Source organism: Myiozetetes cayanensis, unplaced genomic scaffold, assembly GCF_022539395.1.
Source record: "Myiozetetes cayanensis isolate MyiCay16 unplaced genomic scaffold, myiCay2020 scf12, whole genome shotgun sequence".
NCBI classification, from domain to species: Eukaryota; Metazoa; Chordata; class Aves; order Passeriformes; family Tyrannidae; genus Myiozetetes; species Myiozetetes cayanensis.
Genome location: NW_026086826.1, coordinates 22567571 through 22854533, shown reverse-complemented (window position 1 = coordinate 22854533; position 286963 = coordinate 22567571). Strand labels below are relative to the sequence as shown.

Below are 286963 nucleotides of genomic sequence, written 5' to 3'. Positions count from 1 at the left end.
CTTTCTGAAAATGCTTCTAGAGCAAGCAAGAAGTTAATCCTCTCATGTGCATTGGAATAGATTGTACAGGAAAAGTATGGCTGCCAACAGGGATATAATTGTGTAGCTAAATGGCAGACGTCTTTTTTTTTTTTTTTTTTTAAAGATATATTCAAATTACCATGCTGTAGATTTGGGGGATTCCTTCAAACTGTCTTCAGGAAAGATTAGGCAATGATAGACGTTTTCAGAAATGGTAACAGCTGCCATTCTGTACAGAGCTGTAGTATGAAGATGAAAATCTGTAGTAGAAGCTTTGAATAAATTACTTACCTTATTAGTCAGTAGAATTAGATTACTTGAGTAGCATTGCATTGAGATACTCAGTATTCAGAGTACAGTATTGGGTGTTCAGTATTCAGGAGGCAGTTGTGCCTGCATTTTGGCAAGGTTGAGTAGTTTTCCATGGATAAGTATTATTTACAGGTTACAGTAGAAACACCTTCTGTTAGCACATATGCTGATAGTTCTTCACAATACTTGTCTGGGGAGCACGTACAAAACTGAATGGCTATGAGTCACTACTGTTCTCTAATGTGCAAATCACCCCTAATCCTGATGTTTTAGACTTTAATTTCAATTTTAAAATTGATTTTGATCAGTACTGTGGGAGTTATAATTGTAAACTTCCTGATCGGCTGAAGGATATGGACAAAGTTCCTCAGACAAAGCCCAAAGTTTTACAGCTAGAATGGAGCAGCAGCACGGAATGAGCCTGCTGAGTGCTTACATAGTGTAGAGTTCCACAGTGAAATGCATCTTGCAGGCATTATAAATCAATTTGTGTAATGGAAAACAAACTACAGGCAGCTGCTACTTGGAATTTATGTACTTTTATTCTTTTGCTGCCGTCTTTCCAAACATAATGGGAAAGTCAGAAAAACACATTATGTCAAGTAAACAACATGGAGGGCCTGCAGGGCAGTCATAAAGGTGTTTAAATAACCATTCCAAATGTTTGTGATTAGTAGAAATAAGTTGAAAAGTGTTGTTCTTATTCTATAAGCACATTGAAATCAAACAAAACTTCTAATCAATCAATATGGCCATTAGTTTTCTGATTCTAATGTCATGAGTGTCAGTGAATTGGAAAAACTATTGACATGCTCTGTTTCTGACTTTACTCTGTGACATAGGCTGTGCCCTTTACTTATCATCTTTACCATCAGTCTGTGACCCAACTGAATTTTCTTCAGAATTTACAATGCCCAGGATGTTTGGTATTATTGCTTTGTTCTTGTTCGTATCACGTGAAAGAGAGCTGTGTGTAAACACACATTTTTATTTCATCTACCAACTTCAAATATTCAAGAAAAAAATTTGCTATTGCTGTAAAATTTAAAATTTAAATGTGAACTAGGTATCTGTAGATCTTAAGTTCTCTTTCTCAAGGAGAAATAAGCTACTGCATTACAACAGCTGTCTAAGTTACTGCATGATGAGAGGAGGCAAATCCTGCACAATTAAGTGGGAAATTCATGGAGGAAGAGGAAGGATGAAATCTTTTAGGGACCAGACCAGTAAGCTTAGGTTTATTTCTACTCTTAAATGGTTCTGAGCGTCTCTAAAATCATATATGTGAAGTTGTATTACTTTAACAGTAATTTCTGGATGAAGGCGCTTGATACAAAGAGCATGTGGTACAGGAGGGTCTACAATTTCAGGATTAAGTTTTAAATCCCACGTATCACAGGAAAAAAGGTAAAGGACATAGGTAATAAATAAGCAAACAGTGGAGTAGGAAATAGGAAAGAACATTTTTACCAGGTTTCAATTAGGGAAGGTAAGTGGGCATAAACTTCAGCACATTGTGTACTTGTGCATAAATGCTACACACCTGAAGACTGTTCTTGAATGACTGAACTTAACTGGGTGCATTTAAATGAGGATAGTGATAAAGAAGTCATTTTGATAAAATTATTCCAAAATAGATGTTATTGTACTTTTATGGTGGATTTTACGGTTTATGACAGGCATGATATATTGAAACATGGTGAGATCAGATAGTTAAGGTGACTGTTTCAGCAGGCCCACAGAGTCTCCATGGATTTAAATGTAGTATCCAATTTCAGAGAGAATTATGTCAAATTTGTACCTTCTACATGCAATGATGGCAAGTGACAAAGAACATGAAACACAAAAGAGTAAGAAGGCTGAAAAAATGAGAAGTTTCAACTAACTTCATAAATCTTGGATAAATGTCATACCAGGAGAGAATGCTTGCTTTTGTCATACTTGAAATTTGAGTCAGTCCTTTTTGGAGCAGTCGATCAGAAAATCTTCAAAAGGAGATGTAGCACTCAATTCAGATCCGATTCAGGATGTATTAGAGATCATAATGGACTAACATATAACATCTCCGTGGAAGGAAAGCAGCCAGAAATATTCATTCCTCAAACATTTTTAAAACAAGAAACTACTTAAAGGAAAATAAAAAGAAACAGACAAAAAGGTGAACCTGTTTAACCAGGGTGGTGATTCGACATGACAAAGAGCTTTGGTAGAGTCAATATATTTGATATTTTAGTGGAGTTAATGTGGACCACTATTTAGTAAATGCTAGAGGGGTGACAGGCCAGCAAAATTTATCCAGTGGCTTAGGTAGGAGAATTAAGGTCTTTTAAGATGAAGTTTAGAGAGGGAAAATAATTTCTGGAAAATAAGAACAGAAAACTTTATCAGGTCTAGCAAGCTCAGTTCTCAACAGAGACTTTACATTTAACAGTTATTTTGAGTTTGAATTTGTCGAAGTCAAAAATTTTTATAATAAGCTTTTCAAACATCAGGAGATCTGCTACAGATTTGTGTTGTACACACACATTCACGTTTAAATGTATAACATATGTAATTTTATAACCTATGTTATATATTATCATAGAAATGTTATAATTTAGATATTAATGTGTTCCAATTATGCTACAAATATGCTGTATATAACTATATATAGCATATTATAGTTATATATTGCATAGACATAAAATACCTAACACATGTACTGCATATAATTGTATATTTTGTACTACAATGCTAACGAGAGAAGCCTGTGGCAAATGCACGTTGTATTAGTAAGCTTAGTCTTGACTGAACTGTGTTGACCCATCAAGGGTCTTTCAGCTTCAAATCTCACCTATATCTTTTCGATGTCTATATTAATAATCTTCTTCTTTGGTGAGTAGATAATCATATTCTTTGTAAGGAAATGAACAGACTCCATTTCTGTAGGATAATCTAGAATTTTTCAATCTGTCTCTGTCAGAGGATTTTATAGTCTAAGCTAAAGAAAATCCCATTCCATGCTAGTATGTCCTTTGCTTTATAGGCAGAAGGACATATCTTTCCATTCTCTGTGTACTGTATAAACATAATGTTATGGGGAACAAATAAAATTCAGAGGAACAGATATGTACAATAATAAGGAAATAATATTTACAGTAATGGGGGAGATCACTTGGAGCTTCTTCAGAAAGCACTGTAGTCTTCAATTGTTCTTATAGACAAAAAAATATACTAGTGTTGAATGGTTTTGCTTCTCTTCAACAACCCCCATCAGCTTTTTTTTATGTATTACTAAGATTTTGAGACTTCTGCATTCAATGGCACCCAATGCAAGTAAATTGTTTGAAAAGAGATGTGCTGAAGGAGAGATGAGAAGGAAGAAAACCAAGAATTTTTATCTTAGAGAATGATTTATGAGGTTACATTAAGAAGATAAATACATGCAATCTGAGTAGTGATATCTGAGAAGGAGCAACAAGCTGAGAGCAAGGGTGAACACTTGCATGAAGATGAAATATATTCACAAGAAATGTAATGGCATAATGGAGTGACAGTAGGCAGTGAAATTTCAGTCTGGCTCTTACTGTATTTCTTTGCGCATGTGTTTGATAAAATAAGAAATGATGACTTGATTTAGCAATCTCAGGTAGTTTGAGTTGACAAAGTAATGACCTACCTTTGCTGGCAGTTGAATATGGAATAAATTCTCTAAATAGTTCCAGAACTTTGGTGGTTTTTTTTATTGTTTACTGCTATATTTCTTTTCAAATATTAAAAAAAAAAAACAAACAAAAACCAGACCAAAACACAAAAAACCCTCCTGTTGTATATTCTCCACTATGAAGAAAGAAGTTTTCAAAATTATTGGTTCATTAAAAATTAGCTTGAGTAATTTGAAAAGACTAGTATTTCAGGTTCATATTCCTTTAGAGTGAAGACGTTTGTGTAGACTGTTTGGACAGGAGACAGTGGTGGCAACTCAACTTTTTTTTTTCAAAAGATAAGTCCCCAAAAGAGTAAACCATTTTATTAAAAAAACCCAAACAAATGTAGACCTGTTAGAGCTGGTCCAGAAGAGGCCACAAAGATGCTCAGAGGGCTGGAGCACCTCTGCTATGAGGGCAGCCTGGAGAAGGGAAGGCTCTGGGGAGATCTCATTGCATCCTTCAAGCACTTAAAGGGGGTTTATAAAAAAGAGAGAAAGTGACTTTTTACATGGACATTTTACAGATATTTATAGGACAAGGGGGAATGGTTTTAAACTAAAAGAGGAGAGATTTAGATGCATATTTTTTGTCATTAAAATGAAGCTGGTACAAAAACGTTTTTTTGGAATATTTACCTTTAGCTTTTCAGCGAGATTGAGAACTATTATCTGGAGAATATCATTCCTCAAATGTTTTTCTTTGTAGTCAATTTACTTTTATTATGCTTAGACACACCCTCATAAGGCCACTGTAGAATTTAAGTCACTGTTTGCATATGCTGAGTGATATCTGAATGGGAATTAACATAGATACGCAAAGTAGTGGTGGCACCAGTCATTTCTTTCTTTTCTATCAGTTTTAGTCTAACTGTTCTAATACCCTTTGTCATTTACTTAAGAAGTGTTAGAATTTGAAATTATTATTGTAATTATTTTAAAGAAACAATCAGGTATGATGTTCATTGGCAGATTTGTAATTAGATCAAAGATGCTTCATTTAGTGTGTTTACATTATGGAGCACCGTGCACTGTTGAGGAAGTGTGGAGAAGAGTTGCTCATAATTTATTTTACATTTTATTTTAAACATAAAATACTAAACCAACTGAACCATCAGCCTTAGGTGAACAGATTTCTCTACTTGTGGTATTTACTGCTTGGGTAAATTAGGTGTACATAATAACCAGCTGTCGACCTCCAGATGTAGTACAGTCAAGCTGCATAAATTCTGCAGAGTCAGACACTATGACTTTCCCTGATGTAGGGCCTGGTGGGCTGCTGTAAATAATTTCATACTGTGTAACCTAATTTCATGCCAGCTTTGTTTTTATTTTTATTTTTCTAGTAATTTAATGAAAAGCATGTGTAAGTAGAAAAGTCTGATTGCAGTGAAACTGCCAGAGCTCTACTGTTTTAGAACGTGGGGGCGGAAGAAACCAGAGAACGCGACATTTCAACTCCAGTTCTTGCAGCAAATGACAGAAAATTAATGAGTGAGGAGTCCTCACTTCTAATAAAATGCTTAGCTGTAATTCAAATATTACAGTACCAGTAATACAGTCTGGGGTGTTCTTCTCCCTTTTTTAATTTTGTTGCTCAGGGTAATCGTAGAGTGAGTTCTTTTAAAAGCCTGAGCTGCTCGCTAATTTCAGTGAAGCTGCTGAATAAATTGGATAGTCTCACTGACCATGAAAACAGCTGTTATTCTCTAATGGGAAAGTTTCAACAGCCTTTTAGACGTTTGAAGGCTGTTGATCTGTAAAACGGAAGGAGAAAGGATGAGGGAAATGTGGCAGAAAAACCTTGAGCTCCCAGGAACTTTGTGAAAAAGCAACATGAGAAAATAAGCAAAATGTTTGATCACATCTTTGGGCTACTACCTTTTTTTTTTTTTTTCCCTTTAATAAAATTTTAACAGAAGGTGATCATATTACAAGAAAAGAGTTCTAGAGGTGTAGATCTTGCTAATTTAGGCATATCAGGGTGCACCTTACCCACTGCACAGGAAAAGGGCTGCAAACATTAAATGGGTTTTAATGTCCTCTGAGGCTTTACTACAGAAAATAAGGTCACCAGCTCAAATCCAAGACTTGAAATGGAAGACAAATTTCAAAAACTAGATGTGCATAGATGGTGGAACAGCAACTCGAAAACAGAAAAAAGATAAATAAACAAATTTTTCAAAATGTCATTAAATAGCAGCCCCAACCTGTGCAATCCTCTGAGAGAAAAAAAGGGTTTATATGTGCTGTTCTTAGAAAACTACCTGTAAATTGGAGGAGTGTAAACTGATTTGGATTCAGGATTCACTGGAATGTAAACAGATCATTTGAATACTTCAAGCAGCTTATTTACAGGCATAAATTTTCATGTTTTGGGATGGCTTTACTTTAATTTGTGTACCTGGAATGTGAAAACGTTGTTTAATAACAGAAAATGGCATGGAATTTTGGAACAAATAATAACTATGTAACAAAGTCCTTACCTCAGGTCCATAGCTTGTGTTGTTCTTTGTATTGTTTTATCAGTAACTTGAGACAAGGCTTCATGATTTACAGTCAGTTTAGATTTCTGAATTGGTCATTTTTATGCCAATTCAAAAAATAACCTGAAGTTGAAAATAAATTTCAACTTTGAACCCCACAAATATTTTCTTGAAGTAAAATAGGAATTAGATTCATGACACTATTAAAAAATGTGAGTTTGTTGATCAATATTTAATTAATTTTTTAGCACCTTTGATAGGTACATGACAAATCCAAGTATATTTTTGCACACTTTGGACTGAGTCAATTTTTTTTTTTCAATTACCACTTTTCAGTTATCTGAGAAATAAGAACTCCTAATGGAATATATAAATTGAGGTTTGAATGAATTGATTCCAAAGATTGCTACTGCAGTTTTTTCATGTGATAGCAAAAACTTACAATATGAATTACTAAACTTTTTTCAGTCTTACACTAAAACAGAAATATGGCTCTATAAAGAAAAATATTACAAAGACCTCAATCCTTTGTTATTTCAATTGTTTTACCCTGTGTAATTCCTTCTGAAAATCTAAGTTAAGCTGTTCCAGATAAAACACACTATTTCTGTTCTAATCAAAATAAATGAGAATCTGTAAGTCAGTGGGTGTTTCCAAATCCAAATCAGCAAGCATAAAACTTCTCCAGAGCTGTAGTAGAAAGCTATGCCACTTTTTGGTGTTTCATATTCTTCTCTGTTCTTAGGTATCCTTGTGTGAACTCATTTCATATCGATTAACAGATGTCACTGTTTCAATCTAAGGCATTATGTCTTCATGTAATAAGGGACTATTGATTCTTTTCCCCAGTCTAATGAAACAACACAGATGAAAAAATATCGTCCCTCTTCCACAATACTTAAAATTGTGTTAGAGATGGATTTCAGTAAGCAGCTGACCCAAAGCACTAGGCAAGTAATGAAAACCTACATTAAGAGGGAAATAACCCCTTTTTCAGAGACAAGATACACAGAAAATACTTGTAAGAAATCTTTAAACTGTGTGTATTATTAAAGCCAAAAATCCCTTTTAGCACAACTCTTTGTCTTACAGATTCTGATTAGCAGGTAGAGGTACTAGTAAAGGTGTCTTATGTGTCAGTTTAATTAAACTAGTGACAGGTATTGAGAGTACATAAAAAGTTGATTTTGATTTGAGAACTCAACAATATCCCTTGTATTTCTAAAGCCAAGCAAGAATTGACTGTCCTTTTGGTATTATGTATTTGATATAACAGGAGGAAATTTCCCTTCCTTTCAATCTGATAGGGGACAAGGCTGGAAAGTTCTTACCTATCTAATGTAGATTAATACCTTTGTACTTTATGAAATCAGTAGTCTTTTACTAGTGTAGCACAGCATTGTGTTCACTGCCAACTCTAAGTAGCAGTTCAACTACTGCTTGATCATGCCTTGTATGGATAAAAACAGGAAACATTTTTGTTTCCTGGACAATATGTCACATCAGATTATTTGTTGAAAGGGACCATCATTAAAACGAAAGACTTTGAAGAGCTCTCAAAAGTTTTGAGCAGAAACCTCAGCTGGCCCACGCTACGTTCATGTATGACTAAATGTTGGAAGTCAAACTAACGCTCTGCAAACTGTTAGACATAAAATAAAAAAACCCATGTATGTCTGTTGAAAACACAACCAAAACTTCTTTTCTCATCTGATTACAAAGAGCAAGATAGAGGAATTGCAGCCTGATGAGTGAAATTCTGTGACATGGTAAACAATTAAAAGCTGCATTATAATTCATTGCATTAAGACTGAAGTAAGAATTAACATTCTTTTTATAAGTGTTGTGTATATCTAGGCTTAAATTTCCTTTCAGTAATTTATATAAGAGGTGCATGAGTAACCCCTTCCCTTGAAGTTGAGGAAATATTTAATTATTTTGCTGAACTTGTCTGCAATGCTAAGTGTTGTGTGCCATAAGCGCAGGGCAGATATAATACAGTATCAACATTTAAATACACTTCAAAGTGAGAATTAGGCCTTAAGAGCAAACCTTATGCCAGGTGTGCACCACTGGTTTTATGTAGGTTTCTGGGTACTGTGGTGCAGAGTTGTGGGTTTTCACGTAACAGTGTCAGAAAGAGTTGTCTCTTAAACACCTTAAATGCATCAGCCCCAATCTGCACACAACCAGAATTTTCATGGTGCTCCAGCTGTTTTGCTTATCTAGCAATGCTCAGCAGATATAAAATCTGCCTAATTGGGCAGTTAACCAGATTAATGGTTGTATTGCAATGCCAGAATGATGTTGACTGTTCTGCAGTCCATGAATACATACTAAGAATTTACCTTTCCTGTTTTTGAAGATGTTTTAAATTTGGCTCCTAATCTTGTTTTGCATGGTTGCAAATCTGCATAGGAGCCTTGCAGTGACTACAGACCATTGGTATTTCTGGATTAATTTTATCCAATATTCTTCTTTTCCATGTATTTCAAAGACATTTCAACTTCAAATATAAGTGATTTTTGACCATTTAACTTGCTTTGGTTTCTACTCTGAAAGTCATGTGGGTAGGTCTCTGAGAGTAATTTTAAACCATTATTTGTAGCCCTGTTAAGCAGCAGGAAAGAGGAGAAAGAAGATTAGCAATTGGTCTCTGTCCAGCACAAACTGTTGAAATTGATTTGGCTTCAGGCTGAGAGTTAAAAGCAAGCCAATGCATTACAGACCATGGATCTATACTACATTGTGTTAATATACACCGGGGGCTCTTTTCCTTCCCTGTTTTGAACTCAGCTTTAAACCCCGTGGTCTGATTCTGATTCTTTTTTAGCATATTCCGTTGTATACCGGTAATGGTTCCACTGAATTCACACTGTTAACAGAGCCACGCTGTTTTAGTGATTGTGACTTGTCAATTAGGACAGATAAGTGGTGTCTTTGCCCCTTTTTTTACCTCTCCAAACAGAACGTGAAGTCCTCTTGGGTTTGCACTGATCAGTGAAGAATTCTGTGCTGTTAGTGGACTGTATTCATTACAGTGGTTGCAATAAAACAGACTGAATTTCCTCTCTAATAGAAAGGTGCCATTTAATTTTTTATGAAACATTTATTAACTTATGGCTGCTGGTCTTGCTCCAGTCAAACTGCTAAAGGTTTTTTAATTTGTATTTTAAAACCAGACAAGTCTATGTTAGTTTTCAAGGTTGGATCCTTGTGGTCTTTTATTGGTTTACGGTTGGATCTGGTCAAGCATCCTGTCTGATGTGTCTCCAGGTATCATTTTTAAGTTGCAAGTATTTTAAGCTTTTATCCTGAGTACACATGCGGCCATGATTGAACCCACACAAAATGTCTGGGTTTGATTCAAAGGTAAAGATGGCCTATATAGCAGTCCATTCTGAGAGCTAGAATTTGATGCAATTGCTTGTTTTGTACTCTGTCAGACTTCCCCTGTCAGACAAATGTTTACTAAAACCTCTCACAGAGTCTTGCTGAAGTTGAGAATTCTACCATACTGGATGGCCTGCAGCAGCAGCAGAACGAGCACGCAGACAGAATAAGAGCTGGCTAACAATCCCATCACACTTCAGCACAGCTCAGTTACCTCTAAATATGGTATTTTGAGTATTAGAGGCCATGTAGTCACTTTAATATAGTGTTTTCACCAAACTAATAGATTCAGTTTGTCACCTCAAATGAATGCCTCTATTGCTTGAGGTACAGCAGTTTATAACAAGGGATGGTTAGACAGCCTCTAAAGACTCTTCCAGTTCCCTGTAAGTCTTTCCTCACTCTTCACCATGTACTCCTTCCTTCCTCTTCCCTCCCTTTGTCTGGGCCTCATCTCTTGGTTCGTCTCCTTGATGAGCCAAACAAGAGCATTCAAATGGCAGAAGGCTCATGCAGAGAACAAAATAAATATGCTAAGAGAGAAAGAGAGAAGGAGGAGGGTATATGAGAGAAAAGGATTACTTCTTTCAAAGCGCAGGGATTATTAGATCAGTTCAGCTATTTAATCCTTATTAATGCTTATGACTTTAGCTTCAAATGTACAAACAGGTTTAAAAAAAAAAATTCAGCAAAATGGCTGTGTGGAGCATTTAAACCTTGCCATTTATTTTAAGGATTAGAACAGAAGCTACATGTCAATGAGCTTTGTGAATAGAGACTTCCTTAACTCCTGCAGTGCTCTTTCTGCCTTTATGAGATTAGATAATAATTTCCCAGCCTGTGGAGATAGTGAAAACCCTATCTCCATGGACAGGGTTAACTCTAACCCTATCTCCATTGCTTTTGATATATGGAGGTGCCCATTTGTTCAAGCTGTTGAAGAAGGCTAAAAAGAGTTTCCTCACTGATGAGCCTCCATCAACTATCACATACATTTTTCAGGTGACTTCATTGCCAGAATGACCTGAAAATGAGTCCTCAGTCCAAGTTCTTATGTTTTAGAATAATTTCATGCTCAATGGAACTGTACTTAAATCAGTGACCAGGGATTTTTCAACCTTACAACAGAAACTCTTAGGAATTGAAGTCTGAGACGGAATAAAGGGAATGATGATCAGCTTTCTACTGATGTTCCGATGATGTTTGCAGCCTTGAGTATATACACAGAGTTCATGGATTTTAAATGTTTTTTGAATGTAAATTCCACAGACAACCTCGCAGGCCCTCACAGGCCTATTGTGTAATTATACCTGTTTCCATAATCAACCTAAGCTTTTATAAGTACATTGTATTTCATAGAATGATAAAATGGTTTCAGTTGGAAGGAACCTTAAAGACCGTCTCATTCCAACCTCCTGCCATGGGCAGGGACAATTTCCATTAGACCAGGTTGCTCAGAGTCCATCCAACCTGGCCTTATACTTATTTGAATTTTAAAAGGGTGGGATTTTTTTGAAGGAAGCATGGAATCATTTTACGTGATTAGCTAAAACCCATCCTTAGGAGAAACCTCAGTGCCATTACTTTGTTAATCCTGGCATTACTATTATATTTGTTGCAAAGGACCCTCCTCACTCTAAGAACCTGGCATTAGGACAATGTGTTTTCCATTGCAATGACAAGTATATGTAAAACACAAATCCCACTTGAGAGTCTAAGCTGTTTGAAGGGTTTTAGTGTCAGACACTCATTTCTGGGAGGCTGGATTAAGCATTGGAAAAGATGTTTTTACTAGAGCGCTGTAGCTGGTACATTAATGTGTATCTGCATGTCAGGAATACAAAGTGTATTGAAAGGCCAACCTTTTCTATTGCATATGACAACTACATAGATTTCTTTTTACACTGAGACATTGATGTTTACTGCTTTGAAAAGGCATTTTTTCTGAACAAATCCCACAGGATTAATTCTTCTTTAAAAAATAAAATGCAGTACATAAAAATTATGCTATCTGACACTGAAGAGAAAGAAAAGCTGCCTTTTAGCTGTTTTTCCAAATCTGTATTTCTGGATGATGATTTTTTGCAATTGCTTCTCCTCTCATTTGCATGACTGTGAATCAGGACTATCTCAGAACTCAATGATACTACAGTACTGTAAATGTAATGCAAGAAATGCTTCCAGGTCCATGTGTTAATTCAGATATTATTTATTCTATATATTATTCATTCTATATATTTCACTGTTCAGGTTCTTTCATTTCCAGCTTTCTAGGTATTGATATAATGGTAATTAGAAAAGAATAAAGCAAAAGCTAATCAAATTATTCTTCATCTAATGACTTGTTTTGTGATGTTGATGAACAATACGATATTTTGCTTGAACCACCTTTAAACCTCTACTGGCTGAGGAAAAATACTTTTAAATCATGTAAATGCTGAATAAATTGCAATTAACTCAATGACAGCATTATATGATTACCACATTCTCTTCTGCCACCTGTGAGGATATCCTAATGGTAGCAGAAGAAAGAATGCTTCCAGTATCATTTGCTTAAAAAATTATCAAGTGCCATGGGAATATTGATGCCTACATGCAAATTAGAATGCTCAATTGTGATGACACAAACATCCCCCATTCTTGCCCCAGGAAACTCCAAACAGACCCATCCATTATTAAACAAACATACCAAAGTACTCTTTGATCACACCTAATATGTATAAAATTCATGAATATGGAGAGGAATTTTAAATGCCTGCTGATCTGGACTCAGCAGAATTTTTGCCACACTGTCTTCCTTACAGATGTGATACAAAGATGGTTGGGCTCTTCAGTCAAAACTTCTGCTGCTTTATTGCTTTCCCTCAGCAGTAAGGAGGACAAAACACAAAATTGCCTTTTAGCTCTCTCTTTTCTGTCCTCCTTTAACAGCCCTAAATCTTAGCTAGGAGTAGTGTCCACTAGGAGTTTAAAGTATGTGAGCAGAAATGTTTGTGTTCTTCCCTGTCAGCAGGTAAATCTCAGTGTGGTGCAAGCCATAGTACCCAGGGAACCTTTTCCAATGTCCTACTCAGTTCAGGATCAATGCTGAGGTCAGATTAGGAGAGTCTGGGCATGGCTTCCTTGAAGTCACTGTAGTCACACTGATTTACACACCACACTTCACTAAGAGGCAAAAGCTGTGGGGACAGGGATATTCTGCTGATGATGATTGTTACCTTTCTCATTTTACTGCAAGCCTTGCCTGTGTTTTGGATTCAGTCACCTCTGGTTCGTGTCATTCATAAGCAACTTAACCAAAACTCCCCATGAATTTTTAATGCTTTACCTTTGGGCAGTAAGATTGAGCAATCTGACAACAATTTGCTTTTCGTTGCAGCTTTCAGACATCAGTTTGCCGGTGTCACCTCCATGTTAGCCCTATTACTCAAGTTCTAATAATATTTAATTCATTATATATGCTTTTCAGATGTTGCCCAAAGACTTGCCTCTTAAAAATCTGTTCCTATGTATACATGGCTCTACAAACTCTTCTTAACCAACTCATCTGCCATTTTCTAATTAGATTCTAAAAACTTTTAATTCTTTTGCAAGGAGCTGATCCTCAGTTAGGCCAGTTGTGCTGATGAAGATTGGGTAGTTTTCTATCTGGCTTCTTTGTCCTTAAAGATGGACACAGAATCTGTATCCCAGAAACAGAAAATTCTATTATTGAAGCAGCAAGTAAACAGTAGAATTTAGAAAGATTTTCCTTCTTGAGATCAGGTTAGGAAAAACAGAAGATACCAGTTCTTGGTTTAGTTTTTGATCTCGAGCCATGTCTATTTTACAGATGCCTGAAGAAGAGTAAAAAAAAAAAAGTTATAAAAACATATTTTGCTGTTTGTGTTAGAACAAAGAGCTTCCTGTTTCTTTTCTGCTAAGAAAGTGCCAAATACGGCAACTGCATCTGAAAATCAAGTAACACAATGTCTCAATGGCTGGAGGGTTTGAAGCTGTAGGATTAAAGTTGCTAAAAGATTTGGCAGTCTTCATAAAGTTGCATGATTTTAGAGCAAGAAGCATGTTACCTTTAAAAAGCAATAGTAGCAATGTGAATGGAGGAAAGTAGAATAGAAAGCAGCAGAGATAATTCAAGTATAGCCACATCTGAAACAAATGAAATTTATTTGTGTTGGTATTATTTAATAAAATTTAACTGATAGAGCATACATTTGTTTTGAAATTTTGAGCATGTCAGACAATTGCAAATAGGAAATTAGAAATCTGATGATGGTTTTACTGTACCTGTGGACAAATGACATAGAAACTGCTAAGCATAATTGTGAATTGTATTATGGATCTCTCTAAATACAAATGAATTTAATGTTATACCATTGCCACTAGTTTAATATATGTTCCTCTGGATTTTTTTCACCTTTACACTTTATCAGATTGAATAAGGAAATTATTGCAAATAAAAAAATCATGCCTTGCTGTCAACGAAGTAGGTGAATTTGTTGATTATAAAATAAATCTGCAGAACAAAGTACAAATATGTAATAGAAGTGTTTCAATTTTGTCTACTAGTGTACTTATGTTTCCCCTTGATTTCACAGGGCCGGTAGAGGGAATAATTTTCAGTAAGACTGTTAATGTCAAATGTATTTCTAGAATACGCTGAAGTTGTGATTCAATTGCTTTGTCTATATAATAGCTTAGCTATTCTTAGTTTGCAGCATTAGGGCCAATTTTGATATGGCTACTTAAATTTCTAAATGCTCTTTTATTTTTCAGGGAGTGTCCATGTCAGCAGCTACAGTATTCCAAGGTCATTTCCTATTCCTGTACAAGTTATTAACCATGGCATAGATGAAAATATGATTCATAATTTGGTTTTTAGTTGAGCTTTCTTTAGGAATAACCTTTTAAGTCTTATACACAGGAGTTACCTCACTGTATCCCCTTTTCTTGATGAAAATGATTCAGAAAACCTTTTTTTCCTATCTTCGCAAGGTAGAATAAAATTTAGACCTTATTGTGGGAAAATAGTGAATAATTAAAATCCTACTGACCTCAAAATTATTGTGACTGACCACTTCATTTTAATCTCTGCATGTGAAGCACTAAATATCGTTGTTAAGGGAGGGGAATTATTATCTTAAAGGCATGTATTTATGTCATGTGTCTCATTCTTTGCCCTTATATTTCTTTTAAAAATGTATCAAAGAAACAGAGCACTGTTTGTCCAGTGTTCTGCTGTAACATGTTTTCTGCACTCAGCCAGGAATGCAGCTTTCCTTGTGACCTGCTTTAAATTTTGTCAGGGAAGGCGTTTCTGTTAGCAAAGCAGAGCTGAACAAATCTTAGAGAGCAATTATAGTATCAGCACAAAGTCATAATCTACCCAGTAAATTTGCCTGCCAGCCTCAAATACATAAAACATCATTGGCCGACACTTTGAAATATCTGACAGTTGTGTTTATGGGGTTGCTATTAGGATGCTGTGACAAATATATCACCATCTGAGATTTATGAGATATGTTTATTATGTGGAAGAACACATACTATTTGAAAAAATAAATATCTTATCAAACCCAGCTATAATAAATATGATGCAAAGTTCTTTAACTTCAAAACAAAGCAGAATAACAAATGTTAAAGATTTTCAGAACTGACTAGATTTAAAATACTAAAAGTGTAAATATTTGAAGGTGGTTTCAGGATAGTCTAGGAAACATTCTGTGGATAGGTAAGAATCAAAATGGGGCTGAAATTGAACAAGAAATAATATGAACAGATTATTTATTTTTAAATATTTTTAGTTGGTAGTGGACTGAAATTCTTAAATGATGAAGGAAAATTGCTGCTAGAGTACAAAACTTCTGATTGTCCATTACAGAAAGTGTAACTTGAATTTGAAGTGTTTTATTACTTTAAATATTTTACAAGTTGCTTATAGTTCTTTTCAGTAATGTCTGTGTAGTGTTACATAGAGATAGTTTTTTCTGGGTTGGTAAAAGACACTTCAGAATATATACTCAGAAATTTACTACTGAGAATAACTCTCCAAGACAATGAATGACAATGATTTGAGAATCACAAGACATGGTATTTATAAAGCAAAGTTTGTGTAAAACTCTCGAACCTGGCTTGCTTTGTCTTTTTTTGACATCTGCAGTAGACTCATAACAGATAGGTTAATCTTGGGTGACTCGGTGGCTGTAGCCTTTTGACAGCTTATAAAGCCCTTGGATAAGATACTGGATGAGTTAAAATCAATTACACCCATCCACATCACCAGATTTAATCGATAAGGTCATCTGAGTTGCTAATTCTGGCATGCTATGTGCTGTAAGTGCAGTAAAATCTGTCTAATTGAGCCCGAATGTGTCCCCATATAGGCACGTGACCATTCCCGAAACAGAATGGAACAAGGCCAAACCCTTAATCAACATGGCAAAGGGAAGCAAAGTATATGCCTTGTTTCTTGCCCAAATAAGGAAGGTTACAAAGAAAAGTTATTCAAGAAATTCACGAATTCCAGCCCTGCTCAAATATACAGTGAGTTGGTAATATGAAGTGTATTGCCACTGTTTAAGCTAAGCACGTTAGTGAAGCAACAATTTTCTCTTGGATCAACTTTGTTTTCCTAGTAGGAATGGTTCTGTGTGGAACTTTGTGATGTCAACTGCTCTGTATTCAGATGTTTTTATTTGTTGTTGTGTTTATTTTGGAATATCATGTTTGCCTTTGGGCATCAGTTTTCCCCATTCCCTCCCCTTTTTCTCTTAGAGAAGGTAGAACTCACTAAACTTTTCTATGCAGGCTATTTCTGATAAATATATTTCCTATTTAAACTGCAGTTTTAATAAGAATATCAGTTTACACCCTTGACATTCATTACATAAAATGAGCAGTAGATGAGAGTGGCATTATCAAAATTTAATTTTTCATTGCATATGAATGCATTCATCTTTATTTTACATTAACTTTAATTTAAATTATGTCAGAAAAAATATTTCCGTTATTCTTTGATGATTTAGGGTCACATTTGACTCAGTGAAGGGCACCTGTTCCTGAATGAATCAGGGAAGTTGCATATACGAATTTTGAAGGAAGTACTCAAGCAAAATCCAGTGTTTGCTCACAGTGTTCCTCCTCACTTAATCTGCTGCTGCTGGCTTGCTTTAACTGTGTACCAGTGGCTTTCTCACTGCTGACCTTAGCTTGTCTTTATTGATTTCCCTTTGCCTTGTCTGCTTGGTTAATTGTCACTCACTGCTGGAAAGAGGAGTGCTTTTTAGAAGCTTCTTTTTATCTTCAAAATAGTTACAATAGTAAATAAGTTACCACATCTACTGATTTAAAAAAAAAAAAAAAAAAATTGCAACAGAAGTCTTCCAGAGGGGTTAGCACTGCCTAAAGCTCCTCAAGATCACAGAAACATTGCTACATTGATGGAAATAAGATTTACCATTAATAAATGAAGGTTTTAGGGAGCTTTCAGTGTCCCCTTCCACATCCAGGACAGTTAGATTACCATCATTTGCTACGACACCCGAACATGCAATTTAGCAAAACAAAGTACAGTTTTAGAATAAATTCTTGTTAGGGAAAATTCTTTGATTCTTTGCTACTGGTTTGGTTTTTTGCTGCCTAAGGTTCAGAACAATGAAGACCCAGGATAACCTTGGTGAATTGAAATGAAATATAAATCCAGTTTTTGTTATGTGATATATTTAGTCTTGTTTCAACACATGTAACTCTTCTTTAGAACTTTTTTCTTTTGAATGAGATAAAATGGTTGAAAACTGTTAGAAATGTGTTTTGATTTATTACTACAAGAATGTTTGCTAAGAAAATTCTGCTAAATATAATCCTAGGTCTGTCAGGAGAGTTATAGAAATGTTAGGGTATTATATATTAGGAATATCAGTGCAGGCTCATCTGATAGAAATTTGTGTTCTGACAAATATAAAGACTCATACTTCAGTGTTTGCTTCTTAAATTTCACTCTGCCTTGTTTAATTTACCTGATATGATGTTCTTGACTGTAAATAAATGTCAGATATCTTATATCTGCTAAGTATATATATATATATATCAGATTATTACTGATAAAAAGTAGTGATTTTCATTATACATTAACTTGGTCCCCAGTAAAGCCACAGCATTTCCTAAACTGTGTAAAGATTACAAACTGCATTTATTTACAGTTTTCCTGTGCAAATTCCTTTCAAGATGGAGAAAGAAATTGGAAGCATCATGTAAGAACAGTGGCTTGTATGATGTGTGCCAACAGGGCTGCAAATGATTCAAGGAGTTAAAATACTGCTTGGTGTAGTGCTGACTGTCTCTTCTTTCCTCTTTGAATGGCTTTTGCTGAATTTAGAAAGGAAAAACTCCCAGGAGGTCTCTTATGAACAGGGATGTAGAATAATTTCTGACTTGAGATATCCCGAAAGAAGGGAATAAAACCCACAAGATTTTTATTTGGTAAAATCTAGCTAGGAAATAAATTTGAAATATAGTCAAATCCGGGACGAAATATGTATCTCTCTATATTCACATGCATATAGTTAAGGATTTTTTATAGTTCAGGGGATCCTGTTTGGTGTGTTTGGGGTTTTACATATATTGTAAAGTCATGAGAAAATATGTTTATGAAGTCTCTAGTGTGATAGAGCTAGAACTCTCAATCTCTACCACACTTGAATAAATAAATAATACTACAGAAACTTTTAGATGCTACCCAGTATTAGGGCATCTGATTTTGCCAGCTACAGCAGGTGGCCATAGCGTCAAGACAGAAAAACAATGCTAATAGAACAGATTATATTACCAAATTAAACAAACAAACAAACAAAAAAACCACCACCACCACCACAACAACAACAAACGAAAAGGAAAAGAAAACCAGCAATAAACTTTTCTTACGAAATTAATTATCGGATCAAAATTCTTACTTAAAATTAAATTCTTTCAGAGGATTTAAAAATGTACTTATGCTGCAGAAATAAAAATATTTGAAACAGTAAATAAATACATGAAACAGTTACGTAGGTGTATCTTATAGACAGTTACAAATATTCTGCCATTCAGTATTCCACAAAATACCCTAGCAAGGCACAAACATTAGCTACTTTGCTTGTTTATATTTAAAAAATAGATAAAGATATTGTCACTATTGTGGTCCTGTGGATACTTCAGCCCTTATAAAGTGCTGGATGTGTGTGTGTGTGTGTGTGTGTGCGTCTGTGTAGGAAGGTAAAAGAGAAAAAAATGTTTTGATATCCAGGGTGGAAAAGGACATAACAAAAAATGTGAAGACTAAGCTAAAATCTCTCACATTTTTTACAAAGAAGGAAAGAAGTAATAAAGTCTATGGAAAGGGAAGAAAATTATGGAGTATTCTATTAAGATTTTTTTAGAGATTATTACCTTTCTCTGCTTTTAGCAGAGCATAAGATTACGGAATGTTCAGAAATCATACATTTAGTAAAGTAAAATGCAATTTATATTTTTGGTGTCACGGTATCTCATCTGCCTACAGAAAAAAATGTGTCATTCTGAGGAGGATGCTGGTACATTTTTGAGCTTAAGCTTCTACAAACATTCTGAAAAAAAGAGACAGAACATACCCTGACCAGTCAAGACAAATGGAAGAAAAGTGAATCTGGTAATGACAGATACAGTGGTATCCAGAGTATATAAATAAGCACATTGCACCCAGGGATGTGAGCCTGACAGTAAAGATCATTAGAACAGCAATCATCTGGGTGCTGTCTGCTTTTGGTTCAAGTTCTCATTCTGGGAGGAATGGCTGAACTCTTGCAATGCCAAGGGAATTATCCTTTGTGAAGAAATGTCTGAGTAATTTTACAAAAGGCAACTACCACTGTGCAGGCAAGTGAGATACCTTGGCTCCACCTTTTCTCAGTTCTAAATTTCTTACTGTACAGTACTGGCCAGCTATAACCTCCATCTGGGATCCAAATTTTCCTCAAATCCTTTAGTCAGCTTACGTCACCCTTAATGTGGAAAATGGTTGGCAGGACTGCCTCTGCTTTCCTGCAGTGAATAAAGACCTGCTGACTTTGATAATTCCAGTGATTAGTTGAGTATCTGTTCTACCTATTTTTCAAAACCTTAAGGAGATTCCCTTCAGTGGTTACTTTCAGGGCTGTAGGGGATACATATTTTTGTTGTGGAGCACTAAGACAACTGGGTCTACATCTGCCTCTGTCTTTAGATGCACCAGTTCCATCATGTAGTACACTATTTCTGGGAGGACCTGTCCTGGTGCTGTCTTTTGAAATGAGGTTGTACCTGGCTGTGTAATCAGCTTCTTTAAGGAGTGCTTTATAGATTTTGCTCCATATGAAATACAACTTAAGAGAGTGCTTAGTTTTTCAAGTTTTCATTTATTAGATCATAATGAATGAATGAGCTGGGTAAATGCTGAAGAGACAAAAATAAGAGAAGCCTCCTTCCAGTATACGTGTATAATTTTAGTAGAGGTTGTCTATTAATAGTATTTCAGTAACTTGTTTACTTTAATTCATAAAGTTAGAGTTTATAGGGAAAAGTTGATGGGGTAGTACAAGAATTTGTGGAGATTTATTTTAGTAAATATTGATTCATCTAAAGATAGAAGTACAACATAACCTGATTTATAACTGGAAATCAACTAAAAATAGTAAATGTGAAAGAAATGTATATTAATATACTTGTCCTTTCTATCTATTTCTGAACAACAGCTCTATTTATACTGTCACCTGCTTTCCCCCTATCTGCTTTGGAGCTCCTTTTCTGTTTCCTTTGAAGTTAATAAAAATATTCCCATTGGACTAAAATAAATGCTACTAGTTTAAGAATCCTCTATACAAAATGAAGCATTTACTTGTCTAGATTTCTACTTAAAATCATAGAGAAGTCCCTTCTGTGGAATGCATATGTGTAAAATGCCATGGGATTACCCATACAGAGAGCTCTGTCGAATTCCCTTGTTTTCCTTCAGGGAAGGAAATATCTCATGTAAATACATCCATTTCAGAATTTCACTAAATTTCACAACCAGCTTGGAGAAAGTGCAGTGGGACTGTGGCTTTTGTTTTGATGCTTGTATGTACTACTGACACAATTACACTTTTCAGTTGTATTTCCTCTCTGAGAAATTCAATTTTTGTCTTCTGTCTGCACTGTGACACAGACCTGCACTGCCTTTGTTCCACGGTTCTACAGACAGGGGCAGAACATGCCTCCATCTGAAGGTGCATTTTCCTGATGTAATGCTTTGGCTTAAATTTTCTGGTTGTTAGCTGGTGGAAAAGCTGTAACATTCTTATCTCTCTGTATAGGAATAATAATTTACAACAGCCTCCATATCTTATCTGTATTTGGACTGCAAATCAACACTTCTGATCCACACTTACTAGTTTTCTAGAACCTGCCCAGAGACTTTTAATTGAATGAAAGGGCTCTTATAAACTGCCATAGGCTTTCTTTTAGGATTACTCTAGCAATAGAGGGATTTTTATTTCAATATGATGCACAGCAATGTAATTAGAGTGCCATACAGTATTCTTAATTCTACATCAGTCTGCCCAGAACTCCTTTTACCACAAAAAGATCAGCAAATCTCATTAATGGCCTGTTCATCATACTCATTCTACAAATAGTAGAGCCCCTTTATGGCACTGTAACAAAATGCAGAACAAAACAGGATCCAAAATCTCACCCATCCTCACTGGACATTATTTAATAATTAGCATTAGATCATGTGATTTTGACAGCCTAGATTTAAAGATTAATGAGTTAATGTATTATTTATGGGGTGGGAGTTATGGGGAGTGGTTTGGCTTGGTTTAGGTTTTTTTTTTTTTTTGCCATAGCATACCAAAATGAAGATATTCCTTAGTTTTATCTTCTCAATATAAATTAAAGGAAATATTTCAGAACAGTGGACAATTTTCAATCTATTGCTGTTACTATTATTTATATAACTTGGGAACATAGAAGCAAAGTTAGCTTGGAATACTCAGTTATCTTGCACCTGGACTTATGCTATAACCAGAAGAGAGGCACACAAACGTTGCATTTGAATGTAAATGAATATTAAAATAAAACCTTTTCTCTTCCCTTAACGAGTTTACACTAAGATGGTTATTCAAAGTGAAGTAAATGGCAGACATATCTCATTATTTACATGATCGTGCACAGCAGAAGAAACTGTAAAATGTTGTTTAGTTTTGCCTTTCTGGTTCTCTGTGTTTGCCTGCACAGATCTAGGAAGAGGAGTGAGTCCCAATAAAACTCTCCATTTCCACACCATAAAGTCAGGGGGCTAATGTGCTGCTGGTTGTAGAGACATTTGCAACAGGGACTTCTGCTGCTGAATCTGAAAAACAGAAACATCTGGAGTGTGACCAAAGCCAGTCCTCAGCATTCAAATGTAAAACAGCATATTTGCTTTTATTTTAGTGTAAAGCAAACACCAGCTTGCTTTCTTGTTCTGCTGTCTTTCTTCTTGCTGCCTACAGTGTCCTAACATTCTTTTCTTCATTTGAATATAGTTTGACAAACACTAGTCTTTTAAATTAGTTTTTCCTTACATACCAGTAGGTTTTTAGGATTAGAGCTAACATAGCAGCCTGTTGTGTGGAACTTCCTCATGGTCATGCTGTAGTTTGTTATAAATTGCTCCATGTTCCATACTGTACCCTGTCTAACATTATATCAAACTTAATCCTCTATAAGAAAACAGTTGCATTAAGTGCTTGAAATGCCTTCTTCTCTATTTGTTCGTGTTTGCACTGCAGATATCCGTGTTGTGCATGTGACACCTGATCTTTCACTTACTGAATTCAGTGGGAATCTTATAAGGTTCTCACTGCAAACTGCATTCTCCAGTAGGATATGGTGTAGGATAAGACTCCTTGGTCTTAATGCTGGAATCATATCTGAATTAATTTAGATTAAAATTATTGATATATATAATAGTATGGGAACTGTGAATTTTATATATATTTTCATTACTCCTCTCACTCTCCATATTGAAGGTCCTATAGAAATCGATGGACACATCTACCATAGGGTGCAGTATGTGATAGAGAGGTCCCTGAATCTGTGTTCATATAAAAACAAAATACGGAAATGTTTGTATTACAAACAAAAATGTTTGTACAAGTATAGTTAAATTAACCTAGTGAGATACCTTAGGTAATTAAGACTCCTAGTAATGCATTTCTATGGCTAGTTTGCTTACAGTTCATTGGAATTATACAGACAAGTCTGCTAGTTTCTCCTTGAAAGCAATCTAGAAGAAATCCAGACTGACTTTGCATCCTAGCTATGGCATTTGGAAGCTCCATGGCTGTTAATCATCTACAAGCCCTTTATTCTAAGAGATAAGGAAATATTATTTCCACTGCAGACATGTGATTAAGATATACAAAGTAGTGTCATGTAATTGATCAGGGAAAGGACAGAAAATTGAAAATGGGTTTCAAATTTATTATCAAAAATATTTTCATTGTATCAGTTTATCTGAAAGGACTGTGTCCTGAAATGTAGCTTGCTTTTGAAATCACAAACACTTCTAATTTGAACTTCTATTAACTACAACAATAAGGCTGGAAGGTAGAGAAACATAAATCTTCTGTTAATGTGTTGGATAAAATGGATATGAAAATAGGCTTTAATTTTACATTGGCTGCACAGATCTAGAAAAGATCTGAGTTTCTGAAAGACTTGCACAACATCGTCTCCTGTTAAATCACAGGTCAATGAAAAGTTGACTTCATCATAAAGTCAGTGCTGACTTAAGTTCTTTTCTTGTTATTCAGAAAAAAGTGGTTGTCTGTATATTTACCAGAAGCATGAAAACAGACATTATTGTCTCTCAGAAAAGGAAGTAGGGAGAGGTCTATGTCCCCATTCCCTCTGTTACTGCAATTAACAAATGAATAGCCTTAGCTAGACTCAGGGAGCAGAATAATAATACAAATGATAACCTTAGAAGTCATGCTTTCCCTTAACACACTAGATATGCACAAATGAATCTAAGCACAAACATGTAATTTTCTGAATTTAAGTGAAATTCTGGCTTTAGTTTAACACAGTGGAACCCTTGTTATTGCTTTCAGTTGGTCTAGAATGTTATTACCTATATTGTTTATAATCGCTTTGTGTACATACAGTATGAAAGTTCATGAGCAAATTTCAATGGCTTTTACAGTAGATTTAGTGCCATTCCTACCATCTTATACAATAGGAAACAGTTAAAGTAGCATGTCGAGGTTCAGCCAGGAGAGACAAAAAATAGTACTATGTCCCATCTTATCAAGTCCTTACTGCCTAGGTCAGTGTGCTAAACCTTCCTGCAGCTTGTTTCACAAAAATGAGGGAAATATTTTGCAGGGAAAAAATGTCTGAGTCTCTCTCAGATTGGGTTATTTTGAAATCCCCTTCTGGACAGCTAGAAAATAGTAGGTGTGTGATTTCCCAAAACACTACTTAAACATCTACAGTTAACAAACAAAGAAATAATGGCATTAGTGTGTTTATAGTTGAACTTGGAAATATTCACCCGATTTCTAAAGTACATTTTAATTAAAATATCACAGGTAAAATGGTTTTTAAATGCAATCGTAGTGGTTTATTTGGGATGCTTGTGTAAGTAATGACTTTACACTGCTGTTTAGTAAAGATCTGGTATGATCTTTTCCTTATAATTGTAAGTCAAGTTTTGCTTTTGATTCATGAACATAATTTTTATAACACAGAAGTTATGTTGCAAGAAGAAGATACATTCTCCCTTACTGTTAAAAACAAACAAAAAAGAGGAGACAAGTTTAACCACAGGTGGAAGTGTTTTCAGCCCTTGGGCCAACAAGTCAAGGCTGGGAGTTCATTAATAGGCCTTAATTGCCTTGAGGAGCCACACCTGGGCCACGCCCTCTGCTATTTAAGGTCGCACTTGCACATTTCCTTTCTTTTGCGCTCTTGGCATCTCCCTGGGATGCCCACCCTGCTCGGGCTCCATGGATTGTCTGTAGATCCTGACTCTGGCCCCTCTCATGGAGCAGCTCTGCCTTCCTGCTTCCAGACCTGGTAAGTCTTTTCATGTACATTTAAAAAATGCGTGAAAGAAAATGTGTTGTTACACTGTTAGAAGTTTCATCTAACATTTTGGTAATTCAGGACGGTCACTAAAGCAGGATTAAAATATCCATTAGTTTGGTAGAGAGACAACCACATGGAAAAGGCAAAGCTTTTGAGTGTTTGCAAGTGGCTGTGGTTAAAAACCAGCTTCTGATTTGCTGATTTATGTGCTAGAAATACAGCTGTTTGTGTCCAAATTCTTTTTTAGTTCTGCCTGTCTTCATTTAAAGCAAGGAAATAACAGATCTGAAGTATAACCACTGGGGAAGGTGCTGGGCATTGCATGTATTCTACATAAAAAAAAATAAAATCTGTTAAGTAGATTTTATTTAGGAACCATTTTTTTTCATTTATCTGCTGAGTACAAAGGAACAGGGATTATGCAGTCTGAGATTCTGAGCCTGGCATAAAATACAGCACAGTTGTGTTTTAGGAAAAGACTGATTTTTGATAGTTAGAAAAAAACAAGCACAATAACAGCAACGAAAGTCTCCCAAATTAAATAGCTCTTATTTGTTTTTTTCTTCTCAGAAGGAATGCAGTCTTCAGTGGGTTTTAGTGTTTTGGTTTTAGTTTTTTTCCACTCCTCAAAGACATAAGAAATACAGGGTTTAATATCTTCCATGCACAAGATGAGTGTGACTAGAGGAAGGGAACGCTAGAGAAACTGTTAAAATGAAAGCTTGACTGCATGTATTTTTACTGGTTTTCTCATTATTTTCTGTATCATTACTACATGCTTAAAAATATTTTAGTTATGTCTTTCTTGGTTCTGAACAAGCTAAAATCTTTGTATTTGACTTACGAAATCTATTTACTTCATATTTTATGTCCACAAAAACTCTTGAAACTTCGTAGAATACTTCAGATGTTTTACTTCAATATGTTTATAGAAGGAGCTACCATTTGGTATATTATCAAGGTCCGATTTATTTGAATGATTATACAAGAAGTTCAGTTATTTTGTAAAATTTCCTGAATTAACTTGTAATTCTGAGTTCATTCCAGTAGAAATGTAACTTTATTTTCTTAAACTTCAGGTGTCAGAATATAAAATGGATATAAATTTAGAAATAGCTGTTGACTCTTTTGTAGATAACAGCAGGAGTTAATTAGTTGCTGCTGAGGATAATTGTGACATAAATGATTCTGCAATATGAGATACCATGAGGGTAGTTTACAAGTGTTGCTCTGAGCAGCTAATCAAGATTATGAACTGCTGTACAAAGAACATCTCTGTGGTTCTATTTGTTTATGATTCCCTAAGCTATTTATTTCATATAAGATGTTACACTCAAAATCTAGTTTAGAGGCAAAGGGAAACATGTATTATATATGTGATATAATATATATATATAAAGATAAGTGCAAACAAAATTGGTGATAGACACCCACTCAATTAGAAAAATTGTTTACAGCTGAAGCAGGTGAAACAAAGCTGCAGGGGCAGCTGAGATAACGTTCAGACAAAGCACACGTGAAAAGCATCTGTTTGGAGAACTTGCAATCTCCATCCCAAACTTAAAATGATTAGGTTTGCACCTGGCCACACTTGGAGCTTCACTGGAGATCCTGGACAGTAAGACCTGGTCTCAGCTGGGGTGGGTCGATCACATCAACCAACCAGTGTTGTATTGCTCATAAATAAGACTAGGATTTCAGCCATGCTGTGATACTGCATTCACAAGTTCAATAGAAAGCAAATTCCTTCTGGTATTTTGCCATATTTTTATTCATTTAAACTAACAAATTTCTGTTCAGTTGCTTCACATATGGTTTTAGTGTGTTTGGAGGTATAGCACTGGTATTTTGCTATCAGTGGTGGCTTCTCATTCTTTTGGCTAAGAGCATGATCGACTGCAGAGGAAAAATACAGCCACTCACTGTCACATGACTTGAGTTGGCCAATGTGTTTGTCTGGAGGCTACCTTTCTCCAGAAGGAGTATTTAGCATGTACTAACTGGAATCTTGGGCAGAACAGGGCTGCTTTATAGTATAGTTTATACCCTGTCACAATAATAGGTGCAAGAGTTTTTTTGTCAGACAGACATATAATTACTTCCCTTCTTAGTCTACCAAGGTGCTTTTTCACTCTACCCTGATTTCTCTAGTAAATTGTAGATTTTGATGTAACATGAGGACATATTAATCCATTCTGTAAAGATGTCATCTTCCATATTTTTCTTTCTCATTCCTGCTCTCTCCTCTCTCCCCTCACTATTACATTTTCCTTTACTTTCCTTTTTCCTGCCTATTTTTCAGCCTGAACCAATGAGAACAAGTTAAAAATGCAGACACATCTAATGTGCATTAAAGCCCTTCATTTTAATTTTGAATTCTAGAATACCACTTTTTTGGTTGCTGCCGTGTTCCATTTTAATGTCAGTAGAGGAAACAATGTTCTAGGTTGTGTTGTTAAAAGTGAGCTCATCGTTACTGTTTGTGTGCTGCCTTTTCCTTCTTCCTCTTATGCATATAAGAAATGAAGGGTACAAGTTTATACGCCTCAGGAGCTTCCTGAGAGACGTGACAGCCACAAGAACTGTATTTATTATAAAGACAGATCCCTTTTTACATTTCTAGCCTAAAACAAAAGAAGCGTGTTTCTTCATAAACAAAGAAATGAAAGAGAATGAGGACTTAATTCTGTGGTGGAGGAAGAAATGTTTTCCCAGCCTTGTGCTGTGTTCAGTCTAGATTTTGATTCTAGCTCTGCTTACACAAAAGTACCCCCAATATCATGTTTTCTTCACGTGATTGTTGTTGAACTCAGGTTTTCTTAAACTTGCTGCCTAAAGTAATTTTGGGATATTTTTTGGAACTTGAGTATTAAGGAAATTTTGTCTGGCTGGAGTTATGTTTTGGTCTCTCTCCATGGGTTTGTATGATGACATCATTGCATCTCGTCTCCTATGCTCTGCTTCTTTGTGAGTAGTGTCGGTGGATAGCGTTGGGTTTGCTTTTTGGACATTACCAAGATCACTCTTTTTTCCCAGTAGGACTATGTATTCTGAGTCTCATTTTTGAGTGCTAATGTTCAAGCATCATTTTGTATAATAAATTGCAGTTACCTTTTCTACATATCCTTCCTTAATGATATTCAACTACAATCAATTTTGATTTCTGATTTTATTACCAAATCACTTGTTTTTGTGAAGATCATGCTTAGAAGCTTTTGTAAGGCCATTAGGTTACAAATCAAGAAACTGAGCCAAGAACAAAACAAATGAATAAGAGCAAACATCCTCTCCCCTTGTCTTGAACTTTCCATGTGTCAAGTGAGTTAATCATAATTTGCCTTTCAGTATAATCTGCTCTGTATCTCAGTGAACCTTCTTCAGTACTCTTAAAGTAGTGGTAACTATCTCTTGCCAAGTAAAATGATTGTGTGAGCTTGCATCATGCACTTCTCAACAGAATATCTTCTATCTCTCACTTGAATACCTAAAATCAAAGAAGTACAAGTCTTTTACCCCGTAGGTGAGTTTATATACCGTGCCTATCATTAAAAAATCAGATTCTTAAATGTTGTAGTTTGCTCTAATAGCCAACTGTTGGCTGAATGAAAGTGTTGAGGCAGACTAAGATCTGAAATTCTTTCTACTTGGCCATTAATTTAATAGAATTTTTATTTCCTTTTATACAGAATTAATATAAAATATCTATGTAAATATAGGTATCTTCAAGTATGACTCTGTCAGCTTTTTTATAAAGCCTGGTAACCTATAATAGGAAATAGCAGCATGGGTAATTATGTAAACCACTTGTCATCTGTCCATATTTATAAACACAGTTTTCATTTGCTGCAGTTTATTTACTCTTGGCACATACAAATGAAGTGTGACAGACACCCTGTGGCTTCTATTGATGAGAGGATTAATAAAGCTTGTACTTTCATTATGACATCCTAAGCCATCAAGCATGAAGACTTCAACAGTCATTATTGAACATTGACACATATTGCATCAGTAATCAGAAATGACAGAAGACAAGAGGCTGGCAGAAATGACTTTCAGCTCTCTCTTGAGAATGTGCAATTTAATACATCCTTAATATATAGCTGTGGGCTTTGTACACAGTTTTGGGCTCATTTTTAGCTATATTTGTTGTCCTTTAAAAGCATGGTAAAAAAAATAATATCTCTGTGTAGCTGTTTTACTGAGACAGAACTAATACTTAACACCATCAAGTTGCTACTTGATAATGCAAACCATCATGGCAGTGAATGCCAGAGCATCTTTTACAGGTTTATTTCAGTATGTGATCTTCATTAAATACCTTTTTCAGGCCTGCATCTTTTCCTGCATATCAACAATATGGTAACTTCAGACCAAGTCCTAAGTAACTCCTGGAGTGCTGCAACAGTAGCTGTGGGAAACAGTTCCTTGATTTCATGTTGGGAGATTGATTTCATGCTGGTGTGTCTTCTGTAGTCTATTGAATCATTCAGATGACCTCTCTGGGTCACAAGGAGGGAACCAAAGCTGCTGAAGTGTTTTGACATCTGGCCCAGGCCCTTTTCCTTATTTGTGCTACAGTGTACTCAGGGCTGAACTGCAGCTCTTCCTCTGAAGTGCTCATCATGGTGGTTTCAGTCGACTTACTGTGGTTTTAGAAGCAGATATTTAATATCATTGCAGGGAGGATATTAAACAATTTTTCAATATTGAAAATTTAGGAGTGGAATTCTGAATTGGAGCTCTACATTTAACTTCTAATCTCCTGCTAGGTAGTCTTGTCTGAACCAGTTCACCTCTCTGAGCATCAAGTCCATTTTGCTCTGAGAAAACCCTCTAAACTAAGAGTTTTAGAAGCAAATACATGGATCAATTACAAAGAAAATGAAGTTTAGAGGGTCAGCTGCTTCATTAGGGAAAAAAAAACCAGCCGTGTCTCTGTTTAACCCTGTGGAGCTTATGTTGCTTTATTCTGTGCTTTCTCCTGAAAAATTCAGATAAATGCAGTCTGTTGTAAGAATGTACAAATCTTTATCGTACTGAAAAATTATATCAAGACTTTGCAGGGTGTTATTTCTTACACCCTGTTATTTTGGAGGAAACCATGTAAAAGGTGAAAAGCCGCTTTTAAATAATTTCTTTTTCTACCCAAATCGACATAGCTGTTCTGAGGTACTGACTTTTCAGCTTGCAGCTATTCTTCAGTTTGAATTGATCTATTCTTGAGCAGTTTCTATTGCCAACCAGTTTTTCTTCTTGAACTTTTTTTTTGTGGTGTGTCTCCTTGCTGTAGAGGAACAGCCACTGGGATAAGTAGCTTCAGCCTATCTGTGGTTTTGACACTTAGGTTGCTGTGGTTTTTTTTCTTTGATAAGATTTTTTCCCCTTGTAATATTGACTTCTGCATCTGAGAACAATATCCATTCAATTTGTCCTGTTTTGTTGGCGTGGCAAGGTTTTTCACAGAAGCTGGTAATAAAGCAGCCACAGTAATCTCTCTTTGGTGGATACAGTTTAGAGAAGGAAAAACATTGCCTACAAATGCCAGTTGCAATTTAACCTGTATTGAGAGCAGGAAAGAGGATGGGAACCAGAGAAAGTTTACAGCCTTTTTCTGCCCTGTGAAGCCTCAAACAGATTATAAAAACATGGACACAGATATAGAGCTTCAAGAAATGGTCAAATCAATGACACTTCAGTGTTTTGCTGGAAGACTGAGGGTGCTTACTATGGAGTGTTTGCTGAGTGACGAGCTACCAAATTATAGCTGTGTGAAATAGTGTAAGCCTTGTGCTTAGAAGTGTTGTTTTAATGCGTGAGATGTTTTTGTCTCTCAACTGAGGTGTCTTCCATAAATACAACTACTCTTGGTTTACAAAGATTCTGTCTCTAAGTATCCAAGGTTTCTGAAACAAATTCACAAGCACTAGCTTAAAATAAGAATGAGTTTGTGTGGTACAGAGGGAAATCTCCCCTCAGCAGGGCAGGAGGAACAATAGGATGAGGAAGCTGTCCTATCCCAAACACACAAAAAACCCTCACCCAAAAAGAGGACAAAACACCTCTACTGCATTCTTGCACAAACTACATTGTATGCAAGTTATGTTAGACTATCCAGATCCTGAAATTTTTTGAGTACCTAGTGTTATACTTGCTGGATATTTAATGTATTTCCATTTAAGTACAACCCACTTTTCTGGGTGCTGCACGTACTTGCAGTATGATAGTAACAGGCCACAATATTAATCTACTTTCTTCCCAAAGATCATTCAAGAATACTTCATAATTTGGAAGTGTATCTGTATAGGTTGAAGCTTGATAACGAAGTGAGTTTTTATTTTGGCTTGCCTTTGTTAATGTTAGATATTTGACTTTTGGAAGCTTTATGAGAGGAACTGTCTCTTGTGTCTCAGCTGGAATGATTTGCTCAATGAAATACAAATGTATATGCAGTCTAATACTATAAATGAGTGCTTTTATGAAAATACAACAAACTACAGCTCAGAATTCATTTTACAAATAGTAAGTAGCCTGAACATATGGAGCTGTTTGTTGATATCATGCAGGAAATCATAGGAACCTCTCTATTCCCCAGCCCCTACTTCCCTCCCACACCGTTGGCCCTGGATTTTGAAAGAAATTAGTTCATTTCTATTCCTTGGCCAAATTGTGTTGTGAATAGGCTGAAGGGAGATAAACTGAATAAATTTATTAGGAAATCAGATTTCAGTCCAGAGCAGACTAGTGTTGCAATAAACTTGTTACTCGTTTTGATTTAATCAAAGAGGTTCCATAATCCTTGAGAAAAAGACATTTAGTACCTTGCCAGCTCATATCTCTGGTAGTTCTGCGCTATTATTTTTTAAAAGTTGAAAGTTTGAATGTGTTCAAACTGTTCTGTCCGTTCTTACTTTGCACTGGTCTCTGCCAACTCCTGTTCATCAGGGATGGGATCCATCTGACTGACTGGGGCAAAATCATCTCTACCAGTGTTCTTGTTAACCTGGTGAGAAGTCCTTTAAAATAAAAACATAAAGAAACTGTTGTCCTAGCCAGAAGAGAAATGAGGGCTGAGAGACAAAGTGGTGGAGGACGCTCTTTCTATGCCTTCTGTGTAAACAGTGCTACTGGAGTGCCTCTTCTTTCTATTGTTTCATTTGTTGCTGAAGAGGATCATTATTTGCCACTGGAATCTGAAATTGGTTCTCTGTTTCAGTAGTGTATTGTTTTCCAAAACTATGTCCATGCATACAATTATAAATGTAGATATACTAAATCTTGGTTTTAATCACACTAACATGGGTTTGTCACCAATGACTGATGAAAGTGAGGTCTCTATAATTGGGTCAAGTTATCCTTCAGTATCTAGTAAGTACGTAAGAAGGAGATTTGGTTCTAGTAACATGCAACAAAGAGTGAAGCTCCTTGCCCTGTAGGTAGTTAAAAGTTATCAAAATTATTCCTTGAAGTTCAGTGGAATTTATATGCAAAATTCTAATGAATGGCATATCCAGAAGATACCCTTTTCTGTGCATTATGTTCATAAATCTCCATCTGTTTGCTTTTTTTCATTATTGTTTATTCAATATCTTCTACGGTTCTGTCAGACAAGCACTGAACTTGACAAATGAGGAGAGAAGCCCTCACAGGGATCAGACAGGTTATTCCAGCATTCAAAACTGAATTAAGACCAAAATTCATATGAAAGGATAATGCAGGGTGCTATCAGATGCTCTTGTCTCTCTCTCATTCTTCTTAATTAAGGCCGAATCAATTGAAAATGGGCAGATTTGTTTGCTCCTACCCTGGCTAATCTCTTCCTGAGCAGTGGAAGAAATGCTCAGTTGGTGTCAGTCACTGCTGTTCTTGTTTAAGTTCACTGAAATCATCTGGGACTCACGTCAGGGATTTTGCCTTGTCTGAGTTGGAGCTGCAGAAATCCAGCAAAAGTTGAAGCGATATTATGGTTTACGTATTTTTGCTCTCTTTTGTCATGTTACTTGGGCAATAAAATTTCTATTACCCCTTTTGCTTTGAAGGGCTTGAATTTAAGTGTGAAAATCAGTGCACAACAGGAAGAATTAGGGAAGCTTTCAGCTGCCTCTCAATCAGTACAGTGCTGTTATGTGACAAGATGGCAGACTCTGGTGACTGACCCCGGCCCCTCTGTGTTGTTTTTCATCCCTAAGGCTCTCTTAAGAACCTTCTGTTATTCATTAGAAGTTAGTGACAACCATCAGCCTGAAATCACCCATTTGTGTCACTGAGTCTCCGCAAACAAAATTCAAAATGCTCTGGGGAAAGTAATAACACGGAAGAGTCTATGGAATATTATTCCAGAAATCATCGATGCAATTAGCACATAGCCCTAAAAATGTACTTCAGATCATTGACTAGATCTTGCCTTTTGCATACTTAGGAAAAGACAAAATGTTTAAAAGGAGGAAAACATCAGATGAAAACAGGTGATCTATTTCTGTGAGTGTTTGACTTGCACACGGACACAAAGGAGAGAGACAGAAAAAGAATCTGTTGGGGTATACTGTTATCATAGAGAATAAGCTGCACTGAAATATTTTAACATGGGATAAACAAAGGTGTTTCATCATACAAGAGAACTGGGTTTTAAAGATCTTACCTGTTCTTATCTGCATCTCAGATACAGAATTCTAGAAGTAGATCAGACTCCTGTATTTATGAAACATTTTTTCTGAAACAATAATAGTTTGGAAGTGAAACAAGGAACATGCCATGAGAATTGAAAGCCAATATGTATGTGATTGTAGCACGCCTGGGTTGGGTATCTTTAAACAGAGCAAACCTATTCACCACTGTGGTTATTTTATTCACTAAAACATCTTATTGGACTTACAATGGTGATAATTGATCTTATTTGCTGGACAAAATATCACTGACAGTGATTGGGGCAAGGACTGTGATTAACAGTATTCAGAGACTGTTTATCAAATAAGTTTTAGGAAGTAAACTTAGACTTCTGAGCTCAATCAAAGCTTTGCTGGGATTGCTATTTTTGTTGTTTATGAAGGACTGATATGTCTAATCATTTAATCCTTTAGTAATTGCAACTCCTGAAACAGTAATTTAGGACAACTCTGGTGGAGTTTGCATTGGAGAGTTATGTGGGAAATAAACTATTATGAGTTATAGTAATGTACTTTTCTTCTATACCTTGAGTAGTCTTGTCAAGTGTTTGAAAGAATTTCTCTTTTGGACACAAAAGACTAACCCAGGTAAGCTTATTGCTTAGCCAGAGATTGATAGCGCATTCTAGGCTGTGTGGAAGCCAGGTGGTGTTTTATTGTGGTGTCACTGATGGTAATTACTGAAGGGATCACAGTAGGTCTCAGGCAGCTCTTGGCGTTGTTTGTGTTGTGTTGTTTCGGTGATATTATCAAATTATTTGGATGGACGTAAACCATGTTCAGGGTATCACTAGAACTTTCAAGCTTCTTTCACAAACAGCCCTCATGACACTCCTGAACTTCCTTTTCTTCCAAAATATAGTTATAAATAGAAAGAATCTACAATAAATCATTTGTAATAAGAGTAGTTATTCTTTATAGTGCAGGCAGCTAAAGCTTTAGTTTGTGCCTTGGAGAAAAGGTTTAGGAGGTGGCAATTGCCACAGTTAACCTTGCAAGATTTACCTTTAGCTTACTTGTTGAAATCAAATGTGCAGAGAAAAAACGTAGTTGCCAGTTGTGCAGTCAACACATACGTTCTACCTTAGAGCTGCTAATTTCTCTTTATTTCAGTCCAAAAAGAAACACTTTAGCTACAGTCTATGACATCTGTGGCTCATTTCTATTTTTCAAAGACCTTCTATATTCTGGTGCTCTCTGTACTGTGTATCTTTTAGCCTTCACTTCTTTGTGAAGTATCAGATTTTTGAGGCATGAACATGATATCTGAGTTAAATCAGTTGTCCCCTAATATTGTTCTGTTTTGAATCCAGGTGAAGGATAGGATGATACAAGTTATCTGATAAACATTTTTGTTCTGATGCATCAAAGACTGAGTGTTTTGACAAGCATTTATTGAATGATTCTGAGAATAACCTTTAGGCTTGAATGACTGAAATTGATTTTATGCTACCGCAGTGCAATCCTACCAGGATGATCTTATGCATTATCCTGTGTTCTCTGTGTCTCTAGTTCCTGTCCATTTTGATTGTTTTAGTCTTTGGGTTTGTATTTTAACCGTGGTCAAAGTTTTGGCTGAACATTTAAGTGTGTAGGGGGAGCTGAGGTCATAAAAGCCTGCAGAACAAACATCCTGTTAAGTAATCTCTAATTTGAGAAGTATCTCTCAGCTAACAGCAAGTGAAATAACTTTGAATGGTGCCATTTCATTTCACCATAAGTCTGAATGGTCCTTTTTTTTCTGCAGCTTTACATTAAGTAAGTGACAAAAGTGCTATTACCAGCCCTGAATGAGTAATACAGCACTGCAGCAGCTCTTTGCAAGCCTTAATGAACCCCAGGAATGTTCACAGCAGTCCAACTGAAGTCCCAAGACTGCATTTACAGTACTTAGACAGTACAGATTGTTAAAGAGGAAGGTTTTGCTTCAATTCATTGTCAATCTTTCGTTGCAGGGGGACTGCATTGCAGTAGGGCCTTCTTGCTGGCAATGGAGGAAATTCACTGTTTTCAAACCTGCTCTGTGGATATGTTTTGTGCAGTCCATGGGGTATTTAAAAACAAACTTGAATGAGGTGATATAAAATGACAGGTCTGTAGCTTACTTAAGTTCTGTTGCTGACTATTGACTTGGAACTGCAAAATATAGTACTAAGATGCTGAGGCCCCGAGTTGCAGTGAACATTAAAAGTGTGATAGTTCAACAGTCTCTGTTCTGCAGAGTTAGACAAGACAGTAGGAAATAAAATTTGGGCCAGCTTATCCAATCAGTTACACCATTGTTTCTGGACTAACTTTATTGTCTTGCATATGTCTTAAACCAACATATTTGTGACCGTGACCAAATCTAAGAGGTTACATTGTCCAGATGCCCAGCTTGCCCCTTTGTTAGAGTTATTGCTGAAAGTGAAATTGCTGCATCTGAGCTTCTCTGATTAGCATATTAACTCACAATGTCACTAAAAGCACATACCTCTGTAGACTATGAAAAAAACACAAGTTCTAATTTGCAGATTGGGTAATGCAGCAGTAAAGAGGTAGGATCAATAATACCTTACATGACTACAGATATTATACCTGTGAATGCAAATCCAATTGCACAAATTCTGTTGCTATACAAAGCAATGTTACAGAAAAATGGAATTTGATAGATGTTTAAACATCACTGCAAAAAAGAAAATATGAATACTGAACAGTGCAGATGAGAAAAATACTGAGATTGGGAACAAAAGGGTGCATTAGATGACTGAAGAAACTAGTACTTGGAATAATAGTGCAAATGAGAGGAAGAGGGATTGGTAAACAATTACAGATATGGGATGATATAGGAGTACAGATTAGTATTTTCTATCTAAAAAGCAATAAACATTGAAATGATATACATGCCTTCAAGACAAATGTTCCACAATGGAAGTATTGCAATCATATAGCATCATGATGTGCTCTATTAGGGATCATTGGGATATTAATCCCATACATGAATTGAGATAATAAAATAATTTCTCTGAACAAGGGATTGCCAATTAAAAGAACAAAAAATATTATAGACCTTGAAAGCATGATAAATTGTTTGGAGTTTTCAGTGAAGAGAAGTAAATTTCTTCTGCCTGCCCCTAATCATAAGTTTAACTTTCATGTTAAACATCAGAACAATCCCTAAGGATTTCATACTATTTCATAAATCTAGAACAGAAAACCAGCATCTTAATTATCGTAACTGTTACTTGACAATTTTTTTCCACACCTGACTTCAAAACTGACAGTGGTAACTGTTCCAGAATGCAACCCTAAAAAGGGCTTGGGAGGCAGTACTGCTTTTGGGAGGGCTTCTAAGGAAAATGCAAACATGTAAGTTGTGAGCACCTGATGGAATAGATAAATGCCCTAGAGTATTTCTTCAGCCAGTACTGTGCTAAATACAAAATTACATCTTTGGCAGGCACAGTCAGTTCGTTTGAAATGCCAACCTCCCCAAAAGCTTGTGGGAATGATATTTCTTTGGGCTTGCATGTATTTTTGTGTTCTTCACTGTGAATGGAGAGGGTACTGAATATATGATCCTCTTTTTACCCTCTTAATAGTTTCATTCCTTGAAAATATCTGTTAACTTGAACTATGCTTTAAACAAACCAACCCTAATATAAATAATAGCACTTGTCTTTTGAAAGGTATCATTTCAGTGTCTCTAGGACTGACAGACTCGTCCCTACATTGCACCAGGGGGTACATAAGTGAAACCTGTGACTGAATACGAAGATAGACAAGTGGAGGACTAAGAGGAAAACTTGATGTGCAGTATGAGAAATAATCAGTTGAAAAAGATGGTTTTTAAAAAAAAAAACTGTGCTGTTTAGTTTATCTTTTACAAATACATACATGGAATGCTGATACAGGAAAGAAATTAGGATATCTATTCGTTTATGTACTGAGAATGCATAAAAGAGTAGCTTTAGTTTTAGGTTATTTCTTTCAAACTCATGTGTGAAACTCTGTAATATGAATTATTTTTATTGAATGATAAAACTTGTAAAATACATAAATATAGCAGAAGAGGATACAGAATAAGTAAGGGAGTTCATGCAAACCATTTGTTTTCCAGTTAACAGAATTTCCCTTAAACTTGTCTTCCTTTTAATGCACAATCTATATACTGCACAAATTTTTATTTTTATCTCTTAATTGATTCTAACCTTCCCATTATCTAGTCTTTCATTGCAACACTTCTGAAAAATTACTAAACCCTGTGAAGTACAGACCACACTCCTAGATCAGGTTATTTTATGTCTTTATTAGACAATCTCATTAGAACATCACCAGTGAGAGAGGAGGGAAACAAAATGCCATCAGCACCCTTGTAATGCTCTACTCTCCAGAAGTTACTGGCATTAGTAAACTCATCTTACTGCCAAAACCTTTTAAAGCAGTCTATAAGCTAATTTCATTGACTTGTAAAACTATTTGTACCAAGCAATTCATTTTAGGTTATGCACTGAGGAACAAATACTACCTCAGGTTTAAGTTGACTCTGTTGCTGAGAAACCACCCTGAGCTAACTTTCTATCTATTTTTATGTCCCTCAAGGATTTCATTAAGGTAGGAAAGCAGTCTCTATAAAATATTCATAACCTGTAGTAAACTGAAGTAATATCCTCCTATTCATTTCAGTTTGACACAGACACATGTTCATAGCTGGCATTACTTTCACAAATCCACAAATTGAGTTTTTGCCAGTTGGAGCTCTGCTCAATAATGCCTTATTGATATTGTTTTCTAAACTTTTGACTGATGCAAAGCTTCTGCTTCATAAAAATAAGCATTTTACCAGAGCAGCAGCATGCAATAATGTATATTCATATGTAACTTCTGCACTTTCTCGGGTTTTTTTTCTTTCTCCCATTTCAAGAGCTTTGTGAAAATGTAATGTCATATTACTTCACCTATAACTCAGGCTTACTCATCACATAGGTGGAAATCTACAATCTTCTGAGAGGTCCAGAAATGTGCAAATGAAGTGGTTATAAGAAATAACACAAAATAGTCATGCCGGGAATTTTAGTATAGGGTAGTACCTTGCCATTGTTTCACATGGACAGTAAAGTGTACGTAATTCAGTTATGAATTCAGGTGTGTTTCAGACTACAATTCTTCTAGGAACAGGCTCTTTGAAGTAGATGTATCTGATTCTCATTTGCCTTTTTTATATAAAGGTGACATAATGCAAATAAGTAGAGCTGTCCTACTTAGCTGTTTGAAGTTAGGCCTCTATTCCTGTCTCTTGCTGAATAAGATACTGACGCTGCAGTTCATTGACTTCAAAGCCCTCCTTTTGAATCACTGAGTTTTTCAGCTTTTGTCCTGTTTTCAGTCTGAGCTTTCAGTTATTCTTTTTTAACTGACCACCAGTTGTGAATAACAATAGGCTTTTTTTTTCTTATGTGTTTGACAGATTGTCTATGATGTTACTTCATTATTAATTTATGCCTAGTTAATTGGTAAAATTAATTGCAAGAGATATCTTTCAGAACAGGAGGAGCAAACCCCAGATTATAATGAATCATTGCTTTCATAGGAATTTTCCAACTCTCTCTCAAGAAGTAGAGAAGAACTTTCTAAAAAGTTAGATGTTTTGTGCTATTGTGCTGTTAATGATCCCTTGAAAATACTGCAAGGGATGACTGAAAACAACCTGAATTGGGGGTGAAAAAAGGAGAACTGTTTCCTCAGAGGTAAGACATTTTTTGGTTATGCTGTACAAGTTGGTAAAATAGGCAAGAGAAGAAATATTCATTTTGAAATATGCAGCCATGAGAGGACAAAAACTTTCTAAGTATCTTGTCAGAAGCATGGTTGTGTTGAATAAATAATACTGTTAACCTGTTAAGCTTTACCTGCATGACTCGATGTAAAAGAAGAAAACCATGCTGCATCATGATTATCTTACTGCAATGGCATATATTGGATATTGCCCTCCAATTCAAGGTGTTCAGATGAAGAGGCCTAACCAGACATGTCAACTGCTGGCTGAGAGAGCTTGCCAAAAGGACTGGCTAATGTGATTCCAGTAGTCCTGAAGGACCATCAAATTGAGCTAAACAAAGCTGACTTGATATTTAGGAAGGGAGGTAAGACCTCAGGAGCCCCTAGTGGAGCAGGTCTGGGTGGTAATGAATGCCAACAACTTTGTGGTGTGATGGGAAGTGCAGGCTCCTGCCTAAACTGGGACACTTGAGATGCCTGGAGCAGGGGTGAGTTTGTGTCCATGGTGGGAGGTTCCAGGTACCTCTGTTTCTAGAAACTCTGAGTGCTAGCTATGATAAGTATCTTAATGGTTTAGTTTCATAGTTCCTCAGTGTACCTTTACCATACTTTACAGATTGTGACTTTTGGCTATTAGGTGGTATTTCAGTTAATTAATGTTAATGTAAACCTTTAAGGCAGTTACAGAATCTCCTGCTGTTTCCCAGAGACTTCCAGTGAAGTCATAGCAAGTCTTAAATGCAGCATTCTTGACCCACAGTTGAATGCAAACGTTTATTTTGGCACAACTGTAGCTTAGGTAATTAGGAAAATATTGCTAAACACCTTTCAGAGAAGTAAGTCACGAGGCCCTTGATGAAGCTCAACTCCTCTTTGGGGGCTGTCTTACCAGCAGAATGAGCATGCAAATGAGCTGCTATTATCCCTTGTATAAGAAAATGCCCTGTGTAAGAGTGGGAGGGCAATTATCAAGAGGTGGGAGTGAGCCTTTGGTGTGTGCCTACCACACGTTCCACTTCACTTCCTCCTAGGCAAGCTTTTTCTTTTGAGGCTGTTTCCACTGATGTCTTCCTTGTGCATTTGAAGAAACTTAAGTCTCACAGGGTGTTCAATCAGCACATTTTCATTCTAGCTGTAGAATCTGTATGGAATTTTTTTGCAAACAGGTTAAATAGATGCATGATAATTCCTTGACTGCCTTCTTCAGACATCTTCACTCTGGGGGTTATACCAGAAAAGAACCTTGTTATTGCATAAAGAGTAAGCTGAATAAGCTTGTTCTATTGTCCTCTTCTAGTTTCAAACCCAGGATAGCTGCTAAAAATAGCTCAGTTAGTTAAAGGTGAATGTAGGAAAAAGTATATTCAACTATTACAAGACCAGTATGGATAATATATCTCCAAAAATGAACAGGAAGTTGTGGGATTGGACATTTTCTGAGCTACAGAGATTTTAATTTCATTTTGTGAGAGGCAGGAGAGAAAGATGGATAGATCTGACATGATTTTAAAGCACTAGAAATTACTGCCAAGTGTGTGACCTGCTGAACAAACAACTGTTGTATTTGAAAAACCAATCCAGATTCTGATTTCAGTTACTGTGATGAGAACTCACAAAAATTGCAGTGAGTGTGCTAGAACTGCTCTGGATTGAAAACTGAGTAAGAAAACAGTTATTTGGCCTGCTATGTATTTGTGAGGTGTGCTTTTTAAAGACACATGTTATTTTGAAAAATTGTGGAGGAAAAAAAGAGTCTTTCTCAGCTAGATGTTATATGCAATGCATGAAAATACTTTATGGTTAAGAGTTTTAAATAATAAGTAGTTCTTACTTTATTTGTAGAATCCCTGGAGGGAAAGGTGAGTTCAATCAACCTACCAACAAGCGAACAAAAGATAATTTAGTTCATAATTTGTAAGAATACAGAATCTTACTCTACTTAAGTGGCTAATAAATGCAGTCAGAAAGTCTTTCAAAAACTGACAGTACTGAAAATGCCACCATCCTTATGTTACCAGCTTCCTAAATTTGAATTAATATATATTTTCTGGTTTGAATGCAAACAATATTTGCCAAATGTGATCTGAGCTGTCATTATGTTCCATCAGGTTTATGTTGTGACTTAGCTCTAGGAGCTCCAAGTCATCCTAAGCACAGAAGTTGAGTAAGAAGGATGGATGCAGACCATGTATTGTATAAATAGCTGTTTTGAAGTGTTTTATACATCATAGCATGCATATTACAGAACTTAATGATGTTGCAAGTCATATGTACTGATGTTTCTTAAGAGCTTTTAGGCTCTTCAAAATTAAGACTGATGATTTCTTAAATGAGAGCTATGTTGCACCTCAGGCCAGAATCTTAGTGAGCTTGGTTTTGTTTGTTGAGGAGCTTTCTGTGGTGAAGGATAGGAAAACCAGCACCAAGATAATGTTTCTTGGAAGAGTTAATGAAGTAATTTACATCAGTTTTTATAGTTTTTAGGTCTCTCTATAACCTATTTACTATATCTATTCAAAACCCTGAAGTTGAAATGTAACTCTGGAAATTGTCCTATGAGAGTAGTTGTAAAAGTGGGACTAGTTGTAAAAGTGAAAAATAATCTAGGAAGAAGTATTCCATGTGTCATAAATCATAACAAGCACTGTAGTATCCAGAAAACCTAGGTGCTTTCTAATAAACAAGTACTTGTAAGTGGTGCTTGTCTTGAGACCAACTTGACAGCACGGAGACTGAATGAAGTTGATGTCAGAACATTTGAATCCCAGGTATATACACCGTAAAACATATTAAAAAAACAGACACAGGATGCTTCAGGGCTGCAAGGTCCATTCTTTTCCACTCAGGTACTCGAGGCCTCTCAGGTTCTCTTCTGGGTCTCTCCCAGAGATATCCCTGACCACAGTAATTACAGGATAAGGTAGTAAATACTGAATACTTTTGCATACTGTAACTCCTTAAGTCTGATTCAGCACCTTTGGATTGCAGACCTGAGACCTAAGTGATGGAGATGGTTGTAATGTTGACTGCTCAAGTGGCACATCTGTGCTAAAAACCTCAAGGCTACCAATGAAATCCTGAAACTGAGGGAGCATAATCAAATTATTATATTTGGCTTATTTCTGGCTGATTCACAGGGTCTGTTATCTTATTTCCTGCATTGTTATACACTTTAAAAAAACTGCTTTAAACCAGCACAGAATTCATATTTCCGAGTAAACAGTGGAGCCATTTTCAGAGTGCAGTTTTCTGTTTTGTGCTGAATTATGAGGTGCTTACCTGAGAAAATGCCTTTTATTTCTGTCACAAATCAATATTTGTGTAACTATCCAGAGGACAATGCTCTGCCCTGTTGGAAAGCACAGCTGAACAGCTGACATGGTTCTGATGTAGGTTCTGTCCCTCAGCAGAAGGAATGCTCCATCTTCACATCAGATAGTCCTTTTTGTGAACTGTAAAACACTTAAATGTTTTGTTGTTTGGGTTTTTTTCCTATCAGCTGTTACATATTTCAACATTTATTTTTATGATTGTTTTTAGAATATTTTTCTTCATTTCAACTTAATTTATTCATTCCTGATTTATACATTCTGGTCTTGATTGATGAACTTTACCTTACGTGGTTCACCCTCTGTTCGACAGGTTTGATTTGATGTATTTTTTTACTGTTTCTTCACTTCCCTGGATGAAGAAGAATATTTTTGTCTTTTCACTTAAGATCATTACTCTCAGTTCTATCTACCCTTGTCTTGAGCAGCTCATCTGTCTCTATTACTTTTTGGAGAAGCATTCATGGTTCCTGTTGCTGAAATACTTGTAAACGCCCTGAAATTAATATCTAATCTTTTTAGTTAAGATTTTCAAAGAAATCTGTTTTCAAGAGGGATTTTTGCTAGTAAAAGCTATAAAATATACTACTATGGGTCAGGGAAATGTTTTTTCTTGGAACTAGTTCCAAGTGGTCTCTGCCATCACTGCTTCATAAATGCGTAGTTCTTAAATCCAGAAGACAGGATTAACATGGTCATCTTAGTCTGAACACTGTTAGAAGCTCATTAGGGGGATTTCAACACCAATTCCATATGTTATATTTGAAATCTAGCATACAATTTCCTAAAGCATCCTCATAATTTTTATTATTTTAAAATCACAGTTATTTGGAATATCTGTTGCCCTAATTCTGGTAATCGTGATGTCTCATGGTGTTTATTAAACATACTGCATGTGTGAAGTAGATGCAACTGCACAACAAATTAAAAAATGTCCTGTGGTTTGGCAGCACACTCACTTAAGTACACAGCTTTGCCTGAAGGTGGAAGATGTGCTCTGGCCTTGACTCCCTGCACTAATAAGTCATCACATACATGTACAGAGCAGCTTAGAAGGCTTTCCACAATATCCTTATTTTGAGCTGGCATGTGGGAGAATAAGGAGCAGGTAGCAATGGATACAGCCACTTTTTCCTGGATGCAATAAGTATGAGTCATTGCAAAAAAAATACAGAAAGGCAGGATCAGTAACTTAATTGGGAAGTTGCAGTCAGTGCTTGGTTTGGCAGTGCATTGCTGCAGCAGCAGCTGTGAAATGGCTGTATTGCTGCCCCACTGCATATGAGAACACTGGAAGAAACAGGGATGGCTTGGTTATTTGGATATATGAAGACATAAGGTATGATATGTGCAGATAAGCAAGATAACTAGAACATCACCCACAGCATCAGAATTTTCACTGGCCTAATCTGTAGTACTTGGTCGTTCTCTGTCCTTTAAACACCCCAGATCAGTGGGAGGTTGTGCTGACCTAGGGTAAAACCCTGCAGCACTGTGTTATGGGCCATAATGCTGGGGTTTGTATGCTCTGTTTAAAACATACATGGAAACAACCTCTATTTGGTTTGAGATTTCCTTTCAGAAGGGTGCAGTCAAAAGTGTATTTTGTCCTGGGGTTGCTGTTAAAGATGGGCCACTGCATCTGGGATTACATCCTCACATTACTATGCTTGGAGGATGCTGGAGCTGTACCCATCCCATTGTCTGTGGTGTGCATCACACAGAGAAATCTCAAGTCAGCATCTTGATACGATGGATCAGTGTTTTGAATCCTTAAGTATAATTCAGCTGAAGATTCCTTTGCAACTTCAGCCTCTAATGAAATAAAAACATTATTTCTGCCTTTGTGGGTTTTTTCTGGTGTACTCTTTTTTTTTTTAATATTTATTTTTTGGTTCACATTCATCTTTATTTTTAGAAGGAATAAAACAATAGTAATTTTTAATCCTTTTTCCCCTTAATTTCCCCTATATCTACTTTTTATAATATAATTTACAAGAAGCTCCTTAACAAAGGAAGGTGGAGGAAACTCATGTGCAATGTAGATAAAGCATTTAAAAGAAAAGCAAATATTTAGTTATGATTTACTGAATTTGCATCTGGCTCTGTCAAGAGGTTTACTGCTATAATTTGGATTGATACTCTGTAAATGAAATATGTAATTTGACCCTCTCCCCAACTGTTTAATCCTTGTATAATTTCTTTCTCAAGCTCAGTGAAGAGGAATAGGAAGCACATTATTAAGTGACTTGAATACTCATAGATGTTTTAATTAGAATACTCACAGAGTTTCTTATTAGAAACATCTTTAGGAAAGAAGTTCTTATTACTTTCCATTTTTATTATTCCTTAATATTTCTTCTTATTTGAGATGGTAATATGGCTAGTTCAGTATTATTACACACATTTCTTATTCAAGTTTTGTTATACTCAAGAGTATTATTTTGCCAAATATTTTTAACAGAAAAAATTCAGATCCATTGTAGAGCTTTCCAAATGAAAACAGTTGGTTCTGTAACAACCCCTCATTAAATTACTTTTAAGGCACTGTTAAATCCACTAGTGAATGTACTAATGGGTGTGTGGGAGGAATGGCAGTATTTGTTAAAAAAAAAATTGCAGTTAAAATTAATTTTTTTCTGATTTAATATGACGTGGGATTGGGAAAGCATAAATATAACTTCATGTTTTGCCATATTTGCAAGGTGAAAAGATTAATATAATAATTATTTTTCGTGTCTAGCATACACATTACTGCACTGCTGTTTATGAAGCCACAAATTTAGTTCTCTGTTAATCAACATATTGGAAAAAAATGCAGGTAAAGAAAATATCACTGCTATGAATCATGAAATTTCAATATGGATATAATAGAAAGTGTTATAAAGGTTTTTGCATTTATAATATTTCTTAAATTGGCTACATCTGCGGCATTTAATTATGTTTACAAGTAGGAGAATTTTATTACAGTGCTGCGGAAAAACATTAAACCATAAAATCATACATGTTAAAATGGAAATTACTAAGTAGTAGGATTTAAATACGAGAAAGTAATTGTTGCTCACTTTAATAAAATTACAAACACAACTATTCTGGTAAATATTACCATTCCCCTGTTTGTAATCATATGAAACACTGAGTTTTTGGGGCTGTTCCCTCAGCCCTTGCTCAGGCTGTGGCTGACCCTGCTGGTGCAGAGTGGGTTGAAGAGGAGCAGCTCGTGGCTGGGATGAGCTGGCAGGTTATGAGTTAGGAAACCTTTTGACCTGAATGGGGAATAAGTGAATTCATGTGATAGGCTAGTCTGGATCAAAGGGGATTGAGCTCCTTTCTGTCATGTTGTATGTCTTAATGAATTCCTGAAACAAAGTTAAAGTCAGAAGGTACATTGTCATGTAAATTTGAAAGATCCAAATGGACTACAAATGCTTTTCCTGAAAAAGTAACCCAACCAAACAAAAAAAGGTGTATTTTTGGCATGTTGTCCTTACTGTCAAATTTATAATAAGACAGGATAATTAAACTCAGTAGGATTCATGTCCTAATTAAAATGGGGCAGGAATTTGTTCTGTTATCCCACGACACTTTCGTGAGATGCCTTTCAGTTTCATCTAGATTTTCATTTAAAAAAAACACCAACAGACGCCAAAAAACATTCCACTGAAGGAAGTTTAAATACCCCACAGTTTGAGACCTTCAGATGAGGTGGGGACACTGCAGATGGCATCCTAAATGGGGTTATGGAAGGAGTTGTTCTGATCCACTGTTCTTGTATTTTATACTGAATATGTTACAACTGTGTTGATTGGTAAAACAGGCAGCATTATTCCTAAGGTGCTGGCTAAAGCTGTGTGCTGCTGTGAGAGGGAGGCACTTGTTTGTAAGCAATGGAAAAGAAAGAGGATAGGAGGGCAGTTTACCCCCTTTTTTTTGCCTGGAAAAATTGTTTAATTATTTTGGCCAAGTTTCTTTCTTGCTCGTTTGAGATGGCAATAATACTTTTTCACCGACTTTGCATACCTAAAACTATATGTATTTAACTTTTTGCAAGGTGAGGAAAAAGGTTAATGGCCTTGATAATTTTAAAGGCCTTTTCCAACCTTAATGCTTCTATCCTTTCTTAACCAATTGTTCAGTGAGCTGTAAGGTTCTATACAGTGACAGAAATGCAGTGGAGTTCTGCTGTAAGAAAATGAATTTAAAAAAAAAAAAGCTAACGAGTTCTGGTGTAAGAATAATGACAGCAAGCACAGAACTGTATACTAAGCTTGTGGGATCTTACTAATAGAGGTATTCTACATACCTGTGCAAGTGAAGGACCTCAGGAACATGACACTGAAGAAAAATACTAAGTCTTGTAAATGTTGTGTGTATCAGTTGCATCAGCAGTGACACAGATGTGACTTGAATAGGACTGATGCATTTTCTAGTCTCTCTACTGAATAACTATTAAGAAAAACATACCTGAGTCTTCCTTTTGAAATGAAGCCAATAAAAAAGCCTGTCTGTATTTTGGGAACTGTATTTCATTCAGGAAATACAGCAGTGCAAGGCTTACACTTTGAGTCCCCAGAGTTTCAGCCTAGGAAATACACTCATCTGCTTATGCACAGCAGTGGTAGTGGGAGGAGACAGGGTAGTTTCATTGCTCCTTCAGTGTTCATTTCACCATCTTCCATTTAACCTTTTCCATGGTGTCTTTTATGTTTATTCCTGTCAGCTTTGACTGACATCAAAACTATAGTAACTCTTAAGTCCCTCTAAGAAATTAGAACTGACTTTATAAAAATATGCATCACTACTGCAAAAAAAATTCCTCCTAAGTTAGTTTCCAAGACCTGTGTTTGGAGCTACTTGTCTCTTCTGGGTCCCAAACAAGAACTGAGCTTGATGTGTACTTTCCCCCAGTCTTCCCTGCCATATCTCCCAGTGCTTGGAAATGGTTGGCTTCTTTGGGAAGGGGCATCAGAGTTCTACTTGTTCTTGTGGTGTAGACTGCTATTACTGCCTCAATTTCACTGGTAGTAACCGTAGCAACAACAGCTAACCCTTACTCCTCTCCATCTGCATCCTCCTGTGGAGAAACGAGACAAAAAGGGAAGAAAGGCAGCAGCATGAGAGCATGTGTCAGTTGTACTTAGCAAGTACTGTATGTGAAAGCCACCAGCTGTGAGGAGTTTTGTAGGATCTGGTGCTTTTTTCACTGTGTTTTATCAACACTTTATCATTTATAGCTACAAGTTATCCCAAAATGTTGTTTCAAAATTTTTTCTCAAAATCCCAAAATTGTTTCAAAATGCAGTTGCTGATTATGTAGATTGAATATGAGCATTTGGGTTTAATAATGCTAGAAATCTTTTTTTCCGTTCAGAACTTTGTGCTATGAATTTCAGAATTATCCAGGACAGTCACAGTGTGTTCTTCTTCAGTAGATTTTCTTCAACACAGTCCTGCAGAGTCTCCAGAGTCACTGGTTTGCCTGAAATCTTTTCCATCTGTGGTGGTCAGGTGTTTAACGAAGTTGTTTTGTTGGTAACCCTGCTGTGCTGTACCTTCAGGAATGACGTCTCCCAACCACATAAAATCCTATGCAGCCTGATGGGAGAACACATCAAAATTAACAGTGATGCAACACTTGCAAATTGCTTTGGTCTTAACCTTGTTTCAGGAAAGTGAAGTTAGATTTATTATCTGTAAGGAAAACAGACAAGCAGACAGTTCATGTGCTGCAGTGCCATCTAGAGATCCCAGGAGATTGTAAGGTATCTTGACACCTGTCTTGGAGATTGACTCTACTTCTGGAAAGTTGAAATCTATAATTTGGTAATTCCTATTCTATATCATGCTCTGTTCCCTTGAGGAGTAATCACCAGCATATGAATTCTTGTAGCTTAAAGTTTAAAAAAAGGAAGTACAAACCCCTCAATTTTCTTCCTGTTTCACAGGGTGCTCTGAACTTAATTTAGCAAATTGTTCTTCCAGGACATGCGAGTCTCCCGAAACCATCATCAGCTCTGGTTATTGCCATTTATTTTCCCTATATTTTCATGGAAATGTCCTTTTTTTACCGTTGTTATGGTTCCACCGTACACAGCTGCAAGGTTATGGTACTTGTCTCTCTCTCTGGACCGTGGCAATTGCCACTTCACAGCATTTAGTTTCAAGGAGACACTTGTGAGGGATCCAGCCACCTATGGCTACAGTCCACGTGCTTTGTCATTAAGAGTCTCAGGGCTCATTTGCAATGTAATAATAGCGAGGTCGCTGTGTGTGATGCACCTCATTGCTCCATGGGTGATTTTACCCCTACAAAAGGACTCATTATTATTTGTTGGTGTACAAATCTAAGAATACCAAGGTGTTTCAAAGGGATGTAAAGTTCATAATAATCCCTTTAATTATGGTATTCTGACAGAGATTAGGAATTTTTTAGGGGTGGGACTATCTAAGTACTTTGTGTATACAGAGACATCGTAGTAGACCCAGAAAGCATTTTAACAATACTTATAGTTTACCTTACGTATCACCTCTAGTGTCAGTATAATTCCCAGGATTTAAGTGTAGTTTTTCCAATTTTTTGTGAAGAACTAAAAAGGAACAAAAGTTTCTAACACATATATATAATTCATGGGAGTGTATAATATATTAATGAGCCTATGCTATTGGAAAGTGATGATATTCCCTTTACTGTTGCCTGATTATCTTTAGATAATTACACAGTCTATTACGAAATTATTTTCCTGTGGGAGCTTTTGGACACAAAAAAAACAATAAAAGACTAGAAGCTCAGGTTCTATACCCTGAGCATCTTTAGCATCAATTGTAGCTGCTGAAGATTATTCCAACTTGTACCCACTGGTGAAAAATACCAGCTTCCTTTTCCCTTTAACTTGTCTTACATGAAACCTTCATCAGCAGCAATTCTTTAAATCCCCTGAAAAATTGTTGCTCGATTGAACTGAACAGTTTTGCCCCCAACCACAGTAAACAGATTATAATTTTTTCCCCTGTATACTCCTACATAGTCAGTACAATCCTCACCTGCAGTACCTCTTGAGGTGCACTTAACACTTAGGATGTTATTGAGTGCTTGTAAAGCAATCTACGAATGAAATACAACTGTGTTGCAGTTATATGTATCTGCCATTATTAGCTACCACTGCCCATAGCAGTGGTAGCTAATAGTTCAAAAATGCCCAAACCAAATAGTCTGTTCTGGTTTTAACATTGAAGTATTTTTCAATAATAACAATAATAATGTATGTGTTACACAATAGATTCTGTGTCTTTATTGTAATTACTTAAAGAATGGTCTATATGTAATCTATACAGACTTGCTGAAATAAGTTGCTTGAGGCATACAAGCCTTTGCTGGGTAAGGCATCTCTGGAGGAAGATAAATGTCATTGATTTTTAAAAAGAAAAAGGTCAGGAAAAAGTCTTCTCGTGCCATACTATATTTTACTAACCTGGTATGAAAGGTATTTTTGGATCAAAATAGGACTGTAGTCTTCTCTGTCTGTGCAATAATTGATTTAATAATGCCAAGTTGCTCTTAGAACAGTTAAATTTTAAAGTTGAATATAAATAAGTTAGCAATAAAAGGAAATGCCTGTTTGTTCAGATAATTGTAGCATGTATTATATATATAGCCTGAGTTCTTCTGAACCCATCTATTGCAAATAAACTGGATTTATTTACTTTCTTTAGAGGTAAAGTGCTATATAAATAACCTTTAAAATGCTCACTGGTTAGACTATGTCTTAGGAGTCATGCTAATACTTTATTTTAAGTAGTGCTAATTTTGTCACTTCAATTAATCCACTGAAAAACAAATTTCCCTAGATGCTTCATGACTTTAGTGTAATTGCATCTCAGCCTTGAAAAGAAAGACTATAGTGCAGCAGGTGTCACAGAAAATACTTTAACTCAACTAGTTCTTCAATAAGTATTTTAATGTTTAAGTGGATTTGGACATCAAATTATCAGTAATAAATCTTGACTAAGAGGCTAAAAGCATAAGTTACTAATAATGACTAAGATCAAATTCTGTCTTGCATTACCTGTATAGCTTCACCGTATACAAAATATCTGTTTTTAATCAGTTCCATTAGTTTCATAACAATCAATATATTATTGGCAGAGGTAAGATTTGATTTGCATCAAGTTAGGATAACTAGTTTTATGTATTCAGTAACTTGGGTAGGCATACTTTTGAGCACAGGGCTGACATTAAAACCAGTGAGTGTTTACCAGATGCTCTGATGTCTGCAATGACTTCTGGGAAGTGGCCAGCCCTTGATTTCTGTGGATAATGGAGAAGCAAAAATGGCATTAAACTACTGTGTTCAGCCTGTCCCAGACCATTGGGTTGCCAGCTGGGCACATGAATGTGTGCACAGTACACAGGTTTTTGTGTGCTGCATCCATCCATGCACCCAAACATCCGTGTTATCCTGGTGGCTTTGTGCTTGACTCAGTGTCACTGACAGGCTGATGCTTTGGGTTTGCACATGTATGAACTTTTTGAAAACTTTTCTCTATCAAGAAGGTTTAGAAATTTTGATATAAAGCAAAAACAAACAGGCAAAACTGAGACCAAAAATACAATTCTTGTAGTATTAATCTAGGGTGTCATGCCTGGGCATTTCTGTATTAATGTTTCACTGTGTTCTGGAGTCAGATCCATGGATTAACTAGCCCCATTAACAGACCTAGATAGGCTGTTATTGCAGGTGATTTGCTCAGCCTTGCATCTGATCATCTGTTATTTTGTCATCTAACAGATACAGAAAGGTATCAGAGTGTGATTGGGCACCATTTGTACTCTGAGCTGATGTAAATGGCTTGGAAGAATCAATCAAACAGAGGAGGAGACTTAGTGTGTCCTAATCTTCCTTTGCTCTCTACTCTGTTCTGTAATACCTTTCTCTTCTTTAATCCCATTTGATCATTACTTGCATACGAAGAAAATTGCAGTTACAACATTATAGGAAATTACGTGAAACACTGAAAAACTTACAGAGAATAATTTCTTGCTCTTGACAGTGACAGCGAACACACCACCTCTCAATGCTTTATTGCAATGGATGTGAAATGTAACCAGTGAAACACAGCCCCAAACCCTTCCTCCTTCACTAGTGACCTCACTGGCTATAGGATTAAATCCAATGATTGTTAGACATGGGAAATGTTTTAATGAAACACAGTTTTACAATAAAGTACTTGACAAATAGAGCTGGCAGGAATGGAATATACAGTTATTCGGATTCCACTGTTTGTAAGCACTTCCTATGCTTCCCAGTTTGCTTTTGAGAGCAAATTTTTACTCAGACTGAACCAAAAACTACTAATCGACACTACTTTAGTTTCATAAAATTTAACTGATATTATTTTTATCCTATGTTTAGGAATGCCTTGTTGAGAAAGTGAAATGCTGAAAAAAAATTCAGTCAACTCGAATTTGACTTGTCTGTTTAAAAATTACTTGTGCATTTGTTTATCAAATTATGGTTTCTCAGGCAACCTATTCAAGCCTTTCTTGTAGCTTCTAATATTTTTTCCTACTATGAAATATAATTTTATAGCTATTTACATGCTGTTCTCAGTGAAACATTTAAATACTTGCAATAGATCCCTTACCAAATTGGTAAATAAATGTTATTAAATACACAGCTTGTTGCCTGACATGCCCCAAATGTTATACTTTCATGGATTAGAACTATATTTATATGAACACTAAAATATATCACATTTATAAAATCGAAGTTAATTTATAATCTCACAAATATTTTTCTGCAAACCACAGGCAGAACCATTTGCTATATTATTTTAATAAATCTTCCATGAACTAGAAAAATAAAGCTCTGTTCTGCTTATGAATCTAAATGTGAGTGTAGTTCAATACTTGATATGTTGAAAAACACCTGAGAATGGATTGTCATGTGTGCCATATACAGAAAAGGGCTGGAATTGCATGTTCAGATATATATATATATGTATAATGCAAGCTCTAATTTGGATAAATGATTTTTACAGGAGACTGCATATGGTTAAAACAAGTCAGAGGCATCTAGATGTATCTTGTAGATATCCATACTCTAGTTCATGCAACAACCATTTCAATCCTACTAGTTTGTGCTTTTTCTTTTAGGTCAATCTTGATCAAAAACAAAAAAACCCCATACCACATTTAGGACCAAAATACAGCACTTAATTTCTCCAACAGTTTTATTATTTTGTGGCTTGTCTTCAGGTCTGAAGAGACTAGTTAAAAAAAGAAGGGATTTGGAGATTTGGCTCGGGTGAGATGATTTATGTATTGCACTTGTATTAAATCTCAGCTTTCCCTTTACCTCAATCTCCCCAATTTTCTGTGCTGCCTTTGCTGGTTCCTATGTGGGCTGTATGTTTCAAAAGTAATGTCAAAAGCCTGTAATCCATCTGTTAAACTAATTAGTTCTTGTATGTTGATGAACAGGAGAGGTTTTCTCATTGTTTGAGTAGTTGAAAATGGGGGAAACACCTCTCTGGCTGTGATAATGGTAATTTGCTACCACTTCTTAGAATAGTCACGTCCCTAGTATACATTTCTAACTTACTAATGAGGGACAGAGAAATAACTGTGTGACTTTTGTTGCTGGTCACAGTCTCATCCAAGTTGTTCTTTGGCTCTTTTTTTTTTTTTTTTTTTTTAAACTGTTTCTAGACAGAATTATATATTTGGTGTCTTCAGTATCACACCTATTGTGCTTTTATACTTTATTTTACAGCCTGCCTTCTGGTCTACCTGAACAAATTTTTTGTACATGATTGTCATAATATTTGGTTTTAAGAGATACAGGTGTGACTTTAAATATTTTCAAACATGTGCTCCCTACAGTTCAAATTGGGTTCTTTCTATAGAGAATTTTATGAACATTCCCTGTTTAGTCTGCACATCTCAGTATGAAAGTTTTTATGGTTTTTTTTTCTCGGAAATGGTCTAATTTTCCTCCTTTTAGAGCAAGTTGGGAAGTGCAAAAGCTGTGCTGTTTAGCATGTCACAATATTCTCCAGCAGTAGAGAAACAATCTGTCATACAGACTTGTCAATATTCCCAGCTCTGAAGAAACGTATTATACATTCCCCGTGTTTGTGATTTTATTGATCTTTTGTCATTCCCACAGAGTGAAACTGATATTTTCTAACAAAATGTAATTTGCTGGAACAAACAAGCAGTCAAGTGCTGATGAAAAGAATTCTAGGAAATGGCCACTCTGTCTACAAAGGAGTTATGTGTGCTGATTCTGCTTTGCTGGTGTCTGCTTTGTATGCACTTTGTGATGCTCACGGTCCTTATTAGCACTGTGCCTTTTAATTAAAAATAACTACATTTTCAGTTATTAGCCTCAATGTTCCCAAGCTCATTAATTGGAATTTTCCAAAGTTCTGATAGGAATTAGTCATCTGACTTCCACTGAATTTTAATGACATTTTGATACATGCTTGCAGCCATAAAATAGTTCCGAAAAGGGACTGTTAGCTGAGGTAGCTCTTTGTATGCACGTCAAGTTTGTAAGTTTTGTGCTGCTCAGGGATGAACTGTGTTAAGGAAACTGGATTTTCAGAACTGAGAGTGGTCTCTTAGTCCACAAAAAATTTGTAGATTCCTGTTTTGTGGGAAAAATGAGGTCTTTATTAGAGTAACTGTGACTTTGACCTGTGCAGAACAGCCTTGTGAGAACAACACAAAGCCCACACAGGTTGTGTTAACAAACTGGCACAGATCATAGAAAATGTTCTGTTTGTTTGCATCAGTGTTTGCAATACTAAACTGTCCTGTGCACTTTTTTGATATTAATTTGTATGCACACTTAGAAGGAAGGCAAATTATGGAGCATCCTGCTTTGCTCCTCAGCAAACAGCTCTGAGAACAGGAGGGAGTGGCCAGGCTCAGTTCTAGACAAAGCTTTTTTTTTTTTTTTTTTTTTACAATAGTTTATACATATTTCAGAGAAAAAATTTAAAATTCGGTCTAGTACAAACTACCCTGAAAGAGCTCTATTCTGACAGTGTCAAACTGTTTATTACTGCTCACTTTCAAGGTGATTAATAGGAATAATGTTTCTGTAGCAAAAATGTTTTGCTTGACATATGAAAAAAGTTACTTATGTCTGTTCCCAGTTAAGAAAAAACTGGTTGAAATAATTCCAGTGGTTTCTGTAAAGCACTCTACACTGTGCTTACTCCTCTTAGTTTTTTTATGTAAAGAATATTGTACAAATTCTTTGCTCTCAACATGAAATCTAAACAAATATGAGAGAAGAACATTAATATAAAATTATTTTTGGTCCTTTAGGGCCTTTTCATTAATCGTATTACTGTGTTTTATTTCATCATTACTTCTATTTCAGTCTTTTTCAGGCCTCTGTGGCATTATTAGTTTTATTTGTGGTGACCCTTGTTTTATATGATATTCGTATTGCTTTTTTTGTTTTTTAGCATGAAACACACTGAATTATTAGAAATGGCAACTGAGTGGTTCCTCTACTAGTTTTTTTTCTTGGTTCTCTTCCATATCTAACAACATTCTCGTCTCTCTAAAAGATGTTAAGTGTCTGACAGCAGAAATAAGACCATTAAGCCTAATCTGTTTGTAACTGCTCGGCAGTCTGCTGTAATTGATTATAAGGTTTGACTTCATGTTAGTTACTCATTAATCTAAGTTTAAAGAAACCCATTTTACACAGGCAAATTCAAGACTCAGTCCACTCAATGAATTCACGAGCTGACTGCTGTTTTCATTTGTCACTGTTGAAATTATCTGTGATGTTAGAGGAAATCTTGTGTTGTTTCCTTTCCACAAAATTGCTGAGGGTAGAGGAGACCTCAGGGAGGTCATTTAGTCTCTTGTTTAAGCCCAGCCTCCAGCCATGTCGTCTTCCCTGTAGCTGTTGCTCTTACCTCTGTAAGGTCTAAGTATCTATGAAGATACTTAAAGCTGAATTCTAAGATCGGTTTGTCTGATGCCTTTGACTCAAGTCCTTCACTGCAGTCCTGTGTGTTTACAAAAAAAGAATGCAAAACATGGAGCTGTTGCTTGCACCATCCTAAACTGAAAGTTCATAAGATGGTATTATCCCATATAAAAAAAAAAAATGTCATTGGAGAATTCTGTGTTTTAATCTTACCTTTCTTTTTCAGTTTATGTTTACATAGTTCTGCAAATACATTTGCAAATACAGATGCAGTGTGTGAGCCTGAGTTCTTTTCTTATAGATAAGAGAACTGATTTAGAAGTAGGAGATAAAACCCTGACTAAAAGGAATTTACTGTTTTGTGGGGATAAGTACTCTGAAACGGTTTTTTTTTTTTTTTTTTTTTTTACCTGATCTTAAACATTTAGATTCTGTCTTACTTCACTGCATATAGCTGTTAATTTGATACAGTTAGAGTGTGCAGGTATTCCTTTAGGTTTCTCTGGGACCACAGGTATAATGGCAATGTACAAAAATGAACAGTCACTGCTCATTTGTCTTACTAATGTATTCCTACATTTCCTTAGTTAATATTTACATGTTGTTCCAAAGCAGATTATGAGTTTTGCTGGTATATTTCTGCAGATATCTCTGTTTGACATGTGAATTAAGCAGTATCACTTTAAATAAACAAACATGTTTGTCAGGCAAGCTGCAGCAGAAGAGAAAAATCAGCTATGACTTGATTAGATTTTGGTTTAAGCTAAAAGCTGAAATTTGATTGAGCCACAGCAGGGCCAACCTGAATCACACATGCAAGGAAAATATAAAGATTTGATCAGATTTTTTAAAATAAGTGTTATTCATGCAGAAGTGATTTTCATAATCTTCCTTTTCAGAGGTTAAAAGAGCTTTCCTTATAAACACACAGAGAACTCAGAAATAATGTGAATATGTACTGTAAAGCCTAATGTCATTCTCTGTGCCACGTGTGGCTAGTCCAGCCTTAAGTATTTTCCTCAGTGAGTTGTGAATTCCATGTATTGTAATGGTGCCACCATGGTTTTCAGTTTTCTTAGTAGTGCATTTTGTAGAATCCAGTCTTATTGCAGGTTGAACTTACGTACAGTATTGATATGTTTACTCAGATCTAAAATTAAAAATAAAATTAAACCAAAATAAAGACCAACCCCCTCAACAATTAACTCTAAAACCCATTTAACATTTTACTGTGTATCTTGTAAATAATAAGAATTCCAGGAAAGAAAACAACTATTTGATCTGACTTAGCAAATGAAGGCAGCAATTTGCCACAGTGATTGCACTGTGAAATTAAGTAAAACCTGAAAAATCCTACCCAAGAATCATATCACCAAGTCAGGGAAATGCAGTGGAAAGCCTTTGGTGTGAAATGAGGAGGAAATCGACCATAGTGCCTGTTTAATTGCATTCCTGGTGGTGTTTTAAGTTAGGATTCTTATTCTGATGTTGAAGTAATCAAAAGCTGAATAACAGATTTTTTTTTTTTAAAGAAGACTTTTTCAGTAAAGCCAAACTTGAGGGAACTGATCCAACTGGAGTTTCCTTTTGACTTCTGTGAAGCCATGAGTTCATTTTTAACCTTTTTTAGGAGGGACTCTACAAATATTCTCATGTAAACTCTCTTCCTAGGCTTGTTTTTTGTCCATTATCTTAAGTGTATAGAAGTGTGAAAAAAGTAGTCAGAAAGAGGGCCCGTCATCTGATTTAAGGATGTGGAAGGAGTATTTAATAGGAAGTGCCTGAAAGGAAATACTTAAAAATGAGAAGAGATGGATTTTTCTATCACTGCCCAGGTCAAAAAAGGACAGGGTTCAGTAAAAGCCATCTGAACTTCATGTTGTTGCAGCTTTTCTTGACCAGAGAGTTGTTGATGCAGTTGAGGATTTTTTTGATAGTATGGTCATTTTTGATAGCAAGGTTATTAAATGCTTTCCAAGAATTAAATCAAAAACTTAAATAGTTCAGTAATTTTTTTGTAATAATTACAGACTCTAGCTTATTATTTTTGTTGCTTTGTGCAAAATTGCTTTATTGGGTTATTCAGCCATCTGCTGTAGGACAACAATGTATAAAAAATGTCAGCAAAAAGAAGCAGCGTGTTGTTTTTGGCGTGTTTATGAATTGCAAACACGTGCTTGACTTCAAAGTGGTCAGAAGTCATCTTTTGCAAAGTTAATTAAAAAAAAAAAGCATGCTCCCTAATGAATATGACACAAACCATTAAAGCATTAAATTAGATTTGCATACTTTGTCACAGCTGGCATTCTCCATACAAGAAGGTGAAGAGCAGCATGTGTCTGAGAGGAAGATTCTGAATGATCTGTCAGCCTGCAAAAGAATAGTTTATGCTTTGCAACTTCTGCTGTTCCTGTGTGCAACACCACTAAACGCAGATAAATGAAGTAATTTGCATCAAATAGTTGGAGTTCAAGTCCAGAGTAGTCAGCTAAACTCTCTCCTCTTGTGGAAAGACAGAGGGTACTCTTGGAGCACAATCCATACCAGAGTTGGGATAATGTAGGGACTTACTGGAAATTTCATCGAAAGGCACTTTTTCCATTTTGACCTGAGAGAAGGAGCAGCTAATGTGAGCAGGAAAAAAAGCAAAAAGTTTTATTCAAATGTATTAAACAATATAGAAGAGAGAGTTTTGTGGAAAAGAAATCACTGTGCAGTACTTTACCATAAATCTCCAGTACAGATCATAATAATACACCTTCATATGCAATACATCCTAATTTTAGTAAACATCTCCAACTCTGACCATTTATGTAATTCTGGGCATTACTTTTTTATTGATGCATCTTTTTTACAGGTCAATGTTATATCTAATATTGTTGGTAGAATCCTTTTTTCAGTGGTTCAGTGCTTTCTCTATGAGCCATTATCTGTTCAGAGCTTAATCTATTTCACTTAAAATGTGTGTGGGGGGGAAACAAAAACACACAACCAAAGAAGACTGAAAATTCAGACTTTTCAGTATAGTTTTACAGCCCGAGGAAGGGCTAAGTCTCCTTAATAAAAAAATTGTTAGTTAATGCTTGAAATGGTACTTACTTAAAAGGCCGTAGATCATTTGGTTGTGTGAGAATGGCTTCTATCTGTATGAGCATACTCTGTGATATTTAGAAGAAAAAGGAAAGCAAAATTGATTACAAGAGGGTAAACAGAACAAATCTGTGATGAGGTGTGCATAAAGTTTGGCCCCTATAGAAATTTTGAATACAGTTGACTAGAAAAGGTTTTAAATACTGGAGACTCTAATACAGTACTTGTTTCTGTACTTTATATTAGAATAAGCAAGAGCAGCATTAGTATGAGGATTTCCTGGATAAGTTGCTGAATGGTTTCAAATCCAGCATGCAACAGAGGCACTCAAAACTGTGTGCATTTGACATGTTACAGCAATATTTTTGCTTTAAGCAGGATTAGTCAGGGAAACAGGAACAATGCACTGGTGAGTCAGAGCAGTTCCCTCCGTGTACCTACACAGGTGTGTCCAGGCAGCCGAGGCACCAGTCCAGATATAATTCATTTCAGTATAGATTCCTTCAGTAAAACTTGTAAATATCTGAGCAGTCCCACTGATGCTTTATTTTAACTGTCAAGAGATTGCTGCTCAGTGTAGTGACTTGGGTGTGTGTATAAACTACATAAACTGTAGTTTATACAGCTGTAGTTTAAAGCTTGTAACTCTTCAATTCAGAATACAAAGGAGCCCAGACACTGGAGCTGTTTAGTTGTTTGCCTAAATTATTTCCCTGTTGTTTTTTACTTTTTTTGCTCAAATTGGAGTTATGTTTACTTTAAAAAAAAAAAAAACACAAAGTCAATTTTTAGCTTTCTTAATACTGATTTGTCTGACAGTAGTTTTAAGGGAGCCTAAGTTTCAAAGCATTTTGTTAGTGTGTGCTTAATAGCTGATCTTTAGAAATTCTTCATAGAAATGTGAGACATTGAATATCCTTTTCAGAATTTGCATTATAATAATGATATTAGAAATCTATTTTTTTAATTGTCAAGAGATGTAATTTGTTCTCTATTTCTGACTGAAAAAACTCCACTCAAACAGCTTGAATAATTTTTTTCACACTATAGAAAGAGCTTCTAATGTATGATTGTGCACCTTACAATGAAAAAGATTTAATTATAAAAATCAGATTAAATGCACTTTTACAGCTTTTATAAAAGAATACCAAAAAATCCAAACTTATCTTTGAATAGGAAAGCTTTAGGTAAACCATTTCATCATCTATTGTCAAGTCTTTAATATTCCCTTTTGTTATCTGACTAGAAGAAATTTTCCATTTTTCTTTTCTCTTTGTGAGAGTCATGAGCCTTAATAAATGTCAGGTCACCAAAGGCAGAACCTTTTTGGCACTTTGAAATAAGAATATGAATCCTTTTTTCACTTGTAATATAGGTAATAATAAAGAGAGAGATGAATGCCAAAACCTGCAACCCTCCCTTCAGAAAAGAAGTGTACATTTTCTATAAAGTTGTGACTTTCAGCAAGATGTATTTCTATCATTAAACACTTCCCAAGCTGAAACTCCATCAAAATGTGCTACTGTTTGGGGGATTTTTAATGGTGCTGTACTGCAAAAGGTTTATACACTGATATAAAAAGTATCACAGTGATATAGAGTGTGTTTCTGGAAAAATACCTCAGCATTTATATTGTACCTTTAAAGTAATAAAAAGATCCTCAGGTGTTTTTAAGAAATCCACATTGCCCTTTGCATGACTGAGCTGTGTTTGTCATCCATTGTGTGAATACAGGTGCAATTACATTTGGGAAAAGCAGGTGATTGGAGTGTGGAAGTTACTGAGAAAATCTGTAACAGTTACATCTGACTTGCATATTGTGCTGGTATATCAAAGTATTAGTGTCTGGTTTCATTTGTAACTTAATCGTGAAGTGCTTTGGTCCCAAAAAAGAAAAAATACTATGAGTTTGACATTATTTTGACAACTGAAAATGTAATTTGAGTATTGAAATACCTTTTAAAAAGGAAGCGCTAGGAATTTTTCAACAACAATAAAACAATATTTTGAATTCATAGGTGAAAATACCCCAAGGCCCCTAGTTTCTATGAACACAAACAAAGAAACATAACTTAAAATTACTATTTCCCTATGAGATCCAGCAAAAATTATTGAAAACTCCTGGCTTCATGTTTGCTTAGCATTTCATCAACCACAAGAATAAGTTTATTGCACGATCTGCTTCAGAACCAGAAGCCTATCCTTTAGTTTATTGGTGATACTGGCATTTGACAAGGAAAGGTAAAATCTATTGGTTGCCCTGCAGCAAAAACTCTTGAAAAGGATCTGAGAACATAAATGTAATCTAAACAGTTCATCTCTCCACCAAAAGTTTAGATGTATGAGTGGCTCTGTATGTGACTAGTTTGTCTGACTACATTAATATTATCTATGTGAAAAAGTTACTAGGGTTGTTTAAAGACTCTTAATACCTGATGTAGTGAAACCATATTCCATTAAAAGTAAAGCATGAATTATTTTTTTTCTGTTTAAAATTACTCGATTTATACTTTTTTTGTAGTTCAGTGTAATTCAGTCCCCTCAAAAAAACAATGTTAATCTGTTTTTCTATTGATGACTTGGGTTTCAAATCAGCACTTGAATAAATGTATCTGTTGGGTTCAGCTGAGCATCACATCAGTTTGGTTGAAAGCAGAGCCAGGGTCAATGGAAATGTGGTTACCTAGGCCTAGAGGAATGAGTCCCCTGGAACAACTTGACTGAGGAAAGCAGGAGGAGTGATCAGGAATAGAGATATTTTTCTATAGCAAATATGTTTAACAAAATTACAAGTCAATAATATGTATATAAAGGCTTCTCTTCACAGATCCCTTTTGGTTTTGTGAAGGTCAAAATGTACAAAACATCATTTGTCTGTATTCATACACAGGTAAACTGGAAACGAAAAACTCTCAATTTTTTTAACCTATAGAGTGTACTTCTCATAATTTTATCCTTAATTTTGGGGGCAGAATATATGGTGTAAATCATCTTATTTCTGTTAATGCAATTAAGCTGTTGATTTCTCCAGTAATTAAAAGTGAAGGCTAGGGAAAGATTAGGATCATTTTACATGTAGAGAGAGATGAGATGGTGTTTAAGCTGCCAAGACATAAAGTAATTATAAAGTTTAGAGGTAAAACATCTTTCACAAGATGAACTTTTTGGTCTGGCAAAATGAGCAATACCATTTAATACCCAACTCTGTACCAAAGGTTAAGACATCACTTAAATGAGTACAGCCCAATGCTGAGATGGGGAATGCTGAGCAGCAAACAGCAGCTTGTATCATCTTTCTTCCTGTCCATGAGTCTGGTTCCCACCAAATAGGATACCCTGCAGATTAGACCATCTTTGCAGATGCTCTAAACTGTACCTGCTTGTGACAGCTGGAGGTGGCAGAACAGTGCCCTTAGTCTGTGTTCAAGCCTCTGATCTGAAGTTGGGGCTGGGAGCCAAACGGTGTTTCTGTGCAGACTTGGCATTTCTTTGTGCCAGGAATAGAACCAGCAGTTTGCAGTGGCTCGACATGCTGCTTGCACTGAAGTGACTCTGCAAAGAAGACTCAGTATGTCAGCAGGTCCAGCCTTTTAAAGTGTTAAAGTTGTCTTCATTGTGGGAATTTTAGGTGTATGAGTTCTTAAGCACCTCCTTACGCCGTGGAGTACCCCAAATACTGATCACTTGAGAAAGAATTGAATGTAACTCAGCTTCTGGCAGACTTGCATGCCTGCTTTGTATGTACTTTTTTATTAAGGTTTTTTAATTAAAGGCTGGTGGGGAGGGGAGCCTCTATCTACAGGAATTCATAAAACCACTTTTTATACAGCTTGGTACCATGAGCTTTGTCCTTGAGAGCAGCTGAGGCTTTTTGGACTGTAAAGACAAAATTATCTGTAACAAAGTACTTTTAAACACATGTTACTCCAAAGTAGGCAGCTGCTCACTGCATGAGTCTTCCACTCACTGCTGTGCTCAGCAGTTAACTTGCACATCTTGAGGGCGGCAGGGCATGGAAGGTAACTTCAACATGTTTTTGTGTTATTCTTTACTCTCCACTTAGTATTATCAAAGTGGATGGTATTTTAATAGCAGGAAAATTACAGAAACCCTACAGAGCGTAGCTGAGTCGGTGACACTTAATTTTTGAGAAAGCATTTAATTTTTAGATTAATGATAATACAAACCACCCTGAAATAAAACTTGGAGGGTATTATTTGGTATAAGAATGATCAATTATCTGGGATACAAAACATTTTCCTTTTTTAATTAGTGGTAACTTCTCTCCTTGAACTTTCTTTTTCAGTTCTGTGGAATGCCAGTGTGTTGTTGGAATAATAATCAGTAGATAATTATTTTTAGTAACATTCTAGCTAAAAGTGTCTTTGGTGTAACAATAATTTAGAAACTAAATATACTTTATAAATACCACATACTTTATTTATACTTTATAATACCTAAGCTACTATGCACTCCTGTTAAATACTGTGAAACTGCAGAGGGCAATAGTAATTTATTTTTGTTGCTCTAAAATCAGAGGATAAAAGTGAATTTAAAAAGTTATCTCAAGGCAGTGTTGTTCCCATCTGATCACCTTGCAACATCCTCCTTGGTATCATTCAAAAATCTTCTGTCATCTTGAGAAACCACTATAGACTTCTGTGCTCTTCAGCAAGCCTTACATTTGATCACCCAGTGATTAGCTTTAACAAAAACATATTTTTTTTAATATTTTGAAGTGCAAGTCTATTTCCCTTAAGAATATTAAATAGGTTTTTCAATACATAATTCTATAATCAGCATAGTATTCTAAAATTTACATAAACATTCATGTGGTATTCAAATTAAGAAGCATGAAAAATTTTCAAGAAACACATTCATCAAAATAATGAAGTCACGATTCAAAGTTTCAGGGAAATATTTCAATCATGTTGACAATCCAGAATAGAAATATATCCTTCATAAATAAGGATTTGTAGCATTATTTTATTAGGAAGTAGAATTGTCTCTTCAAGTTTGAGTGTTTTAAAAAGCAAGCTATTTTTTCTTATAAACTCTAAAAGACATTTTGTGTCTTAAAGAAAAAGAATAATTTTCTTTTTTATTTAAAAGAATAAATCAACATCTTTTAAGGTTTTTATTATGCCATCAACCCAACTTCTGAGATTCTTTCAAACACTTATGAGGAAATATTCTTTAGCAGTAATTTTTTGTTTAAACAGTGTAGTGTGTCCATAAATAGTGTGTGTCAATACAATGTTTTCAAGGGAAAGGTAAGTTCAGGAAGTATTTCCTTGCATTTTATGGTTTCTGTAGTGATTCCTATGTCTTATGTAACTGAGACAGTGTTAGTTTTGTCTAGTTTTCATATCTTTGCCTCTCCTCTGAATATTCCATCAGAAATAAACAGTTTTATTAGTCACATGGAATATTATCTACTAGACACCCATGCCCACAGAGGGTCCTGTGCAACCTGCTCTAAGAGGCCTTGCTTGAGAAGGAGATTTGGAAAGGGATGACCTTTAAAGGTCCCTTCCAACCTCAACTCTTCTCTGATTTTGTGATTCATTATGGAATCCTAGAATGGTTTGGGTTGGAAGGAGCTTTAAAGGTCATCTGGTTCAACCCCCATGCAATCAACAGGGGCATCTTCAACGAGATCATGTTGCTCAGACCCCTGTGTCTGACCTGACCTGACCTTTCATGTTTTCAGGGATGGGGCATCTACCACCTCTCTGGGAAATCTTTTCCAGTGTTTCACCACCCTCACAGTAAAAAATGTTCGGATTTTTTTAATATTTAGTCTGAATCTGTCACTACCCCCTGTCCTATTGCTACAGGCCTTACTAAAAAGTCTGTCTCCAAATTTGGTATAAGCCCCCTTTAAGTATTGAAAGGGTTGCATTGAGGTCTCCCTGGAGCCTTTTTTAGGCTGAACAAATCCCCAACTCTCTCAGCCTGTTCTCATAGGAGAGGTGCTCTACTCTTCTGATCGTCTTTGTGGTCTTCCTCTGCATCTGCTCTAACAGGTCCATGTCTTTGCCATACTGAGGATTTCAGAGCTGGGCACGGTACTCCAGGTGGGGTCTCACCAGAGTGGAGAAGAGGCTTTAGGGCAATTTCTGGTGTTACCCCTCTAGTAGAGAGGAATCGACCCTGGAGGAAGCAGCAGTTCTGTGACAGGGATTCTCCAGGGTTCTTGGTCACTTGGTGTGATGTTCCTGGTCCCATGTGTTCTGATGCAGCAAGTAGCTTGTTAGGGGTAAGATAGCCAGTCCTATGTATATGTGAGCATAAAGGTCATGTTCTTTTTTAGTAGGAGGATACCACATTTATTATAATGATAGCTATCTTTAGCTCAGCTTCTCACGATACAGAATTCTCTGTCTCCACAATATATTCCTCTGTTTCATCAATTTGTTTATCCCGATAAAACTATGAAGCTTTGAGAGTTTGAGCCATCTGTTTTGGACTATGGAACATGGTGGTATGCCAGAAGAAGATAGTGAGGATATAGCCAGAGATAATTATCCCTCCCTAAATTATAACCAGTTCTTTCCAACTCGTTTGATACAGATTGTTGACATCCTCTCCTCTCCTTTTCTATATCTCCTTCTCTAAATCAAAGGATAAGCTCTAGAGATTTACAGCATATACCTTCTTAGCAATGATTTAGTATCTTTATTGATGACCCTTGATGTCTAAAGAGAAAGGCAGCTAAATACCTGTTGGTATTATGTTTCCTACACTGACATCATTGTCAGCTGAATGTGCTTCACTTTTTCACTGTCATTTTGTCTTCAGGAAAAAACCAAACCCAAACTTGCTTAGCTTTACCCCTTTAAAAGGATGGTTTTTTCCCTATATGTTATTTATAAACTCTGGCTTTCACTGATAAAGTCACAAAGCATATTACCTGGTATCAAAAAAAAAAAAAAAAAAATTAAAAGAGCAAAAAAGACCAGGAGTATAGATAAGTGATGCTTATCTAGTGCAGGAATTTATGAAAACCTTGTTTATTGCAGTAACAGGGCTTTTCAAAACCTCGATCAGCATGTCTTTTTCAAATGCTGGGGTGTAGAGAGAGATTAATTCCCTGATGTCAAACACATAACACTCTTATGAAACCTGTGTTTTGATCCTTGCTTTCTCTCTTCCTGCATTCACTTGCTTAAACCCCTCACCTTTAAGGTGTTCCTTTCTTCTCCATTCTACTATTCAGACTTGCCCCTACCTTACCTTGTTCACGTCTTTGTAGGAGGTTCTCTTCTCTTAGACACTGGAATAATGAAATCTCTCATTCTTTATTATGTTCAGCCATTTGAGTTGAAGAGGAAAATGAAATTTCAGTGTTTCCAAAATTTCATCTTTACTTGTGAATTGTTTATTTGAAGATCAGTCTTTTAGAAGTGTTTTCTTTCTTTGTTGGGAAAGGTTGCATCTCTTCAGAAAATACATTAAAACTAAATAGCTTTTCCTTCTTAGCAAGCTCTAGCAAATAATATGTTTCTAAAGGTTAATTCCATGGAAATGGAAACTGGAGACTTCACTCTTTGCAATAGCTTCCTAGTGGATGAACAGAAATTAAAATTTGTTTAGTATTCCAGATTCTTCATGGATTAAAGCTGCAGGGTCTATACCTCTATGTTGACAGTAATATTTGTCCTATTCTGAAAAAAAACATGACTGATGAACTAGTGAAAAACCTAAGTCAAAACACTGAATTTTAAGCAATGAAAGAAAATAATGAATTTGTCTGGTTTTGTCTTTATTTGGTAATAAATCTTTACACTTGTTTTTTCTATAGGTTTTATTAATACTTAGATTAATGTTTTTGGTAAGGGACCTCATGCTCGAATATTTGGTGCTTACTTATCTTCAATTAAAGCACCAAAATCCCCCAAATAGGCATTATTATAACAAGTCTTTGAAGTTTAAGCACTTCTGAAGTGAAAAATGAGGTGTAAACTGTCCTCCACTTAACCTTCCTCCCTTCCCCAAACCAATATAACTCAAAACTTTTGCAGTGTGAAATACCTCCAGGCTTCTTTCAAACATCACAGAAAATAATACATTGAAAAGAGAACCCTTCTCTCACCTTGATCTATAATATAGTTTCCACTTTTGTAATTCACCTTGAAATAAATGTATCTTTTTTCTTTAATTTCCTTTTTTTTTGACCTGTCCCTGACTTTTGTAGACTCATGTCCCTATCGCATTCTATCACAATTTAACTTACTGTTTAGGGGTTTTTTTTAGTTTGTTTAGAGAGGTTAGCATTGACTTTGGGCTGGAAACTATATTCTGTCTCTGAATAATTTATTTCTGTGATATGGTGTAATACTTTTGTGCAGTGTTTTTTTTCTCCATTCTCCAGGCTTGAACAACATCAGCTTTTAAGAACTATATCTTTTTAGTAAAACCTGTATGAAATATTATTTTGTAGTTCTTTAGTACATTTTTATCATCTTGTTTTGTTCCAGTGTGTATAATTGAATTACTTTTCAGACCCTATATATATATTGACATATTTAGATGTTTTGCACATCATAAAAAGCTTTGTATTTTTTGCTACTCCAGCTCTCCATCAATGAATTTAATTATTAATGTGGAATAAGTCACATGACACAACTACTGTGGCTAAAACAATATATAAGAGTTTGAGGATACCCAGGAGAAACAAAAACTTTTCAAGGAGTGATTTCATTGAACTCACAGAGTGAGAGCTCGTTAAAATACGAAGCTCATTTAAATATTCTTATGGTCCTGGTATGATGGCTCGGGCTGGATTGAGTTAGACTCTCTGGCCAGTTTGTTGTTCTACTAAATTCTTATGTCTTAATCAAAATAGGACTAGTGGGGAGAAGAAACTGCTGTGTTACAGGAGTTACATAATCTGCTTCCGAGATGTTGAATGTAATCGTGATGAGAAAAGAGATTGTATAGAATGCAAATCTTTATTAGGTGTGTCTACCTGTAGGAAGTGGATTTACTCAATGCGAAAAATGGCACTTCAAACTCCATAATCTGAGTTTTTCATCTAATATGCCAAAAAAAAAAAAAAAAAAGTTATGTATTCCATGTAAAAACAGTTTTCTGGTTACATGAATTACCAGAATTCAATAATGCATTGAAAGTTTTAAAAAAAGCAAACAAAAGTGAACTAAAGAAATCATGCAAGCAGAAAAACGTTCAAAGCAAACCAAACAAAACTCAGAAAGGAGGTAGGAAAATTCAAAATATTTTGACATAAAGTTGTGTGAAGGTTTATTTGCAGTTGACTTAAAATTTAGTGGTTAAAAAAATGAGTTGAATAGCCTGAAGAGAAAATTAAACTTTTTTTCTTTTTTTCTTTTTTTGGTCAAAACAGAAGTGAGATGCTTCAGAACAAGCTGTTTAATTAATCTACCACGTCAGGAAACATGAAATATTGGTTGATTCTAAATGGTTTCCAGTCCTCAGTGGTTAGAGCACGGTGCTAGTAGCGCCAAGGTTGTGGGTTTGATCCCTTTATGGGCCATTCACTTCAGAGTTGGACTCAGTGATCCCTGGGTATCCCTTCCAGCTCAGAATGTTCTATGATTTGAAACTGTGATTCAGTCTGTGTTTCTGATTAAGTAAATTTCTTCAACATATTTCGCTCCCCCCCCCCTGCCAGGCACTAGATCTTTTGCAGTTCTCTTTGATCTTTAGGAGTTCCTGTTCGCCCCTTTCTCCAGATTGTTGAGGTCCCTATGAATGGCAGAGTAACAGTGGCAATACGCAACCATCTGGTGTGCTGATCATTCGTGCCAATTTTGTATCATTTGCAGACTTGCTGAGGGTGCCCTCAGTCCCACTGTGCAGGCTGTTAATGAAGGCATCAGCACTGGGCCCTGTATCACCCCCTGGCATACACCACTTGTGACTGCCTTGCAGCTGGACTTCACAGCTATCTTCCAGTCCCTCTCACTCCTATTTGGACCACAAATGGCAGTGTTTGTGGTGAAGCTGCGGTGATGCATTGTATGCGATTCCAAACTGATCATGTGTTCCCACATGACCAGGATCTCTCTTTGTTGTGGCTCTCCAGGGGTGCCTCCTGCCCCTCATCCAGCTGTGCACTCCAAGGGGCTGTAAACACTGAATGTTCTGCCTCTGCCTTGCCTGGGCTGCACCCAGTGATGGAATACTGCAATGCAGCTCCTCCAGCACGAGTCACAGGCAGGTTGCAGCCATAAGGCTGATTGTGTGTGTTTCACTGGTTTTTCCACGCTCACAGAGAATGCTGCGTAGTCACTTTTGTAACTGCGTAGATGTGCATCTTCTTTACATGGGAAGGGTGCCTGAAAGAGAAGGCAAACTGAACGAATTTCCTTCGTGCAGCTGTGTTTGTAGTTTGCAGTTTGGATGTGAATCAGAACATGCTGAGCTGCTGGGAATTCAGTTTTATTTTTTTTCTAGCGCTGATTGTAAGCTCATGATTTTAATTAATAACTTCTCTTTTGCTCATTATTAGTTCTTGCTTCTCCTTTTATCACCCATGAGTCTCATCCTCTATTTTTGGTTTCCCGTAATGCATATATAGCTGTATCATTTTTAGCGTGCATACGCAGCTTGTAATTTTGGTGCTGGTCCAAACCCTCAATTAGGTAAGCCATATGTTCAGTAAAGCAGCTTTGGAGTACAACAGATCAAGAAATCAGAACCCTGAACTAACACTCAACTTGTGCAGTTGTTGCTGCTTATCCTTCTCTTACTTGAATATGTTGAAGTCCAGAACATTTTGGATACGTGATAAATTGTTCTTCGCAGTCCCAAAACCTTTTAATTTTTTTTCACTAGGAAAACTGTTCACTAAGCCAGTAAGTATTTATTATTATTTATAATCTTGAAGGTTGTTACATATGTGTTACCAGCTACAGTTATTCTTGTCTTAGTGAAAACCTATTCATTGGAAATCAGTTCCTGCAATAGAGGTTTATGGACCACTGAAGTTATATTTTCATATTTTAGGTTCTTCGGTGTTCAGAAAAAGAAATGAAGAAATATTTATTTCCCTATCTACCTTTGAATAGTAATGTGTCAGGGGCTTGTATACTTGAAATATGTTTAAAATTTATTGATTAAATAAGATATTAAACTTCTGAGTAGGTTTCTAGTACTGATGTTTGTGTTGCAGCAGCTATAGGAACTCTTAATTCCAACCAAGATCTGGTATCAGTCTCTCAGGTTCCACATAAACTCAGAGTTATGATAATACACCCTGCTCTGATTGGCTAAAAATTAAAATAAAAGAATTGAGAAGCAGATGGTGAAAGGGAAGAACTTAATTCAGAAAGGAAATAGCTGTAACAGCAGGTGGGATCAATTGGAATCCAAGTCTGTGACTCCTGATCCAGCACCTGTTCATTAGCACATGCTTTCTTCCTTCTGAGATTGCTTAGCTTTTCCTACCCTTGCAGTTGTAATGTGGGTGCAGTGACACCAAACCATCTCCTCACTGTCAGTCTCTCATGTAATCTTGTTGCTCTGTGTTAAACAATCTGGTTCCTCCATTTTGAAATACCTCTTCTGAGTACCATCATATTTCTGATTTTCATGGGGCACGTGATCTTAATCTCACAAGAGCCAGGTAGAGGAGGAGAATCACTTCCCCCAACTTCTACTTTTCCATTATGGTTAATTTTAATATTAAACCAGGAAAGCGATCAAAGACCTAACATTAAAACCTAATGAACAAAACGTCTCTGTCAAGGATGTGCAACCGTAGAAGGTAATGCAGATTTTGATCCTAGACAGAGGAACTACGATCCTCAGCTTTAAAACCTTGTTAGCAATCCAAATTTAGTTAGGCTGAAGGCAGCTCGTACTACCTAAGTAGAACTTGACTTTCCCAGTCATTTCCAGATCCAAAAAAATTGAATGAATCCAACTCTGCTTCCTTGTGAATCAATTATAATAATGATCAACTGAATGTATGTTAAAAGCTGTTCAGTAATCTGCCCCTGCTTGAGCAACAACATTTCATCATATGCAGTTTCTCTAAAAGAACAGTAAACAAAAATTGGGCTACTCAGTGGAAATATCTAGATAATGGGTGATTTTTTAAACATCACAATTTTATAATTGCAGTTCTGGCATAGAGGCACACATGTCAGTAATCTAGAAAAGCTAGAAAGGCAGAAGGATAACTTCTTTGACATACAGAACATTTTAGATTAAAAACATTCTTTTAATTTCTCTAAATTATGAGCTTTAAATGATCTATCAAATGATTTATTTTCAGAAACAATATTTTATATGTCTGTTATAATTTGTACTTCTTTTAACCTCATTAAAATCCAAGAAGATATTTTTTTTATGACCAAGGGAATCGTGAAGGACAGAGTAGTGTCTGTCATTTTAATATGGGATAGCGAAGGAGTTCTTTAAGTCATTTCTATGGGAGATGTAATTGGTATGTAGTGAGTCTCATGAATTACCATTGCTATGAGAATTAAAGGACATTGGTTAGGCTAATTAGGCCTTAAACAAAAGTCTTTCTGATAGAGTAACCCCAAAAAATTAATTGGAAACAATATCTATGTGATAATGTTAGGCTGGCACATTCACAGGATTTCTAATTACTCCCTATTATTTTTTTCAGTTTTTCTTTTTTTACTTCCTTAGCAAAACTGTCAATTCCTATTTATTTGTGCAGTTTCTAAGAGCTGGTGAGGACATGTTACTGGAGGCATGGTTGTTGTATTTGTGGTGGGTACATTCTACTGTTAAATTTACCAAATGTTAACTTTTACTGTGAAATTATATTCATTGTTAGAGATGGTTTATCATTAAGTTACTTAAAATTCCCCTCTGTCCTGGTTTCAGTATAAATGTTTTTGAGGATTAAAGGTATGGGTACAAAGGAACTGTGTGTTATTTGGTTTAATTTTTATATCTGATCATATTATTGAAATTAAACTTCTAAAGTATTTCTACGGAATTCAGACTTTTCATATCTCTCCTATTTCTTTTTTTAAAAGAACCTGGTATGGATGAAAATAAAACTTAGAGACAGATAAAAGTTGCTAATTGAGAACAAGTCACTTATTTGTCACATAAGCATAAGCACTTAAGGGCAAGAAAACAAAAATATAAGGCAAATCCTAGTCTGCCACTTAAAGCATTTTTCTTATCAAGTATCTGGATGAATACTTTGACAGAGCATAGTAATTTTAACTTCAGTTTGCACTTTGCAGTAGTTACTTATAAAAATTTTAATACAAATGTGTGGTATTTTTTTTTATAAGTGTACTGTGTAGGATACAAAAAAAATCCATTATTCTGGGTTGGATTTTTTTTTGAAAACAAGTTTATAGCTTTTTTCAAGAAAATATATATGCAGTAATCAGTGTGTATAGCTTTATTAAGTGGGGGATAAATAGTATATTTAAAATTCCATTTGATGCATATCATTCTGTCACTAATGTGTACTTATAACATTTTTTATATTACTTTTTAGATGCCTTTTGTGCTGTCTATATAGCCTGTGATGACTAGTAAAAGAGCAGTACTTTATTGTACAGCTAAATTGCATTAATATTGTAAGAAATATGCATTTAAACGTTAGATTAGAGTGTTGGGTTTGTGTTTCTCATGTGGACAGTGAAGCATTTAGGATGTTAGTAATTTCTCATCTCCTTGCTTTTCATCATGCATGTTTTGATACTACTGTCACTTAGCAGCGTTAAACGATTTTTAAAGAAGGTGTTTTTTAAAATTTAGATTGTATTTTTGATTTAAAGTTCCATTGCATTGTATTACATTTTATTTTTTGTAGGGTTTGGTGGTGTTTGGTTTGTCTTTTGTGGTGGTTGGATTTTTTTATTATTTATTTTTATTGCTTATGTCTTTGGATTGGCAGAGTAGATAAACATCTGCTATTAATTAGTCTTGTAATAACTGATCAGCAAACAATATCTGAATCAACATATTTTAATTGATGTAGAAGAGAAAAAACAAGAAAGGATTTGCTTTATACATCTATAGGAAATACACAGCCACCTTTTTGAACTTAAAGAGGGGGATAGATTTTAAAGTTTCCTTTTGTAAATCAGTTTGATTTGATGTTATGACAAATGCTTGACACGTTACCATCTTAAAACCATCTAAAGACAAATTTGATGCAGAACTTTAGGTGCTTTCTGTCCACTAGATAAGACTAGGATTCTCAAAAGACCTTAGGAAATAGGGACTGGACCTCATAATGTTGTAAGGATCCTTTGAAAACCCCGTGCTGAGTATACAGTAATACTTAGGGGTTTTTCTAAACTTCTGGTCTGGATCTGGCTCTCCCCAGTGATCCTTGCCTGGCCCCAGCCTTGTCTCTTTATTGTTCTGCTGTTGTCCACGTAGGTATCAAGTTGCCAGTAGTGCCCACTCGAAGTTTGAAGAAATCTGTGGACAAACTAAACTCAAGTGTTTTGCTGCCACCAAGAAAAGCTTTTGAATAACGCAAATAGTGCAGGGTTAGCGATGACAGCAGTTGCTGACACTGAGATAGGAACTCTTGAAATAAATGGGAGAAGCTAATGGGAGAAATAAAATGAGAATGAATACAATGTGCCCTGCAGTTGGGCAGTTGTCATCACACCTTCCTTAAAAAAGCTTTAGCTTATTAACTGTTATGTCAGCTGTGATAGATTTGTTTACTGGGATTTTTATGCTGTGCTCTAAAAGGCTGTGTCTGGCTGACATACAGGGTGGGGACTGCCTGAGTGTTGTTCCCTGGGCCCACCTGGATCCCTGCAGACTGCAAAGCTCGTGGCAGGCACAGTGGGACTGGCTGAGCAAAGGCACAGGGAGAAGGGAATTCACAGTGCGAGCTGCATCGTTATGCCAGGAACAGAGAGACATTGGCAGTCACATCTCAGGTGTGGCTGAAACAAGGACTTTGCTAGGTTCTTGGACAGACTACACTGTTGTCCAATTCCAGTGGTAAATGAGAAATATGGAAGGAAAGTCCTGTCCCATTGTTGCAGCACCTTGAGGATAAGTCTCCCCTTCCCCACTTCTTTTGTTTTAAGATTCTTTCCCTGGTTCAAGAATTTCATGCCTCTAGTCTATCATCACAAAACTTCACCTTTAGATTTTCAGCTTTGGTGGATCTGGTGTTTTTAAGGAAAAAACTGAAGGCATAAAGTTAGGAATTACTTACTGTTGCATCAGAGAGACTTTTTTCCATATTTCAAGAAGATTGTGTGACAATCTGTCATACAGGGAGGTCTGGAAGCCCTCTCTGTTTGCATCACTCTGCATATCAACAAGCTCAAAAGTTTTCCCATTGACTGTGTCCACATGTAAGGTACTTGAGTTAACTTAAAACTTCCAGTGGTGTTGTTCAGTAATTGAGATTTAGTCCTTCAGGAAAATTTGGTAGGTATCAAGCCCGGATTCCAATCCTTTGTAGAGCTCTAACTAGAGAAAAAAGTGTTGGGTCCTGAACAGGAACTGAACTGTAGTCATATTTAGTTCCTATGGAAGTCAGACAAGTAAATTACTTCTGCCATTCTTTTCACTATCTGTGGCAAATTAAATTAGCTGCAAAATAACTTTGTCCATCTGTGATTAGGAAAATTGGTCCATAGCTATTTTTAAAAGTTTGTATAAGTACTAAAATATATTGGATAAACTAGTTTTAGGATATAAAGGAATTCTAAGCATTTGCACAACAGATTAAAATGTGCATTTGCTGTCAAATATTCCAGTGATAAGTGATAAGGAAATAAATGTCAGTATGACATTGGTTCAGAATAAGCAAGAAAATAAAGAGACAAGAACTGCTTTTAAAAAGCAGGTTGCTCAGCTTCCTACTGTATTATTTTCATGTTAGTGCCAAAAAGGCAAAGTTAATAGGTATTGCCACACATACTGTACTTTATCTTGTCAAACTGTTTAAGTTGGATCACCTTGTAAAATCAACTATTATACTATCAGTTTTGCCTGCCTACTCCAAAATGAATCACCTTTCAGGTATTTAAACAGTGTTGTTGACAAGGTTTTTTCTGTCACCAGCAGGCTCTGTGTTACAGCATGCTAATACAGTCTGTGGAGAGAAGCTGTGGTTAGAATTATGGACTCTTTTCCTCCCCTTCCCAGCTCCTAGAATGTAGTTGAAAAATCTCCAGGTCTCCTAGAGTGACATTTTAGTAATGTCAGAGAAACTGGAAAATTCACTGTTTGGTTGTAACTGGAAACAGGGACCATATGTAAATCATGATTTTTTACCTACTTCTCTACCAGAACTATTTTCCTGAAATACTCAAAAGACATAAGAACAAAGGGTGAGTAGTAGCAAAAGGAGGAACTCATGGTTTTTATTACGCAATGAATGTACGTTTCAGTTGTTATTAGTGCATATAAAGAGTCTTATCAGCTGCTGTAATAAGTAAATTAACTTTCTCTTGTTGTAGTCACAATAGCCTTTATTATAGATTCCAGAAGAGTCATTGTAACTTGCCAGTTGCTCTACCAGTATATTAAATTAATATTTTCATGTAGTATTTTTGAAGCATCATTTAGCTAACCATATATTTGCTTATAAATCTAATTATTATTTTATAAATGGATTAATCTCTTTTCAAAGTTACCTATAGTTGTTTTTTTCTGCCTCCCCTTGAAGAAAGGTTTTGTTTGGTACTGTTTTCTCTGTGTGTATTTACAGAATCAATCTTAGAGTGTTAAACTGTGACCTCAGTCCAGAAGTTTGGTTGTGCACTCCATTTTAACTGTGTAAGTACTTTTTTAGACTTCAGTGGCAATATATAGTTGCTTAAAGCACTCAGATAAGAATAATTTATATGGTGTTGTATAGTGATTAAGTCTGAGTCAGAAGCTTATAAATTTTATGAGTCTTGAATAAGCAAAAGGCAATTTAAAAAAAGCTCTAGTAGGGAAATTAATTTCTGAGTGGTCTTAGATGATATGTTAAAGCTGGTTTAAGGGAACCTAACACATTAAGAGGCTAGTACAGTCCAAAAGCATTGTGTGAATTAGTCTGATAGGTAGGGGAAAGAAAACAAAAGAAGACAAGACACCCTCTCCTCTCTATTCCCCTGGCTCTGAGCCAGTGGATTTAATGACCTGCTGCCCACAGCTTTCTCACTGGCTTCCTTATACCAAATCACAACCTGTGCTGTGGGATTGGTGTCTCTTTGAAGTGAAAGTTTACAGCCTGTTTTCTGTGCTGTCTTTGGACATTCTCTGCAATTGGAAGCTCCTTTCCAAGCTGTTGACTCTGTATCCCATTGAGCACTTAGTCCTTTGCGTGCAGAACTTTCTTTGGAATGTCCCTGCTTAGGATTGGTCTCTCCCACTTTGCACTGGGCTTCTGTCTCAGACCTTTGCTAGGTCTTGCTGTAGCTGCAGGGTTGGACTCTGCATTTAACAATGTGGTCCTGAGCCAAGGTGCAAGTCTGTGGTTCTCCCAACACCTGGTGCTAATGAACAATGGGGACACCCCAAATTTTCTTTGGGTGTTGTTTCGTAGCACAAAATATTTATTAGGCCATCCATCCTAATGTTCAGTTCCTTCCTGTTGTTTTAAAAAGATAAAAAAAGGGAAGGCATTTCTTGTACTCTAGAATTCCTGTTCTCCCCTTGGGAGGTAATTATTTCCTAAGAATCATCCATGCGTTTGATTTTGCACAGGACAAAAGGAGTCAATGATCATCTTGTTCAATGGTTGAGGAAATACAAAGCATGACAGCTTCAGAGACTTAAGAAAAGCCCTGTGTCAGAGAAACTGGTTTTTTCAGTTTTTGAGTAGGAGGCATAAAACTTTTCTTTTTTCTTTGCTCTTTGACATTGCCATGTGTTTGGACACTGCTAGAGAAGCTGTTTGGTATGTTCTGAAATGCACAGCAGTTTATGCAAGGCACCATAATGCAATGGATTTTTTTTGCAAAACTGAATTTCTGCCATCTCATTTATAATAGGAATCCTGTATGTTCTGTGTGCAGTGCATGCAGGCTGTCTGTGTTTACAGAATGCTCTAACAGATTCCAATATTTACTCTCTTGGCAGTACACTGCTCTATCACTTGGTGTCAGCTCAGGACCCATCTTGTGAACCTGTGACAATTTTATCTGTAATACTTCAGTTGGCAAGAAGTCTTGCTGGGCCACGTTATGATTCCCTTGTGTGTCACCTTGTCATCTTAGAGTATCACATAATAATGCAGCTCTCCGTGTTCTTTCCCCCTGACAGCTGAAAATGCCTTTCACCTCAAACATGACTTCTGCAGTACAAATGGTCAGTCTGTATTTCCTTCCACAACTCTTTTGTTTTAATTAATTTAGAAATTATTTTGTGATTAGACTAGGAAAAATAACCTGAATAACCCTCAGTGGTAAAATGTTTAAACCATTTCTATAGAGAACTGTATTTTAAGTAAATCCACCCATTTACGTTTGACTGTGCTAGAACAGTCTTGTTCAGTAATAGAAGCTGTTAATGCACTGCTTACAAAAAAAAAGGCAGATTCTCCAAGGGTTGGAGGCATCTCCAGGTGTCTGTGTACTTGTGTATAGCCTATGGACTGTGCTTCTAGACTCCTTGTATACAGAAGGGAAGGGGAAAAGGGATGGTGATGCAGTACAAATGGCTGTGCAGCGTGGCCTGGTGTGAAATCAGGGGCTTGAAACAACACTTCCATTTTCTCCTGCACAATAACTATTATCATGAGCAAGGATTTGCTGGATCAAAATTGAAAACTTCAGGTGTAGCTTTGTGGCTGGGGAACCTGTGTTATCCTCAAACTTAAATATGTTAATAATGCGGTTTGGTTTGTTTGGGCCTTTTTTTGTGTCAATGTATAAAGATGCCAGTGCGTAATTTGCGAGTAATATGTAACAGATGGTCTTGATCTTTTAAATTGCTTGAGGCTGGCACATCACTGTATTTTTATATATGGATTGTTAGCTAGGGAGAAAGGAGGCCCATTTGGTTAAGAAATGCATCTTCAGACAAAACCAAATTATGTTTCGAGTGGCTGCTTGAAAGGTAGTGACATATGAAACAAAAGACAACGATAATAGATTATTTATGCGTATGTTTTTGGTGGAAAAGAGAGAAGGAAACAGGCTTGGAATTGTTTTTCATTTACAGTGCTACTTTAGCTCAAAAGAAAGCAAAACGAGAGATGATTTTAAGAGAACCTTTGTACTTACCTGTAAAAGATTTATTGAAGGTGAGCAGGCAGAAAATACTCATACAGATAAGCACGTTTTTAGAGAAACATCTCATAGAATGATTGTATACTGAAGAGCCACTAATTAATTTATTGGGGTTTTTTGCATACCCCCTAAATAAATGCAATCCCAGGTACTGATAACATTGTCTACTAAGTTACCTTCTCTGTCCTAGATACAGGTTCTAGGAAAGCAATTTTTGTGATTTCCCAACCGAGAATTAGGACAGAGGGAGGGAAGAGAACAGTGGCTTCTATTCTCTCCCCTGCTGTGATCAGAAAGAAATAACTCCAAGTGTTTACCTGTCCATTATGTGAGTCTAGTCTGTTGAGACACAGAAGATATCTGGAAGAGAGGGGTGTATCTTTGACATCAGCTTCCTAATCTGCAGTCAGGAATCACCAGGACTAGTCTGACTCAAAATAGCCACTGGATCAGGAAAACAAACAAACAAAAATTTTATCAAGAACAAAAGTTCACCAAAGTCAACCTTAAGTTTTAGCTTTTTACATGATTTGATCACTTCTCAGTCCCAAAGAGTCATTCTTCTAACTCAATTGCTAGAGGAAAGAATATTTTTTTTAAATCTCATATTCCTGTATTTCAGTTCAAATTCTGCACTGCTGTCAGTGGTAGTTTGGTCATATGCTGTTTTTTTGAGCAGCACAAAGTAGTTACTATGTCTATACACATTTTTACAGTCTCTTAAGATTAAGAAGATACATCTATATATATTTATATAGATGTATGTATTTATTTCCAGCACTTATACTGTTAAATTACAGTTACACTGTCACTGAGCCCACTTTGGCTCAGTGCACTCCACATTCTTGCAACAGAAGGTATTTCAGAGCCACGTGGAGGTTTGGTTCTTCACAGGAGGGGAGTTACATCCTCACCACTTTTTATATTGTCGAGTTAGTGTTAACACAGAATTGTGTACTTCATAGATGCACAGATGAAAATACATTCTCACAGGTACACCAAGTGTCTAAATAAACACTGCCCTGCTAAAAAATGCCTACCAATCTGTGTCTTGGGAGGTGCAGTTATTTCACAAAATAAAGCATGCACAAGCTGGTGCCTGTTCAGCCCTAATCTGAATTGGGTGACTTAGGAAGTGATTGTTGTGATGAACAGTCTTCACTTTCCCAGAGTTCAGAGAGGATGCAGTGTGGTACACTGGGTACTTTCCTCAAAAACACAGGTAATGAACCCTGAAGGAGGAAGAAAATATAAGCAGATATTCAATGGTTAAGAATGCTCATAACAGTACTGATTTTGTAAAGTTGTATGGTAGCTTTGTTCCCTGCATTGCTGTGTACTTGACATTGAGAGGAAATAAAACATAATTTACTTGTTGCCTGAGGCAAATTCATCTAAGCACTATATCAAGTCTAAATTCAGTATAATATTGCCATTGTTGTTCATGTGTTTTAAATGTGGTGAAATATACTCAACCCTGAGAGTTCCCTTGTGACAGGCAAAGTCATTTCAATAATTTTTTTGAAGCCAGTGATGCACAGGTGTGAGAATTATTACATGAAACATATTCCCATATTGTTGGGGCTTTTTCATTTAATATTTACTTATATTCAGCATATGGATTTTCCTTGTTTGTGCCCAGGAGGGGAAAAATGCTTTCACAGTAACTAATGATCCCTCTTTTTTGTAAGTCTAGTTAAATTGATATTTTCTTCAACCTGAAGTAGCGACAAGGATAGATATTGACAGTAGATACTGGAAAATGGGACTATGGGAATGGCAGAAATATGAAGAGAAGTAGGAGCAGTGATCAAAAAAGGTCAGCTGTCTCTTTCAGTTTTAATGATAACTCAAAGAGCTGAATTCTAGGGAAAATGAAAGATGTACAGGAAACCTTCTGCTAAGATTACTGTGTGTACCCAAGAAGGCTGCAGGAAAATAGGGAGGCAGATGAGCTGGTTTGTTTTGGGGAAATAAACCCTCTGAAGCTCTAGAATTAGTGAGGAAGCTGGGGGTAAATCTGAGAAAACAAATAATTTTATAAAGTTTGAAAGTAGTTTTCTCACAGCCTTTGTCAGGCGTAGGACATGGTTTTGTAGTAATGAATAATATCATTACAACCAGAAGGATAATTTTCAATTTTCATTTCTGTTGAAATAAAGACACAACCTCAATTTGGTTAATATCCACACACAGAAAATGACAAAATGAGATAAGATTTTCCAGTCATATCGAGGTTGGCTGCTCCCTCCTAACGTTCATAGCTTCTCAGTTTTACTTTGGTCCTTTTACCACCTCTGGGATGATTCATTTATTTCACCAAATATGCTAACCTGCTCTATTGCTTTTTATGCCATAGCTGCTTTCAACCTAATTCAACAGAAGATTCATGAGAGGGTAACTATTATAATATCTATATTAGACAGCATCCAGTTGGAAAGCAGCAGTTGAAAAACTGAAGCAGATTTAACAAAGATGCAGTGAGTTAAAAATGCTGTGCCTTTTCTCCTGACAGAGCTTGACAGCTGATTAAATGTTGCAGTCCTTACCACAGGAAGCTCTGAGTCAGGCTAGAATTGGGAAAAGTCTTCAAAGCAGTCAAAACTTCAGAACTGTGCTTTGCAAATGGGAGGTGCTGGGTTTGAAATCCAAAAAGGGGGAAAAAAAGAAAGGAAAATGAATACATGACATAGATTCCAGATAAGCTTCCACACAGGAAGGCAACTTTGGCAGGCAAGAGATGCTCTTCCTGACTTATCCTTCAGTCGACATGTGGTTGCTGCCTTGCATCAGGAAGTTTTTCTACCTTGAGAGAAAGATCTTTTTAAGGAAGTTGGTCCACTTAGAGCTCACTGCCTAAATGACACCTAATAATTTTATGACTTAGGGAGGTGCAAGAAAACAGTGTAGAAACCAAGGTAAAGATGCAATTTTTTTTCTCCAGATGATTAATGTTCTTAAAGAGTTCAATGGAAAGTAAGTGAGGAACTAACTGATTAAAAATTGAGGGACAAAAGTGCTTAGTGGTACTCATAGAAAGAGCAAGGATGTCAGCACTATCATGCAGTTATTAAAAAAAAAAGCTGCCATTGACATCATAGAGTGTGGGAAAACACGTAGAGGTAGCACCCCAGGATATGTTCAGAATCTTAGGCATTTGGAGAGAAATATCCTGTTGTGGCATCAGGTTGATAATTCATTTTTTATTAGCCAAAGACAATACATTTTTCTCTTGCAAGGGAAAGTAAGACCTATTAGTATTGGAAAAACTAGGGATTATTGAAGTAATGAGAAAAAAATCCTTATTTTAATCAGAAAATCCTCATTCCTATCACAAAAACCCTTAATGCTGCACAGATTATAATACCTTTATCTCTGTTACCTGCATTGCTGGGTTAGATAGAACTTATTGTGGTCACTGGTTTTGGCTCTTAAATCTCAGAGGCAAATGTTCTTCAAATGATTAGGAACAAAAAATGAGTGGGAATTACTTCCCCCTCTCCCCCCCTTTTTAAATAATAATAAAGAAATAATGCTGAAAAATACTAATTTCTTGAATAGTTTTTATGTAGTTCTGAAGCAGTGCTGGAAATATTTTTATGGAATTCACTCATATTGTAAATTCTTTATTTTCTTTGCGATTTTAAAATTCCAGGATATTCCTGAGAAGCAGAAGCCAACATCTTGATAAACAAAGCACATCTTTGACCCAGAAATGAGGACATCAAAGAATCTCTAAGATTTAACAAGGATTTGACAAGATGCTTTGCTGGTGGACTTTCAGTAGGAATGATTCTGCTTTTCTGAAGCACAAAACTTTGTACTCAAGGACTCCACAGCAGCAAATTTCGGTAGCATCGAGAGTGTTACAGCCCTGGAAGGAGCAGAAGGGTAATGCTGTTGCCAAGTAAAGGTTGCTTTTTGGAGAAAGGTTTCTCTATGGATTTAGGGGGTAGCAAAGAAGAGAGACAGAAATGGCTCTAGGCCAATTCCAGGAAGTTGTCAGAAAGGTTTTGGAAAAACGCGGAGAAGTGTCTGTTATAGCCTTCAGGATACTGCAACCAGAGGGACAGATGGGACTGCAGAATGAATTGATGTTGCTCCCTCTGCAGTGGATAAAGGCAGATAGTCCAGTTTTCTCTCAAATTTTCAAGGCAGAGGCAGGAGGGAGATGGGACTTGCAGGATGTCTTGTGAACAGTAGGGTATATTGCACTGCAAGAAGTGCATCAAAACAAATGACTACCTTGCACGAAGCTGGGAGTGGAAGAGAGGTTTCCAGTAGGCTTCCTTTAAAGGAAGGGATTTTTTAGAGCTGAATTTTAAATAAATATTTATATATATTTGGGATTGAAGTCAGTAGTATAAGACAACATCTGACCAGGAAACTAATGCAAAATATCTTGGATATCCACCAGTGACAGAGAGATTCTTTGTCATTCTAAAGCAAACCCGTGTTCACCATAATTCAATTTGCTGCAATTTTAGTAATGGAAAATAGTAGTGTTTTATGATGAGTCGTAAGATTTTGCTGGCTGCAGTATCTGTGTGTCATCATAATCAGACAGAATAGTTATAGAATGGGCCTAAGCAGATGGAACACTAAAATAGATATGAGATTTAGTTGTACATTATGCTAGAAAAGAGGACTCAAACAAGCACAAAACCAGATGAGGCTCTAGGGTGTTCTGTATGGGACCGAACTTCTTTCTTGTACTGTTATCTCTGTAATCCCTTAGAGGATTTCAAATGAGATATATATCCAGTATTTTAACAGCTTAAAAATAGGTTCTTTCATTTTTATTTTTTTTAAAAAGGCTGATTTTTGTCAAAGCTGAATCTATCTCTATTTTTGAGCAGCTTTCTGCTACATTCCAGGACTGAATGCTTGCCTTCTCTAAGTTTCCTCAAAATATATTCTATTTAAAAACTTAAAATCCTGTAGTTTTGTTTAAGTTGATTACACTGGTGTTGGTATAAGCTCTATGCAGCCTGTCCAGTCACAGGTGTTTCATTTTTTGCTCATCTGTCTTGCTTGCTTGTAATATCTAGGGCTGTCACAGAGCTGTGTGCTCAGAAGCAGTTACGTTTTGAAGAGCTAGAGAAGGAAATTCAGTAACTTTTCCTGTTCTTACAAATTGCCGCTAGCATACAAGCTGTGTGAATGCATCATTACTGAAAGTAGGACAACCTGAAAACAACATTCAAGTCCAAGTTTGAAGAAACAGAGGTCCACTAGAAAAAAAAAAAAAAAAAAAAGCTAGATCAAAAGAATGTATCTGTATTCACCTTTTTTTTGGTTATATTGGAATCAGCTGAAAAAGACAAGCTTGTTGAATATGGAGATTATCAAGAATTTAATGTAGTGCCTAATTCATGATTCAAAACTAAACAACAGTAAGTGCACCATCTGGATAGCTAATGATTATGATCTTTTCTGAGTTCTGTGACATGCTTCCCAGAGTATATTTTTCTCATTATGCCCCTCTGTCAGTCAGTGTTAAAGCTGACCAGCCATGTGATTGGTGAGGAAAATTACCGATAATCCTGCTTGCTTGCAGGAAATTTGTCAGGTTGTGTCTCCTGCATGCGTTGTTAACATTTCAGTATGTACCACTCTAGGGTTTTTTCAAGATATTCCAAAAACTGTTGAAAAATGGAGATAATAGCTGGGCAGTTTATGAATCTCTGGTTGAAAGTTCTGGAAATGAGCCATGATGATTGTGTTACGTTCACTTAGTTCGATTGCAGTGATCTCTCTAGTCTTCCAGGGGGAGATAATAACACAGAGAGCACACCATGCAGAGCATGATGAGTCCTGACATATTTTCCTTGGCTGTAGGCAGGTTAAAATTGGTCTCTAACAGCAATGAGAAATAATGTAAGCAGGATACTGCCACTCTGCATAGATAGGAAATGCTGTACCACAGATGTCTGATGAAAATGTGGAATCTTTACCGGTGGCAGTGTCTTTTTGCACTTCATATGTAACAGCATAAAATAGATCTGCAAAAGGAGTTCTGTGACTTTTGGATGCTGAATTTATGGTTGTGTCGTTCACATTTAAAACTTTCCTAGAAACTCAACTATGAACATGCAAATAAATTGGATTTGTTGGAACCACGGGTAGAAATTAGTGTGAAGAGTTAGACTCAAGGATTGTTTGAAAGCATTGGTTTTTACTTTATTTTTGCATGGATAATTATGTTCAGAGTTGACCTATGTAAGCCACTGCATCTGACAGAATTATTTTGGATATATATTCTTTTAATTTTCCCCTGATCTTTATTCATGGCCTATTAGTGATCTGTTTGTGGGGTGTTTTGCTTGCCTATGCAAAGCCTAAGAATTGCTCACATACAGACTATTTAGTGCACATCATCTGCACATCTGGGGTTCTGTTGATCTCTGCTGGTTACTTGGTTGTGTGTATTACAAAAGAAGATTTCCTTCATTCTCTACATACAGCTGTCAATACTTTTTTCCTAATGTAGTGTATCAGTCTAATAATTCAGGGATTTATGCACCTGAGGATTAAAGAGAAATTAATAGAGAGAAAAGTCTGACAGTTTGCGTAATTTTAGTTGTTAGGAAAGGAGCTTGCTGTCATTTCAGACTATTAATTAAATTCAAGTGCCAACTCCTAAGGCACTCAGATTGTTGTTTGGCTCTGAAAGGTTATGAAAGAATAAAGGACTCTTTCTACCTACCAGCTGTAATTTTCTTAGTTTCAACTAAACAAACTTGGTGAAACATTTGATCTAACTTTTTATTGTGTGGAAAGATCACACATGACTAACGATGGGAGAACAGGAGTGATTAAATCGCAGTTTAAAAAAATAATTAAAATGGGAATTTTTCAAGCATGCTGGCATTTTACTGCTGCCTACAGAGGCAGAAAAGGTATATTTGTCACGAACATATAATTTTTACATGAGAGATTAAACCTGCATTCCCATGGCCTGTGTCTGTTTTTGCTAATAGTTTTTCACAGTGAAGCAGAAAAATTTGATAACTGTATCTCTTTAAGATATGTTTTTTGCTGAAACCTATGCATGTATTTAAAATAAGGTGTTGGAGGCTTCCTTTTTTCTTGTTTCTTTTTTTTTAAGGGTATTTACCACTATCTGGAGTAGTAAATCCTTGGCCACCAATCCTTTTAATAAGTGAATACCCTGAATTTGAAACATCTGAGTGTTTCTAGTACTTTCAGCTACTGTAATAATCTACAAGACAGTAGTTTTATTTCTCAGCAGTAACTGGAGTCTGAAATTGGTAAATATTTATGTATTTATGAACTTCAGTAAAAAGTTATGCAAAGTCATGAAGAGTTGAGTGTGTTGTTAAACAAGATCTTATTAGGTACTGGATTGTATATATATGTATGTGTTCTGAACTGTGCCACACTTCAGTGAAAATTCAGAATTAATGTGTGAAAGCCTGAAATGCTGTAGCATTTTATAGGTAGATGTAGAATCAGATATCTTCAGATGTGATCCTCTCTATTTTGGCTGAAAAAATTAAACTGGTTGGCTAACTGTACAAAAGAGGTGCTGATTGAGAGTGCCGGCCTTCGGTGAGGTGTAAACTCTTCAGTCATTTTTTATAGCCTGTGCACTTGGCCTTGCAGGCTTCTGTAAAGATTAGCTAAATTAAAGCCAGACTGAATGAAGTCTGAAAATATTCTCTTATTTCTACCTTCCCAGACTAATTGATAGTTTTACAGGCAGGCTTCCCCCCCCCACCCTCCTCGAGAGGCATTGTTCAAACCTGTGTGGATAACCTAACCTTTCCCACTGAAACTGGCTTTATGTTTGCTCCAAACCATTTCACAGCTGACTTGAGACTTCCACTGCTTTGAATGATCTTCCTACTAGTTCCAAAGACAACCCCTTTGCCTTTAATGCGAAAAGACCTGTCAGTGTCTGTTCAAAACAGTGAGTGCTCTTGGAATCACTTGTGTGGATTTCCCTCAACCTATAAGCACATGTGTTATACAGGCTTAAGCTTAAGTGAGGAGATTCCAAGTTGCCATGCATTAATGAAAATAAGAATTAGAAGCAGGGGTGGAGCCTGTCAGCAGAGGTAGCAGTAGCTTGTTAGTGTGGCTGACATACTGGGGTATGCTTGGCTGTGTATATGTGTGCGTGTATATATGCACATTATATATATGTGTGTATATATAAATGTGTATGTTTTTATATACATAAATTAATGACTACAGGATCTCCATTTTTTGTTTACATGCATGCTCCTGTGCTCCTTCTTTCCCTCATAGGAACCTCTCCTCCTGGTCAGGTGGCCTTACTACATTCAGGATTCAAAACTATCCCAGACAACTCCTCCTGGGCAGCTGCGGAGCAGCCAAGGGGAGAAGCGCAGTGTACACGTGGGGGAGAATGGCAAAGGTGGCTGAGTCACAACAAGGTAAGGAAGCCTTCCATCACATAACTATACAGCTGTATTCAGGGATGACTTCACCCTCTACCTTTTAATTTATTTGTGTAGCTGTGTATGCAGTTCCTCAGCCAAGTCTGGACTTAACTATTCATGTGTCTAATTCTCAACTCTGTTTTGATTAACAGATCAAATTTGCCAGTCATGATATGATTATACCATTACCTCTACATAACCTTGCACTTAACAACTAATAATCCTAACTAGTAGTTAAATACTTTAAATGAATGGACATATTGTCTTTGATTTTTTCTTTTTTTCTCACCAACACTTGTATATAGATTTCCTGTGAATTAGATCATTCTTATCTCTGAACACATCTGCAGTTTCTTTATTCAGAGCAAGCTTACATTTTCTGTGCTTACATTTCTGCAGAAACAAAAATCCAAATAGAGGCAAAAGAAAGCAAATAACTTGGCAAGTTGTAGAGATGCTAGATTTGGAAAGTGTGCCTAGCAAGGATTCAACCACTGTACTTCTTTACTCCTAAGTATATTCTGAATCCCCCCGTGGCTATATTTTGTGTCAGCAGTATGACTTTTCTTGTAAGAACTGCAACAGTCTAATTGTCAGTTCCTCATGTCACTGTCATCTGGGTATGCAACGTGATACGTAAACATAACTTACTATCTAGGTATGTAAACATGGCTTGAGGCCAAGAATATACGCAAGGCAGACTGCAGAAATAGCAGAGTTGGGTTCATGGGATAAATGTCACCCTAGAATTTGTCCAGATCCTTCACTGAACTGTTCTGACACCAACTAAATTTGAGGCAACAGCCAAAACTAATTGAAGCAAAGTGACACGCTGAAAAACTAAGGTAATCTAGTGATGCCAAAACACACAAATCAGATTTCTTCAAATGGTGGTGCTCTGATTGTGTGCAAACTGCCAGTACATTTTATTAATCATTTCTGTCATAATTCTGAGTTGCACTTTCCTTTTTGGTGTTGTCCTGATCCCTGAGGAAAATGCTGCAGAACTGAGGAGGAAAGGCTGCACAGAATGCAAAAGCTGTGTTGATAAAGGGTGACATGAGACAGGACTTCACTTCTGAATAAATCTTAGTAAAATTGCTCCATGGATCTTTGTACAAGTGTTCTTAATAGGCTGATTTAAATGAAATGTAAACCATTTGAAATGACTCCATGAAGTAACTAATGGATTCAATTGGTTGCACTCTTAGGGTGAATGGTGAAGTAAGTTTAATTTGCTGCTTTCTGTTAGATGTCTTGGAATGATCAGTGTAAAGATCTGAGTGAAGAAAAACTAACTCTAAGAGGTAGTCTAGAACATGTACTGAATTAATGAAATAAGCAGAATTTAGTAAACGGAATATTTCTTCTACTGTGAGATAGAGCTGACAGTTATTGGAACCACAAAGTAAAGCTATTCAGTTGGAAAAAAAAAATCATAAATAGTCTACTGTTGCCTCTAGCATGTTTTGCATTGGATTGAAATGGTTCCTCAGAAAATTATAAACTATATTAATGCATAGAAATGACCACACACAGAAACTATTTTTCTTGGCATGCTGTTTATAGCCTGAGCAAAAAAGAAAATAATGAGTTTGTTGCGCTAAGTGACATCTATACTTTAAATATTGCTGTTTCTGTATTTTTTTTTCCATTTGTCATTTTCCTTTGTCACTTAAGAGAAACTAGGAAGGAATACTAATTAGGAGCACAGTGAATATTTGGTCTATGCTGGTTTTTTCTTTTTAAGCCAGCTTCATAGGTTTTTCCTTCAGATGTGATACTTTCTCACAATGGCTTATATTGTTCATTATAACTAAATAAATATGTATTTTTTGACAATACCTGCCCTAAAACCATGACCTATATTGTCCTAATGAGCCTCATAAACCTTTTCACTTTTATTAGAAGGTATTTTATACCCAAGCAAAACATATATGGAAAACATAAGAAATTCAGTAGTGACAAAAAAGGGCAATCCACTTAGGTGAGAGTAATCAAGTTCACAAACACGGGATGGGGAAGAACAACATGGGTAGCTTTGGGGCCTTGGTTTAACCTCTGTGAAGGTTTTTACCTCTCCTATTATTAAGAAAATCCTGCAACACTAGCAATCCTAGCATCTATCACAATGAAAATGAGGATAACAGTTTTCATAATAATGTGATAGCTAAATTTTGTGTCAACATTTTCATAACAAAACCCTTTTGAGAGTTTTATTCAGCCATGGAAGTATTGTAAGATGATACTCTTACATGCTTTCAGCCTAGGAGTATTTTAAAAAATCTGTTTAGCAGCATTGCACGTTATTTTTTTCAAAAAAGCAACAACAGTAATCAGGAGCTCCATTGTAATATGCACTCAGTGATCTCACAACATCACTATGTTAAAAGGTTTAATATTCTGTGAAATAATATGCTGCTTGGAAAAAATGGGGTTTATACAATTATGTATTTCTGTGTGTTCCCATAGACAAGTGGAATTTGTTGTGCACACTGACTGCTGTATGAGACTCGTAGCATGACAGAGTGGGAGGGAAGCTGCTCTGCCTGTCTGCTAGATATGCTGAAATACAAAACTGGATTGCTGCTGGTCTTATTCTCTTTAACCTGGGAATTGTTAAATGAAAAAGGACCTAAAAATGGGTTTGAGAATTTGGGCCTTCTAATTTTGATAGTTGTGAAGTTGTTTGCTTTTCTTGATCCAACTTATGATGTATACCTAAAACAAGATCCACAACTCTTGTTCTGGTGGAATTCAAATATCAATTTTAAATCTGCTGCATTAAAACACAAATTTGTGTAGTGGTTCTTATGTTTAAAAGGGAGGTTTTTTTAAAAAGCAAAATAAGATTTCTTGCCTATGTTCAAGTGCCGTTTTTAACCTGAAAATGGAGCTTTGGGATGAACCTAAGGTAAGAGGTAGCAAATTGTCTGAGATGGTAGGTGCAGTTGCACCTTGAACGATGAAGTTTCACAGTTCTCAAAACCTTATCTTCTCAGCACAAGAAAGTTCAAATGATTGGTAGAGTTTGAAAAACACATTTCACAGTATTTTCATTAGCTTGCAAAAGCAAATTTGCAAAAGTACTAGATATGTCAAAAAAGCCTGTTTTGAATAGTGCACAGAAATATTTATTCATAGATTTAAATTTAGTCTTGGAGAAATTTTTACATCAAAGACCATATCTAGAACTTTTTATCACTGTAGTATGGGCTGTGCAACTAGAGAATGTTTTAAGCTGTTATATGCAGTGTATAATATCTTATTCTGACAAAAATCATTCTGCTGTTTAAAAAAAAGTACAGGAAAGGCAAGTGAATGGTCCTACTGATAAGATTGAACTGACAAAGTAAGAAATGCAATAATTTAAGTAGATGGTTAGTCCTTCAGTAGAAGGATATTCATAAACTTATCATATAGTCTTATCCTGTAATGTGCACAGTGTATGCTACAGAAAACCTAACAATACTCCCTGGAACGAAGTAGTACTTCTTGAATGATAATCCTGGAAATCATTTAAGATCTGGGGTGCTTTGGGATGAGGTTTTAAGGTGTTACAGTTAGTGGTATTTCATATTGCAAATTTATGTGTTTTCCACCTGTAGACAAAAAAAGTAAGCTTGAATAAGGCTGTTGGAATACACTTCTAAATCCTTAAGAGACATTAAAAGTCACCATGAAGACCTAAATAAGCATAGCCTGATTTTCTGTTACTATGAATAGGAGCTTTGATTTTCATCATAGGTGAAACCCAAGTTCTTTTATGTAAGTGTTTGTCAATATATATGTAGTTTCTGGTCTATAAATTCTCAAGAACCTCAGAAGAGGCAAGTGATGATGTGAGGAAAACTGAGCAGAGAGCAACCTTGCGTAGTCTGCTGTGGATCACTCTTTTATTACAGCACCTAATGATGAAGCAAGAATGTTTTGTAGGATCTGATGGTTTGGGTTTTTTTTCCTTTGTTATCACCCACTGGGTTACTGTGACTCCTCAGTGAGACTGAGGGCTTATGTTGGACACTGAATTTTCAAAGGTCTGATCCATGAATTGTCCGTCCTTGCAGGACAACAGCACTGAAAGAAAGCAAAATGTTCTGCAACTGATCTGTAAAACAAAGAGGAGCAGACCTTAGGTGCTGTTCAAGTGCTCCACCAGCCCTAGTGACAATAAACAGTTCAGGGTAGAATCAACTCTTCAGGACAAACTTGCAAAGCTATTGGCAATGCTCTGTTGCAGTTCCATATCATACTTTTCACTTAAACAAATGCTCATCGGTCGTTTGTCAGTTGTGTCACTACTAATTCTGCTGTGGTGCTGTAATTCATTGGCATGTGCAGCTTTGATAGAGCTGTCATTACTCTGGGCAAAATAACTTCTTATCCTGTGCATCTTCAGAGCCTTGTCCTTCATTTTGAGTGTAACCTTGTCCTCATGGAATGAAGATACTGCTTTTCTAATTACTTAGTAAACTGGCTACCTTGTATAATAGGCAGTATGTTCTCAAGTATTTTGTTCAATTGGTACTAAAGTCTTAATAGACAGGGTAAGACAGGAAGAAAAGGTTGTTCACAAGTAGCACTGACATTTTAAACTATTGAAAATAGAAAAAGTTAAAGCTACAGGCATTTGTTTTTAAGGTAGAAAAAACCCTATGTAAAACTGTATTAGTAGCTATGAAAAATCTGAAAATTTCTTTAGAATAATGGATTAATATTCATTTTTCAGAATTTGCAACAAATGCCAGGGAGAAAAGTAACACATAGATTTTCCAGACCAACCAGAAGTCTGTTTGGTCATCAGACTTCAAAAGAACCATTCCAAGGTTATCAGCTTCTTATCCTTGGCTCCATATTTTCCTCACTGTGAGAGGTGTCATTAGATTTTCCTCCCACCCCTCTGCTCCACAGTGACCCCTTAACAATGATGTTCCAAAGTGAGGATGATACTGTGAGGAATTATTAGCCAGGGTTCATTCATGGAGCCCTTTGAACATATGGAGCTTTATTTGCATTAGTGTAACTCTTCCAACTGGTCTCAGCCCAGTTCTCAGTGGGCAGGTGTCTGCAGTCTGTAAATAGCAGTGCTTAATAAACCATAACAATAGTGTCAGCAAGAAGACCTAATTTAAGACAGCAGATCTGTTGATCAGTTCATAGAAACTCAGATGCATACCTATGATTATGCTTGAACCAGATTTTTTTCTATTTTTTTTTTAATTCCATGTGGGTTTTTCTCATGCCACTGCACTAGTTTTCAAGTTTAACCTTTTAAATGGCAGCTGCTTTGCATTTTCAGAATTTGAGAAGGTTCAATTGCATAGTGTGTGAAACTTTAAGATCCCTTGTTTTCATGGCAAGTGTGAAAGTTAGCTTTTAAAACAATGCCTTTCCTTGAAATGAAATGGATTATATACTCCTCCCCTACGTACACAAAAGTTAAAATGTACCATAACCCATTTATGTGATCCCTTGTTTACTGCCTTTAACATATTGATGGAGAGGGAAAAAGCACAGGCACAGTAACTTGACAGGTTTTGTGTATATGCTTCTTCCCACTTCAGTAAGGCTAAATGTAAGTTAGCAGTGTACACTTGGAATTTTTTAACATGATGGTCTCTTCTACCCCTACATAATGAAATACCTCCATTGCCATCCTAGGCAGCTGATGTCTAGTCCCCTCTGGAGCTGAGTAGAGCAGTATGTAGGGCAGCTAAAAGCAAAGACAGATGAAGAATATACCTGGGCAGAATAAGGAATGTCTAGGACATTCAGTGCCCTGGCATGATTTAGTACATGTTTGGCTTGAACTACACCAGTTTCATTTGAAAAAGTGGCTGTAGGTTTGTGAGTTCTGATATTTATTTTTGCCTGTAATAATGTGATTCAGCACAGTGTCCCCAAATAGCTGCTGGGAATGTACAGTGCTTTGTGCATCATTTTATTATGTGTGTTTTCAGAAGTACATCTAAGTATTAGTCCCTGACTGATGTCCTTTACAAACAGAAATAGTTTTCTAATTTTTAAAGACCATCTGAAATTTACCTTTGAAATATTTTTGATTATTGCTATTATTGTCTATCACTCTCAATTTAGTTGTTCTGTGGTTTTCCTACCTCAGAAACTGAAGTGACTCATACCTTTACATAAATTTTCTTACTAAATCAGTGAGGCTTTTAACAGGAGTAATTTTAATGAGTAATCAGGTGTATGATTAAATGTTTAGAAGATGAAACATTGCAATGTAAAAAAGCTTATATAGGAAGGGTTGAAATAATGAGTTTTCCAAATAAAATGCATCATTTTCAAATCCTTTTTGTCATCCCCAAAAGCAGAATTCTTCCCTGAAGGCATTATCTAGATTCATGTTGAGTCTCCAGTTTTGGTGTTAGGTATTTGCTTTTAAGCAGTGCTTTGAAAGTTTGTCCCCTTAGAGTGAAATTGGAAAAAACCCAGACTTTGTACTGATCAGAAAACCACTGAGGAAGTCTTCACATTTTCATGCTTTTATTCTGAAATGCACTGTAAACCCAGCAGGATGGCATCTGTTTCCAGCCAAATTTTCAGAGACTTGCACTGTCACCTGAAGTTGACACCTAAAAGCAAGTTTGTTCTTTGAAGGGACTGTAGAAAAGTTACTCTCTTAAGGAATATGTTTGGAACTTCTCTATAAAGTTTGAGAGATCAGTTGAACTGCAGTTTTCATCTCTTATGGCTATATACCTTTGAAAAGGAAAAAAAAAATATTCTTTGAGATGAGGAGAAAGGAAATGTACAATTACAAGTTTAAATTTAGAGCTTAATGTTTAAAACCATTCCCCGAGAGAGATGTTGCAGGACTCTGCCCCACCCAACCTTATACTATGTTTTATATAGTGATTGTTTAATGTGAAATACATGTAAAAAAATAGTATCAGAGGAACCAAACCACAATGCTTGGTTTCTTGTTCTAGTGGAAAAAATAACTTGCTTAATTTTTATGGCTTTCCCCCCACCACCCCAACTGTATTCAATTTGTGGAAGCAGAAATCTTGATAATACAGGAATTTATATTCAGTATGTATGATTTAAAATCCAGAGAGGGGTCTTTTCATTTGACTTCTGCTGATTACCTTTGATCTGGTGCTACTCGTAGAAAATGCTGAAATTAATCAGGATTATATACTGGCAGCATTGAATTCGATAGGATTAGACTGGTAATCCTAAAACATAAACTGCCTGTTAAGAGATGCAATATAATGTACAGATTCTCAGCTGAGGGTGACTATATCAGTCCAACCACAGAGCACAGCAATATAAATTAGCTCATAATGAGTTTCGTGTTGTCCTGGCCAGTTTATTGTCAGTGCCTGAAATAAGTAATTGAAAATGTGCTTTCAGTTAAAGCTTCTCTCCAGTGTGCTTCAGTCATGCTGATATTATCTAGTATAGATTAAGCTGAATTTCTTTAAAAATGCATTTTAAAATACTCTCCCCAGAATACTTTGTGAGTGTATGTGTGTTCAGTTCTGAGCCATTTCTGTGATTCTAGAGGCTCAACAGTGTTATTTTCAGTAGTTGCCACATAAATGGCTATGGAAAGTAGTTGTTAAAATGCCCTGTCTCCCTCTTTTCTGCACTCTCCACTCTCAAAATAAACTCTTAAAGTCATTATGATTATGAAACATTTCTTTTTATTCTTTTCAGTGTTTGTTTCACTTGATATGTGATACTTGATGTACGATATTCTCACTCCTATTATGCTGCTTTTGGGGGGATAAAAGAATTACAAAAATCTCAGTCCTTGCACTGAATTTTTGGAACCATTTGTCCAATGTCTTTCCTTTCCCACTGCTCTTTTTGGCCCTTGGTGGTTACTCACAGTCTATAACACTTGCAATTACTGTAAGTGACAAAAGAAATGCTGCCTTGATAGCAAGGAGAAAGCACGTTTGCCGTTGCCACCACTGAAAAGTAATTATGTAGCTAAATCAGTGGAAATGAAAACTACAATGCAAAGAATTCTGAAAAATACGCAGGACGTTAACTGTTTGGAACGTTAATTATTTGGAAATGCCAGGTTTCGGCTCACAAAGGTACTCCCAGACTGTGATTGCAGTTTGATTAATAGCAGTGTAAATCAGGAGTAACTGTGATGTTGGAGTCAGTGGCATTACAGGAGTGTAAAACAAATGTAACTTGTATGCACGCTTTGCATTATTCCCACTTTTACCATTAGTCAAACAAGACTGTGAATCACACCAATAAAACCAGGATTCTTCTCTGCAGCTGGGTGTCAGAGCATTGTAGAAAGCAGCACTGACTGCCACAGCTGCAATTTCTGATGTGTCATAACACTGAAGGTGAGAGTCAAAGTGCTTCCAAATTTCTGCTATTAACAAGGTATGATCGGAAGAGTAAAGATGTAAAACCAAAGATACCAGCAAAGTATTGTTTTGAAAGAAAGCTACATTAGACATGAAGGAATAAATACTAAGGTGTTAAAAGAATCTGCTTGACATGGCACCTATTGGGATCTTATGGGCTTTTAAGCTTTAAGGGCTTACAATGAGGATCAAGCACAGGGGGCAGTGATTTAAATACTGTTAACATGAGTGCTTGTACCAGGCTTGGTAACATGACCTAGATGGGAAAAATGAAGGATAAAAGTAACAAGTGCACTCACATAGCAGTTAGGTAGAAAAATAGTTATCCAAAACTTAGGGAATCTTTCTTTATAATTCTTTTTTTTAGTCTGTGGCTCCTGGAGCTTAACCCAACTGAAACAGTACTTTTTCTTACTTTTCTCGTCGTGGTCATTGTCAATGTTTCTCGTCTTGACAGACATTTCTGACTTGTGCTGATTTTTGTGTATACCATCACTCTGTGGTGAAGTACGAGAGACTCCAGCTTGAATTAATGCAAGTGATTTGGAGCTGTCACTGAATTTAGATATCCATACTGCTGTCAAGTCTTGGAACTAAAAATATCTCGTTTATAGCAGTGACAGGCATTTGAGTTTCTGTTCGGTTCAATATTTTGGCGATTGGAGAAGCTTCCATTGGTTCACCTGTGTGGATTCACTGGGTACATAAACTTGCAAGTTACCACCACTTAAATAAAAAAGATGTGGGGAATAAAACAGTAAGAAACTGTGATATGTCTTCCTTTGAAAGTACCTATGACTGGATTTTTATGCTTCAGTGTAACTTTGTTTTCATTAAGATCATTAGCAACACTGAACTAATAACCAGCTTTCAGTACATACCTGGTGTGCTGTTGAATGCTCAGTTATAAAGACCGTAGGCCTCAGTAGTTGTTTTTGCCATAATTTATGACCTGAGGCATTTACAGCAACTGACTGTTGATGGCTCTGTTGCATAACATTCACTGTCCCAGTGTAGGCAAAGCAAGTTTAATGATTTACTGGAGCAAATACAAGAAGAGCAGTTTCACCACTGGTGTAGAAGCAGCTGATTAATTTCTGTTCTAGATATTTCTGGACTTTTTTTCTAAGCTCATTTTCAATATCATTTTGTATAAACAACTTATGGTCTTGACAAAATGCAGCAAAAGCCGTTCCTTTAACCTCAACCTACTGGCAAAATTTGTCTTTTAGGTTGAACCAATTCCCGAAATTGCTTATTCTGCCAGTTTATGAAGAGTGGCTTTTTGAAACTGGAGTAAAACTTTTGAGCTCATTCAGTCATGTCCAGTACTGTAGTAGTCATGCCTTCAAAAGCTTAACCTAATGAAATTTATGTTAGCAATTTAAAACCAGAAAAATGGAAAAATGGCTCTCCTAGTATTTGTCTTGAGCGATATGAACAGGGAAAAAGAACCTACCTGTGTTAAATTTCCTTCAACTTTTTATCTTCCTGTATCTATCAGATTGATTTCAGGAAGACAGATTAACTAATTCATGTCACAAAGTGCCATAAAGGGATAGCACTTGACCACAGAAATCAGAGAATTTTTCCAATTATCTCCATAAACAATATTGTCTGAAATATGCAATATTCAGGATATGGTGAAAGTATATCTCGTGTGCCTGTCTTTAAATACACTCCATTTATCATAGTTTTCAAAAAGTTTATGAGTTCCATCTGAAGTTATTATTATCATCTAAAAGCTATTTATTAAAGTTCTTATCTGTCATAGGGAGAAGGGAGACAGAAAAAAGGTTCTACAAAAGTGCTAGAATTCTAAAGCTGCTTGGGCTTCTAAGGTCATTTTTGTAAGTGTAATCGTTCCCATAATATTTCACATATGAGAAATAATTTTTAGATAATTTTTCCTTCTCATTCTCACGTAACCTGATTCTTTCTGAATGTTTTGTACATCTTCTGAATGGTAAAAATTGCCAGTAATTTTAGATACTGCCATGTATTTCAAAATATTATCATGCTCGATTTCATTTGGCATGGGACTTTTAATTTTTTTTTTTACTTTAAATAATAACCTAGAACATTTGATTTTTAAATTATGTTAATTCTGGAAGGTTACAGTGTTTTAATGAAGGCTTTGAAAGTTGTCTTTAGCATGCTTGTGAATTTACAAGTCACTGGTAAGGATTTTCTTCTTGATATTTTGAATGGTTCCAAAACAAATCGATGCAATTAATGAGTTAAAAATACCTTTTAACTGCAGAGCCTGTAAAGTCTTATTTTATATGAAAATGGAGCCCAATTCTCCACTTGCTGTAGCTTTCTCAAGAATTTAGAAAATCCCCACTACCTAGAATCACTGTGAATTTGTCCTAAAGATCTGCACTGGCAGCTCCTCTGTCTAGCAGAAAGTAGAGATTTTTACACAACACTAAAGACAGAGCTTCCCTTGACAGACCTCGTTGTGGAAGCAGCAAAGAAAGAAGCAGACATAAAAAGAAAATTCTGTTTACCGTTCTGTTAAAAAAAAAAGAAAACTTTGAGATGGAAACCATAGCTGCAAATCCTAGTTGTCTACTAGCATCACTCTGATTTGCTAAACCTGTTAATTCTCAATCTGTAACAATATCAGATTGCCGAGCAAACTTTTTTCTTGCCTTTTGTTTTTTTTTTTTTGTATTTCTGAGCCTGTGAAATGGTGGTGATGGGGGATTTGCCCAGTTTAAAAACTTGCTTATTTTGAGAACACTTTGGAAAGTCTCTCTTAGGCTTTAATTTTGTCGGATGGAATCAGTTCCTCTCTGATGTACTCTAGTGCTGCCTGCTGTTCCAAATGGTACATTAAGGCTTTTCTTTTGGTTTATGTTTTGATCTTTGCCAAAGAACTTAATGTTTAGTCTCTGTAAGAAGTAAGTGGGATTTTGGCCTGTTTACAAGAATGCAATAAAGAAAATCTGACAAGATGCATTTTCCGTGGCTTGGCCGGGGCACTCTCTGCTGGGTTGAGAACTGGCTGGATGGCTGTGCCCAGAGAGTGGTGTGTAACGGTGCTGAATCCAGTTGACATCCAGTCACCCAGTTGTGTTTCCCAGGGATCAGTGTTGGGCCCAGTTCTATTTAATATCTTTATTGATGATTTGGATCAGGGGATTGAGTTACCATTAGCAAATTTGCAGATGACACGAAGTTGGGGGGAGCGTGTTGATCTGCTGGAAGGCAGGAGGGCTCTTCAGTGGGACCTGGACAAGCTGGAGACTTGGGCTGATTCCAATGGGATGAGGTTCAACAAGGCCAAGTGCTGGTCCTGCCCTTTGGCCACAACAACTCCTGCAGCCTGGGGACAGAGTGGTTGGAGAGCAGCCAGGCAGAAAGGGACCTGGGAGTTTGGATTGATAGGAAAGCTGAACATGAGCCAGCAGTGTGCCCAGGTGACCAAGAAGGCCAATGGCATCCTGGCCTGCATCAGGAACAGTGTGGCCAGCAGGAGCAGGGAAGTGATCCTTCCCCTGTGCTCAGCACTGGTGAGGCCACACCTTGAGTATTGTGTTCAGCTCTGGGCCCCTCAGTTCAGGAAGGATATTGAGGTGCTGGAGCAGGTCCAGAGAAGAGCAACCAGGCTGGTGAAGGGACTGGAGCACAAGTCCTATGAGGAGAGGCTGAGGGAGCTGGGGTTGTTTAGCCTGGAGAAGAGGAGGCTCAGGGGAGACCTCATCACTCTCTAAAACTACCTGACAGGAGGTGGTAACCAGGTGGGGGTCAGGCTCTTCTCCAGGCAACCAGCAGTAGGACAAGAGGGCATGGTCTCCCACTGCCCAGGGGGTGGTGGATTCACTATCCCTGGAAGTTTTTAAGATGAGAGTGGTTGTGGCACTTAGTGCCATGGTCTGGTAACCACAGAAGGTTTGGATCAAGGACTGGACTTGATGATCCTGGAGGTCTTTTCCAACCTGGTTGATTCTGTGATTCTAAGATCATTAGCAACTAACTTCTTCATATGTAAACACATCACTAAATTCTTACTTACTGCAGCAACAGTGTTGGTCAAGTTCTTCACCTGACACTTTGGTTGGGGGTTGATGCAGTTGGTGTCTGTAGAAGGTAGAAATAGTGTAACAAAGCACTTATCCAGTGACACAGCTCACAGAGCTGTCATTTTTTGAGAAGTCCAATAGGAAAAAGCAGAAGACAGTTTTCAGTGTTTAGCTGTCCTATTTGTGCCAGTTCTCACTGTTTTGCAGACAAGTAGTTAGCTAATCAGATTCTGATGTGTCTGACCAGGAAACTTGCTTCCATATCGCTGGATTCACCTGCATGAGTGGAGGAAGCAGGACCACTGGGCAGCTATACAGTCTCTGTAGTTTGTAAAAAGAATTTTGTTGGAGAGTCTTCCTGAAGCTCTTTTATTGTGTGCTGGTGTCTTGTTTTTCATACAGTAACACTTTCAGAGTGTTTACTGACTGGCTAGAGGATTTCTATTAGGATGCACGTGCTTGTGATTTAGTACAGAAATATACTGATGCTAACTGCAGCTGGGAGGATATTGGGGAGATAATTTTGAGATAAGAAGGTGATTTAGTTGGCATTTCTGTGTCTTCAGGGTATTAAACATGAAATAAATAACATCATATGTTATTTTTGATTACTGGTTTTGGCAAAGTTGACAATGGGAGGCAGAAACAAAGTACAAATTGTGTACAAACACTGAGCCTTTGATTTTAAAATTCTTTCACTCTCTGCTGTGTGGACTGCTGTTGTCTCTACTCTTCAGGTACTTTTGCCTTTGTTTCTGTAATCGTGAGAGTCCTCCATGCTTTAATCCTCCCATTTCCCTGCAGCAACGTATGACGTGTCTGTCAAGCTCTTTATGAAGCTACTGACAAGGGGAGAAGTCACTGGGTCCCCCAGATTTTTCACACAGGTTTTAATTTGTTAAATGTTTAATTTTAAAAAATTGAAGAGAATGGAATGATGAACAGTCATCATAGTAACAAGAATCCTTTGGATAGAAAGCAGCTAAGATCTTGATTTCTGTTTCTTTTAAGATATCAGCTGTCTACGTTTCTAGGAAAATGAGATCTGATCTCAGAGCAGCAAGTTTTATCATTGTTAGAATGACAGATGTGCCAGAGAATGTAGTGTATTAGATCTGAGATTTTGAAGCTAGAAGTCAATTTTTTTTTTCTCTGAGACATTTAAAGCTAATGTGTGCAGTTCTTGCAGCCTGACAAAGGTAGATTTCTGGATCACACTGAAGCAAAAATGTTACCATGTTTAGACTTCACAAGACCCTCAAAGTTTAGCCTAAATTTATTTTTAGCTGAGTAATGGTTGCTTCCACATCACTCATCTCCTAGAATCTCAATGTTGTTTTTACCACTGACAGAGAGATACTGGTTTTTAAATATCAGTCACCAGGTCTACCAGTCTTTCTGAATGCATATGGATACACACACATTAAAAAATGGCTTTGGAAAATTGTACTGTGCTCACATCTTGGTGTTTGATGTCAGAAAATTTGGAAAATAACTTGAAGTGTTGAAATTTTTGAAAATTATATAAATTCAAACTAACTAACTAGTAAAAATGGCATTTAATCAAACACCAATATCTATACATTTCTTTTAGGATTTGTAATGTAATACCACTATAATTAACAGAAAGTAATGAAAATAATTTTGCTGCTGTTTTATAGTACTAAATTAATATTTGTAGTTAGTTCATTATTTCACATCTCTGGTGCAATGTGTTTGATTATATACCTCCAGAAAGTACCTGAAGAGGACAAAATGAAAAAGCTGAATAAACACTGATTATGCTGTTTTAAATGCCCTCAACAATTGTACATTCTGTGATGCAATAATATTTGATTTTAAGCAAAGGTTGCATGTTAGAAGAAATTCCAGGCTGTTATAGTCTGCAAGTTCTCTGATAAGTGTGTTGCTCTCCAATATTGTCATATATAGATTTTTTTTTCTTCCAGAAGTTCCTTTTTGGTTTTGAACATGACTGTTGTTCGGCCTTGAGTAACAAATGCTGAGATGTATGAAGAGCTGGACACACAGAGTTTGGTTCTCTTTGCTCTTCCTCTGAAGTCAGATGTGCTCTGCTGGGGGCAGTACGTGGTTAGACTAATACAATGGCAAATTATTTTTTTGCTAGTGAAATAGTAGGCAATTTACCTGTGAATGGACTAATGCTAAACTTATCCTGATATCAAGGTCTGACTTTGTATCCCCCTTCAACTTGCTCCTCTTGTCTGCTGCTGATTCTAGTTGCTGTCTCATTTGTGTTAAGTATATCATAGTTAATAATATTCCCGCTCCTGCCACTTTGGAGGGCATCTGCACTGGCAGTCAGACAAAAACTGCTTTAAAACTCTTTAATGCTAAGCCTGCAACATCTCTTATGCTCCTCTGGGCATGGTGCCTGACAGAAGCATCTAGTGCTGTTTTAGAAGTGCTAGGCTGTCTTGAAGCTACTGCAGGAAAAGGGCATGGTCTCGTCATGTCCATCAGCTGCATGCAGATGTCTTTGACACCCTAAGGCGACTCTCAGTGCTTACGTTGGAGCAACTGAACCTTGGCCTCTTCAGTATCAGATTTTATCTGACAGAACAGTGCCTGCTTAAGATATCTTTTGACTCATGTCTGGATACTTGAAAACAGCCCTGTGTTGCCCAGTTGAGCATCTGAGTAGCCCACAGACTTCATGACAGATGAAAATGTGTTGGGATGACACTTGCATTGGCGTGAAATTAGTATATTCACACCGATGGACTTATTGCATCCAAACCGGTAATCAGTTACCTGTGCAACGTGGTTATGAATTCTTTGGGTAACTCTTTTGCTACACAGTATAAAAATATACTCCCAGAAAACTCTGCTTGTGTTTGCTCTGATACATCTGGAAGCAATGAGGTGCATACGTGTCAGCTTCAGAGGAATACCCTAGCGTTCAGTAAGGCCTTCTTTTCTACAAGATAAGAGCAAAACTGTTGATGATTTTCAATTCCCATTTTTGGAGGGGGAGCTTTTTTTCAGATGTAAGTACTTTTCCTTTTTTTTTCTTTTTGAGTTTAGTATGATGGCATTATTTTTGACATATTTTGAGAATGTTGTGTCAAATTTGTGTACGTTAACTTCAATATTTAAGACTTTTTTTGTCGGGCGAAATCATATTTTGCTGTGTATTTTGTGATAGGTTTCTATTCATTTAGCCTAAAGACATTTTCTTTAAACAAAACCAATCAATTTTGTACACTGCATGACCAGTCTAAGGTTATCTTGTCCTTCGTAAAGATAGTATAGATCTTAGAGTTGCTCATTTCTATAGGGCATTCCAATGTCATGTAATTTAAGATTCTTTTGATTAACCTATTGATTTGGGAGGATAAAGGGTAAACTATTTTTCATTTCCTTGTCTTTTCTTCCAAGAGCTTGCTTTCTTCTCAAGAGTAAAAGAAGAATTAGAAATATCCAATACCATTTTTTCAGTTATTATTATTTTAATGGGGTTTTTTTGCTCATTAGTTAAAAATCCTTAGGTAATAAATTAGTGTTTCCTTAAAAAAACAGCCAATTAATTCCCAGGAAATGTTTTCCATAAATACTGAGAATATGGAATTATTATGCTATATCACATATTTTTAATGGTCTGTTACCAAAAATGATAGATTTTCCTCAGAAAGGGCCACTTATGGAGTTTTTTAACATGCTAATAGAAAGTCTCTAATGGAAATAACTTCTGTGTCACTTTAAGTTGAAGCTATATTTAGCATTTACAAATGCAAATTTTTGTTACAACATTTCAGTATTTAAAATAAATGTGTCAACACTTTTCATTTTCATCTCTTGGAATCCAAAAATTCATTTTTTCAGAACCGAAAATTTTAAGTGTTAATTTTTGAATCTCCACTCTAGCCCACTTTCTGTTTCATGTTCTAATTAAAAAAAAAAAAAAAAAGTTTTTCTTTCCATTATGAGTATTTTCATGTGAAATAATCTGAACTTTGGCACTCTTCTTTCTTGGAAAATTCCTGTGAAGAATACATTGTAATAAGTCATGTTCTACAACTGTGCAAGGTTCATCCTATTTGCAATTTCCTTTAAGTGTAGTTGCCCTGGTTTAAAAAATTAGTTTGTCAGCTGTTGTCAACATCTGCAGTTTGATAAGTAAAGAAGCACCTAAACTCCAGCCCTTAAAGAATCATGAAAGAGAGTGAGTCTTGATAGGTTTTTGTGTTGGTTTACAATATGTCTGTGTTGACTAGGAAGGGATGAGTAAATACTTTCGTGTCTAGAACCGAGATACAGACTGCCATGATTGCTGTTGGAATGCCTAGACAGGAGCTTGATTTGACTGAAAATACAGGATTGTCACAGGAGTAGTTGGAGTCACAGTGTGTTCAGTTCATAGGCAACTATAACTGGAGAGGAACTGCAGCAGAGTAGAGTGGACAGGCTGTCTAGCTCCAGGCCTCCATGACTTCCATGGAAGGCACCTCAGTAGATGGCACTACTGAACAGCAAGAAAGCACTTCAGAGACTGGAGGAAACTCTTGGTTCAAGACCTCGGCTCAGGATGGTACAGGATCTGCTGTATTCCCATTCAGTTTGTAGGATCCAGACACTTAGAAAATCTGTATGACCTATGATGGCAGCTCTGTGTTTTAAACACCATCTTCATGGTCTCTGAAGGTTGTAACTGCTGTAGAGTAGATAAATTGTATTAATTAAAAAACTACAAGAAACTTTGAGCTAGGCAACATTTTATTGTTAGTTGCTCAATCTGAAGATTTTTTCCAGGTTATTTTCCCCATACAGAAATTATGATTCAGAATACACCCAGAATACATCCCAGCTACAATGGAGTTATAGTAGAGTATGTATCCATAATGATTAGGAAGAAACAGAATTAATATTTCTTGAGGTTTACATTTGTAAAGTTTTGCCTGATTGTCAAGATAAACTGGTGTAATTCAATTATCAGTAACAACAAAAAACCATTGCATAAATGAATACAGAAAACAGACGGTTTGGTTTTGTTGGGTTGTTCTTTTTAACTAGGACAGAAGGATAAAACAGTTTGTCTAAGGGAGGTGGGAGCAGATGTAGGAATGGGCAGCAGTCATTTGTCAACATGAGACAACCATAATGGTAGCATTAAGAAGAAAATTATGCTAATAGAAAAGCCATGTCTCATGATACCATTATTAGTTGCTAGTGGTACATAAATGATAATGAGAAGTACATAACTTCTTGAATTTCTAAATTGCTTTACAACCTCATTGTTTATACGTTACATCCTGTTTCACAGTTGGCAGATTTTCATCACTTTCCAAAGATTATAGGTTGTAACGTTGCACATTCTTTGCCTTAATTATACATGCAGATATTGTTTCATGTGTCCATAAAACTTATGAACCTTTTCCCTGAGACTTGTACCCATTTGTTCAGCTACAGGAGCTAGGAATTTCTGGCACAGTAAGGCCAGACTGCCTTTCTGCTTACATGGAGCATTGTCTTTTCTGATCATACTGTTGTTGTGCTTTGGTTTTCATCCTGTGTGAGCCCTGAACTGGACATAGGCCCCACCTTTTCATTTATATGTAAATGTTATTTATTTGCAGGATTTGTAAACTTTTTTTTTCCTTTTTTTTTCCCCGAAAAGCATATTCTGATGCAGTTTAAGTTTGAAGGTGCCTATATAACACCACCTAATGTTACCAAATAGCAGTTTTCTTTCTTTTGGGTCACAGCAGAATTGACAAGAGGTATTTCAAGAACAACAGTTTCGCAGCCTTGTAACTGCACAAAAATGATTGTATTTAATCTGACCCTAGTATATATAAATTCCCCACAGCAGTTACTCTGAATTGTATCACGTAAGATCCAAGATGCTTTTGAAGATGAGTTGAACAAAACTAGCATTTGGAAAACTGAAATTAGGTAAAAATCTGTTTACTTTGATATTGGTAGTCATAAACCTTTAAATTGTTCTATGACCGAATAATTGAAATTAAACAACTTGACTAAAATCCTGTTAAATTTATTTTGAAACCTTTTTCCCGGTTTGATTAATCCCTTCCTTACCACTTACAGTGTGTACATAACTGGCATAATTGCAAGTGAGGCAATTCTAATGATTCACTTTAAATTTAGAATAGCTGATGTTCGCTTCTAACTTATGACATTCCTGGTAATTCCAGAATGAGAGTTTTGAAGTTTTATTCTTTCTTCAGAGAAACTGTTATTAGTGGGGTTTTTTAGTTTTTCTTCCAAGCTCTTACCTGGTAGTTTTAGTGCTCATTGTTGTTTTCTCATCCAAGCTGATTCTGGGATGGTAACTATCACTTGAAGTTAATCTGTTTCTGTAGTTCTACATGACTGTTAAATAATGTTTTTCTTTTTTGGTACTGCCTCTGAAAAATAACAATTTCTAATTGAATCAGTATCAGTGTTCTGTATTTATGGGGCTACATCTTGGAGGTCCTTGATTTTCCTCTTCTGTTGCTTGAGAATTTGGCCACCTGTCCCTTTCCTCTTTTATCATTTGAAATTATCTGTCTGACAGTCAATTTCAATGTATCCTAGTGAAGCAAAACCACTTCAGCTGCTAAAATTATAAATTATAATGTCCTGTCAAGAACATTTATAGGTTTTACCCAATTTCTAGAGTAGCTCACAATGGAAAGTGCAGAAGACTCAGACTATTTGGCAAGAAAGAAAGGGGTGCTGGGAAATAAAGCTACTTGGATAAGCTCTATTTATCCTTAAAAAATGTGTAAGATAAAAAATAGTGAAAAATTATTAATGACCTATCATCTCTTAGTAATTTTTTGCACCATACAAGACAGATTAAAGCTAGGTTTTAGCACTTCCTTTCCCTTTGTCTTATTTATGAATTAACTTTTCTGTAGTGTAAGAGGCGTGGAAAGCTCTCTTGGTTGAAGCAATCTGTTCTTCTCAAATCCTGACAAAACATATATTTTAATTAAAAACCTTTCACACTGAATCTGATCAACTGGTTTATTTAAACTGAATAGTTCATCTTACGTGTGTTTAACATATGCAAACCCCACCTCAAAATATATAAAGTATTGACTAAACCCAAAGCACTAAAATGGTCTTGGCGTAGCTAAGAAATGATATTAACAAATAAAGAGGTGACAAGGTAGATTCTTTCCCTGTGTGAATTGACACAGGTCCTTTTAAAGTCAGTACAGTTTGATTGTGGGTGTTTTATTACGTGAGCTTGTGAAAAGCCATGGATTTGAAACCCATGCAATGAAAAAAGATCCTCATTTTGAATCTACATTCCCTTACGTTTTTGAAACTAAACTTTATTCTTGCTAGGACACGCTGCAGGTCATGTGGTTCTGTTCTGAAGCACAAAGATGAAGTGAAGGCTTGTCTGTGAAGGAACTGTGCAAAGCCACCTGTGAATTTAGCATTCACTGCATGCTCCTCAGTAATGCATAGCAAATATTTTTACTTTCTACCAGGAGTGCATTCTTGTGCTGCAGCTATGCCTACATGAGTGAAATTAGTCACTGTGATACTAATTCATAGCCTGGCTTGTCATGTGCTGTCTTCCTCTGTACAAGTCCTGATTTTTTATTATTTCTTTAAAGAGCTCTCATCAGTTTCTGGAGTTTTAGAGGTCATACTACTGAACTCTCCTGCTAAACAGTTTGCAATAAGCAATATTCTTTACCAACCTGATTTATTAATTTTTACTGTTCGCCTCTGTACAGTGAAGCTGCTTCCATAAAACAAAAGATTTCTTCCGAGTTATCTCATTTTAACTGTAGCCCAAAAGTGCATTCAGAAAAAAGCTCCAATATTCACTGTGAGAGAGCTTGCCTGTCATTACAGTGCATATGAAAAGTCTTTTGGTAACATACAACAGTTCAGTTTCATTTAAATTATGAATAGCAAATTTATGTCATTACAGCTTTATAAATCCACAGTATCCTGTTAATTATGCTTTATGGGTCTCTTAGGTATTTCATAATCCTTGCTGTAGCACCATATATTTTTCTTTATTACAGTATGTTGCTTAGTAATGCACAAATCAAGCAGCTGCTTGCGTTTTTTAATGGTTGTCTGTCTTTGCTTAAAGGATGGCACCAGTAATACGCCTGCCCTCCCTCTCTCTGTGACGGCACTGAGGGTGCTGGTTTCATATCTTGCTTGTCAAAGCTGGACTCATTAAAAGGGTGATCGCTCTCATTAGATGTCTTTTCAGACACTGGAATTCATGAATCAAAAAAGCTCACAGACACAGGGGAGGGGGGAGGCAGTTCAAATGATCTAGGAAGCTACGGAAAGAAAAAGGAGGAGAGGAGAGGCAGAAGCAGAGAGCAATGCACGTTTGTCTTTAATGATCTGCACCTGGATTCAGGCGACCTTTCAACCCCAAAATCTGGCATTCCAGAATGCAGTTTCACAGCTGGAAGAAAGCACTGTTTCAGCAAACCAAACCCATTAGGGGTGTGAGAAAGGAGTGTTACCGTCATAGGGTTGAACTGTGCAGTTCATGGTAAGATTTCAATTCAAAAAAGTTCTATTAAGGAGGGTAACTGCAAATGAAAGCATGTGATTACATGATTGTGTTTTTTAAATGGGCCTCCGTGGAAAAAGTGAAGCAATATCATCCACATAGAAGCTACTTACAGGAATGACAGGTGATTTGCTTTTTCCTTAAAAATCAATCTCTCTTCCTCAGCAAGGTGCTTTGTCCAGACTTGAGCACTTCTCCTCTTAATGCCCCATTTTATTGTAATGAGCACCTGAATTGATGCTTTGTGAGAGGAACACAGTGCTCTTTGAGGTGCCTTCAAACCAACAGTTAATAGGTGAGTACCAGAAACCCAGCTTTTGTTGATGGGTTTGCATCACCATAAAAAGAACTAAATAACTTAGGTTTTAAGAATAATGTCCCTCTTTGTTCACCTGCTATTAAATGAGACTTGATACCTCAAAAAGAGGTGCTGAAAAATTACTCTACCCATTTGTTTCTACTAATATTTAGATGTAGAAATTTAGATTCTGACTGAAACAACTCTGTGTTCAGACCAATGGTAGAAACCTGTATTGTAGTTTGTTGCATGAAATAAAGCTTGATTCTGTTGATTTCTGATACAAACATGCTTGGTTGACTGCTGTCACCTCAGCCATGGCTTACTTCACTGTGAAAACTCAATTGCTACTACTATGGGTGTTTTCCACAGCAGTGCTGGTGTCCAGTATGCCACCAGCTTAAAACTTTCTGCTTTTTAAGCAAGTTTCTAGGAGAGAGGGAGAAGAAGGTATTAAATGATGGCAAGCTGTGGGAGGAGGGTTGCTAAGATTTGGGATTAGGACAGAACGTAAAGGGGAAGGTCTTCAGTTGTTGGAGTAGCTGAGACAACATGACTGATCTGTCATGGTGAGGAGAGTCACCATTCCCTACACCTCCTGACCTGATCCTGCAGTAACTGATGTACAAACTATTCAGGTCTGAGCAGTTTATGAGGAAAACAATACTTACAAGTTTACTTTTAGATTGTAAGAGAGTTTGAGACTGTTTATAGCCATGAGTGATTAGTAACTCAAAATTATAAGATGTTGGGCTAGTGAGAAACACCTTCTGACCTTGACAAAAGAGGTAACGTTTTTGTGTGTCTGATCAGCTGGCTCAACTAAAATAAAGAGCATGTAGTTTGAAAAGAATCTGTGGCTCTGCTCAGATTTTGGGTACGCAGTAAGATCCGTGAAGGTTTGGAGCATCAACTTTACAGTCCTGTAATGCTTTATTGTAGTTTTCTGGCTCCTGTACAGAGTCATGGAGCATCACAGTGCTCCATCAGCAAATACCCCTTTGCTGTCTGTTCGCAGAAATGTTCTTGGAACTCAAGCCCATGCAGCCCAGGGAATGCAGAAAGCCTTTCTAGGGTTAGTGGGGTTTTTTTATCTCCTTTCTACTCTTTCCAACTAGTCAACTTTGTTTATTGAGGGAGGGAAAAACTAAGTATTAAATTAAAATAATTAGATTAAAGCTCAGGATTTTTTTCTCTATTTTGCTTGCAAAATTGAGGGAATTGAGTTTGTTTATCCCAAAGAAGATAATAGCAAGAGGAAATCTTCAGTTTTGTATGTATTTCTGCAGTAGTTATCTGGGTTTGACAGTAATCTGTGCTTTTGTATGCATAGAAGGTCAGACAGGAAATTATAGGCTTAGTTGGATAAGGCAAAAAAGATCTAGATTAAAACAGTGGAAAACTTTCTAATTATAATGATATTGAAACACTGGAATAGAGAGCATGGCAGACTAGAATAGATTTCATTTCTGTAGCTTTTAAACATACATCAGATTACTAGTTAGAAGGAAATGTCTGAATTGTGTAGGCAGGAGAAATGTTCCCTCTATGATTCTCTGCATCTGAGTATTTTCTAAAAGTGCAGCCATTTAAAAATAAATTAAAATGACAAAATGTGCTCTATTTCAGGCTTTTGGACATGTAACAAATTTTTGTAAACAAAAAAAAGAATTTTAAAATTACCTTCCTGATAAAATATTTTTAAGGTAGCTTTTATCTTTAAATCACAATGTTCAGAAAAAGAAAAATCTCGAGGTTTTGTGTTAGAGGGCAGTAGAGTATTTGAGTGTGCATATGATGTGTAATCTGTGATTGTTAAGTGTTAGAGGTGAGATATTCATGTAAGCATAACTATCCTCAGAAAAAAATGAAACAATTATCTAGGACTTAGAAGACCTTATTGCATGTCCCATCATTTTTATCAAAATGGGTGCTTCCATGTAGTCTGTCAAACTACTTCAGATTTCTTTTTGGGCTAAAATGTTACTTAAAACCAATTACATGCACTGATTGGAATGTGTGTCAGGTGCCATATTTAATTTCAACCACATTAAAATTATATGTGATCGTGAATAATTAAAGTAACCAGTAGAAAAGCATTGGCTTTGAAGGTTGAAAAAGCATATTGTCTGCAAAAATTTTTGTGCTTCACTTTGAAATTATCTCCTGATGTAAGAAAGCACAAAATTAAATCCACCTTTTTTTCCCCTTTAACATTCAGAATAAAAAATATGCAAAATACTTTTAAATCATGTTTAGACAAATTCACTTTGTAGTTCAGTGCAGGCTACAGGCTAAATTGGTAGAACTGCATCAAGTTAATTGCTATCGAATGAAAGCTTGTTACCTGTTCTCAAAGCCTTTACATTTACCCAGTTGCAATTTGTGCATCTTTCATTAAATTTAAAAAGACATTACTGTAATTATTAATAATGTTTTCATTTTTTAGCAATTTTTTTTTTTTTTTAAGAAAACACATCTCTGGAGTTAAGTAACTCTCCCAAATTATGTAATGAAAATAGTTTCTCCTCATTCTCCATTATCGTAGTATATGGAAAGTGTTAATAGTTTGAGGAACAAATTCTGTCCTTTTCTGCCCTACTTGAATGTTTTCTTTATCTGTTGGTAAACCAAAATTCATTATGGACCTATTTATGCAGTAGTTTATGGATGTGAATCAGTGTTAATGCAGTTAATGGATCTAGTGCAAACATAAGAGATATCTCCACTAAATTTACATTTTCCCCCTCAAATATTAGGGTTTTTACTATCTACAAACAGATTTGCTAAAATATATTTTTTGTCGTTATGCAGTAGTTTTTTTGGTGTAGTTTTTGTTGGTTGGTTGGTTGGTTTTGTTTTGGGGGTTTTTTTGTTCTTTTAGTTGCCTAAAAACTTTCAGAATGATAAGTGCTGTCCTGTTCTCTATCATAGACTCTCATGTTACCTTCTGAACATGGTGGTGAGCTTAAAGTGCAGCTGAGGAAGAGAACGTGATCAGATTGTGCTGAGATACACTGACCTCAAATCATTCTTATAGTCTTTAGTTCTTTCTTCACGTTGCTCTTTGTTTATAAAGTAATGACCAAAAGTATCTGGCATAAAACCATGTGGTAGGCCTGGAAGGCAGCTCAAATTAGGATTATCTCACATTTTTTCCACGTGATAAGGAGAAGGTATCACATTTTTATACAATTAGAAGTGTCTGTCTTGTGACCATGAAGTTCTATTTCAAATTAGACTTTGGTAGAACTATTGTGATAGAAAGTTGCAGCTTTTTATAGATTAACAGACATAAAGTGAAGATTTCAGGAAGGAGAACATGGCAGCTTGTCAGTGATCTGGCTCACTGAACCGAGGACATATAAAGCATTTTATGATAAAAAAACACAGGTAGTGACTTCTTAAAAACAAATCAAAAAAGCTAACAAAAAAACCTCACCAGAAATATCTCTAAAAAGGGAAGTTTCCTCTCTCTGCTATGAGTTAATCCCCTGATGTTGGACTGTGTTCAAGCAGGACCTTCTAACACTTTGACTTTTGAATTTGAGAGAAATACCATATTTATATACTAAATGGTCAAGGTTCCTTATCTGTTCCTATTACTGTGCTTATTATGCTTTTTCTTAACAACATTAAACTTCCACAAATATATATATATATATATTTTTTTTACTGCGTTCATACCGAAACACAATATTTAAATATTTCTTTCAAACATCTGGAAATGAGTCTGCCTGTTAATGTCATGGACTGAAAGCATTCACAATAGTGCAAATGATGAATGTTCATCACGTGGTAAATTGCAGTAAATTATCAAAAGAGATTAATTATGGGAACAAATTACTCTTCTGATGCCTGAAAAACTCTAGCTTATTCTTATTTTATTAATGACTTGGAAGGAGGTGTATCTTGCGAGAAAGGTACTTCTTATCCTCTATTTGGCAATTTCCTTGGGGTTTTTGATAATTAAATACCTCCTTATCTTCCAGGTTACTTTGCATAATATCTAAACATACTTCTTTTAGAAGGGGATTATGTGCCAATCCCATGGTTAAGCAATAGACCTTATATTATGGTCAAATACTTGTTGCTTCTCTGGCACTTGTATATTGTAGTTCATGCTGAGTAATCCAAAGAATAGAACACTGACATTAATGAACACTTGTCTTCTTATTACAAATGTTGATCTGTAATAAAATGAGAGTCTTTTTTCTAAATAGTAGATACTTTGGGGTTTTGGCATGTCTTGCTTGAGCCAAACTGGTTTAGATTTAAATACAGCTGTTCAGATTTAGATACAGCTGATGTAAATCAAAATCTTGACAGTCAGTAGAATGAAACAAATTTAGAACAGGTGAAACTTTGCTCTTCTGTTGTGCACTACACCATATACAACTTTTTCCATTAAAAAGTGCCTACATGCTGCTGTGTACTACAGTTATTTACAGGAATGAATCTTTCTGCTCTTGTGAGATGAACAAAACAGCTTTTTCGAAGAGCAATTATGAAGGGAAGATTTGTGATTTGAGATTTTTTTACCTTTATTTTCATCTGTTCAAGAAACTCAGGTTGTCTCTCACTGCAACTACATCCACAAAGTGAAATTTTATCTTGTTAGCTTTCTACCAGTACAGTGTGTCTTTTATATTTGACTCCTGTGGCTTCTTCAGAATGTTGTATGTAAGGTGTTCCTTTCTTCCTATCTTAAATGGTCATGCAGCAGTGCTGTCACAATTGTTCTGCAGATAGATGTTCCAATTTTCCTTTGATGTTTTAGTCCATGACAACTTTGCTGCTTGGGAGAAGTGTTACATAAAGAGTGGGATGAGAGGAGACAGCTTCTGGAAGGAAAAAAAGTCATCCTTGAACTATTGAAAGACTTATTTGATAGGTTGATAAGGTACAGTCTCTATAGCCCTGCTGGTTGATTTTTATGTGCTTTTTTGATTTCAAATGCAGGAGGTTCAGTCAGTGATATATTTTGCAGCTCTTCCTACCTTGGAAAGCCTGAACAGTTTATGTTCTCCTTTGGCACTCCACAGGAGGATGATCTAGTCTGAAGTGCACAGGTCAAAATCCTTGGCGTGCCTCCAGTTCTTGTCTTGCAGTACAGGATCTCCTTACTAGTGCTTACCTAGACCTATAGAAAGAAAAGGAGGCAAGGATCCCCCATGAAGAGGATCAGCTTAGCTTTGGAATATATAAATATCATCTTTCTTATGACTTAACTTTTCTTATAGCAAGTCAGAACAGCAGGAGACTGAACTGTTGAAAATTACTTCTGATGAATTCTGGGGAAGGATAAAAAGTAAAAGGAATAGCACACGCACTCTCTTGCTTCCCCTTCCATTACAGTCTGTCTTATCCAATATTTTTGAATTTTTCAAAAAATGTTCAAAGTAAACCTGAGATCTTTCACATGACCCTTCAGGGAAAAGCGATTTGTTTTTAACAGGATTCAATATTTCTTATAATGTATTATTAATTTCTTTCAGGGATCATAACTTTTCAAAGTAGGCATAGAGAAATAATTTCAAAAGATATTGAAGCTACTTAGATCACATCAGAGGAGATGAGCAAATGGCTTTTAGCCTTTCTTCCCCTTATCCAGAGAGTAACTGTGACTGCCCTTCATCAGGTGAATCAAAACATAATTAGTTTCTATCAGAAATTTTCTTTGCAGCATTGTGATTTAGACTTAGTTTTCAATGAAAAGATAATTTTGAATGCTGCTCAGTTCTGTTTTTCCAAGCTCCAAAACACAAACCTTTGTCATATGTTCTCTACTGCCATAGCTCTCAATATAGAAAATGCATTAGATAAGTGGGAGAGTTGTAAGAACATCATTCAGATCTAAATGGATTTCAAAATTTTTTCCATCTTTCTTTAAAAATTTCTGAAGTGTTTGACTAGAAAGATTTAGGGCTTGCTCCAAAGCTGACTGAAATCCGGTGGGCAGTTTCTCATTGCTAACCTGCTTGAGAGGAGGGGAAGTTTCTTTCTTTCTTTCTTTCTTTCTTTTTTTTAACCTGAGAAGGGATCCAATTCTATAATTTCAGCTAATGATAAATTTCATAGCTATTGCCATCGAAGTTCACAGTGATTGATTCCAAACTTTTGAAATTGTTTCCAACAGCAACATCTGAATATTTCTATTGTTGGAAAAACAAACAAACAAAAACCAACAACAACAACAAAAACCCAAACCAAAACAAACAAAAAAACCCACAAAACCTTTGACTAGGTTTTCAGTATAAATTAGTTTGCCTTGGTAACTGAGATGATGCCAGAAGAAGATTCAGCAGCCATCCAAAAAAAAGGACAAACTTCTCTTTCTCCTCCATTTAAAATTTCATTTCCAGCTTTGAAAATAGAAAAGTTTTCAGCAGAAAAGGGTCAAGGATCTTGCCATAGTGTGGGGAAGCACAAACATTTTATCCTCATGCACTTATTTGTAATTGGAGTTCTTCACAGCCTCCTAGAAAATCCTTCAACTGGCTTATTCTGTTTCCTGTGCCTGGGATTCAGAGATGCCATGCTTGTTATGAAGCACATAAAACTGCAGTGATATGAACTTCTGGAGCCACAGGAATGTTTGTTTCTTTCCTAAAGTAGTGTGTGGCAGAATAGTGGAGAACAAATCATACCTGATATCCTAGAGCAGGAACATGATCTACTTGTATGTTTTTTCTCTTTACGCTTCAGTGAATTTCAAATCTTTTCACTTTGCTGCTCAGCTTTACCTCTGCTAATCTACAGTATTTGCAACAGGTGTTTTTATTTATCCATAGAAAGCAGAAAAACACAATGCCTCTCCAAAAAAAAAAAAAGGCAAGCAAATAAACTCTTGCTTTACCCAAAGTTACTGAACTTATATTTAATATTTAGCATATTTTGTACCATTTTTAGTGATTATATTTCTGAAATTATGAGTATTTACTCTGTGCAGCCATTCTGTGAATTCCTTGGAAGGTGCAATGGTGACTCGATGATTAGAAGACTGTTTGTCTTGAGCTATCCTTGATATTCACTTGCCAGGTACCGAATCTCCTTGTTTAGACCTGTTACAGCACAACTGAGTGCTTGAATATCTGAAGTTGGTGAAGCATATTATCATATGAAAGATCAAGTTAAGTAAAACTCAGTAACTTCTAAAGAAAAAATGCTTCTTGGTATCAGTGGCTAAAATGGGATAACGTTGTAGGATTATTTACTGTACTGACTGAGGATGATCTTTTTTTTTTTTTTTTTTTTTACTTTAAAGTATTTATGTTACAGATGAGATTTCCAGGTTCAGATCTCTGTATTCCACTTGTGTTAATCTAGATACATAAACATCTACCCTCCAAGGAAATGCATCTGAAACATACTCAGTAATGTGGCAAATAACAAAAGTCTTTGAAATTCAAAGTCACTATAGTGTAACCCAGTATTTGTTGAGAAATGCATATGTAAGTAGCTTTGTGAAATTGTTCATGAAGCTTTTAGACAGATAACCCCTCAGGTACTGTGAATTTCAGTAGAGTGTGTGATGATATTGTTTATTCAGGTAACATATTAGCATTCTGTACACCACAGCTTCTTTAGACATCTGGGACTTAGTATAATTGGTTCTGTAAATTTATTTCACTTGTCTGTAAACTTATTTCAGTTGCCTACCATGTTTCTCTTTAATATATTATCACATCTCACTATGGAACAAAGTAGAAGTTGCAGGATGACAGTTTCCTGCAGTTTCCTGAAGTTTACCTCTTGTCACCTGTCCTCTAATCCACTTGTAGTTACTAGCTCTGGAATGTTTTGGGGTTTTTCAATGATAAGTTTGGGATTTTTCTTAAGAGTAGTTTTGAACCTCTCAAAATTTTTGACCTCTGGAAAGAAATCCACATCTGACAGGCTCTTTATTAAGGACTACATATCCCACATAGTAACGCACCAGGAAAAAAAATTTAAAAAAATTACCAGTTTCCCTAGAATCAGGAAGTATCTCTTTTAATTTTGAGCATTTTATTTTGAATGAGACTAAATCTGGCACCAACTGGAATGATTATCATGAGGTAGTTGGGCCCAGGGGATTAGAAGCATTTGGCTACGGGTTGTACCTGTGACAACCCGGAATGTAAATTATCATGATTACTTCACAATGAAAGTTTGTATAACTGCACCTTATTTCCCAAGTAGCCTGAGGTTAGCAAAATGCTTTTGGATACTTTCAGCAATTTCATTTCCTTCTCACCCTAAGGTTGCTTCTATTTACATCCGCTTGATGAAGGAGTGAAATGAACAAATGCAAATATAACTGAATTCGGTTCTACAGCTTCAGTGCTGCTTTATAAAGGAAATGCTTATAGCCCAGTATTGTTTCATTATTTCTAATTCTTTTTCAGAATAAGTTCTTCAGATACCTCATGTGTTAAATAAATGTTCAGTGATTATTATCTGTATATATATTACACTGAGACTTTTGAGCAAGCCAAAGAATTTTGATAAATTACAGTCAGAAGCTGAGGAGGGTAGAAGGAATCTATGAGATCACTTTCAAGACTGAAGTCTTTTTCCCTGAACTTTACATATCTTGGATACTTTACTGCAGTTAATATTACTATGCTTGTCATACCTATGTAACCTCAACTGCTGACAGTGCCACTTCTTGACCTAGAAACTCCTTACATCACTTATACTGCAGATGTATAGTAGCCTGACAAGGGGAAGGGAGAAACCTCTAGGGTCATAAAAAATGAGAAGGGTGATTTATAGCTTGCATGTTGAAACAAGCAGTTCTAGCACTGCTTACATGTGATCTGGTAGAAAAAAAGGACACAGTAAAGTTTTGCATATGTTGTCTTTCTCTTCCATATATCAGAAGACCTTCTGTAGCAGTGAGTTAAGGAGAAAACGTCCTTAACTGTATTCAACCCATTGCTAAGAGGTAATTGGTAAGGACTGTGTATGTTCTCTGCATCTTCAGAGCCTAAAAATGGAATAACTTCAGCCCATCATTAAAAACAGTAAAGGATCTGTCTTTTGTCTTTCTAATATTTCTCTTGCAGAACTGAATTATCCGTTGGATAACACCACTACTGCAGCCCAGCCAAATCTGTGTTTCTGGAAGTCTTACAATAAAACTTCCCCTGTCTCCGTGAACTCCATAGTAAGAAACAGTAACTTACAACTTCAGAGAATTTCAATCCCATAATACTTTATCACCAGTGATGCAATAGTTACACACCATGCAACATTAGTGGGAGAAGGGCATAAATTTCCTTTAGTCACTTCCTTTACTTGCCTCATGGCACTGTCCTGGAGTGGTTTTGTGCACATTAGTCTAATATATTAGTACGTGTGTTAGACAGTGAATGTTTCACAGTATCACAATAGGGCTGGGAATGGACTTGGTTGCACTTAAGCAATACTAGAGGAGTCATAAGATCCTTCTTTCACCTATTTTCCATTAAAAGGCAAACTTTTAACTCTATGATCACTTTGAGTCAAAAATTAACAGGCTGCCTTCACATGGATTACATTACTTTGTAAACTGCAATTTGTCCTTTACTTTGTGTATCCCAAGCTTAGTTTATCCACAATTGGTTTGGTTTTCTTCTTTGATTATCAATTGAAGTGTTTCACTGGTTATGTAATTTGAAAAATTAGATGCCTGGATTCCTATTTAGATTTAAGGCTTTTGAGGAGCAAATGATGCTGCAACTTGGGGAGGTGGGGAAGGGGGGAAAAAAAATCCCAACATTTCTGTTTTGATCATTGTGTTTTCTCTTTCTTTTCGTACTTAAGAACAATTTCATCTGGTTAATCTACTTCACAAGGTGTTGTTCAACTCAGTAGATGACGTCACTGTTCTACAGGAGTAGCTGTGAGTGAATGCACTTCTCTACCTTAACCTTTTCTTAGAAATTAAATGCTTGTCTGACTGCCCTTCTTTGTGACTAAAGAAAAAATTGAATCTAAATTTTTTTAACAGATCTGAAAAACAGAATTTCTTTTCTGCCCCGGTATGAGGCCTGTGAATATGTAGGAATTTGAGTTACATTTTCTTTTTTTCTTTCTGAAAATACAGAATTGAGTTTGATTTACCCTCTTATATACATGTAAGAGCTCAACTGAACAGTGCTTGATAGTGCAGCAATGACCACAGTTGTGCAGTCATTAATTATTTCCATCACAGAAATGTATAATGCTATTAGAGTAAAAGCAGACTATCTTTACAACTCCAGGAAATCAAACATCAGCCACCCAAAACTAATAACCTGTCATTACATTTCTGTTTACCAGAGAACAAAATTTTGTTCTTGCTGATTTGAAAAGGGTCCCTGGAGTAAATGCTTCTATATCATACATAAATCATATTCTCCATCAAGTAACCTAATGATGCTTTGGGGGTGGCATCATTAGGCTTCTTGCCTGACAAGGGATGAAAACTGTCTTCTAATTATCAAAGAACTGAATACTAGGGACAAATAAATAATATTAAATCAGATTCTTTATTATCTTTTCCTGAAAAACAAGCAAATAAAACAAAGCACACCTTTCTAGAATCTGATTTTTACTAAAATCCCAGTCCCAAAGACTGTGCTCCTGTTTTCAGAAAAAAATAGAGTTAGGTTTTTTTTTTCCATTTTTTTGCTTGTCATTCTAATTTTCTGTTCTCATAGGTAGGGTGGATAAAATACTTGGTGTTTGTCATTGGGGGTAGTTTGCTGATTTGTCTTCATGCTTCGTGAAGCATGAACATTGATCAAAATCAGTTTGATTTTTGTGTGTGTGTGTACTGAGTCTGCAATATTGTTTCCTTGAAAACACACTTTCTTGTCTCATCTAGGTGGGTATGCAGTGACTTTCTTTTCAAGTAATGTAACAAGGGACATTGTTAGTATATTTTACTTTTATAGATCAAAGCACCAAGTGTTAAATGCTATTAAACCAACTAGAACTGCTAAGCTGATTAAAACTTATTAATTGCATTTATAATGACAAACTGGTATATAAGTACTATGATGAGAGAATGTAAACTAAATTCTGGATGTCAAAAGAATACAGTGCTTCAAGCTATGCCACAGAATTATGGTTGCCAGTCTTGCCATTTCTATTCTAGCGAGGGAGAACAGTGAAATGTCCCTTGATCAGTTTAAGGTGCCCCATCTCACTGGAGGGGAATATTTCCTTGTAGGAAGGATGACTAACTTATGCTGCCTCTTTTAAGACTGATTTCCATAGAATCTACCTGGAATTTGAATCCAGTATCCTCTGTAAATCATGACTGAAATGCCCATTTTAAGAAAATAAAATATACGAACAAATGCATGACAGATCGCTGTTTCTCTGACACCACTTTGTATAGGGCTGACTTCTGCACAGAGAAAATGGGGTTCAGATGGAAAGTTTGGACTACAGATATGAATCTCAGATCTGAATTAGTCATCTCTAATGTTAATGAATTAGGTTGTCATTTACAGTCTTCTAAGTTGAACCTGACTTTTCCATGGCTGAAACATATTTCTGCTTAACCATAGTTCCATTGTTATTTTCCTCGTCTCTTTAATAGTTTGAAATGCACGCTGTAACTCTATTCTTAGAGGTTGCACAAATTTAGAATTCTTATTTTTCTAAAGTAGATTTTGGATTAAAGCCCTGCTAAAAGCACAGTAGGCACTTGCATTGTCAGGATAAATCTTGCCATCCTATCTCTAACTGGTGCAGTTCAGGCAGTAGAGTCAATACTCACAACAACATGAATAATTTTTTGCAGTGTGCCTGACTGAGATGATTTGAGGACATTAGTAACTTGTATGTACACACTGCTATGTTTCTGTTTGTACCTCAACATCAACTAGTTTTACAGAATCAGAATCATCCTAATGCCCTATTAGCCCGTAATGACAGCCATTCATGGTTTGTTACCCTCTACTCTGCCAGTTCTCCATCTTGAGTTATAAAATTAATGAAATTGCTGACATTTAAATGTCTTCTCATCCATACTCCAGATAATTACCTGTATATACTTTAATGATTTCCTCACACACTTCATGCAATTAAAGACATAAGCTATTTGTCTTTCTTCTAGTACATTTTGAGGAAGCATACATCTTCGGGCTATTAGTGTCAAAATATTATTGCCCTCTATATTTTGGAAAGCTTCCTAATATTCTGTCTTTAGAATATCTGGGACTAGTTTAGCTATTTAAAAAAACAAATGGCTTAAATTTGCCTAAATTTTCTTTTGAATGCTGATCTTCATTAAAACTGCACAGCTATATCAGCATTGTAGCATATCTTATCAAGCCTAGAGGGAAAATTTTAGATGCTTGTTGAGAGGAAGTAGTTTGATTGATTTTTAGATACCACCATCTAGACTCTAATAATAAATAGAAGCTGTTTAGATATTTTGAGGACTGTAACTTAGGGTATGAGTGCCTTTGTTCTACCAGAAGGCATATTTTATGTGCAAGGCTCTCAGAGTATCATGGATTTTTTTTTTCTCTGCATAGTTTATATTATTGCTTTTTGTCTTGGTTGTTACTTGCCCACATCTCTGTCATGCACAAGTGCCCGGGCTGCAGAAATGTTTGGCATAGATGACCACATGGTTGAAATATGCACAAAGTTAGAATGAAATTTAACTCTATTGTGCTGTTTGTCCTTAGTACTTAATATAGTAGGTGCTGTTCTAGACTGTAGTTCATTACTTGGTAATAGTATTTCTGCAATAACACTATTTGTTTTGCATTTCTTCTGCAGATGTGAAAGATACTGTATCTAAGAGCCATTAAATCAGAGACTCATTTATTTCTTAGCATTTCTACTTTTAATAGACCAGTGTGACTAGGCAGCAAGCCAAGTAGATCACTTTTTTTTTTTGCTTCTCTTACAGAAGCATTCTATTCCTACAACTTGACAGAGCCACAGAATCACACAATACTCTGAGTTGGAAGGGACCCACAAGGATCATCAAGCCCAACTCTAAAGTGAATGGCCCATATGGGAATCAAACCCATGGCCTTGGTGTTATTAGCACTGTGCTGTTAAGACTAGTGGTTGATAATCAAAACTGTTAGAGATTTTTTTTTTTCCTGGTGAATGTAGTGTAGTAAATTTTGTTCTACTACTGCAAATTGAATATAGGAGTTCTTATTTAACAACTGTCTGTTACATTTTCAAGGCATGTAAATCAAACTATTGCACATGCTTATGTTTGGACTATTGTTGCTGTTGTTTTTTTAATTTCAAGTTTAAATCTCATTAAACCTGTGTACAGTTCTATTAAAAGTCATAACAGGACTAGTGATAACCAGGTTCTGATATTTAGTAGTGAGAACTGCCTCTTTTCCATTATAAATCAATAGCCAACACCTATTAATTTCACAGGGTCCATCAGAGAGCCCCTGCATGACTATAATGTTTTTCCCTATGAATTTTAAGCAGTGAGATGAACACTTTATATTCAAAATACCTTTACCAGGCCCAGCTTCCTTCCACAAAATAAGTTTTAGTGTCATCCTGTGTCTTGTTACCAATGTTTGACTGTTAGTTGACAAGCTTCTGAAGCTGATCAATCCTCTTCGATCCTTTCTATGGAAATAGGAAATGTTGGAGGGGTTTACTTACTCAGATTTTTGGCAGCAAAATCACCCCCTCCCCACTACCACTCAGTTGGCTCATGCAGTGAATTACCCTAAGGTTTCTAAGGTACTTTTAAGTTATAAAATATTCTACAAGTGTGTTCCATCAGGTGTCAAACAACAGACATTTTATACTGAGGGGCTGTTTCATATCTTGTTATAGGGAATATGAGGTACACAGGACAGGCTGGATTGATGGGTCAAAGTCAGCTGTGTGTAGTTCTACAAGGCCAAGTGCCAGGTCCTGCACTTGAGTCACAGCAACCCCATGGTTTGGTCTCTTCTCCCAGGTTTCTTCACCAAAAGGGTTGTCAAGCATTGGAACAGGGAAACTATGGAGTCACCATCCTGGAGATATTTAAAAGCTGTACAGATGTAGCACTGAGGGACATGGTTTAGTGGTGGGCTTGTCAGTGCTGGCTTAATGATTTGACTCAGTGATCTTAAAGGTTTTTGCAAGGCAAATGTTCCTGTGTTTCTATGATAGTCTGGGTAAATATCACACTATAACATGACTTTCACTCAGTGGGCAGAAAAGTGAATATTACGGGATTCCCCATAAAAATCTTTCTGTTAACGTAGGAAACAAGCAGATCCATATAATGCTGCACAGCTGGAGATACAGCTTTTCCTAGCCTGGAGACGTAATGAACCATTAGCATACTACAGTGTTTGGAATTTTTCTTTATACTTCAAAAGGAAAATGGACTTGAAAAAGCATAAAGATGAAACACAATTTCCCCCCGTTCCTTAGCTGTTGAAAACACAAAAGATCACAATTGAAAGCTAAACTGTAGTTTAGCTGGGAAAGAAAGGCTGTTTCATCCCTTTGGTCTTGAAGAGGCTTAGAGATATTTAGGAAGAAAGTCTGGTACCATCTGCAGCACCAAGTGGCTGAGTGGCAAGCTGTTAAGAAAAGATGTGGATTTCTGTGTTGGTGTAGGTACATCATTGTTAAAGGTCAGAGAGTCATCAAAAAGTTTATATCAAAAAGTATTTTGATATAAACATAATAGATTTTTTTTTTAACCATTACATCATGACTTAAAGACAAATTACCTAGACATTTGTATAATAAGGTTTATTTCTGAGTTTAGATCTAAACTTTTTAAATAGAGTTACTCAGCTTCCTGTTACTTATTCAGCGAACAGTTTGTTGAGGTGGGTTTAGATGAAGCCTGTTTGCAGGGATCCTAAAATCTTCACCAGGCTTACAAGTGCAGAGGTTTGCAGGATCAATCCTTTATCATATGTAAAGCACATAAGATTCAGTACGAAACCTGCTCCAAGTGACTCTGCTTGAGCAGGGTGTTGAAATCATCAGGTAAAATCATCTTCAGAGAGCTCTTCCAACCTCAACTGTTCTCCAATTCTGTGTCCTCGTTTTGAGCTTTATTTTTATTTTCTTATAATTCTGTGTAGCTAGTGAGAACAGGAGGTATCAGATTTTGTCAACCTCTGCATTTCTTTGATTTTGTTTTTTTCTGATTTCTGTAAACTTCATATATTAACCCATGGAATGTGCCTGGCTACTGAGGACAACTTTTCAAAATAGTGTCAAGCCACAGAGTTAGCTAAAGTAGAGGTGGTAAATGCTGAAGGAAAAGTCACTGCTTTCATTCTAGATCCTTTGTACCATGGAGAAAAGTGTGATTATCTACAAGGGGATTGTATTTGATGCTGTGCTGTTGAGAATGTCTGGCTGGAAGAGCCTCACATGATCCCTTAGAAAGTGATGGATTAACAGTGTATTGGAGATGTGCTGAGCTCTGAGTCTGTCATTTAACAGACTGTCCTTAAACAACAATGGGTCATGTGTGGAAAGGAAAAACACTGTGTTAAAACTGATTAAACTCATTGTAGCCTGAGGAAACTGTGACCCACCTGTTAGCAGTAAAGTAGAAAATCACAGAGTATCCCAAACAAAGCATTTACAGGCAAATTAACAGCCTGCAGAATTATGTAAGTTCATGATGCCATAAATACTAATGGCAGTGTGTATCACTTAGCTCAGTTATTAGGTCTAATTAACTTGATATAGACTATTTGGTAGTAATAAATTTAGTGTTATATTCCTTGGAATGACAACATTACACTCCTGTTGATAAAATGACAGAATTATATTCAATTACCTGTGTGGAGATATCTTCATTATTAAATCCTGCTATCTATGAAATGCAAACTCAAATGTGTCCTCAGAAATAAATTACTCCATCAATAAAAGCTTCACCCCCTTATTATAGCAAAGCTTTTGTGTATGCTGATGAGTTGGATTTTTGCCTTTCTTTTGCAGTGTAACAGATGTGCTGTCTTGCCTTACTGTACACTGAGAAAATCCAACAGCCACTTGATTTTTCTACAGATTTCTGTCTAATTTCCATGTTCCTACAATTTTAAGTGGACTGCTCAAAAGTCTTCCCATATATCTTTTTCTAAAGTTAGAAGAGATCAAGTTCATAACAAGTATTTGAAAAGAAAACTGTTCTTTGAAAATGCAGTGTTCAGAACATGGATTTGGTTGTGTTGAGTGCAGTGACACAGGCAGGATCACCCTGTTGATGACATTATTTGTATGTCTTAGACATGACTCCAGTTGTCACCAGCTATCTGGGCATGACAACTTAAACCAAGAAATTAGAAGTATTTGCATGTAGCACCTGCCCCTCTGTCTTTTTTTATCTCTTAGGAGCTTGTCTTTCCTGTCCTAGCACAGACTGCATATACAAACATGTGGACTCCTTTGAGACAAAGATAGACTAGAAATATAGGACATACACAAGCAACAGTTCATGAAGTTCTTCATGAAGAATTTATTTTGACTACTGATTCTTTTAAGAACTAATAGGAGCTTTAAAATATTTTCCTGTTTAATATTACATGCTTCTACCTCTAGTCAAGGTTTGATCCTACAAACCTCCACACTTGTAAACATGCTGAAGATTTCAGGATCTTTGTGGCAAACTTCAGCTGAGCTCATGTCATCCATTTCCTGAGTGAGATGCCTTATAACTCAAGTCAGCACTACGAACAAAAAATTACACCATTAATTATCGAAGGAGACAGAGCTATGTGAACCTTGCAGAAAAAAACCTGTTTCATATCTGTCTATCACACATGTTGATATTCTGAGGCCATACCATCACAAATGGATTAGAAAGAAGTGCTAGTAATTTTTTAGAACTCTTTTGGGAACCTGCAGTGATGGTAGTTTATCAACAGAGTAACTACATTGCCTGCTCCTAATAAATTTACAGAATAAATTTTGACAAATGTGAGTCTGTAGAGGCAAAGATTTAAGTGTCTTATAGTCTGCATATAGTTTGCCTTCTCAATGATAGCAGGTTTATTGTACACAGTAGAAATTATTATGGAAATCACACCTCACAAAATTATTGCCACTTTGCAACTGAGATCTAAAGTTTATAATCAATTCAGTTTTCCTGTTAATCACCTGCACTTGATAAAATTTACAGCAGTAAATTAAAATCACATTTGCAGTTGTCTGTTGCTGTATAAAGATAGCACTGGTAAAAATCAATTTCTTACCATCTTTAATTAGCCTTGCTCTATATTATAAATGTTATTAAAATGCCTTTAGTGACATATTTCTAAATAAATTAATTCTATTTATAAAGTATTTCTTACAGAAAAAACCCATGAATTCAAAAACACAAGCCAAAACAACAAAACAAGCCAAAAAAGTAACTACATAAGGTGGATTTTAGGAAGTTGTTTTAAAATGCAATCAAATTACTCCCATTTTTCTACTTTTTACTGTTAATTAAGAAATGTCAGAATGCCACCAGAACATCTGTTTGAATGCCCAATCAAAGTAGAGTTGAATTTCTACATTAAAAAAAAAAAAAAGGGTGCAAAATGGTTTTCATACTATCCTTTATCTTTTTCGCTAAATTCTTACTCCATGGCTAGTTGGACCTAATCTTTCAGGCTTCCAATGTAGGGCTGATTTTTTTGGTTTGATTTTTTTTTTTTTTTTAAATTGGGAGGATTTTGTAATACTAACACATATGGATTTTCCCATAGAAAAATATCCTCTGGTCAGCTGAACCAGAATAGACCTACCTATGCATGTAGAATTCCAATAATGTTAATGGAACTGCTCAAATAAAGGCTGCTCATGGGGCACCTGGGAGCACTAGGCTGTATTTTGTGGGGAAATTAAAAATATCACTTTGTTGGTATTGCTCAATATGTAAAACATGTTATGCAAACCCCAGTGCTCAGGGGAAGAGCATACATTTTGCTTTTATATTCCCTTTATGCCAGGAGCTTTGCCAGCTCATAAGCAGAAATACTATTTCCTCTGTTCTTGGAATATAAAACAGTCAGTAGACTCAAGAAAAAAATCATCTCTAGAGTTGTGTGACCTCTTGGGCTGAGTGTTAAATTTATGAAAGAATTTGTGAAAGGCAAAAGAATCCTCTGTTTCTCTTGAGTCTGGGGTCTTCATTAGAGTCTGGCATGGCTGGGAGTTTTTTTGCATTCTGAACTGGTGTTTCAGTTGGTTTTCCCTACCCACTCTGCATTTGTGATACTGCATTCAGAAATGAAATCTCATCAGAGAAAAATGAGGCGATATTGTCACAGTCAGAAACAGATCACTGGGAGCTGATTAGCGAGAGAAAATGAATGGGGAAAAAAATCTAGAAAGTAGCATTTCTCAGCTCTTTCGTCTTCTGAATGCAGAAAAATACAGATAAAAAAGATGCATATCTATGGAAATGCATGTAGAGAAGTGTATTATCAGCATATGTACTAAAGCCTGATTTACAGTTTGTTGAAACTGATGAGAATATTTTTCAATTATCTGTGGATCTTTGCTAGGACATTTATTGTTCTGAATCCAGATTTATGAACTTTGGCTTTTGTGTCATCATTTTAAAACATTCTTTAGATAAAGGCATGAAAATCAAGCTTTTTGTCTAATCTGAATAAAATTCCTGTTACATGTTACTTGTTTTCTTTCAACCCTATATTTTTTGGCACAAAATGAAGCATCCTCTGTGGATTAAGAAAGGCCCAGAGCATTTGTTTGGTTTCTCCTGGGATTTTCTAAGAATATGCAAGTCTACAGCTGGCCAGGTACGTGTCCACAGGACTAATCCTCCAATATTCAGTGACATACAATTTAAAATTCATTTACTAACTAGAATGAAAATAGTGATTCCTGCTTTGTGGCACTTGTAAATCACGCACATAGAGCAGTCTAGGTCTCAGTGTGGGCCATGGACCTGGGGATGGGGCATTGCTTGTCAGTGTCCTCCTGTCTCATGGCCAAGCCCCTGCTTGTGGTGGTTTCACATCAGGCTTCCCATAAGTTGTTCAACACCCAGGTAAGTATTCCACCACCCTCTTTAATTATCTATTTCTTTTATTACTACGTTAAAGTGCAAGAGAAGCTCTTAAAACAGAAAGTATAGCAAAGTTCATGAAGATTTAGCTGTGGTTTTCTAACAAAACAGGAATCTTATGACAGAATTTTTAGTATTACCATCAAAGTCTCTGTTCTCTCTGACCAGTTTCTTTCCAGAGCTGTTTGGGGTGCTGGATTTTTGTTGTTTGTTTGGTTTTTTTTGTTGGTTGGTTGGTTGGTTTGCTTGTTTTTGCAGAGGGATATGGTTTATTTGGTTGGTTTGATTTTGGTGGGAGGGTTTTGTGTGTGTGTGTGTGTTTTCTGTTTGGTTGGTTTTTGTTGTTGGTTTAGGTGTTGGTTTGTTTTTTGTTTGTTTTTTTTTTTATTATTTTTTTTTAAGAAATCCAAAGACACATTTGTAATTGTGTGAAACCAGTAGTTTCAGGACAGTCAGATGTGACAATTAACCTGTGTTTGGGATACTTAGGGCTGTAGTGCTTGTGAAATTGTCAGACTATATTTTGGTGCTAAGCTGACTAAATATGATAATTTAAAGGCACTTAGTGTTCATCTTATTGCAGAAAGAGGCTGCCAATACTAGGGCTGGCTACATCAGTCACATAGAGCAGGTTTTGATGCAGTCATTGCTTTTAAACTGTTTGGTCTCTCCTTTGTAAATTCCTTCCCACACTGGTCTAGTTCCATTTGTATCTCTTTAGCTGTCATTGGGGGTTAAGATAGTTTTATAACATGAAGTCATGTACAGAGTCAGCTAGGCATCACTGTGAAACACCCAACAGTGATACTCATGTTTAAAACATGAGCCTCGTAGTTCCTTTTGTAGTCCAAGATTTTCTTTGCTTTAATGTCTGGGGACAGGCAAGCTGTCACTCCTTGTCCTATATTGAATGTAATGTCTTGTAAGTATGCTGTGTCTTACTAAATAATTACGTGCAGTACCACCATTCCCTGAATAAAATAGAAAGTGGTGTCAGTTTTGGAATTGTTCTGGAGCAAGGAGAGTTATTGCATGGTAAGGCAAGAGATCATCAAACGTTAGAAGCAAATTGCAGCAGCATTTGACAGTATCTCCCAACTCCAGACAAGTTTCCTCAAGCAGGAAAACTGGTGACTAGTAGAGCAAAATGTGTTGGTAATCATCTGTCTGGTAATCAAAGGAGGGACCTGGTTAGAAGTTTACTTAATTTTTTAAAAATATCTGGGGACATGTTTTACAAGCTGAATGGAATGCCTGGAGTTCTGTAGTGAGCTAAATTTATTTGCCGGACTTATGTTCAAGAAGCTGATTCTTCTGTCACCTTAATAAATTTGGCTGAAATACTAGATCCAAAACAACATGCTTGTGTTATTTCCACAAATTATCTGCATACCTTAAATATAATAAAAAAGCATAAGTACTTTTTTTAAAAAAGTCATACAGTAATTATAGGCTGGTTTAATAAAGGGTAAATGAAACCAAAGAAAGTGAGACTTAGGCAAAAATGTTTTAAAGAGGTGAAATAGTGCATGATGTTGGTGTCAGCATGAGCCTTATTTCAGGGGAGATCTAATATTCTATCATTCACAAACTGTGACTTTTCATTTGTGAGTACCTGGATTTTCAAACTACCTTGCTTCTACGTCACCGATTTTTTTAGAAGCCTGGGAAAGGATCCTAGAAGGGAAGGAGTCTATAGGAGTCTGTTAGAAAACAAAGGCAGGTACACTGGTGCTTTGATTTGCTTTATTGTTGTTATTTTTTCCTTGTAAGTATTCCTAGAACAGATTTAGGCACTGAAAAGACAAACTTATTCCACAAGAGGATTTAATATCATAAGAAAATATTCTCGTCACCAGGAAGGTAATATGATAATGCCTGAAACATCAAAAGTTGCATAGCAGATACTGGAAATACAATAAAGCAGTTGTGGAATTCAGTTTTCTAAATAAGTTGGAATATACAAATTCAGCTGTGGGCACAGTCTTTGTTGTTTGTAAGTCAGAAGAAAGCATGAAATCTGAAAGCTTGATAGCTGTGTATTCTAAAGGATCCTCTTTGCTAGAGATTATTTTGAAGTTTTCAACTCCTGAACATCACATGGGGTTGAATTTGAGACTCTTGCCAAGGTCGCTAGCGTTCCTTCATCTCTTTAAGGATCAGCTGCATCTTTAGTAATGCAGTGTTTTTTATTATACGGTATAATGATTTCAGGATCAGATTATTAAAAAAGAAAAGCATATACATAAAGAACGTCTCTTCAATGAATAAATATTTTTTGATCCATACTATTTCTTTCTGTTGCAAAAAAACCCCGACAAACAATGACATTTTTCAGATGTTTAGCTAAAGATGGCTTTATACACTAATTCAGTGAGAAGTGGTACGTCACTTAGACCTTTGGAACATTTTGAATCCAAACTGCTAGAGGTTGCAAAACTAAAATTTAAATATACAAATCTCATAGATACAACCCAGGCCAAATGTGTATGTGCACCTTCACATGGAAATAATATGTAATTTAAATTATCCTGGTTTTTGTATTTTCTAAATTTATTGCTATTCAAGAACAACAAGATTAAAACATTCAAGATATAAACAAACTGCTTTTTTGAGCAGAAACACCACATATCACATCAATAAAAATCTGTAAATTTTTTAAACATCTGATGATTTATTTTCACTAGATATATTTCTTTTTAATAAATGTATTTAGAAAGAGACATGCTTTTCAGCATGTTATGCTTAATTAATTTTGTGTGTTGAAAAACTTAGCTCCTCATTGTCTTTGAGAGGTATCTGGTAATCTACATTTTTCAGGTTGAGATAAAACTGGAAAAGCAACCTGTAGCAAACTTTACTGCAAATGTTTGTGATTATATAGAACTGTATTTCTAAATATACATGTACCATTATGCTGTAAACCTTGTTCCTGCCCTGCATTGCAATTAGTTGAATCAAACTAATACTGTGTTTCCATTGAGATCAGGAATAGGAAAACACATTTGGATTGTTCCAGGTCCCACCTTCCATCCCAATTGACCCATGGAACAAGAACCATGAAATTCTTTAACCAACTAGCACTAGATAAGCAGAGGCAGATAAATCATTTCTGAACTTTGGCTGGAGGCTTGAGGGTGTTTTTGCTCTGTAGAGCAGGGTGGAACACAACTTTGCAGATTTCATCTGTAATAATTTCTTAAGGACTCCTTTCTGTTAAAGCCTGAACTTGATGATCTTAGAGGTCTTTTCCAGCCTTCATTATTCTATGGTTTTAGGATGAATAGAGGCTTGAAAGGAGTGGTTATCAAAAAAGCTTTATTTTGCTAGAGAGCTAGGATATTAGGCATTGATCTAAGACTATCAAAGCTTTACTGAATATAGAGTCTGGAAGAATTAGACGTTTGGGGAGGGTGGTGTATAAATAGAGAGAGACAATCCTCCCATAGTCTTGGTTTTGTGTCATACATTTGAAGACACAACGACTCTTTCAGACAATTCTTCTAAAAGAAATACTGAAATAGAAGCTGTTACATCAATAGATAAGTTGCCACTGAGGACAACAATAACTTTTTCTTTAAAAATAAGCTCCCTTTTCCTATAACTTGCACTTATATTTAGATAAGAAGCCAGCAATGACTTCATCACAAAGAGATATTCTTGGTAGTTCAGGCAGTCTGGAACAGATTATGAATTTCACCCAAAGCAAGTAACTTTGGCAGGCTTTGTTTTTGTACAGCAGTTGTACACATTGTTTGTTATCGGTCACAATACAAATTTCCAAATATAACCTCAAGTTAAAGTTATTGCCATTTAGAAAGTAACTTTGCAGGCTTGCAAGCTCTGAAAATAGCTGAGTGTTAATTGCATTGTCTGAACATACTCAATTTGGTGCACTGACAAATAGAGTTGACTTTAAATTCCTAGGACTGCCTTGTTGAAGTCAATCTTTGCAATCATGGAAGGTATGCTTAGATTAAGGCCTTGATCTTTTTCTTATAGTTGTATTTCCCTTAGAAGTGTGTTTGCAATTTGCATTTGTACTGTAAGGCAACTGTTTATCTGATTATTTTTGTAATTTTGAGATTTTTGTAACTGTACAATTAAGGCATGTTTGTTATGGCTATTGTGTCTTGAAAAAATTCAGGGATGATTTCCATTAATATTTCACCTGGTTAATTGCCTTCCTTACCAGTTCCATTACCTGCTTCAGCAGAGCGTCTTCTGAAAGATAGTGTGTAAAGGCTCACTGAACCTTTAATTACGGAATCAAATCCACTTCAATACATCAAAATATTGTCTAAATACCTTCTGGAAACTTCCTGCTCATTTCTTAAGCTGCAATCAGAGGCAGCCTTATTGTGCTGTCACACCCCTGTTATCATCATGGTCACACAAGTTTGTCTGGAAGTGGGCTCTGGCAGTGAACCTGCAAGCTACAGTACGTCTTGTTTCCCTGAGATCAAGACAATTGTGAGTATTCACATTTTTACCTGCGAACTGTAGGGTGTAGGCCTCTGATTGCATGATTTTCAAAGTGAGTATGACCACTTAATTACCTGAGTGTTACAGTCATATGAACTAAATTGAAAGAAAAATAATCAAGTGTAGGTTTTTCAACACAGCAATTATTGTTCCATTTAAGTTTATGACACATTGACTGACCTCTGGAAGGGCACATCAGAACCAAAGCTCTGTAATGCAGGGATCCTGTCACTCTGCATTTCTGGATTAACTGTTTCCGTTATAGAAGTTTGTCACAGGTAGAATTATTTCAAGGGTGTCCTGGTTTTCCTCCAGGAATTGTAGATGCCACCAGTTAATAAGAGCTCTGGAGAGCAGATGTTCATAACAATGATCTCCCTCACTAAATTTCTGTTTTCATTTATACTTCCAGCAGTTGGTTTTAAGTGACAGTTCATTTGAGCTGACAGCTGTCCATTCCAGTGATTGAAGATCCCAGGATTTGCACTTCCTCTATGATGTCTCCTTATGTTCTTACATGTGTCATGATCATGTGCCACAATTATCATAGGTTTCAACATGTTAATCTTAACTAAGAAATGAAAGCAGTTTGCTGCAAGTTTATACTAAGGGGAAAAAAAAAAGAATAAAAATAATCAAATTCAATTTAACCATTGAATTGTTAAAAACTCTCTCCCATTTGGAATGGTGGTACTTGGTTTTTTACTGATTCCCTGGAAGAGACATCTCATGCTGGGTAGATTTGGGATGGACTCCTCTGCTGTAACTTTGCTGCTCAGGTTAGAAGATACAGTGCTTATTATGAAAGGCAGCACTACCTTGTAAAACAGGCCTTGTTGCATAAAGGAGGTGGTAATCTCCACAGGGGTGTGCTGATGGTGCCTGTGTAGCCCTTACCTTCCTGGGCTTTTGGTCTATCTCCTCACTTGATCTGGTCTGCAACTTGCATGGGATTTTTATGACAGGGGCTTATCTTCTGCACACCATCAGCTCTGAGTAGTCTAAGCAGTACTGAAGCCATTGCTGCTTTGTACTCTAGAATATTTATAATGCAGAGAATGGAGTAAAAAGTCCCTGACTGGAAAAGAAGAGGGTTTTTCATGCCTTGCAACCTTAAATCATGAACTGTTGACAGGACTATTTTAATATGCTTTATGTCTGTTCATATAGTATCTGATAATGGCATAGTACTAGTTGTTAATATGCTTTCCAGTGCTTCTGGTAGTGAATGATGCTACATGGCAACTCATTCATCCCACCTCAGTTTATAGAAAGAAAGGAAGGTCTTTAGCCCAACTTAGATACTACTATGTACCAAATTACTTTCCCTACAAAAGAAGTCCATGATATTGTTGTAATTTATCCTCTTTTTGCTTACCAAGGCTATTAGGCACTTCTCTGGATTACACACTGAGTTTGCTTTTAAAAGCTATCACTGTTCTAGTGTATAAAAGTATTTTAGTCTCTCTTGTTGCAGTTTGAATGGGATGGCAGGTTGTTGAGCTCTCGTCTGCTTAGGTATTGAGGTCTTAGTGATTTCTTTGCCTTGTGAACGTAAGTTGCTGCTGTTCCTTTCTGTGCTACTTTTTTTCCTGTGGGTGGCATGTCTTCTTTCAGAGTAGCGTTTCCACTCAACTGTCTTTTGAAACACAGTCACACAACTAAATTATCAGAGAATCCAGTCCACTGCAAGCTAAAGGATCATGAAACAGTGGTGAATTTCTACCGTGTCATTGGCTCTTTCCAATTCTGCATTATATAATATGGTAAATGACAGAAGCTGTAATTTAGTACTGCATGATCCTGCAGAGAAAAAAACCCTTATGGTCTATAGCACTTCTCAAGAAAGGATCCTCAACTATTAATTGCATCTCAGAATAGTTAAGGTGGCTCAACTGTGACAGTTGTCCTACTTCACCCAGGGAAAATAATACTCCTTCACTTCTATAATTTCTAATTATGTATGATATTTGAATTAATTACATGAAACATTATTTTACAGATTTCAGATTAACTAAATCCGATGTACAATAGGAAAAAAAAATTGTAAAACCCAGGCTTTACTGAACACAGTTTTACATAATGCAACAGTTATTTTGAATTTTCTGTAGAAGGTGGTGATCAGGGAAGTAAACAACAAAATCATCTCCACTGCTACAAACAATTGACACTGTGCCCTTGTGATGTGCCAAATGTATCGCACAGCTTTTAGCTGTGGAAAATCTTTTTATATTAATGAATTGGTTTGACAGAAAGTTTGGGGTTTTTTTCAAAGTGAAAAGAAAAAGGGTTGATTTCTAAAGTGCTGCTTTTTGCAAGTATCTGGTATAACAGGAAATAGGGAGGGGAGATACCTTTTAATGTCTTTGGATCTTAGGCACTGGTTATTATTTGGGTATTTAGAAAATATTTCTAAGCTAAAAAGTAGGTCCTGCAGTTTTTGCATTTGTTTTCCAAGGCTTTTCAGTATGAGATCTAGTTCTGAAGTTCTGGTCAAGTTGATCCTCTTTTATGCAATTCATCCTTGATATTTTTCCATTTTTCAGGGACTAGTAAAATAATAAGCAGACATGATTATGCTGGTAACTGATGAGCACAACCTGCTTAAGGCCAAATTGATCTGTAGGGCATAGATGAAGTCTCTGCTTGCTAAATGAGGAGTACTGCAAGTGAAAGGGGGACCTACAGTATTTGACTTTGAATTTCAAACCTGCAGAATCCAGACTTTTTAGGGCAGCAGCTAGTTCTAGCTAATTTTTTTGTTTGAAGTCATGAATTAGGTAATGTCCCATGACTCTTAAACGAAGTGGTAGAAAATACAGTTTTTTCCACATAACTGGACATTTTTGGGAGGTGGGGGACAGAGAAAGAGTAAAAGATACAGGAAGTGTCTTTCTGTTGGAATCTACCTTGAATAGTCAGCAATTAATAATGCTGCATCATTCATCAGATACAACCTTTCCACATCCCTGCCTGGATGTGCTCTCTAATCTTAGGACATGTTACTCTTTATGTGTATTAGGTCAGAGGATAATGTTACACTCTAAATCAGTTTCTTCTCTAATCTTTCTAAACCTTTAATGCCTTCTCTCAGACAGAAATGCAGTTGTCAGCCATTCAGTGTCAGAATTGGTAGCAATGGACTGAACAGTATCTTTTCACACTTTTTTCTTATAATCATGAAAGAAGAAATGTTTGCTACCATTATTTTTTTAATCCTAATGGATTATTATACTCAGTAAGAAGTGAGAGGTTTATGTTGTGACCTCATTAGAACCACTTGCTATTGCTACCATCAGCTGCACATTTCTGAGCGCCAGTTCCTTAATGATAGAGTTTCATCTGTGGATCTTTGAGGTTTAATTACTCAGTAATAGTGGTACATTAAATTAATTAGTTAGGTCTTCTTATATACCTTCGTGAAAGAACCAAAATATTTTTAATCTTAGGGAGAAAAAAATGGCACAGAGATTACCTCTCATCTCATAAAGCATGCGTGATAAACTCGGGTATGGGCACTTCAGGTGATTGACCTGATTTTCATGGATGTTGCATATGTGAAATCTGAATTGGCTGGCTGATTTAATGAGTTAGGGAAGGCTGTTCTAAATTATTTGCCCACAGCTGCTCGATGACCCTGATGATTTACCTCTCAGTCCCTTGCTTTAATGACACAGAGTGCTTCACTCCAATGTGAAAAAATATGGTTTTCATTACCATTAAGACCTTTTTGCCACACAGAGAAGAACACAGCAGTTCTATTCATAGACGAGAACCTAGCATTATTTGGATGGAAAATCCAGTCTACCATGCTTCCCTGGTGAAAATTAATTAAAATAGGGAACAAATATAATGTAAATTTTAAAAAGTATGACTTCTCAACACCAGAAAACACATTGTTGGAAAAGAATAAGCCAAATGAGAAGAAAAGGACATGATTTTTTGCCAGTCTTTCTCAGTTAAAATATAGGTGAGGTTTGGCTGAAGTTTTTCCAGCAAAATTCGCTTAGGAATAAAAGCATTGCTACTGAAGCTGATGAAAACCCCCTCATTTTTTTTTTAACCAAAGCTAATGAAAAACCTTTTACTTAAGTCAATGTGCCCTCTATTTTATCTGCAGTTTTTGCACAGTGTAAAAAGGCTATGAAAATTAAGAAAAACAGAACTATGGTCATCAAGAGGTCTGATAATGCCCATCAGGGGAAAACAATCTCTCATTAAATGCTCTTTCAGTTGTTTAGTGTACTTTTCCTCATTAGACTTTTAAATTCTGTGAGCAGTAGGAGTCACATATTTTACAATTAACATTGGATTCTTGAAGTTGGGGATGGGTAATTTCATGTAAGGAACGGTGTGAGACCTTTCAGAATACTTTTTTTCCCTTCTGTAAAAGAAAGGGTTGACAAATGTGCCACACAAATAGCAGTACATAAACCTTTTCCATTAAACACTAACGGCGTGAATTGCACCCTCCCCTTCTTTTCTTTTAGAGATAAGAATAGATTCATTAAAGTAGTTTTAAATATTTTATCACCTTTAAGGTACTTGTACAGACAAGGCTGTGCAATACAGTCTCAGACATAATTCCTAAATGAGCTTTCTGCTTCATAAAAACTTATTAATCTGTCTAAAAGAAGATGTATGTCTGTCTGCTCAGTACAAGCATTTTCAAACCTGTGATGTGTTGGTTTATATGTAAGAAAAAGAAGTAGCCTAAATTATGTAGATAAAAAGATTAATGACACAGAACTAGAATTCCTGTAGCTAACTGAAAACTTGACTTGTTTTTTATAGAGAAATGGATTCGTGGGTTTTTGAGTTGATTACTACTTCTCATAATTAAGATGAGTGGCCATGGAGTGCACTAATTGCCTTTCTGAATTAGAAGTAAATTCAGAATGGTTTTAATAAGGTCCAGATTTTCAATACATGGGAAGAGAATTTCCCTCTAACTCCTAGGATGTAACTGAAGAGCCATTTCCTCTGGAGTGACTAATCTCTATTTAGATTATAGGTGCTACCTTGATAACTGTAAATTATCTTCACTTTGATATACTTTGTCACATTGTGGCATCTTGTGGAACAAATCAGTCCTAATACAGTTGGTTTCATCTTCTACCCAAAAAATGGTTGCTGATGTGTGACAGACACGAGGATGCCACAGAGAGAGACCTTTCGAAACCCTTTTTCAAAGGGTCATGATTATTCACTTTGGGACAGTAATATGATTTCAAGAATGTGTTCAAGGCATAACAGAACCCTTTACAAAAATCAGAGACAGTTCAGGCAGAATGCGGAACATTCCCAAAGTGCACAACAGTAACCAAATAAAAGAACAAACTATTTCTGGAGAAGTGCTAGCCAGTCATAAGAAGAAAATTATGTGGATGGATGGAAGTGCATTAGGTAGAAATAGCAATTTTAATGAAGAAAAATACTTTGTCTTGGAAGAACAGAGAAAGGGAATATGACCCTGCAACTAAAATGTTCATCTTTCTGTCAGGTACCTGTAGATGGAAACAAAGCATCCTCTATCCCTAGGTTGTTGTAGATAAAGAGGTAAACCTTAAAAAGCTACTGTGGGGAGCTATACCTTTATAGACTGTCTTTTCAGACTCTCTTTACTAGCCATTGTAAATCTTTATGTGAAGGGTTGTGAGGGAAAGAAAGATTTTCCTGATTTATAGTACAAACTGAGTATTTATTGTTTCAAGGATGGGTCTTATCCTCTCTTGGTGTAAAGATCTTGCTCTGAGAGAGCTGATAGTAACAAAGTTCCAATGGCTTGAGAGAAGACAAAGCAGTGAAATAATTAAACCAGGTTTTATGTTGGCAAACTGTGCGTGGCCAGCTGTAGACAGACCTGAAGGAGGACACTCTGGATTACTGCTTGCATTATGTATGATTTGGTGTGTGGAACTGAGGGAATCTTTGGAATATTCCCACATGCAGATTGCATGCACATAGTAAAGAGTTCCTGGAAGAAGAAGGATACTTAATCATCATTTGAGAAAAAACTTTTTGTTGTTGTTTTACTCCAAGTTTGTAACTTTTCCTAGTTTGCTTCATGTATATAATTCTAAAGCAGACAGATGAGTGTGTTAATTCGTGGAACATGCATTTTATTTTGCAATGTTGCTGGATAAGGGCTTGAGCTGGTGCCTTTGAATAGAACCAAGGTCTACTATACTGAATGCAGTGGTGATGGAGCACAGTAAATATAAGTGTGTGTACCTCACTGCCTGATGCTCCCAAAATAACAGAAGAATCCAAGATGTTTTTGAAGGGGTAACTCTAGATATTCTTATAATATATACTTTATACATAAAAACTGATAAGTACTATTAAACCTTTTAAAACTCCTTAAATACATGAAAATATCTTACTGAAAAGGCATTCCCACTCTCAATATCTTTGTACCAGTTATACTTTTGTATTAAGCCAAGCAAGCAGTGTTGTACAGGGAGAAAGACTTGTCACTCAGAAGAGTGTGGAGTGGGATGTTTGAAACATGAATGAATTTAAGTGATTTCAGGAGCGTAGGGAGCTGGGAACAACCAATTTAATAACAGCATTGCAGTGTGTGGAGCAGAAAAACATTTTTCTTGTGGTACCTCAATCTCCTTTAACGTTTATGCAATGATACTTCCAAAATATGTAAGGTCATGTGAAAGAACTAACAAACAGTAACTCTGCTCATATAAAACCTGTCAGGCTGGTTCTATAACTTGTCCAAAGTGAAAGCCTTTCCAGAGATCCCACACCTCTGAGTTCTTGGTGGATGTCTGAATCCAGCCAGAGGTTAGAACAAGCTTTAATTTTTTTTCATGTTTGTGTTTTAATACCAATATTCTATATTTCCTCTATGTTACATGTATGTATGTAACATATGTTACATGTATGTAATATATGTTACATATATGTAACATATTTTGTGTTATAATACCAAATATAAAGTTTAAAAAGCATCTGTTTGAAGCAAAACAAATTGTCTTCAGACAAGTGTATTTCCCTTGTGGAGTTTATGATGTTTCTGTTTAGAATCAGAGCAAAACAATGTTTTGAAATCTCAAAATCTTAGTTGAGAAAAGTTCTTCTCCAAATAGCCCTCCATTTTAAAATTAGACCTGAGGAAAAATCTGGAAATATGAACAGCATCTGGAGAGGAAGATGGGATAAAACTCAAGGTAGCTGTGAGAAAGACAGAGGTACTTCTCCAGAATAAAACAACCAAACAAAAAACAAAACAAAACAAATTTTATTCTGCTGTCAACAATTGAAAATTCTTAATCAAATGAAGGCTGAGGGTTTTTTAATCTTTATGTTGGTTTTGGGACTTTTGTATTTTTTTGGTTTATCTCTGAATGGCATTCAAGAAATAATTGTTGCAAATGTTTGGCAGAAGTGGCTGTTTCAGTGGTGCATTTGAGACTGAGTAATCTCACTGTTTCAAACCAAATGATGGGTGCTGAAGTGGGTTGTTGCATTTGCGAGACAGTAAAAGCTCTTCCTCATTAATTATGAGTAAGCTGAGAACAAAGTTGTATGCCAGGGCTAAATCTGCTCCTTAAATACCTTTTTTCCATAGATTTGTATTGACGAGTTTATAGAGCTGAACTGGCAAGTATTTTTGTCCCAGTTGAAGAAAAAAAGTGGAAAAAAACTTCCTCCGTATTTTCAAACTTTAAATTTCTAAAAATAAAGCTTTTAATGTCAGAGAGTTATTTATGATATTTTTATACTGAAGGAAGGGGTTTGTAAATCTTATGATATTATAAACTTAAACTTTAGTTTGAGCCGATAGTTTTAGTGATTGTTTTTCTGTTTTCTTCAGTTTTACATTTGAGCTGATAATTGTTACCTAACTGAAGCCCATTTGAACTGGTTTGTTTTGTTTATTTGTTTACTGTAGCGAACATAGAATATAAAAATAGCTAGATTAAAAACATTCCCTTCCACCTGGAAGCTGGACAGTACAGCAGCACATATTTCTCTTCTTAGGATTATTCTTTCTTTCTGTATATTTACATATCTTGTGTAAAAATTATTAAGTCCCAAGAGAGTGACATTGGAAGAGCTGATTTAAATCTCTAGTTTGGTGCAAAGACAGAGTAGATTTGGAAGGAAAAGGCATCATCAGTTCTGAGGAGGCTTTAATGTGTAAGACCTGTGATTGGAAGCTGTCAAGAACGTGACAAAGTTTATGTAGTGATGGCTTTTCCACAGATTTGGTAAACGTGGCCCAGGCATCACCATTAGTCAAGTAGACTGAAATCTATTTTGTAGTCCTGTAGCAGGCCATAGAAGACACTTTTTAAAAGATATTTCTTGAGGAAGGGGTCCAAATTGTATCCTTTTTCCCTTGATGGTGTTTCTTACAGCCACAACTAGAAGTTAATGCAGCCCAGGAGTGTTACTGAAGTTACTTCTAAGAGATACTCCCACCATTGGTTCTCACAGCAGCTGGGTTCTACCTTTTTTGCATTTAAAAAAACCCCAAACTAGTGCACCAGGGAATCAAACCCATTAACTTTTACAAGCAACAGTAACTTCTTGAAGTTACCCTCAAAACTGATCAGTGAACCAGGAAGGGATTTAATGGATCAGTGAGGAGATAAGCAGAGACTTCCACTTACATCCACAGCTTCCTGAAACAGAATCAGAAGCCCGAATAGGAACTCTGTTATCAGACCTCCTCTCCCCACCTTAAGACCTCTCGGTGACTCATCAAAAAACTCACACCTCTCTGATCCTGCTTCAGAGCATTGCTTTACTGTTGCAGCACATCTTTTCAAAGCCAGGTTTCCTCAAGAATGACAACAAGGTGTATTTCCCCCTCATTCTTGCCAAAGCAGTAATGAAATACCTTGAACAGGTTCTCTTACTAATGAATCTCAAAAAGAGAATTTCACTTTCCTGATCCCTGCACCTTACCTAGCTAGTTTCTTTTAAGGATGAATGGTTTTGTATAGAAATTCATCATTTTCTCTCTTTAGAAAAAAAAACCAGCACAGGGGAAAATTCAATCTCTAAGGATTTTTGAAGAACACGATTCCTATTGCGTGAAATCTTTATCAGACTATCTCATTAGATGGCTCAATCCACTGCAGAACCATCTTTAACCTGCTGCTGCACAGACTAAGTGAACCACTAGTTGCAGGATTTCAAACACTTTGCTTAATCATGTCTCATAATGAGTGCTTAATGATGGAAGAGGGAAGGAGAGAGGCATTCATATTCTTTCTATTTCCTCTTTGAAACAGTTTCAACTGACCTTTCCTAAATGACCCTCAGATTAGGTTCCTAATAATTTCTAATTAATATTTCCCACATGCTGCTCTACATGTGAAACCTGATGTCTTACTTCTTTCTAGTACCCAGCAATTATTGCATTCAGTCACAATTTTTATATGATCTTGACTTCACGGGTTCATGTGAGGTCATTTTTTAAGATGTACAATATAAGTGCAAAGTATGAAGAAAAAATGAATTTATAAATTGGTGTTAAATGTGCGAAGTGTATTTAAAATACTCTTTGCTGTGACAGAATAATTTCTACCAGAATTCTGTTAACGAGGTTGATGGTTATTACAAATGAGTCACACTGCAAAATCTGTAGAGATAGATCCTGTGCTGTCTTTCATAATCATTGCATGTTAAGTTTAAACAAAATGCATTTTTACGTTGGCAAAGCATTTATTGTTTATCTGTAGTAGTGTTGTTTATTGTACAATCATAATCATAACTTTCAGTGGATTTTACTTCTAAAAGTAGGTAACTGGAATAGCAAATTTCTTTTTCAAGATTAAGGAAGATATAGTTATATCTGGATATAAAATAGGCTTTTCCCTAAAATTATTCTTTGTGAGTACAAGAGTTCCCATTATTGACAGGAAAATCTATGATTTTATCTACTCCTAGCTTTAGCTGTTTCTGATGAATCTTTTATTCTAAAATACATTATATATGTAGGTAGCTGAGGACTGAGATGTAATGATATATCATTTTCTTGGAGTTCAGTCAGCAGTGACATGCAAAAGCCCTCTAAGCCTGAAATGGGGCTTTTGACAAAAAAAAAAACCCACCACATCCCAACAAGACTTAATAAATTTAAAAGTGTGAGCTGCAACAAATTGACACTCATAAAATGTGAATGGAGAAAGAGTTTGAAGAAGATAGGTAGAAACTTTACAGAAATTTCTTCCTACAGTTGAGGCATTAGGAGGTTATTCTACATGACCCAAGAAGCTGAGGAATTTCATGGGTTTGTGTTATTTCATAATAAATTGTGCTACAAAATGATGCTACTGTAGTTCAGAGACAGTTACAGTGAAGCAACTGTTACTTTCTTTTTTGCAATATTTGCAGGATGTATAATTCACCAAAGCACTAAAATTTCTACATGGAGCTACCAAGTAGGCTACTACACGTGCTGGAAAAATTTTTTTAATTTTTTTAATTTATTTTAGAACTGACTTCCCAGTTCTTACCCAAATGCAATATTACTTTGAGAGTTGAGAGATCCGCAGTGCTCACACCAACAGTAACATTTATAGCTAATTGGGGTATGACTGTAAAACTACTGAAATGCTTCCTTTTCTATTATAAAGTTATTAATATTTTAACAGTACTCTTAAGTGTATGTGTCAGGACTATCACTATTCATACCATTGTAGCAGGAAGCTTGTGTGCTTCCTGCATGACAGTAATTGAACAGATGCCGGACTTTGCAAAAAAAAAAAAAGCTTCCTTTAGACTTTGATCAAATAATTTCTTTTCACCGCCTGTCGATGGTGGGAATTTTTTGAATTCCGGCAATTGTGATCAGGGTGCTTTAGGAGATAAGTTGAGTCATTTAAACCTTCAACTAAGGCAAATGTGAAATATTTTGTTGTACTGTATCCTGTATTGCTACTTTCTTTTCTGAAATTGCAGAATGAATCTATTGGAGTCGGGACAAGAATATATGTATGTTCTCTTTATGTATGTATTCAGAAATTCAGTGACTTTAAAAATATAGAGCTCTCATATGAGCACACGCTGATTATCCAGGATAGCTTCTGTGCATATTTCAAACTTCCTATTCAAACAAAGATACAATTTACATTTTCTTTTCCCGGGACTTTTAAACCAAAAGTTGTGGGTTTAAGACCACCTGAGCAATTAAAACTGTCCTATAACAGTGACCTGTCATTCACATTTTTCCAATGTTACCAATCTCTGTGAAATTTGTTGCACCAAACATATCTCATTGGATATCTTCACTGCCTTTTCTGGGATTAGTAATACTTAATCTTGTGCTTCCTATAACAAAGTTTCTGTTCCCATAACTTCACAGAGGCTCTTCCTCCTCTTATTTCAAATACAGCACACAGAAAAAGTGACTATTTTTGCCATCACAATAGTACTATCCCTGCACTTATAATAAGTCTACACTTCATTGACTGACTTGATAAATACACTTTATCCCATACCTAAATACTTAAATATGATTTTTTTTTTCTCTTTTTTTCTGCACACATTGATTTGTTGGCTAAGTATTATTTTTTTAGCTGTTTTTTTGTTCTCCTGCTTCTGATTATTGTAGCTCCACATTTCATGCTGCTTCCTATGAATTCTTTGAGCAGTGGAATATGGTTTAATGACTGCCCCATTTGAAAATCTAAATATATTGACATTCTGTGTCTAGTTCCATTTTCTAGGCAGTATAAACTGGACTGGTACACTCTCCTCAATTCTTGCAGTCTGGGGAATAAACATCTGTGTAATTCTGCTGGGACACATGTGCATAGGTCAGGGGAAGAGCAGTAGATATTCTCTGTTTTCATGACAGCTGTTTAAGCTATGATAACATCCTTAAATGTCAAAACACCTATTGAAGCTATCGTAGCACTCAAATGTCTTCAAAACAATTCTGATAATCTTTTTTAAATATCAGCAAAATACATTTTTCTCTAACTGTATTTTGGGAATGGCTCATTAAATGCCAATGCGTACCTGTTAAGAGGATATACTAGAAATACTGCCATGGAATCATATTCACAGAATCTATATCCTAAGCAAAACAATTAATGCTTGGTGTACCTTTAGGTTTGATTAGACTGATCACTGCAAAAAAAAAAATCAGTTCCAAATAATAATGAAAATTTCCAAATTTTCAGGTAAAGCTGTTTATAATTTGTTGCTAAAGCAGGTCATTTGCAAAATCAAATCACAAGCATCAAGTTTAAGAAAAAATATGGCTGGGTCTGACTCACAGACAGAAAATCTGTGACCTTTGAAGTCTTCAATTACTTCCTAGAACCTGAATTTTCACCTCCGAATTTCTTTACTGAGCTTACTAAAGAACTTAGAGCAATCCCTCAGCTAAAGGTCACAGTGTTGTGTGGTGTTATCTGGGGTTTTATTATTTCCTCATAAACTATGACATTTATAAAATGTCAGCATCTGAAGAAATCAGGGCTATATGAACAAGGAGGAAGAGTTAAAAAAAAACAAACAAACCACAAACTGTTTACTTTAGCAATTCCATCAGTGATGGTTCAGAGCTATGAATGTAATCACAACAAATATTGTTTATGGGTATTAATTGTTGCCCTGGGTTGACCTGCACGTTGGGACACTTAAGAATGAAAATTGTCATATACTTTTTTTAGAGTGATTGTGCCATGTTCAGTGATTGCAGAAAGCTCGTTCTTGTCAGAACTAACAATACATTCCTCTTCCTAGTCCTAGCCTGGGGTGACCCACACCCAGATAACTCATTCTGGTGCCAGGGTTTTGAGAAAACTAGATCTTTCCCATACTCAGAAAACCCAGAGATTATTCTGGGGAGGAAGAATGGTAGTCATACTGACAGTCTAAGGCAGTGGAAGGTAGTACCTTAGGTGACAGAAAGGGACACCAGAGGAGCAAGAGTAAACAACATCCCTGACTGAAAGAAGCTGCTTGCTCTTGCTTCCTGCTGTCACCTGTTTCTCTTGTTGCTTTCTCACCCTGCTGCCCCTTCAGGCTTGATTGCCCATTGACCCTCCCTCTGAAATGACAATTGATGTTTCTGTGAGGTGAAACAAAATTCTTGTGTTTTCTAATCTCTATGAAGTGCTAACACACTCTCACACCAGTGAGGCGTGGGGTGCTTGAGACCACCAGTATAAAGCAATGGAAGTCCTCTGCCTTCAGTTTTATGCATTGTTTTGATGTTTGTTTGTTTGTTTGTTTTAATTTATAGCAAGATGGAGATCAGCTCAGGTGATCAGTCTGTAACTGTTTTTCCAACTTATTAATTTACACTAATCCTTCATTCCCCATCCTCTACACCCTGATAAATACTTACTGAAATCAGAGGGATAGAGTAAAAAACATCACTATCTTTCTTTTTAACTTTTATAATCAGTGTTTAGTCACTGCAGTGAGTCACACGGGGAAAGGAACAGCAGTTGTTATATCCATGCTCCTTATTTCTAGATTCTAGATACATGTGCTGTCTGCATACCTGGGGCAAGGCAGGAGGATAAAAGGTTTTGGTTAGAACCAGGCAGAGACCTCAGCACAGCTGAGGGGGACTCCTGACAAGAAAGATTTCCATCTCCTTCAAACTTCCCATTTTCTTGTTTTTCTACTGGAGTTACAAGTGAAATCCAGCAACCCTACTGTGAGAGCAGGTACATACCTTCCCTCGGGTGTGTTTCAAGTCAGGCAGGAGGAGAGACCATTCATGGGCACCTGATTGAAATTTGTGAGAGATTTGTAATCTCACTGAGAATAAAGAGTTTCTAGTAGCCTTTACCAGAGGCAGAAGCTGATTAGAAATTAAGAGATAGAGAAAAAAACCAAAAGTGGAAAAGGGACAAAAAGGTAGCTGGTAGTAGGGTTGGAGAAGTAAATTGAAAAGCAGAGAAGTGAAAGTAGGGGATTACAGGTATCCTGTGGGGCACTTGTGAAAACTGCCTGACAATGATTCAACTGGTAGAGATGTGGTAGTCAAAACAAACAAACAAACCAAACAAAAACCCCCAAACAACAAAACAAAACAGGGTTAGGCTTGCCCAGAGCATCTGAAGTCCATTGGCATGGGGGCTTCTGGTGGCCTTGGGAAATAGACCTCCATTGTGACAAGGACCCAGTTCTCACAAAATGAGAGAGTTAATCAGGGGTTAATGTCACAATATATAATAAATGTATGTTTGTGAACTGTCTTCCATGGTGTCTGCTAAGCACACTAGTTCTTTTAATATTACAGCGTTATCACTGTATCCATGAACTGATAAGACAACTTCACCTGCAGAGGAAGCAGATCCTGAAAGGAGTAACTTGGATTTTGAAAGGAACGTTGATTGTCAACCATTTCCTTACATCAGTGGATGTGTGTAGGAGAAGAAATAACTCTTTGGTTTCAATACAATAACAATGTTTAGAAATGTTTTCAATAGAAAAAGTGTGATCATTAAACATGGTGGAAATATTTCAGTATTTATTACTTGTATCTGTACTGGGAAAGGACCAAAAGTCTACTCTCAGCCTTTTTGATAGTGGTTGTGCTATTATTGAACTTTCATTTTATAAATCCTCTTTACATAGGGTCCAAAGTCACATATAATATATATATATATATGATAAAGTGATGATTTTGTGTTGTATAATTGATACTATACATCACATAGTGCTGTTTTTGCTCTCTACTTCAGAACTTTTAAAACTGGAAAATAACATAATATTCAGCAAGTCATGATACTTTGAAAACATAACTTATATCACTAGGTTTAAAGATTCATGGCTTGATTTCATAAGTCACACTAAAAAGATTGGTTCACTGAGTCAGTCCTTGTCAAATGTCCTTTGCACTAAAAGTAAAAAGTTAGAAAAATAAACCCTTCATGGCCTCAGAAAGAAATGAATTGATATCAGTTCTGTGCCTCCAGCTATACTGTCCCTTCATACCTGGGAAGGAAGTCAGTACACCTGCCCTCTGTCAGCACTTGTTCATTTATATCCCATGTGAGCTGAATACTCATAAGCACAGTCTTCTACTGCCACAACTGTCCTGATGCAAGAATAGAAGCTTTTTTGAAATCTGTTTGTCCAGCTTCTTTAAAAATACAAATAATTTTTAGCAGCTCCCCCTTTGGCAAGTGCACTGAAATAATTCACTCTTCCTTTCATTCATCTCAAGGCTGCTGGAATCTGCTGGAGAGAGAAAACCCTCCCAGATAAACACAATGTCACAGAAATGCTACAAAAAAAAGAAAAGGTAGTTTATGCTATGTTCATTCTTATTACTTCAATCCATGTTATGTTTTGTGGTTTTTTAAGACAAGGAACACATCCTATAATGAAGAATGTGAAAGTCAGTATAATAAGATAATCGTCTTCTCATGAAAGAAAAACCAAATACTGCTTGGCTGAATACCAGGATGCAACTAAGAAGATGAAACATAGAGTTTTTATAAGGTAAATCTCCATGAAGTTAGAAGATTTAGATAAGATGCAACTTTGGGAGACTTTGGGAAAGGAAGTAGTAGTTGGCAGCCTCCTGAACACTTTGTTAGATTCACTTTCTCCCATAACATCATAAGCATGATATGATTAAAGAAAATGAAAACTGAAGTTTGACTTTAGACAATGTGGAAAAAGAGGACCTGTATGAAAAGTTTGCTGCTTTGATTCTTACTGCTCTGTTTGGAACCTTTTATGCAGTCCTGGACTTCCCCCTGCCTTCCCCAAAAGTAATTTGGGAATATTTATTTGATTTTCATTTAGCAAGGACACAACCATCCATATACCTGTTTGCCTCTTGTTTTCCAGGCTGGTACTTGAATCATCCTGAGTGCCTTGCAGCTATGAAGGACTATTACCACAAGCTCAGAAGTGATGCAGAGACAGTCAGTCCAGATCAAGGTAATAATGGACCTGAATTCTCTTTCTCTCCCCTCTCCTGCCTCATTGTTCCTTGTAGCTCACCCCAAACCTGTGCTTCTGTTTTCTGGGTGTAGCCTCTGTGACCACAGCCTTGGATTTATAAAACTGTTTTCAACTTTTTTTTGCTGTTATATCAATTATTCATTATTATATTATTCATTTTATTGTTGATGTTGTTATATCAACTATTAATATTATCATAGAAATTATTTCAAATATGCATACCTGTTTTTCTTTTTCAAACTTCTGTAATAGAGACAAATAGAGTGCTTCTTTGAGACAAAGAAATCCCTCTTGACACCCTTTCTTATCTGTAACCCCATGCTGACCTCCAGCACACTTAAGCCTGTAAAGGACAAATAACAGCAGAGCACTGACCATTGTCCCCACAGCAAGGGAAAAGTAAACAGCTGCAGCAAAACTTCAAACCCAGTGACCTATTGTGAATTCAAGTGAAATTGTTTTAGAACTTACGATCCCTCTGTCCTTAGGTGTTGAGAGAGAGATGCCTTTGATATATAGCACTGATAAGAGGCTTATTCCATTAAGCTGTAGTGATTCTGGCTTTCATGCATCATTTGACAGAGAAAATGAGAATTTGCAGAAATAATAGCTAATGTAAAGTATACCAGGTCGCAATGCAGTTAGACAGGTAGGAAATAAAGTTAATGCATTAGGTTATAGAGTGGTTTGCACATTTTACTGTATAAGCACGAAAGAGATCTCTAAGGGTTGTTTTTTTCCATACCAAATTTAAAAACTGCTAAGAATGTTGGCTTTGGAGGAGGCTTTATCCTCTTAACAGAGAGTAGGATTTCAGTTTCAAATAAGTATTCTTACACGAGTCATAAAGGCTAAATTAAAATTGGTTAAAGAAAAGGAAAGCTCTAAGCAGAAACATGAGGAAAATAAAATGGTAGTCGACTCAAGTAAGAGTTTTACTAGTTCCATAGCCTGCAAAATATCTTCAGACATACACACAGACACCACCTTAATGCTTAAGTAATGCTTGTGTGACATTTTTTCGGGGCTATTTCAAGAGCTTGTCAAACTAGTTCTCACTCTGCTTGCTGAAGTTCACACTGAAGGGGGATTTCTTCACCATACGTTTCTACTTATGAGAGGATGGGAGGAAAGCATTGCATACATCAAGAAAGGCCATGCAATTGCATTTTAATTAATGCCTTTGATACCCAAGAATAGATTGGTAATTGTTAAATCATTTGTTGCACAGCGTGCTGTGAAAGTGACTTGCAGTGGGAAAATATTTCACAGCCTATTAAAATTTCCAAGATTTTTGGACACATCATAAGCTCTGAGGTGATAGATATTTCATTCCTGCTGCACTTTAATACATCTATAATTTGATGGCCCTTGTGAGCAATAATCTGAATTGCCTATCAGAAGAACCATTTACTATTATTCACAAAAAAGGGAATAAATAACTTAGGATATAACAATTTCTATAAGGAAATAGTGACTATGCCAACTTCTATAATGAAGGAAAACATAAGCACTATCTTAAATCATGGACTTTGCATAGCTGTGCATAAGAAGTTGGGTGTTTTGTGTTAGAAATTTGATTATTTGCCACACTTCAGAAACAAGGTATGGAGAAAAGGAGGGACAAAACCGCATTCCTTCATACAATGCTCTTAGAGGCAATTTGGCTTAACAGGATTTATGAACATGATGCCTCAATTATTTTTACTGGTGCTGACAGTCTCCTGGAAACTTTACCCACTATCAAAATGTTTCAACTGCACCAATAAACAATCAGAGCCTTTTAAATTGATTTGAAAATTATCTTTTCCCCTCTGCAACCCTAAAATAGAAGATGAAAAGGAGGAAAAAACCTGGAGTGTGTATGTATTGGTTCAGTAACTGAAGCAATACCCTGGGATGTGTGGAGCTCAGGTTCCTTCCGTTGGTGTTTGTTTTGGAGTGAAAAGTTCTTTCCTAAGACCGTGGAGACAGCACCAAAACAGACACATTAAGCAACTCTCCTACATGCATAGGCAAAGTGAACAGACAGTTCACAGCTTTTTTCATCAAAATTTAGAGAGAGAAGCTTCCAATTGATTCTTATCCTTGTCACATATGAAGCAATATAATACTTTATTACTTCCATAAGATTTTATATACCTCAATCCTAACCATAAAGAATAAACATGCTAAAATGTTGTCAGGTTTTCCAAAGGTCTTTGTTTAGAATGACCTGCTTAACTTTTATCTTAGCACACACTAGTGTTTCAGATCTCAGTTCTCCATCCCCCTTCTCACCACCACTGTATGTTGTATTTCAGATAGGAATGCAAAATCTGAAAATGTTTCATTGCTTGCAAACTAAGGAAGAAACTTGCAAGTGGTCACAGAGTTCTGGGCTTGGAGCATTTCCTTTTTAGATTACTTGGTCCTCTGAGGATAGCAGAGAATGTTGGCTCTTTATTCCTTTGAATGCTTTTGAGTATGAGAGAAATGCATAATAAAATACTGTTCCAAAACCTGGTAACTCTGTATGCAGTATTACTAATTTTACTTTCTACTGCTTTTGTTGCAGAGTGTAGCTTCCCTTTTGATGCAACATATATGCTATTCCCATTTTATGACAAAAAACTATTACAGTTGAAGACTATGATTCTATTTATATATGACAGACCAAGTTGCAGAAAGGTTCTGCAAAACTGATTTAAAAACCCATGTAAAAATAATATAGGAGCTCAAGGTATGGTAGCAAATGGAAGAACATTAGAACTCAGTGAAAAAAAGATTGTGCATGTCTAAATACTTCTTTCTGGAATTGCCTTGAGGCAATTTTCAACTAATTTTTTTTTCAGCTACTACATTGTTTGGTGAAGCAGAAATCAGTAGGAGAAACAGGGAGAGTATAACTGAAGAAGAATGCAATTTATCCCCAAAGTAATAGGTTTTTACCACTTTGTATACTAATTTTAGAACATTGTAGACATTATGGCTTTCCTAGGTCAGCTACATATATCAAATATGTTGTAATAAATTTTTCATATCTTCCAATTTCTGTACCTCATGTATTTTCCTAGTAGCCATTGTAATTTTGTCTTTCAAGCATAACAATGTGATGCAGTACTGTGATGAAAAAGTTCTGAGTATTTGACAAGGAAATAACAGTTCAACTTTATGTTTGAAAACCAGATATTTTTAGTGACTGAAGTAATCTTATCTTCTGCTTTTCTGTGTATTGTCTTCAGGACAAAAGTTTTCGTTTAAGGAGTCTACGTTGCTATTTATCTTGATTTCACAAGTTTTTTTCTATGTTTTGTGGTGCTGAAGTGTATCTGTTTTTCAGGACTGTGATTATTTGATATTTGGTTTGCTTTAGAAGCAGAGAACTCAAGACAATTATAGAGCATATAAACATCATCTTTCCTTCCAAAGGCATTGAATCTGTCTTCTAGACACAGAGTGATTTTTTGCAGTTACATGTCTTGTGCTTGAGAAAGCTGTGGATTAAACCCACTTCATTTGTTTACAAATGACATGAACTAACCACACTTTCGTAATACACAATTCCTGTGATGTGAATTCCAATCCATTCAAGAGGATCCCACGAAACAGTGTTCTAGGAGCCTTCTTCATTGCAAATACTATGACGTAAAGAGAAGTGTATCTTATCCTTCATTTCCAAATCCAGTCTGAGAAATGATCAAAGAGTTGAAAAATATCTCATTATATTAGGTACAATGTACTGTGGTAAGTGTCTTGATAAAGTTTCAGTCTATCTACTCTGGTATCCTTAATGAATAGAAAACTGCACTTTATTTAAGCTTTGTAGAAGTGATTTCAAAAATTTAGTTCCTTAACTCAGCAATTATTTTGAACGGGTTAAGTTTATTGGTAAACACTCCAAAAGTTCTTTGCTTTTCTCCTCCTGTTTAAAGTACTACAAAAATATGTAGTGAAAGGACTATGACACATTCTAAATCCTCTCAGAATTTGTTTTCCCACAAAACTACTTTTTAATGGATTGCTGACGTAAAAGTAATGTTTGTTTAGGTGCCGGACTAAAATGACAATTTTTTTCTTCTACAGGAACATAAAAACTTTACAGTGGAGTGTTTTTGCCCTGATCTGTTCTAGGGAATAAGAATGCAAACTCTGCTGTAAACCAGACAATTTTTCAATACAACCTGAACTGGTACTACTAGCCAGTTTTGTGGAGACTGATACCACATGGATTTTAGGACTACTTTGTGACATGAGCTGAGTATTGGCCAGTGATAAAAGTGAATATGCTCATTTTCCACTACAATACCTCCCCGATATTATTAGTGGTGTTACACTACCATCTAGAGGCCCAGCTAAGATTAAGCTGCTACACCTACAGAACAGTTATTAGTTCTCCTTTGAACTAATACATACTTTGAACTAGTTATGTATAACCACAGTACAACTTCTGGAGCATTTCAGCAAAGCTTTTCCATACCAGTGAAAACTGTTGTCTCTACTGTGTAACCTGAATATTTTCTGGCATACAAGTCCCAGAAGAGCAAATCCTGTTCATACTTATCCTTCAGTCAGTTATGATTAATATGATCATTTCAGTACATGCTTGTGTTTAGCCTAATGGAGGATTTAAGATACAGTGCATAATCTTGTATCCCCTTGAAACGTAAAGTCAAATCAAGAGAAAATCTTCTTTCCCAGAATTTCTTAAACAAATTGGCTCAGAAGGCATTTTGGTTTTAAGAAGTTACTGTTTCGAAGGACCTTTTGCATAACCAAAATTTTACGCTTTTAAGGCCCCAGTTCTCCAAGTGTGACAGTGCAGCTGCCTGACAGTGACAAATCTATGACAACTTGTTAAATAATCTTCTAAAGTAATCCTTCTTGACTGTCAGGACTGACAGTCAGTTCCTGGGGATCTAGCAGAGAGGTGAAGAGTTTGCCAGGAAGGGCATAATTTAGGTATTCTCACTCAGGAAAGTGAAGTTGCTTTAAAATTTTATTTAACCCTGCCGTTTGCATCTTCTCGTTATTTTAGAACTGAAAAATGATGATGTGGTTTTGAAACAATTACGCCAGAGGAACAAACACCCTCGAGTCTGGATTTACAGTTCTCTTTGGCCATGTTAGATGATGAGCAGTAAGTAGATCACTGTGCTGGTATTTCTTTGAAATTGTCTAAAAATCTGTGTGGAATTCGTGGCATAGTTTCCTTGGCATGACATAATTCTTTATACAGGCCAATTTTTCTTAACAAGCCCTGAATGAAGGTGATTTTCCCCCTCATTTAAGCCATCTTATCTGCCTTAAACCTTATAAGGTTTAGAAAAGAACCATAAACCTAAAAATATAGATCATAAAATCTTTGCCTGGATCAGATAGTCTCCAACAATCCTGCGAGCCCCAGCGCTCCAGTGGTCAACATCACCTTGGTCTCCTTGAAATACAATGTGACTTTAGATGGTGAAAGTGTTTTACCAAATGCAACAGAACATAGGCTGCATGAAGGAAGATTAATGTGAAATTCAGATGTATTTTGATTTCATCCTTTGAAGACTGATAGCATTCATTGCTTGTGCCTGATACATAAGAGTGACATTAAAAAATGTGGCAGCAGCCATAGGAGATGAAGAGATCACTCTCTCCAGGAGAGGAAAGAACTGATTCAGTGCCTTATTCAGCTGGAGGCAGTTCTGGGTTTCCTCTCCTGTGTTTTGACTCCCTGTGGTGAATCCATGTAGGAAAGAACATGAGACCCACACAGTTACATTGGTGAAGAAACAATCCTGATCCCTGCAGTGAACAAGGCCCTCGAATTACAGCCAGCAGCTGCTGAACAGAAACGCTCAGGACTTTCCCTATGCATAAACCCCTGTGGAGACAGAGTAAGGATCTTTATATAATAAAGCTTTATAAATGTCAGTTTTAGCTGAATTAAATTATACAGGTTCATGATGAACCAAGAGATGAGGGAAGAAAGACTTCAACATTCTGCAGCTCTTACAGGATTCCACATAAGAGACACTAATCTTGCAGACTAATTGTTTATGAACTACCCACACATTAACAACCCATAATTAAATTTATGTTAATTTTTGTTGTAATTGCTCTACGTAACTCCTTATTGTCAAAACTTTTAATTATAAAATATCAATTAGCCAAACATCTCTAATATAAATTGCTATTCCAATTTATTCTAATTCCTGTAAAACCCCAGCTAAGTGCTAAAGTTAATAAAGAAAACTGGTGTGGTTTTCATTCTTCTGCCAATGAAAAATTAAGTCTAAAATCCAGACACAATTGCAGCAAACAAGCAAATATTGAACCTTATGTGCTGTTTCCAACCTGTGTCTAAGCTACTTGTTTGTTTCAAAATATAAACTCTCTCTCTCTCTGCTGATTCCAGATCTTACACTGAATTTCTCACACTCCCCTATCTACATGTCTAGTTAATTACAGTAAAATTCAGATGCTTGAGGTGGTTGTGTGTAGTGAAGTAGTATCCTTGCAGAGACACAGTTTCTCTGTTAAAACGGTATCTTTAAGTTCAGAAATAAATCTGGTAAGAAGGTTCTATATGAGGTATAGTTTTTAAAGAAAATTCCAGTGGCAGTTCCAGCATGCAAATAAGTTTGTGGGTTTATTAATACTCATAAACTATGGGAAGTTGTGTTTAGCACCTTCTGTTTGGACTATCTGTTGAAGATCCAGACACCTGGTGAAAGTACCTACTGGCATCAGCTTGTTCCTGGCATTGCCTGTTCACTAATTTCCTGAGCCCAAAGTAGATAAAATGAAACATTGCTGTAGTTGTAGGCAGTGTCATTTTGGCCATGATCACAAGATGGCATCATTACAAAACCCTTCTCATCAAAAAACCAGAATTTTATATATAGGAAAATTTGAGCTGTTTTACCTTTGCTTAGACATATAAGAGTATTTATAGCTTAAGTACAAGTAACTCTGTTTGCCTTTGAATTATTAAATGAAATAATGTACTTATGTGATGTAGCATATAGATAAGAAATATTCACAGGGTGGTTAGTGCTCCATCTGCAGGTCTGACACAGTGATCACACAGGTTTCTAAGCCAAACTCAGAAAAGGGCCTGAAGTGACTACAATGGAAGCTACAACAGTTCCATAATTTATATAAATGCACTGCAAGCTCACTAAAGATACTGCTTTGTCAGAAATAACAGGCTCACAATCCCTGTGCTCACATTTTTGGGTAAGCAGCCAATGATCTAATGACAGGGTGCTTGTCACAACTGTTAGAGCGGGGCAGATGAAACTGCCGTGAGGGGATTGTATAAATGTCTAGAGAGCCAGTCTCAGAGACCACCTGGCAGTGGCTTCTTATGAACATGGAATTCTGTATTGACCAGGGTTTCACAAGGAGCTTGGAATCAGGTACGAAAAGAATGAGGTTGTGAATAGTAGGGTAAAGTGGACATTGTCTGAGATAATGAGAAACAAATGTAGCATGTTGGCTAAGCTGACCAGCTGTGTGCAAGTGGGTCCCAGCATGGAGCAGGTCACAAGCTATACCTGTTACTGCAAAAGCAGGTCATGTGGATCAACAATCTAATAGTTACAGAAAAAAAAAAAAAAAAAAAGTAATCCTTCTATTCTCCTCCACCAGCATAAGGTTTCAGCTGAAGTAATGAGTCCCCTTAGTCCTTTCAGGGAGATACCAACCCCTTGGAGAGAAGTGAGGAGGAGGAATGTGAATGGTTGGAAGCTCAGAAAACATGTCAAGTGAAATCTGAGAAGGGACAGGGTAAAAGTTACCACAGAGCAAAAGACTATTTGTTTTCAGTGCTTCAAGAGGTAATGAATTCAAGCAGCATGGGAATATCAGTTTGGATTAGGGAAATAGGCAAAGTAATGAGGCATTAAATAGATGCTTTGGAAGGTTAAGGGGTTTAAATTATTTAAATGCAGTTTAGAAAAGTACAAGCAGACATTTATCAGAAATGACTTGGTTAAAACTGATACTGTTTAGGGGCAACTTGTGGTCTAGAAGTCATGTTAAGGTCTCTGTTCAGTTTTCTATGGATATCTTTAGGATAAAAGCTCAACATACTCTCATACTCAACCTCTCTTTTTATCTAAATGAATAAATATATTCTGTTTGCATCTGCCAAAGAACCTGAAACTGTGGAAACTCTGGAGGTTGTCTTCCTTCAGAACTGCTGCTCCCCAGTGTTCATCATCTTTGCTGGTAAGAAACTGTGTAATTTTCTAAGGGAGACTGGGCAGCTGGGACCTTTCATAAATTCCCATGTGATCCCTGTAGGCATGAATGAATTCCCTCCTATGTGCATGTTGTTAGTGATTGCTGACAAAACAATCTACTTTGAAAAATTAATTTCATTTAAAAAAACCCACGGACACAACATAGCAAATTGCTGCAGCATTACTAAGATCATCCTCTGTACTGTGCTCCTAAGATCACGCTTGCTTGGATTCAATATAAAGGTAGAGTTTCCTTCTTCAGGTCAGTTTAACAGGATAGGGTGGAGCTTTTTAAAGCTGAAACAGCAAGTTGTGTGGTGAATTGGTTACCATTACTCAAGTAGTTTTACCATTTATTTGGCTTTCTGCAACATCTTTTTATGATGGTAACTTTTCTTTGTTTCTGCAGCAAATAGTCATTCTGTGTTGAATAACTTATGATTCTGACCTGAAAGTATAGTGTAATACAGGGGATTGTAGATAAGGGATGATAAACGATGAAGTGTGGACAGTAACTGCTTACCTATTCCACTAAGAACCCTCTGTTGGGAGCTGGGTAAAACTGGATTTGCCATTACAAAGAGCACAAGGAGAAAATACTCAAAGTAAACACAGCACACATAATAAAATAAGGTTTCATGGAGCACTGACAACCAAGAAAGAAAGGGAAGCTTTGTCTTGGAAACTAGCACTACTGGATTCTCTGGTAGGGAAGGCACTGCCATCAACATGAGGATCCCTTCTGGTAGAGAATCAGGATTCCTTCTGATAGAGAATGTGGGGCATTCTCAGTGTGCCACAAACTCCTCTCCTCCACCTCCTTGAGAAAATCTGGCACCAGTGATTCATAGGACCCCACCAGAGAAGCGTTAAAAAAGGTATGACATGAGAGAGGGAGATAACAGGACTGCGTGTAGAATTATTTTTCCCCACCCTCTCCACACCACCTTTTGCAAATAATAATTGATTTAAACTAGTAACCATTTTTGATAGGACAGTTCTGTTAGACTAGCAAGAAATTCTTGGATCCTCATGTACAGTGTGTTCCCTTTTTGTCCCATGACAAATTTTATTGCACTTCACTTGCATAAAAACAGGAAACAGGGAGGGAATTGTGCTGCTTATATGTGATTAAGTATTTAGCAGCCATATTTCTGTGTGTACTTGAAGAAATAAGTTATATAGCAGCTAACTGGAGAGAAGAAAATCCTAGTATAGCTGTTTCTCCTTGAAAGATATTTTTTAAATTCTGTAAAGAGAAAAAGAGCCTAAAATTCTTCAGTGTTTCATATATTCCTGGGGTGGTTTTTTTAAAATATATAAATATTGCAGAGGAAAAAAAGTAGTATTTCTGTTTGGTGTAGCATTTTGATTAGATTGACTCAGAAAAGTACATATACAAAGATTTTACAGAACACTAGAAAACAAATACTTTATACATATGTTAGATTGATTCCATATGTTCTTTACATAATTTAAATTGTTATTAATATACTTCAGTGCTTTATGTAAAGTGCATAATTCCCTTCACAGTTTATTAATCCCTTCGCTGCTCAAATTGCTGTAACCATTTTAAGAGAAAGTGGTTTAAAGATGCACAAACCACACCTTTTACACAAAATAAAACCTAATTTCAAATTTTGGAATATCTGAATGTATATATTACCAACAATACATACCAAGATAAATATTTTTTTTCTTCCTCACTGTCTTCTCTCTGTCACCAATGCACATGACACCTCAGCAAGACACATTTGCATGAGTTTATGTGTGTAAACCAAATTAATCCTCCAAAAATTGCGGTATGTGTGTTTGAAATGAGACAGAGGTTTAAAAAAAAGAGAGGTGAAACTGTTATTAGTTCATCTTGTTAACTCCATGTTCATCCCTGGGAGCTCTTACAGGTCTCTCACTTCCCAGCTTGTCCTTTTATATACATTTAGTTGATTTGCCTAAAAGCTGGCTTAACTAAACTGAAACGAACGTAGTTGAGACACTACGATCTAGTTTGCCAGCTGGAAATTTTAAATTAAATAAACTGTCTGGTGCTTTCTGGCAGCCTTCAGTTTGCATCTTCAAACACAATGTATCATCTTCTCAAAAGATTACTTTGAAATTCGCCATTTGTGGGAGCACCTTGAAAGGACTGGACTTCAAAACTCATTGCTTGAAGAAGTCAGAGAAATATCAAAACACTGCTGGAATGTGAAGGGTTGGTTTGTCTTATTTTTAAATTCTTCCAAAAATCTCAGATGACACAGGGTAGGAATTAGAACTTGGTGACGTAGATTTTCACACATGAGCTGTCAAATCTGTCTTTTTTAGATAAATAGGACAAAGATAACATAAACAGGAGTGGAAACAACAGTAACATATTAATTTCCTTTCTTCTTTTTTCTAATTCCTTTCCTGTTTTTCTCTACTATGTTCTATTCTCCTTCATCCTTTTTATTATTTTATTAAGGCCTAATTCTGGCTTTTTTCAGCACATGTGAAGTAATTTTAAATTTGCAATGCAGTTAAATGTTTGTGAATCTGAATAACCAGTGTGTCCCAAGGCAACCTAATACACATGGCATTTTGCTACACAGTTGGTTTTAGAAAAATAATTTTCATTGACTCTAGTTCTTTTGGTTTAATAGTATGGATAATTGTTGTGGGTAAGAATTTATTTTTAAACTATTTTTCTTTTTCCTGGAAAGAATTTTAAAAGAAAAGGAGTATTGTATTTTGAGAGCTTCTTGGCATTTTAAAAAGTCATAAGCAAGATAAACTATAATTATCTTTTCAGACATAGGTACTGTTTGCTTTTCTGCAGCATGAATTCTCTACTAATCTTGTAATAACTCAATGCAGCTCAATCAAACTTGAAACAATAAATATTCTAGCAGATCTTCTTAGTAAGAAGTTCCTGTTCTTTCCATAATGGAACCAGGATTTCATCTAATAGAGTTGCTCTATCAAAACAAACAGAAAGTCAAAGACTTTTACAAAATATTTTTAGCTTAATCAAGAAAACTGCCACGCAGAAGTACACTTAGAACATTGGAAATTACTTTTGCTCTCTAATTTTCATGGGCTGAAGTTCTCATATTTCAAATAGCAGCACAGCAGTTGATGGATACAGAAATGCCTCTCACCTTCTGATGTCACACTGCCCATGTTCTTTCTTAAATTAATTTTTTTTACTCTGTTTTCTTTGGATACTGGACGTTTAGTATGTATTATGTCAAAATGCACAGTTTCTAAAGAGCTAAAAACATAAGAAGGAAGATTGCTAGAGCTAAGCCATTACTCACTATGTTCTTAATGTTTTATAGGTGTGTGAGTTAGTTAAACTATTGACCAGTTCATCACAGAATATGATTATGCCTTTTTTCTCTCAACCTACAGCAGCTGGACATTTCCTGAAGATACTGTGGCCCTTCAAGAGCTCACACTGGAGCAGATGTTTTTGAACAGGAAGAGGAGTAGGGAGGGACCTTAAGCCCCAACCCCTTTCTGCTGCTGCAGGGACAGAAAAAGAAGTGAAGTTGAGCCCAAGAAAAGAGGGGGATGAGGTATTTTTTTTTAATTTTCATCTCTGTTTCTTGCTATCCAAATGTATATTAATCAGCAATATATTTAAATTAGTCTTGCCCAAGTTTTTTCTGTCATTGATAGTATCCAGTAAGTGATCTCCCTGTCCTTTGTCTTGACCCATGAACTTTTTCATCCTCTTTTCTCCCTTTGTCTGCTTCAGGAGGGAGCAGGTGAGTGAGTGTTTGGATGTTGGCCAAGAGTAATCCACCACACATCTACATTCAGATTATATGGTCTCTGTCTGATCCAGGTTACGTTATAATTTAGCATTAATTAATTCTTACTTTGCATTTCTGTTGCATATTCTAAAATGGTTCAATCCCATCTTGTTTTATAGACTGTCTCTTCATTGCTACAAGTGGCAGAGTGTTTTAACCTTTTCAAATAGAATGGAGAATGTCCTGCTCCATTTTCCTTTGTGTTAACTCACAATTCCCCTGGAAAATACTTAGAACAGAAATTCAAGGGCCTGTAAACTTGTTCTCAGGTTCTCTGTGGGCACAGAGGTAGGATTCCTGACTATTTTAGTCCTTCTAAATCTGTCATTTCTTTGTGAAGTAGAAAGCAACTGCTAAAGAATCTGTAAAAAAATACAATGATTGTATGACTGGAATGAATCTGGGCTTTAAAATATGATGACAAGAAGTGTTGAAATTTGCTCTTGGATTGTGAGCTACATGTGGCATCTGTTAAACAGTGTTTTGGCACAAAAAAATTAGAAAAACTCTGACTTATTGTACTTTTACAGTTCCCTTTCAAATACATATAGAGAACCCTTTAGAGATCAGTTTGTGAAAAATCTTCAATACAGTTAACTTACACATTTTTCCAGGCTAAGTTCCCCTCTGGAAATGCTAACTCTCTATGTGCATTAACATTTTATACAGCCTAGCAATCACTTTCAACTCACTATCAAATTTTAAATGACCAAAGGTACCTGTCATGTGATTTATCACAATAGCTTCCAATGCTTTGAATCCATAATGAGTTATAATCTTTCATTAATCTTGGATGATTCAATTACATGATAACATTTTGTAAAACTTAAGCTACTTTTCTATTTTACATATATTCCAATACTTTAATATATATTAATAATTTCTGTTCTGACAAAATTACTATTTTAATAGCGTATTTATTTATTTTTATTTAGGACTTACTGTCTTTAAGATGCTCTACTTCTCTTAGGAAAAAAACCTGAAAATTTAATATTTTAAAGTTTTGTGTTTACAATTTATTCTAAGATATAATCATAGGATATTTCTAATAAAAGTAATAATAATAAAAAAAATACTGAAGAATTAGAAACCTGAAGATTACTTTTATCTTCTTGCAATACTGTAGTGGATTCTTCTCCTCTCCTTGCAATTGCACTAAGAGAAATATTTTTCTGATTTTCTTCATCTCTTGCACAGCAGTATGATTTTCTGTGGTGTTGTTTGTTTGTTTGGGGGTTTTTCATTTCTTTTTGGTTTTTTTCTTTTGTTTTGGGTTTTTGGGAGGTTTTTTTTTTAATTTATTTATTTCTGGTTGCCTTGCTGTTATAAAGTTTAAAGCAGGGATGACAGAGAAGAAAAATACAATCTTTTTGCCAAAAGGTATGATGGTCTTCAGATGGAAAAGATTTTAAATAAAAACATTTTTACAAATTTCAAACAAGTTTTAGGTAAAGAAAACAGAGAACTACCAGCTCAAAATGAGAAACTGGAGAATAAAACCAGAGACACTTCAACACAGTCATTCACATTCATTATTAATGAAGAAGAGATGTGTAAAGATGTAACACCTTTCTTGGTATTGCTGATAGCACCAAGAGCTGCTGAAACTCAGCACAGAAATTCCATCTGAAAGACTTGGGGAAATAAAGCTGTGGTTGCAGGTGTTGATGCTGTTCGGTTGTTTATGCTTGGCATTGAGACCAAGGGGGCAAATGAGGGCCTACTGATGAGAGAAAGTGAGCAATATCATGATATTACTCAACAGGATTTCCTGGACGTTATAATACTTTAACTCTTAAAACTGCCATGGGCATGACGTGGGTCGCCTCTTTTTGCAGTGGCACAAGCTTTGTTATGAAGACAGACATGGATGGTTTTGTTAATACAATATACCTCATAGAAAAGCTCCTCAGGCCTCTTTCACCTCCTCCTCCAAATTATTTCACAGGCTTTATTATGAAAGGCAGTAAGCCTGTTGGGAATAAAGACAGTAAAATGGTACATATCAGCAGAAGAATTCCCTGGTGACAAATACCACCCTTTTTGTTCAGGAATTGGCTATGCCTTTTCTGGAGACCTGGCTGCAAAAATTGTCAGTGCTTCTTGACCAGTTAAATATATACATCTTGAGGATGCTTACACAGGGATTTGCCTTAATGCAAAGGGAATAGAAATAGTAGGTCCACCTGAACATTCATTGTGTGACAGAATCAAAGTCCCTTTTTCTCTGTGTTGGTACAGTAATATAAGTACATCTCATCTCTTTTGGCCATATAAGCACATATTCTATTGGGAAACACTGCAAGAGAAGAAACATTTATGTTAGAGAAGAAAGGTCCACAGTGGAGCATCCGAGGATCCTTCTTTGGCAATAAACAAAACAGCAAATGTTTTCTTAGAAACAGAACATCTGTGTAGTGATAACTTTGAAGGTTCAGGGACATCCTGAATTAGGTGTATAGGTTTTGTATTAGGTTGGATTCCAAGGATTTTTCTTCCATTCAGCAGGCTCTCTCTGTTGAGTGAATACTGATTGGTACCTTGTTTTGGATGAAGCATCAGTTTATTCCTATACTGTTTTAAAATATGGCAAGAGAGCATATGAACTCTACTGAAGAAAAAGTAATGAAGATGCGGTGAAACTAAGTTTTCAATAACAAGTTATAATAATTTAATGTGTTAATTTTATATTGCTCAGATATAATTTGTCTAGGTGCCATTAAATTTACTCATATGGCATTTCAGTGCGACTGAAGAAGAAAGTATACATGATATCCTGTGCTGGTGAATTAGAGCTAGAAATGTGGACAGAAACAGTTCCATTTAATATAAAAAGCTTATAATTAACTTATCATAGTTGATTAGTCTGATGGATGTGCAGCTTGATCTTGAACATGCTGGTGTTCAGTCAAAGGTTGGACTCGATGATCTTGGAGGTATTTTCCAACCTTAATGATTCCATGATTCTATAATACAAGGTAATAGAGGCTTCACCACAAGCTGAAGCTGAGTGCAAAAGCAGCAAAATTGGTTGCCTTAACAAAGACTTGCCAGTTGTCCAAATAATAGACATAAATATACCAATTCTCTGCTTTTATTTAGAGTCTGCCATACAACTGTACAGTTATGGAAGCAGTGAGGGTTTATAACTCCTAGTAGGAGTAAGTACCAACCTGTTCAAAGCTACAGAATTTTCAGAGACATTAAGTGGTTCATCAGCCACCCCATACTGATGAAAGGACAAAAGAAATAGGAAATGATCTAGAGAAATTTTACTATTATTAGTAATTGGTAGTGTGAGTGATAGTGATTAGTCAAATCATGTTGTACCTGTATGCTTTAAATGTACAGGAGCTCTGTGTATAATCACATTTGGGGTGTCCCAGTTTCTCAGAGATACCTCATGCATACAAAGCATTAACTCTTTTATTTCTATGCTTTGTCTCCCAGTGTCTCTCCTTGGTTGGAATGGGCCATTTGCAAATCCTAACAGTATAAAGTCTGGATTTTTCAAAACGTACAGAAAACTTTAGTTCATTTAAAACTCAAAGACTTCAAGTGTTTGTTTCTAACTAAACCAAGTGGAAACATTTCAAGTTTCTTCAGAGGTCATGGGAGTTTATACTTGTTTTGAATTACCATTAATGACATTGTTGCATTGGTAGTGTCGGCAATAATGAAGTATATAACAAAATCATCATTAATATTTTGGATTAATTTCAAAAGATGAAAATAAGCAAAGTTTTGATCATCTCTCCTAACTTAATATAAATTAGTAACTCTTATCCTATATCCCTGCAATGCATATTCTGTATCAAGCACAAGGAACAGTGGCTAAAAATTTGAAATGTCATTCTTTAGATGTTTATTCAATGTATGGCTGTTTCAAACTGAGGGTGGGCTGTTTCTAATATAGTATCAAGAATATGCAACTGTATTTTGTGCAGATTGCTTTATTTTATAAATTCTGCATTTATAGCACTGCCTTGAAAAAGTGTTTTGATAACCTCGTACGACTTGATGTACCTGCACAGAGCTGCTCCTTGTTATCAATTTCCAGATTCTAGGACTGGTTTCTGCTGGATACCAAGTGGAATTCAGTGAAGCAAAATCTCATGCATCAGTTTTTCAAAATCACAGAACAGTTGCTGTCAGTCCTTGTGTTACAGTGGCAGTAATGCACAATTGTGAGTTACTTCTGGTGCATTTGATGTCATTTCAGTTTTCCTCCACTGCTGGAATCTGAAATTTATTTGTTAGTGTTTTTTTGGTGCACTGGTACATAAAGAGGTATAGGAAACATTCAGTGATATATATTTGTATCCTTTAAAATTGTTTAAGAGTAGTTGTAGTAGGAAGTTGTTTGTGAGAGAGGAAGTATGAATACTGGGAAATAACTGTTGTTTTAATTTCGAAGATAATTTCATGACAAGTTCACTAACTCACTCTACTGCAGCCTTTAAAAACTCAAACTCTGTGCTTTTTATTCTGTATATGAATTACCGTGTGTTGTGGAATTGGAGTGAAACAGTTAAGGAAACACACTGCATTCCAGTGAAACAGTTCTTGTGACTTTTTATTGCAGACTAGGTAACACATTTTCATAAGGAGGTCTGGCTTTGCTTGAGCATTCCCTTGTGAGAATGAAGCAATTATTAACTGCTAGAACTTCCCTCGCTGGGACTGACTCTGGGTACCAAACTGCTTGGGCTGTGTTAAGGTGGTGTTGGGGAAGATGGACATCTTGGGGCTGTTGACAGAAGTGAGTCAGGAGGAAAAATGCATACATTCAAGCACAGATAGAAACAGTCTTTTCTTTCATAGGTCTAGATTTTTCTCTTTACTGAGTGAACTGTTGCCAGATCAAACTCCTCTGCTCAATAGTCATTTGACCCTGCTCATTCTAGAGCTTCATCATCCCTTCTCCAGCACTGAGCATAAAGATTACTGTTCCTCAGTCTGGTCTCCAGTCCAGTTAGGTTTGTATTACGTTTCTGATAATTATGAGGAAAGAAAGCATGTGAACATAAGATTGCCTGTAGAATGACCACTAAAGAATTTCCTCCCTGGACATTGAAGGAATGTGCATACTGTCTCATTCAGTGTTAATATGGTGCTTAGGATGGTTTTTGAAAGATCTAAATCCCACTAGAATGGAGTTTATCTGTGAAGATATTCCAGAGGAAGCAAAGCTGTTCTGCTTTCAACATGAAGGGCAGTATTATTCTGAATAACTGAACTTTGTGGTATATTATTCATGGGTTATTAGAACTTCTGCTTCATAAGATGTTGTTGTTAATTTTTATTACCTTGCTTGTCTTCCAGTAGATTTTGAAGTATTTTGTTCAGAAAGGTTGTCTTGCATTCATTTTAAAGAGTGCAAGTGTCTCCAGCTGTCTTTGTGTTTGCTTTAGCAAATCTTCTGGGGCTAATGAGCAATTAGAAATCCATTAAGCCTGGAGAAATATCAGGTCACATTAGATGCTACTCTTCACATCTAGCTGAGCAGCAATTCTGCTGAGTTGAATGGGAAAATGGACACACCTGACTGCTTGTTTATACTGCTTTATTGGCTGTTAAATGTGAGGACTCAAGTCCTAGCTATAGATCCTTTTGGCAGAGAGTCCTTAAATCTGTCGTGCATATTATAGGCAGTGAACAGGGAATGCCTGTGAAACAGTGTGTGAATCCCAATAAAAGCAGGCTATCTGGCTTGCCTGCTGGAGAGCAGCCATGTTTCTGGAATCCTGTTTTCCTCCTTGAGACTCCGTTACAAAAGCCTTTGGTATGAAACAGAAGATCTTGCTAATATTTTGGAGTGAAAACTTTTCAGAATTTTTTTTTTTTTTTTAATATTCAACTGGAATACTGTATTCTCCCCAAAAACGAGGAAAATATAAAGTTATTCACACTGCACATGTAGACTTTTCTGGGATAACTTCTATGACTGGTCTTGGACAAGATTCTGTACCCTATACAGTTTTTTTAGAAAAACTGTAGACTTCAGTCTGTGCAGCTGTTTCAATTGTCTTTTTTCCCCACAGTGCCCATTTGAAATATTTCATCAGAATAATCTGATAAATGATTAGTGTGTGTGGAAAAACACTGAATAATAATGGACTCTAAGGAGAACCACTGAAACCCTTCTGGGCCATGATGCTGCTTCAATACGTCAATCTAGAAAAAAACCTGCTGATGAACTACTTTCCAGCTATCCTTTTTCCTGTTAAAACAGGTACTCTCGGTCTTCTGAGAGCTTCAGTCCACTCTGAGACCTCTGTGGTTTTTCATAATTGTAGCTTTAGGATTTCTGAATTAAGATGGAACAGATTATTTAAATTTTGGAAGGATGAAGAGGAAGGGAGGAGTTAACAGCAGATTTGATGTCATTCCTAATATGAATGTGACTTGATTTCAGCATACTTACAATGCTGACAAATATACTCAAATCCATGAGTTGCTCACTTGGCAGCTTGGGTGTGGGGTTATTTTTTGTTGTTTTTTTTTTTTTTTTATCCAGAAATAGAATGTAGTTCTATCAATGAATATAGAATAGAATCTAAACAATTCTGACTGATTGTTTTGTACAAGTAGGAAATCAAGGATATTCAAGGAATAATCAATTTTTCCATAGTAGATTGCCAAATTTCTTGTACTGGTTCTATGTAGGTAACTGTAACAGTGGGGTTTTTTAAACCTTAAGTATGTTCTTCCCCATTTGTGACAAATGGCAGAGCAAGAACATGATTTTGGATGGTCACGTACAGGCGTGCTTGATTCTATGGAAAGCTTGACCAGTTGTGACTGAATTCTGTAGAAGGCTTGACCAATTGTGGCACAGAGACTGGAGATGCTGTAACAGCTCCAGGTGTTTCATGCACAAGCAGATGCTTTCTTGGGTACTTCATGCCAAAACGGAGTTTTAAAATCCACAGTGCTTTTTCACATCATGTGGAGTTACATTCATTTTATGGAATGGGATAAAAATTTCATTAATGGGATACATCATTTCATATGAAAATGTATCACATTCGGGTAATCTGGATGACTGGGCATGCACATGCTTTGGGCAGTTTCAGTTCCGGCATATTCATGAAAATGGAAAGGACTTGTGGTAGGAATCACTCCCTGGAGGGATGTTCTCACTTTTGTGTTATTATCTCTTCAAGCTTCTCTAGACAAACTCACTAAGATTCAAAGGGTTACATTTCACCTGAGCTACCATTGTGTGCAGCTTCACACAGATAGTACCTTCCCTGTGTTTGGCAAGTCTGGGGGGGCTGCCTGTGGGAGATGACAGGGATTTTTCCTCCAGCTGGGCTCCTCTTTCACTGGATGTGTCTCAGATCTCAGCCTCTGTGGAGTGACTGGATTGTGTCATTCAACCTGATCTATGTAAACCCAAAGAACTAATGCTCAGGTCCTGGAGGCTAAAATGGGACTTAAACTAGCCTCTTCTAATACAAATGGATGACAGGCTGAGATTGAATATTGTTTCAAAGACTGAATTCTTGACACGCAAAGCCTTGCTGGCAGCTTTAGGTATTAATGTATTTTCTACTACAAATTATCCATCGTCTCTCTATGGGCATCAGATAATCTGATGTAGATCAGAAGCTTAGTCACTGACATGCTGTCACCTTGATAAATACGCTTAGAAGCATCTAAGCAAAACACATGATGGAATCTGACATTTGTTCATATTGGTTAAATAGCAACAGGTGTCATAATTCTGTTAGGCTGACAAAGTTCAACTACCGTATTGAGCAGGCCACAAGCCTGACAATCCCTGAAATTAAGAGTTTCTAGGCACCACATTTCTACATTTGGTCACTTACCCACTGTCATTTTGTTTCCAAAATCTGAATAAAATGTACCGCTCAGTTTTCAAAATGGTTAGTGGAAACAACAAGTGTATAAAATTGTCTCTTAATTTTGTGATGAATTACATATCAAAGTTGTGTTTCCTCCCTGGTGTCTTGTCCCACTGTATTGCAGAAGCTGTTTTTTCGGCTGGGTGCAGCATTTGGAACATAAGTCAATGGATCAGGTCGGATCAGGTATCTACAAAAAGAAATTATAACTGTTATTAAAAAATGTGGTGCAAGCAAGGATAAGTGCATAGAGTTGTAATGTTGAAAAGATCTGAGGAAGACATAGAGATTTACTTTGAAGGTGCTTAGTCTAATTCCTGTTGGGTAACTTGGTAGCATCACTCACTTTAGGAGCTAATAAAAAAGCTTTTTCCCATTTTGGCTGCCTAGACATTATGTGCATGGACCAGGCACATTGAAACCTTGCTTGAACTGACAGCTTCTTTGCTAAGAACTGTATTTCTTAATGCATTGCCTTTATTCATTATACCTTAAAGAAGGGACAAGCAATCCATAGAGTTGTTTCTAAAAGAAAGCAATGGGTAGTTCTTGTCATTGTGCTCAATTATTAAAAGCCAGACGTTGATAATCTTGGTGTAGGCTGGCATTCTGGAGCTGGACTCTAACAACTCCTCCTTGTGAGCAGGTAATAGGGTGGGTCAGCAGTGATGTGGAGGCCCCTGCACAGCTGGGCGCTCTGGTTTCTTGCCCATGGAACAGATGGGGCACATTAGTAGAGCAAACCAAAGACACAAATGGCTCAGGACCTTAACACAGCCATCACATATTCTTCAATAAGAAACAATGCTTAGATAACTAAAATTCCTGGCTTTCAGAACTTTTTCGTTCTGATTTTGTTCAAATTTGTGTTCAATTTTTTCTCATGTAGCCTGCAAAAATTCCTGGTAAGCAAGTGAAAACACTTCCTGTGTTAAGGTCATGCCCTTTGTGTTTGAATTATCTTAAGCATAAATATCACATGATATTCAGGGGAAGACTTCTATTTGCTTTGATTATCTCTGAATCTATGTAATAGAATCCCATTTGAAAATACTGATTTTAAGGGGTTGATCTTTTTGTTAAGACTGAGTAGCTAAATTACAGCAAAAATTTAAGAAGAATATTAATTTTTAATATATACATATATAGTATAATTAGATGGCTATTTAAATAGAAGTGGGGTTTTTTTGGTTTTTTTTTTTTAGGTTTATGGAAACATTTGGAGTTCTTTTCCAGCAGAAAGATAATAAAAGGAATTCAAGCAGGAAGTGCAAAACAGCAATTTTGCAGGTCTTGTGACTTTATATTTTTATGTGGGTGCTTTAACTTACACTATATCATTCAGCTCTAATCTTGTATCTGGAGAAGGATTGATCAGGATGTAAGAAAGGGTGTTCTGATGATCATTCATTTCATCTAGGAGACAGAAAAAAATATACCAAATTAATTATATTTACAAATTAATTGTGAACAGTATTATTTCTGACAAACTAATTTGATAAAAGATCTCCTTTGGTACAGAAAGCTGTCAAAAAGTGTCTGGTTGTCAGAGTGACTTTAAATAAGTTTAGCAACCTCTTTTCAACTGTATTTGAATTGAAACTGGCATATTATCTTTTGAGTTATCAGCTCAAAAATGTCCTGGTTTCTTTCTGAATGTTTTAAAAATCTTCTTCTCTTTTTTCAGTCACAATTCTGAATGTAACCCACCTTTAAGGTGATTTACCAGCCTGCCCTGCAGCATAGGTAAGTATGTGGGAAGCAGAGACTTTTAATTATTCTTCTAGTGATGTGTTGAAAATGAAGACTGACTTTTTTTCTTTTTTAAGGTTTTTGCTATTCTGTAGATGGTACATAATCATCCTAAATCTGAATAATGAAATGAATATTTACTTTCGGCTTTTAACTAGGATTTGACAGGAAAAGCAGGAGTACAACAAAGTTTTCATGTTACTACCATAAGTATGAATCAAATTTATAAAACTTCTTTGTGGTTGATCAAATGTTATTGTGGCCTGTGAAACTCCTGCAAAATACTGAGTCCTGAATCTTTCTGCAGAGAGTTGCACAGAATACACAAAGAAAGAACGAATAGTAATTATTTACTTGGAATGTGGAAAAAAGATACTGTATTTACATATTTAACATGAAGAGATTAAGCAAAACTACAGTCATATATTCTGTAGCAGCCTTCTCTTGTAGTTAAGTTGATTTTGTATGAGTAGGAACAATAACAACACTTGTTGGGTTGTATGTTGCTATTAATGTCAAAATTGGCTATTGCCATTGGTTATTGATGTTTCGAACATGGATTAAGAATGTTCGTTGTTAAGCAGACAAATAAAACTATCCGTTCTGCAGGAAATTTACCCCATTTACCTTCAGCAGATGGGTATTTTATGGATAGGTCAAATTTAAAAATGTATTTGAACACGTTTGTGGAAACATGGTACAGCTGTTCAGTGACAGGGTAGAGTTTATACATTCGGCATACACACATCAAATGCTAAATATAAGTGTGACTGACATGCTGCCTTCTGAGCCTTCCATCTGAACACCGGAATGAGTGATAATAGAACGGATCAAAACCATGCTGTTACTCTTGGTAAGCACAAAAAAAAAAAAAAAAAAAAAGACTCTAAACCAACAAAACAAACCCCATTATCATGAACTTAGTATTTTGATTATGGCACCCTCAGTTCTTAAAAATAAGCTCATCTTGCACAACGCTGATGTTGTTAGTAAAGTATTACAACAGTGATACCGTATCCTGCTGGAGAAAGGCCCAGGTGCTTCATTCTGTTTTTCACAAGCTCAGCAAGCTCCTGTCTTTCTGACCTCCTGTAAAGGTTCATTCGCTGCTGGTTGATTTTCTCTGCTGTTTTCCCCGAGTGCCTGGGGGCTCTCCTGCTCAGCCGGCGCGCCCACTGCATGCTCTTCCGTCGTAGCAGGGGGTGGTCAGACTGATCACTGGAGGTTGAGTTACGGTGATTACCACGGAAACTAAACTGTTCTTTGGTGTCTTTAGTGTCTTCCCACTCTTCCACGCTGATAGAGATTTGAGACTTGAAAAGGAAGATGACAAGAGAGATTAAGGGCTTTACAAAATGGAAGCAGATAAGGATGTTGTCTCCTCTTTTCAGCAGTGCAGTTGAACATGTGTATTGGTTGCAGTAGAGCCGAGGGAATTCAGCTCTTTGTACTTAGCAAGAGTTCCTGAATTGGGCATTCTTTAATTGGACTTTGACTTTTTATGTAAAAAGCTCATTTATGATATAAATATGTTTGTCACGGTTGGGTTATTTAATGCTTGATTCCACTTTGATTCTGAGAAGAGCATCTCTAGCCTGATACTGCCCTTCCTGAATCTAGGAACCTTTTCTGAATGAATTCTCCACTTTCTTCCCAGTCTGCATATTTTCAGACAGAAATTCAGTTCCGTAACCTCTTTTTAGATGTATGTTGTGGATTCATTGAGTAATAGTTCAACTTTGGCTGCACTGTTTTCAGTACTGTTTTTAAGACCATAAGTAGAATGTGCCTGTTAACTGTATCTCAAATTCCCAGGCATCCTTGACCTTCCAGCACATATGAAAGTATGAAGTATAAAACAAAGATGATGCAAAGGAGTTGGCTGAGTTCACATGAATCCCTTAGAACAGAAACAATTCACAATATGCTGGAAGTTATCATCGAATAAAGAAAATTCAAAAGAGCTACTGCATGGCCTTTTCCCATTAATATGAAATCTGAAAGCAAGAATCTGCTGACCTCATCATTGTTTAATACAAGCTTTCTTTAAGAGGCACACCAGCCTTTCCCACACAGAATCTGTAAGGTTCCTGGAGTACATAAAATAGTATTTGATATGAGTCAGTTGGATAGCGGGTGAAAGATACTTAAATTTTTCACTTTTGCACAAACTAGCTTTTATCTGTGAAAAAAACCCAAAAAAGGCAACAAACCAACCCAAACAGACAGCAAAACAATAAAAACAAACACTACAAATGTTTATGTTGTAGCACTTCAATGAAATCATATTTTTAATATTCTAGACTAGGATGTTGCAATGAACCTCATGCAAAGACTATCTAATTTATTGAGGCTCTCCAGTTCAGTCTGCAGTAGAAAACGAATTATTTACATCGTCTTTGAAGTTTTGTTGCTGACTCAGCTGATGTTTTTTTGGGTAGGGCATAAAAGAGAACCTTACATCCCTTTGTACAGGGATGCTATTTGATTTTGTTGTTGTTTGTTAAGTTGTCATTTTGGTTTTGTGCACATTTTACAGTAAGGATTAAGGTAGGCAGAGTATATTCCATCTGATAAGGTGCTACTTATGGATAGCACAGAGCTATTTGGTGTGAACAAATCAGATGCAAACTGAGTATAAAGGATGGTGTTGTTTTGCCTTTCTTCCTGCCTGCATTGGTATCTTTCCTTGTGGAGCTCGTGGTAACACAGTCATCTGGACTTGATCCAGTAGTACTGAAAAGGCAGAGACCAATCATCGTTGTGACAGTTAAGTATTTACTTAGATGACCATTAAGATTTAAGTTGCCTGTTGATAAAGCTGTGCAGAATGGCCCTTTGCTCTATGCAAGAGGAAAAAGTTCAACTCTTTAGCAACAAAGCAAAAACAAAGAATTCCAAACTCTCTTGCAAAAGCAGCTCGGAGGTGTGTCTCCCAGTGGCAGCTGTTAAATACACAGAAGCACAGCACAGAGTACTTCTGTGTCTCCCCCTCTGTTTTAATCAGTCTCAAAAATAATTTTGTAACTCTCATTATTTTGAGGTTTGATTGCTTTCATTTAATTTCATTTCCTTTTTTTCCATAGCTTGTAAATCTGCCAAGAAGCATAACTGATGACATGGTGTCACTACTGTGCCACACAGTGAAGAAACATTTCCCTTTAAACCTTTCTTTTTGTTTGCCTTTTGTTTTGTTTTTCAAAGGCGGGTTTCTGTCTCAGTATCTGTGTGCCCAGAAGGGTGTGATTGCTCACTTGCACTGTTAGACATCTGTCACACAGGGGTTTCTCCACTCAAGGCAAGGTGCTGTCATGGGATGTTAAATGCCCTAAAATTTAAACATAAGCTCAGGCTGGCCAACACGTGGCAGGAATGGAAACAGTCATTAATAGTCGCGGGCACACACCAGTTCCTATTCAAGATGATCAGGATTTCTGTCATGATAACAGCACTGCAACATCAAACACCAATTAGTTTTAGATCTTTGCTCCCTTGTCTTGCTGCTCCCTGGGAGCTGAGTGTGTAAAACACAAACAGTTTCAACGTGCAGTTTCATCTATTCCATTCGAAAGTAATGCCTTATTTTTATCTAACTGTAAGTTTTATGTTAACTGTTCTGCATACCAAGAACCCTTAATTGCATCTAGGGTTCTACAAATGCTTTTCTGCTCCAAAAGCTGTCTAAACCATTGTTAGGTATAGCCACATACTCCTTTTATGATGAACTTGGGGATTTTTTGTCTATTAGCATTTAAGGCTTTCACCAGACTGTAAAGACATCTCTTAACTTCAGAATGCATCAGGAACAGGCCCAAAAGGCACCAAAATTCTACTAGGCTTTGTGAAAGCCCCAGGCTGTCAGCTTTCAGACTTTTAGCACAACGCTTGTATCCAGAACAATGTTGCTTTAAGATCTATTTACCCAAGGATGATCCCCTGCATAATTGCATTTTCTGTGAGGATTTTACTCCTAGGGTTTAATTTTTCATACCGTTTCAGGCTGGGATTAAGTTAAATTTCTTCGTGGTCGCCTGTATGGGACTGTGTTTTGGATTTGTGATGGAAACAGTGCTTAACTTATTGAACTCCCTTTATCTTAACCCACGAGTTTCCTCACTTTTACCCTTTCAGTTTTCTCCCCCATTGCACCTTGGGGAGATCGAGCAAGGGAGTGGCTGTGAGGGGTTTACTGCCTCCCGGGCCTAAACCATGACACCCAGAAACAGGCAGACAATTAGTGAATACTTACTTGCGAAGCCATTTCTCGAGACTGACAAAGGAAGGGGAAAAAGAAAACAAAAGACAATTTAAACAGAAACGAATCTAAAGAAACAAACACGGACCATTTAACAGGAACCACAGAAAATCAGCTGCACATGTAGTAAAAAAAGAGTTCATCTCTCTTTTTTTTTTTTAAATGAGATGGAAATGGTTTGAGTCATAGGTGTGATGGTCATTGAGAGGCAGACTAGATTCATTTGTTATTTAGTTACTAAATCACTGAAAGCTTGCTTTATTTTGAAAGGAATTACACTTATCTGTCAGTGAGGTGAGGGCTTCTCATTTGGATAGTACAAAAAGGGGGTGCCAAAGGATAAATTGTAGATATAAAAATATTAATATTGGTATATTTTATTCTTGTGACTCGAGTTAACCATTAATTGTTACTACATTACTGTGTAGTAAAAATTAAGTTCTAAAAGTCTGTTTAAACTCAAATTGATATTCATGTTGGAGGTTTTCTGAGTTATAAACCTTAAAGTTTATGGTTAAAATCTATAGTTCCCAAGTAACAGAGCAATTTACTTTTTTCTAACTTCCACTTTAAAGATCTCATCCAACGGTGTTATTTCTGGCTTAATGTATTGAAAAGCTAACATGATAGCCCACGCTAATTTGATCAGTGGAATTAGTAAAAAATTCCTTTAACTTCAAAATAAACACTCTGCAGAAAGATAAGGGGTTTCAGCATCTCTGTATTTGTAGGTATCTACCCATAAAGGCCGCAGATGCAGAGCTAGATGTTGCTCTTTCATATCCTGGGGAAGAGCTAGATTAGGGGAGGTACCCCTTGAGTCCCTCTAGAGGGGAAAGGTTGTTCAAATCATCACTCACTAAACATGAAATTGCAGAAGTGTTTGTGTGAAAATACCACTGGGGTTCTGCATTTGGAGCCTTCAGCTTAAAAATCTCAACAACTGCTTTTTTTGTCACATAATAAACAAGCAGTGCCCCTTTTCCACATTTGTCCAGTACCTGACAATTAGAAAATTTAACCAGAGGATTTCTCCAGCCTCCTTCAGCTTCTTCATCTACCTGATCTAACTCAAATTCTCCATGGGATTACCTGTGAAAGGTGGTAGAAAGTAATATAGAACTCAGCTCTTATCTACCAGACAGAAGCTTCCAGGCTGGTTTCAGTGTCTGAATGTTTTAACAAACTGCTTCTTTGCAAAAGATAATCCAGCTAAATCTGTGTCTTGTCTGATCAAGTATTCGTGCACCTGAGCAGCTGCATGTGTACAGGCTCTAGCGGTTCCCAACGAAAATATTGAAAATATTTGAAATATCTTTATCAGTTAAGCTTGCCTCAGAAGATGAATTTGAGTGTGTAGGCTTGTCCCCTAACATCCTGCCAAAAATAAAAGTTCATGTAGAAAAGATGAGGGTTACTCTTGTAGTTACCCCTCCCTTCTGCAAATCCTGTTTGCCAGTCAGCCTGTATGTTTGAAAACTTGTGAAAATGCAGAAAGGTGAAAACTAAGGGCACCAAATGGGGCACTCTTCACAGTATGTTATATGCTCACAGTTCAAGTTTTCTGCATTCTCTCTCTTGGACCTGAAGTTAAATAGCCAGCCCTGTTCTCTCAGAATGTGAGGATAAAGCATTGCCATGAATTTTATCTTATCCTTATTTAATGAATTCTTAAAATCTGGTATCTCCTGTGTTTTGCTGAAAGCTATGACAGACTTTTTTTCTATTAGCAGCAAGGCTGACTGCATTCTTCTTGAGGGAATGATTTTGATGCATTATGTTCATGCTGCTATATTTAAAAAATCATTTGACATTATTACAGTGACACAGTCCACTGGCTAAGCAGTAAAAGCCACCTGTAGAGACAGTGGTGGTTCCCAAAGAGAGACACTAGGGAACTGGGTGGAATCTTGCATAGATTTTTTGTTTGTATGTTTGTACTTCAGGATAAGTCTCGCAGTTAGGCGTTATATGCCTTAGTGTTTTCTAATATTTTTCCAAAATATGGAAGAAAAAATACAAATTGCCTGCCTCAGAAATCAGTGTAAACTATGTCCGAGTATGTCAGAAGAAAGGAGAAAGTTGTTGCTCAATGTTGCATTTTAGAGCTGCATTGGAGCCGTGGTTTAATGAGATGTACTAATGGTCACATAAACAAATGGCTAATACATGACAGAAATAAGAGCTGCCCAAACAAACAAACAAACAAAAGTATGCTAAGTAGTCAGGGAAAAGTTCTTTTGTAATTCTTTGTACATTCATTCAGTAAACACATGAATACATATTTCAAAAATTACCATGGTCTGGCAGCTAAATTTAGAGATATCCCACAATACTTTTAATAACGCTAACTAGAAATGAGCAACAAGAGACTAAATTAGAAAGTCGTGTGAATAGTGAAATGCCACCTGTTTTGATACAATGCTGACATTCTTGACACACATGACAGAGCACCTGGTTATAGAGCTTGTTACAAATACCTGCAAGTTCAAACCAGAGCCTGTCCTAGCTGTGCCTGAGTTAGTGGGGCCATGAATGTGTCAGCAGAGGGAGGCCTTGTATACTCTGTAATCAAATCCAAAGAAAATTACAGTAAACTGACCTACCTCGGATGTTGCAAGCTTTTGGGATTCTGTCCGATAGACTCCAATTGGAATGTCTCCTGTAGAAGAACAAAGTTTCTGATACAGTCTGGCATATGTCCTAATCCATAGATCCTCTTCTGTGATTTTCATCTGAACAAATAATAATAGGAAGGAGGACTTTTAACTCTTGAGGGCTTATCACTTGTGCACTACGCTACGCATGAAAATAAAAAATTAAAACTAAACGCTAGCTGGTAATTATCGTGTCATAGCATTGCACCTTTGCTCCACAACAAATCTGAAACTTCCAATGAGTTTGTAATACTGTTTCTTTTGGTTTTTCCCTCTTTAGAAGACATTGCAGTGCAAGCAGTTCAGTCTTGTGAACTTCTGGTCTTGTTTTCAAGTTACTTAAAAACTTACATGGCATCCTTCATCCAGTGTTCATGTTTGAGTAAAATATAAAAGAATGAACTAAATATTGGCAGCAGTAAGAAACTGGTGATGGACACACTGAAGATTGCATGAGGATTTTGAGTGCAGCCAGATTCACTGTTCACTAGACTGCAGGCTGCATATCTGGGGAGAAGAGAGTGGGGAGGAAGTAATACACTAAGCGTAAATGGCATAAAGAAGTCTTAAATGAAGCTCAATTATTTCATTACTATGACACTAGCCTTATTTCAAGATATATGAGCTCCTTTTCAAGATTCAATTCTCATGCATTCACTGTAACAAAGCTTAATGATTGACCAAGAAATACATAATTGGTTTCTATTGGAGCAGCTTTTGTAAACCATCATTGATAACTTCCTTTTAGAGTACAACATCCTGCAATTCTTTTTAGGTCCCCAGAAAGCAACTTGAATTGATCTGTTTACCAGCTAGGGTATGATGGGTGTGGGAGAAAACAGAAAGGTGGGGTTTATTTTAATAATAATTTCAGTGATTTTATTTTTCATGTGTGTATATACACATAAAAATTGCATTAGGGAATACTGACGTACATAGCCAGGCTGTACAGTATAGACAGTGCTTCCTGGGTTTTATATACTTAATTTTTAAATTGTTTGCTGAACTGTCATTGCCATGTCATATAAAATGCACTTAGTTTTTGTGTTTTCCTGACTTTTGTATTTTCCTTTCTGCTTTATAAAATGTATTGTGTTTTCTTGGGAGGTGTTTTTTTGCTATGGAACTAAAAATGTGTGTTTCCTATCTAATTTTCTTTTCTTCTCCTCTGGTGAAAAAGGAAGCAGATGGCTTTTCTTGGACTTACACAAAAGGAAATGCCATACAAAGACACTGCAGATGGCAGAGAAATCTTCTCTAATACTCTGTACTAATTTTTTTTTTTTTTTAATAACTTACAGAACAAAGAAACCCAGATCCTGGTGTGGTATCAAGTCCCAGCAGAAGTCTTGTAATAGAAATCATATAATCTTTCACAAATGACTGCAAGATTTTTTAACAGGAGAGACGGAAAAGAGAGAAAAAAGCTTTAATGAACAGATGAGCAGGTAACCATCAGCACCATGTATGAATTTCAAAGAAATTGTACATCTGTTTTTACAATCCATCTCTTTAAGTATCTTAATCACTGTAGAAGTAGCTATTCCTCTTTTTTTTCTGAATTTACTTACATAAAATTAAGTGTTCTAGTTTGGCTCTGCATGTGCATGCAATGTACATTCAGGATTCAGAAGACTGAGGCATAAAAGCAGAGATGAGCGTAGACATAAGATCAGTGGAAGTAAGGTGTTAGCCTTACCAGGTGTGAAATTATAACAAACTCTTCTGTGCAAAAGAAATGCTGTCATATGTTAAATGGGTCTGAGAAGTGGGTAATACTGAGATGAAACTGCTATTAGTTTAATTCAAAAGAGTAATTTCATGGTTTTTTAAGGGTTAATCTGTCTTGTCTCAGCCCAGGCTTATTGCTCTGCTAACACAAGTGTGTTGCTATTGGTTAAAAGGTAGAAATTAAGCTCAACGTAGAAGTGCAGGCTTAGGCCAGGAACAGGCATTAGATCGGCTAAAAATCACAAATATTTCTCCTCAGGAGCTGGGATGCTGGAATCAGAGGGCCATGTGGGTGCTTTTCTGACTGTGGTCAAACTGTTCATTGCCACCTCTTCTTGATTGTAGCAGGGCAGGGTTCAAGGCTGGCTATCAGTCCTTGCAGGAACACAATGTACTGTTAAAACTTTTGGCTTCATGCAAATACAGAGCTAGCAAATAGGTTTTCATAAAGAAATACCTTACAAAGGTGTTATATAAATCCTTCATAGAATCTGAATTTGTTTAAACTCTGAAGCTAGACAGATTCATTTTGATACACAGTGATTCAACTATTTTAATTTTTGTGCTGGTAATCTTCCAGTGTGATGGGCTAAATGTTAATGAGCATCTTGAAGAAGTTTTTTTTGTAACTTTCACTTATTTTTTGTCTTGGCTGCATCATTTATGCTGTGGAATTTTTGTTAGATTACCAAGTGTATTTACCAGGATTTGCCAGACCAAGTTTTCATTTTTCAGTCAGTGCCCTAAAGATAATTCAAAGGCTTTTTTTTTGGCCTATAACGGGAAGCCCCAGAGGAATCCTGCGGTTCTTCATGTCATTTACTCTGTTCTTTGTATGCACAAGATAAAGATGCTGTGCAGAAAAGGATGGAACCGTGAAAAAGAACAGAGTTGCTTTCATTGTATTTCCAACTTGGAATAAGAAAGATAGTTCTAGAAAAATGACAGTTCACCCATGAGCAGTAGGAGCTCAAAGAAAGGACATGTGGAATTTAAGTGAGAATGAGTGTGGGGGACCTTTTGTTTTAAACACTTTCTATGAATGCTGTTACTCTGTCAAGTTATAGCATGACTGTTCACATCTGGGAGGAAATATAAAATATTGAAGTTACTTAATTGCTAGCAGGAGTTGTTGATAATGACAGATCTGTTTATAGGTCTCTTAATTTTTTTAATTTTTTTTTTAATTTTGCAGTATGTGATGTTTTCATTCTGGGTCATGATTATGAAGATGTTTTATATGCAAATACACCTATTTCTACAACATCTAGAGTGTATATGTCCATATGCATGACTGGTTTCCATATTAATAACTTCTTGACAAAAGTTTAGCTCCAGTAATTCTATTTATGTTGAACTTGCCTGCATGGAATTTATTTGGAAGTAGAATTGCAATAAAAAAGTACCTCTCATGAACAAAATTACCAAGTTTCCCTGCAACAGTGTTTCACACCTGAATACAGAAGCATCCACAGGCTATCTCTAGGTACAAAGTAGGCAGCTGCTTTAGGTGGGAAGATTACATGGGCCGTAGTGGTCTTGCTGCTTATTCTGTGTACCTTGATCCTTGAAGGCAAGTGCTGCTTGGTCAGCCTGATGTATCAGGGTGATACTTTAAAATAATTGATCCTCTGGAGGTTTAGTCAGCACAAGTAAGAGGACGGGCCACAGTGACGTAATTTAGGCCTTTATGAGCAAATGTAGATGACTGATAAATTACACATTAAAGTAATTCTGTTGATTTTTTTGTTTTGTTTTGTTAGAGACATTGCTTTGTGGGAATGGGCACTTTCTGTTGCAGAGTACAAGCGTTATTAGTCTGTATAATCTGTAATTTATGTAGGCCTTATCAAAACTGTTTGGCTGTGGAGAGGTTCATAAACAGTATTATACTCTTTAACAACAGATTTTGTGCAAGGACAGGGTGATTTTGGGACTGATAACTGAACTAATACCATCGTGTAGAACATGCTCTATTATCTTTTGCCTTTGGTAGTTTCTGGTATAGACACACACTTAAATGGATCATATGTAGGAAAATAGGTTATCTAACAATTAAGTACAATAGAATAGGTGGTAATATTTGCTTTAAGTCACATTATTGTTCACATTACCTGATAAAGCAGTGTATCCAACATACTGATGCTGAAAACCCTGCCAGCAGCAAAGGGCAATCGAAACATAAATGCCAGATTAGATCCCTTCTCCCGCTCTTTCTGTTAAGGAATTAAAAAAATAGAAAACACTTTAATGTTGGTTTTGGTAGAACTGTAATAAAAAATATGAAATTGATATTACCTTGAAAGAGATCAAAAGTGTAAAATCCCTTTACTCTTAATATAGTTGCTTTCTACAAGTATGCAGCATCTTTGTCCAGTCTGTACAGTTTTTCAGGTTGAAAGATTTTTATTATTGTATATATTGTTTCAGTCATCACATTTCAAGTTGCGTGGGCATATTCTACCAAATCAATTTAAAAAGGACAGAAGAATAGAATACCGTGGATGCAGAAGCCAGGAATGTGCCAGAATGTCCCAGCAGTTTTATTCCACAATAAGTGTGATGCCCAGCATCTCCTTTACTGACACTTTTTGGAATTAATGAGGAAGAGGATATAACTACTTAAAGGATATAACTACTTAAAGAACATCATAGATTATTTCTAGGAATGTAAATAAAAGATCATGGCATGAGTGTGTTCTGTAGAACTTCATATATATATGGCATTTTAAGACACAGCTATTAGTAGATGGAGATCTTTACTTAATCCTCAGTCTTCCTGTGTTTGTGTCTTTGCTCCAGTGATGAAGTGTAGAATTTTTACTGCTTTCTTTCTGAGTAATAACAGGTGTACTCTTGTGCTTTTAGAACTTGTTAGCATGTGCTTCCTCTATTTAATTTAAAGTTAATTAATTATTTCCTTTAGGGTTTGCATATTGTCAGAATATCTACACAGAAGCTTAAGTCCATATGCTTTTCAGTTTATTTCCGTCTTTTCTACCTCCTTTTATATTTATGCCAAATCTTTCTTATGGTTCCTTGTTGTGCTTTTATATTTTTACTATTCTACATAAATACCTATTCCTTTATAACAGTAAATTCTGTCACACCAATTACAAAATGCCAGCCCCAAACTGATGTGAAACGCTGTTTTAGGCCACTCTGTCAGTGGATGAAAGAGATCTAGGGCCCATCTCTGATACAGGCAGCAATATGGGAGTGGCCATGAGAGGCTGTAACTGTTGTGTAGCAACAAAGCAAAGTTTGCTCCAGTGAATATGCAAGAAGTGGGGGGCACTGCTGGTCATTCAGGAACATACAAAGATGACAGAGGTTGTGGCTTCTTACAGTGCACTTGGTTTTGGTTCTATCCCAAATTTTTGGCAAGAATAGATTAATTTCCTGGTTTTGATCCGGAGCAATTTTCTAAAACCCTGTTAGTTCAGCAGCCAAATGTGTGTGCTAATTGTTTGTAAAGTTTTAGAATTGTAGCTGATGTAAATCACTAGAGATCCATGTAAAATAAGATACCAATTAAGAGGTACCAATCTGTTTCTATAAACCACGTCATTATTGATTGCTATTACTTAATGTTAATTCAAAACTGCTTAATACGTGGACAATATTAAAAACAGAAAATGGAGAGGGCATGCTCTGTCCTTAACTGAAGGTTAAAAAAGCAGCCTGGCTTTTTGTATATCACTGCAAATATACTGGGCCATCCCAGATAGATTTCTGCTCACCTAACATCTATATAGGCTTATCCCTATGGAAGATACAAAATGACAGTATTGGTTTGATTAGAAGGTATAGGAGCTTGTACTTATTCAAAATGATGACTTGAAAGTTTAGAATTTTTATCCTTCAGTTAACATCTACAATATTTACTAGGGAAAAAAAAATCATAGAAAACTAAAGTGGGAATCTTATCCCAAGCATTATAAACCTTTCTTTCAAGAAAGAGGGAGTAATTACCTCACTTGTTTTCTTTTCTAAGACAAATGGAGAACATAGATTTTAATAGATATTAATTAAATAATTTTAATTTTTAGACCAGAAATGTTTTGGTTTTCTTTTTCTCTGTTGTAAAAGGGCTGCTGCTTTCTCATATGTCAGTGCTCAGTTTACTGTCAGATTTATTTATCTCGAAAATTAGAAAAGTTGCAGCTGCAACAGCAGATGGACAACTGATTTGTGTATCTTTCTTCTGCAGCCCACTGGGTTGAAAAGCCAATTTTGCAAATGTGTTTCAGTGCTACCTCAAGGCAACTTTCCTGACGTTTTCAATCTTTCTGAAAATGAGGCGCTTAATGCAAAAATAACAAGCAGCTATACGTTTCACTGCATTAGATAATTTTTACTGTAGATTTTAATTGCCTTTCATTTTGCATGAGGGAGTTCTGAAACATCAAATGAACTACAGCACCACCTGTGAAGTTCTTCCTGCAAATGTTAAGATGAAATGACAGGGAAATACCAACAGCAGGCAACTGCAACAACAAAGAAGAAAATGTTCTTTAAGATAATTTATCTACCTCTATTTCAGCAGAGCATAATTTGGATAGGAAGTTCATTACCTGTTCAGCTTCCAGCCTATTTTCACAATTTTAGACTTGCACAATAAATTAATAAATATAGGGAAGAATTTAAAATATTTTTAATTATTTCCAGAACCTCTGCTGGAAAAAATAGAGGAGCCTATGTAAAGCAAAAAAAAGAACTGAGATAAATATCCTGTTTTCACTGCATTGACATAGACAGGCTACAGCCCACAGAGTATTCCAGAAGCAACTGGAATTAATTGAGAGAATATGTTAAAAAAAATAATTAAAAAGACCCAGCAGGTCATTTTACACCAAGGAATAGAGTTAGGCTGGAACACAGTCTTGAAGGCACCATCCAGGTGTTGGCACTTGTTGACCCGAATAAACTGGCAGTGCATGATTCCATCCAGTTTCAGCTTATCCTTCCTGAATTTACTATTGAGGGAGGGAGTGCTAAAATTGAGGAGCCACAGGTGCAAACTTTAATGTATAGTGGGAGTGGCATAATCCAAATAAAGCTGTGCCTCCTGCTGCAAACGGCTCCTCTCTTTGCTTAATAACTTTGATCTGCCTTCCTCACAATTCTCCATGTTATGTGCTTGTCAGAACCACCACCTAAATAAGATTGAGCCTTGGTGCTATTACAGGCAAAGGTCAACAAATCACAAAAGATCACCCAGATATTTACATCTTATGGCCGATATGTAAGCATGTCAGTCAACTGAGTAAAGATTTACTTCTTGTACTTATCCCATCTACACAGGCTGAATTTTTGCAGAATTTGATGCCTCTATAAGAAACTGGATTGTGAAGGTAAGTTTCTAGAAGAGGCTCTTTTCCATTAAGTGGAAATTAACTCTATTAATATTATACAATAAATAGTGAGCCATATGAAATGCCCAGAATCTAGGAAATTTATTTTACAGCTAGGAAATGGAAATTATATATTAATTCTGTATAATTGTAATGATTTTGGCACGAATTCAAATTTGCCAAGATATGTAAGACATCTGAGGTGCAGAGATTGGGAGGCTACATGAGAGAACCTAGCAGTAATATAGACAGATAGATAGCAAGCAAGGGGAAAAAGAGATGACTGGAGTGAAAGCTTTCTGTCTAAAAAGACTGTCACGGTGCTATTATTTGTCTTACTCTCATAAATTTAGAAAATGGCCTGAGAGATCATGAACATGATACTGCAAGTTTTGTGCAGTGCAAAGGGGGGTAGGTCAGATCACCAATGAAGATCTGGGGAAAAGAGGATTGTCCTTGAGTTTACCGACTTAAACAGACACAGTATTACTTCAAATGCTCCATAGTGTACTGAACAAGCATATTAAGTTTAACTTATCTCCCTATAGCCTCCCTGTTCCACAGCTCAAAAATGCCATTGTATGCATGTCAGTGCATAAAATATGAATGTTTTATATAGCAATTAAGTGTTGCCACTATCCTTACTGTCACTAGGACTGCCCTTTGACAGAGAACAATTGCTGTTCTCAAACTGTCACAGCAGCACTAAATATCTCATACAGATACTTGGAAATGCATACAGAAGATAAAGTTTTAGCACCTTTAAAGTGAAGTGGAATAAAAAAAATATGATAAAAGCCACATGTTTTAAGTGTTTAGTTAATTAAAAGATGTTTCATGTTAATTGCCTTTATCAGCCTCTTGGAAAACCTTATTAGCTCTAAATATTCAATTATCCAAAAATAATCAGTTTTCTTTGAGACTGGTTGGTTGATTAATATTATGTTGTAAAGTGATGGAAATCAAATCACCTTTCATTCTTAAATAAGGGTAGAGTTTTGAAAAAATCATCTTTTACAGTAGCTCTCTACAACCATAAAATCCTTTCACTGTTTCCACTTGTTTTGAAATTATTGTTACAAAATCAGAAAAAGTAGTAAAATTATAACATTCAGACTGGGGAGTAGGAGTGGAGGCAAATCTCCTTACCTTTTCTAATTTGGATAGAGCAAGAGAATAGCAGTCTTTGGCTCTGAACTGCATGAATCTCATGTTGGCTGGGTGAGTTAATTCTGTGATAATGCTTAGGCTTGAGAACAACCTGTACGTTAAAAGAATGTAACATAACAGTTATACCTCTAATTATAACAATTCACAAATGTAAACCTATACAAAATGCTACAGCTTGTGCTCATGTCCATGTTTTTAATGGAGTCTCTGAAACCTCGGGTGGGTTGTGGCACAGTGAAATGCTGGTACAACAGCAGAGGAAACTACGAAACACTCTGTTGTAGAATTCATAAAGAAACACATTCAAGACATACATTCAAACATTTAAATGCTAGAAAGAAACCACTTAATTTAATTGCCAGATGTTTTATTTAATGATTTCTAAAATGACACAAATCTGTATGAAACAACAAGAAATTCAAGGTTATATAGCATTCACTTAGTGCCTGGTTGCATGCAAACTGCTGCTTGTTTACAAACTCTTTCCATTTGATTTCTTGAGTTATTTATGCTATGACATACAAACTGTACTACAAACTGACCTACTTCCCCTGTGCTCAGCACTGGTGAGGCCACACCTCGAGTACTGTGTCCAGTTCCGGGCCCCTCAGTTCAGGAAGGATATTGAGGGGCTGGAGCAGCTCCAGAGAAGAGCAACGAGGCTGGTGAAGGAACTGGAGCACAAGTCCTATGAGGAGAGGCTGAGGGAGCTGGGGTTGGTTGATCTGGAGAAGAGGAGGCTCAGGGGAGACCTCATCACTCCCTACAGCTACCTGACAGGAGGTTGTAGCCAGGTGGGGGTCGGTCTCTTCTCCCAGGCAATCAGCAGCAGGACAAGAGAACAGAGGCTTAAGCTCTGTCAGGGGAGGTTTAGGTTGGATATTAGGAAGAAATTTTTTACAGAGAGAGTGATCAGACATTGGAATGGGTTGCCCAGGGAAGTGGTGGATTCTCCATCCCTGGAGGTTTTTAAGATGAGACTGGATGTGGCATCAGTGCCAGGGTCTGGTGACCACGGTGGGGTTGGATCAAGGGTTGGACTTGATGATCCTGGAGGTCTTTTCCAACCCGGCTGGTTCTGTGATTCTGTGAAATGTTAAATGTGATCATATAAGGCAAAATGGACTTGGCAAACTGGGTAAGAATGTGGATCACTTAACAATGACCATTTATGTGCATTGTTGTTGGAAGGGCATTTCAGTAATTTCTGTACCTTTGTACTGTTATGTCCTACTAAAGATTTAGTAGTTAGAGATGGAACCTATATGCATAGATTAAAGAGATAATAACCAAACCCTTGAGATGCAACTGTGATACATCTTCACTTGTATGCTGTGTGTTATAAAAACTTGCCGGTGCTCATGAAAGTATCACACTTGTAGGTATGAACTTGGGCTTACTAAGTAGCTTAACAAATGTGTTCAAGTTCTGAGGAAAGAGAATAATTTTCCTCTGCATTGATTCTGTACCATGTAGTATTGAATTACTGAAGCTTCTGCTGCCTGGATGTTTTCTTCTATTGCTGTATTAAAGGTCACGCATTCATATTTAAAAGCTAACAATAACATTCAGAACTAAGAGTAACAGGAAATTAAAAGCTGATCTAATGATAAAATATACACAACTTCCAGGGGAAAAAAATGCAAGTTGCTAGGTTTCCATTAAAGATGGGTGCAGTTTATCACCAAGATACGAAAACTGATTTATTTTAGGAAATCAGTTTCAAAACTGGTTTTGGTAGAATTCATATTTTACTTGCGAGTGCCTTCTAGCTGAATTAGGGGAAATTACTCTCCAGGTAGTCTGGGACAGACTGCCTCTTGCCCTGGGTGCAAGGCACACTGCCTGCAAGCTTTCAACACTGGAGCAAGCTACTTCTGTACAAAGATCCCTCTCTTCTACCCCATTCTAGTAAGAAAGGACTGGATGGGTTAGAGAATGCCCTCATCAGCCTGATGGAAGACACGGGTTGCTGTTGAACTGGTATTTGAAAATCAGACAAGCAAGAGATACATTTAGTTCTTTCCTGAACCAAAATGGTAAACCAAGAAAATAATGTAATGCCATCATAACACCTCATTTAGTTTATTTCTAAATTGGTGCTGACAGCTAGATACCAGCCAAACTATTGACTTGTTAGGTGTACAGCAGTCAAAAGCTTCTTGCAGGATTTCAAACAGAGCCTTCAAGACATTAGCTACTAAAACTTTAAAGCAGGGCCTCCCAAACACCACCATTTAAAGCTTTTAATTACTAGAGCAGGAGTAGATATAAATAGTCCTTCTAGTACAGACCTACTGCCTGAGGAAACCCAGCTTTTCTGAGGTGGACTCATAAGTGTCTCAACTCAATGGTTGGCTTTTCATTTTAAAAAGTGAAAAGCATCTTAAGACATAGCCCAAGACTATTAATTTCTTCTTTAATTTTTAAACTATGATAACTTGTTCTTTCCCATCCAAAGGATTAAAGATTTCCTTTCTTAGTCAGTGTGCCCATTTGAGTCACACTTCTTTACTACTTTTAGCTGTACTTAAGTCAGGTAAGCTAGCACTGTCACAGTTTTAATTGCTATGGAACAGCTTCTAGCCTTAAAGGTGTTCATAACCCTGTCCTTATGAAGAATACATCTGTCTTCTGAGGCAGGGGGGGCAGGGCACACTCTTCTGGCAAAGCAGGATTATGATTTGTGTAAATCAAGCAGTAATGTCAGAACAGGTGTATGAGAACTACCAGCCTAGGCCAAACAGTACTGCAGCACATTCACATCACTGTTTCAGGCCTGAGTAAATCACATCAGTGAGGGTTACATTAGCCTGTGTCCTCTGAATGATTTCACTTGGTGAGAATTGAGTCTTCACTGTGATGTCTTTGAGAACAGCATACATTAAATCCAGTGGTTTAAAATCCTTCTTTAACTCTACAGTTTGTGTTAAGTACTGTTAATCTCCTCCATGTTCAGTCTCTTCTTCATTAGTTTTTTATGTTATTATCTATTATTAAGTAATGAAAAAGCTTTAAATATATTTTTAAAATTCATTTACAGAACTATATACCTTGGTGCAATGAATGTAGTTTATTCTGTAGAACAGGTAAATGTCACTGCCTTATGCCTCTTCTCAAAGCTTACTTATTTCTACACTTTCACATAATATAAAAATGCAGTGTAATTATTGTACGTGTTCTAGGGACAAAAATAGAAAAAAATATATACAATACACTATTTATGAACGTTTACAGAGTTTTATGAGACGGTGTTGATAAGCCTTAAACCAGGTTATTTATTATGGTTTATTTTGACTGTGAATAGTACCATGCAGTCTGATACTGAACCAGATATGTGGCTTGTACATGAGTTAAAGCTGCCATCTAGTTGCAAGCATTGTGCAAGACAACTGAAGGAGTATTATAGTAAGATCTAGCTGGATACTTATGATATGTAGTTTGCTACTACAATATTTTACAAAGTAGAACACAACTACAGGAAAATCCAACTGGTGCCTTGCAAGTTTTATTTTTGATTCGACTAAGTTTTCTGTGTTATATTTGGGGAAAAATGCATTTCTGAAAAAACTATGTACATGGAAAACCTCAGTGAGATACCCTCGCACAGCAGGTTAAGAGCAGACCTGAATGATGCACAGATTAAGTCTGATTATAGTTTCAAACCCAAATTTAGTCAGTGTGATTATTAAACACACACCTGGGCTAGTGTCGGGTACCAATTCAAAAACCCAAAGACACAAAAAGACAGAACTAAAGTTACTTGTGCAACAGATTTTTCTTCTTTTGAGCCCGTGCAGAAATGTTAACAATTTCTAACTGCATTCTCACAGAGCTGCATTTACGAAAAAAAGCTCAATTGAAATACTTTTATTTTAATGAGCTCGGTTTTCTAAGACACTGACAGATTCAAAAGACTTTTACTATGCACCTCTCTCTAATTTTATTTGGAAGGCTTGTCAGAGAAAAGATGTAATTGCAATAAAAGCAATACTGAATGATACTCAATCCCCTAGGGAAAGACTTATTTTTTTTTCCAGTTTTTATTAGAATGAATACTTGGAAATGCTAAACCCCAAATCAGGGAAGCATTTCATAGTTGACTGGGTAGTGTGAGTTTTTTGGGGGGGGGATTTTTTTTGGTGTTTTTGTTAAGCAAATAATACTTTTCACAGTTCAGAGAGTCATTTTCGCATCTTTTCACACTTTTTGAACCAAGATATTTAACGCAAAGGCTTGAATGAGATGTTCTCAAAGGAACAAGAACAGGGTTTAGCTTTTCATCATGGCCTCCCCAGCTTCTTTACTAGACTGATCATTTTATTCCTTCATGGCCCTTAGCATATTGTTGCCATATGTATTGCATATGTGTTGCATATATGCACCTTAAAACCTAATTTTTGTTCAAAACTAAAGATTCAAAATGTGAACACTTACTACTAACTTCATAATGATGCATTGCTTACCTCGTAGCATTAGAGGGATCTACTTTTCATACTGGCTGCAGGATTATTGTGAAAGTCTGGTGCACTGAGGAAAAATGGCTTTTCTCAACTACCTTTTGCCCTAAGTCTTCAAGAGTAGCTTTCTTTGCCTTCCTGTAAACCTGACAGTTAGCTTTTAAAACGATCATCTGTTTTTGGGATGCAAAGAATTTAATCTCAGATTTCAGGAGAATACCTCAGGATTCTTAGTGTATTGCTAAACAAGGTGGGGAAAAGTCCGTCCATGTAAGAAACAAATTCATTTAACGGAAAACTTGAGCAGAAGAGAAAAGAATAATATCTTGGCACAAAAGGCATCAAGTATTTCACAGTAATGAGGATGTAAAGGTCGCAAAAATGCCTTACCTGAAGAGCGTTTGAACATTTACAATAGTCTTGGCATCTGCCATGTAGTCTTCTTCAGCACTCATTGTACTTTCTTTGTCCACCACCACCATATTAGCTGCAAAGGTGACCCCACATCTTAATAAGTCATCTAGGCTTTTATGAGGAGAAAGAGGGGGAAAAAGAAACAAGCAACTTAAATATGGAACGCTTAAAAGATTAGCGATGGTTGGCATTTGCAGATCAGCTCAGTTCCCTTCATTTCCCTGTACATAACATAACTTCTAATATAATCTATATTAAGTAAAACATCTCAATTACTTAACTGAATACAGAATCTACTTTAGTAGATTGTTACAGTCCCTCTCTTTTTGCTAAATTATATATTTTTATTTTTTTTAAATAAGCCTTTAATGGTTACTGTGGAAGACAATATGCTGCAACAACTTGCTCCATTGCAATTACTTTTGACAATAAAATGACCCAAATAAATGCTCTGGGTTGCTCTTTCCCACAGTTTTATTTCAGTTTCAGAATGTTGCTAAAAGTTCTACCAGGGCATTTAATACATTCATCTTTTAGGTTAACCTATGAGTTGGAGTGTTCTCATGATGCTTTTAGGAGCGGTTGGGGATCAGTAAAACTTTACACACTGCTGGACGATGTTTCTCTGAAGCCCAACCTTAGACCACACTCACAGACAGCTGAGTTATGGTTCTCATCATGCCTTGTAGCTTTGTCTCCAAAACGAAGCCTGTTTCAGCTGTTTTAACAATGATATTTTCCACAGACCCCAAGCACTTTTTGGCAAGCTTAGAATGGACTTTTCTGTAATAATAAAGACTCCAGGAACCTAGCAAAATTTAAGTAAGTAAAATAAGAGAGGGTGAATTTAAGAGTTCTCAAGGGAAAATGGAAAACTAGATTTCTGCATTATTCCATTTACTGACAAGGTGGAGCTGTTTTGACATCATAATTGCTTCTTATGAGGTAATCTTACAATATTAACTAAGTCTTAATTGTCCTTCTTTTCTTTTCTGAATTGTCCAATTTTTCTTTTCAGTGATGATCTTCTTAGGTTCCTAAATTTATGTAACACATTGTAAACTACGTTTTAAAATTTAAGTAAGGAAAACTACAAATATGTGGTACATTTTAACATCTTGTTTTGGAAGAATATCTATATAATTATTTTTGAAACTGTGCAATATCACTGATGGCTGACTACAAGAAAAAAAAGGCTGATTTTATGTGATCTATACTAACAATTTTAGTGGACAAGTAGAACTCTGAACTTTTTCTGAGTAATTTGTATTTGTCCTTTTCAGACTTTCAGTTGATCCTTGAAAATAGCAGCATATACTGAAATTTCAATGCCAAGTTTATAGAAAAACTGGATTCTATTAATTCAAGAGAACAAGTAAGTTTTTTGATCTTTCCAAGGGAAATTAATATTATGGGCTTGTGGCCCCAATTCGGTATTAGCTGTGTAGGGAAGCAAACAGTTTTTTAAATTTACACTCTACACACAGGCATTTACTAAAATACTCATGAGCCCTTGCTCTTCTCCTGTTTCTGCCTGATTTTTACATTAAATCAATGTTGCTAAACCCATATGTAAACATATTAGCAGGGGTGAAGACAGAAATGTAGGAGTAAGTGATATTTTAAGTGATGGAAAATGAAAACTGTTGGACACGTTCAAGAGTGTTTACATTCTGTAGCTATCTTTATAAAACCCGAGTCAATGAATTCAAACAATTTATAACTCAGTAGTGAATAACACTGGAATCAGAGCTATAATCTGTTCATTTAAAGAGACATATTAATGCACTTAAATAAGTTTTAATCTTACATTTTTGAAGATATTAACTTGTGGTCCCTGTCACCCTTTTCACTAATGATATCCTTTATAAATCAGAAATTTGAAACCCCAAATTACAGCACACAGACACAAACCATGCATGCAAAAAGAGCGTGTTCAACTACAACACAGACTGAAACATGCAATCACGATACACACAACAAACCACTGAGAACTACAATGTTAAGTTTTCTAACAGTTATTTCACCTACTTGTCGATAGAGCCCACCATGTAGTAAACCATTGGAAACCAACAGATTGCATCCAGAAAATGCATATCTGGCCTAAGCAGCAGATGGGATTACAAAATGAAACACAGTATCACAACACCAGCATCTCTTCTAAAATATTTCAATCAACTGGTAGCTTTTTAAAAAAACATGACTTAAAACTTTGACATTATACTATCACTTTAGCAGGAGAAAGGTTTGTAGATAGCTATGAATTAACAGTTTGCTGTGATCATAAAGAAGGATCAGAATTAACACACATATTAATAAATCCATCTCTAAAATCAGCAATTTTATGGCACAGTACAATTCCAAGTGTAAGAATGAATGACTGATGTCAAAGACACACCATCAAGTTACACTCCAATGCATGTCTTAGGAGTACTTAAAACAAGCAGCAATAATTCTTAATTAAAATGTGAACTGGAAATCAAATCATCATTTGGGTTTTGTGACACCTACTCCATTCAAGCCAGTGAGACCATATTAGATGAAACTTTATTTTTAAAATGGAGTGTGAAAACTAAGAATCTATATTGTATTGCGTGGTTTCTTTAATCATAACTCTTACTGTGTTTCCTCTTACAATACCAAGAAACATTGGAAATCTTAGAATGCATATGATATATAGGTATCAGAATGAGAACACTGTAATAAATTGCCTTGATAAGCAGAGAAAATAGGAAATAATGACAAGGCATAGATATGTTCATTGAAGATGCCTGAATTCCCAAGTCCAATGAATTAAATTACAAAATTCCAATTGACTTGAGTGGCAGCCTGAGCTCTGCCTCGTGCACGCTTCCTTTCAGAGGAGTCACTGCGTGGAGAGACACAACACTAAGGGTATTGGTTTAATTAGTAAGCATAACTTTTACTTTATGCTAATCAAAAGTTGTTTTAGCCATAAAATGTGCCACGACAGCATTAAAATGTGTAAACTCGGGCGCTCTGCTGGCAAAAAGCGCTAGAGGGCATCGTGCGCTCACGGCTTCAGCCTGGCATTGCAAACGAGGCGATCCAGCCTCATTTAGGCGTCTGCCAGCCTGTGTAACTCACTGTATGCCACAGGATGTACGTAAACCCTTTGTTTTGCAAACACAGGTGACTGAAGGGCTGCCTGAGGGAAAGTGGGACACTTCGCAGCAGGTCTTCGTAGAAAAAAGAAATCCCTTAAACTGGAACATATCTGTGCGAAGGGGGACGTCCCAGCCCTGGAATCACAACCTACAAGACATTTTTTGCTTCTGTCCTTTCCTAGAGTCAAAGCTTGTTCTAATTTTCTGTATACAGCTAACCTCCATTTTTTGTGTCTTTCAAACTGTGATTTTAAGTACTTGAGCAGTACCAAAGTGTTGAAAAAAAATGAATTTCACGGTCAGATTATAAACGTACCAGTCTTGACAGAGTAGAATTTGCCTGAAATTTTAAACAGCTAATTCAAGAAAGATTAAAAATTCTAGCCATCCCCAGACAGATATATTAGTAACAACTATATTGCAGGTTTTAATTTTCTTCCATGATTTTATATAACTGTAGATAAAGTGTGTCTGTGGGTGTTCTACTGGCTTAAATAACTGTTTGAGTCTAGAATTATTAAAAAATATACCTAACTGGTTCAGACCAGAAAGTGCTTTGTGTTAAGTAGGTTACTGCCATTATGTAGCTGTGAAACTGTTACACGGCTTGCTTTTTACAGTGTTTATGAAGTTTTTTTGATTTTAAAAGTAGTATTCACATTATTTGGGCTATTTTGAAGAAAAACTTAGCTGAAGCATTAGCTGTGAAGAATAACAACATTTAAATTTACTGTGGCCATTTACAGTCAGTAAAAGGTCAATTTTGTGTATGACAGTGAACATATTATTTTTTTTCAGTAATTCTCCTCCAAGATAACTGTGCCATAATATTCTTGATTTTAAGTTGGCCATATGAAAAGTCATCTATTGAAGTAATGGTAAAATGAGTTTAAAACTTCTCAAAGAGAAAAAAAATAATCTACTTACGGGTTATCCAGGAGTAACACAATGGGGTTCAGTTCTTTCTTTGGTCGGTAATAAGCTCTGAGTGGAACAATAAAATTATATAAGCCATTTCCAGCAGTTTCTGCTGCAACTATAATCAATTTATTTTTGAATCCATAAGCTTTGGCATCTTCATAGTAGTTATGTTGGCATCCCTAAAATCAAAATAAGAAACAAGTTCAGTGGATGTGAATGTTGTACCAGATGACCTGGTATAGACCTGGTTAGACATAAATAAACACTCGGTGATGAAAAGGAGGAGAAAAAGAAAACATAGCAAGTGCTCAACAAACCTCATCTCTAAGCAGAAATAAGAATTTATCTCTGTTCAGATGCCAGAGACAAGTGAGAATGCAGTGTTATCCAGTAAGAGAGATTCCCTTTACCTTATCTAGTCTTAGACAACAGAAGGGTACTTTTTCATGCAGGAGATGACAAAATGTGGGAGAACTTCCAATATACGGAGAGTAAGGAGGATAGCCTTTGGCATACCTAGGGTAGAACAAACATTTTTCAGTAGAGCAAATTACCAAAGCGCAGCTGACTATACTACTATTTTATGTCTAAGTTTTGCAAAGTCAAGCACAAGAAATGAACCATGTTTAATAAAGGCCAAAGGAATATATTTTGCTGTTTCCATGAATTCAGTACAGCTTAGTGAAAGCTGTCATGCTTTTGTGGACTGAAGAAATTTTGCTTTGGGTTTTGAAAATAGGCTGACGTGCCGTAATGTGCTCTCCTAGTGTTTTGAACTGGAAACTTCTAAGGAAGTTAAAAAAGGAAAGGAAAGAAATAGAAATAACGGTATTTCTACTCTTCCATCTCCATTTTACTTTCAAATACTTATAAAGAATGAGCGAAGTCATTACCTTTTTGCTTTATTAACACGCTTTCAAAATGGCTGAAATAAATTTTAAATGGCAAATCCTCTTGCTGATAAGATGAAATTTCTAATTTGCCTTAGTTTTTTGCAAGAAGCCTTTTAAATCCTGATATTTCATTCTGCAGATTTAAGATGACTTGTTCTATTATTTTTTTTTCATTGGAACTTGATAATATTCCCTGGGGCTTCTCATGCTTCCCACTGTTGGAGATGGGAAACTCTGCTAGGTGAACCACTGGCTTAATTGTGTATTTCAGTTTTAACATCTCTGTCAGCAATCCCAATAAACATAATTGCTTATCTGTATGGCAGTTACAGGATTCAATCTTCTGGGTTTATCTGGGTAATGCATCATTGCTCTCAGTAACACTCTAACAAGTATTTTAAATTAGACATGATAATTTTGTCTAGTGTTTTTTTTGTCATTCCTACATTTTGAAGTCAGACACCTCATCCCAGTGTTCAACAAGCCTGTTAGATGATATGATTATCAATGCATTCTCATGGCAGTAGTACTTATCTGTTTACAAATTAGTTGAGTGCTGACTTAGTAATTACAGAAGGTAAGAAAAATGACCATAAAGTATGCTATGAAAAAAATTTCAGTACACAACTAGATCTTTTATAACTGGATATAGAAAATCTCCAGCAAATGTAAGAGTTAACCTGCTGGGGTTTTCTTTATTTCAAAAGAGGCTTATGGCATTCTGCTAGCAGAAAAGAGCATGTCATAAAAGGGAATAATTCCATAATTGGGCTTTATGGGTCTTGCTTTCTTACAACTTCTCAGATTGGTCTGCCTGTCAAAAAAAATCGATAGATGCCTTTCATGTAATACTGGCTTTTCAAATGATACTTGATATACGTACTCTAAGCCTGCAGAGACTTCATCGTCTGATGGGGTAGTTTCGTCTTCTGACTGGTCGCTTAGCAGGTCGCACGTCTGAAGTGAGGATGAGTCTGCAACCTCCAGGACTGGTGCTATGCTGGGCCGCCTGCCCTCCTTCCCGCCGTCGGGAGGAAGGGCCAGCGTGGCTCCGCTGGACGCTCGGCATCCCGTGTCTTGTAAATCGATCGCCACGGTCCCTGGGGCAGCGTTGGAAACATTTTCTCAGCGTGGTTGTCAAAACATGTGAATGAGATTCCCGTGTTTAGTTGGCATTACCTGACTACGTGGCCAAAGACTGAAAGCAATACTACATTGACTGTGTTTGTTACATTAAAGTATAACAAGTATTAAAGCTCTACTTGAGGAAAGTAGCACTGTTTCTGACCGTTAATATATGTTGTCTTATTAACTACCTTTTTAAAATGATACCTTATATAAAAATCCATACTTGTATGCCTCAACAACCTGTAGATTGGGCATTTTTTTTAATCAAAGAAGCTTATGAGAACTTATTACAGACAACCAGTTATGAATGCCAAAGCACTCATGTGATTTACCCCATTGTTTTTCTTTGCATACACTTTAATATCAGTTTAATAACGTATTGTCAAGTAAAAGAAAAAGATACCCAAATTCCATTTGTTTGGTTTTTTTTTTTTGTGGTGGGATTTTTGTAAATATGAGGGCAAGTGTTTAATATATTTATATATTTTAGTTTCTTTACATGATTATAGTTTTTTTTAAATTTTAGGAATATGCTTTAATACATACTAACGTACTATTCATTGAATAAGAATTTATTGTGAGGAGTTTTTTTTTTTACTCACCCATGCTGGCTATTATACTGTGTACTGGTAGCCTGGAAGCTCCATGGTAAGATAATTTTGATTCATGGTTTTTTCTATGCTTTTCTTGCTTCTTAAAAGCAGAATTCTCTTCTTTGGTGATATTTATATAAAAGCATATATCTGTAGAACTCATGATATATCGAGGACCTGGATTCAGCAAAATGTTTTTGTTATCTTCCTTTCTAACACCAATCAGACAGACTCCAAACCTTAATTAGAAAAGGAAAGGCATGGTTCATTTTGCATAGTCCTGCATATACCAGAATTTCCATTGTCAAAAATGAACCTCGGGTTTATTTTTATATTTCGCACATTATGAACATTTGCAGATTTTTGGATGACTAGTATGTTTGAAAAATGTTGTCTGCTAAATAGGCCACTTCTGATCAAGCAGTTTTCATGAGCTCATGAATTCCTAGGCAGTTGAACTGAATGGTTTTCTTAATCCCCATAATATTCTTATAATGTTGCTCAAGTTGTTTTTTTTTCCTATCAGATGAATAGTCCCTTCTGGGAAAATATTAGTAGAAAGATGGATAAAATATAATATGAAAAAGAATTAATCATGTTAAATTGTTGTATTATTCATAAGTAATGGAAACCATTTTCCTAATTCATTTTAGTGATTCACTCCTAGAAACGTATTTGATTAGTGATATAAAATAAGGAATTACAGCAAAAAACCTAATCTTTCACTCACTCATTAAGTATGAGAATAAACTCCCTATTAAGGGTTTGATAAATGTTCATTTTGTTAAATATATACAAGCATATACAATTTGTGTTTATTTTATGTGTTTACCTCATAGAGCAGCATCAAATAAGTGATGCATCATCTGGAACTTAAAGAAGATATGTTATCATCTAACGGAAAAAAAATATGGGTTTATTTTTGAACAATCACCAGAAGGTACCGTGTGCCACCTTTAAATTGAATATGTTGCATAAAATGATTATGCCACAAAGGAATTCAGGTTTCCAGCTGAGCCCTAAATAAATAAAAACCCCACACCCTCCTACCCCTTCTTTTCTGGATTGTTTTGGGCATAGAAAAGGACTGATGTTCTCATAAAACCTCTCTAAGGTACATTTTTTTCATTTCTGTTTGTCCAGCTTATGCTTCGTATCCCTTACATTCTGCTCTCTCAGACTGAGAAGGCCTGTACAGAATGAACCTGACCAGCTATAACTTACAGAAATATATCCATATTCATGGCCAGATATTTAAATCTAGGAACAGAGTAATGTGTGCTACTGTGTGTTTGAGTGCATAGCTGTGTTGCAGAAAAAACAAGCAATTTTTTTTTGAACTTTTAACTGTTGATAGGAAAATAAACATACTTTTTATGTGCATGGAAAGAAGCATATGTGAAGCTCTTCCCCTCGTACTCAGCAAAAAAAGTGCTTTCTTCCAGGTTAATATGATACACTTCATTACCAGAGCATCTGCCATACATTTTCTGCCATTGTTCTGGTGATTGCTGACACTCCCTGAAACATGTACAGATAAACAGAATAATTTAAAATACAATGTAAAATTCTTATTAATCAGAACAGCGTTTTGTGGCAATAGAAACTACAAATGTCTGTTAGAAAGGTCCATTAGGCTGATCTGAAAGAAGTATTTGAGATCAAAGCCTGGTAATACTGTAAGTACAGAGATTATTTTAATGAATTAAAGAGCATTTTCTGCTAAGTAATAGGCATATAAGATTATGTACTTTAATATCAGGAGAGAGATAGCTGAATTACTTCAAATTCACACCATAATAAGTAGATTCATTGCAATTTAAAGATGACAGGTAAAACCACCAGCATGCTCATTCTGTTCATAAAGACAGTTTCTTCAGATGCTTTGTAGCAGATTGTCTGGTTCCTGTTTGAAGTAGGTAAAGAATCATTATTAATAACTTAGGTAGGATAGAGTCATTTGTCGCTTTATCTGTAAGATTTTTCTGCATTTGCTTATCTTTACCCTATGGACATTTTCAGTTACTGTATCTTGTATACTACTACAAGTACGTATCTCCTTTTTTCTAGTGCAAGAGAACAAGCATATGATCCTTTACTCTATGCAGCTAATATTCTTTATCCAGATGGGCTGTTTAGTGGAAACGTTCCAAACCTCAGCTAACAACAAAATTTGTAGCCCTGGGGCTTCTGTGAAATTTTTTTTTAAGTTTCATGGTGAAACAAGGTTGTGCCTGCTTGAGTTTTACTGGATATAATGGATATATAAATAGACTAGACATACATAAGTGCAGATAGGTCGTAAAACTGACAAATGTGTTCTGTGTTTTGCCGGTTGGAGTGAAGATCTCAAGGCATTGGGACATGCCCCTTTATGCTTATTTATACGTTTTCAATATCTTAACACAGTTTCTGGTTTTCTTCAGTTTACCAAGTTTCTCCACCCTCAGCAAGAAAACGTGTTGTTTCAAGATGGAAATAAGTAAACCATTTTTATTGCAGCAGTATTAACAAAGAGTGCACTAGGTGTAGAACAGGAGAACTAGAAGTGAAATTACAGAAAACTTTTCCATATTTAACTTTTCCCCCTAAAATAAAATGTTCACCTGTTTAAAGTCTGCTTGGTTCCAGTTAGTTGTCTAAAAGCTTCCCATGGAGCTGTTCTGTAAAGATCACATTAAGTTCAAGTCAGTCAATATTTTGTATCATTATACAAACCCTATAAAGTCCTATTACTAGATTAGATAATGAGATAACTTTTAAAGTTAAGATTACAATGTTAAGATCAATAATAATATTATAAATAAGATCCAAGGCAGTCCCTTTAGTATGTCTGAACTTGTGCTGATGGAAAGTTCTCTTCTTTTATGTGCATGTAATATGAAATAACTACAAAAGACTCTGTATTCTGTGCATGTCAGATAATGAAAGGTAGGCAGATGAAGAATGTATTTCATCACGGTGCTCAGGAGGTATGGAAACAGTATTTTGTTGTTTTCTACTTAAGAGAGCCTGGTACAGACAGTGCCATTAAAATCTTGACATCTGTTGTTCTTGGTAGTAAAAGTTCTATCAAGAATTTCTGTTTTCCCCATTTAGGACACAGGGGAATACTACAAATGCCATATAGAAGGTTAAATAACTCTGCTTGTAAATATCATGATACTACTGGTCCATGGTAACTTGGAAAAAATTTTTACGGGACTTGTGTAGTGTATATTCAGCTATTCCATCTCCAAAGATATATTTTAAGAAGATTTACTTTTTAAAGCATCTGTCTGCCCACAACATTTTTATTAAGAATACCTTATGATTCCAAGAATATAGCATAACAGAGATATACCAGACGTGGTAACATTAGTTCAGTAAATACGTGGAAGTGCTACTGTGACTATGCAGTCTGTAGAGACACCGTGATTCTGTGTCCTTCCAGCACTGTGGTTATATGGAAAACCATGTCTGTTTGTTTGCTTCTTAATGCACAGGAACTGAATAGCAAATAATATATGTTATCAGGAAAACATTTTTGGAGCTCAGTGAAACAGACCTTCAGATTAACATATTGAAATAGGTGTTCTTGGGTTCTGCCAGTGTTCTTAAGTAGAACTTTGTGATAGATCCACAATCCAATCTACTGAATTTGAAATACAATTTTTTCATATTTTATGTTGTGTAAGTGGCACAACAGCATGCAACAAACTTAAATGTTGGGGGGGCTCCCTTTGATATTATAATGCCTTGAGTAAAACATCTTGGTGCTTTTATTGTGCACAAAGACTGCAATTGTTTGGGAATTCAGGGTAAGCTGTTTTCCAGAGAACATCAGCTATGACTTCTATGAGTTGTGTAAACAAAGTTGTTTGGGTTTTTATGGTACTAAATACTTACTGTCCCCTAGATGTATGAACCAGCAGTGTGATTAATGTAGAAGTAGCTGGGCATATACAATTCAGAGCTAGCATAGCATATTTGAATTCCTCTTCACACACAACATGATCTGTAGGAAAAAAAAAAAAAGAAGATATAAATTGTTTTACAAAAATACGTTGAATTGAACAGAACTATTGCTTTCTTATCTAGGAAATCAGTGAAGATGGATCATCCACTTGCTTCAGGATCTTCATCTTCCACTTGAACCCTGGAAATGAGGTGTGTATGATTTGACCCTGTCTATGCTCTCTCTCAGACTGCACGAGGTTTGCATCCAGTTTGTGGCATCTGTCCTGGATTTACACATGGAGAAGATGCAGTGGCTCTGTGAATCCCACCTGCACTACCCTGTTGCACTAGCTGTAGGAGTAAGCCACGAGTATAGTCTGGTTTGTACCTTCTGCACTTAAACTGCCACATCTTCTGCACGTGCTTTCAGTATCATATGAATTATTATTGCATGTTTAGTCAGTTTTGACTCTGAATTTAGTGTTTGATTCAGACTATGTTCTTTCAATGGGAGCAGAATTGGCTTCTGATTAGAAAGAATATTACAAGTAATACAGCTGATGATCAAAAGATAAACCATATGAAAATTGCTGAGTAAAAGTAAGCAAATAATTTCCCCACCTAAATCTGGGCTATCTACTTAGATATGCTTCTAGTTTCACTAATGTATCATTGAAATCCTTAGAACCACCTTGTCTAATCTACTTTCTAGTCAGATTATATAGTATAGCTATAAGCATACCACTTACTGAAAATAAAAGTGAAGGCATACACAAGTATGCCTTCTTTGTTCCCTATTGTTTTGAAATATCAAGAGGCTTTTCAGTAACAGAATCATTGACTACTGGAAGGAGAAATTAATTCTCTCATTTTCTGAAGATCAAGGCCTATTTAAATGTCAAAGGGAAGGGATGAATTTAGTTATATAGAGACACTGTCAAATATATTTCACTTATAGCAATTAAATATTTCCTGCAGAAAATCTTTCAGATAGAAATATGTTCTTTTAGTTGACCTTATGCCATTAATAAATCTATTTGAATTTCAAACTGGGGATTTTGAGAGAATAAGACATAGTCTCATGGTTGGATGGAATATCTGTGTTCTGTTACCATCAGTCAGATGACAAAGATTTATGGAAGTGAATACCTACTTCCTCATAATGAAGGAATGAGAATTCTACATATTTTTTAATTTGCATAGGATTTGGCTAAATAACCTCCCCCTATATTTTGTTTAGAATGTTTTTATACTACAGCTGATAACTTTAAAAATACGAGCAAGAAAAAATACACAAGACGATTATTTCAATGTCTATTATTCCAGATCGTGTACTTGAACCAAATTGGACATGATGATTTAATATATAAATAAATGAAAATTAATAAATCATGGATGGCACAATGCAAATGAAAAGTATAACTTGGACTTAAATCCTCCATATGTTCTATACTCTCTCCATGAAATCTGTCAAAAAAGTCCACCACATGTTAAAATATTATTTTTACAAAGGATACAGCACACAGAGACAGCCATCTTAATCTCGTACATCTAAGAGATCCACATTGTGCTAAGTGTTTTTTTCATCAAGAGCCATGGGACTACTTCTACACCAGTTGCAGACTTTGACCTCATGCGAGTTAATTATGCCTTTCATGACTTGTTATTCATCTGTAAAATAGGTATATGAAAATAACACCCTACAGATTTCAAAAGTGTTTTGATGCTTTTGACTTCTCAGAGGCACTTTGACACCACCAAGAGAAAGCTTTGTCACTGATCTGATTACCACTGCTAGAAATGTTGTACCCATTTGAAACACGGAGAGAGGTACCGTGGGTTTGTCCTCTTGGCTGCAGTTGAGTTCTTGTCTTGTATAAGCCACAGGTCAGGTAAAAAATACCTTGCTCATTTCTCCAACTAATTGACGGATTATAGCTTGCCTCTAACGTTAACCTATTTTATGTTTTATGTTCAGGACTCACTGTGGAGCTGTGGTGAGGATTATTCAGAACTTTATCTGCTGTTTTTCTCTCCTGAAGTGAGCAGGGAGGAAGCTGGGTGACAGCTCTCCCACTCCTCAGGTCTCGGACACCAGTCAGGTCCTCTGGCAGCAGGTACCAGAATCAGCAAATTGCTCATTTAGGGTGACAGTAAAGCAGCCAAGGGAAACTTTGGTTTATCTTGAAGTGAATACTAAATATGTCAAATGTTTATGTTTACCAAAAAGAAATACTTTCATTGCATTTATACTAATGAAGTATTCCATTTAGAATTTCCAGAAGCTGTACTTTCTGCTGAAAATATATTATGTTTCTAAGTCTGTCTCAAACAGATGTAGTAATGCAATGTGATGAGTTATGGTTGATGTAATGTTATTGACCATAAAACAGAGTCAGAACACTGATTTATGACTGCAGCAGCAGCCATGTGGTAAGCATGTCCTAGACCTGGCACGGTTTTTCTGAGAAACCTTACTTTTGTCAGTTTGATGAATTAACATGACCACTACCAGACCAGATAGAGAAAAATGCCCATCCATTACCTGGAGACTATTTTTATCTGTAATTGGATAGATTAATCATCAGATGCATTCAATATCCATTTCGGTGAATCTGGACTATGTTCCTTTCAAATAAACTACTGAAGGTTTAACGTCAGACTGCAACAATCTGTACTAATTCATTGGTGCATTTTGAATAAATAGAGAATGTCAAAATGTATCCCTGTTTCCTGGAACTGTAATTATACATGCTTTCCTAATAGTCAAGGTAAAGGTAATTAATTTATTTTCTAGCATATATATATATATATAAAACTTTTAAGTTCAACTCGGAAAATATTTTATTTAATCCAGTCTCTGAATTGCATATATTGGTCTGCCAAGGACAATTTTCATTTCCCATTTGTGCTAAAATGCAAGACCAGACATGCAATAAGGATACGTGGCTTTTTGTAGCCCTGTGTGTTTGAAAGAAAAGTGGGAAGATAAACATATGAAACGTAAGAAAACCATATGTAACTGCCAGCAAAGGAAAATGCAGTATTACTGAAAGAAAAACTGGCCATGTCAGGGCATTTATATATTGGAAATTTCTAAGGAGAAATCAAAGAATTTCAGTTTAAGAGGTGTTTGCTTGCCCATGTGACAACTGTCATGTTTGAGTGACTGTGTATTTAGAGGGTTCATACCTTAAACTTGCAGAGGGGTTTGCTGGGACAAACAGTTATGCCACTGTATTAGTAGAAGCATCAGTTACCATTTTAAACAAAGTAGTTAAAATCCACTGTAAAAAATGACAGAAGGCACAGAATGCAAGGGGGTGTGTCCAGCATCAGCTGAGAAGCTGGGAAACCTGCCTTTCTGACAGGCCATATGATCCTGGCCAAAGGAACTCAATTCTCTTGCTTTGATGACAAAAATAAGTTCTCGTGCTCTCATTAAAGACAGGAAGAATCTATAAGTCTTGTCTTCTGTATGTGAATGAATTATAACAATTATTTGCCTATATACTATTTCTGATGCCAAAGGCAGAAGATCTCCAGGATGCTGTTGCTTGGAGAAAGACAGTCAGGATCTAAATTTCAGGACTGCCTCATGCAATCTAGGAGGACTGGTCAACCTAATCTAAGCTGCTGAGAAACTGGGCTTATAGTGTTTTATAACTTTTCAGTGTAGTTAAAAGTCAAACTTCAGTTAGGAGGACTTTCTAGAACTATTTGGTTGTATTTTTTCTAAATTCAGAAACTCTATTTTTGACAGTTATAGTCTCTAAAATTGTGTGTAAAGAAGAAAAAAAAAAAAAAAAGAAGAAATCCTATTACTGAATATTTCAGTCCATAAAAACGCACAATATTATTTTGGGAAACTTTCAGAAGAAAGAAGTCATTTTTTAAAGGAATATTAAATTTAAAAGAAGCTTTTGCATTAAGGCAGTAAAAAGGCAGTCTTGAATCATAATAGGAAAAGCACTTAGAAAAATGTTCCGAATGGTTATGACAAATTTTATTTGTAAGCGCTCTGGATAGGTCTACAGGCTGCAGCCCCCACTGGATATGTATTTCAGAATGAAGAGGAGTTGGATGAGATGAGTAACAGGAGAGTCCTCTTAGGAAAATGTATGCAATTAAATGTTGTTCTCATGGCTCTGTCAGTGCCCTAACCACTTGCAGTAGGTAAGCATCCAGTGGTGATGCTGAAGTTCACTTGAAGGAAATATTACCAAAAGAGGTTTTGGGGAGGGGGGGTTTATTTGGTTGTTTTGGTCCAAATTCTCTATCTGAGACTTAGAAGATACAAAAAATAACCTCTGTTTTGCAAGTCTAGTTATATGTAAGTTCCTACAGAGACAAGCCATTAAGGATAATGAAACTCTCTTAAAAACACAATTTGGAACAACAAATTAACACAGTTACCGATAAAGAAAAGCGGCCATGGGTAGGGAGAGGAGATTATGTTTGTGTTATGTGGTTTTAAAGGAGAGATGAAAAAGCATTATCATTCCTGTCACAGCATGAGCCTATTCCCTGCTGTGCCATCTCATAGTTTGAGATTACACTTTTATAACTTCAGAACTGCTATTGATGCTTTTTTTTCTTCTTTCTAACTTAGTGGTAAATTCAGAAGCTTTTAAAATTACAGCTTTAACTGTTGCTCTGGGACTGTTCTGCACTAGAATTTACTTTTTTATCACATTCTGGTATGATGGAGGAGACTAATATTTTTCCACAGAGTTGTTTTGATTTTTGCATGAATCAGCAATCTTTTCCTCCTTAGAATATCCGTCAAGAAAATTGAATTTTAAAAATTAAAGCTGAAAATAAAAACTTTTCCACTACTTCAGAGAATTTCATTATATATTAGTTCATTATAAAAGTGTTTTTGCACATAAGCGTATTTATGTCTTTATGTACATCTGTATGTCTGTATTTGTATATAGACAGTGTTTGTATATAGACAGAGAAAGAAAGAGAGACCTACCTACACATTGCAGAGAAAGTTTGTCAAATTAAAACTGGTAATCTCTTTTTATATGAGTGGATTTTTTCAAATTTCTTCGCATCATTTTGCATTTTATGCCATAGTTTCTAAGGCATGAATTTTACTGGATACAGATTTAAATTATATGTCTCTTTCCAAAATGTTTGCAAGTAACTAAAATAATGTTTTCCATACCAGTTAGAAAAAAACAGTCCAATGAGAAGATTTTTTTTTCCCCCCACTTGTCTGTAAGTCATTTCTGTCTAAAAAAACATACTAAAGTGTGTGTGAGAAAATCTACTCATAAAAGGCCAGATTTAATTCAACAAACATGGATATATTAAGCTGGAGACCTACCTGGATCTATAATTAAGGAGTAGTAGCAATGTGTTATAATGAAAGAATTCTACTCTCTTCATTATGCAACAATAATAATTCTTAAAAGTGCTTACAAATAAGTATTTAATTTAAAACATGACATTTTACCACTGATAGGATGTAGACAGCCCATGTTATTTTACAACACTGCACTCTTCATCAGCTTCTAACCCGTAAATATGCCCAAGGATTCTCACTTTGCTTGTGTGTTTATGAAACAAACTGCCAAATACTAACACATGCTTCAAATGACTGAAATCTTACACTTACCTGCAAACTTGATGTGGAATTTATTCTCAGGTTTTAGTATCTGGACATACAAAGGGCAATTTGGAGCAAAGTCTTTAACTGCCCAGGCTCTTAAAATGGTTTGATGATCCTAGAATAAAGAGTGTGAGGTGATGACAATGAAACACAAATAACCATGTCACATTAGAAAAAGAATCTATTATCAGACTGACTCTATTGAGGAAAACTCATTTTAAGACTAGTAATTATATACCAGATGGTGTGGATGTTTATGTACATGTTATATAAGTAATATTACATGTTATGTTTATTACAGAAATACATATACACAAACTATCCAGTAATTCTGGACATGGCACTGTCAAAACACTTGAGGCCAGGGCTGTCATTCAGATGGACCACGATAAGATAGAGGAATGGGTGGACAAGAACCTCATAAAATTCCACAAGAGCACAAGCACAGTCCTCCAGTCTTTGAGACTGAGTAACCCCTGTACTGGTACAGCCTGGGGGCTGAGTGGCAGCAGCAGCTCTGCTGGGATTCCCAGCAAGAAGTGAGCTGAGCATGGTCTGGCAGCATCCTGGGCATTTTAACAGAAGCACAGTGAGTAGGTGGAGAGCAGGGATTATCCCCCTCTACTCAGCACAAGTTAGATTGAATCTAGCATTGCATCCAGCTTGCAGGCCCTCGATACAGCAGCGTAAATTGGGTTGAGTTCAGCAGAGAATCACCAAGGTCAGGGGCAGAAGCAGAGACCCTGTGAGGACAGGGTGAGGGAAGGGAGCCTGTTCAGCCTGCAGAAGACATGGCTTCAGGGGGACCAAACAGCACCCTCCATTATCTACAGGATGGTTATTGAGCAGATGGAACCAGATTGTGCTCAATATTGCATGGCTGGAAGACAAGAGGCAATGGCTGTAAACTGAAAAGAAAGATTCAGGCTGGATACAAGAACCCTTTTGCCCATGAACACTGACAATGCAGTTCCTGCTATGCTACCTGCTCCCTTGGAAAATTCCACACAAACCTAAATAAAGCCCTGAGGAACATGGTCTGCATTCATAACTGACTGTCAGACCAGAGACCTCTTCAGCTTCCTTCTAATGTTTGTGATCCTAGAATAATATATTCTATTTGATAGAATGCAAAATAGAGAGCTTGTTTCCAGAAATCTTCCACTAATAAGGTATTTTGACCCTCTCCTATCTTTCTGCAAGTGTTAGGGATCGTGTCATTTGGAAAGGGGTGGCATTTGGATGTGGAAGAATTGTGTGAAAACTTAGATGGCAGTGATGAGTCATGTCTAATTAATCAAGAATGATGTAGCAGAGATGTCTTTCCAAAGAGACTCAAAACTAAAATAGCCTTAAATGAGGACATCAGGAAGTGAGGGTTTGAAATTGTGGCTAAATCTAAAAAATATCAGTTTAATTAAAAGCAGATCTACGTTTTTGTGCAACTAAAACACTTGCACAACTGACGTCAGAATTTTGCCAGCTACTGACCAAAGATTCCAAGAGATTTCTCAGCCTGTTATTTTTTTGTCCTTGTTACCACATGGCGAGGATGGATACTGCTATCCCAGAAAATAATCTATGAGATAAAACATTCATATTTTGAATTTTGCGAAATAAGACTAAATTCAGTGTATCAGCCATCAGTTCTTAGTTCTTTCAAAACCAAAAAGGAACATGAGAACTGCATCTAGGAAATAATACTTGGATTGAAACGCCTTGCCTAGTCATGGCACTGGTGGTATTAAGTGATAAAACATAAAGAATGATTCATTATATTTGCAGCATCAGCAATAAGAAAAGCTTTCAGACTCCTGAACACAAGGGAAAATCTCTGCCTGGAACAGGGCGTAGTTGACATTTTCAAACCATAATATTTTAATGTCAATTGAGATGTTAGCAAGTCCTTTTTCCACTAGAAATACTAAAATGGAGTCAAAAGTGAAAGACCTTTTGAAGACAGTAAAATACTTTATTTCAATTTTTCTTATTAACTAGATGTAGGATTGCTGTGCCCATTCGGGAGATTCCAGAACTTGGATGTAACCTGCTGTAGGTTTTCCTTGTATGCAGTGACTTTTTCTTATCCTCTTTGGGATTTTTTTTTCTTTTTTTTTTTTTTTTTGTCATTAAGGGTTTTGCTGTTTTGTCTTAAGGTGATGAAATGCCAACACACTGTAAATGTCTGAGTAATGTGATGGATGGCAGTCATATAGATATATTATAGGAGTAGTAAGAGATTTGGGAGTGGATTAGGGACAGATTTGAAAATCATGTGTTGTTGAAGATGTTACTTAATCTTTTCATGCAGAAGGTATTAGGGAAGCAGTCACTTGCAGTGATGGTGTGGCTTAATTGCACAGGGTTTGCTATTACCAATTTCCTCCCTTCCTTTCCATAATAATCATTCAGACCACTCTGGCTGGCAAAAGTGGTGAGGAGAGGCTGGTTTCTGTATGCCACGTGCCTAGAAATATAGTTACTTCCATGATAGATATTTTCTTGGATTTTTTTAATGATTGTTTTGTCTAAAAAGCCTGTTTTTTCAGAATAATTGTCAAATATAAGAGTGAAGATTGTTTTATAAAATTATTCAAATGATGCTATTTTATTAAAAACCCAAACATACACCAATAGAAGTGGGTGTTATAAAACTGAAAGTATGAATCTCAACATAAAATATTTTTATGTAATTGTATAGAAAAGCAAAAGACTTTGAAATTAAAATCTCTTGATGATTGCTTGGCACATTTGCAGTTTTAACACTGCAAAATATGCCTTGCTTTCCATTTGCAGACTCTTCTTTGAAGCAACAGTCTGCAAACATGTAATATATACAAAATGGATACTTAAATGCCCTATCCAGCTTCATAAAATGAACTCAGTGTATGTGCTGTTCATCTAATAACTTGCATTATTGCTTCTCTTTCTCTCTTTTCACTTGGTATATACAGGTGTTTGTGTACAAAAGATATCTGGGTTTCCAAGTTTTTTTGCTCAGTTATTCTCCCAAATTCCACTCTGAAGAAGCACTTCAGGGGAGAGAGACAAAAATACAGGTAGGCACTTCAAGTGATGTCTTAGATTCAGTCTCTTCATGTAGTATTGGTGATATCACTGTTAAAAATGGTGATTAACATAAAGGTGATCATGAATTTTATGTATGAAAAGCTGTTAAGTTTTAAAGTGGGTGTAACAGGAATTTAATCACCAGAACTCAAAGAAATACATGTAATGTATATTTTAAAATAATTCTGTTAATTTAATCTTCTTCTTGCCACACAACTTGATAAATTAGTTATATCCTCCTATCTTTGCATCCATATTGTGATGCTGTTAAGACAGTGTAATTCAGATTGCCAGTACAGCAGTGTCACACAATTTGATTAATGGAAGGGGGGAAAAAAAGGTGCAAGCTTGAATTGGACCATCTTTGAATTTTCAGAAAACATCAGAACAAAGCTGTTAGCTGTAAAAATGTTGTCATCAAAACTTATTTACTAATGAAATAGCAAGCAATGAACAGCCAGTGGTATTCATGGCAAATGAGTAGATCCTCTGCTTGAAGACTGTAGATGGGGAGATAAAAACTGTCAGGGACTTCAAAATATCACTTGAACTATTCTGGTCAGGAATGTCCTCCTTTTATTCTGACAGTTGTCAGACATAGGAGAGGATCCAAGACTCTCTTTAACAGTTTGTTAGCTTCACATCAACAGGGTGAAAAATCAGTTGTAGTTACAAAGATTGATTCTGGGATAACAACTGAACTGCCTTCAGCCCAGTGACAAACTGTTAACTAACAACTAAAGTTGTTAGTAAAGACTAGAGACAATGTAGGTAATTAAATCCATTTCATTTCAAAGCTCTAGGGGGCAGTAATATAAAACAAAATAAATTAAAAATTGTCCTGTTTTCTACTTGCAGTATAAATAATTGCATTCCCTGTGAAAAAGTAATCTGACAGCAAAAAAGAAAACAAGACAGGGAGGTGACACCTTGTTTAAAAGCTTCAGATCAGACTGACCCTCAGAATATCATTGCTAGAGCTGAGATTCTGCACTGTTATGACTGGCCAGCCAGCCCTCCAACAGGGCACTCTGTCCCAGAGGAAGGTAACAGGGTCGTGTCTCTGGTAAGATATGCCTGTTTATACGCTTCAGATGCAAATATAAATGAGATTTGATAATAGTCTGTACTGGCAGCTGAAATGTGCCTCGTGCCAGTTTGGTGTTTCCTGAGGAAAACACCAGTCCCTCCCTGAGGACGGAAAGGCTGCCTGGAGAGAGATGGAGCTGGCCATGACTACAAAGCCCAAACTAGACAGTGCTGGCCAGAATGGATGGAAGCTCCATGAGTTCTGTATGGAGTCCCCTGTCTGCCCTATGGGGCAGTTCAGCAGAGCTGAAAATTGTCTTCACATAAATCCTGGAGCAGTTAGGAGCAGAGATGAACAGCTGATCTGCTGGTGTAGCTGTCCTTAATGCCGCATAAACCTACCAGGTGCAATGTAAATCACGTCCTTAATGCCACATAAACCTACCAAGTGCAATGTAAATCACGTGCTCTGCTTAGATGGGATTTCTCATTCTAACCATTGCACAACTGTCAGGTTTATGTTGTGAGATGAGATGCTGTAGCTGATTTATTCCGAACTCATGGCTAATTTAGGACAGTGACTTTGGCTTTTTTGATATTTTTCAGTCTCTCAGAAGTTACCAGTATTTTCCCAGGTATTTGCAAGAACTCTTGCTTGTTCTTGTCCCTAAGTACCCAGACCCTCTGTCCCTTCCAAACACTATGCTTGCCTTGCCTTGCTTGACTACTCCAGGATTACTTGCTGCCAGTTCACTGGCTTTCACTACTGTGTTTGCAGGAGTCTACTGCTGCTGAATCAAATTCAAAGCTCTTAGCTCATTAAGTTTCAGTGTTTTAGTAGGAGCAAGGATTTATTTCTCAGGGAGTTCAGTGACTTTCTGCGAGTGATGGGACCAGAACAGGATCTTTAGCTTGGAATAAAATATTTTTTTTATAGCGTGCTGATAGCCTATGGAAAATAAATTAATTATGTTTGATAAAATTTGCTTCTGGGGGTTCATTTGCCTAAAAAGGAAATAACCTTTCTTCTTGCTAGCTGCAGCTTATGTTGCTTTTATCGTTTTTTCTCTGATACGCTGTATTTGTTAGGCAATTTGTAAGCATCTTTGGGAATATTCAGATTTATTCTGAACTTTCTTTGGAGTTTGAGATTGAACTGAACAGAGGCAAGCATTCAATAATTTCATGTATAGCTCGTGGTGAAAAATTTAAAGTTACATTCATAAATCCTTCCTCAGTGGATTTTTTTCCTGGATTTTTGTGGTCAATAATTAATTTCATTAGCTGGAAGGGTTCTAGTTCATATTAAAATAGTTTTATTCTTTTATCACAGATAGACTGAATAAAGATTTGTGGACAGTAACTTACTTGACCACGATAACTACTAGCCTGGGCAAAGCCATACAAACTTTATTTAAAGAATCTTGCCGTTTGTATTTTTGAAATTGGCCAATAAGAAAAAATAGTCAAATGCTCTCGGATATATTGGTTATTTGGTATTAGTCAGAAATTAATTTATAAGTTGAATTCAGTCTTTACTTTGTTAGTGGTAAACTTTTAATACTTCTTCGATAGTTCTGAATGAAAATACCAGTCAGTTGATATATATCTCTTTTTAATAAATATAATTCTTTGAATTGGATATGTAGAGCAAACAGTGATGTTAGTCCAGGTGATTTGAATAGAAGCCTTTTGAGAAACTACTATTCTTGGGAGTGATTAATTAGCAATTATCAATTTATCTAAAAGGTACTATGATAGTGCTTATATACTATTCTGCCATTGTTCCATTAAAAAAATGATAAAAATTTACTTTATTCAGTGTGAAAATTGGTTTTGGAAGTTTTTTAAAGTCTGGAAGAATGTATAAGTTTCTACTTTTTAAAAAAAAATATCAATGTATAACTAAAACACACTGTAAAATCCTAACTTCTTTGGTAGGTAGGTCATGTAATTTAGTATCTAAAAAAGCAGATAGAAGTAGATATATTACATGAAATGAACCATCAGACTCGTGTTTCCAAAATTTGTGAAATCCTGGCATTACAGAATCCAACAGAAATATTTTCATTGTCTTATCTGAGACAAGAAGTTGATCCCACATGCAAAATCTCTTGTGTAAATCAGCTAATTTAACTTTCTGTTCACCGAAGACCTCTCAGTCCCTGAGAGGGAATAAAAGCAGTATCAATATAACAACATGCACAGTCATTCCTAGTTATTTCTTCCAAACTTACAGCTGCTGTCCTGTCCACCTCACAGCGGCTGCTCAGTATGAAACAAGCTTCAGCATCATCCATCCTGGAAGAGAGGAGACAAGCCTGTTACATTCCAACAAACTATTTACCTGGACTTGTGTTTCACAGTTCATAGTCTTGCATGTAAAAACAGAACACAGAGGAAGTTTACTCTCTCTGCTCTCATTTCTTTCCCTGGTGCCAGTAGAAGCTGTGCCAAAGTAATAAAAGCAGAGTGACCTCAAACACACTTAATCTGCAATATCAGTATCTGCCGTGAGTATAAAAGGTGGATAAATAGCACCAGTCTGCCTGGTGTGTAAGGGTATGATATGCACAAGTTATCATTGATAAGCATGAACAAGATGGGGCAGGTGACTTAGTGCAGACTTGTCTTGTCTAGCAATAGCAGAAAGTTGGGTAGATGTACAAGAATAATGTGTTTGGGATAAAAAGCGTTTCTGTGTATGTATGCATTAAATGAACTATTTTCAGTTCATGGTGGTTTTGATTAGGAAGAAATCATGGGAGCTGTGTGAGTAATTTCAGCTAAATATGGGAGCAGTATTGGGAAGATCGGGTCTTTACCAAAATTGTAGGAAATTAGAGGAGATTTTGATGAGAGCTGATGAGGTAACTCAGATGACAGTATATATAGATGATTTCATAAGGAAATGAAACCTTATGTGAACAAATTCACCTTTTTCCCCAATGCTTTTTGTAAATTCTTGAATCACTTCAGCCACGTATGGCAAGGATAATAACCTGAGACTAATGTCTGTGAATGTCATTAATTTAGACAACAGAAACATTAACGACATTTGTGTTGAAAACAGTTATTAGAACCCGAAGTATGAGAGAAGTGTTATTAAATGTCCTTAAAACTAAAAAAACTTTGTCAATTATACCATTTTTGTGTGCCAGAAAACTGACTCTGAGGCAAGAAAACCCAACAGTTCCATTGCTTAGGGATGGCAGAAATTAAAGGGACTTCAAATACAGAAGAGAAACTTGTGAATGGAAAAAGTATAAGCCAAAGAAAAAGAATGAACATGGTTCACCTAAGAAAGTGGAGGCAGAGAGGAAATATATTTGAGGTCATGACAGAATATGGAAGAAAGCTGTAGGGGAAAGAAATCAAGTGTGGTCTACTACTGGTCTACATGGAGAATGGGAACTGCTTGAACCAGTTACTGTGTAGTTTCAGTGGCTGAAGTAGCTGTAAAGTCTCCAGTCATGCTGATGAACAGTGTGGCACCTCGTGACAGAATCTATTCAGTTTCTTTGTAAAAGCTGCACGCATAAACACTGTTCAGAGAACACCAAGAGTTTGCAAAGTGATGCCCTCAAAGACAGGAAGAAAGAATATTGTTTTTCTAAAGTCAAATTTTGTACTGGGGCACAGAAAGAAAAATATAGTCTTTTATACTTAGGCAATCAGCCAACTTTGGGTATTCCTTTACTTTGCGGTGTGACCTCTCTCATGTTATTTTCATGTTGGATTTCATAAATAATATATGTATAAATTTTGATAATGAGACACTTCTTAATAATTTTGTTGTTGTTCATAACCATTACTTTATTTATTAGAAGAAGTTTACCATGTGCCTCGTTATCTTCTCAGCACATTATGTTCTCATTAAAAAGAAATACAGCAAATGTCTTGGTACTGGGTTATATTTCATATTAAATGTTCTATTAAATTCCCACTATGCTGCTTCTCTCAGGAGAGGCTGAAAATTATTCTGTGACAGGTACATTCAATTACATGTTCTGCAGGAAAAAGCACAGTTCCACAGCTGACTACCTCCAGGTTATTATAAGTGAATATCAAGATTATATTTAGGGAACAGCCTAATTTTTCTTCTCCTAATGTGTGGAACAAATGTCAGCTAAATCCACACATGAATTCCTTCTTGAAATCAGCAAGAACACAAAAAAAAAAAAAAAGGAATTTCTTTAAAAGAAAATTTCTAATCCTTAAGAAAGCTTTATTGTCTTATCAAATTTTAAATAGATGTAGAATTAGCTGTTTTTTCAGTGGCAGAAGTCTGAGAAGATAACACTGCTCATGAGGCTTCTCACAGACGAAGTTCTTGGAAATAACTCCCTTTGGGTAAAGAAGCTGAATGACACAAATGGACAGCTATTGGCTTCATTTTTCAGTATCTACATTATAGAGCAATGCAGGTAGGTTAACTCAGTTATTTGCTAAGAATCAACTTTCTCTCTGGAGACTTTAAAGAGACAATCATTCTATGTGAATTCCACTAAGAATTCCTTCACAGGTTCAGTTGATTGAGGAATGGTGGGGAGAGGTGTGTGTGAGGAACTCTGTTTGACTGATGTGTTTTGATAAATGGCATTCACTATTAACTAGCAGAGAGCATTTCTTAGAAGTGGTGGATGTATGTGGTAAGAGGAGGGCCCTGAAGGAAGATTATATGGAGGTATAGTGTTTCCTTTTTGTTCCCTTTAGATGGTCAGGAGAACTACCATCATGTTTACCGTATTTTCTCAAGAAACAGAAACATATTCTATCATTACTGTCATTTTGGAATATTCTGTTCTGCTTTTTCAGAAGAAGTCACAAGCATTCTGTTTCAATACCTTTTAAAACTAAGAAAGAAAAGACAGTGAAAAAAATCTGGTCAAATGAAAGAACTCACAAATATTTGTTCCTTGAAAAATTTCAGATATTAAGGAAAACTAATTACATCAAAGTGCTTTGATTTGCTTTCTAAATACACATGCTGTCCGTCTAGCACAGCTTTTGTTGTTTGTTAAACCTATTTATCAAACAATATGAGTGAAACAAAAGCAAAAAAAAACATGGTCAATATTTGCCTACTTGGCTCTCAGCAGGTCTTGATCTTTTAGTGCTGAGCCTTGCAGGTAGATAACTCTTTGGGACCACATCGGGATTTGTAACACCCTTCGGACCTGAGCATCCATCTCGGTAGGACACAAAATAACGACGTAATAGTCCTGTCAAAAAAAAACAACAATGGGAGAATAGTCATCTTATTTTCTTATATTATCACTTATTGTTGCTGGAGAATGAGTAAACAGTGATTGGGATGTCAGAAACATCTCTGATAGTTGCTCATAGTCAGAGTTGATTTCCCCCCTTTTTTTTTCCCCTTTACATTAATGGGCAGTTCCATACTCTGCTTCCTGTGCTACATATGGTCCTGGTTAGGAAAAGTAAGGTTAGCCTGAAGCATACATGTGTCACAGATGAGAAGGAGAAATAAATGGAACATGAGAGGAGAGACTGAGAGCTTAGAACAGGCTTGTCCCAGAAGTCCTGCTTGAGACACTCAAGCTTTTGTGGAAAGCTTTGTGCACTGAATGCAGTGCACCTTTATCCTTCAGCTTCCCAGTTCATAGAATCATTAAGGTTGGAAAAGGTCTCTAAGATCATTGAGTCAAACTTGATTTCAGCTGTGAAGGGAATGTATGTAAGATCTTTTATTCTACCTATGCGTACTTGGATTCTTCTTCTTCCAGTGTATCACAGAACCTGACTTATTCTTCAGGTTAGGTAACTAAATTTTGGATTTCAATTTGTGTTTGCATCTATAAAACACATGATTTCTTTGTGCATTTCCTTATGCCTCTTGCTAGCTAATTATTTTGGGGAAGATTTGCGATTTGGGATTTGGCAAATTGCTGCTCAGCCACTTGAGGATTGTATTTGTGTGATTTTTTGCACTAGTTAATGAAGCATGGTACACAGGTAACTTAGTAAAAGGCATAGAGAAGATTTAGTAAAAGAAATAGTCTGTAGCAAAGGTAATGATAATAAATCCAAATTGCTTTCTCATGCAAATAGGCTTTCAGATGTTCCAAACAAGTCATATGACAAGTTTGCAGTAGCCAGGGAATATGTGTACACTAAGAAAATCTCTTCTGTGAAATTTTTTAAGGTCTTTGTCCTTTAAAGTACATATATTTATTTCTTAATTTTCACAATTCTGAAAGGATCTAATCTTTAAAATCCTGTGCAAGGTGCTCTAGGATAACCCTGCTTGAGCAGGGAAGTTGGACCAAATGACCCACTTCCAATCTCACCCATTCTGTGGTTCCAAACACTGGTAAAAAAAAAAAAAACAAAGAAAAATGTGAAAACCAAAAGATGCTTTGACTTATGAGGATTTTTTTGATCCAGTCCCAAAACAAGGGAAAAAAATAATTTGAATAACTTTCATTTATTTTCTATTTTGGGTTAGAATCTAAGGAATTTGCATGGAAATACATGTTTCTAAAAGGCCTGGCATAATTCAACAAGACAGTAATTCTACCTATTCACCTCAATTTAAAATGCTGTACCTCAGCATCTTACTGCAGTTATAGATTCCCAGTTATCCTAGCTATTCCCAAATTCAGTTTTTAAAATTAAAGACCATTTCAGAAGCCTTTCTGAAAAAAAAAAAGAAAACCAAACAGTATTTTATGTTTCTTTTTTTTTTTTTGGTTGTTTTTTTTTTTTAAACTCTCAGTACCTGCAGTCTGGGGTGAGCATAGAATTCATTTAAGAAATCCATAAGTAAGTCAATCTTCAGAGAGCTTACACACAGCACAACATGTTTTTCTGTCTGAGCTCTGTATCGACTGTAGTTTCCACCGGACTTTTGTCTCTCCATCCATAAATATGCCAGCTGTTCAAACTGCAAGAAATGCCAATTGTCAGTGGAATACAGACAAGTAGTGTGCAGTACAACTGCATAATGACTTGACAATGTTGCATTATTCAATCTCATGCCTTTATGAAAAACTGCCCTTAGCCTACAATGTCTTTTTCTTTGTAAAATGTTCAAGTGTATGAGACAAATAAAAGGGTGACTGAAAAACGTGGCAATGGTGCCAGAATCTACTACACACAAATAGCAGTGAAAATTCATTAGAATATCATGAGATTACATTAAATCTCAAGATTTTAGAAAAGAATGAAGGCTGGCACCTTACTCCTTTAAATATTACTTTATACCTCTGAGCTCTTTTTATCTAGTGCCATGTGACATAATGGTTCTCTCATAAGAAAGGTTAAATTTTCACACGTTACTTGGATAGAAGCACCATTTGACTTAGTTTGGGCAGTAACTCCTCCCAGAGACTTGAAAATGTTCTGAAGATGACCTGCTGTATACTCTTTAGTCTGTCTTATAAATTGAGATACAGTTTAAAAACACAGAAAACACAGAAGTTGTTAATACAGCAAATTTGCCTTTGTCAGCTGAACAATATAGTCAGCTAACAGTAAACATTACTAGTCTGAATCCCTAAGTCTAAAGGGAACACTGTAGCAGTCTGCAATAAAACATACACACCCCATTTCAAAACTTCTTGTAAGTAATACACGTTTAATAGTGAGCTCAATTTAACTATATGTCTCTGTGATAGCTGCTTTTTCCCATCCACATTCAACGGATGGGGAAGTTGAATCATGAATAATAACTGATTGCATATCATAGCAGGACAAAAGCTCAGGAAAGAATGCCTCCCACATTCTCTGTATGGAAAACTGAATGAAGCCCCATTATCACTGCAAAGTTACAAAAGAAAGTAGCTAATAATAGGTAAATTTATGTGAAAGGCCAGTAGATTCTAGATTATTTACTGCTAATGTAGAGCTCTTATTTCTGAAGTATGAATCAGAATCACCTGAAAGGTGAAATTTCTATATCCTAGGAAATTACAGATTTCTTAAGCAGAGCACATTTTAGTTTTCAATAGAATATATATTTAACTAATTTTTCACTGAGGGAGAATATAATTGTATTAGTGCATACATCTGTGAATACAGACATTAAATATTTAGCATTCAAATAACTTCAGTAAAATTAATGCTAAGAGCTTGAGCTTCCAACCTCCCAGGGTTTCTGTGTTGTCTGCTCACAGTGAGCTTTAGTTCACTGTCGAAGAAGCAGAGCCTGGAAACAATGTCTGAGTGAGGAACTTTGGAGCTTCATGGTCTAGCAGGTCTGCCGTAAGCTTTGATAAAAACGCTCAGTGTCTCCCCACACCCTCTCTTTCTGTCACGAGGTCTGGGTGATCAGTGGAACGATGAACATCTTGGCAGGGCTTCCCGTGTAACCTCGGAGTTTCTGTTGTCCAGCCTCACCTAACGAGCTGGAAAACGCTTGGAGCAAATTTAACACAGCCGATTGAATCCTTGAAATATTTGGATTTTCACAAATCAGTCTTTTCCTGTTAAAACTGTTAGAAAGTCCTAAACCTAAGTAGGCATGAAAAATTCCTAACTGTGCTGTTGGCTCCGTGTGTGTGTGTGTGTACCACACACAGCTGTGAACCCAATTTGCTGGAGTTGCAGATTTAATGAGATTTTTTCAAGTTAGCACTGAGCTGTAAGAGTAAGAGAGGAAGTGGAGAGAACCAAGATTAGAAACAGGGAGAGCCTGCTGAGGAAATGCTACACTCATAAAGAAAGTGCTGGCTACTGTTGTGCTTTTTTTTTTTTTTAAATTGCTCCATTAATAACAAACCCGTGTCTCAGGATAAAGGAAGGGCCCTGTGGTACATGACAGGAGCAGAAGGCTTTCATCAGCATTTGAAAACTGTTATTAGTGCTCTGGTTTTTAGTATAAATCTAGATCATAGGGGAACATACAGGAAAAAGGAAAAAAAAAATGGAAATATAAGATAGTTCTTTTTTCTGACATTTTTTATGCAATAATAATAGCAACAATAAATTATTTCAGTTGTTATTCTTTTGTTTTAAAAACAATTCTAAAGAGAAGAAAAATCCACATTTACCTGTATGGGCAACACCACAAGAGCAACACAGATCATAATGACAACAAGCAGCTTTGAAGGCCATATCTTGGGTGTAACATCCCCAAAGCCCACAGTGGAAAATGTCACTATGCAGAAATAAAGGGAGTCAAAGAGAGTCAACCTGTTTCCTGCTCGTTCCAGATGCTGAATTCCACAAATACTATGTAGAAAAGAATGAATAAAGACATGAAAAATAAAAACTGTTCAAGCTTGATGATTATATGTGCAGAGAACTATTTATTTTCAGAATTCATAAGTTGCTTAGCAAAGACATTTTTTCAAAGAAGAGTAAAAATTAGTATCAGAAGTGCATTATTGATATAATTTCCAAATGTCATTTGTAATAAAAGGAACTCATTTTTTGATTATTCCAGTATGATAGGCACAACTGTTGCTAGGCTTTCCTTTAAGTGGCTGTTGTGAGGGAGAGGTGATATGTAGAACATCATGGATTGATGAAATTCCTTTCTAAACCAGAACAAAACAGATGGTATATAGCTGCCACCATTCAAAATTTTTTATAGATATCTTTCAACTTTTTCAGGGAAAGTTTGCTGGTATGGCCAAGAAAAATGTACATACTGCTTTCTTTGAATCTGTCCCTCTTTATGTTGGTCTCTATCCCTTTGGGTGGCAGGAGTTACTAGTGTGAACTAGTTATGAGAATATGTGTTGGATATCAGAATACTGTTGGTACAAATGGGTCCTGACTGTCTAAAATAAATCAGGATGTGAGAATTGCAGGCTACTCAATTGTCAGAGGAAAAAGCATCCAGGGTCAGCCTTCCAAGTAGAAAGTGGAAAATGGCAATTGGTAAGAAGAGCCTGCTGGCTAAAAATACAGAATAGAAATATGGGACTTTGTTGTCTTTAACAGCAGAACAAGTGAAGTTCATCCTTTCCAGTCACACATTCCTGAGAACAAGTAAATGGTAGCCCAAGTTAAGTGGATGTTACTTCTCTTGTAATCAGCATGATGTGCCTTTGGTTTCGAGAAGCAGCAGGAGAATCTGTCCACAGGTCATACTGCTATTTCATATGTTGCAGATTTTAAAAATATTTCACTTTGTAAAAATATACCATGATAAAGAGCTTCCCAAGCTTAAAATGGGATCTTCTGTGACACAGTGGAATTGCTTAGATTAGTTCAGGCTTTTTAATTATATTCACCTATATAAAAAAAAAAAAAAAATCAATGTGTGAACCACCCTGAATAGCAGTTTTTCCCCTTGGAGTTAGCAGAATGATTTGTCCTCAGAGAATTAGATAAATATTATATGCCATAGTAATTACTCTAGAACATACTAAATATTATCTCTTCATATATGGTATTCACTCACTAATAACTGCCATGGTAAGATCTTTGCATCACCAGGAAGACCCTGTGTTTATAGCAATGTTAGCAGTTGTTCTTCTGTTCTCTGTTCTGTTCTCCAAAAATAATTTAGCTGTGGGCAGTGGCATTTCCAGAACATATGGATCAAATTCCCAGTTTCCTTTTCACAGCTCTAGCATTTGTAGTTTCACACATCTCAAAATGTTCTAAAAAGGGTGGGGTTTCTTCCCTGTTGTTTGCCTAAGTTTCATGCTTCAGTCAGAACTGATATTTATATTCCATCCAATTCGTCCCACATTTTTCACTGGAGTTGTAATCTAGATCTTCCATAATTTCACTATGTTCACAGTTTTTCTGGGTTTTTTTGTGTGAATTTTTTTTTTTTTTTAATAAAAAGCATAATTACATTTTTGTCCCTGAAAATACTAACAGAAGGACCATAAGAAATTATGGCTAATGAAACTTTCTTTTGGTCTCAGACCAAGGAAATTTTTCATCTAAAGCCTTTTCCAGTATTAATTTGAAATAATGAAATATACTGTGGAGGCATCAAATTATGGAAAAAGAACCCATTTTAATAACAATATTCACATAAGTTAAATGTAGTTTTAAAAGCAGAATGGTGATGGATTTTTTTATTCTTTATTGTTATAAATCCTGATCGCCTTGGTGCATTTTCTTCTCTTTAGCTGTCTTTTGTTGGGTATATCCCTCAAACACAAAACTTTAACTGTAGGAATTAAAGTCATAAGGGCCAGGACAGCAGCAACTTCACTGAGCCAGTGGTGTGGCTCCTATGTAACAGGACTAATATCTGCAGATGAGGTTGTATTGAAGCATAATGCGTGATCCTATCATTGGTAGAAATGTATTTTTTCTGCTGATGATGCCTCTGAAATTGCTCGGTGTTTGTATCCTCAAAAGGGTCAGTTTTACTCTTTGTATCTGACAGGATGGATCAAAATGTAAACCCCATAGGCTGGGATGTTTTTTACATTTTTGAGGAATTAGAATTGTTTCTTTATTCTTTATTCTTTTTGTAAAACCTTGGCAAATTTTTTAGTAGCTTGCTGGTAGGAAAAACTCAGGTCTTGATGAATGAGTTATTTTCTTTATAATAATAATAATTATTATTATTATACACAAGTTTTGCATAGCTAGCCCACCCAATCATACTTTAGTTAACTGAAATAAGGTAATAAATATATCATGAACCATTTCAACCTTTTCTAAGTGGACAGCAGAATTCCTATTGAATTGAGTGAAATCAAGATTTCATCTCATCAGCTCTACTCTCTTATAGTCCTATATATTCCTATTCCTTAAAACCATCAAAATAATGTGCCTGATCCAAAATCTTGTGGATTCAAGATGGTTTTCATTGAATTTAGTGGGCATAAGCCAGGGCTTCTCACATTTAGTTAACAATATTAAAGTCACTAAGATATGGGAGCTATTTCTTCTTTGCTGAGGAAGAAATTCAGCTCTCCTAACGACTTGTTGATCAAATTAATTTCTTTCCTCAAAATTATTTGCACCTCATTTGCAGTTCTACTGAACTGTACTTGAAGCCTTAACCCTGAAAACAAGGGAATGATAAATCCAAAATCAGGTTACCAAGTCTTACTTGGATTGGGTGTTTTGATGCTCTGCCATTAGTCTTCACTAGAGCCAGAGATCACAAAACTGCAAAAAACCCGGACTTTCAAGAGACAATCTTATGGGAGTCTAATTAACAAATAAAATATTGCTTCTGGTACTGCTTCCCCAAGAATATTAGACTTTCATCTCACCACCAATGCTTTTAAAGGAATGTTACTCAGTGTTTACAGCATGTCCCATCTGTTTGGGTTACCAGGTTATGCTGCACAGAGAGTGCAGAGCAACGCTGATGGCTGTCCATGAAGCCAAGTCCACATGGATTAGTTATTCCATTCCCCACAACTTACTGACATCTTTTATTAGAACCTAATTCTTTATGTGAACAGTAGTATCAGCTTCCTTTTTTCCCTCATAAATTGCTAAGCATTACTTTTTGCATAAATACTGCATGTAACAATACATATGTTCTTTTCTGCATTCTTATGTTTACTGACAAAATGAAATGTGCGGTAATTTGGGCTTCATGTTTTGCCTGCTGTCATATTTTTAGTGGTATTTTTATCTCCTTGTTCTTGTTTGCTTCCTCTTCCTCTTTCATCTCCTGAAGAAACAATAGTTTCTTTGGTCATCCCTGGAAAAAATGTAATGATTTCAAGCAGGAAAGGAATGTTCAGTAAAGGCAATGCTCACATCAACTTGTTTTTGTGCAGAAAATAAATCACTGTAATAATCAGTACACAGAAAGTCCCTATCAGAAAATGTATTACAGACTTACAGAGAACACAAGCAGGATTTGAAATACTCTGCTACCCCTGCACTTGAAAAACAGAAAGTAAGGAAAATAACATGTAACCTCTGAAGATTAGTAATGTTTAGTTTTGGTATTATTTGAACTTTTGAGAGTTCAATCCTTGTTTTACTGGAAGTTTTCTTTCCAGTTCCAGGAATCTTTGTTTGCTTGAGTATTTATGTGCCAAAACTAACTACTGTTTGTAAATAACCTGTCACCACATGCAGTACAGGAATAAGTACTGTAAAGTAAAATAACCCATGAAATTGTCAGCTTTTTGTCATGCTGCAGAAGCACGACAGAGAAATGGACAAAACAAGATCCATTTGAATAGTAATTTGCAAATACTGTACCTTAACCATCCTTATTTATGATCATTTGTTTATAATCTATTTGATATCAGCGTATATTTTCATTTCCCAGTGTTGGCAAATATGTTTGATTTCTAAATTTTTATGTTTTCTTTATTTTTTATTCTTTCCAGGTACAACCCCTTGAGGTCTAACATAATGCACCAGATGCTGAGCCCCAGGTCAGAGCTGCTTGTGTGTGCTGAGGATTAGGTAACAAGCTAGGCATTGTTTTCTTTGGATTTGTAACTCTGAGCTTCAACTTGCCAAGTTTTTAGTAGCTAACTGTAGGGACTAGCTATGTTGAAATCAATGTGGATCAATTTTATCAGATTGTGTGGTTCTGTGGTAAGAGCTCAGTGCTTATATACTACATAAGTTACACCTGAAATAACTCAGAAATTCTCAGCAATTCTGCTTAAGCAAGTCTTCCCAAGTAGTTTCTCACACCCAAAACTTTTTACAATTTCCTCATATCCTACCACAGAATGGTGATGTTAGAAGTAATTACACATTAAATTCCAGTGATTTGATTGTTCTGTACTGCTATTTGCTGTTTATATTATTTTAAAAATTTCTAATGCTACTCTCACAGATTTTTTTTCTTTATGAGAAGAATTGGTATGAACTGTCAGTCAGCAAAACTGTCGATAGACCACCAGCTGTAGCAAATATCTATGGGTAAAATTCAAATACAGCAAAATACTGACAAAAACGACTATGTGAACTTCCCAGGAAATAACACAGACAGGCATTTGAGACATATTTTACCACTACAGTGGCTGTAATTATCTGCTTAAGGAAACTTCCTCCATCTTTACACCAAATCAAACAGTTCATGCTTCTGTCTTCCTCTAGGAGGCGTGTGGCATCTCTCATAAGTCTGATATATGCAGAGAGGTTTTGCTTAAAATCAGCAAAAAGTGCTCACTATGTGCCAAAGATGATAATATTAAGCTGATGCCAGTTTTAAGTCCTTGAACTAAGTGATGCTCGGACTAATGCTGTGTCTGGAGAATGCCATGCTTTGCACAGATGGAAACAGTTTTTCATACTAGAAACTGTCTCTATGGGGTGTTCAGTCTTCTCTAGAGCATTCATGTAGAACCAAATGCAGTTTTGTCCCATACTTTAATATTAGACATTATTGGAGAAGCTTGTAGAAGTAAGTATCCATACAATCATTAAACACTCAATTTACACTTCACAACCTCTGCCTTGAATACTGATATAACTGGAGTGACATTAAAGTAGCATTTTTTTCTCATTCATTCCATCAGATGCATATGGAAACACTGTCTGTTGACTACTGAATGACAACACACGTCCCCTGAACTTTAATTACCTTTTTCCTATAAGACACTACTGAGCTGTGTAATCTGGTCCTTACAGAAGGGGAAGGTGCTGCTGATCACATTATCTGTGACCTAAAAACCTAATACTTTCTGACAGAGCTCTTGATTCTTGTGTAAATAATGAAAAGGTAAAGAAAAAGAACAAGGGATTAGTAGAAACTGCAGCAAGTAAAAGAGTGAAGCAACAATCAGAAAATACTCTAATAATGTCAATCCCATCCAAACACCCTGAAGCTGAGCTTTTAACTTGCTAAAAAAGAAATGCTTCCATTTTTTCCTGTGTCTTGTGATGCTTTCTCAGGACTTTTATAAAGCCTCTGTTTTTTCCTAATTTATTTTGTGAAAAGCAATTTTCCCTAAACAATATTAAAACAGAAAAAAACCCCAAACTGGTTTAAGTAGATACACAATTTTCAAAACATTAGAATGACAGAATCTGGTACAGTTTATCATGTAAAATATATCAAATTTAAGCATTGCAATGAGAATTTCCTATTTTCCCCTTTCATTCCACATAGAAGGTTTTAAAGCTGTGGGAATAACAGAATTCCAGGACATAGAAAATACTAATTGCATGCTAGACAGTACACAATAAATGAGGGAGAACTGCTGATTGGAAAGAAGATGAAGGCTGTTATGCTGCTTTTAAAGTAAGTCAGTGGAGAAATACACTTGCTATTCTTAAGTGGCAAGAACTGATCCTATGAATGCAGCAGATCATGCTGAAATGTATTCACTGACTGGACAAAAAAAAAATAGTGCTGGACATTGTGGCTTCTTAATATTCAAGGTCAAAGTTAATGTTGTAACAAGTCTCAGATATTTTCGCAACTCTAATGCCAGTGCATCAGACAGTCCAATGTGAATCTTTCTTTTTCCAGATATGTTCCTTTCAGCATATATTTTCATACAACACTCTCCCTTTTTGTTTTTTTCAGAACCACAACAGTAAATGGAAAGACAGGCTTTGAATCAAACTTTTCAGTTCTGGGTGAACTTTGAACACAAGTTGAGGTAAGAGTGCAAAACATTCACTGCACAGCCATGCCACTATGCCAAAAATGAATTCTGAATTTCCATTCAGCTGGAAAGGTCACCTTTGTTTGTATTCCAAATGTATCCTTATCCCAAATTATGATGTTTGATGATATGATTATTACCCATGGGGTCTTTTATAAATATTTTCCTTCCCCAAAGGTTAAAAAGTTATGTGCAGCTAATGGTTGCAAAAGCTCAACTTATAAAAATAAACTCTTCCTCTAGGAACTCATGACTTCCAGAAACTGAAGAACATCTTGGTAAGCAGAATAGGATATTATGAAATTACCGTCTGTGTATAAATATTTGTTCAATCTGAGTGAGAACCCTTCTACTTCTGCTGCTGTGTTTTGTGAAATGAGAAGTGGAGCTGTAATTAATCAACTGTGGTCATTGAGACTGCACAAGTAGAGCCCCACTGTGGGCAGCATTCAGCTCTGTATTTCCATAAAAAGGTCTGTACACACTTCAGTCTGTAAGTCCAAAGGACTACCTGTATTTTTGTATGCTTTCAATCTGCCCCAGAGCTTTGATGGTAAACAAAGTCTGGCAGTTCAGCTTCTATACTGTGTCAATACTGTTGGCAGCTGAGAGCCTGCTGTGGAGTCTGAGGTTCTGGATTGCTCACACAAGGAGTCAGTAACTATTGAGGAAACAGAATCATGCACTCAGAACTTAACCACCAGATACTATTCACCTTCAGGGCGTGTACAGAATTAGGTGATATTACATACCTATCCTTTCTTGGGAAAATTAATTAGGTAATCTATTTATAATACTCAAAAATTGTATGCGTTGTGCTGGAAAATTTAAATGCAAACCTCTAACTTAATACACCCAATATGTTATGCTTTGGAACATCATGTTTAATGTTTCTTGCAATAGTTTTGAAACATTCTTAGGGTCTAACAGTTGTTATGCAAACCACCCACGCTCCCTCAATCAAACTGAACTAACAATTGAAAGATTCATTATCTGCATATTTGTTAAATGTGCATAAGAAAAAACTAACCCAGTGTGCAGAATATTCTATAAGCTACTGACAGAAACCTTTTGTTAATTCTCAACCTAACTCAAGTCATAGCACATTTTAATGACAAATGGATTTAATTTTATCGTTAAGTCAAAATTCCTTTTCAGATTTTTGCCTTTTCATTTGATTTTTAGAGACATGGATCTTCCTTACACTTCTATCCATTTTTACATCTCCTTGACAGCCTCTCATCTGCCTGCACTGTGAGTGCAACTGCTTTTTGCTGCTCTCATTGCTGCTATTAAAACAACTGCTTCAGGACAAGCCAAGTTGCCTTACTCCAGCTGCAACATTTTCTAGTTGCTAACACCATAAGCAAAAAATAATTTCTTAGAAATTAACAGATAGGCAATATTCAGGAAGAATGGTCTTTCTTGCACTGCTTATCCTGCTGTGAAACACAAACCAATAGCAAATACAGGCTGGAGTGGTCTAAAACTTGCAAGTGATTCAAAGCAAACACCACTTGTTTTATTCCCTTTAACCCATGGCCATTAGGGGTGCAGCCCTTTGGAAAGCTCACCAGTGCTATTTTCCTTCCCAGCTTAAATTTCCATAAAACATATATTCTCTTGCAGAGTTCTATAAAGAGAATTTTACTTGCAGACATGGAAGAAACTGCTTTCTGCTTGCCTTCGTATCTCACAGTATTTCAAAATGCTATTGCAGCCAACTCTCATGGTCTGCACTAAACTCATGTTTTTCCCAGAAATCTTCATTCACATTTGTTTTCATCTCCAATTATCTAAAAGGACTTCACAGTATAATGATAATAATGGTAACTTTCACCATTAGAAGACGTGGAGAACTAAGACGGGTATCAGAAAGTTGACTCTTCCTGAGCCCTGAGGCCTCCCTGAATCATGGTCTGCCTCACAAATTCTACCTTTCTAATTCCAGGTCCTGCAAGTCTAGCTTGTGGAGTGACTGTTCCACATAGCACTATTTTTGTATGTGATGTATAACCAAAGCAAAAAAACCTAGTCATGGAATATCATTTACTAGAAACAGTTTTTCAGGTGTTTACTATTAACTATGGCAGTGTGGGATCAAGGGTTGGACTTAATGATCTCAGAGGTCTTTTCCAGCCTGGTTGATTCTATGATACTGAGTTTATGGATTCTTTTATGAGGCACCCAAAAGGGAGAAAAAGCACTTCTGGAGAAAAACAACAGAATGTGCATTTGGAAGACTAAAGGGTGAATAAATAGAAGACCCAGACATGTAGGCTAGAAACTGATGAGAAATCTCTCTTTCTCATGGCAGCTGCTTGCTGTGCTTTATATAATCTCTCCAAGAACAAAGGAGAGAAGTTTGCAGATATGAATAGGAGACAGATGGAATGTGATGGAGTAACTTGAAGATTTTCAGAAGCCCATGTGAAGACCGCCAGGAAATGTTACAAGTGTGAAGGAACATAGAGAGGGTAATCTGATGAGCAGCTTCTCTTGGACAATGTTTACACTTACAATAAGGAGTTCATTCTTGCAGGTGAGTATTTACAGATGAGTGAATGCAAAAGCGTTACGATAATTTAAATGAGCATGTTAACTGCTCCATTTTTAATCTGATTACTGCACTATTATTTACCTTTTAAGTAGACGTGTATATTTTTATAAAATAAAGATGGTATTTTAAATAAATGTTCAAGATGCCACACAGTAAACATAAGCACATTGTCCAGCATTTTTTATAATAACTGGAAGTTTCAGCCAAAACGACAGTACTGCATATTATTTAAATTATAAGGCTGTGCTGTTCTAAAATGTGGTAACCCCTTTCTGTTTATTAAAGTGAAGCAAGCAGACAGATTTGTTCTCCAAGTCACAAGTTAGATGGAAATATCTGTTTTCTGCATCTCTGGATGTTGGACAAAACACACCTTTATGGGTGAGGACTTTGGGTAATGGGAAACTTTCTATTGTTCTCCCTTCTGGAAAACGTAAATGTAGCAAGACTGTTTAAGGTAAAAGGTTGTAGTCAGATCACATGAGAGCAGGGGTGTACACTTCTCACATTTCAAACTGTGCTATGAAATCACTGACTCATCAGTGGTCTTTGTTATTATGAGTATTTCTCTTCAATATTTTGGTTGTTATGTACATAAATTTGCCATCATTCTTTCATATGCATAGGTGTTGTAAATTGTTGGTACCTCTGTCCTGCCTGTACATGGGCACTTAGAGATTTTTTTCTCCCAGATGTAACACTGCATGGCTGATTGTGCCTTTAGTCTTCAATTCTTTGAAAAATGTCTGTCTAAAAGTTATAGTAATTTCTAATGGAATACCAAGTATGCAGAAGAGAAATTTTTTTTCTTTTAAAATTCATTTTAGAAGTGATTTTTTTCTTTCAAAATCCATTGTAAATGCACTAAAATCCTTCTTTTTAGATGATTTCATATCACAACCTAAGCTCTGCCAAAAGCACTGAGATGTCCTTTCAGCATTCCATAAAGCTATGCCTAATGTAAACAGAGAGTGAGTGCCAAGTTTCTGGTGGTGCCAAGTTCTGTCGGTATGGCCCAAGTTATATCGACATCTTTTTTAACTCTTCACTTTCTGATTTGAGAAATATGAACTTTGCTAAACTTCACACCCTTAAAATATAGTTGGAATGTGAAACAGACAATAAAAGTGAATGTATCACTAGAGAGTTATGCTGCTGATTACAAATCAGCATAATGAGTTACTGCTCGTTGGAGAACCGCAATAACTCATATCATCTAATAACACAGTTCAGTCTGTTATCATAAACCACCTCAAACACCAAATTTTTGTGAAGTTAAATGTCTAATGAATCAGTCAATGAAAGATATATTTATTTTTTTAGGTCTGCATGGTAATGACAACTTCATTTTTGAGCCAGGACCTGTGAGTGATGATGGTTTGCTGCCAGCCATTGAACGATGAGGTAACATTCTCAACACAGTTAGTCATCGTTGTTGCATGTGGTATTCTATTTGCTACTGTCTGAAGTGATAGAACATTCTTAAAGACAGCATGTGAGTATCAGGTTTTAATTTTACTGCAAAGATAAAATGAAGCATGGGAAGTGTAATGCCTTTCTGTTATGAAAGAGGTGGGAGACAGAGGTTTAAAACACATATTGAATTGCCCCTTTAAGGGGAACTTCACATTTAAGTCTTCCTGAAACCAAAGCAAAATGTAAGATTTATTTTACCAATAAGATGATGCAGTATTTCACATCCTACAGACTCTGGTTATATTCCAGATCAACTTTCATTCTTGCATTCTATTTTACTTAAGTTATTTTTGTCACCCCTGTTATAAAGGTAACACACATATTTTGCATAGATAACATTTATATTTTCCCACGAGACATCTGCAAGTCTGTAGATATTTCAAGTCTGTGTGTATGAGTGCACGTGTGTTTGCAAACCAATGGAAAGCTTAGTAGAAAACTCACATCCTAATAATTTGCATGCCTGTTGAGTTTACCTGCCTAGCTCCCTATGTCTTAATCCTCAAATCCTTTTCTCTGGCTGCATTTTTTTCTGTGGATCTTTTTCAAGTGCCTATACTTTTGAAGACACATATATCTGAAATGCATATTGCACATATTAAAATATGGTATTATTTTAAATGGAATATTTTTTCTTTCTCATTCCTTATTTGTCCTTGCTTTTTGGACAGTCACTCCTGGATTTTCTACAAACCCCTTTTTCCAACACAGAAAATTAAAGCACATTTTGCTGGTTTTATTTCTAATTTTACTAAGACTTCAAGTATTCCTTACAGTCACTCTGTCTTGTGCTACGTTCCTGCAAAAGACAGGAGTGCATTTAGACTAAGAGGAATTTTATGTGTTGCTTTACATGTGTTGGCAAGCCTTAATTAGTTAATATTAGCAATAGCTTGATTCTATTATAGCCCACAACATTCAAAATATGATTGCTGAAGAAAGGATACCATGGAGATGCAGTCTCTTAGAATTGTATTTCTAACAGTTCAAATATTATATGACTCAAAATTGTTTACTTTTTTCCTCTGTTTGTAATGGTAATTGGTCTTTGCTGCCAGAACAACCTCTGCTTGTCATGGTATCTGGTAATATTATTACTGTATTACAAGATGTCATGATAATAAAGGCTGAAAAATTGTTCTCTCAATGGCATATTCAGAGTGCATAATGTTTTCCAAAATATTGTGTCTCCCAAATATTCTCATTACATCTTTAATGAAAAGATTATTGATGTAAATAGTAGCAGCATTTGGTATTTGAGAGACATTTTTATATCCCATGAAACTTATTGGGGAAAATACTGGGAAAGAACCTGAGGGAAATTTTATTTCCTTCTTGGGCAGGAGTTTGGTTTTGAATCTATTTTTACACTTTACTTAAATATGCATATTTTGATTACTGAATTTTCAGTATCTTCACGTGGCAGAAAAAAATTATTAGAAGAGAAAGATCAAAGATGATTCACAGGATAGAGGCTGGAACTTTCAGAATGGAAAGTAATTCAATGTCTAACTCCCACAAAGAGTAAAGGTCTTGCAAGACAGACTGAATATTCTTCCTAGTGTCAATTTAAAATATTGATTCATAGAATACACTACCAGACTGTGAAATTGCAGTCACAGTAATTGTCAAAGGATGATTTACCTGACCTATAATGTAGGGGTACACACCATACAAAAGACTGAAATATTGTGTGGTACAACAACAGAGAACAAAAAATGTGAATAAGTTTATTTTGTCTTTTGAATTTATTCAAATTTAACTTTGCCAACCTCTATCTAAATTCAGTCTGGAACTACAGATTTTCAGATTAATGAATGACCTGCAACCTGTGGTAGAAAATCAGCAAAGTTTGATTGTAACTGGAAAAGATCACAAGTGTGTGAAACCCTGACTCATTTTCCAGGGTGAAATAAAACAACAGAAATCTCTCAATCATATTGTTTATTGGCTTAATTTAATATTTCTATATTAAAAATAGTATTTGCTTATAAATAATCTGTTCTTAATACTCCGTTTTAGAGAGGCTTTCTGAAGGGCAGCTTTCTGAGCTATCATTTAGTCAATCTGATTATTTTTTATTTTAAGAAGAAGATTACTCACACTAAGAAGATAATTTAGATTGAACTTTCTAATTTTTATGACTTTGTTCCACAGGCCACAGTAAATAGGCTGTTCAAATTGTTATTAATTTCACTGGTGTATCTGTCTAGTTTTACATATTCCATTACATCAGTTGTACAAAGAATACCCTGCATAAGGCATGGGAAAGATGCTGACCTAATTATTTTAGAAATAACTATGTAGAAACATCTAAAAAGATTAACAAAGGAAATATTATGTCACTACCAAATTAATAACTAAAATAGCATGAAAATCACTGTGTAATTATCTAGGTTTCTATAGAAACTATGTTTGATGGGTAGCCAGAAAGATTTCTGATTGGGCTTCAGTACTTCTGCTCTCCCTATAATACACATGATTTCTGATCTGCCTTTCACAAAGCACTAACTATTTTTTTGGTAGCATATGTCCTTATCCTATATTCCTGAAGCAGCACTCTTCTATAGCACTAATCAACCATATGATTTTTATAAGATCTGAACTCTTGAACTTGAACACGTAAAAATATTTCTTAAAATGTGCTATTACAAATACTGCACTGTCAATGAAGAAAAGAATTTGTATATGGTAATATTTCTGTGTTGTCCCAATCCAATAGCTGCATAAAAATAAGAAAAAAGAAAGTATTAATCAAAGAAATGAGTTGTGGGTTTTATTACATTTTGTCATTGTAATTTTTCTTTAGACTTGCTCACGTGCTCTGAAAGGCTTTGACCCTTAAGTACTAATCATATGGATGTAAGCAAATGGTCCCCTGTGCTGGTAAATGTGAAAAAATTGTGGCCCATCACACAAGTTCGTATTCCAGGAGAAATGCTAAGACTTTATCTGAATTTGTTTCGTTGAAATAGCCTAGAATGGCAACTATTGGTGGCAACAGTTTTCACGTGCTTCTTACACAGCAGATTTTAGCGAAGCCACCTTACAAATTTCTATACCTAAAAAAGCTAAGCTCTGTGTGCAATATGGTTTTTCCTACCAAAGCTGTCCTTGTGTTCAGGCACAGTTTTTCCCAGAAGGCAGCATTTCACATAAACTCTAATCGAGTTTATAGGTTGTTTGCTCACGAATAACAAATGGATATTTTTAAGAAATGTTTTGCTGTTGACCTTCCAGAAGCTGTGCAGCCTTTTCGTTGTGCCATCACACGTGGAAGCATCAAGGTAACATCTGAAATAGGGCCTCAACTCCATACAGGCTGCCCTCATTCCAGCAATCCAGAAGCAGGACGAAGGTGGGAGCTGCTACAATGGATGTGGAAGGTACTGCATGTGCTACCTGGCCTACTTCTAGAGATCTATTTTCTTATCTTTGGAGAGCACTGCGTAGGAATATTTCAAAACAGAAAATAGAGATCCCTTGTTTGAAAGAAGCGAGTTCCTGACAGATCTGCTTTATTTCAGAGAAAGAAAAGTACAACCACTATTATTTCAGTATTTTGTGGGATTCTTGTAATAGCTGAATAATTTATTTTGTATTATTTACAGTTACTTAGAACTTTCAATTAATGTTGTATAATATTCTAGGATTTAAATTCTGTAGCTCCTGTTTAGTCTGTTAGGTCCTGAGACTTTATGTGCTTTGCAACCCTGGAATCATTGGGTTTCAAAAGACAGAATCACAGTTCTGTGCTGTCCTTGAATGCATAAAACCCCTCTAAATCAAAGTGAGATTGGTCCTGAGCAATGAGACTGCTGTACAACAAAACATAACATCACAGACAGAACTGCAAACCCAAAAAACCACATTTTTTTTCGACCTTACATAATCCACCAGCATTCTTCATCCTACTTAAGGTTAGGCTCCTGATCAACACAGAAGGGTAGAGAAGTACAGACCTCTGTGTGGTGATTTAGTTCCCTTCAGATCACCTTTGAGTTGTTTGTATCTACTTATGGATAATAAGGGGAACTGGAGCACTGAAATGGCTTTTTTCCTTTAATATTTTCTGTGATTAATTCCATTTTGGTTTGTTGGGTTTTTTCTCTGACACAGCATTTCAAATCCTAACATCTTGATTTGCCTTGTTTGGACTAGATCATTGTCTGGATTTGTTTTCATCCTTGCAAGCAACTTACTCATACTGTTTCCTCCAGATGAGAGTTGTGACTGTGTAATCGACACTGGGGCTACAGTACTGACATTCTACATTTATTCTGTAAATTATTGTCTGGAAATATCCTTATTTTCTGATGCTGAAAGCACTGAAGTGTAAAAAATGTTGATTGACCTCAGTGAGCTTTCAATGAAAGCTTAAACAAAGTTTCTGCAAACTTCAGTATGAAAGAAAAAATGTCCATCTCAAACAGTTTGTGGCCACGTTCTTTGCAAGCTAATCCCTCTACAATGGTGGTATATGACTAACACTGCTTTAGAATTCAAAATAAGTCTTAATAGATGATTCACTGTGTCACAGAAAGATGCCTGAAATAGTCATTCACTGTTATTTGTCCTCTTGAACAGTTTACAGAAACATTAAGTATTCCATTTGACAAACAAGTGCAAACATCCATTAGCTAAATGACATAATATATATTTTGACTAGGTCTGTAACTTTCACTAGTAGTCTATCAATAGTAAGTGCTGAAAAATCTGCAATATAGAAGTAGATGTTTTAGTAGATGTATAATTGCTCTGGTTACAAGGCCACTGAGGTATTTAAAGAAAGAAAAATAACTGGATAACCTAATCTGTCTTTGAAGTCAGAAGAAAACAGAAAAAAAAAATCCTTGTATGTAATCTGTAAACTACAGATACATGGAATTGGTGAATTGGTCTTATGAATTTATTGATCTGCAAATGAGTTCCATTCCCCAATCCATAAACAATTATCACCAAGGATCCAAGAGTGGAGTAGAACATAAACTTTAGTGTGATTACTGTTTGTTCTGTAATAATACTGTATACAAAAATTGTCAACTGTATACAAAAATACGAAGGAACCTTTTTCCTACTATATTCTGAGTGCAAAGGACAGCTTGAATAATGGTATCTAAAATCATGAGATTAGCCAATTAGTTGTTTTCATTGCAAAGCTTGCACCTGAGTTATAAGGCATAAGTTGGAATGTGTTTATGTGTGTAACCACCATAGGACTCTCATGTGGACATGTAAATGATAGGTTTACAGATGATGCATGAGGTGAAATTTAATTAATTTTCTGTGGGTTTTCTGCTAGATGTGGTAAAAGTTATTTTGAAAATACTTATATGCAGACAGGAGCAGAGTCAACGAGGAGTTTCTCATAGCCTTTTGGACCTCTTATAAACCCGTGTAATTCCCATACCAAGCTACATTCTGTCTCTTTCCGTGTATCTGTTAAAAAATATGCCTTTGAACAGAATCCTCTCTTATAAAGTTACATTGAATTCACAAGTGCTGAGTAGCCAGTGTTGCTCTTGAAGCAGATGGCACAAGCAGGCTTGTCAACCAGGAGCTAAGGAGGGCTGTGGTGTTTCAATTCAATCCATACAGTGCCTTAGAGTCACGGGTCAGCAGGGCAGGTATCAGTGGTGCCAAAAGCACACTGTGGGCATGTCCCTTGTACTCTGAGGGGACAGTGCTCTGAAACTGCATTCAAGCTACTAATCTGGGCTTGTTAATTTTGCGTTACTGAAGCCATGGTGCTGCATGGACCAGGCCACTATTTCTAAATGTAACCAGAATGTGGTTATGAAAACACACAAAACTTTGGAGTGAGCACCAGTCTTTTGTGCTACATTAAATGTATCAATAAATCTAGAGCTGGCTCCAGTATGTCTTTGGGGGTAATATAACTGGTTACTGCTTGCCATTGCAGAAAATATGAATGATCAGCCTGGTGAAAGACATCTTTACATGGACAGATTCCAGCAATGGACTTTGGTCTTCCCTCAGCATGAAGAAACTCATATAAGCTCTAGATGATGTCTCTTAAAATTAAACGCTGTCTCAAATTCACCACAGATGTAACATAATCAGACATTAGGTTAATTAATTTTGACTATTTATAGAGTTTTTTAAATAATTTAAATATATAATCAGTAACATAAACTAAGAATGTGCAAAAATGCCATTATGTGTGCTCATGTAAACAATAGTAAAAATTACCTAAATGGAATTCCAGTCTTAGGCAAGATGTTTGAACTACTATTCCTAGTCATTCCAAAAGTGCTTCATTTCCTTGGTTATAGCATTACTCTGTGTTTTCATCTTACTTGGCTTATTTTGCAGTCTAGCAGGATCAGTTCTAGGTCAGTAAATAATGATCCATAATAAGGAAGTAACCGCAGCTGTTGAGCCCAGACATAATTATGGTAGGTTAGCTTGCCATGTTCTGCATGTTTTACTGGCAGTTATCACAATGCCTGTTGGTCACCATGATACATATTTTGTACAGCAGTTCAGCAAAAATATTGAAGGCAGATAGGTAAAAATGGTGTAGGCATATTTACTCAATGCCACCCTGTATTGTAAAAAATTAAAAAGCAAAATTAAAGTCATTTAAAAATGTCCAAGTTCTACAGGGATAGAGTTTTATGCATTCTTGTTCAACTATTGTAGTCCTTATTCATATCAAATTTTGTATTAAAGGGCCATAATATTCAATAGGAAATTAAATACCACAAAAGCTCATTACTGTATAGAACAGGCAGCATTTGTCATTACGCAGGTGGGTGGCCCTAAGACAAAGGGTAAAACTGGACCATTCATTTAGCTGCTGGCTAGAGCAAACTCCTTGAATAAAGGATTGAGAGGGACAAGACTAGAAAAGGCCAAGTGCTATTTTACAGTGTTATTACCAAAAGCGTTAGCAGCACATAATAGTGACCATCAGAAAAACAAGCTAGAGAAATAAAGTAAGAGAAAATCAAATCACTGTCTCCAAAATGACACACCAAACTTTATCAGCGTGCTGACCTAAAGGCATCTTGTCTGGCAAAACAAATACAGCTCATTTAGCCTTTCCACACAGAATCATAATCTCTGTTTACTGTCCCCTTGTACACCATCTTGCTTCACACTGTGCACCATCTTGGGTTCCCCCTGTGTACAAAACTCACTTCTCAGGCCCTATTGCTGAGAAGATTCTGAATGTTAAGTAAGCTACTGAGCTACTTTATAACCAGACCACTCACAGAGTCTACTTTGTCTGCCTCCAGCCCTGGTTAAAAGGAGATCCCCAAGCTGTAATATAAAAATGGGACAATCAAGTGGTGTTTCCTGCAGATCATTTCCTAGCCTGCAATAATCTGCAGCTCATCAATTTCATTAACCAAGTATATTTGTATTTAAGGCCCTCATAGATTTTTCTCCTTGCTTCCCAAACTCATGTAAATTTTAAGTTTTTGTTGTCTTTCAGCAAAATGTACTTCAGAGTAACACGTTTTGGTTGTTTGAACCTACCATCCACTACTATCAGTATTCTAGATTAATAAATTCTACACTTTCTGTAATTTGGATTGTTAACAGCTATTAATAATCCCCTGTACTTCTTATGGGAATCTTGGTCAAAGTGTTAGTTGCATACTTTTCATGTCTCTGTTCCACCAGTCAGAGGAAGGTGACCTTGGTACTCTTCAAATCTGAGTGACTTTTCTGCTGAGATTGAACTCTTGGTACATATGTAAATTTTCCCCTACTCCTTTATCCTGTGTTTTTGCATCATCTGTATTTCCTTCCCTAGAGTGAGTGAGAATGAGTCCCTTTCCCGTGCATGCACATTCTGTTTCCAAACCCAGTGTGTTTGGACCCCAGCAGTGCCAGGTGCTAGTTAACACTTTCACTGAAGTATGTTACTCATCTTGTTTCAATGCGTGGTTTCCACAAGGCCTGTTTTATCACCATGGAGTAAAGAAAACAACGCCAATATATACAATAAAAACAAAGGGGTTTTGGCCACTTACCAAGTGAAGATAAGACATAATAAGGTAGATATTAAAATGAGGACTTGATTAAACATTGCAGACTGTGTGCGTTGGATGGCTCGGTGAAGATCATTCTGTGTTAATGGAAAATAGGTGTTATTTTTGGTTTTGAATTAATAAGCCATGAGCTGATTCTATGGAGGAATTATAGAGTGCCCTGATAGAAATGCAGTCATTCAAATGCACTTAAAATTTGCTGAAAATATAGAAGGGTGCAGAAGAGCCAGCTGTGATTCTGTGATTATTTAACTGGTTCTTTGTTCGTCCTGGCACAATTCTGATACTATTGCAAGCTGCCTTAAGGTCTGTCTGCTCATGTCTAGCTTACAAATTACAGGCTGCAAGGACCAATTAAGGCCTAACAGTTGAGTTCCCTGCAATTGTGCATGAATGGCTGACTAGCAAAAGAACCATCCACTGCCATTTCCTTTATTGGCACAGTAACAATTTATACTAATTGAGATTTCATTTCATGTCTTATTTTTTTCTAATTTTGATGCAAAGCAGTTTAGTAATGGTTGACCATTTGTATAATCTAAATACAGATCTGGTTAGCTTCCTATTAAGGTTAGATTGTACTGCCAAAATCCCACTAGAGACAATATGGTAAAAAAAATAGAAACTCTAAAATATTTATTTCCTTTGCATACTTACAATCATATTCTCTAAAGCATGCTTTGCCAGCCAACAGTTTAAAAATACAGGAATAAACAGGTTTCTTAGGACTGGCCAGAAAATCTGAAAGAAATTAACAAATTAATTACAAGCTTTTCTAGGAATATTCTGAGGAATAAAGCTTTTCTATTCAAGCAGCAATGAAACCCTTGGGAAAAATACTTACTATTAATGGATTTCTAGTGTGAGATATGGCTTTAAATAACATTTTTTCTTTCTTTGTGATTAACTGCATGCAAGATAACTTGAGAAAATAAGAACAGTCAGTTTTCACTGCAGACATGAGCGATTCTTACATTTTTATAATCGGCTGGCTTATTTTATTGATTATGCTCTAGTTTGTGTTAGAGGGCTTTGATTTTGTTTGTGCTCCATCAGAGAGGAAGGAGGAAAGTGATCTGTATTATTACTTCACTCAAGCAGCAGAGCATCTTGTTGACAAATTTCTGTTCCCATAGGCACAAACTCGCCGTCCATCTAAGATTCAAATTTACTTCAGAAAAAATTTGTGCAGCTATAAAATGCAATGTGTAAATGTATTAATTCAAATATGTTTACCGTGATGATGAAAGGGACAGCATTAATTATTTCCAGGAGAAAGGGTATTCTCAGAATTTGTTCCCAGATATTTCCCTTGAAAGAAAAGGAAAAAAAAACCACAATGTCACAGTAGGATTACATATAGTTCTGGTGAGAAATATATGAGATATTCCAATGAAACATATGGAATCTCTCCCACTACCTGAAATTCAGAAAGATAATTCATCTCAGATTTAAACACATATGACAAATGTGAATATAGAATATGGACCACTCTGGATTCTTTTTCTTACTGTTTATCATAATGTACCTCACATACTTTTAAATTTTTATTTTTACTAGAGCAATTCTCTGATTCCATATGCCAATATATTTCCTTGCTATGACCTAGTTAGTAAACTTAAATGAATTCTAATTGCATTAACTAGTCAACTCATCCACTCAGCTAATGAAGAGCTTCATTAAATTAAGTTTTCATTTTTTTCAGAGAATAATAAGCTCTTGATGTCATCTATTGCTCTTTTAGGTACCTTGGAATCACACAGAGACATCCTATCTCTGCTTTTTCAATCTTCAAAGGCCAGTTTACTTTTATTTTTACGTGCACACTTGCACACAGATAAGGAGATGAGCTTCCTGTCCTAAGGAATTTATCTTTTTAATAATTCTTGCTTTTCAGTGAATCTTTATACAAGTAACTGAATACCTTGCTGGCAAACTCTTTTATCTACAACTGTTTCTACTTCTTTTTCTTAGAAACCTCTAATGGTTTATAATTCTACATTGCAACACTTTAGCTTTTGATTGTGCCAGTTTTTTTCTTAACATATTGTTTACTGACTTGGAACACCTTAAAACTAGAGCCAAAGCCCCAGTACAGCATTAAGAATTGCAGAGACATCTGTGCAAAGGAAATGCCCTGCTCAGAAAATTTTACCATCAGATCAACTGCTTGGATTACCCCTATGCACAGGCCACTGCCCTGTAGTCCATGCCAATGTTTGTTATGAACAATGAGCCATGCTGTGTACATCCTTCTGATAGAAGTTTGTGGCAAAATATGCAAATATGTCATATTTTCCAAAGAAAAAGTACCAGCTTTTCTCTGAATCTTGTTTCATTAGCATTTGCATGGTAGTCACAGAGGTCTGGATTTATTCCTCTTTATTACTGCTAATCCTGCTATTAATATATTAATTTATTAAGTATTGAAAAGAGGAATGAAGATAGGTTAGGGAAAGATAGAAGTATTCTATAGTGAGTCCTTCCTTCCTTTGCATTTATCTTTTATCTTTACTTAGTATTTTTTCTTTGCCATTTGTTTTGGAGAGGGAAGTAAGGAAAAAAAATCTAGTGTTTAATATTTGAATTAGGACTACATCATCAAGTTCTGTATTTCTGCCACAAACACTTCTGTACATCTCAGGGCTTTTTGGAACTTGATCTCGATTACATGAAATTAGAGGTCTTCCCACACACACTTCAATGAAACTGGTATTAATCTCTTAAGTTGCTTACTGCTAGCAATAGGATGAGGATACTACTACTTTTTTTTCTACATCTGAGCACTGGCTGTGGATGATTAAATGTTGGGATGAAAATCCATACATTTAAAAAAGAAGGTAGTTGAACTTCAGTGACTTAGAGCTTTACCAATGCTGTGTATCAAGACTCCATCATAGGTAAAGCAATAACAGTGCACAATATACCATGGCAGTATTACAAGAATTTGCAGTACAGCGTTACATTTTCAGTTGCAATAACATATTCTTTCCTGTTAAAATAACTATCTGATAAAACCACTGAAATTAAATACAAACCCCATAGCATATAGAATTCTTTTTCCATTTCTAACTTTTCACACCTGGAAGCCATTGTACCTAAGGGGCAGGGATTATCATCTTCCATGTAATTGTAACTGGTGGGAGTCAGATATACCAGTGAAATTATGAGGCTGTAAACTGAGAGGTTTTGGTAAGAATAATAAAAATAAAATCTGATTTTTCAAACTGACCCACTTCATGATTTCACTAATTTCCTCGTTTTTAATGTTAAGAGCTTCCTTCTTTGCATTATGGAGAAGAAATGTCACATAATTCACTTGAGCAGGCAAAATGCCTGTGTGGATGGGCTCCAGGTAATTAGGGATGCGTGCAGCTGTAAGATTCTGGCTTCCACATAAAAATGCATCCTGTTGTCTGCAAATCTGCCTTTTGCAGAATGTGTGGTACTGCTAAAAGCAGCTAAGACTGCTTCTGCACCAGTGATATGGCAGGATTGCCAGATGTCTGTGACAAGTTTTGACAACGGAGATTTCTGATGCAGACATCTTTCAGGGTTCTGGCCAAGGGCAAACCCTCATGTAGTGGTTTAAGCTGTGAGAATGCAGATGGTAAACCATTCATTCTTGGATCCAAGTGATCAGCACTATAACACAGTTCTACATTCTTTGCATTCCTCCCTGTACAAAGGCAATAACAAATGCAAATTCTTTGTAAAGTAGTAGCATGATACACTACTGTGTCCTTGCTATTCTGCATGTGGAATCATTTCTCATATGTCATCGACCAGGTATCAGAGAGGTTCTCTTAAATGACTGCTTTATTTATTTTACAGGTTATTTGTGAAATGCTACTAATGTTGGATTTGAATACACATCAATACAAACACAGTCATCTTTTTCTTGTTGTTTTCTTCCTGGCCAATTCTCTGGCTTATACCTTAATTGTAAAAGTCTTGAAAGTGTTGGCATAAAATATGTAATCTGTCACAGATTGACATGAACCAAGGACACCTGTGGTCACCCTGGCTGTGCAGAAAAGTCTTACAGTGGATGAAATAACAGCCTTCTTGGCTTTGTGAGACTGGTGTAAAACTAAGAAAACAGGACCAGAGGGAAGAGGATGTTTTGCATCAGGTGGGTTGCAAAACTGCATTTCAGTACTTTTACTGTTCCTTAGATTAGTCCTTAGATATAAATCCTCCCCCTATGGGGAATGGAAACACAGCAATCATAAAATTGCCTCAACTTCTGTGACAGGTATAAGCAGCAAATCAGGACAGCAAAGCTTTACATCCATCACACTCTAATAAAGTGACTTCTCATGGAAGTTGACTTGCCAGTATTTCTCTCATCTTCTCTGCTCACTGAAATTGGTGCATATCACAAGCAGAATGGATAAGGATAAAATGCTGCCCAATAAACTCAGGAACAGTACAAATTGTGATTGCCCTTTACTGTTTTGCCACTTTGCATGTAAATTTTGGATTGTTTCTGCCTATAATTGGTTTGCATTTGTAACCACCAACTCCTAAATAATACATGCTCCAAGGATTAAGAAGAATAATTTTTAGACAGCTTCTTAGCATTATTGGGCACTAAGGAAAACATTTATGGCATAATCACTAGATAAGCAAACTAAAGAACAAGTCTCTAAATTCAGTGGTGGCTCTGATAGCTACTGAATGTCAGTAATATGAAAAATAATAATAAAAAAAGATGATGCTCCGAGATATTTTCAGCTTTAGAAACCAGATCTTTTTGTATTTTCCTTGGTAAATGATTTTAGTACTTTTCTGCTGAAGGTACTAAAAATGCGGAGAACCTAAAACTCACTAGGACAGAGCATATGAAAATGAAATCATGAAAACTGAATAAAAACATTGGAAAAACATAAAGGAGAATGCAAATACAAAAATATATTGTATTCACTTCACGTGATTTCAAGGCATTTTGCAACGATGTTCCAGTAGCGTCAGCGAGATGGATAACACAAGAATGTAGATATTCATAGTTTTATTTATTTTTTTTTTAAGTACTGTCTTGGCCTAGTTTTTTGGTGTGCAGTTTTAGAGGCCTGAGACTGGAGTTAGACATATTGAGTAGCTACCACTTTGACATCAGTGGGAATCGTGTGCAACACATTATGGATAGACAGAAAAAAACTGTGCAACTGAAAAATCAGTATCAAAGAATAAAGATCACGTTGGAGAACGTGTTTTTAAATTACAACGTGCCAGTGGACAATGGAAAATAATGAAAATTAAATTTCTGACTTACTCTCTAGATATTAGAGTTTGCTCATAAATTTAGGAAACAGGGCTGCCTGTGACAATATCCATCCTCTAGAAGTGTGTTTCTCTCAACTTGCTGCTTGTTCATCAGTGTGGGCACAGGCACATGAACTTTATATTGAAACATTTAGCTTAGTTACTTTTTGTAATGAATCATGCCTAAGAGAAAGTAAAAGTACTTACTTTGTAGCTTAGATAACTTAGCAGTAGAGTTTCAAAGAGACTTATTACAGCCACAGACACCTTAAGTGAAGTGAAAAAATACATGTATTAATAGTAGCTTCTACAGAACATATGCTATTAAGCATTACAATCAAAATAAATGATAATATAAAACTGGTTTTCCATGCATCCTCTGAAAATATCTCAGCTAACAGCATTTAGCAAGAAGCTAAAAACTGAAGCAGAAAATTGAAAAGTTATACAGATGAATCACTATTGATTTTAATATTTAAATGCAGCTGAGATCAACTTACCAGCCTTTATTTAGACTCTAGTCCTAGACATTGCTGGTGTATGTATTAAGTAATTAAAAAATATTTAAATAGTCAAATATGAAAATAGTTTAAAAAAATACTTAGAGCTTCATAGATATTAAATAACTATAAAACTTACTTTGTATACCAGATATTTGTATTTTAATGTATATTGTGGGAATATTCTATCAAGATGTACAAATTCAGCTGGAGCGTGAAGTCAAACATGCCTCAGGATTTCTCATTTTAAATTAATGCTCACTATTACTGAAAACTTGGAAGAGTGCACTATTTGCACTCACAATATCATTACCTAGAGTTAAAAAAGATGCTACGGATTGGAAAATGATTAATATATGCAATCAAAGTATATCAGTTTCTCCAAGTAATTATTACTGTTTTATATAAACTCAGGTTATATTTTCCTATAAAAAAATAAATCTTTTTTTGCAATTTTTTTTTGCAACGTTATCTATTATGAATACACATGTATTTACACATGCATACACATAAAAATAGGTATAAATTCCTCTGTTTATCAAATAAACTTACTAGTATAAGACTATTCATAAGCAAATAAATATCTCAGTATTTTTTAATTAAATTTTACAGTAATCTGAATGCCTAGATCAAAAATGCATCAAACTCTGCATAATGCAAGTAAGGAATTGAAAGGTGTTTTCATTAAGGGATTCTTCCCTTAGAGAAGCTGTGTATTATAGAGGTACAAATTATCATAATGGCATTGCCCCAGTCATGTTGAAAAAATATGATGGTATAAACATTCTGGAAATTTAAGTAATTCTTAGTAGAAAAACACATTTGGAGCATGGCAAAGGCTATTGATAAGCAACTATCAAAGTTAAGCTCATCACTAGAATAAACAGTGACTATTTGACTCAACAGAGCTTGATAATTCTAAGAGAAGGACCCTCTAATTCTACTTTTTAAATAAGCTTCAATACATTTTAAATATATTGTAAAGCCATATAGATAAGCTCAGGTAGATTTCCTTGCTAATATCAACATTAACATTGCTACAATGCTGTAAATCAATATCATCTACAGTTATTAAATGGAAATCGTTGAATTGGTCGTTCTCATATTACCTGTAATCCCCATAAAGGTAAGCTTCGGTTCACCCAAATAATAGGAGACCTGTTCATTATAATAAGAAAATAAACATGAAATTAATCAAAATCTGGTGTTTTGAACAAACAAACGAACGAACAAACAAGAATGAAAAAGTTGTACGTGTGACTGGAAATCAGAGTAGCCTTATTTAAAAAAATTCTCAGTACTAAAAACCTCAAATCAGTAGTTAAGAGTTATAGAAACGTTACTATTATATGTTAAAATATCACCATTCCAGGTGGAAATGGGTTTGTCTTCCTGTTTTCCTCCCCTTCCCACCATTTTGCAGACTTTTGGTTTGCTTTTGTAAATTAGGAACTTACCAATCAATTGTTCCAGGTGTGTAGTTTTGATTGCTGGAACAACTCCGATTTAATTCCTTACTGATGTTGTCATGCCATCCATGCAAAGTCCATTTCCATTAGCAAATGTATATGGGAATGTGTCATAAAAACATATAGGAGGAAAGGGATATTGATTACATTATTAAGTGTTCTATAAAATATATGCAATAGTTTGAAACTCTATGCAATGGATACAGATGTTTTTAAAAGTAAAACAGCTTTTAGAAAGGACAACTCTATGTGCTCCACATCTATAGATAAAGGACTATGAAACATTTCAGGTTACATTTTTTAAAGATTCATCTTCAAATATGTTCTAATTTACAAACAAAACAACTGAAATTCTGCTTTGTAAAGCTGAACCAAGTAATACAATGAGTACTGAAGATCAAGAGATACTAGAAAACTTATCACACGGATAGGCTGTGATAGAAAGAGCACATATATCTGCCACACTCTCAGCAGGACTCCACTTGCAAACTGCAGCAAACTCCACTTGATATCCTCTTTTGCAGATGTGAGGAGGGCTGGAGTTTAATGCAGCAGTAATTCAAGTACAAAATTAGTGATTCCTAATTTAAAAAAAAAAAAAAATGGCTGCTATACACATATGAGGTTAACTTGCCCTGAACTGCTGGCACAAATCCTCCTCTCAAATGGTCATGTGAGGAGGTGGGAATATATACTTCTCTAAATGAGGAAAAATATCCTTGCTTATCCTTGGCAAGCAAGGTCAGTGGGAAAGAAAGGGATCTGTAGACCACAGATTGGCAACAACTGTATTTTTAACAACTATCAGTGGACAGGTGCTAAATTATATCCATTAATAAGGATCCTTTATGTCTTAAGCTCTTTCCTGTACCACATGCTGTGCCTGAAGGAGTAAATGAGATCTACCAACTTTTGCAGGCATTTCTGAAAAACAGGAAACAGATCTGATGAGAAGCATTCCTCCTGGATTTGTCACTTTAAAAAGAACAAGAAAAACATTCAAAAATGTTTTCATTGGCCATGATCTCAGCACACTGAGTAGTTTCTTTCATTGGGCTGTGACACAGTATCTAGAAATTATTTTTTCTTTCATATTACTTCATTTTATGAAGGCATTCAAGCAGCAGTTTTGGTATCAAGCCCTCAGGATCTCTGTGGATAAAACCACTGACATTAATGGATTTGTCTGGCATAGCTTCTAGGACTGGGGTCTTCGTGAGCATGGAGAAGGACTTGTCTGAAACTTCTCAGCCAGACAAACTAACTCATCTCTTAAATGTACCACAACACAATATGAGGGAATAACATCTGTAGGAAATATAAATACAGTCTCTGGCTGGTGAATTGTTAAACATTTGGATTGCAGGACCAAACGTGTCGGGAAAGGTGTGAGGAATTCAGCAGTCTGCAGATGACTATGAATATGCATCTTTGCCTATAAACACAAAACTATCAACGTAAACCTGTGGCAATACTGATGCTCTAACCTGTCCTGCATACCCAGACATCACCTGCACCATAACGTGCTCATTTGGGCTCACTAGAGGTCTCATGACAAAAGAATAGCAGAGTGCCAAAAACTATGATTAAATATAAGATCTTAAGCCCCTGAGTTGCTGTGCTTAATATACCTAAAGGACAGATTTTCTCTTTCCCATCAGTGTGAAAAAATTTGCAAAACCTTTACTGCTTCTTTCCACCCTACATTTTATTTTATTGAAGAGACATTCTAAGATGTATGTAAAGTAAAATGCAGGTCTTTGCAGGTCTTGTTTTTCAGGGAGATTTTTTCATGGCCCTAAAGTAAAATCCCAAAAGAACTGTTATTACATAAACTGGCCATCGGATATTTGCAATTTTACATAGAAATGTTATGTAATAATACAACCAAAATATATAAGTTTGCACAATTATATCTAATGCACAGTATCTAAGCAAAAAGCCAGGATTATTTTAGCAGTAAAGTGAAAAAAATAGTATTGTTATTTTAGTTCTTATTTCCATTCACAGTGTAAGACTAGCTTTATAATTCATTCAAAATATCTGTAAGACATACAACCAAATCCCTGTTGACAGAATATCAAGCACGTATTTGTAAATTTATTTCTTATAACTTAAACAATGATTTAAGAGCAGAAATGACAAAAAACCCCAAACATTACCATCCAAGTCCTTGTGTAGGATCATCCAGGAGCACACGAACTATGTATAAGAAACAGCTGAGTAGCTTGAGAGAGAAATTGAATAATCGTATTCTTAGACCTATTTTGAAAACAAAAGAAAATAATTCAATAAATCCAGGTTTTTTACAGTTTCACCCACCTTTAAAGTAAAACTAAAAGGAACTGGAATAGCCATGGGGTCACAGAGCAAAGGTCCATTTATAGCCAGTAACCTGTCCCTGACATGGCCAGTTGGCACATCCCATGGAGGAATGCAAGAATAAGCATGTTGGATACACACGTAGTACACTTTTCAATCTTCCAGAAATCTCAGTCAGTTTTAACATAAATAACTACTCAGTCATTTCTCTGAAAACTATTCTATGCCATTCATCTTTACTAACGCCATGTTTGGGCCTTTGGTAGTTTTAAAAGTCCACCTTCTTGAAAGGGGAACCAGAACTAGATAACGCTTTTTGAGATGCAAGATATAGAAACATGAAGAAAACATACTTTTAACCACAGGCAGAGGATATACAATGGAAAGTATTTAAATATTAATATCTGAAAGTCCTCATGCAGTAGCTTCACATACAGAATATATTAATTATACCCCAACTTATAAAATATTTAACTGTAGTTGTTTAATGTTGAAGTTGAGTCATTATGCATTCAAGAATCAGGACATCTGAAAGTCGTGCTGAATGCACAACTGAACTGAATCAACAACTTGTTCTACAGACCATGTGAGTATTGAAATGTCCTAGCTGAAAGGATATACCACAAATACTATCACAGAATATTACAGTACTTCCCACAAACGTAGGTCTACTGCACAAAGACAGGATTCCTTTAAAGGGATCCACATGGACACTTCTATCACACAGGCTCGTTGGAGCCATTTTCTACAACAGTGGAACTTCACTGTATTTTCATGCCATTTGGCAGTCATTAGAGGATTAGAATTTAAATCCTCAGTATTGCTATTACATTCAGTACATTCTTTTGCTAGTGTAAATATTTGTACCTGACTTAGTTTTAAGCTTTCATTCACTAATTAAGTTAAAACTGTTAGTTGACTAATGAATGTTAAGTGGGTGGAGATCACTTTAAGCATTAATTGTTTTTAAAATCTTGTGGACTGAGAGTCCACTTCTGCACAGCTGAACCCTTCTGTCCAAAGCAGAATACTGTTGACTGAGTCTTACCCAGGTGTGACTACATTTGCACTTAGTCATAGTAAAGTCAGTGTGCTTTATTGTTGTGCTGCAAATACTTCAGCAGGTCTGCTCAACTCCGTATAGTTATTTATGTCTGCATGCATTCCCTTTTAAGGAAAGAATCATAATTATAATATATTACATACGTTTTGACTTTACTCGGTCAAAATCAGGACCTTACACTTCTTATATCTACTGGTTCTTTACCCTTTAAATCTTAAATCTGCTACAAACACAGAAAAATAGAAAATAGAGTCTTAAATATACTACGGTGCAATTGCTGAAAGAAATCTTACAGTTTATTATACAAAACTCCTTACTACTTTTAACTGGGAAGTTGCAGTCATCACATAGGAACTGGATGGATTTTTACTGCATCTTGATTCTAGGGTTAAAATCCTGGGGGCCATGAGAAGTCCCACAGCTGTTACTGGCAATTTGATTTGAGAACATTAACCTAATGATTCCTGTTGTCCTATCAAGACTAATTAGCCACAGGCAATTTATTCCCCAACAGTGAAGGGAGTGAAGTAGTAAGTGGAACGAGAGGCTGCATGAAGGAAGTAAGTAATGTGTGTAGGGTGTTGTCATCCTATTATTTGACTTAGGGAGCGCTATGATCCTTGTTTGCAGCTTTTTTGAACTGTTAGTGAAGAAAACATGAGTTGTTTGTTTGTCCTAACCCTTTTGTGGAAGTCTGCTGGAGTATGAATGGTTGCCATAACAACTAGGCTATTACAACTAGAAAAGCAGATAATGTTTAAAAAATAAAAACCAAAACCTATCCCTAAACAAACAAAAAAAGCCTACCAGGAATTCTTTTCCTTACCAATTTTGTGTTGTCTAACTTTCTTTGATGAGTACAGAAGTCTGTTGTTTTAGCTCTGTGAATGTTAATCTTGGTTTGAAACGCTTGTTTTCTAATCATCATTTGAAATTTTATGTTGGTTTAAATGCCACAAGAAAATGGTGCTTTTCTGATTAAAAACTACATCAGTACAAGGGACCAGTGTTCCTGCTTGCTTCCTTAAATTCTTAACCCTCAAACCTTAGCTCTGATAGATCTAGAACTCAGGCTTTGGATCTCTCCATAGGAATGGCTGTTCCCAGAATGTGAGGCAGGGTTTTCACTCGAGGCCTGCTTTCATCTCAGGGTTCTGGTCAGTGTGCTTATAGAGTGCATATCATGGCTGGGGATAGATATAAAGTGAGGCAATAGTATAGGTCCTGTACCATGATGGGGTCAGTTATTAAAATATAAAATATGAAAGAACAGGATTCAAGTCTGTCCTGTTTCAAAAGGTCACCTCTCCTAGTTCTGTTTGCCTTAGCCTTTAGAAACAGAGTGTGCTGCCAGAGGGAGCACATGTAGTTACCCTTGCTAAAATTTTGGGAATTAGTGTCAGACTAATAAAAGTATCTTCTGTAGCCTCATAGTTGGGGATGTCACCTGTGAGTTGGAAGCAAAGCACGTGTTCCACTGTCGCGAAGCTCTAGGATTTCAAATGTGGCAAGGAGGGGGACGATCACCAGAGAAGGCACTTAAAATAGATTTTCAATTATTATTCTGTTACAAAGGAGGCATTTCGTATGTCTGTTTGCTTGCTGTCTATTTTTGTTCTCTATTTCACATGCTGTCAACATGGTCTGCTTGACTTAATTTCTTTTTCTTCATTCACAGCCAGATTTTTCAAGTAGCAGGGTCATTTGCACAGAATATCTCTGTATTTTGACATGGGTGCCAGAAACTTGGATTCAGCTACATCAATCATACACTGTTATTCAGTTATTTGTTTTTTAATGAGAATGTAATTTCACTGTGTGCATGTAACCAAGTTGTTACCTACTCTTGTTTTCTTTAACAGAAAAATTGATAATAACAGTTCAAAATCTATTTGTTTTGTGAACTAAATATAACTATGTGAAATCTTAATGTTTCCTGCTTGGTTTGAACAAGTGTTTGCTATTTTTGCAGGCATTTTTAAGTACAGGATGATACATTATATTTCACTAGTTCTGACTGTGAATTTCACTTTTGTAATAAACTCTTGATGCTTTCCTTGCAAGCATTTTTGGAGATTAATTGTCAGATTTAGAGAGCTGATCTAAACAGAGTGACAGAGCTACCAGATGAGAATTTTACAATCACCTTCCATTATTCCTTTTTCATAAGTCACGAATACATTTCTGGGGTTTAGCAAAATCATTTCAATAGCAGCTGGCTTTAGGAGTTGAGCCAAAATATACTGTTAATAATTTATATCTCAGTGATGGTTATCTTTTATTCCCTCTACTGAATTGAAACTTCACTTATTTTTTCCCTTTGAGACTTATTTTAGGCTGTGATAATACAGTGTGTGATTTTGGCAAGTACAAGCAAGTCATACAAATATGTCATCTTTCTCTCTTTTTTCATACATTGTTTGAACTTGGTTAGACATTTGCTTGCAGAAGATTGAGTGAGAGCTAAGTTGACATTAGACATAGATGAAGGCTTGTTTCATCAGTTTAAACCAGAAAAAATAATGAATAAAACAGTTGATATTTCAAGCAACTGGCCTGTACGTGATTTAGATGAGAATGGTATTCTGTAGAAAACTCAAACAAATTCTAGAATTGACTGCTCTGGTTGACAAAACCATGTGATATTATGCAAAAAAATCTTTGGTGAACCTGTTGAGTTTGATTTTAGTTATACTATCTGAAAAAATGCTGATACTAGTGACAGTTTTCTCAATGACAGCACGTACATCTTTAATCTGTGAAGGCAGGGTTTCAGTACTCTCACCAAATACAGACTAAGATGTAATATCTTTACTTATCAGCCCCCTCGTACCACTGGGCAACAGATTCCTCCAATTTCAAAGGAGGATTGAATGAATACACTTCAATAAGTAGCAGGTGACTATGTCAGATGTGGGTTTTTGGAGATTATATTTTGGGGGATTCTGTTTCTGAGTATTTGGACATGAGCCAAGATAAGCAGAAGGAGTGTTTGAATTTAGTAATTCTGACTACTTTGTTTTGGAGATTTTTATTGGTTTTTTTGTTTAATTTGGTACTCTGATAGCAATCCACATAATTTACTAGCAGAGGTAGTTCTCTGCTTTCTTTGCTATTTAGGCACTTGAATTAAGATGAATTTCCCATGTGTGTCTATGTCAGTGCAATAAATAATGCATTCCCTGTGGATGAAACTCCTGAAGCTTTCTTAAACCTGATTCTCCAGCTAAAAACCAGCAATTAATTCCAAAACCCCTATTGTTGCCTTCAATTGAATTGGATGTTAGTCAAAGTGTCACAAATATGCTTAATAATTAATGCAATTGCTTACTTGATCTTTGGTTTTTGATGAAGAAGAGCTTTAGTCTCTCTTTAAATGTATTTTCGTTCATATAAAATTCAACTTGCACCCTGAAATATAAAAGGGAGTATTAGAATTGGATATGAAAGATATTACATTAATATTTAAAAATAATTTTTTTCTCTATTTGTTCAATATTCTTTATATAAAACTAGAGGAACATATAGAGTGTTCAGCCAAAAGCTCATTTGGCTTTGAATGACTCATGTTAAAAGATTTTTAAAAACAAACCAATAAAAAAACCCCCACCAACAAACAAAAACCTCTTCGTTTATCCCCTTTACATGCAGAATCATATTCATATTGCTTGGACAGTCTACACTGCAAAATAAGAAGCATCTATGCTTTTGGTATTTTCATTGGAAGACTATTCTCAAATTTGCATCTTGGTAGGGAAGACTTCCTTGATGTTCAGGTTAAGGCTTCCATCTCACTTTAACTCCCTTTCTGTAAAATTGAGATTTTTAATGATTCTTCTCTTTTCTGCCTTGTTCACATCTCTGTTAAGCATTCATGTCTCAGTTCACTTGTTTGTATTCACCTTTAATCAAATGCTCGTGCACCAAACAAACCGCTCTCTCTGAACTTTGTCACAACAAAATACTGACATCCAAAAGAAAAATTATGTTGCAATCTCCCAATATTGTACAGAAAATAACTCCCCTCCTGATTATATTGAAGCAACAGTAACATCTTTTCCTTCCTCCATTCCCCTCAGATCTGCCAGTATATATTTCATCTTTCTGTACTCAAGTCTGAGTACAACTCATGCAATAGTTATACAGACTAGAAGAGAAAACTGTTGCAGGGACTGGCAAGGGAAGAAGATGTGCATTAGTTATATAGAACAACTTAGGCTATTCCAGAGTTGTGGAGGTGGACTGCTCACTGTGGGATGAGTACAGTGTAAGTCTCGTTTTCATGAAGTCCCTGCTCTACCCAACCTACTGAACCTCCCTCACCAACCCTGTTCTCCTCCACCAGTGAATCTCTACTGTGGCACAATTTCTGTCCCTCCCTGAGAAGTCAGTCCTCAGTTTGAGAACTGTTCTGCTATTGCTAAAGAATAATGTGACATCTCAGAAGTGACACATCTCACTTCTTCTACATATCCTTTGTTGCACAACTGCATATACTTTTTTTGTTCATAAGCATGTTTGAACTTTATTTCAACATTTCTTCTCAGCAGACTTTTCTTTCTTCAAATAAGTGTACTTCAGTTGCTTATTTATATATGTACTGCCATATTTTTCTAGCAGCATCCTGACTTCAGTTTTTCCCTTCGTGCATGTGAAGCCTTTGCTGAAACAATTTTTTGTATAATCCAGTTATCTACGGTGTCTCTCTTCCCCTCAAGTACTTATCTATACAATATATTTCTGTACACTTATGGAATTGGAGGGTTATTTATGGTGTATGGGCCTAGAATGGGTGGCAGCTCCACTAATATGACTTTTTCTAAACTTCTGCTTATTACCAGAAGTTTAAACATAGAAGTTTGTTGGACAGGGTTGTATAAAGAAGAGTCTGGTTCAGTCAGTGAGATCGGTTAATTTTAACTAGTCCTTTACCTTTGGTGTGTTTTATTGTAGTGTTCCTTGTAGAATGAGTGATTACACTACTTCCTATTCAGAGGAAGCAAAAACATAACCTTATTTTTAAGAATCTATATTTTCCAATGTACTTACTGACATTAATGCAGTGACAGTTTTAGTGGGAAACATCTCCCATGATTTGGCAGCTGCCAAATGCTAAGTGTATATACTCAATCTTCAAGGATATATTTCAGTAGGTAAACAAAGTGGCACAAGCTATTGAAGTATGGGCTGTTATTAAAGGATGCACAGTATTGGTGTTCTTTTTCTTCTTTTCTCTTTACACATTCTAAACTAATCTCTCAGAGTTTTCTGTAGGAAAACTGCAGTAATCACTTATGAAAAAGCAACGTTAACAGTATGCCATGATTTAATGATAAAGAGGAAAGAGGATGTGTGAGCTAATCACCCTCCTATCACTACCATTATGAATTGCACTGATAGCCTTCTAACAGCTGTCTGTTTTTCTTTTCTTAGTAACCTCTGCTCACAGCAGACTGGGATTCCACAAAGTAACAGTTTCCATGGCAAAATGGATTACAAATGCTGCTAATACCACTTCCGTGTCTCCTCCCTCCTCCTCTCCCTGATTTTCTTAAAATTTACTTAAAATTTTAGTGGCCTTCTACATTTGCAGAATATACACTATCACGCACTTACAATCCATGTACTCTCGTGGTACTCTGGCTACCAAACAGAGAATATTTCACTTTGTCTCTTGAAGATTACTGTTTACCAAGTAAAGCTAAGTATTAATGGCTGAAGGAGCTACTGGCAGGGATAAGGGCTGAAATCTCCACATAGTGACTCTGCTTTTCATTTCTGTGGAGAACACTCACTCTCCTTGAACATTGGTTGTAATCTTTTAATGGTTAATATTTTACCTCATGTATTTGCTCTTTTCTGTATTTTTCCCACTGTGGAGTGTAACCTAGAAGAGGAGTACTTTGGGAATATACCACAAATAACTTCTGATCCTCCACTGAAATATTAAGATCATTTCACAGCAGTAGTAGTGAAGGGCTTGAACAAGCTTTTTCTGGTCTTAACTGGTACAAGGAAGTAAGTGAGTGGGAGAAATTCATTGTGGCATAAAAAACCTGATCACTCTGTTGCAGGATAAGTGCTATCTGGAATTTGATTCCAAGCAAATGGTTTTGATGAAATAGTACACATGCAGATCTGGGTGAAAGTATATGTATATGCCCATCATCTGATGTACAGAATAGATTTGGTTTTACTCTGTATTTACAGTGTAAGTAATTTAAAAGTGTAGTTAAAACAATTTGTGCTTCCTGTTTATTATCTTCCTGTAAAAGACACCCTAACTGAAGGAAATCAAGCTGAAGGATTAAAATACTATTCCTTGGTGACGGTTACAGAGAGAGAAATTTTGATGAACACAAGGATTTTGTGTATGCAGTCAATCGCTGAATTTCTCTGTGCATGTCGTAGGCATGGGGTGTTCCGTGAAATGCTGGGTTTGGAGGTTAAAGAACAGTTCTTATGCTTTGCTGACTCTTCCTTCAGCTTTGTTGAACATGCACAAATACCTGATACACCTGTGGCAAACCTGAAGTTATATGATTGTCTTGAAAACACAGTGTGGTGCTCTAAATCTTCTAAAAATTAAATACCATTGATAGTGGTCTTCACTAGTTTAAACCCAAAGAACAGGGATGTCAGTGGATCTTTCAAACTGTGAGAGGCATCTTGAAGTGCCCGAAGTACAAGTATACTCTGCATTCTTATAATTCAGTTACGATGTAATTTGAGTAGAGCATTTTAATGTAATACAAAGTATAGCAGAAAAATCCTAATTCAGGTCAGGGACACTAATGCAAAGCACTTCTGATGACTGTAAAACACTGGGACTGATCTGTCTGCACTCTGGTTACTTAACTCATTTTGCCTGCATGTTTCCACTGCTATTTACGATGCCATTCTAACTCCACAGCCACACTGTAGTGACAATATCACCCTGCACCCCCAAATCTACAAATTATCTTTTTGTGCCAGAAAGCAGTAGATCTGGCAGAAATAATTACTTCAAAAATGAAAGTATGAGTTGGATTTATTGCTTGTGCATGTCAAGAGCTGTAAATGTTTATGCTTACAATTTATTGATGTTGGAATGAAGAAAAGGTATTAACTGTACAAACATACTCAATCTGGAAAAAAAACTACACAAATTTATTTAAATCCATCTTTTTAGGACTATGCTGATGAAATCTAACTCTTGCAATATGGCCCTGCACTTTCTTAAAGATGATCCTAACAAGTGTAGAATAACTAAAACTGACAGGTATGAGGACCTTTTTCTGATGGAGAATTTATCAGTTTATGAATGAATGAATGAATATTTCCAAGATCTCTGCAGAACTGTGTTCGTGTAACATTGTCTTGTAGATCCTTTATGATATCCAGCATTGTGAAAGAACGTGACAGGACACAGGTTCCACACTTTCTAATTGTAGTCTGCAGGATTACCTAATGTCTCTAATTTTCCCAAGCCAAGTACTCCTCTAAAACACTTCATGCAGTGCAATTGCCAGTCTCAAATTTGAACTGTAGTGTCACAAAGACATGTTGGGTTATCTTAATCCTTAGAGTGTGTGCTATGGCATGTGCGTCTGGGTGTTTCTTCTCTTTCTACAGGTACATTTGCTTAAAAGCTCCCTTCTATATCAGTGAACCTGAGTTAATCTATCTAGTGACATTTTTCCAGTCATATCTATATTCACTTGATTATGTAATTGGATGTTCACATAACTAATGGATTTATAGAGATCAGCTGTTATCAGTATCACCATAAAAATCCTCTGCATTAATGAAGTAAGAAATAGCATGAGCTGAGTTCAGCCTGATCACAAGTTGTAGGAAAAGGATTAAGGATGCAAAAAACTCTTTACAGCTCAGAACTGTATGTTGAGCTCAAATTCTTTCGTATGTGTTTTTCCCATAAGTGGTTCTTGTTTCACTTGAAGCAATTCTGACTGTATTGGAAAACTGGCCAAACTGAACTTTTCAAGTTGCACAAAGTAAAAATTTTGTACCTGCAATCAGAAAAAAACCCTTCTGTGTAAAATCAAACTTTTCCTTTACTTAACTGTTCAAAAGCCAATCTGCTAAAAATTTCATCCCTGAATTGAATTTTTTTCCTTATAATTTAAATAGTATGTGTGTCTATATTTTTATGTATATAAATATATATATATAAATAAAAATGTATTTTAAAATCTAATTGTTCCTTTTTACAATCAGCTGGCCTCAGTTGTGTAAAACTGACTTTGTGAAACCGATATAGGTCTGTGGTAGCAATTCAATATTACAGCAGTGGAGATAGGAAATGACATTATTTTTCAAGCATTTCTGTGGAAAGTATCTTCAGTTTTTCATTCCTTTGAGGGAATTTGGTAGTATGCATGCTTTTCAATCAATTAATAATACTCTATTTTAAAATCCCCCATTCACAGTCTTACATATTCAAAAAGGAAATTTATTATCTCAGTCCTGCACTCATGAAAACCAATGAGAAATTCACCATTCTATTAATGGTGAAGCAGTAAAAAATGAATTTACATTCTGTATTATTTGTCATTAGAACTTTTTTTACGGAGAAAATACCATGAAGCTTTACTCTGGGGAAAAGAAATCTCAGAGTAGTCTCCCTTACACACTTGACTTTTTACTGCAAATATACTTTCTGTTGCAAACTATTGCCTAAGGTGAGAGTTAATAAATCAAACATGAGTGATGCATTAAGAAATAGGGCATTTGGAAGATAAATTTTGAAAGAACATTACTGAAGGAACATATTTGATAAATTCAGTAAAACTTTTTAAAAAACTTTTCTTTTTTTCCCCCAACGCATATAAGGTGGGGAAATAGATATTTTAAAGTGATTTTATTGCATGTGAAAATAGCTCTTTTTAACTTCTGGGCAAAAATACTTCACATGTAGGAGATATATAAAGAACAGAGCAACTGCAATGGAAATTTATTATGCAAGGCTTTTTTATTGCTTAAGTCTGAATATCAAAGAACTCAGAAATGGGATATGCTTCATGAGTTTGATTCCAGGCACTGTTGTATGTAGTTGGGCCAATTAACCACACCCGAATAGCAAAAATGTTATTTTGTTGCCTTTTTTGATTTGTTTTGGTTGGTTGGTTGGTTTTGGGTTTTTTTAATGGTGGCAACTACTTGTCAAAAAGAGACTTGAAACTAACTTGTTGAATATCAAGCATAGTGTCATAACACGTTTCAGCCTCTGTCAGCCTGGATTTAACTCTACATTAGAGTGTTAGGATCAAAATACATAATAACACATTGCAGCTACTTTTTATTTTCCTGCTCAAATTTTATTCTCTGTTCATCTGGATGATTTCTCTATTGCTTTCCTGGAATTGTTCTTCTGGACCAACTTTGCCATTCAACAAACATTTAATTTTGGTTTTGAGAGAAAGGTTGCTTTGCTATGAAAGGCAAGGGGACAGTTGGTGACTCAGGAGTAACAAAACTTTGTTAGGAGGACAATTCACGTGTCTAAAATGCCCTGTTCCTCTGCATCACAACTGTATGTCCCTGTCACTTGTTGATCTTCTAAAACAAGGGTCAGATGACAGATCCAGCCTATTCTGATAGGCCAGGCATACACAGGGTCAAGCTTCTTGCCTTAGTGTCCTGCACACATTGTACAAATGAATTAGAAATTACTGTTCTTGGAGTAACAACATGCCTCAAGATGTTGATTTAAATTTAAAGCATTTCTACTGCAGTATTTTAAAGCTAATCATTGCAAACCTTTCATTTGAAGACATTTATTGGTGCTTTACCAAACTTCTGTCGCTTGTAATACTGCTCATTAATTGTTACCTTAGTAAGATTCATGTTCTCTCAAAAAAAAAAAAAAAGCCCCTTAGTTATTTCCCCAAGTAGGCACACTTGAAGGCAGTCTGCAGGGTCGGAGTTAGTTTTAGGAGTTTTGGAACCCTCCACCTATTTACCTTCTTGCCCCCAACCTCTTTCTTTGATCCTCCGAGCCCTTTCTCCTGCTACTCCATGCTCAGCCCACAGTTTACTGTCCACAGTCCTCTCATTCCAACTCCTCCATCTTCCTCTTTTTCCATCCAAATTTTAAGAAAAATTTTAAGAAAACACCTCTGGGGTGTTTTCCTTTCCTCTAATTCCCTACATGGACCTTTGCTTTAACATGCCTTTACACTCTCACCACCTGGAATCTCAGGATTCTGTTTTTCTTCCTTCCCTGTCCTTTTCTGTTCTCTTTTGTTAACTTCTTCCTGGTCCAAGTCTCATTCTCCTATTTTCCCTTCTGCTTTTTGTTTTGCAGGAAGAACTCATTCTCTCCCCTAGAACCACCACCTGTAACTCTAATGACAGTCAAAACAGAACATATATTCTTCTGTCTCTGTCTCTCCTTCCATTGTTACTGGTAACAATTTCTTGGTTCTTTGTTACCGTAACAAGTGCCACTAATTTAGTGTTACCTCTGGCAACTTGTCCCTTTTCATCATCCATCTCCTCCTGTCACTGTATCTTTTAGCTTAATAGTAAAGCTAAAGGTTATTCCTTTCCCTCTAAATTTCTAGTGTGCAAAATCTTGGCCTGTGTGACAGGTACCTCTGGACTTCACTACTTTCAAAGTTATTATTTTGTGACCTTGAGAAATCTGTCTTTTGAGATCGTAACCTTTCCTCTCCTCTTAAATTATTTCCTCAACTTTGTCTACTTCCAGTATTGCACATTAGGACAAGCCCATAAATATCAAGGCTTTAATAAACAAACTCTGCATCACTGCATAAACTCTGTGTGCCTCTTTTAATGTTGGTGCTATGGCCCTTAAAAGATACTACTTTCTCAAGCCCAACAGAAACTTAATGGTGACCACTTATGAAAATATCCCTTGTGTGTTCAAAATAGATGGATGGTACTGACAGAGTTGTGTCACTCCTAGTTCAGCACTTACCGTGTGTTGTTATTTCTCTGTAGATTGTATTTTACTAAGTTTGGATTCAGTTTGCATCCTCCCCATTTAACAGTTTTCTCTTACAAAGCAAGCAGTAAACACAATGAGGGACATTGTCATGGAGATTAACCAGATAAAAATAGGAACAGGTGTTCAGATAAGTAGCAGCCTTAAACACTTCTGGTAGATTTTTGTCATAGAATAGAATATTAAATAAATAAAAATCTTAAAGACTCATTGCTTACTTTAGATATGGCAGTTCACATACCTTTCTTGCATATAAAAAAATTACCTGTGAATGAAACGTCATCTATGCTTGTTGTTTTGGTTTGGTTGGGGTTGGCATTTTGGGGTTTTTTTTGTGTGTAGGTGGGGTAGTCCAGAGCTTAAAACAGCAAAAACACTGTGTGAATGTGGGTCTCACGTTTAATGAGAGAAAGGGTGAGCCCATGTCTTGACTTTAATGAAATGCTGAGCAAACACTCTTCTCTTTTGGGGCACTTAGAGCCATGGTCTGGTAACCACGGTCGTGTTGGATCAAGGGTTGGACTTGATGATCTCAGAGGTCTTTTCCAGCCTGGTTGATTCTGTGATTCTCTGGTTTGGTCCTTTGCAAGTTACTTGAGGTATTCTCTTCAAATCTCTCTTCACTTGAACTCTATTTCTAATCTGTAAGACAAATGTAACTGACTGCTCTGTTACTGCTCTTCTGCAAGTTATCTTTTACTTCTTATTTTTCAAGATTTCATCTTTTCAAAAACAGACAGTAGAACAAAGCTGAGAGCTGTCCGTACATAATATCCTTACAGATTAGATGGCTAATCTCAGTTTTATTTTTACTTAAAAAAATAAGAAATTAAGATTTAGTTTTCTGAAAATGCAGCAGAAGTGAGAAGGAAAAAAGAACAGATGGATATAAAAATCAAAAGAAGGAAGAAAAAAATCTTTGTGGGTGAATCCCAATCTGTCATTTTTTAAGTATCACATGACCAAGTGTAAAATATAGTTTTAAATAGGGCTCATTAATATGTTACCTGAAACTCAGGGCCAGCTTCCTAGTACATTTGATCCAACGCCCACTTAGATCAATGGAAATATTCTGTTCACTTAGAGCTGAGTAAAATAATTGAATAGTAAAAATATTCAAACTAATTATTTTTCTATTGTTTTAAATATTTAATTAGTATTTTTCTCCAAAAAGTAATTTTCTTCCTATTTCAATTATACAGTGTATTTTACATAGAACTGGGAGGTCAATGTGAGATTCAGTAGATCATATATATATATATATTTTGCTGCCCAGGCTTGACTCTTCCTCAGAACCAATTAAGGTGAGTGAGGGGTGGGTCAGGCTCGTTAGCAAGTGCTGGGGGAGGCTATATAAGAACCTCCAGGAGAACTACTCAGCCATTTTGCTGCCCAGGCTTGACTCTTCCTCAGAACCAATTAAGGTGAGTGAGGGGTGGGTCAGGCTCGTTAGCAAGTGCTGGGGGAGGCTATATAAGAACCTCCAGGAGAACTACTCAGCCATTTTGCTGCCCAGGCTTGACTCTTCCTCAGAACCAATTAAGGTGAGTGAGGGGTGGGTCAGGCTCGTTAGCAAGTGCTGGGGGAGGCTATATAAGAACCCTCCAGGAGAACTACTCAGCCATTTTGCTGCCCAGGCTTGACTCTTCCTCAGAACCAATTAAGGTGAGTGAGGGGTGGGTCAGGCTCGTTAGCAAGTGCTGGGGGAGGCTATATAAGAACCTCCAGGAGAACTACTCAGCCATTTTGCTGCCCAGGCTTGACTCTTCCTCAGAACCAATTAAGGTGAGTGAGGGGGTGGGTCAGGCTCGCTAGCAAGTGCTGGGGAGGCTATATAAGAACCTCCAGGAGAACTACTCAGCCATTTTGCTGCCCAGGCTTGACTCTTCCTCAGAACCAATTAAGGTGAGTGAGGGGTGGGTCAGGCTCGTTAGCAAGTGCTGGGGAGGCTATATAAGAACCTCCAGGAGAACTACTCAGCCATTTTGCTGCCCAGGCTTGACTCTTCCTCAGAACCAATTAAGGTGAGTGAGGGGTGGGTCAGGCTCGTTAGCAAGTGCTGGGGAGGCTATATAAGAACCTCCAGGAGAACTACTCAGCCATTTTGCTGCCCAGGCTTGACTCTTCCTCAGAACCAATTAAGGTGAGTGAGGGGTGGGTCAGGCTCGTTAGCAAGTGCTGGGGAGGCTATATAAGAACCTCCAGGAGAACTACTCAGCCATTTTGCTGCCCAGGCTTGACTCTTCCTCAGAACCAATTAAGGTGAGTGAGGGGTGGGTCAGGCTCGTTAGCAAGTGCTGGGGGAGGCTATATAAGAACCTCCAGGAGAACTACTCAGCCATTTTGCTGCCCAGGCTTGACTCTTCCTCAGAACCAATTAAGGTGAGTGAGGGGTGGGTCAGGCTCGTTAGCAAGTGCTGGGGAGGCTATATAAGAACCTCCAGGAGAACTACTCAGCCATTTTGCTGCCCAGGCTTGACTCTTCCTCAGAACCAATTAAGGTGAGTGAGGGGTGGGTCAGGCTCGTTAGCAAGTGCTGGGGAGGCTATATAAGAACCTCCAGGAGAACTACTCAGCCATTTTGCTGCCCAGGCTTGACTCTTCCTCAGAACCAACTAAGGTGAGTGAGGGGTGGGTCAGGCCTGCTAGCAAGTGCTGGGGAGGCTATATAAGAACCTCCAGGAGAACTACTCAGCCATTTTGCTGCCCAGGCTTGACTCCTTCCTCAGAACCAATTAAGGTGAGTGAGGGGTGGGTCAGGCTCGTTAGCAAGTGCTGGGGAGGCTATATAAGAACCTCCAGGAGAACTACTCAGCCATTTTGCTGCCCAGGCTTGACTCTTCCTCAGAACCAATTAAGGTGAGTGAGGGGTGGGTCAGGCTCGTTAGCAAGTGCTGGGGAGGCTATATAAGAACCTCCAGGAGAACTACTCAGCCATTTTGCTGCCCAGGCTTGACTCTTCCTCAGAACCAATTAAGGTGAGTGAGGGTGGGTCAGGCTCGTTAGCAAGTGCTGGGGAGGCTATATAAGAACCTCCAGGAGAACTACTCAGCCATTTTGCTGCCCAGGCTTGACTCTTCCTCAGAACCAATAAGGTGAGTGAGGGGTGGGTCAGGCTCGTTAGCAAGTGCTGGGGGAGGCTATATAAGAACCTCCAGGAGAACTACTCAGCCATTTTGCTGCCCAGGCTTGACTCTTCCTCAGAACCAATTAAGGTGAGTGAGGGGTGGGTCAGGCTCGTTAGCAAGTGCTGGGGGAGGCTATATAAGAACCTCCAGGAGAACTACTCAGCCATTTTGCTGTCCAGGCTTGACTCTTCCTCAGAACCAATTAAGGTGAGTGAGGGGTGGGTCAGGCTCGTTAGCAAGTGCTGGGGGAGGCTATATAAGAACCTCCAGGAGAACTACTCAGCCATTTTGCTGCCCAGGCTTGACTCTTCCTCAGAACCAATTAAGGTGAGTGAGGGGTGGGTCAGGCTCGTTAGCAAGTGCTGGGGGAGGCTATATAAGAACCTCCAGGAGCGTGAGCGATCTTCGCTCACGCACCCCCACAGGAGTAGACTAACAGGGTGTGGCACAACAATTTCAAGGCATTTCAAGCCTGCAGGGCACAACCAGCTCCCTTTTCTTGTAGGTGACTGTGTTTTTTAAAGCTAACAATGGTTTCCAGAAAAACAAAAACTGTTACTGCTGTTAATACTAGGAGTGTGTTTGCTCAGACACTCCCCTCGAAGAAGGATGCAGCCACCCAGGTCTCTGGGTGTGCTGAGTGTCTGAGCCTGACGTTGGTACCGGAGGATGGTGTAGGAGGTAGCTGTGTACGATGCGAGCAGGTGAGTGATTTGCTGTGCCTTGTAGCAGAACTTAAGGAAGAGGTAGAGAGATTAAGGTGCATTAGGGAGAGTGAAAAGGAAATTGACTGGTGGAGTCAAACCCTTTTAAACCCTAAGGAAGTCCAACAGGAGACGGCGAAGCCCTGCCTCTCCTGCCATAAGACAGATGGAGCAGACCAAAATGATGGGGGGGAATGGAAACAGGTCCCTAATGGGAGAGGTAGAAGAATTCTTTCTAGACCCCCATCACCCCTCAGGGTGCCCTTGAAGAATAGATACGAGACTCTGGACCCAGACAGTCAGGTAGAGGACAGCCAAGATGATCCCTCTAGAGAGCCTCCTTGTTCAGCCCTGTCCAAAAGACGGATTACAACCACAGGTATAAAAAAAAAAGAAGGGTAGTTGTAGTCGGTGACTCCCTTTTGAGGGGAACTGAGGGCCCTATATGTCGCCCAGACCCATCCCAGAGAGAAGTATGCTGCCTTCCTGGGGCCAGGGTGAGGGATATTAGTAGGAGACTTCCTGAGTTAATTCAGCCCTCAGACTATTATCCTCTGGTGGTAGTCCAGGCTGGCAGTGAGGACATTAATCAAAGAAGTGCCAGGATAATTAAAAAGACTTTAAAGCACTGGGTCGGTCAGTTCAGGGGACAGGAGCACAGGTGATATTTGCCTCAGTTCCTGTACTATCTGGGATGGATGAGGAGTTAAATAAAGAGAGGAGTAAAAAAGCCCAACTCCTCAACAGATGGCTAAAGAATTGGTGCCACCATCAAAATTTTGGTTTCTTTGACCATGGGGCAAACTCCATGGTACCTAGTTTCTTAAAATCAGATGGGATTCATCTTTCTAGGAAGAATAAAAGGACTGTAGCCCATAAGTTAGCGAGGCTGATTAGGAGGGCTTTAAACTAGGTTTGAAGGGGGAAGGGGTTGAAACCGGGCTCTCCAGTGATCAGCCTAAGGATGGAAAGCCTGAGTTAAGAATTAAATCAACAGCCCACCTGAAGTGCATGTACACTAATGCACGCAGTATGGGCAACAAACAAGAGGAGCTGGAGGCAATTGTGCAGCAGGAAGGCTATGATGTAGTCGCCATCACAGAAACATGGTGGGATGACTCGCATGTCTGGAGTGCTGCTATGGAAGGCTATAAGCTCTTCAGGAAGAACAGGCAGGGGAGGAGAGGTGGAGGGGTGGCTTTATATGTTAGAGACTCTCTGGACCCTGTTGAACTTGAGGTCAGCAACAATAAGGTTGAGTGCCTGTGGATCAAAATCAGGGGGAAGACCAACAAGACTGACATCATCATGGGTGTCTGTTACAGACCGCCCTACCAGGATGATGAAGGGGATGAATTATTCTACAAGCAGCTGGCGGATGTCTCAAAATTGTCAGCCCTTGTCCTTGTAGGTGACTTTAACCTGCCGGATATCTGCTGGGAGCTCAATACTGCAGAGAAGAGACAGTCTAAGAATTTCCTGGAGTGTATAGAGGACAATTTCCTTCATCAACTGGTAAATGAACCTACCAGGGGTAAGGCCCCGCTAGACCTGCTGTTTACAAACAGAGAGGAGCTGGTGGGAGATATAGTGGTTGAAGGCCGCCTAGGAAATAGTGATCATGAAATAATAGAATTTTCAATACTCAGAGATTCAAGGAGAAACAACAATAAAACCTCTACGCTGGACTTTCGGAGGGCAGATTTTGACCTATTCAGAAGTCTAGTCCAGAGCATACCCTGGGAAACAACCCTTGAAAACAAGGGAGTCCAGGAGGGATGGATGTGCTTCAAACAGGAAGTTTTGAGTGCACAGGAACAGGCCATACCGGTGTGCCGAAAGGCAAGCCGGCGGGGAAGACAACCAGCCTGGTTAAACAGGGAGATTCTGAAGGAAATCAGGGATAAAAAGAGAGTTTATCGACTATGGAAGAGAGGGCTGGCTACTTACGAAGAATTCAGGAAGACAGCTAGATCATGCAGAAAGAAAATCAGGGATACAAAAGCGCAATTTGAAGTTAAATTGGCCACTTCTGTTAGGGATAACAAAAAGTCCTTCTATAAATACATTAATAACAAAAGGAGGGGCAAAGAAAACCTCCATTCTTTGATGGACTCGGAGGGAAACATAGTTAATAGAGATGAGGAGAAGGCTGAGGTACTTAACACCTACTTTGCCTCAGTTTTTACCAGTAAGACAGGTGGCCTTCAAGGCAACTGGCCTCTGGAGCTGGTAGACAGAGAGAGGAAACCAAATAGCCCCCCTGTATTCCAGGAGGAAATAGTTAGTGACTTACTGAGCCACCTGGATCCTCACAAGTCTATGGGACCAGATGGGATCCATCCTAGGGTAATGAGGGAGCTGGCAGAAGAGCTTGCCAAGCCGCTCTCCATTATCTTCCAACAGTCCTGGCTCACTGGGGAGGTCCCACATGATTGGAAGTTGGCAAATATCACCCCAATCCATAAAAAGGCTGCAAGGCTGACCCTGGTAACTACAGGCCTGTCAGCCTGACCTCGGTGCCTGGCAGAGTTATGGAGCAGATCATCCTGTGTGCAATCACACAGCAGCTACAGGATGGACAAGGGATCAGACCCAGCCAGCACGGGTTTAGGAGAGGCAGATCCTGTTTGACCAACCTGATCTCCTTTTACGATCAGGTGACTCACCTGGTAGATGAGGGGAAGGCTGTGGATGTGGTCTATCTGGACTTCAGCAAAGCCTTGACACTGTCTCCCATAATATACTCCTGGAAAAGCTGGCAGCCCATGGCTTGGACAGGGGCACTCTGTGCTGGGTTAAGAACTGGCTGGAGGGCCGGGCCCAGAGAGTGCTGGTGAACGGGCTGCATCCAGCTGGCGGCTGGTCACCAGTGGTGTCCCCAGGGATCAGTGCTGGGTCCAGTCCTGTTTAACATCTTTATCGATGACCTAGATGAGGGGATTGAGTCCATCATCAGCAAATTTGCTGATGACACCAAGTTGGGAGGGAGTGTCAACCTACCAGAAGGCAGGAGGGCTCTGCAGAGGGACCTGGATAGACTGGAGAGATGGGCTGACTCCAATGGGATGAAGTTCAACAAGGCCAAGTGCCGGGTCCTGCACTTTGGCCACAACAACCCCCTGCAGCGCTACAGGCTGGGCACAGAGTGGTTGGAGAGCAGCCAGGTGGAAAGGGACCTGGGGGTGCTGATTGACAGGAGGCTGAACATGAGCCAGCAGTGTGCCCAGGTGGCCAAGAAGGCCAATGGCATCCTGGCCTGGATCAAGAACAGTGTGGCCAGCAGGAGCAGAGAAGTGATCCTTCCCCTGTACTCTGCGTTGGTGAGGCCACACCTTGAGTATTGTGTTCAGCTCTGGGCCCCTCAGTTCAGGAAGGATATTGAGGTGCTGGAGCGGGTCCAGAGAAGAGCAACCAGGCTGGTGAAGGGACTTGAGCACAAGTCCTATGAGGAGAGGCTGAGGGAGCTGGGATTGTTTAGTCTAGAGAAGAGAAGGCTTAGAGGTGACCTCATCACTCTCTTCAACTACCTGAAGGGAAGTTATAGCCAGGTGGGGGTTGGTCTCTTCTCCCAGGCAACCAACAACAGGACAAGGGGACATGGACTCAAGCTCTGCCAGGGGAAGTTTAGGTTAGATGTTAGGAAGAAATTCTTTACAGAGAGGGTGATCAGGCATTGGAACGGCCTGCCCAGAGAGGTGATGGATTCACCATCCTTAGAAGTTTTTAAAAAGAGATTGGACATGGCCCTTAGTGCCATGATATAGTAATTAGAGTTGGATCAGGGGTTGGACTTGATGATCTTGGAGGTCTTTTCCAACCCATTCTATTCTATGATTCTATGATATATATACTCTTCTCCAATGTAATTCCACAGCTTTTTATTGTCACCATCTTGTTTTATTATAACTTCTGTTTGGTGACTTCTCTGCTTTTGTTCTTTTTTACTGTATTATGCTAGTTATACTTAGCAAACTTCAATTATAGCCAACAATTTATTCAGTGTTTCCTGAAAAAATGCACAGCATAATTATATCAAGTCAGAAAAAGAAACATTTAAGGGTCTTGGGTTTTTTGTGTTGGTTTTTTTGGGTTTTTTGTGGTTTTTTTCCAAATTGAAATGCTGGGATTCAGTAAATTAATCTACATTTTTACCCATGACATAGTAAACTATAGGGAAGCATTAGCTGCACCTACCCAAAAGGAAATAGAAGTTCACGAAAAGTGGTCTTAAATTATGGCATTCAGTATAAACAGATGAATTTACATGATTTCTATATGGAGTCTTACTCACTGATTAACATTTTGTAAGGAGAGAAGTTTTAGAAATGCAGTGTTCTCAGTTCTAAGATAGAAATGTCAACATGTCATGTCAAAAATACATGTCCTTTTTCCATCTGAAAATTTTGTTCAGAAAGATCTATTATATTTTATATTTCCTTTACCGTTCTTTAAGTAGAAAAATCTGTTTATTTTTTCCAAGGAAAATGCATTAATTAACCCAAAGTGTAGTTTTATTTTCACTTGAATTTTGGTGCTCCTTGGGATTTTTGACCCAATTAGAACAGAACATGCCTTCTGTATTTCCTGTGATGCCTCAAAACTCAAATCACACAAGTCCCTCAAAAAATGTTCTGTCTACTACAGAAAAAGCCTTGCAGGTAAAATTCCTCTCCCATCAATGAAAGTTTGGCACTCAGTCTACAACTCACATGTGCCCATTCTGCAAAGGCAATTCAGGTATGAACTACGTTTGCAGAAACAAGTCACAGGAAAGTAAGCTGTGAAATTCTCGAGACACTTGAACCTTCAAATATTAAGACTTTATTTCACCAGAATGAAGTTATTGCTAATTTTAGTCTCCAGTAAGATCATCTGCAGTCTGTATAGGCATCTCTATACCTGTGACAAATCTTTGATTCCTTGATTATTTGACCTCTTGGCTGTTTCCTTCAGCAAAATTGTGGAATGTTTCTTCAGCTTAGGAGATGTGAAGGAAGGAAAAAAAAAAGTGCTCAATTTTGCTTTCTGTTACCGCCTTTGCCACTTACTCCTTTCCTTCCAGCCCCAATCCTCACAACTTCCTCTTGCCACCCCCAGCTGTCACCACAGTTTGCTTTATCACCTTCTAATCCCCTCGAGAGAAGAATATGATGAGTGTGGAATAAGTGCCAAGGCTGCTCTCCCAGGCCCTGTGCAGCAAACTCTGAGCAGTTTATACAGCACGGAGAAGGCTGGCTGAGTTTTATGCTACGGGGAAGGTAGATCCTTGTAGCACTGTAAACATAAGTATGCTTATTTATATAGGACTAACAAGTTAAAATTATTGCACTTGCACAGAAATTGCCTCGAAACTCTATTTGCCAGGTGCCTCGTAGTGCAATGCAGTGTAAATAGAAGTCTGACAGTCCAGATCACTATTGTGGTAGTGTAATCCACAAAGGCCAAATGATAACCCTTATTATTTCTCCAGTAGTGTCTTTAAAAAATAAAATAAAACAAACAACAAAAAAAACCAACCCACCAAAAACAAATAAACCCCTCACAACTAAAAGAAAAAAACAAGATCAGAAAAACGAGAAACAATTATTATAAAGGAGTCATAGACAGCAATCACTACAATGAAGCTTAAGCACAGGCTGGAGCAGTTTCCTTGCTTTTGCAACCTGTAGAGGAGAGAGGAGCAGCTCTGAAAGGAGAGGCCCAAGCCTGGGGCTGTGGCTTGAGATTACTGTTAACTCACACTTTGGAGAGAAAGTTGCTGTCAGACCTGGCCATGCAGAGGTGTTTAGGACAAGAGGCTAAGCTTAGACTGTGCTTCCCGGACTAAGAGTTTCAGTTTGGACCAGATGAGCTCTTTAACACTGTGGTGTATGAGTGACAAACTTGCAGTCAAGTGTATACACAACATGGAAAATATGTTCATGTGTTCTGCATGGAGTCTTTTAGATTTGGGATCTCTGCAAAAGCAGCAAAATCATTAATAGAAGTAGTCAGCTGCATGGCTTCACTGAATCATGTTTGGTATTTATCAGCTTACTACTGGCTTTCAAGACAGTCATATAGGCAGTTTTTAGTTTATAGATGCAGTAGCTGTTTGATTTATGTTTGGAACGAGATAGTTGTTTATTTATGAACTCATAGTTCATTGCTCTCAACAATTTAATTGCTTGCCAACCATCATTAAATATATCGGTACTGACCAATAGATTTGCTTATTACCAGATAAACCACTGATACAGGTTTGTGTACAAATTAGATATAAACACAAAATCACTTATCTGTCAACCATGTAAAATAGGGTTATGTTGGCTGTTGGCAGACAGCAGTAGATACACTGTCAAGTTAGGATGTTGTTTTATGACCAGTGGAAGAAGCTGCCATCTGTACAAGGAGGAGGGGAGTGTCTCTGCTCACATCACCCTTACAAGGGGGTGACTTCTAGATTATTCTGACTAGGACTTTGTTCTAATTGAAGACTATTTATATTCTTTCCTTTGAGGAGAGAGTTTTCAGTTGGATCGCTCAGTTGATCAGACTTACCTTTATCACTGTGATTATTATACCTAATGAAAAGGCATAGCAGGTGTGAGCACTCTGGGACAGTGGAGAAGGCAGGATCTTAGTGCAACTGCAGTGTTTGACCAACTTAGAGTGATTACAAACTATCTCATTGTATTGGTGTAAAAGACAGCATGAATTTTCTGCCACAAAGTTAAGGTACCAGTTCTTTAGAAGCCTAGAAAAAACAAAATACTGGTAAGAAAGGGTGGGTGGGGAAATGACAACCAAAAGCTCTGGTCTAGGATTGCACAGTGTGTTTTCCATGGAACTGCATTCATAAATGTGAATATAGTTATGTGGGGGCTACGTTGTCACTGAGTCTTTTTTAAAAATGGTAGATTATGAAAAAAAATCGTATCTCTATTTGGATGTTAGAGCTTCCAAATGGGTAGGTGATGCAGAATATATCACTTGTTTACTTGATCATGCTAATAATCCTCCAGTCAAAGCCCATTTCATAAACATAAGTTACTTCTGTCTAAGATGCTACAGATGTTTCTCTGCAACCTTTCCATAATGACACTACCTGTATTGGGCTGTCTAATAACATTTTGTAAATGTTAACTAATACAAAAGTTTCAGAGCACATTTTAACACTTCTGAACACAGCATCAGGACCACTTTGGTATCATTGGGGAAATGCTGATTATTTGTTTCAGTAATAACTATGTTGATGCTAAGAACAAAATTAAGATAATAAGGAAATATGCATGGGAATGAGATGAGTGTTGATGGAGGGAAATGTTTAAAAAGGGGGTATACCAGAATGAAACTGTATTAAAATAAGCAACAGTGTGTTACTTGCTCTGCTCTTGCATTATTCCATCTTATCACTTACCACTGTCTGCTAAATAAATGACCAAACAGACCAGTTCAATCTGCTAAGTAAGAGACTAAGTCTGCCTCAGTGCAGACACTCTTCAATTGTAAAAGAAACCTAATTGAGCACAGACAAGTAAGGCTGGCAAAAAAAAAAAAAATGGATACTGTAAGAGCTTTCATCCTTTTAACAATGGCAGTTGGGAAACTTAGAATATTACATTTCAACTGTATAAATTTACACCATCAACTGAAACAACATTATGTACTGCTAGCTTACTAAAATAAAGCATGCTATAAATCCCTATTTCAATCCGTAGTGTTTATAAAATCAAAATTGATCCTTTTACAAGCATAGGCAGAAATAGAAGTCAGGCATACAAGTAAGAAGATGCATAAACACAGTATTCCCAAAAGGAGGCTTTTATGGGTCATATTTTTGTGGTAAACTGATTCTGGAGAAGTAGCAGCTACCCACAGTCAGTAGCTGAATCCCCTGTCCTACCCTACCACACAAACAAATAGCTGCACATGAAGCCACTGTTCTGTCTAGAGGAAGGCTGTGTTCCATTTAGTGCTGTAACCTTGTCTATTTTCCTTTATTCATTCTTCCATTTTCATGTTTTCTGTCTTCAGGTGCCTCTAAAAATCAAACCAACCTCAAAACACTCTAAAAGTGTCATTCAAGTATCAGTCTTTTATATGTCTTCAGGATTAAGGGTAGTTCAGTATCTGCTGAATTCTTCATTGTTTGATTCATATTCAATGTATATATCCTGGTCCTGTGCTGCATCTACTTGCTGCGTGTTACTTGACTTCTGCCACATTCTTTTTGAAAGGAGAATCATACGCTACTCTGTTTCTCTACAGTGCTTTTCTACAATGGCCTGACCTAGAATGAAGGTCTCTGGACTGTATCAAAACACAATTAGTAATAAAAATATGAGGCAAGTATTTATGAAGTTCAAAATTAGATTTGTTTTTTTTTAATATCACAACACTTTCCTTCCGATGCTTCTTTTGTTCCTCCCGTTGTTCTCTTTCAGAACTCCTAAGAATTCCTTGTTTCAAAATTAAAGTTCTCAAGGATACAACTCTACAGTAACCACCTTAATAGTTTAAAGGGACAGGAGATAATGCTCAGTGTGGAGTGATTTCAATTTCTGTGGGATTGCATAAAGCCACGTTCTTTGCACAAGTGTGTCCCCACAGTTTCTAATGGGATGTGAACACCATGCATGGGTATAATAGTGTCAGGTATATGGTTAATGTTATTCAATAAATATACTAATTCTGCTTATTTTTATATATTCCAGTCATCCTACTCCTAACACTGCTAAAATGTTAAGGAGTTTCCAGGCACAGAGTCTGGGCTACAATGCCAGATACTGAACTGACATATTTAGTAACCACAGTGTTACAGATAAGAGTGAAGTTAAAAATAGCAGGTAAATAAAATCACGGCAAAAGGCGAAATAAATATTCTTATAATGTACATCAAGAGTGACAAAAATAAATTACTAGTTAGCATGTCAACCAAAGATGAAGAAAAGATTAAATGGCACCCATGCCACGATCTACAAGTTGGATTTAGCCTGGGAACAAACTAAGAATGAAGCGAATGACAGATATAAATAGACTATGAGCTGTAGCACTCTGCTCCATTATGAGATAATTGGAAGAGATAGATAAGGGGGAAGTCTGAAGTGAACATCATGTACTAAAATTTTTATAAGGCATTTGAAAAGGTTCTCTGGAGATTGATACCGAAGGTAAAAAAATCCAACACTCACATAAAGAAAAAGAAGTAAACAACCCAAAGAGTAAAACATGTTATGATATAACGTGAAGTGAGTACCTATCCTCACAGAAGACTTTTTTTAAAGAATGTACCATAAAAAATACGGCTACACAAACATACCATTTTTTTCACATTTTTAATATAATAAGTCAAAGAGCAAAAGAATCTACTGAACAGGAAGGTAACAACTTGAAAAATAACTCATTAAAAAATCCTTTCTTGTAAACAAACATACAGATAGAACAGAGAGACTTCTAATAGAATAAACCAGATAACTAACTTCTTTTTGAAGCAGACACTGGTTGCACCTATAAAGCAGAAGTAGACTAAGCAAGGCAAAATTATTCTTTATTTGCCTTGAAACCAGGCTAGAAATGAATAAATATTTTGCAAATTAGTTGTAACTCAAAGCAACCATAAATCCATATACTTCACCTCCCTTTCTAGAGTGTGAATATATTCATTGTTTACGTAAAAATTCTCTTAATAACTGTTAAATTCCTCAACACTTATTAATCAGACTCTGACTTCTGTACATCTGAGAATCATAGAGAAGGTAAAAAGACCCATATCCATTTTCCCCATATGCAGATATCTATCCTGCTCCATTAAGTGAGATTTTTGCACTTTGTCTCACTACAGGTTAAGAATCCATCTTTATATCATGTAAGGCAAGAGCAGACATAAGAACTTTTGATTTGTGCTCGCTTTTCAATTTTCATCTCTTTGTTAGAAGAAAATTAGTCTATTTCAATAACTTTTCAAGCTCAGGTTTCCTAATATTCTACTGCATTCACTCTGTTCTGTGATTTTATTTTGTACTGAAAATGGAGGGTATATATTTTTAATAGGGAAAGAGAAAAGAAGTATGAACTGTTTCCATGACTGTGTGATTTGGAAAATCAAAAGTTACGAGGCTTTTAATCCTTTTTTTGCCCCTTTCTAGTAGCTCTAACTGCATGTATCCATCTTCTCCTCCTGGTGCCTCTGTGACTGAACTGAAGGGTCTGAAATCTCATTGTTACAGGTGGAAGTCTGAGAAATTGCCTACTAGACAATGCAAAGCTTAGCACTTGTGGTTTACCCCCTCCACTGGAAGAGCAGAAAGACTATGGGTATTCTGCTTCCTACATTTTACATGTGCCAACATCTACTGTACTCCTCCAATGATAAGTAGTAAGAGAAAACATGGCCCTCTCTTGCATGTCTTTGAGATCCTCATTCAAATCTCTGCTGTAGCCTGGGCTTCTTGTATTCTCTGTGGTCACTTGCTTATTTCAGCACTCTACTCTTAAACTCTGAAATGTTACCACAAAAACTACAAGTAGATAAAAGTGATAAAATCATGCTCTCGTACCTCAGAGTGCTGTGAAACATACATCATAATCATTAATGTGAATGAAACAGTCTCAGTTAAAATGATGGAGTGTAAAATGTCTCGTCTTCAAAATGGTCCAGATTCTTATCATTAATAAAGCCATGGAATAATGAGTGGCTTGGGGAAATTTGATGAGAAAGCTGTAGCCAGTTCAGTCTAGACTCAGAGCTCAAACAAATTAGTCTACCTGGAGGTTTTGGTTTTGTTTTTCTCAGAATCTTTTTTGGTTTTTTGTTTTCAACTCTGCACAGTTGAAAAGAAAATTAGTATGGTTTATCAATAGAGTAACTTCATTCTAGTTGACTGCGTTGAACTATTTCTCCACTGGAAATGGAAAAGTATATCTCAAATATATTCAAATACACTGTTAAATAGCATTCCTAGTCTATTTGTGGAGTCTATTTATGTCAGTATTTCAGCATTTATCCAGAATCCAACTTATGCTATCATATAATGGGTGAGATGATCAAATACCAGTGGGATATTTTCTATACCACTCTGGCTTTACTCTGTCATGCCTTTAAAAGTCATCAAACTTTCAATGAATTTACTGAATTAACTTTAACCACATATGACTACATTTTTTTTTTATTCTGAATATCAACTTGACATATAACTTTTTTTATGCTTATCTTTGTAACATCTTATCAGATTCTCACTCAGACTTCAGAGTAACGTTTAGATCTTCTGTTTATGACTAGAGAACGATGTAGTAATTTTTGAGAGCTTTCCTTGTAAGGTTGAGATCAAAACTTCCCCTTAGCCACCTACTTTATTGCTAGCTTATCTCTGATGATAAATTACATTTTGATATAAAGCTTTACACAAAAAAAATTGTTTCAGTTCCTTACTTGGCACTGTAAACTTCAGCCTGGGGAACTTTCCAAAATAAAATAAATGAAATTAAAGGAAATACTGGCCATGCTTAGCTTCATAATTTAACTAAATTTCCCAGACTCCTGATGCTTCACATTAACCAGTTTACATTCTCTTAGGAAAGGGCAAGAGTACTTGAAATGGGACCTGGTGCTAAGATTTTCAAGGAAACCAAGTGCAATTATGTGCAGTTCTCATTTTTGCATCTGCTTGTTGTTTAGCAATGGACTTTTAGAGAAGTTCTATTTACAGAAACACCCGAAGCATCTCTGCCCATAAAATAATGAATAACAACAAAGTAATGTCTTATTTTCAATATTTGGATTGATACTGTGAACTTCTCGATCTTCTAGAGTATTTTCAGATTGTCAAACACTGGTCACTAAGGTGTCACCTGAAATATTCTATTTAGGAACTAACAGTATGCATTGGTGGCACTGCCATTTAAAATACATAGAATAAGAGGGGTTTGCTGGCATAATGGTCCAGGAACCTCAATATAGGGTAGCACAGAATGGGGAACAGTCATTATTAGTTGTACAGTACGGGAAGCCCAACTTTGTAGGGGATGAAAATGTAGACACACATGTTATTTATCATACTGAGATTAAAATGGAGTAGCTATAATTTCACATTTAATAATGAAAAAAATCAGCATATGAATTTACAGGAAATTTGTTTAGGTTGTGCTTATATTTTACCTGTTATGCCTTTATTTATTACAGAGATAAAGGGAATTGAAGCTAGCTTTGAGTTTTCCATATGTTTGAAAACCTCTGCAGTTATATCTGCCACCTTAATAAGTTACACTGGAACAATGTGCAATATCACAAGTCTTGACACTGTATTGCCTGATATGCTTTTTCTTCAAAGGAAAATAACCTCTTCTACTCAGACTAAGACCCATAAACAGTCTCATTGAAATAAACGGGGCCACTCTTTAGAAGGAGGTGATATTCAGTGTGAAAAAATGAAAATCTCTCTACAAGTTACTTAAAAGAAGTTGTGGCTCGTGTGCACATGTGTCCCAATCCTCCACAACTGTCAGAACACTTTTTGGCTGACTTTCTTCATGTAGGTTTAGTGGTTTTACAGTATTTTGATGACTACTTAACAACACACAGTGAATACAACTCTGGCCAAAAAAAAAAAAGTTCAGTACTGATGTAGTATTCTACAGTCTTGCTGCACAAATCAGAATTTGTACAAATCCACTTTAGATAGTGTGGCAATCTCAGGAAAAAACATTGGTGTTTGGCTTGCACAACATATTTTCAACAAAAAATCTGTTAGAGGCGAAGGAGTAATTAGGAGAAGAGAAGAGCATGGCAAATAAGGAATAGAGCTGGTAATTGTTTTGGTTTTTTTCCATTTGTATGTGATTTCTAAGGAACAGTGCCTTTTCCATGTTATATCTACGTTAGGTTTTGCAACAGGGGATTAATGCTGAAATTTCTTTTTGTCCTAAAATGAAAATTGATACAGAACTTCTTGGATCATGAATCTCTACTTTATCAGAGCAACAGAACGGTATCTGAAAAAGCTTTTCAGCTTTGTAGAGATTAGACTTCCAATTAAAAGCAACCTTTGTGCTAATTCTCATCAAACCATTACTTGGTATAATAATTTAGCCTTTCTTCAGTTTCTTTTGAGGGGAGGATTAAAACAGCCTCGTCAGAGTTACTGAAAGTCATTATGGAATTTACTGATGGAATTGTGTAGTAAATGAGCATAGTGCTTTTTATCTAAAATAAATATCACTCTAATTCCAGTTGTTCCTCACCTTCATGTCACTCTATTTATGAGGAAAAACACCCACAACAATACACAATGAAGTTTAATTTTTATTGCTCTTTTTGATTTTAGTCATAGCCAGCAGTATTCCCAAAGGAGAAATATCACAAGTTAATAATAGCACTCTTAAAGGTAATGATACTACATTTACTATTTTTAGAGGTTTTAGTAACTAAAAATATTAAGCCATTATCTTTTGGATTGTATTCCAAAAATATGTACTGATCATTGTCACAAAAGATGGTAAAGCATGGAGTGACAATACATCAGACAATTTTAAATAAATTTACCTTGTGCATTTATTTCTTCTGCAAGCTACATTATTTCTCCTACTGATAGAAGTAATATTAAATTAGCTAGGAAGCAAGAATATGACATCCCAACCAATACATGAATTTAGTTTAAAAGTTTTAAGTGGTTTGTTGGGTTTTTTTTGACTGTACTCTGCTCAATTCCCCACCTATCTACAGCTTTACTTAGATTAAAATTACATGTTTATTACAGGGCAAGAAATTATAGGAACCATGTCTGATCTTAAGGGAAAAAAGTAGTCAAAAGTCAATTTAAATTTGTCAGGAACTTCCCACAGATACCTTAACAGGCCTAGAAAGAACATATCTGAGATTACATATATAGCTGAAGTGTTAAAAAGTGAAAAAGAAAAAAAAATCATACTGCATATGCTTTTTACACATGCCCAGGATCAGGGTACCTTTTATAAAAAGGAGTGTCTTTTTAAAGTTACTTGTTCAGACAGTCCAATACTTGCAATCTGGAAGCACTCAGACAATACCCCAAAAGCTGCCATTAGAATGGCAACAACTCTGGGCAGTAACACAGAGCTGAGTATCAGATTATAACAATTTCCCTGAAATTATGGGAGCTGTGTACGCTTTCAGTCTCCCACAATCTCGTGTTTAGCAGTTACACAAAAGGCGAGTATTTAACAGATAAATACAAAGACAAGCATTTAGGCAGAGACTCAGAAAAAGACGTAGAACAAAAGCCCAACACTTGACAGTAGGTGTCTCGCCTGGCGCTTCCCACAGAGGAAACGCTGGAGACTCCATTTACTCTACCAAATCAACAGAAGAGTGTTGATGACATTTCCTGCTGATGACTCCTTCCAAAAGAATTGCACCTTGATAAATATCTGTCTTCATTCTCTAGTATTTAAAGCCACTTTGGCTCCAACGTTGACATCCAGATGGAGGATAAAATATGTAGGATTTCTGAGGTAATACTTTCAGCTTAACATATGTATACAGTGTAATATATCTAACAGGGCTGTGGAATTGATTTCTTCCTTTCAAATGCATCTCGATGCACAGCACAACCACAGTATATGATTATTGTTTTACATGAAAAAGAATTACAAAATTTTATATACAAATTCTGAATGTCTCATTAAGGAGTGGCAATGATTCAAGAACTTTGAACACATAATTGAACAAGTGTTTTAAAAGTCATTATTATCTCTAAAATGTCACCTGTCTGATACTGTTCTCTCCACAGCTAACAGTGCTTATAATTACTGACTTCACATAAATCTCAGTCTCCTTACTCAGAGTGAGCTATTACATTTCCTGATTAATCATAAGGCATGGTATTAATTATCTCTTTGTTAGATTAAGAAAAATTTAAAATATCAAGTTTCACAATATTTTAAAAGTTTAATTCTGTCATCTTCGTTCATATTAAATAACACTTGGTACTCTCTGAAATAAAATGCTGCTCGTAGTTACATGGCTGGTAGAATAGTCTGCCCAGTATTTAATTTTCCAGAATAATAACTTCAAACTTTCAAAATGTGTCGTGTGTGCATTTAGAAAATCATTTAGCAGGTGCCTTCAGAAAACTGGCCTAGTCAAATAGGACTTTCCAAATAAATGCAGAAATGTCAAAGTTTGCTGGCTTTTGTGAGAGTCAAGTTATTTAAGACCTCTTTATCTAACTGTACTGGTAAGGCAGGTTTAGGACCATTATTGTTCTGCCATCTTCTTTTTAAGTCCTATATAGATCTTAATGCTGATCATTTTTAGGTGGAATATATGGATACAACTAGGAGACATCTGTCTTTATGGACTGCACTGGCTCTGTTGGTGTCAGGAGGTCTGATAACCAATTGTCAAATGTCTGGGGTGATAGAACAAGGCACAGTAGTATTTCTAGCTCTTCCTTCTCTCCATATGGCCATTTCTATCACTGTAAAGTGGTTCTGCCATCTTAGAAAGGAAAAACATTTGTAAATGCTCAGTTCATTTTAGCCTAAAGTCAAGTAGCAGCAAGTTGCTACACGACTCTATGTCCCTTGGAAGAAGACATTCACCTCATAATTTTGATAATGGTGATCTTGTAACAGCTCATTTTTATCTGAACTTAAGAGCAAAACTTGAGGTCTTGCACAGTGGTCTCAGAGTAGCTCAAGGTGTATTCCAGAAGATGGCCTTTTAGAGGCTCCTGAAAGTTTCCTCTCTCTTACACCCTCAGAGATACTTCCTCTATACTCTGAAACATTTCTAGTAGCCAGCCTTGTTCTTCCTACCACACACACCGCTCTGCCAACACCACACTAGAATCCCAGCATTCTGAATCACCAGCTAGTCGCTAACAGTAACTGCCACAATTAATTGTATTAAATGGATTCATAATGTCTGTACAAATTTAACTCCTTTATTGGGGTTTTTTGCTGGACTGGAACTGTGATCTGTGAACTGACAAAAAATTGGAAAAATGGGAAGCACAAACTAATCAAGACTCTAAAATTAATTCAGTGCATTTTGAATGTTGTTTGTATCATTTTAGCTAAATTGTAATTTTAATGCAATCTGTGGTTGGTCTCAGTACAAAAATAAATGATCATGTGGGTCACTGAATACAGTTGGTAAATGAATTCCTCAGTGTCAATGAGATACATGGTATCTGAAACTACTCTTGTGAGATAAGCTTCCTTTTTACAATACTCTTACGTGGGTGAAAAATCTACTTAGATTTTGATAGCCTTGACTAATCAACATTTGTACATTACAGAATAGTTTGTTCCACTTTTTGTGTTTGTATTCTTTGAATTACTGCTGAGAAAACAAAACAGCAATTAAAAACTGGACAGTATCTACAATAATGCCTTTCCAAAAGCTATTTGTTTAACTGATTAAACCCCTTTGAACAATGAACAAATGCTAGATTGTTGTACACTGTGAAAATATAGTTTACTCACTTTTCCAAAGGGTACATTCAGCTAAATATAGAGCTTAGCCTTTAGTCCCTCTGTTACAGCTGTCTGTGCTCAATGGTGAGAACTACAAGGCCATAGTGATAAGTGACCAGTGCCCTTAGATTCTTTTGAATTTGGTGTGAAGATGAGAAACTAAATCTCCTTCCAGGGTCAGGGAATGTTGTGTATTAACAGGTGTTATTCATAAGGAACAAATATAACCACATTTTTCCATTTGCAGTGCAGCTCGTGTTTTTCCCCACATGTATTTAATATTTGGTTTGGTAACATTGGTTTTGTCTGTGCTGCAGCTTTCTCGAGTCTCAAAGGGAAGAGAAAAGAGAAAACAAAGTGAGAAAAACATAAAATCTCTATAAGTTTTTGGTCATTTAGAACAACAGAAGACCGAGGTTATTAAATAATGTTTACTTCTTATTAAATATCGTTATATTCAACCACTATACTGTGAAGGAACTCTGTAACTTCAGGCTACAGATACAGTAAATGCTTTTAACTTTAACATCATAAAAAACTAAAGGGCAAACCCTTTTCTTTGCAAAAAGCCAAAGTGGTTTGACTCCAGGTACAGAACGTAGGAGGCAGGGCTGGACTTTCCTGGCAGAGCTAATCCACAGTGAGGACTGTTGCTCGAATTGTGTCCCTGCCCCTGCCAGGCATCTGATCCTTGTGCTCCCTGTTAGATACGCAGTTATTAATGGCTAAAGGTAAAAGGAGACTTGTAAGACCCAGGCAGAGGGATGGGCAAAGCTTTGTCCTTTTTGCTAGCTCAGTAGACAACGTCCATTGATTTTTAACCTAATGCCTGCCTTCCGCATCTTCCATAGCGTGGCACTTGGCAAGTCAGGCACCACGACGTCAGACTTCGGAATCTGCTTTCCAACACAGAAGTACAGCACTTCCCAACAGATATCTCCGTAAGTGGAGGCAGGATTTGTCCCTCGAGATACTTCTGAGTAAATAATAATATCACTGTTTTTATCTGTGAGTATAAACACTGGTTTTTGTCTCCTAATGACTGTTTCTGTTTCATTGCTGCTTCCCACCAGGAAGTTGACTGCTAACATAATTAGCAGATGATTGCATGGGGGAGGCTGAAATTTTTAACAGCTGTTTTAAGGGATTCTGTACCAAATCTGTGCTGCAGAACATTTACATCTTTTGAATGACATTCCCTCCAATGACAGATTATGGGACCACGGAGTGGAGGCCTCCAGGAAGGACTTAACTTGTTCATTTACTTGAAAAAAAGAAACAGGAAGAATCCACTTCTAAAGAATTTAGTGGATTAGTATAAGCATTTGGGCATACTCTGAGCATCAGAATTCAGTACTAAAGATCACCTTTAATTATGAAGTCTAGAAACTGAACGTATAGTGCTGGAATGGTTGGCAGATTTATTTTACAACTTTATTCTTTTTACAAAAGAAAGTGCAGACATTTCTGATGCTCCAAGTGATCTATTTCCTTTTTACAGGATAAAAAAGAGACAATATGAATCAATGTTAGCATTTGTTATAGAAGTGTCATTCTGAGAGAAATGTATAGTGCAGCATAGAGCTTACTACTATAAAATAAATAGTCATAATCACTGGCTGTGATAGCATAATAATAAAAAAATTAAGAGAGAAACCATTTGGGAAAGAACTGCTTCAGTTTCCCATGGGGTATTATAGTGTCAGCCAGATGTACAATAGTATGTGTCAAGTTGTAGATGGAAAAATAAGTGCTTTGGCAATAAATGTATAATTAAGTAATGACTGAAGTACCAAGCACATTTACAAACTGTGCATCATGTTGTCCCAGGAGAGGAAGACTACTTGGTTTCTAGGAGTTATTAAACTCTTTCTACCATTTAAAACTTTTGCTGGGGCATGCTACCACAGTCTTCCTTGGACAGATCCAGTTATACGAGCAGCGAAACATCACCCTTCTCTTTTCATGTCCTTCCCCAATTCCAGTGTGTGCTAGTTTAAGTAGAATATAGAAGAAATGCATTTTTGCCTCCACTGTTGCTGCAAGAATGATGGTAAAACAGAAATTTGCGTGAGGCTGATGGAACTGCCTTCTACAAAGCATTACTTCCTCTTCCTTCCACACAAGTGAGTTGATGCCCTCTTTTATCTATAACAGCCACACAGTCTTCAGATAAATTTGAAAGGTCAGTATTTTTCTTGAAAGATTTTCTTAAGGAGTAAGAAATGGCTTGGCCTGTACATGCAGCAATTCTTTTCAGAGTTTAAGGCAACTCAAATTTGTCAACTGTTACTGTGCAGAATCTTACTGCAGATATGAAAGCCCTTGTTCTCTTAGTGAATTAGACTTGTTAAGATCTTGAACAATCAAAAAAAACCCCAAGCTTTTACAATAGAATTTAGGCTTCTCAATCACTTTACATATTTTGGAAATTTACTTACAAGGAGAAATCAAGATAAATTTGACAATATCTGTTCAAGTCCTTTTAGTTCTGGCCTCTGTTAAATGAGGAGGCCAAACTGACTGAAGTATTTTTGAAGGAAAGAGGAAGATTATTTTGAAGAAACCATAATAGAATTTTCTTTTGAGGAAATTATGATAGAATTTTTATACAAGTTGAATCTAGACTCAGCTATTTTAAATCACTTGAATCAGAATGTGTGGGCTTTTTATCCCCTTTTAGTTTAACAGTCTCAGGTGATTTCCAAAAGGAAGGGCAAAGGGAGGGCTTTACTCACTAATTCACACTGTGACAAATGACTGTTAAAGTGCCTTCTGAGATTTGCAGTCAGGAGTTGTTCCTTGAGAGTCACTAGTCAATATGACAGCCAGCAGTGTACAATTGTCCAAGTGATGTGTGGAGGTGTTCTATTATCTGAATCTCTTTCCTTTCCAGATAGGTGGTAATGTTCATTTATGCAGTAAAGCACACCAGAATGGAAAGCTGATTTTAATTTAATCCTATAAGTACTCAGTGTAAGAACAGTTCTTGCACAAAGGTAAAATTTAGCTCTATAGTTTTATAATTAAAGTATATACTGTAGCAAAATGACTCAAATTTTCATCTCAATACAGGAGCAGGATTTGAAATGTATTTCCAGTTCCAGTTAATGTTCTTGTTACATATTTACAGAATAGAAAAAAACATTACAGAATTGGAAAATGTAAATTTTTGTTCCGTGACTGAAATTGTAAATGTATCTTGCAACAGCATATAGAAAAGTTATGAAATCTGATGCTTTGAAGGTGGGGGTTGGGCTACCCACAATTTATCTGCTTGTATTGTTTCCTTGGACACCCAAGCTGCCAAACCATTCCTAGGCACTGCACAGTTCAAGACATTTTTGGCTGCTGGCTCTGGCCAGAGCACACAAAGGAAAATTTGAACAGTTCACTAGAATAAGCAGTCATGCTTCAGTGGTGGGAAACATTCCTGGTTTGCTAGAATTCACTAAAACAAATGCAATTTTTATATCTTTAGAAGCTTCTAAAGAAAGGAATAAACATCTGTATATAAATTATTTAATAAATGTGAGGTAAATTGCACGATACTAAAGATCTTACTAAAAAAGGCAGTGACACGGACAGAACATAAATGCTTTTTTATTTTTAACTTAGAATACTTTCTTTACACATATAATGTCTTGTAGTTTGGCTGTTTTGACAAACCTTAACTATATATGTATGCAAAACCCTCCTTATTGTATTTTTCCCAAACTTACATGGGAACCTAAGATAAACATCCTCTTTTCTCCCCTTCTCTGAAGCAAATTATTTACCAGCTTTGAACATGTCACAGCTTCACCAGGTAGGACATCTTCTCATTTTGTGTTGCTTTTCAACACAGCTGGTATGATTAAGGACTGGTGAACACGTGTTTATGAAACATTTCATTACATAGTTTACTGTTACAATCACAATTTAATGAAACCTGACTGAATTAACAGGTGAAAAACTTATGGTAATCACTGAGTTTCCACCTTTTTTTCTGCTCTCTTCCCCAGCAGCCAAACTGAAAGAAAAATTTCATTATGATGGTCAAGAAACATCTCAGAATATACAGCAAATCCAAACAGTCTGTTTCATTTTCAGATACTCTCCATAGTGAAAGAAAAATGTAACATTCACAAAGGCATATTAATGATATTTACAAAACGAGGGAAAAAGCCAATGACTCAATCTTCTCTTTACTCTCAGTCCAGTGACTGGGATAGTTATATTGGCAGAAGATTCCCCTACTTGCCACAGAATTCACCCACTTGACACACATACATGCTCTAGCTGGGCTGATTTTTTACAAGCTGTCCCGTAGAAGTGTTTTCCATGTAAAATGTGTGTAGTGTAAGCATTAAGCTTCATCTCCACAGTTTTGAAAGGGAACCAGGTCTTTTGAAAAATCTAGCCTTTCAAAAAATCAAAACTGGTTTTTAACATCCTTTTGTTTTCAGGAAAAATCACTCAGCAAATTCAAGAATGCCAATAAATTATTCAAAGCTTTCTTACTGAACTAAATCATTTGCCAAAGATTCACCATGTTCTTCTGCACACAGCAACTTCTTTTATGAAAAATAATATACAATCCAATTTGGCGGTTTGTGGAATATGACAGCCCAGAACCCATCTGTTACTGAAGCCAACTGCAAGGCTGGTTATGAATCTAAGCTATGAAAGCAGAAATTTTTTTGGGGGGGAGAAACAGAAATGCAAAAGCAGTGAATGTTACTGTATTGGAGAAATATAGGTAAGAATTGGACCATGAACTAGACACCAAAAAAAGAAAAGCCTTAGTGAAGCTCCTCTATAGGAGAAGTCCTCAAGAAAAAGAAAATTATAATTAGAAATCTGTATCCAAACAGATACAGATCTAAGAACAGAATTCTTGAATGAGAGCCCTGTTACATTCAGCTGAGGATTTTAGCACGTGTGTATTTTATAAATGAACAGGAACATTCGAAAGAAATAGCTGATCAAACTCTCATCCTAAAGTAACATAACCGGTAGGGTTTCAAAACTGAACTATGATTATGTCAGAAATAATCTTTCAGCATAAGGAGGAGAGGTCTTGTCAATCATATTTATTATTAAATACTATCATATGACATATAAGGTCAACTATGCTGTGATTTGGAGACATGGAATACTGGGTGGTTTGTGGCATAATTCCATCTCCTCTCCACTTTGAAGAATCACCAAGCATCTGAAAACACAGAGGTGGACCATATGCCTCCCAGTCAGGAAAAAGCAAGCACCTTTCTGGAAAGGGCAGAATGGAAGAAGAAAAGAGGGACTTCAAGGATGAACAGACTGGGAAGATCAAAAAGGGAATGGGACTACAACTGAAGACACAGAATTCAGCTGGTAACAGACCTGAAGTTCACAGACCACACAGATGGAAAGCCCTTAATATAAGTCAGAGTGACAAAGTTGAGAGCAAGTGGAATTAAGAAGTTGCAGTGAAGTGGAAATAGGCAGAAAATTATTTCCAGCATCTCAGCCAAGGGCCCATAGCTAAAATGAACTGTCTTGATCATTGGCCATTGTGCAGCTACACTATAACTACTTCAGCTGTATTTCAGTATTCAGAGATTCCATTCATACTTAATGACCATTCAACTGAAGGTGTTACAAGCAACACCTTTGGCAATATCTTGCATTCTGTTCTAATTAGTGTGTAGGATAAAGATGTGCTTCACCAAAACCAAACACAAACAAATTACATAAGAGTGCAAAGAAAAGACAAAAAAAGCAAAAAAATTAAGATATATACTACTAACCATTACAAATTAATAAGCAGCTGATCTCAGGTTCCCCATAAGTCTGCAGTCTTTCTCATTCAGTATGTCCTGAAAGTATGTCTAATATTCTAAATATTCAATTTTACAATATTTCTATGCAGAACATGTACGCTTCTTCCATAATGGATAGTAGCAATATACCATCAATATAGGAATGGATGATCATTTCAGCATTTCATGTAATATCCACCAGTTAAGAAAAGTAAGAATCCGGATAGGGCCCTATTGTAAGAGGCAAATGAAAGATAATACTCAAGATTTTTTTTAAAAAATCTGGAAAGCTAGGATCAAGAAAGACTGCTGATAACTCACAGAGCTAGAGGAGAGAGTGCTGCTACCACAGCCTCTTGGAAAGCACAGTCTTGCCTGCATTGTAGGGAAACCACTGCCTTCCTGCCACAGTGCAGCTGTGCCCAGCCTCAGCACGGGACAATGCATAAAGATCTAGAAAACTGTTTACATTTTTTATTTTTCAGATGTGCTAGAGATCTTTCTTGTAATGCTTGTTGGAATATTAATGAATTGCTTAAAAGAAACTACTCATTTTCCACTAGTCCTTTGCTGCAATTTTCAAATGGTAACCATGTTCTGTAAGACTGTTATGCTACAGTTCTGGTATCAATATTTTCTGAGGATTATTTGTTTTCATTTTGTTAAGCTCACATAGACTTGAAATAGACATTTCTATAGCTAAATGGATGCTATGTGTTGTGCAATTGCTCACACACAATTTCCTGTTTGAGACCAGATCATGCTTCTTCCATAGAAGATAACTTTATGAAGTTCAAGTCAAACAACTGGCATCAGGGAAGTGCTTGACAGAAGTTTAAAGTAGAGCTGGAAAAAAGTGTTTAGACCAGAGTGGTCCACAAAGGTATACTGAGAATATTTTGTTGATTTTAGCCATCAAAACTCAAAATAAATAAATAAAGTAGTAAAATAAGAAAGGGGGTGGGCTTTTTTTCCTATTCCAGTAGAAAACAAAATGCAGGTATAAGATGCTAAGATCTACATTTTCTAAAATCTCAAAGAATACTGTGATCAGGAGTAATGAATACAGAATATACTCTTTTTTTTTTTAATAGTAACCCCTGCTTTGATAAACATACTCCTTAAGTCTCCATTATGTAGTTATAGTGCTGTCATTTCCAACCAAAAGCATTCATTTTTTGTGACTATATTAAGATGTCATTCACCATTTCATAACTGTCTGAATAAACATAATTTAATTGCTTCAATGTATAGCATATTTTCCTAAAAAAAAAGAGTAATAACTACTTATATATCTGCATGATCTTGCGATTATCAATCAGTAAGAATCCACCTTTCTTTAGGAAAGTAGCTAAAATCTAAATGATGTAGACCAGCATTAAAATCAAAGTTTCTGACTGCCACGTTAAAGACATATTCTGACAATGTAAATATACTGAATTAAAATCGATCCAATATGTTGTTACATTTTGCTTTTCTGTCATTTGACCACAAAAAAAATTGTCACTACAAAGCGGGTACGACACAAAATTTTGCAAGTGTGACAGCCTATTGACACAAGAGGTTGTATGGTCAGAGTGGCACGATGCTGTTGGTGTTCACGAACGCTGTTCATTTAGCATTTTGAAATTCAACACACATTCCTGGTTTGCTTGTTTGCCTTAATATAAGGAGTTCTTCTTTTATTTTTAAAGACACTATTTCACCTGAGACAAATACCTTTCTACAGTGGTTTGTAATTGCAGATGCTGACAGTCCTTGAAATACTTCATAAAGGAACAAAATAATGGTAGTTGCATCCAAGCCTAGGATCGCAGCATGAAAAGAAACTGCATGTAAAGAAGCCTGGATAGTGGACAGTAAAAACATCCAGTGACACCTGCCATTAGCCTTTCGGCAAACGGGAAAAAGCGTGTTTTGTTTGGGACTTTCCCTTAGTGAATGTTAACCATACGGAGACAGTATCGCACCTGTCCTCCTCCTCGTTCTCCTCCTCCTCCGGTACGGCAGGGCAGAGACAGGTTCTGCCCTTGCTCCGCGGCGGGGATGCCCCGCGCCCTGCTGAGGGGCGCCGGCCCGACTCGCCCCCGCCTGCGGGCGGGGCGCGGCTCCGCAGCCCCTGGGCGGTCCACGCACCCCTTTCCCAGGAAAGTTTCCCGGGGGGGCTGCGCTCCCGCGCCCTCCCGGAGCGACCCCCGCGGCCCCCGCGCTCACCTGTCGTCGCTCTGCCAGCCCTGATCGCCCAGCAGCAAGTCCCGAAAGCGGTACCGCGGGGGCAGCGGGGGCACCTCGCTGTCCAGGTCCACCATCCTGCCCGGGGAGGGAGGGAGGCAGGGAGGGAGGCAGGACCCCCTGCAGCCGGAGGAGCGGCGGTCCCCCACCCCGGTGGGTGCGGGCAGAGCCCGGCGCGGCGGGAGCGGTGCGGGGCGGGCGGTCCCCGCGGCGGGCGCGCACAAAGGCGGCGGGAGGGCTGTCCCCGCTGTCCTCGGCGGCTCAGGGGAAGCCTCACGGCCCCCGGGAGCGAAGTCCCGCCCCGGGGGGACGCGGGCGGCGGCCTCGGCGGCGGCGCGACCGCCCACCCGCCCGCGCCCACCCACCCAGGCAGGCAGGCAGGCAGCGAGCGCGCCGCCGCGGCGACAACAAAGGGCTGTGCCACCGCCAGGCACACGGGACC

General features: G+C 36.5%; 1 protein-coding gene, 1 long non-coding RNA gene and 1 pseudogene across 7 annotated transcripts; 2 read left to right on the top strand and 1 right to left on the bottom strand.

Moving 5' to 3' along the window:
• The first annotated feature begins 86282 nt into the window (after window positions 1–86282).
• On the top strand, window positions 86283–147047 carry LOC126635601 (uncharacterized). Its single transcript, XR_007627751.1, has 3 exons — window positions 86283–86425; window positions 146463–146600; window positions 146955–147047. It is a non-coding gene; the product is annotated as an uncharacterized LOC126635601 (long non-coding RNA).
• A 13365-nt stretch (window positions 147048–160412) lies between these two features.
• On the top strand, window positions 160413–161416 carry LOC126635677 (beta-1,3-galactosyltransferase 2-like; annotated as a pseudogene).
• On the bottom strand, window positions 161032–286667 carry KCNT2 (potassium sodium-activated channel subfamily T member 2). Of its 6 annotated transcripts, XR_007627749.1 has the most exons (32): window positions 286504–286666; window positions 250591–250670; window positions 246037–246136; window positions 243863–243922; window positions 243515–243563; window positions 242113–242172; window positions 237874–237948; window positions 237295–237378; window positions 236620–236714; window positions 218101–218281; window positions 215829–215993; window positions 214172–214308; window positions 211321–211384; window positions 204992–205100; window positions 199312–199420; window positions 198030–198086; window positions 196795–196944; window positions 195433–195662; window positions 194586–194802; window positions 193220–193325; window positions 192816–192988; window positions 190792–190863; window positions 188737–188871; window positions 183866–183977; window positions 179474–179575; window positions 176928–177011; window positions 175578–175706; window positions 172966–172986; window positions 169729–170029; window positions 168296–168380; window positions 166929–167154; window positions 161032–161389 (listed from the first exon to the last, which is right to left on the bottom strand). XR_007627749.1 is itself a non-coding variant. In XM_050306980.1 (31 exons), exons 1-31 carry the CDS (start codon window positions 286596–286598, stop codon window positions 167043–167045), a joined length of 3549 nt encoding a protein of 1182 aa, XP_050162937.1. In that variant the 5' UTR covers window positions 286599–286666; the 3' UTR covers window positions 163640–167042. The 6 variants fall into 6 exon arrangements, 5 of the variants coding, with proteins under 5 accessions (XP_050162937.1, XP_050162940.1, XP_050162939.1 ...); XM_050306980.1 differs by lacking the exon at window positions 161032–161389 and having other exon boundaries at window positions 163640–167154; XM_050306983.1 differs by lacking the exons at window positions 161032–161389; window positions 176928–177011 and having other exon boundaries at window positions 163640–167154; window positions 286504–286667.
• Between the last annotated feature and the right edge of the window lie 296 nt (window positions 286668–286963).

Excerpts from the sequence above, each read along its gene's own strand:
- KCNT2 (XM_050306980.1), bottom strand. The coding sequence starts at position 286,598 with ATGGTGGACCTGGACAGCGAGGTGCCCCCGCTGCCCCCGCGGTACCGC. Across the intron at positions 198,087-199,311 it reads GTTCATACATCTAGGGGACA|AACAGCTCCATGGGAAGCTT; the intron begins GTAAGTATTTAG and ends TGATCTTTACAG. Across the intron at positions 183,978-188,736 it reads AATGTTCAAACGCTCTTCAG|GTTGTTCTCAAGCCTAAGCA; the intron begins GTAAGGCATTTT and ends TTTAACGTACAG.